The sequence below is a fragment of the Desmodus rotundus genome, chromosome 2 (genome assembly GCF_022682495.2).
Source record: "Desmodus rotundus isolate HL8 chromosome 2, HLdesRot8A.1, whole genome shotgun sequence".
In the NCBI taxonomy this organism is placed as follows: domain Eukaryota; kingdom Metazoa; phylum Chordata; class Mammalia; order Chiroptera; family Phyllostomidae; genus Desmodus; species Desmodus rotundus.
Genome location: NC_071388.1, coordinates 201844993 through 202088785, shown reverse-complemented (window position 1 = coordinate 202088785; position 243793 = coordinate 201844993). Strand labels below are relative to the sequence as shown.

At 42.8% G+C, this 243793-nt stretch overlaps 1 protein-coding gene and 1 non-coding gene across 3 annotated transcripts; both read left to right on the top strand.

The window, feature by feature from the left end:
- The first annotated feature begins 1836 nt into the window (after positions 1-1836).
- On the top strand, positions 1837-201296 carry PID1 (phosphotyrosine interaction domain containing 1). Of its 2 annotated transcripts, XM_024563736.3 has the most exons (3): positions 1837-2151; positions 97077-97223; positions 199112-201296. In XM_024563736.3, exons 1-3 carry the CDS (start codon positions 2122-2124, stop codon positions 199586-199588), a joined length of 654 nt encoding a protein of 217 aa, XP_024419504.2. In that variant the 5' UTR covers positions 1837-2121; the 3' UTR covers positions 199589-201296. The 2 variants fall into 2 exon arrangements, with proteins under 2 accessions (XP_024419504.2, XP_024419505.1); XM_024563737.3 differs by lacking the exons at positions 1837-2151; positions 97077-97223 and adding an exon at positions 152607-152790.
- Positions 201297-232196: 30900 nt separating this feature from the next.
- On the top strand, positions 232197-232275 carry LOC112308131 (small nucleolar RNA SNORD55/SNORD39). The gene has a single exon (XR_002975131.1). It is a non-coding gene; the product is annotated as a small nucleolar RNA SNORD55/SNORD39 (small nucleolar RNA).
- The last annotated feature ends 11518 nt before the right edge of the window (positions 232276-243793 follow it).

Below are 243793 nucleotides of genomic sequence, written 5' to 3'. Positions count from 1 at the left end.
AAGCAAAAAACATCATCTTAAAACAGAGACCACATGACGAAGCATCTGAGATGCATGTCCACGTAGGGCTGGCACACCAACAACTCACCACGAGGGGTTTATTGATGGGTCCAGAGCAAGTGGCAGGGACTGAGGAAGGAGCTGAGAAAGTGAGTCCTCATGGTCTGCAGTCAGGAGGCGGGCTTAGGGGTGGTGTTTGGGGGCGTGGAGGGGTGTGAGTGAATCGGGGTGGGGGGTGTCCTGTGGCCATCTGGGGAGACAGAGACCAGACTCTCAGAAGCATCTGTGTGGCTTTGCCAGAGGCTCCTGTGGCATGGGGTTCCTGGCCCTGCCTGGGTGGGTGGTACCAACCATCAACTGTGTGGTCTGGCCTGGAAAGGAGCATCACGGGTAGTCGGAGCCCTGGATCTGGAGCACCACTGGGCGACTCTCCTCTGAGTGGCTCTCCATGGGCACCTCTGTGGATCTTTGCTGTACAAGCTTTGGGAGATACTGGGCTTCTGTCCCTCTGATGGTAGCTGGGAGGAGCTGAGGAGCTGAGTGCTGGGTTCTGGACTGCTCCGGTATCACTCTACCTGCACACGACAATGGACAGATCCTTCTGGGCATGGTGTGTTAATTTTGATAATGTACGGGCTGTGCACCTGTCCCAGTGTGACCTGTCTTCTGCCAGCCCCGAGGCTCAGGACCCCACCTCTTGAGAGCCTTGGCCCCCCCCAGGCACTGTGTTCTCCTTCCTGTCTCTCTGGTCCTTCTGCTTCACCATCTTCCCCTCCCACACTCTTCATCAGCCCTCCAGAGGCAGCGGGGCATCTCCACCCTGCCCAGTTTCTCCTCCCCCGGACCCGGGCTGCTGCTCTTTTTTTCCAGGTGTTTCTATGGTCCCGGCACTGAGAGCTGCATGGCCAGGGCTCTGGCCTCAAAGTCATCTGAGTGCACATTCCAGAAGCCCGATCTGTTCTAGCTCTAGTTGGGAATATTAATACTTATGTTGCCTAGTTGTCCAGAAGATGGGAAGAGCCAGGCCATTTTAGGAAAGGTGGTTATTTAGGGAGGAGGGCAGCACTAGCCTCTTCACCTGGGAGCTCAGGGTGGCTGGTGGCTTATCTCTGGGTTTGCAGAGCCCTGCAGCACCTGGCAGATCTCAGGGATAAAGGATGGAGGATCTTGGATTGTCCTCATGTGGCCGTATGTGCCCCAGTCTTCACCAGCATGTCTCCCCTCAGTACATGTTTTGGGTCTTCTTACTCTAGACGTTCCCAGTGCCCCCTCCCCTTCTTCCCCCATCAGCCCTGATTTGTTTTCTTCCCAACATTTATCATCACCTGGCCTAATACTTGTTCTCATGTTTTCTCAGGGGTGACTGTCTCCCCAACTAGAATGGAGATTCTTCTACTCTGTTTGACTCTATCCTCAGACCTCAGGGACTGGAGCATGTAATAGGTGCTCAGTTAACTCGAGTGGGACGAATGAATGGAAGTTTGCCGCCCAGCACAGTACCAGGCACATCACAGGCAATTCAAAGATCCCTGCTGCCCAGAAGCCTAGGGCTCCAGGGGCTGCGGTTTCTTTCTTCAAGAAGCACCCCTCTTCTCTCCCCAGCCAGTCTGTCCCCTCTCCCACGCCCCATCCCACCTGGGGTTCCCACCGGGAGCAGGGTCGCAGGCTTTGGCCTCTGGCCTCCCCACGCTCCCCTCGCGGGGATCTGGGGCCGTCGCAGTGCGTCCCGCGAACCCCGCAGCCCTGGGGTGCTAGCTGTCGGGCGGGCGCCGGCCCCGGGCATGCTCAGAGCGCGCAGGTCCGGAGGCGGCGGCGTTGGGGGAGGAGGAGGGAGCGGTCGCCGCTGTGCGCTCGCGGGCCCGGGCGGAGCTGCGCAGTCTTCTCGCAGCTGCGCCAGGACAGCCGGCGCGCGGCCGAGCCCACAAGTTGCCGGCAGCTGAGCACAGCGCCGCCCCCTCTTGCTCGCAGACCCCTGCGCCCACCCCGCGGTGGTGGCCCGCTTGGCGACGCACATCCCGCGGACACCGACTCCAGATGTAAAGCGGCACCGCAGCCCCTCGCCCCCAGGCGCATCCACTGAGTCTCGCCAGTGTCTCCTCTGCCAAACCCCGCGGCTGGAAGATGTGGCAGCCGGCTACGGAGCGCCTGCAGGTAAGGGGCACCGGGGGCCAGCCTGGAGGAGGAGGAGCCCGGGCCAGAGGAGCCGAGCTGGTGCCTTTGCCCACTTGCAGCGATTTGCCCAGAACAACCGTGTAAGATACAAGGATAGGAACATGATGCTGTTGGCTTAACCTAGCGCCAGGCACCCGGCAGGGGCGAGGGGGTGATAAATTGATGAAGGCATTGCTTCGGGCGTCACAACTTTCGGCTTGGGGGTGCTTGTGCGCGTGTTGGAATACACACGGTTGGGCTTTGACCAGCAATGTCAGATTGCATTCCACTGACACAATTTCACTGGTCTGGGGTTGGGGCTTTTGCATCCAGATATTTTTCTTCTTTTTGTCTCCAGGAAAGACAGAACAAATGATTTGTGAAAACATCCATTTGCCAATATAATTTGGAAATATCAAGCTTGGTTTGGCTTGGTCATGGTATGCTACTTCTTTCCTTTTTTCCCCTTTCGCCGGCGCTCTCCTGTCATCTCCCTTGAACCTAAGCTCCCCCAGATATTTGAAAATCAAAAGTTAAGTTAAGCCAGGAATAATTATGTCCTGGGTCATCCCATCAAAAGTTTTTCATAGTTGTCTACCGAAATTAAACCCTTTCATTTGGATTCTGAAGCTATGGCGTTGGGAAGGGGGTTGAAGTGAAAAAGAGCTGCGTTTTCAGAGGGGACACTGGGAACCCTGGGATCCCCTCGACTTGAGGTTTGATGACTTCCTCTTGCCCAAAGGTATTCTCAAGAGGGAGGGCAGCTGCTCTGCCAGATACTATCCACTGAGCCCTGCAGTGAACTTTTTCTGGCAGGCTCAGAGCCACATTGTTCTGTAGTAAAGTTTGAAGAAGTGTTTAAGTGGTGAAATAGAGCACAGTTGGAGGCCGAGGGTGTCTGCAGAGTTCTGATGGGGAAAGCCGGGGGGGCCCTGGCTGGCTTGGAAGCTTTCTCAATGAAAATTCAAAGCTCCAGACTGCCCTGTCGTAGGGAGGGGTCACCTGCTCAGACCACCTCTTTTTAGCAGGATCAGATGCCCCGCAGCCCCTGTCTGCACCTCTCTGGGCCTGAGATAAGAGGGGAGTGGGTGCACATGAACAGAATTGGAGCTATCACTATCAGGCCGGTCCCCCAGGGTGTTAGACTAAACAGGAAGAGGGACCTGTAGCCTTGGAAATGGGAGGGGGTGGTGAACAGCCTCTGGCCCCCTCCTTGTCTTGGTTAAGAGAATATCATCATTGGGCACTGAATGATTGACTGATCAAAGGTGATGTCAATGTATTTTGGCAGTGGCACCGGTTACCAATTGTATGTATGAATTCCTCCTTCTGGTTGGGGTGTGGACTCTGTTCTAAAGGAGGGGGTGATGGAGGGCTGGGGGATGGAGGGCTCCCCATCAAGTGAGGTGGGTAACTCTTGGAGGTCCTCCAAGAGCAGAAGCCACAGTTCCTTAAGGTGGTTCTTATGGCCTGATGGTCAATGCTTTGGCGGAGTTTGTGGATTTTGTCCCTTGAAGTTATTTCTATCGGCGTGTTTCCTTTAGCGACTGCTGTGTGCTCCAGAGCCCGTGACCCTTGGCAGGAGAGAGCTCTGGCTTGCGTTCCGCAGGGCGATCGTTCCTTGCTAGAAATGTCCTCCTGGCTCTTCTGTGCAATGTACACATGTACAGTTGGCAAGAGTCCGGTTCATTACAGTTTGTGTTTGCAATGCATTTATTTCATTTAGAGGTGTCATGTTGAGAGAGCCCGGGTTTTGGCTTTGAAAGCTCGAGTAAACAGGGCTTATCGCTGACGAAGATCAAGTTACTGCTGGAAGGTGCTTGTCAATGTGGGGCTTGACCTCCTGCTCCTCAAACGTGAATTAGTAAACAGCCCGGTGCTCTTTTAAAAGTCCATCTCAACCCTTGTGATTATCAAAGTGAGCCCCATGGAGAAGGAAACGGCTTCATCCTCATGGCTTCTCCCCAAAGAGCAGCTCAACACTGTTTAAAACACTCGTACTTTGTGTGCTTTTACTTTTTGCTCTGGGGGAGGGTGATGTTGAGCGTGAGGTGGTGAGTGAACTGCTTGCAATAATATTTTATTTACATTCCTTGTGGTTATCTGTGTCATAGTCTCTGATGTCTGGGATTTTTTCTTCCCCTTTTTGCCCTCAGGGCACCACCATATCTGCATGTTGGTTTCCGATTCCTCAGTGATTCCTCAGTGAATGGGCTGCATTCGCTCGTCCAGATTCTGTGCCTGTGGAAATCAGTCGGGTTCCACCGGGAAATAAATGACAAGCCTGCTCTTTAGCGAAGCCCCGCCCTTCTCGCACTAATCTTTTTGACCTTCTCCAGTAACCTCATTAATTTTTTAAATTAATTTTTAATGCATACATTCTAATTTAGATGAGCTGGAGTGAAGAAAATGCTCCAAGGATGCTTTTCCCAGAGCTTCCTCTAAGGACTGAGTTATCAATTTATTGTACAGACACCTAGAAACAGAAGAGACACTGGAAGCGAAGAATTGACATCTTTTCCTAGTTGGTTTTATTAGTTCCTATTCGATGAGGCCCATGCAAAGGGTCCCTAGCCGAGGGAATGTGGAAAAACTTTGCTGAGGGCAGTCACCCCCTAACTAATTAGAATTGAACAGATGGCATCTTTGATCTGGTGGGATTGTCATTATCAAACCCACTTTTTTGCTAAACAAAACGATGCTGTATTTTCTGATCTGAGTTTTTGCTGTTTGACCCACATCTAGTGCAGGCGAAGCGACCAGTTGCCCCGAGCAGGCCTGAGCTGGGTAATTTCTCATTCAGTCACACAAACCGCGGCAAGTTCATCTGCTCCCTTGAATGTTAAAACTTTCTGCCGCATCGCGCTCGAGCCCTCGCTGGGAGCTTCTGCCATGAAAAACATAATGGGATCAAAAGGGATGTGAAGGTTTATATGACCACCCCAACTTTTAAAAATGAATGAATCTGAATTCTTCCCTTTCACTATCTCCTCTGAGCAGCAGACTTTTGTTCTTGGAGGTACTGGGGAAAGTTATACATTTTTAAAGAGGGATTTGAAACAGGTTCTGCTCAGAGAAGTAAAGGGGACTTTTCAGTAGGAAAAGGTGAAGTATGGTTGTTTAAAAATAGAGATGAAATTACTTCTGGCCTCAGTGTTTAAAATTTGCATGAATATCCTGATTGTCTTGGTTATTGGGCTGAGCGGATCCATTAGCAGCGACAGACTCATCCATGCCCGAATGAGGACTTACTCAGACATAAGGAACATGTATTTCCCTGAGCGTATGTCTTCCGTGAGCTATCAGATACATTTTTCTTTAAGTCAAGAGAGGAGGAGAGCTAGAGAAAGATGAATGGAGATTGTTAGAAACAAAGGAGTCCAGCCCTGGCTGGGTGGTTCAGTTGGTTGGAATGTCGTCCCACACACCACAAAAAGTGGTGGGTTCCATCTTTGATCAGGGCGTGTATGGATGGGACCTGATGGATGTTTCTCTCTCACATTTATGTTTCTCTCGCTCACTCTCCCTTCCTGTCTCATTCAAATCAATAAAAACATATTCTTGGGTGAGGATAACAAAATAAAGGAGGCCAACACATCCTTCCCTGTGGTGTGGATATTGCACGGGTAGAGTGGAATGGGGTTATCAGAAAGGATGGGGAATAAGTGCCAGCAATTGCTAATTGTGGAGTCTGTGTCTAATCATCTTCTCATGAAGCATTCCATAAAGGTTCCCATTTAATCATGTGCCTGTCTTCCCCGAGATTAAGATTCTCCATGGTAGATCCAGAAAATACAAAGCTTTTATCTGTCAAGCCAGATTTTGGCTTCTCAGCCTGGGCCATTTTTTCTGCCTTTCCACTTTCTTTTCCCCTCTCAGTTTGGCCAACGGCTGGACGTTAGAGCCTCCAAAAGAGGGTGAAAAGAGGAAGTATCACGAGAAAACCAGAGCCTGAAGAACTTTCTTTTGATTCCTTATTGAACTTTTGGCTGATAAAAAGGGTGATGTTTTTAATGAAATAAATTTGGAGGTTTTAGGAGGGAAGAGGCCTTCTTCCCCCAGGGTTACCCTGCCGTTACTCTGCCCATCATATCTGGTAGATCTTGCCTTGGCTTGGAATATGGGTTGTTTCAAGTTTATATCTCTACTCTTATGCCACTTCTGCTTTTTCCCTAAGAAGTGAGACGGAAGAACCCTCCAGAATGTCAGCTGGAGAACATCAGACCTGGCCTGCTAGGCAGAGGGAACACCTTGGTAGACAGGACACATTTCTAGGCAGACCAGGTTGATGAAAGGACCATGGAGCGAGGAAGCTAATGACAATGGCCACGTTTATAGAACACATGTGAGTGTGGCACTGTGCTGAGGAATTTTAGTTGAGTTATCCAGCTCATTTACCTCCCATAACCACTTGAATCCCCATTTTATAGATAAAGAAGCTGAAGGCTAGAGCATTGACATGATGTGGCCAAAGGCAGACAGCCAGAAATGAACTGAGTGGGGCCTTGAACCAGCGCTTACTTCTGAACCACTGTCCCTGGTCCAGAAGGACAGGTCAAAGCAGGGTGCTCCACCCACGCTGCTGCCGTTGCTATTAACACACAGAATTAGAATAATGGTCTCGTTTGCTCAAAGAGGCCGCTGTCGCATTTCTTGTTGAATCAGTGTGGTTGCCTATGTTGACCCAGGGCTACCTTTTTTTGGTAGCCCAGATCTCTGAGGGAAGTAAGCTGCTGTGTCATAGTTAAGCTGAAGTCCCCAAGTGCCATTTAAGACTCTCTTCAATGTCAGCATGTAGCAGATATTCCAACTAGAGACCTTGAAAGCTGGTGGTCAAGCCTGATTGCAGCTGCAGTCATGCCTTGGTTAGGCCAAAAGTGGGGGGAAGGGAGGAAGGAGGTGGGAGAGTTCAGGAGCAACTGCTTGTACAGAGGCACGGGTTTCTCACTAAATCCATTGTAGAGTTGGTTGTTTTTCTTCATCCCTCATGGTGGAGTAAGCACAAAGCACTGGGTCTCATCGCTCGTAAAGAAAACTCACAGTTATCACTCATTTACTTCTCGGTGAACTAAAATGCTGTGTTACATCATTGGGTCTGTCTCTGAGTTTGTCAGCAAAGTCTCTAGGAAGTGACTTGCAAAATGCTAACCTTGGGGAAAATTCTCTACCCCTTGTCACATTGCCTAATGTTGACCCTACTGGGTTATCTCAGGTGTTAGGCAACTTTTGCGTTTTCTTTGATGTTCCACGTTAGCTCTCTCCTCCCCCCTTCCCTCGGCACTGACTCCGTGTCAATTATTAGTCCTGTAAGGTGGATCCCGGAGGAGTTGGCCCTGCACAGCCGCAAGGCTGCTGGAGATCCGGCTCCCTTCCACGGTACTATGTGACTCCGAATAGCAGCGGTCCAGGGACCCGTTAGTGGTCAGCAAAGAAAACTAGCCCAGAAACCCTCAATGACTACACTGTGTTTCATTCAGCCCCATTGGGCACACATCTAAACGGAGGCTTTGTTTAAGCAGAGCAAAAAGAAATACTTGAGATGTTTGTCCACAGACCTCCTTAGAGTCTAGTGGAATTAGCTACTATCATTTTATGTTACCTTTAAAAAAAAGTTTTCATCCCAATTTAGTGGCTCACCAGTGGTAAAGCATCAGTGTATTCACCAGGTCCAAACCCTCAGGCCACAAACTGGAAAAGGACAGTGTCAGGGATCAGCCACAGACTCGCTCTGTGCCTTTGGCATATGGCAATGCTGCCAAAGTGTCAGCGAGCTGCGCTCCCCCAATTGATGCAGAAGCCCCTCGTCTCGGGCCACTCATCCTCCTGAGGTCTCTTTTTCACGTCTGTGGGCCATGGCCTCCTCCATCTTCTCTCACTTGGGGCGACTGAGGTCTTACTTTGATAAGAGAGGTTTCAGTTGTGAGAGAAACACCATCTCCTGCTTGGTGAATGAAGCCTATATTAGTTGGGTTTTTGATTACTTGAGGCATTTATACTCACATGGCTACCAAGGGACCAAGATTCAGATTCAAACCCTGGTCTCACTCATAGCTGCGGGTTTAATCCCCCTGAAAGATATGTTGAAGTGTTAACCCATTACCTGTGAGTGGAAATAGGGTCTGTGCAGATGTAATCGAGTTAAGGTGAAGTCATACTGGGTTAGGGTGAGACCTAAATTCAGTGACTGGTGTCCTTGTCAGGAGAGATTCGAGGACACAGAGGGGACACAGGATGGAAGGGCATTTAAAGATGGAGTCAGAGCATGGAGTTATGCTACCACAAGCCAAGGACCGCCCGGGGTTGCTGGCGGCCACCAGAAGTGAGAAGAGTCAGGGGTACCTCCTTCCCCAGAGCCTTTGGAGGGAGTGTGGTCCTACCAGCACTTTGATTTTGGACTTCCAGCCCTCAGAGCTGTGAAAGAATACACTTCTGTTGTTGAAAGCCACTCAGTCTGTGGTATTTGTTAGAGCAGCTGTGGGAAACTCATACATAACTGAAACCACATTGCCTTTTACTGTTCTCTGGGTTTCTAGAGGGCGAGGTATGCCCCATGTTCTACACTGGGACGAAGTGAACGTGTGTGTATAGTGTGCTCTTTTTATGGCTGAGTATGAATTTACTTATAGTGGGTTTGAAAAAAATGAAAACAGATATTAGAGAACAACTGAAATATCCCTTTTCTCACCCTGATCCGGTTCCGGTCAATACCCTAGGAAAAAACGGCAAGCCAAGGGCCTCTGGAAAATGGAGTAGATACCTGCTTCGAGAAATAGTTAACTTTGGTAATTAAAATTATGGCTGGTACCCAGGTAGTTCAGTTGGTTAGAGCATCATCCTGATGTGCCAAGGTTGGGGGTTCGATCCCCAGTCTCAGGGCACATACCAGAGTCAACCAATGGAGGCACAAATGGGTGGAACAATGAGTCAATGTGTCTCCTTCTCTGTCTCTGCCTCTGCCTCTGTTTTTCTCCCTCTTCTTTCTTCCTTCCCTCCCTCCCTCACTCTCTCTCTTCCACTCTCTCTCTCAAATCAATAAATAAAAAAATAAAAAAATATGGCAGGGATGTGAAAAATAGTCATGTAAGGTGGATCTCAGCGACACTTTTCCAGACAGGCAGAGACCAAGCAAGGGAGGGCTAGAGTTTTATCACAAAACAGTCCAGTCTGTGCAACATCTCCAGGTGGCAGGTTCTGGGGTTTGATCTTCCCAGCTACGAAAATGTGTAGGTTGACCTTACAGTCCATTTCAAATCGGCCTCTAGGTCAGCCTCAGAGTGTGTCTGGTTGTTGATTATTTGTGTCTGGTTCAGTATTTTGTTTTGTTTCCGTTTTCACTTAGTAACAGTGTAAATTATTTTTATGAAGAATGTATTCCTATTCTGGGACTCACTTGTAAGACAAAAAATAAACATCATGAGGTGTTGGAACCCTTGCTCGCCTGGAGAAACTGCTCTTTTTCGTGCAGCAGCCTTGGTGGTAGATGTCCCCAGTCCCGACGAGGGTGAGGAGCCTGACTCACTGCAGAGAAGCTCTCTGGGGTTGCGTTTCTCAGAGCAAAGGTGCTCACATGTCCAAATGCTGTCTTGCTTCTCACTCCCCTCCTTGGTAGGGAGTGAGTAGCGCCTGTGTGGGGGAGGGGGTGGAGGGGGTGGAACAGGAGCGAAGGGGAGAGCTGCCAGGTGAGAGGGCTCCTTAATTGTTATCCTTCCTCAAGGATAGAGCCATCCTAATCCTTTCATGACCAGTCTTTCCTCCCAGGGTCTCTGTAATTGTGGGGCTGAGGATCAGCACAGATTCCGAAGCCCCTTCTGCCCACCACAAGCTTTGATGCCTTTACTGCAGGACGGGCCGGCTCATCCTCAGGTGTGTGTGACATCCTGCTGGAGGAGCCACCTGGACCATGGGGTCGTGGAAACCCCTGCTTACTCTCTAAGCCTCCTGTGGGTGTTCCCTAGGAGCTGAGCGGGGCTGTGGGACCGTGGTACTGATGCGGAGCTGTTTTGCTTTTACTCAACTTCTTGGTGGCTTAGCACATTAGTTTCCCAGCGTTGCTGTAAGACAGTGCCACACTCTGGGTGGCTGAAGCAACAGACACTCACTGTCTCTCAGTTTTGAAGACTGGGTATGTGAAATCAAGGTGTAAGCTGGGCTGGTTCCTTCTGAGGGCTGGGAGGGAGGAGCTTTCCCACGCCTGCTGTGCAGCTCCTGGGGCTTTGCTGGCCATCTTTGGCGTTCCTTGGTTGGTGGCAGCGTCACTCCAGGTTGTGCGTGGCCTTCTCCCTGTGTGTCTGAATTTCCCCTTTTTATAATAAAGACACAAGTCCTACTGAGTGGGATCCATCCTCCTCCAGTATGATCTCATTGTAATTTAACTAATTACAGCTGCAATACCCTGTTTCCAAATAAGGTCACATTCTGGGGGTTAAGGCTTCTACAATACATATGAATTTTTGAGGGACAATATTCAACCCGTAACACTTAGTGTGGAATTTTCTTTTGAGTACCCTCTATTCACCAATATATTTCTCCCCACCTCCCCCCAAAACCAACCATCCCCCCTCCAAAATAAACAATGAGAATTTTTTCTATGTAGTGGTACTGATGTGAAATGCATGGGGTGACACTTCTGTTACAGGTCATGAGGCCGTGATATGATTTTCCACTTGATTAAAAAAATACAAACTAATATCTGCTTAGAGTAACAAGGTAACAAATCAGACAGTTTGGAAGTGTGTAAAGAGGTTAATACTATCGTCTACTCCCGCATTCGCAGTTCTACCCCCGAAGGAAACTGATGTGATCTGTCTGGTGGTTATTTTTCCAAAACTTTCCCCAGGTTTTTGCAAACATACACAAGTATGTAGATACATATTGAGGCTTTCTCACATATCTCAAGAAATATGCACACACACACACACATATATAACATATATCTATACACACATATATAAAATAGATATAAAATCACTCTGTAATTTTTTTCTTTACTTCATCCATGAAAATGTTTCAAGGGTTGCCCTTTTGCTCAGGACCTGTAGCTCCAGCGCATTCCTTTTAGTACCTGCATAGAGTTTTGAGGTGGAGCTGGACTGTAATTTATTCAGTCCTCCCTCATTTGGGGAATGCTTCAGTCATGTCCATGTTTCTTCTGTTTTTCCCTGTAAATAATACTGTGACAAGGATCCAAGCCTTACCCTTGTACTCGTGTTCCTTTAGACGGACCGGCTAAGACTGCAGTCGGTCAAGATGCTTACAAAGCATCTGCCTGTTGTAAGTTTTAGCAGCTGTCAGCGAGGACCTTTTATGTGAGTTCTGCTTTTTGATCAAGTGTATGTGATTTTGACAAAGGTGCGAAGAAGAGAGTTCGCTGGAGAAAGGATAGTCATTTTTTCCCCAACAAAATGATGCTAGAATAATTGGTTATCCCTTTGCAAAACAACAAAAACAACATCACTGACAATAAACCTGAAACCTCAATCCGTAGCTCACCTGGACCGTATACAAAAATTCACTCAAAATGCATTGTAGACATACATGTGACACCTAAAACCATAAAACTTCTAGACAAAAACAGCAGGAACTCCCTGTGACTTTGTATACATCCGTGTAAACAGCCAAGATAATGAACAGATCCATCACATCCAGAAGTTTCTTTAGTATGGGCAAAGATTTCTTAGAACAGTAATAAAAAACATTCAATAAAAGAGAACTTAGATAAATTAGACTTCATCAAAATTAGGAAGTTCCGCTCTTTAAAAAGTATTTGTAGGAGTGTGAAAATATAAACCAAAGACTGGGAGAAAATGCTTGCAAGTCACATGTCTATAATAAAGGACGTGTACCCAGGCTACATGAAGAACTGTCAAAACTCAGTAATAAGATAGCCCGATTACTTTTTAAAATGAGCCAATGATTTGAACAAAGAAGTTACATGCATAGGAAGTAAACACATGAAAAGTTGTTCAACATCCTTAGTAGGAAAGTGAAAATGAAAACTACGATGAGATATCACTACACGACTATAGAACAGCTAAAATTAAAAAGGCTTCGACTGCACCCTGTGTCAGTGGGAATGTGGAGGAAGCGGAACTCTCACGCTCTGCTGGTAGCGATGTAAAATGATTGACAGCAGATTAGTAGTGGCCTGGGTCTGGGATGGGAGGAAGGGATTTGAACAGCAGGTATATACTGAGTGTCTCCTGGCCACCAGGATATGTGGTCACCCCCATGTTCTGCAGGGAAGATGCTTGACTTCTTTCCCTAACTGCATTTGCTTTGGAGTCTAGGAAAGAAATGAAGTAGGTTGAGGTGAGGGATAGCAGATGGGCTAGAAAGCTAGGAAGAGGGGACATCGGGGAGTCAAAGGGGTGAAGGACGTGCAGACAAAAAATGAGGAAGTGACAGCAGGGTGGAGGGAGTCACACGGGGACTTAGCCACCCCCCGCACGTGTGCAGACCCTGCAAAAGTTAGCCACCTGTCACAGGTTCGCCACAGCTGCTGGCTGTCGGTGCATTGTTCCTTTCAGCAAAAGCGTTAGTGCTCACGTCCGCTCCCTGTCCTGAACGCTTCCGTGGACTCTCTGGTTCTCTTGGAAAGGTCATGTTTTCTAGTTGAAGAGCCTGGACACTTTGGATATAGGGCATATCCAAAGCCTCAGGGGTGGGCAGCCTGGGGGGAAAGGGGAGGTGATGAGACCACTTCCGGAGGCTGTAAGCCAGACCACCCATGGCGCACGCAGGCTACCACGCAGTGGAAGGAGTGTGGAGTTTATAGAGTCAGGCCCCCATGGATATAAATCTTGGCCATTCCCTTATTTTGGGGTTACCCCAGGCCTTCAGTTTGTATTTTCTCAACTTTAAAGTGGGGATAACAACATTTAGCTCCTGACTGTTAATTGAGATAAGGAATGCAAAGTGCTCAGTCAGGTATCTGGCAATTTGTGGGAAGGAGTAAATGCTAGTTTCTCCCCCTACTTCAGGTCCAAGGGCAAACAGGTAAAATGCAGCACAGCATTTTAGAACCAGGCAGGTGAGAGCGGTTTGGTGTTTCCCAAAGTGTGTTCCACGGAGCACCCATTCAGCAAGCTGCTCATGTAGTCTTGCCACAAAGGGTTCAGTTTGGGAACCCTTTGTAGGGTTCAGTTCCCAAAATGGGTTCAGTTTGAGAAGGGTTCACATGAGTTTAGGAAGCGCCAGGTGGAACAAAGCGAGTCTGGTTTACAGCAGGACTTCTCACAGCCGTTAAGATGCCATGCCTGTGAATTTCCACACGGGGGACCGGATAATCCCAGTCCCTGGTGAAGGAGCTTCCCCCAGGACAGGGCACTTCAGTGCAGAATCTGAACTCCTTCAAGTTGACAAACTGCGCCTGAGGTTTGGCTCTAGCTTAGAAAAATGTTTTCTTTGGCCTCCTTCAGTGTATGTAAAAACTTAACAAATTAGGCTCCAGGATTGAAAAATCGGAGGAATTTATAAGACAATCTGGGTTTGCTGATTCTCTCTGAAAATGGGAGGGTCTCAGCAGTGTGGGCCTGATTCTCATGTAGTGACCACTGACCAGCTGGTGTCCAGCTTGTCCCAGGTCTTACAGAGCACATCTCACTGGTTCACCACTTGCTTCTGGTGCTTGAGTCTGGGACTCAAGTCTAGGTCAGGCCCTTCTCTTGGCTAATGGGAGAACTGAATCCCAAGTTCACGTAGTGTTGAAATCAGGATCAGATTCTTGGCCTCCTGACTCTTAAAGGCCAAGGTGATAAATAATTGTGTGACTAAGTTTATTTGTTCAGTACCATTCATTGCTCTCCAGGCACAACTCTGGAATTCACCTTTAGTGCCTGCAGCCCAATTTCTCTCCCCTTTTTGGGAGGAGCCGTGTATTGGAGTTTGTGTGGCTGGAGTGGGGAGATACCACTATCTCTTCTCTCCTGGGAGGCCATGGCCAGGGGTTGGCAATGCTTTCCCCGTCTTATTTTCTGATCGTGAGCATCTGGGAGGGCTTCCAGGCAGAGGAGAGGGGCTTCACCAACTTGTCACTAAATGCCAATCTCTGTTTCTTTCATATCCCACGCCAGGCAACGACAATTTCTCATTGTTAGAATATTGGCTCATTTCGGGCATTGTTACTGCCAAACATTAGAACAGATTGCTTCCAAAAAGGGGGAAGTTTGAAGGGTGAGAGTCATTTTTAATCCTCCCTGATTATCAGTTTACGAAGAACCATTCAAATGCTATTTCAGGAAACCAGAACTGAAAGACATCTGTCATGGTGGCAATCCTTTTATATTTAAGAATTCCCATTTCCACCCCCAAAACACTCAAAAGCACTCTGCTGATGTTTCCTGATCATCCTGGGAACTGATCTGCAGCTCCCTTCCCGGGGATGCCAACATTCTCCTTAACTCTGCCCGTGTCCTGCAGAGTTATGGCGTTCTGATTTTAGCGTTAAGTTTACAAGGAAGTTAACCAGAAAATGGCTCAAGCTATTAAACCACAGGACCTCCCACCCTCTACCAGTCTGCTTGGTTCCTGAAGCTCTAGGCTGTGGGCTTCCTGGCTCCCCAGCTTGCCCACATTCCTCCGAGTTAGCTGCCTAAACTATAGGTTTGCCAGAGTTGCCTGCTGCTCTTCCATTTGACCCCCTTCCAATAAAAGTTTGTGAATTATTCTGAGGGTTATTGCGCCCCACACTTGGACTCAGAGTTAGGTCTGTCCGTTCTTCTATCTAATCTAATATAGTCTAATCTTTTGCCCCCCCTTAGCACATTTTAAGATCAGAAATTCATCTGAACTAGTTTCTGCTGCCCAAGTTTCACTCTGCAGTAGCAAAGAAAGGAAGACTTGATGCTGAGTGCAAAGGTCATGGCCAACTTAAAGGTTCAGAAAATGCAGTTATACATTAGACGCTTATATAGTTCTGAAAAGGTTGGTTTTTGGTTAGTAATAAAAAAAATTCAAGTCCTTTTTGAAGTTTTAAAAATGAAATATAGAATTATTGAAGCATTAAAATAAGACTGAAACAAAACTTTCAAGTACCAGTCGTATCGGGAAGGGAGGGATTTAGTTGTGCCTGAAAACCTAGACTAAGGATAGCTACCATAACTGAGCTCGACACTTTTACCTCTGAGCTTCCTAGCAGCCTAAGTAAGAAAAGAAACATGATGAGTTACTTAGTTCTCCTTATCTACTAGAAGAATGTGTGCCAGCTCATCTGGAGCTCCAAACTTTTCCCTCATTTGAAGACCCTGGAAATTATCATGTGGTTCTTTACATGGAACATCGTAACACAGAACATTGTGCAATAACATTAGTTGTAGTTTTTGCCAAGGTTGTCCCTAGAAATTGAAAAAATAAACAAGTCAGTAGGAATGCTAAGAGTGTTTACGTAGAGTAGAAGTGGATGTAGAAGTGGACATCTCTGGGTTTTTTTTTTCTTCCTAGCTTCATTTCCCATCTTCTGGTAACAGAACCCTGATACCACTTTTGAGGACTATTCTTTCCCCACTCCAGTCGGGGGAAGACTCCATTTTAAGGCGGGGATGTCAATTAATGTGTCCCCCTTTAGCTAGGGGTCAATGTGTGCCCCAAATGTCTGGATTACTCAGACAACTTTGCTCAGGAGTTGCAGCCCTGAGCAGGGAGACAGAAAGGCTGAAAGGAGCCCCAACTGGCTATTCTGACCACCATGGTCTGAGGAAACTGTTGTCCTGCTGTGTGGACCCAGGAGCTGCTTGATCCTGACCTTCCTGAATGTGGTCCTTGTGCCTTCCTTTCAGTCCAGCATCACTGTCGTTGTTTATTTATGTTTCCTGCTCCAGTGGCCTTGGTGGCCATTGCTTGCAGCCACAAACTCTGATCGCTCTGCAGGTGGAATTTTCCATGAACCACTGCTATGCAGTCTTCAGATTCTGGTCCACAAAAGCGACGTGTGTGCAGCAGAGCACTGATGTGGAGAAAAGTGGGGGAGTCACGCCTGCAGTACCTGTGAGAGACCAGCCGGAAACCCAGGGACCCACACGCCTCTCCTGATGCGTCTGCTTTGCTTGTACAAAGTGTGTGTGGGTAACTGGGGGATGAAGAAAGGCTGCAAACGTGTCTTTCCTTGGCCTTTTTAATGCACCTATCCTTCCTTTAGTGAGCGCCACCGAACGAAAGTAATCCTGATTATCCTATAGTCCTGGCCCATAGTTCCCATGTTTTGGCCCATCGTTGGAGAAAGATTTTTGTCTTCATTGTTTATAAGGGCGTAGCCCTCCTCTGGCATCTGCTATAAATCTTAAGGTTTTTATAACTTGGATGTCACTCTTACCTTCCTGCCAAATATCTGTCCTGAAAAAGCAGAGTGTCACTTTAAGTAATCATGCTTTCGCTGCATCCAAAATAAATAAAGTAATTTCAGCACACACTCTGAGTCTTGGGTAGAAATGGTTTCAGGGATGCAAACAGGCGTCTTGGCCAAAATAGCTGAAAAGACAGTCTCAGGCTGTCTGAGCCTTAGATCTTGAGGAGCATTTGTAGTTGTTGGTTAAAAATGTGAATGGCTCCATAAGTTCACTCTGGGACAACGTGGGTTCTTCAGCCCAGGAAGTTAAATACCTCCAACTTCGGCAGTCCTGACCTTCTGGGTAGAGAATGTAGTTCCTCAATTAGTCTTCAAGACCTGCTTTGCCACTTTGACTTAATACAAGGTGGAAATCTTCAAAACAAAGCTCTCTGGATCCAGGAAAGTTCATCTGGCATCGGTTAGCTTGGGCATCCCCCCACCCCCTCCCCACCCACCCTCTCGTCTTTTCTCCAGGAGCTCGAAGCTTTGTGGAAAACGAACGGCTCTGCAAAAGTGCCAGTTTGGGAGAGTGTTGTACAACCCAGGAAGATTCAAATTCGTATTCCATTCCCCCTGTGGGAATCCTCTTGGGGAAATTGAAATAATTGAAATACTTCATTGCAATATTTCACTGAAATGTTGAGCTATTACGTTGAAATATCCCCACGTAGAGCACAGCCGGGATCTGTTTTAGGTTGTTGACAGACTGTCTGCGGGACACAGCTCACTGCTTTTCTGGACGGGAGGCAGTCTAGAGAATGAAGAATCGAGTCTAAAAACCTCCTGATTGGGGTTTCCGTCTCTCTGCTGTGTTCATGGTCAACAGCACAGACTCAGTGCTGATGTCTTTACTCCTTGGCCCAGAGAACTGGCGTTTTTCTTCACAAGGTAATTTAATGCCCTTGTTGAACAGGGGCTGACCCGTGGGAGGCGTGCGTGCTCTCAGGAGGAGGGGACATGTGTTGGCACGGTACCCAGGAGAAGGGCGAGTGGTCAAGGAAATCTTGGAGGGGGTCTTTTGGACATAAAACTTAATTTGCAAAGATCTCAATTCTACATGTCGGGTAGGCTTACTCTGTGATTTGGGGCAACATCTGTGTTTTTTCCCCCGTGGGGTTTTTTTTTTTTTTGACCCTCTTTCTTCCTCACAGTTAATGAGTGATGTTCTTTCCATTCCTGAATTTCTTTGAACTCTCTTGCTAACTGCTGAGCCTGAAGACATTTTTTAAATAGCTTTTTTCAAGGGGCGATCACCACCTCTCCTCTCCCATTTTCCTGTCAGCAGCTGTGGGCTCTTGGTGGGCTGAAGTCCCAGCTGAATTGGACAAAAACAAATTTGACTGTTGCTTCAAAGCCATTGTTTTTTGGGTCTCTGAAAAAATTCTTTTTTTTTGCTTATGATTAAGAGAGCATTTGTCTTTGCATTAGATGGTCATCAAAACTCTTTTCTTGGGTTATGGATGAGAGAACAAATGGATTCATTTTGATCCTAGGACTGGAAGAAATTGTTATGTTGTTGATCTCTTGTAACGTGGACTTGAAAAAGTCTATCTTGGAACATATCAGATGCCTGTTTTTGGTATCTGAAGGGTCTGATAGTGTTTATCTATTTTTATTTCAATCATTGGCCCCTCTAAGTGGGACGGGTAACTTTGCTTTGAAGCTATTAATGCCTACTGGTAAATAAACCATGTGTGATAGAGCAAATTATTTCTCATCTCTTGCATTTCTATGGGCATCTCAGACTCGGGGGAATTTTTATGTAGCATAACAATTTTATGAGTGTTAACATGGTTTTTTTTAAGCTTCACATTGTAAATAGGAGCAGAAGCCTCCCTCAGACGGTAAAACCAGACTGAAGTTGGCCAGAGTGGAAGGCAGACTCATAATTTTGTCACAGCTCTTATCCTTGTGGTTCTGGGTGGTGTGCCGACCGTGGAATGGACTCAGCTAACATGCTCTTACTAGGGATTAATAATTCTTAACCTATGGACCTGGGAGTTCAGGAGGGCCATGGGATTATTTCAAGACATCTGAGAATCCTACATGCATTACATATATGTACACACCCTATAGACCAAAAATATATACTTTGCAAATATGTCAACCACGTTTCAAATCCTATGTGTTTTATTAAAAGAAATATATATTTAAATTCATTATTGATTCATAGTCGCATTTGGACTTTATGCATATTTTCAATTAATACAAAATTGCTCTGTGTGGGTCAGCATCCTTTTGGGTATAAAAGGGACCGCGGTGTTTGAAAGAGCTGGGCCCTGCAGGTTTGATTAGTGCTGAGTACAGGGCGGCAAAACCACACTGAATTTGCTTGAGATTTGTCTTAGTGCTTCTTCCCATGTCCCTTTCTCCCAGGCTTTACTTTCAACAAATGTTTATTGATCTTTTATTTTGGGGGTGAGAAGCCAAGCTAAATTATAAGGTGGGTCTACAGAAGTGGTTACAGGAATTGCACATGCTGGAGAAGGTTTCAGTGAGTGAAATATAAAGTTGGTTGTTATTATGTGGGGGTGGGAACTTCCATCCTCAGATGCTGTGAATGGGGAAGGGTGAGGGCCTTTTTGTGAGGAACACGAAAGTTTTCCCTCAAGTCCTATCCAAGCAGGATTCGAACAACTCAGGGACGAGGACTACACCACCTAGGCGCATGTTGCTTGGGAGGGTGCATACTTTATTTCACTGGGCACATTTTTGCTCCCAGTTGAGTCAGAGTTCTGTTAGTAAGGACCAGGGGAAAAGCGGCAGGCGCTCCATCATCTCCACCACAGGTGCTAACTTTAAAGGAAGGGCAGATGTGGACAGTAGGGCATCCCCAGAATCGGGGAGTTTCTTTGTCTCAGGACCTTGGCATTTCTCCCGGTGGTTGGGTGCAATTATGTTGAAACTGACATGGTCCTAGACGTGAGCCATCAGGTGTTGCAGGTCTGGTATGGATACGTGGTGTTCTAGCCCTTCTCTCAATAAATGTGTTTTGTCAAAGGGCGTGTGTTGAGAATTGCTGAGAGTTAATGAAAAAAGGGACTCTGTGGTTAAAATAGAAATCGCATCTTGAGTGGTCAGAAGGTTAGAATTGTTATGTTTATTTGGACAGATGCTATTTGGCTAATTTCTTATTTGGGAAAATATTATTTAGCTCACATCTCTTGTTTTTCCCCCTCTCCTTTCTGTAGTCTTTTGCACATTGGATGTGGGACAACTGTATGGAATAAAGCCAGTGAATTAAAATGTTGGTGATTAGGCAGAACCTTTCCTCTCCTCCCTTCTGTGGTCAGTGTTTGTGAAGAAGTATCCTTACCAGATGCTGGGGACTTGCTTTGATGCTTGGGTTCGAACTCGTAGACCGTCCTCATCATCTCCCTTTTCATGCGCGCTGGGCCATTGCCCACACTTTTGTGTTTTGATGTTTGATGCCTTTGCTGTGTTGTTTCCTTAGTTGAAATGCTCTTCATTACCCACATGCTCTGGTCAGGGGGCCAAAATCCTGCCGCAGCAGATGAAACTGTCCCTCTTCTGCCTTTCCTGGTCTCCAGTTGCCATCAATTACCCCTTTTCTCTGGGTGTCCACACTTTGTTCTTATGTTGCAATTATACCGCTTAGCTCATTCTAGTTGTCCTGGTTATTAGAATTATTTGTGGACTTCTGTCTCATAAGTCTCTACGCTCTAGAGGAGGAGGCTGGGTCTTTATTTCTCATGGCGTGTCTCATTGCACTTGGCACAATGCTGGGAGCATACAGCTGGGAACGCAATACAAGCCCATTAAATATATTTATTTAGATGGTCCTCCAGTAAACTAATGATATTTTATAATTATTTGCCATCTCTCTTAATTTCTGTGGAAGGAAAAGCAAGAGGTAGTGTGGCATACATACCTTTGTAAATCAGTAAGGATGCTAAGAGTAGAGGCTGCTTTTTGTATTGAGAGGGGGAGAGAGAGACACAGAGAGAGAGAGAGAGAGAGAGAGAGAGAGTGTGTCAGAGTCACTCTCTGCCTTTATCTTTAGAGCCAGCTGTTAATGGGGATGAACACAGTTCCATGTGCCCATATTAAGCTCTTTGGGACATGTCCTGGGTCTCCTTGACGTTTAAGTTAAAATATTAGACATTGTATCTATCTTGTTCCCAAGCTATTTTCTGCTTCTGGTGGAGATATTATCTGTTATATTTAATTCCAGGAATGCAACAGACATCAACAGTCAGAGCTATTTACAACAAAGTATGATTAATTAAAACACAAAATACAGACCCTGTCTTGTTTAGAGTTACATCTGTTTCTTGGTCATTGATTATGCTGGTGTTTTCAATGGGAGAACTTTTTAGGTTGCTTTTCCTTGTGCAAGAGAAACTGAATGGCAGCTGGGCATCAGCAAGAATCCTGGAGGGTTCCAGGACTGCTCAACACATTACTCATTGTGTTATAAAGCACCCAGTGCAGAGCCCAGTGCCTGGCCAAAGTAGGCAGTTCTTAAATGTTGGACGGTCACATGGACCCCAGGGCCTTGAAGTCTTTGGAGCCGGGGAGTGTTGATTTTTGAACAATTGCAAATGCCACTTTCTGCTATTTTCAGGTTCCATTGTAGGTAGTTGTGGCCGAATAGCAAGGTCGTTGTAGGTGGTGGGATGTAAGCAGGTAGGATCTTACAGGGAGGAGGCCTGCTTGTCTGTCCCTCTTCCTTTGTTCTGGTGGGAATGGAATTGCAAAGGCTGGAGCGTGAAAGGCTCTTCTAGACCGTCTTGGGGGAGCCCTGTGCGAAGGATGGTGGAGCAGGAAGCCGGGCGGTTGGTCTTTGGTGCCAGGAAGCTGCCACAGTAGCCCCAGGCTGCTTACCCAGACTTCATTTTTTTTTTTTTGTGAGAAAGAAATAAATGTCAGTTTTCTTTAAACCACTGTTATTTTGCTTTTTCTTTCATTTGCAACAGAAGCTAATCCTAAATGATACACTGTACTTTCTAAAAATCATCACCATTGAATTTTTGTTCCTCTCTGAGCTTTGGATTCAGTTTGTCCCATATACACATTAACTATAGAAATCCTCGGGCCTTATAAAGAAATCTTCTTTTTCTTCCTGTTTTCGTGGACTAGAATTTTTCTTATTGTGATAGGGATTCTGTTTCTATTCTTGAGTTGGTGGGTTAGTGTTTGTGGTTTGGGGAAAAGTACCCTTCCCTTTCCTCTGTCTCAGCAAACCTCCTGCATTTTGCAAATTGCTAAAATGGTCTGAAAAGCCTGTGAGGACGGGCTTTCCCTGGGAGAGTTCTTGTCCTGACAGAACCAGCTGGAGACCGGATGTGCAGAGGTAAGCACTTGGAATGATCAGAAGATAGGAAGTTTTAACTACTTCCAGTTGTCAAAAACATTTTACTTCAGTTGAAGGATTCGGAGCAGGTTTTTAAAAGAACTTCTGCCTGAGGAGTTTTGTTTAGCAAATCTTTGTGCTTATTGGAATCCACTCATGTTCTCACTTGCTCAGGGGACGGTTCTTCCTTTGGAGCTATTTATTGCCACTAAGGTTTGTGGTGCGTCCGGTCCCACAGATAATAAGTGGGTGTGCATGCCCACAGCACAACATAAATAGAGGAGCCGACTCCCAGCTTGTTTATCGTTAGCCTGGTATGTAAGCAACGGGCTTACCGCGCAATTACGTGTCTGTGTGTGTCTGTGCGGTGAAATCCGGGAACTCTGAAATGGACCTTGTAGGGATAATCCGTGGTGTTCTGTTGTTTCCTTTGGTGTATTTACTTTTTGTTACTGTTACATGAACCAAGATTGTATATACTTGCATAATTTCCATCGTAATGCTGTTTCATGACCTGGGGGCTCTGCAGTTTGAGCATACTAATAAGCCTCTGATGGGCTGTATTGATTACTGGCGCCCTGGCCAATAGGACTCTGAGGGATAGCTGTTAATCACTTGAATATGAAGGACGGTATTTGGAATTGCCATGGGTGAAGTCTTTCAGCTCTTTAAACTCCAACTAGCTTAGCCGGGAATCAGGAATTGCTGTTGTACGCAAATTTTGATTTCGTTCCCATAGAAAAAAAGAGCAAATAACTTATTTTCCTAGGGTCAGCTTAAGAATTCCCTGTCACGGTTTTGTCTGCAAAACAAAACATCAAAGGAAACCGACAAGCAAACAAACTAAAGCCAAATTGTAGGGGGGATGCTTGATTAACAATGACTTATATACTCCCCTGGCCTGAGTGATTCTGAAATAATAGGAATAGGGCAGAAGTAAGAATCAGGAAATTTTCATTCAGTTCCAGCCTCACGAGGTCGTCTCTGTATGACCTTGGGCACCTTACACCAACCCCCATGCTTCAGTTTCCCCTATATAGTAAAATGAGTCCAATAATAAGAGTTCTTCTGAGTGTGAAATGAGGTCATATATGTCAAAGTGTTTTGTAAACTGGAAATTGTGTTCAAACATTGTTTAGCAGTCAGCCCATGAAAGGATCGGTATGCCCTCCCCCAGGGCTCCCGTGCTAGTTTGCCTGTCCTTTGGGCTCTAGGTAATAATAATTGTTAAGGATTTGTCAAAATTTATATATCATGTGCAAAAATACATTCTGATGAAAATGAGTAGCATTTCCATACCCCCAGGATTAGTCCTGTTAGTGAAAGCTTATGAGAGAAATTAGGCAAAGCAAAACAAAGTCGCTGTCTTCCCCTTGCCCTTGAGAGCAGAGAGACAGCTACCAGGAGCCTTGGGGTGTTACAGGAAACATCATTTCATCTTGGCCCTGCTTGGAATAGAGAGGCACGTGTCCAGGAGAGAAACTTTACGAGGTTGTGTGTTCTGAACAACACAGAGGAAGTGTGGGGTGGGACGCCTAGTCATGCAAAGGGGCTTTAAACAACAGGTGGGTTTTTAAGTGTGTGATCAAGGAGAAGGTGCCAACGCTGCAATTAGGTTGAACAGCTCTCTTAGGTATAAGGAAAAACCTGCCTACTGGCAGGAGATGGGCTTAGTTACAGGACAGACCTACATGTGGGGTTTTGATCTTAGACCATTGAAAAGCAAATAACGTTACTTTTATATTCCCTGAAACTTCTGGGTACGGAGCTTTGAAGTTTCTCAGGATGGTGTCATTACTTCTTCAAGCACGAAAGTGACTCAAGTCACAGCAGGTGTCGTACCTAATACCACCAGAAGTAGCACACTGGTTGGGGAGGATTGTGTAGGAACCTTCTGATGGGAATTCAGAGAGCAAGTCTGGGAAATGAGGCTCTTAGGAGATGTGGGAAAAGAAGACCACATAGTTTTCATTTTAAAAGAATGGAGAATTGCTTTTGCTGCTTAGGCAATATGTTCAGATTATGGGGATGAAAAGGGATATTTTTCATTTGTAATAATCACATAATTTGGGAAATAAAACATACAAACCACAAAGAAGAGAAGAGAAGCAGCCTTCATAGGAGTAGTTATATAATTGTAATTGAGTTAAAATGAAGAAACATGGAAGAATTTTGAAGGACTGATTTAACAAAGATCTTTATGAGGTGGTCTGCAGACTTGGAATTCGGGGAAGAGGGTCGTGTCTATTTGTTGATGAAATAGTCGTGCTTGGTGGCTCTGAGGGGACTCCCTGCAGACAGACTTGCCCCTCAGTTCTGGTTTTCTCAGCTGGTTCAGTTGCTTGGATGGGGATAGGAGTCAGGGATATTTGGTCTTGTACTTGGAAAAAGTGATGCTCAGCTGCTCAGAAATGGGACTGGAGAAAGGCTACTGAGTATGAGGTGCTTTTGGAGTATGTTGAGTGCTTAACAAGAAACCCTGGTTGCTCTGCCTTACACGAAAACCCCAAGTCTCAATGGAAATGGTGGTTAAATGAGGTTGCACTAATTTTCTGTTGAGAACTGAAAAGAAACATATTTTGTTTACACAATGCTGGTTTTTGCTTTATTCTTATGTTTGTTTTAGAAATGAGTAATTTAGTCCCAGAGAAAATACACGTGGGGCTTTCTGCCAAGACCTAGTGCCAAATATGAATTTTGTGATTACGCTATGCAATATTAATCTTCTCTTGACAAAAACCCAATCATGATTTTTTAAAATGCTTTCCATGCTACAAAAAGAAAACATAAAATGTATGAGCCAGGAAATGTTGAGAGTTATCAAATTGGGCTTTGACCAGTATAGCTATGACCTTGATCTTATCAAAAGAAGAGATTTTCATTCCTCCTGGTATTGGAGAAACGTAGATATTGATGGTTGTGATTTACACTAAGGCTACTTGTTCCTTGTTTACTTGCTGGGAGGCAAATATTTTATTTCATTCTTGTTTTTCATCTCTGAGCTTTAATATTCAAATGCTACATATTTATTTATTAGTTCAACACATGCTTATTGAGCACCTACTATGAGCCAGGTACTATGCTGAACATTGTCTTTGTTTTCTGGGAGCTCAGTCTTAAGAATGCAATAGACATTCTTAGGATTTATGCACTTTGTGATTTTTGTAGTACTTATAAGCAAAAATCAACATTCCTGTTATCACAGAATGACAATAGACTCCAGAGTACTGAAATGTATCATCCGCCATGATCAGCGTTAAACATGTCATTACAGTACAGTGAAAAACAGTTTTGAACCCTGTCCTAGATGGGAACCCTCTACAGAGGAGGGGATGTCAGCTATTCAAGGATGAATAGGCATTTTCAAGGTAGAAGAGATTACCTTAGGCATCAGTAAGAATGTACACAGAGCTGTGAATTCGGGCTCATCCAGACAAGAGTGAGTGTACCATATGAGGCTGGAGGTGGGGGAAGGACTGGGGTGAAGGAATGAAGAAGCTAAAATGTGGATGAGGCACGATTCAGAAGGGACTTGTGTGGGACATTTCTGAGCATGAACTTCATCTTTCAGGCACTAGGGAGCCACTGGGGGCTTATAGCAGACAGAGGACTCAGATACAGTGATCTTAGAAAGATTGTTCTGGGTGGCATAGAAAATGAAATAAAAGCAGTGAAATGAGGAGGATCTTGGAAGTGGTGCCAAAGAAAGAGGATGGAGATGTCATCTAACGCGGTAACTGTTGGGATGAGGGGGTGGCAGAGGGTGGAACGAGTTAACGGGCAGAATGGACTGACAGCAGGTTAGGAGGGAGAGGGAAGGTGCAGGATAATGTTGAGGTTCCTAGTCTGGGAAGCTGAGTGGAGCCAGGCAGGTTGTGTGGTATAAGGAGCAGATTTCAGGTGGGATAGGTGGGGTCGGAATCCCAAGTTTTCTTTTCAGACCTATAACCTCCTATTTTAGCTTGTGGCATTGAGTTCTAGTTGTTGTGTGGAGTGTGCTGAGTCAAGCAAGTGGTGTGAGTTTTGATTGTAGCTGGCCTGTAGTTAGGCAGAACAGGAAAACTGTGTTTTAGTTGTTGGATTAAATTTTTTTCCACCTCATGCTCTAAAGGCAGAAGTCTCTGCCTTTAGAAACAACTGTTTACTGAGCAATAGCTCTCTACCTGCTATTATGCTTTAAAGGTACCTGTTGTTGCAAATATAGTGTTTTACAGGTGAGGAAATGGATGCTTATAGAGGTTAACAAATTTGCTAGAAGCAATGAAGGTGGAATCAAATTAAATATAAACCCAGTCTTATACTGAATTCTTAAAACATGATAAACTTCTATGGGAAAATTATTGAAAAAATAAAGAGATCCTGTTTTAACAGCAGCAGCTAAATTTTAAGGTGTTTTGTTTCTTATTTGGTCATTTAGGCTGATCACTACAACTTCTCTGCCCATATGGGGAAATAAAATTTGATTTATGCGCTTTGTGATTTTTGTCATACTTATAAGCAAAAATCACCATTCCTGTTATCACAGAATGACAATAGACTCCAGAGTACTAAAATGTATCATCTGCCATGATCAATGTTAAACAAATTCTGGCAGAAAATAGAACTTGTAGCCAAGAGAAAAAGGAATCAATAAAAACAGACCATAAGAGGACATAGATGTTCGAATAACAGAAAAAGGCTTTGAATTAGCTATTAAAAATATGTTTAAGGAACTAAAGTTTTTATGAGTGGAAAAAATGGAAAATCTCAATAGAGAAATAGAAACTGTACAAAAGAATCAAATAGAAACTCTAGAACTGAAAAGTAAAACATCTAAAATAAAAAAATAAATATCTAAAATGTGGACTTAACAGCAGATTGAAGAAGGAAGAAGAACAGGGCAGTGAACTTGAAAACAAATCAACAGAAAGCAATCCAACTGAAGAACAGAAGGAGCAAAAGATCGGAAAAAAAATAAACAGAGCCTCAAGAACTTGTGGAACATGTCACACAGTGTAAGATACCTGTCATTGTGGTCCCAGAGAGAGAAGAAAGATACTGGGCAAAGAAAAAACTGAGAAAAGTGTTTAAAACTGCCCAAATTTATTGAAAAAGATCACCTGACAGAGATGAGAACCTTAGAAAACCCCAAGCAGAAGAAACCGAAAGTCAACTACATTTCAGCTAATTGTCATCAAAATGCTGAAAATCAGAGAAAATTAAGACACATCACAAAACAGCCAGAGGAAAACAATCTATCACGTACAGGGTGACAATGATGTGAATTATCACTGCTTCTCATCAGAAGGCGTGGAGATCAGGAAATGATGGGAATGACTGCTTACAAGTACAGGAAGGGAAGACAAGCCTGCCGACCGAGAATTCTATATGCACGTAGCTGGGAACAAGGACTTTCTGCTTACTTAGTCTGAGAACCTCTGAATCAAGCTAAGTTAAACAGGTTTCTGTACTTTATGATTTCTTAATAAATTGAGTTCTTCAAAAAGGGCATCCTGTACCACATTTTCCAATTTCCAAGATTTTCTTTCTTTTTTTTCTTTATGCCATAAATCATTTATTCACACAGTGTCTCAGGGGATTAGTTTTAGTTGTTAAACACTTCTGGGAATACTAAACTCTGGGAATGAAATTGGATATTGTTTGTTCTTTATTTTTATGTTCCTGGTATCTTGGGATGAAGTGATTTTGGAAATAATTGGCAGTATGTCTGTTTGTATCTGTAATAATGAAAATGTAAATGAAGTTTTACTTACACTGCATTTTCTTCCTTTCAATAGCACATTTTTTAGGGTTGAATGGCTTTGGGCTGTTGCCAGGTGAAATATTTTCCAGCGGGGCTGAATCGTTCAGTGTTGCCTCTTTAGACAGCCTAGATATAGATGGAAATAGAACTGCCACCCTGAGCTCTTGGTGCATACTTTATGAGCATAACAGTGCCAGGAGTATCGCTCGGTGTGGATTACAATGAAATCATTATCTTCTGTGTCTCTGTCGTACGAGTATTTCTGTGTACTCCTATGTGGAGTTTAAAAATGCAGTGTTGTAAATGAATGCTATAAAAAAGCAAGTCATAAAAGGTAGCCCAGAACTATATTGTAAATGACTTAAGCTGTTTAGTTATAATAAAATTTTGATTTCTTGAAATAATTTAGTGAAAGATTGACTTAAATTTCATTGTTACTGACCAACATGATCTTCTCTGGTATATTAGAAAAGAGAGCTTAAGAAATCATCATTTAAATAAGGTGTCTTTTGAATTGGTGTGTTGTGCTCATTTCCCATTTTTAAGTCCAGTTTCAGCTCCCCTAGAAGTCTAACTTATTCCCTTTCCACAAGGACCATATTGAGGCTCCAGTTGCATTAACACTGATTGACAGATGAACTTGTGCTTGTGTTCTTGCTTGTGGGTGTTAAGGATATGATGGAAATTCATCACTCTCCGTCTCTCTTTCTTTCTCATTTTCACCAGGAATATTTTACTTTCCCTGTAAACCAAAGACTTAAACTTCTTGTCCAGCAGTGGCTCTGTAATTGGCGATCCCCAGACCTTTAGCATCAATCACTTGGAAACTCGTTAGAAATGCAAATTATTGGCTCCTCCCACTGACACTGAATCTGACACTGTCAGATTGGGCCTGGCAATCTGTGCCTTAACAAACTGTCTCCGTGATCTGAGCCTCACTCAAGTTTGAGAACTACTGCCCTAACTAAAGAAACACTTCTGAATAGTTTTCCCATCCTGCTGGTTTTTCAATAGCAAAGGTAAAGCAGAAACTAAGAGTCCTTGGTGGTGGTAGTAGAAGGTATTGGATGAGTCCCTTTCAAACCAAATGAAATATTTTAAACAATAACAATAATTAGTGGTGATCATTAAGAAATCATAGGAATTAATATTTAGAGTGCCTTTTTCATGGGCCAAGCCCTTTGCATGTCTTACCTCTGTCAATTCTTGTAATACTGAGGTCAGTACTAATGTGATGGCTCTTTACGGGGAGGAAACAGCTTTAGGGAAGATGCTGGCCAAGGTCAAGATATTTAGTAGGGCAGCCAGGATTATGATGCTGGTCAGACGTGCACTAGCAGCAATGTCATGACCCACTGGTAATGCTATGCCAGACTTCAGACGGTGCCTAGCTCCTCCCACCCCCACTCACATCTCCCCTATGAAGCTTGAGACCTATTTGCAAATTCAAGAAGTGGAGCTAAAGTTCATGTCTTTGCAGATGAGCTCATGTCTGTCTTACTCATTTGTGACTTACCCCTCTCCCAAATTAATATTCAAAGCTACTTCGATCAAGCAGAATGAATCTTCTACTCTATGCCCTGTGCCAACAAATTTTTATACCCTGTTTTTTTTTTTTTCAAAAGTTTATCTCATTCTGGAAGTAACCAATTCACTGACCTTTTATCTTTGGGCTCTAGTTTGTGGTTTTTGAAGCTTTCCAAGATCAACTGAACAATAATGTGTTTTGGCATTTTAAACAGTTAATACAGTATCAAGCTGGGTGATTTTGAAAGTAATTAATGCTTGAATGAAGTCTTTATCCTAATGAGCTACGATGCCTCCCTTTAAAAGAAACTTTATTGGATGATTAGAGGCAAGCTTTCAAATACCATTCCTGGTAATTGAGGGATTTATTTTACCTCCAAGATATTTTTGTCTTCTCGACCAACAGGAAGTAGAATGTTTTAAAGAAGTAAGACAAACCATATTAAATGGAGAGAAAAAGGTCCGTTAAGTTGAAATTTAATATCATCAATTTTTAACATGAAAGTAAAAACTTAAATGAACCTTCAAAGTTACTAATTAATTGAATGCTAGCCCCACGCCTCCCAACATGTAACTTCCTTTTAGTAGACGAGTCTAAAAGAAGGACATTAATTAAAATTGGAATGATTAATTTTACTATGTGTAAGTCAGAAAAAATTAATTCCAATGTCAGTATAAATTAACTCTGGTGTTAATAATACCACAGACCTCCTTTCCATGGTTTGCTCCAGTAATTGAGAGTTTATCAGACATTCCTAAGAATTCAAGAATAGCCGTTGTGTATTTGGGGGAGAATGGGGGTGGAGAGTATAAAAATGTGCAGTTACTTAAGAAATGTCACTTATGCTCCATTTCTTATTTCTGTTAGTGTAGCTTTCAGTTTTAAGCAGAATCCCTACCTGTGTAGAAGGATAGGTGTTTCTTTCCCATCTCCTTCTCCCTCTCCCTCTGTATTTATGTCCAGTCCCCTCTCCTTCTCACATCACACATCTGGAAATGAACGAACAGCTTTGCACTTGCCTGAGATCCAAAGATTGCTTTGTTTCTGCATGAAGTGGGTCATTGCAAATTATTGCTTCATCTCCAATCAAAGTTGCACGCTACCCAGAGAGTAATGTTTCTTAGGTCAGTTTGATGACAATATTTTTGGAGGACACTCTTAAATGAATACGAATGGCAAGTGGAAATGTCCATGTGACATTGGTTTACGGCTTTTCCACCCAAGTAATTCAGCACTGTGGTGCTCTTTTTATGGGTCAGCTGTTCTCTCTGCGGCGCTGAGAAGTGTGATGACTGCACATTTCCTCCTAAGTTCTTTTAATGTGTTTGCAGAATGAATGGAAGTTTGGTTTGAGTTTTATTGTTATTCCCTGGGTGTAAAGGGATTTCTTAGTTTCCAAAGTGGATCGTTGTCTTACATACGACCTACCACTGAGTTCTTCTCTTTGCTTTAATTTATTCATATTCGGGTGAGGTTTTACAATGTTTTAAAGACATTCGATCATCATCTATATCGGGGGTCAGCAATATGTCCGCGGGTGTTTGCGCATGTGAAAAGGGCTGAGCAGTAACTTTACTAGGCTTTGTGTAACATTCTCTACCGTTACACTACACTGATGTGTGAAAACCTAGCTGATTCATAAAGGAATGGACATGGCTAAGTTGCAGAAAAACTTTACACGTGAAAACAAATGGTGAGTTGGTATGGCCCAGGCTGTAGTCTCCCAACTCCTGCCCTATGTTAATAGCTGTGGACTTACCTGCTCTGTAACCTGCCTTCTCCATGTCAACCTGTTGGCCCATTTCCTTCTCTCAAGGAGGATTATGGGCTTTCCTTGTTCCCCACCTTCGCTCAAGCTGCTCCTCCCACCTTAGAATCCTTTCTTACCTGTTCAAGCCCAATGCTGCTCCTTGAAGGCTCCAAAGATGTGAGGTGACCTGGTGGCAGCTTCTGTTCCCCATGACAACCAGGGTTTATTCCGTTGGTCTGACCATCTCGACTGGGCATCTCCTTCCTCCTTTCCATTCCAGGAAGGCCCCTCCTGAAGCATTCTCGGTGGAACAGTGTGGTCTTTTTAGGTAAAGGAGGCTGTTTCTTGGTCAGGGGGATGCACAGCTTTGCTCCCTGCCACAGCAGGGCTTATGGGAGAACCAGCTCCATGGAGATCCGGCTGATCACTCCCCTGGAAATGGCTTCCCCTGACCCTCCGAACCCCCTAGAGGTTTTTGGATCTACCATCATGGGGTGCCTCCTGCTTCCCCCTCCTCTTCCTTCACTTGCTTTCTTTGGGCTGAGTTTGTGTTGGGGGGGACCTCTGATCCTAAAGAAGGGCCTCTTTCTTAAAAGTTAATACCTGAGTTCGGCTAGGGTGGGGTGGAGGGATGGGGAGAAAAGGCGTACAACTGTAATTAAATAACAATAAAAATTAAAAAAAAAAGTTAATACCTGAATTGCCCCTTTCAGTGACTCTCGACATGCATTGCATATCATTCTTTAAAAAGCTGACACCCCTTACTGACATGGTCATAAAGTAAGTTGTGTGGCCATCTTTGGGGCGATCTGTTGTCACCCGATCTCATGGAGTGTTGTTCCAAGACGATGTTCATCCCTTTTTTTCCAAAACACAGGCTTTGGTTTGCTACTCCAGTGAAGAACTCCTGAAGAAGAAATGTCTTATATTTTATCTTTTTAAATCATCACCAGAGGGTATGTTTATTGATTTAGAGAAAGAAGAAAAGAGAGAGAGAGAGAGAGAGAGAGAGAGAGAGACAGAGACAGAGACAGAGACAGAGGGAGAGAGAGAGAGAGAGAAACATCAATCAGTTGCCTCCTGTGCATGCCCCATCCAGGTATCAAATCCACAACCTAGGTATGTGCCCTGGTCAGGAATTGAACCTGCAACCTTCTGGTGTACATAGGACAATGCTCCAACCAACTGAGCCACCCAAAGAGGGCAGAAATGTCTTGTATTTTACCAACTTTGCTACAAGCTGCTTCTTGTGTCCAGCTAACTGTGAGTCCCTTTTTCTCTTGCCCTGAGGATGCCAGGAAGCCGTGACAGTATCTGTCTTTTCAGAGAGCTCCTCCTGGTTCAGGTTGCCTCACTTCAAACTAGAACGGCTGGTAGCTGCTTTGCTGGAATGATTTTACCCTCTCATGCCTACTGAAGACCTACTAGGATTCCAATGTCACTGTCACGACCTTATTCCCTTGTCCAAGAACAATGATTATCACTGTGTCATACTGGTCAATCATTGCAAAAGCAGAGGAAGATGACAATGCCAGGGTGCCAGTGGCTATTTTAAGGATTAATATCAGCACTTAAAACAATGAGTGAATGAAAGAAGGGGAAGGGATTAGCCAAAGAACATATATGCATAACCCACGGACACAGACAACAGTGAGGTGATGGCCAGAGGAAAGGGGTGGGGCAGGGGCTAGACGGAGATGAGCAAAAGGGAGGATAATGGGGGCATCCGTAGTAGTGTCAATAATAAAAATAAAGAAAAAATCTTTAAAAAGGAGCGCTCAAAAGTCAGGTAAAATCAGTGAGAAGAATCTGAAATTTCTAATGGCAATGAAAGACCGTTTTGGAAGGTACCCATGTGGCTGCCGTCGGCTCCTCTGCACCCTGCCCTCCCGTCTCCCTGGGCGCTGCCGCTGCTTCTGCTGTCCTGCTCAGCCTGCTTCAGGACTGCCTGCTGTTCGGCTCCCTGGAGCGGAACTTTCAGGACCACAACCTCTGGGCAGCTCCTCTGCTCTGCCTGCTGCTCTCTGGGTGGAGTTGTGTTAGCTCTGATTTATTTCTCCTCCTGAGCTGGGTCTTACTTTTCTTTCTCTCCAGTGGAGAGACTCACTGCTTCTAAGGGCTCCTACTGCCACAGGTGTCAACGTTTTAGTGATGAGGGTCAGGGATGGAGAACTGTACCTATAGGAGCTGAATGGTAAAGAGGAGCAGAGAAGGCTTTGAGGATGGGTGGGAGGAGGAGACCGTGGAGAGGGCCAAGGGGGCTGGGGGCAGGGGAGAGCTATGGGGGTGGGGTGGGGGAGAAGCTGTTGATCAGAGTCTGAACTAGTAATATCACCACTAGCATTTCAGTACCTAAAATAAAGCATGACCTACTGAATGACCAGGATGCAGAAAACTGGACTTTGCAGTCACTAACAATATAAAGGTGAACAGTCAATATTTTTTGAGGGTGGTTATAAGTCAGACACTATGCTAGGCACTCAAAATTCCCAACCTGTTTTAATGATAATGGCCTTTCAGATTAGGTCCTTGTTGGACAATGACATGAATTCCAGGCTTGCCTACCTGGTCCTGTTAGTTTGCTGCTCAGTAAAAGAGAGAAGCCCACACCTATAGCATGGTCCCCCCGAAATGACCACCCTCTGATACCTGAAACTTAAGAAGGCCCTATGTGTTAGTTTCCCGTTCCTGCCGTAGCATTGTCACACCTTTGGTGGCTTGAAAGAGCAGTTACCTTCTATTTTGAAGATCGGAAGTCCAAAACGGGCCTCACTGGGCCCGAATGAAGGTGTTCATAGGGCTGACTTTTTCTGGATGTCCGGAGGAGAATTTTCTCCCTTGCTTTTCCAGCTTCTAGAGACTGCCTGTGTTTCTGGGCCCATGGCCCCTGTTGTCAAAGCTGTCCAGGCCTTTCTCACTGTGCCTCACTTTGGCTCTGACCCCCCTACTCCCCCTTTCCTCATAAGGACCCCTGGTCTTACCTTGGGCCCACCAGGTAACCCAGGCTACTGTCCCCATGTTAAGGTCTCAAAGGGCAATTTGAGTGCCAACTGCAGCCTTAATTCTTCCTTGCCTTTATCGTATGACCCATTGACAGTTTCTGGGGATTAAGGCGTGGACATCTTTGGGAGCCATTATCCTGCCCACCACATTGCAAAGCAAAAGGCACTTTGCAGACATAATTAAGGTTGTGAACCTTCCATTAGGGGGGTTGTCCTGGATCATCCAGATGGGACCAAATGAATCGAATGAGCCCTAACAAGCAGAGATTTTTCTCAGGCTGGAGTCAGAGGGATGCGGCACCAAGGAAGGTGTTAAATGGTTCACCTTGCACAGTGCTGCTGGGTGAAGCTTTCGGAGTCCGCTCTCATTCTAGAGACTGCAGTTAATTGCCTCTTGTCCTTCTTGCAAGCCTTTGTCCACAGTACCACTTCAGAGTCTAGCGATCGGTGCCTCTGTGAAGCTTTGGATCCTGCAGCTGAAGACTAGCTGCTTGTGTTTCTGTCTGGGCCCTCCGAAGCTGTGCGTTCTCTGCCTGGATTACCTGTCTTGCCTCAATGTCTCCAATTCCTCCTTATCTTTCAAAATTAAATTCAAGTCACACCTTATCCATTAAGCTCTGGCAGCTCTGGCCAATGGGCTAATTTCTCCCCATAGCATCTATAATCTGATATATAGTGTTCAACTTATTTATTGTATATTGTGCATTTTTCTCTGGGTATTTCTTGCATAAGTCTTCACCCTCCAAGGTATATGAATCTTGAGAGTAAAGACATTTTTTCTTGCATCTTCCAACCAATGTGCCATAATTAATAATAAATGTTTGTTGATTGGCTCACAGAAAGTGAGTCTATAAAAATAAGCGAGACATTTTTGGTAGTAGAGGTTTCCTCATTGCATTGTTGCCATCAAAAATCCCACACTGGGTTTTTTGTTACTGGGACTTTAACACCTTCCATTTCTGTAACTCTTCTTTTCTTCTTGGTCCCCATTCCTGTTACCCCACACCCACCCCACCCATGTACACCTAAAACTAGTAGGTGGTTCAGAAGCCCTTGCGGTGGCATGCTGGTTGGTCTGCCACCCTCTGAAAATTCCTGCACCACAAGATATATTTTCCTCACCCTCTCTCTCCCTATACACCGAAAGTCCCTAGTTCCACCTTTGAATGAGAAATCCGATGAAAATAAAACAATTTATACATTACGAAAAACTGATAGGGAATTTCAGCCATTCTGGTTTTTGGTTTTGTAACAAAATCTTATTTTAAAAATCTAAACTGAGGGGTTGTGGTTTGTGGGGAAAGTTTTCTTGTCCTCCCTGTTCTTGGCAAGATCTCGATGCTTCCCATCGGAACACTAATGGCTCAGCTTTACTGATAAGTAGGGCATACATTTGTTTTAGTGGCCGTATGATGATATTGATAACTCTTCTTTTTTCATTAAGAAGACTTAATAAATGTGTCCTCTGATCTCAACTCAGAGTGATTTTCTGCTGCTTTAGCTTGCCGTTCGTATTTCACATGCCTTTGCCAGTGGTTTCTTTCTTGTCAGTGTCAGTGTGAGATGGTAAATGCACACACTTATGTGTCTCTGGTGGAGTGTAGGTGGGTGATGTTAAGCATGGGTGGGAGTGGTCAGGAGGCACCGCCGTCTGACGTCCGTCTCTGCACGTAGCTGAAGGCAACGGAAGACGTGTGGCAAACGGGTTCTGGAAGGTGGCTTCTCACATCTGGGACACTGAGATGCAGCGGTGGCAATGCACATGATAAAAACACACATGATTGTGGGAGAGAGCTGACGACAGTTGGGGAGCTTTAGTTCAGTTGAGAGCGTTCTGCTTTGCAGCCACGCACATTTGGGTTGATTTCTGGCTTTGCTACATGGTCAGCTGAGTGACTTTGGCCAGGCTTCTCAGAATGCCTGAGCTGCATTGTGCTCATCTGTAAAAGGGGGCTAGTCACCCTTGCCCTGAAGGGCCAGGGTAGAGGTTCAGTATCTACCTGGGAGTGGTAGATATTAAGTCATTGTCTCAAGGCTGATGGGACATAGTCCTGTGACGACATATTCCAGAATGACTTACTGTGCAGAGGGATCCACTCTAAGGAGGATGAGAGCATCCAACTCTGTAATTTACATAGAAGGCCACATTGAGGCTTGGGGGACAGTTCCCTATAGACCAAAGGGACAGCTGGGTCTGTTAAGGGGACTAGGGAATTGAACTAGACCTTGTTTGCTCATGACTTGGCCTCTTTGGCTGCCAGAGGACTGAGAGTTTGCCCTCAAGTGTGCTTTCTGGGCAAACGATGGGTCAAGGTGTGATCTTCTGCGTTGCCCCAATGCTCGATTGTTGGCTTTTTGCTAGAACACTCATTGAGGGGTGAGAACTCCGTGACCCTCATGCCCGTGGTTTCCCCACTGTGGGTGGCCCTTGTTAAAAAGGTAAGGGGAATTACTGATGTCCATGTTTGTCTTGTGAGTAGGTATTGGTGAGACTTTTCATTTTAATGAACACTGCTGAGTGTTACATGAAACAAAGAGAAACAAATCAAGAGAAATGACAGTGTATTATACATGTGTATATGGCCAGGAAACTATATGTATATATTTAGTTCTGTTTCTAGAGTGTATATTTGTGTGTGTAAAATACAATCCTTCTGGAGATTATAGTGAGCTGTGTTTTGAAAAGAAGACTGTAATTTGATAGAAAAACTGAAAATAAGAACTTTTTTCATCCCCAGTAACTCACCCAAGTCTCCGTGAGCAGATATGACAAAAGCCCAAAGGCAGCAATAAATTTCTCTTGTTGATTTAAATCCCATTAGGGTCCAAGCTTGTGAAACAAATGTTGAAATTGTACAGCTGACAAACCAGATGACTTAGGGGGCTTTATAGCAAAGGGGCTTATGGAAGCTGTTCCGAGAAAACCTCGCAGTTGTAGAAGAGATAAGCACGCCCTGGATCTGAATGGCATCTGATCTGAGTGTGCGGTCAGGGCCGAGAAGGGTTCCGACTGCAGAGCGCAGAACTCAGTAAAGAATTCCAGCCCCATAAAACCCTAGTGGTTTCTGCTTCACTGACCAAGTTTATCATTCCTTCTTTCTCCCTTTCTCCTGCTGATGTAACAAACTCCAAACCTGTAGAGAATTTTTATGGGTTTATTTGAGCCAAACTGATGACAATTGCCAAAAAGCAAAATCTCAATAGATTGAGATAATTCTCTGGAGAATGGCAGGATTGCAATTTATATTATATATTAGAATACAAGGAGGAGATGTTGGAAGGTTACATGAAATCCATTGGTGGTAGGTGAAGGGTGGGAGGAAGCAAAGTGGGGAAATCTCTGGGATGAGAGAAAAAGCCAAACAGAAAGACACAGAGTTCTTTTTCATTGGAGGCTGTAGTATAGTTAACATGTACAGCACATAGAGATGTATGTGGGCAACAGGAGAACAACGAGTGGTCTGTGGTCTCGTGCTCTGGTGTCCAGGTTGTGTCCTGAGAGGTGTGGAAGAAGGAGATGACTCTGACATTTCAAAGGTAGGTTAGCTTAGATTCAAAAAGACAACAGACAGCCCTGGCTGGTGAGGCTCAGTATTGAGCTGGCCTGTGAACCAAAGGGTTGCCAGTTCGACTCCCAGTCAGGGCACATGCGTGGGTTGCAGGCCAGTTTCCCAGTACAGGGTGTGTGAGAGGCAACCACACATTGCTGTTAAAAAAAAAAAAGACAATAGACAGGCTCACTTGAGGTAAAGATTGACCTTTGCCAAGGAAGCCACAGGCCTGGGACATGATTACCCACCATGACCTGCTTTCCATTAGGAATTTTTATGTTCAGACTATCCTATGTGGTTACTTTTGGTGTCTGAGTTTGTCGGGCCCAGCATGCAGGCCTCCCCCTTTAACCTTTCTCTTTCTCCTTTTTGTTTTTTCTGATGGTGGAGTGCAACGTGGTACCTGACTTTGGCACCAAATTACAATTTCAAACACCTCTACTTTACAGCTACATCTAAAACCGCTCGAACCACCATATATTAGAAATGATTACTTTTAGATTGGCACCCTTTCCAGGCCAAGGTCAAACATTGCAGTTCCTCAGAGAAGTATATAAGCAGTGAATTAAAATGTCAGAAAAAACTATTGAATGATCGGCCGCACGGAGGCAGACGGTGGTTTTACTGCATGACGTCTCCACAGCGCTTTCTCCCAGTGTGCCTCATGTCTTCATAAAAGTCTTAATGTGTACCCTACGTGTAAAGAGACGAGCTAAATAAAACTTACCAGATCACCTGGGGGAAGTTATTGAATGAAACATCTGCTTTAAGCCAAGTTCAGACGTTCTCTTGGTAGAATCAACGTATCATGATATAGCCTACGTGAAGCGAAGATGGATTATTATCTTTGGGATTTCGAAGGTGAAATGTAGCTCCACAAAGACAGAGGCACATGTGGGAGAAGCCAGGTGGTAGATACGAGATGCCCACCTGAAAATCTGTGGATATCTGAGTTGTCTATGTGGTGGATCATTTTGCTATGAGGAAAATTATAGAAAAATTTATTGGTCATAAGCCGATCATCATATCACTTTTAAACATTCCCTTTGTTTGGGACCATGTGAGCATATTCAACCACTTTGCAAGTTGGTGTAAAAATAAACATGATGCATTTCAGAAAATGCATGTGTGACATCTAGGAGCCAATAGTGGCCTCAAAGTTATTTGCTGGCCACTATTGGAGGCCATACAGCTGCGGAAAGCATGAGTTCCAGAGCAAAGAGCTGGTCATTCATTCACTCCCTCACAAATCCTTACTCAGCTCTCACTGTGAGTGAGCCCTTACCAACACAGAGATGTAGTGATGTCCTAGGCTGTACTAGATGACATTGGGACTAGGCTGAAAAGGGAAGTCAGTAGACCATTTCTCCATCATTCCACCTTGATGTGACTCCACGTTCTAGCCCTCCTGAAGGACATTGCGATGCTTCTTCGAGATAAGGTGTATTCCTCACACCAAATAATGTAAAAGATCAACAAGAGGTGTTCTTTTCTCAAAAACACATTTTATTCTATTTTAGTTCTTATTTAAATCACTTATTATTTTTTTAATTTCAGTTTATGAGAATTACATTTTAAATGGGCTTCAAAACTACTTTGCTAAAGCCAAAGATACTTCTTTTATTAATTGTTATTCTATTACAGTTGTCCCAGTTTTTCCCCCTTTGCTTTCCTCCAACCAGCCCCTCCACCCCCCGCTCCCACAGTCAATCCTCACAGCATTTGTCCATGCCCGTGGGCCACTTACACATGTTCTTTGACTGGTTCCTTGCCTCCTCTTTCCCCCCTTCCCTCTGGTCACTTTCAGTCTGTTCCATGTTTTCACGTCTCTGGTTCTCATGCTCAGTAGTCTATTTGGTTCATTATATTCCTCTTATAAGTGGGATTGCATGGTATTTGTCTTCTGTCAACTGTCTTACTTCTCTTAGCATAATATTCTTCAGTTCCATCCATGCTGTTGCGAAGGGTAGGAGCTCCTTCTTTCTTTCTGCTGCGTAGTATGCCGTTGTGTAAATGTACCACGCTTTTTTTATCCACTCATCTACTGATGGGCACTTGGCTGTTTTCAGAAGTTGCCAAAGATATTTCTTGTGATGAGACTTCAGGTACCAACAAAGGGTATTTCTGTGTATAAAGGAATCTTTCCATTAGTCTTCAAGATCATTTCAGGAAAGTGACTACCAACATGGTTTTAACAGATACTTTTTCCTTAAATATGAAAGAGTGGGAAAACTTCTATCTGCATACATTTCTTGGGTGTTTATAAATTACATATATACACACAGCAGGAGCATGTGCTTATTAAAGAACATTTTTAAAGCAGACAACTTATCCACACATTTACCTCAAAGATATTTGTTAAAACTCTTTGGGGTATTGCCATTTGCTCTATACTTTCTGATCATACTTTTGAAAAATATATAAGTATATATTTATAATATATGTGCACATATTAAATAGTAAATGTAAAATTTAATTTTTTGTGTGATTTTGTTATCTACTTAAAGATATGTGAGCCTTGACAGGAAAGTATAAATGTAAATTCTTGCCCTGGCCTGTGTGGCTCAGTTGGTTGGAGTATTGTCCTATAGACCCAAAGGTTGCAGGTTTGATCCATCCCCAGTTGGGGTACATACCTGGGTTGTGGGTTCGATTCCTGGTCAGGGTGCATATGGGAGGCAACTAATCAATGTTTTTCTCTTTCCTCCTTCCTCTCTCTTTCAAGTCAATTAAAAAATGTCTTTAGTTGAGGAATGTATATCTATATATATCTATATATCTCTATAAATTTTTATTAGCAATTTGATTATTCTGTACTTAATGATTCCAATGATGTGGGTTATTAGATCTTAGAACAGATAAGTTTATTCAGCCTCAGCATTGTAGATGATGAGTGTAGACAGAAATAGGACTGCTTCTGATAGAAACAGGTCTAACAGCGGCTTAACAGATAGGCCTGCAGTGCCTCGTGGAGCAGGTGTAGAGACTCGTGAGTGCCGGCCCCTCCACCTGCCATCGGAGTGGCAGGTGCTGTCCGTCTTTCTGTTCTCTTGAATTTGGCATGTTGACCTTCATCCTCGTGCTTTGCGAGATGGCTGCTGTGACTCCAGTCATCCTATTTAGGTTTAAAGATGAAGAAGGAACAAGGTACAGTACCTTTATGAGGGAAACCAAGGTTTCCCAGTACAGGTCGTTTTCCGTCTCCTTGACTGGCATTGTTTCACAAGCCTGCTTAGCCCATTTAGCATTTGCAGCCTTGGAAGAGGAAGGCCGAGGGGGAGTGGCGAGGGGGGCATTGCTCCTACCAACAGGGTTTGCAACATTAATAAATTGCAGTTGCGCTCCTGCTTGGCCATCAGTGAATATGCAGGTGGACATAGTGCATGGAGCGGAGCAGTTTGACCCAGTGCTGTCTGATAGACTTCCTGTGGTGAGGAAATGTTTAGTAATCTCTTTGGTCCAGTGTGGTAGCTACTGGCCACCTGTGGCTACTGAACACTTGCGATATGGCTATGGTGACTGTGGAACTGATTTTTAAAATGTGTTTAACTTGGTGAATTTAAATTTAAGTAGTCAATTTGACCAGGTTAGTGGCAACCATATCGAGCAACACAGGTTTGACCATTGAACCTCTTTCAATAATTTTGGGGAGCAGTGTTGACATTTGAAAGATCAAGTCCTTTTGTGGTTAAGAGAGAGTTTATAAAAATACCTGTTGCAGAATAGTTATCCCCTCATGTGCGTGTGTTAAGTTTGTATTTATTTACCTGTGCTGTGTAAAGTTAGCCCAAATATCAGTTTCTCTGACCAAGCAAAGATTTCTTTGAAAGAATATTTGAATCCTGGAGATTGCTCTTTTATCGTGAAGAAAATATGACACCCTTGCTAATTAAAAAAATAAGTTTTAAACACCGTGTTTCCATCCCCATCAGCTATATTGCAGTCACAGGGGACAAAATGACCCTTAAAGGCGGTCATTCTAACAGTTTGGCTCCTTGTGGTCTGCTGTTATATAAACTGTAAATGGACCCCCCCTCCCCATCATGAAATGGCCCCAGTTGTTGAAACGTGTGAGTTTACTTTGGATTTAATTTTATTCCTGGCACGTAGCATGAGAAAGAAATCTTAGCGAAGACCAGGGAGTTTTCGGTGCTGGAGTCCGCCCGGCTCTGATTCCCGGGTCCACGTGGGTGATGGTGAATGCTCTGGCAGGGCTGTGTGGCCAAGGCTCTGGTGGCCAAGGCTCTGATGGAACGAACATGTCTGTGCTGGAGCAGTTCGCACATGTGCTAATGGGAAACATCCCTGGAGCCTGGAGGTCCAGAATCTCGGGTGGGGTCACGTGGCCTGGGGAGGCGTCATCTTGGACGAAGTTTTGTCAGGCGATACAATAGCAACCAAGCGAGAATGTTCATGCTACTTTTAGATTTAGCAACGATATGCCCTTTGCCTTCTGTGATATTCAGGACAAAAGTGTTGACATTCTCAAATGTGAAATTATGTACCCTTAAAATCAATCCTTACACTAAGCCTAGCAAGTTGGGAAAGGTAAGAATTCCTTATATTTCAACTGAGCTAAAGACTGAGGTGAGACACGGGCCCAGCCACCTAAATATCAAACCTGGAGTGCTTGACGTAGTGTGACGAGTTTGCTCGTTAATTCAAGCAAGAACCAAGATTTATTTCAGTGTCCTCACTGAAAAACAGGTAGCGGAGGATTAACTGAGGTAACTTTAAGAACAGACTCTCTGTGGAGTGGGGGTGGGGTTCAGGGACATGCATGAGAGGTGATAAAACACAAGAGACCAGCATCGGTAGGACATTGGCAGAGCCTCTAGGTCTGAAAAGGGCCCAGTGGAGCCTCGGAAGAGACCCCACCGAATTGGAGCTTTGTCCCTGGGAAGAGTGGCCACTGTGAAAACCTGGCCCTGGAAGAAGAGTTAGAGAGAAGATTAAAACACCTTTCTAGCTTTCTGCAGTTGCTTCCTATGCCTCCCATTGCCTGGCACTGCTCAGAAGCCTGAGGGCCAGTGCAGGATGGCCAGGGCTGTTAAGTGCTCACACGTGCTTAGCTAAGTCCGTCCTCACCGCAGTCTTTATTTCACTAGTGAGAAGACGGAAGCTCAGGGAAGTTATGCAGATTTCCTCAAATCCAACAGTTGGTCAAGTCAGACCCTGGCATCCAAGCTCTTAACTTCGATGTTGTGACGTAGCAGAAGTTGAAGAAATATGGAAGCAAAATCTATGGTTACAGTTGTATTCATAATAATGGGAAGTTCCCCCCCCTTGCATTTCCAGATATTATCACACTGGACCTTCATAATATTCTTGCGAGTTAACAAGGTTAGGTATTATTATCCTCACTTGGCTAAGGAATTATGTCAAAGGTTGAGGCCAAATGACTTGCTACAGAACAGCATCTCAGAGCTGGCATTGCAATACAGCTTTTGTGATTCCGAATCCATTGGTGAGGCAAGCATACCACGCTGCTAATTAGAAAAGGCTGGCAACAGGGCAGCTTAATTAAATTAAGCCAAGAAACAAAGCAAAACAAATCCAGAACCAGAACCAGGTCGTACAGATATTCTGCTTAAATATCAGTCTCCATTTTGCCTTATGGATCACTATTTTATTTGGCCCAGATTGAAACAGTAGCGGCGCATCAGAAACCTGGCGGATAAATAACGTGTGAATCAAAAACGAGAGGGAGGAATAACCAAAGAACATTTAGGCACAACCCATGGACACAGACAGCAATAGGGGGATTGACTTAGGTAGGGGAGAGGCTGGGGATGGGTGGAGGTGCGGAAAGGGAGAAAAAGCAGGAACAACTGTAATAGCATAAACAATAAAAATAAATAAATTTTAAAAAGAGAAGAAAAATGGTCATTGAATAAGTGAGTAGGACTTTCTAAAGAGAGATAATTTAAAATTTGTATGATATATCAAACACCAGAATTAATTCCCAATAGCTCCAGAGTGATGTGACAGCTAACGCATGGGGACCCGACGGACACGGTAGGATGAAGTGGCAACGATGCGGGGTGCCGTGCCTGCTGCATGCCAGGTGCTGCGGAGGGGCTTTACAAGGGCGTTCTCATCCAAGGCTCCCCACTGCCTCGTTCAGGAGGTTGCTGCCCTCCTCACAGATGACAAATCTGAGGCCAGCAGCCTGCCTGTGGCCTCGTGGCCTCGTGGCCCTGTGGCCCCGTGGCTCTGTGGCCACAGGGTGCAGCCCAGAGCCTTCATCGGTCTGACTGCAGGTTCAGTGCACTAACTACCGTGGGCTCTTAGGGTCATTCCCATTCTGACCACTAGGATGTCATGGAGGAAGAAACCAGCAGTTTATTTTCTAGAAAACCTGTTAGATCTCCATAAAATGAGCAATAATGTAGCTGAAAGCCAACGGTAAAACAGACTGGGAAAATATTTGCGTCCAGTATAAAAAAGGGTTAAATTTTATAACAAATATTTTAACTGCGGCATAAGAAACACCATGTAGATAAATAGATACAGGGTATGAATAAACATTAGCATATGCTTAGTAAACAAACGTGATAAAATTAAGCTTATTAATAATAAAAGAAATGCAAATTAAAGTAATAATGAGTGGGTAGTTTACATGTTTCCAATGAATAATAGGTCTTTTTGTTTGTTTGTTTTTTAAGGCCAAAGCCAGGGAACATGCAGAATCGTTGGTGTGGCCGCAGTGGAATTTGTGTGGCCTCTTTGGGAAAGAAATTTGGCAACAATTATAAAGAATTGTAAAATTTCCACACCCTCTGACCCAGCAATTCCACTCCTGGGGATTTATCCTGAGGCAGTTGTTAAAAACACGAAAGCCATGTGTAAGGAAACATTCACTGTGGTCATGTTTATAACAGTAAAACATTGGGAGCCCCCTAAGAGTCCACAACAGGGAAAAGATTCAGTAAATTGTGGGTCTTTATAGCCATCAGATTAATTATGGAAACTATACAGTAATATATTAATGATGTTATGTACTAATGATGTTATTGAAAAAGGAATGAAAATTATATTTATACTGTGTCTTAACTGCAAAAAAGTCCACATAGGGATTAGCTTTGAGAGCAAATACAGCAAATAAAAAGAATGGATGTAACAGGATGGAGAAGGCAGCGGCTCATCTGAGACCTGTGACCGTGGGGGATGTTATGGCTCAGGTACGAGGGGTTCTGGCTGTGTGAGGGGCAGTGGCCTGAGATCAGGCTGAGTAGGTAAGTTGAAGCCAAGTTAGAAAAAATTTCAGGTACCAGCCTAAAGAGTTTGAACTTTGTCCTTAGAGACATTGGAAAGCCATAGAAAATGTCATAACTACATTTATGTTCTGAGGGCTTCCAAGTGGGAGGGAGTCACTCAAGAGGCCTTGGCAGGAGGTCCGGAGAGCCTCAGTCAGGGACCCAGGCAGGGATGGAGAAGAATGGGGGGAGACCTGAGGGAAATGCTGGGGGCTGAACCACCAGCATCTGTCAAGTGTCAGATGTGGGAATGTGGGGAAGAGATGAGGGAAAGAGGACTGCCACCTTTTTTCTTGGGGGGGATGCTGTCAAAGGAATGTGAGGCAGGAGGACAGGTTCCATCTTGAGTACGTCGGAAGTAGGGTATGAGGCATCCATCGATACTTGGAGTGCGAATCGTGTGTTCGGCAGGGCGGGAATGGGTGGCTTGTGGGCATAGTGGAATTTGGGAGAGTGGAGGATGCCCAAGGAATGTGTGTCTCAGGAAGAAGATGACCAAGGGCAGAACCCTGGGAAGGCCAAGGTTTAGAGATAGATGGAAAGAAGGACTGATGAAACAGATGGAGAAAGAGCACTTGGAGGTAGGTTAGAAACGGCATTTGGAAGGTTTTAAGAAGGAGGGAGTGGACAGTGGAGCTGAGCAGGCCTGCGGGTCCATAGGCGGCAGTTCCAGGGTGGCCTTTGGTTAGGTTGTTGGTCCTTGGACAGAACAGGTTACCATGGAGCGTGGAGTGGGGAACGTGGGGGACAGAACCCAGATGACTATGGGGTGTTGAGAAGCTACAAGGAGGTGCGAGGTAGCTACATGACTCTGAAGTACTCAAGCCTTGGAGAGGCTCAAAGATAGAGCAGCCAGCTGTCCCCATTGCAGGAGACTCGGGGGCACTGCACGGGATTGATGCCCCGATCCGGAAGGTCCTGGGCCACCCAGGACAAGTTGGTCACCCTACTTACACAAAAATGTATAAGCTAAAATATTGTTCTCTGGGAGACACTGTCGTTGGATGACAGTATCATGTATACACATATATGGATGTGTGTATATATGTGTGTGTGTGTGTGTGAGAAATGCAGTTAAGTAACAACACAAAGGAACAAGTCCATGCCACGCTGCCAATTAAGTGGGATGGAAAGTTTGGGAAGACTTTTGAAAATATTTTTTGGTTGAAGCAATCTGCTAAAATTTGGAGGAAAAAAAGTTGTTTTTCTTTTAAATTTTTACTTAAAAAGAATCAAGTCAGAGTGGCATAATAAAACCGTAGGAAGTGAAACACTGGTGTAAACCTTGATGGTTTTAAGCTAAATGGCTTCCTTATCTGAGTTTTCCAATTACTGTTTTATTTATTTGTTTTTAATTTTACACCAAGGGGAATAAGAAAACCTGTAAGAACACCTCATTAATTTTCATTAATGGGGAAGTAGTGGGCTGTTTGAGAAGAGGAGGTGCTGAGTTTAAAGACATAAAGTGCTAATAGACCCTCGGTCATAGAAAAGTCCCAGGTCTTCTGCGGGGTCTCCGGGTTCCCACGGAATCCTTGTTTGCCAGGCTGGGCCCTGCCTGCTGCCACCTCCTGGGCATTGGAATTCCAGACCTTGGTTTGGATCCCCAACCTTGTTGCCCTTTGGGTCAGTGGGGAGCATGGGCCACTGGAGTCCTGACTTCTGACTCTCTGTGACTCAGTTTCCTCTTTGGTTGTACAACCCTTTTGTTAGAGTTAAATACAATGTTTGGGAAGCAAAGGTGACACTGTGTCCAGGGCTGTTTCTACTGGCTTCTTGCCACTTGCTACGAATCACTCAGTGTTTCAGGGCCTCAGGTTTCCTGCAGAGGAGGTTTCGAGATGTCGGGAGGTTGAAGCCGATCACATATGGAGGATTCCCACAGTGTCTGTTCCACAGTTTTACTGTCATTCGCTGTGGCCGAGTCATTTAGTAGCTGCAGGACCTTAGACAAGTCCTTTGGCCTCCGGTTGCTTTAAATCTACAAAAAAGGTCTGAATTAGATGATCCCTAAGGTCTTCTGTCCAGTTCTTGAATGATGCATTTTATTTTGTAGTGTTTGAAGCTTGGACTGAGGATTGATACTTGTGTGTTTGTGTGGTGACTTGAGAGACTGACTTCAAGAGAAAGTTTTAGTTTAACACGTCCTAACATTTGAAAATGAGTATTTAGTTGAACAAGAAGGACTCTAAGAAGGCTACAAAGAAGCGAGTGTGGATCAAGATAAGTTAATCTGACTCTGCAAAAATCCATGCAGAGTGTCTGTTCAGCAAAACATTCCATTGGGCAAGTTTGGGGCTTTCTTGCCTGCATTCTGGCTACCCATATTCCCACTCGTTACTGTGACCCCTTCTCCATTTCTAAGATTTTATTTATTTATTTATGTTTAGAGAGGGGAAGGGAGGGAGACAGAGGGGAAGAGAAATATCAACGTGTGGTTGCCTCTCACACACCCCCTTCCCAGGGACCTGGCCCTGGTCCACAACCCAGGCATGTGCCCTTACTGGGAATCGAGCTGGCAACCCTTTGGTTCACAGGCCAGCACTCAATCCACTGAGCCACGCCAGCCAGGGCTCCTTCTCCCTTTCTAAATGAGACCTTGGCCCTGTGTCCACTCCTCTCTTCTCTGAGTCCCAGACTTTCTCTCTGTTTATGGAATCTGCTTCGAGACCTGGCCCATCCACTGTATCCTAGATCGAGGACGTCAAAGGCTTGGGGGAGTGAAGGTCTGCCTGGCATGTTTAGAACAGGAACAGGTTTGGGGTGAGTAGAGGGCGCAGGAGGAGAAGTAGCAGATGAAGCTATAGAGACAGGACCGTGTTTACGGGGATCTGGGAGTGCCACGATAAAGAGATAGTCAGGTGGTCATAGGGAATTAGTGCAGAATCTGAATGAGTTGAGTCTCAAGTAATGAGATCTGACTGTGAGGGGTTTGGGACATAACTATTTATAGTTTCAGGTTGGTGTCTCGGTGTTATCTGAACCTTTTGAGGGTCTTGTTTATAAGGCCAGTCATCCTGGCTCCTTTCCACCGTCGTCAACCGTGCATTGATTTTCTCCCACTGGCTGGGCACTCGGCCTGGGGCCCATAATTCTTTGGCAGCCTCCCTATCTTCAGGGGGAGCCACCTGCCCACCTGGTGCCTCCTCCCGCTTCTTGGCCTCCCAGGGAGATTAACGAATCTTGTTTACTTCAGAACCAGGGCCAAAGGAGAGGCTTTAAATAGATAATTTCTGACCGTATTTCTTCTACGTGGTGTTTTCTCTCCAGAAAGGCACTATCATTAATTAAAGCGCCAACAAACAAAGCAAATCCTAAACAGCTGAGCTTTGTATTTTTAAAGACTCCTATACCTCATCAGCATAAAATAAATTAAATTCAGAGCTTAGCTAGTGCAGATGTTCCTTTTGATGGAGTGTTCCAAGCCTGTCTTTACTGCCTAGAAGAGTGTGTTTTGCAGTCATCCCATAGTGCTGACGGGTCCCCCTGTGGATGCTGGATAGAAATGAGCTCTGTCCCCAGGAGGCTATTTCTGCAGAGAGGCTGATGGAAACTAGGGGACACTTGTGGCCAGCTTATCCCAGGAGACTGGTTGTATAGTACTTTCATCTATTTATCTATTTAAAGGTTGAATCTATTTGTACTTGAGACCTGTACATTTCACTCTACGTAAATTATAGCTCTTAAAAATTCTAAGTAAAAATAGTAGTTTATTTAATTTAAAACATTTTAAATGGGAAGTTCCAGGTGCCCTTTTTAGGAGGGGACTTTAAAAATCAAAGGGACGATGACAATACTAATATTATTTGTGGCTTTGGGTCAGTTACTTGTACTTTCTGTTTATCAGTTACCTCATTTGAAAAGTTTTGCTAGGCTTTTTTTTTACTTCTGCATCTTGTCTCTGGTTTACTTTCCTCCGTAGTAGAGTCATATTTAGTAAATATGTTGTAAAAAACAGCTTAAGGTGTCAATAGCAGCAAGAGTTATAGTTATTTACTTTTTAAGAACGCTCCAACTTGAAGATACAACCCATACATTTCTTGAAAAATCAAACTCCAAGGCCTTAATCTACTAACCCTTTAATTTATAACGTCTCCACCAGTTTTCTGATCCCATCTCCGGGTCACATGGTTCTCAGTTGCTGGTCAGCTTGCTGGTGGGATAGTCTTCTTTCCTGAGTCCCTGTGTTGCTTTCTTGCCCCAGTCATTTCGGGAGCTAACGCCACAAGGACCCAAAAGGGACAGGGATGCAGGATGTCGGGCCTGGGGAGCAGACTGGCAGTATCACACCCTGAACTTGAATATGAGTGTCTGCTTCTCCTACAGAACTGCCTACACTCACGGTGCCAGAGCACGTTGCGGGGACGCCGTGACTGGCAGCGTATCTGCTGTCAGCCTTTTAACAAAGCTGTCTCTGTGTTTGTTCCTTTGCTGCCTAGGATCCTGCAGTCAGGGTCGCCAGGCCAAGTTTTAAAGATTTCATCTTTTGAGAGTTCTTCTTAAATCCAAGTGGTGCTCTGCTGGCCTCTTCCTGATGTTCAGTAATTTCCAAACCGTGTTCAGCACAGTTGATTCAGGTGTCCTGGAAATGATTTGGATTTGGGTTTGATTTTCAAGGTATGTTTTCACTGCTTAGAAACCGTAATAACAAGGCAGTACAAATGGTCAACTGGGTTACAGATTACATTTTAATAGGTTGGGTCCCACCTGTACATTGAATGGAGACTCTGAGTGCAGGTTCGAGTTTTTAATTGAATTTAATTTTCTGATTTTACCATACAATTTGGTCTGTCACGTCTGTACACGTGTTTGGACTCCCTGACTAGGAGGTAGCTCTCCACAGCTTGTTTTGGGATTCAAGCTTGCACCTGCTCGAGTATGTAGCCCCATCGCGGGAACAGCTGATGCTTGTGATTGACGGCTCCACTGGAAGTTCGGAGGGCCCCGGTGCACCTGCCCGCTCCACGCTCCGCCCATGGCCAAGCGATTTTGTGAGAATAAAGAAGCGTGCTGTAATCTAGTACACTTGATTAAGTAAGCATTTAAAACTTTAATGCAGAGTTACCAAAAGGTAACTGACACATTGGGGAAAGTGTAGTGCAAAAGATTTGACTTATGAAGGGTCTATTTTATTAACATTCTAAGTATTTTAACCATCAGTATGAAAAATACAAGGGATCTAGTAGAAAAATGGGCAAAAGACTTAGAGTCACAGGAAGAAAGTACGAACTTCAATAAATGTGAAAAAAACACGTCCAGCTTTATTCAGTTAAAGAACCGAAACACGTAGCAATAGGAAGAGTTTCGCTGTCAGGCAGGTGGTGGTTACAAAGTGGGAGAAACCCATGGCTGTTGGTCCAAGCCTTCCTGAAGGACCATCATCACTTTCCTTTGTTACCATTATTTGCAGGCATGTACGGTGCTTCTGCAATCCCTTTTTGGAGGGTTTGGGTGATCTGTGTCAAGAAAGTTAAGGCACACTCTTTTGATACAGTCTTTTCCCTCTTATACATTCATTTCACATTTGCCCAAAGTAAGTGTTCTCTATGTTGTTTGTAATAATAACAAGGGTGTAACTCAAACTGCTAGAAATGACCTAAATGTCAGTATCTGTTTAGTGAACGTGTGGCGCCGTGATTTAACGTGGCACTGAAGCGCTCAGAAGACAGGGCGAGACGGAGGGAGGGGGGAGGAGAGAGAGAATGAACAAGGGACCCGGTGTGCGGCTGTGCTGCTGTTCCGGGGAGGGGGGGCGGAATATTTACTACATAGTAAGAGAAAACGGTAAGCCATAAAATAGTAATTTGATGTGGCCATATTTACATAAAAATGGAAACAAAGGAGAGCTCTCCTTTTGCTTATGAACGGAACTTAAAAAATTCTGGAAAGAGATGCAAAGGAAAAAATGTAAAGCAATACAACACAAACCATGCTGAGAGTATTGACTCTGGGGTTTAACCCTGAAATTCGGAGAATGAGGAGGGGTCTTTAGGTTTCACTGTGTGCCCTTCTTTGCTGATTCAGTTTCCCTTTTTACACCAAGCATGTGGATCTTTAGTGGGAGGAAGCTATTTAATAAAGAAGTCCTCCCTTCCTTCTCAATCATTCTCTAATAATGCCCTAATCTTTCCTTTTATCTGATTCTAGAATGGTATTTTGTTAAACTTAAGTACTTGTAGATTTGTTTTTAATCGACCAAGGCTTCTCCAGCCTTCCGGTGTACTTACTTAAGAAGTAACTGGGTTTTGACTGACTTGCCCTGACAGTTCACTGGATTCTCTGCAACAGGATTGGTCAGAGGACAAGGTCTTCAGGGCTGTTCCCCGTGGGAGAATCCAAGCTGCAGGTTCTGGGTCAGGAGAAATGGTCACGAAAGTGGACTCTGGGTCAGATGAGTGCGATGACTTGGGTTTAAGTCTTGGCTCTACTAGCTGTTGCAGGCATGCCGTTGGGCAGACCATTTACCTTCTTTCAGCCTCTGTTCTGCAGCTGCACTTGGCTGTGTGAATGAAAAGCCATACTACTTGTAAAACATTTAAAAGAGAGTTTAGAACACAGTCCTAATCACATCGGATATTTTTCTTTCATTTTATGTTCAGAGACGTGACCACCTCACCTCTATAGTTCAGTTTTTTTACTTTTAGTTGAAGATGGTTAGGCAAGATTAGATGGAAAGTCTTTTCCAGTGCGAAATGGAATGATTTAATGCCTGTATTTCTGGCATACTCTTCCTTAAGTTCTACATGGCTTAAGATGGTGTCTAGTTGTCATATTTGATAGTGCATTTGCTGGTTTGATTTTGTGATCAAATGTCTGTCTCGCTTATATGACTTACGGATTTTTTTTCATTGACAAAACTCATACAGGTTCTGTACTAGCCTACTAGGGCCAAGTACTTGCTGTGCTGAGGACTGAGAAGGGAAAGAAGACAGAATGTCTGCCCCTGAAGGCGTGGGGAATATGGCCTGTAGATTCGGGGGGTGCCGGCCGTAGAATGGACTATGTCCGTCAACGTGTTACTGACTGCAGAGGTATTTAGAGGAAAACTGTGGACAGTTCGTTGTTCTTGCAGGGCGCCCTGGAGCTTAAGATGTGGAAAGTGCCCTTCCCTGAACCACCACTTTTGCCACCTTTCTGGATTTTACGTGTTGCCTTTGTGTTTGGCTCCAATCCTCTGAATTTAATTTTCCTAATTGAAAAAAGCCAACCCTGCAGGCAGACGGATGGTGTGGGCAGGCCTGTCCCTTGAGAGGAATGACACTGGAAATGACCAGAGAGCCTGAGGAGTTGCATGAAGGCTGTGGTGGGGGTCAGGGTGAGGATGGGGAGAGGCTGCCCCCTGTATGCTGGGTCCCCGAGCTTGGTTTATTCATCTCACTTAATACTCACAGATGCCCTGGAAGTCGGGCACATTAGGCATGAAGAGTAGAGGCGTCGGGGATTCATTTACTTTACGTGCCCAAGGTGACAAAGTTGGTAAGTCGCAGAGCCTGGATTGGATGGAGCCCAACTCTGACCTACTCCTTAACTCATTTATTTTTTTTTTCTCTCTCCCTCTAGTCTCCTTGGTTAATTTTGTTTTGTTTCATGAACCACAGAGCATACACTTAATCCCTTCCCCTGACGTCATTAATTTGTGTTCTTGGTTACAAAGTGGATTGCTTTTTAGAGAGAGTTTGGAAAAGGAGCTTAAAATCCTGGAGCGGGGGTGAGGTAAGTGCGTGCTGGATGGTGGGTCAGCTGTGAAGTGCTGGAGAACGCCTGTGATCGGGGTTAGAAGTCCTGCCTTCTGATCCTGTCTCTTGCACTTGCCTTGCCTGGCTTTGGGGCAAATAATGAAGCCTCAGTCTCCTCATATGTAAAATGGGAATAGCATTACCTATAAAATGCCCCATGTAGTCTCTAGCCAACTGCCTTGTCCCCACTCTGCTTTTTGAACCTTCATATGGCAGCAATGACCAGGAGGTCCAGCCTTTGAAAAAGAAACCTCCTGGTCTTTCTTTGTGGCATATTCCTATTGGCATTTCGACAAGGATATCTTTGTGTGGGAATGGACTTAAAATACAAAGCTACAAAGCATACTTCTCCCAATTTCATCCCCTATAGGAGCTTCCTCTGTCTGCTCTGTGGGAACCTGGAGTGTGTTCCTTTTGACAGAGGCGGGAAAAACAAAGAAATCACAGAGTATGTGACAGCTACAACAGATCTTTTGGTGATGGCTTCCCTCGTAATCTTTAGGAGAATTTTAAGAAGTTGTCCTTTGAAAGAGAATTATAAATTTCTTCAGAAGAAACTTTGGGCACTTGATTCAAGGGCGTGAGGACAAATCTCTTCTAAACATGCCTTAAGAAGCACGCTGTCATAGGAAAAAAGAAACCAAACAGCTAGAACTCTTAACCAGGCATTGCTGCTTCTTTTCTGCTTTTCCCCAGAAAATGCAAATTCCAATAAAAAGAGGACATACTAAATGTCTAACGGTAAAATGCAGACTTAGCGTGTCTGCGGTTGTTACACATTAGCCAGTCCGACACCTTGTACACTAGAGAAACTATAACATGAAAGTTGGTTTCTGAGCCCCACCAAGTTTCTGATTCCTTAGAGAAATCTTCAAACACTTTCTGAATTTTACTCAACCTCAAGTTGTCTGAGATACAATTTTCTTAGAATTCCAATTAACCAAAATTTGGTAATAATGCCACATGGTATGTATAGTGTTCTATAATGAGGTTTTCTTTCTTGAAAAGTTACTTTTATGCCAACTTCATTCATCCGGAACACAACCAGGGTCCGTGCATAAGCAGGTAAAAACTGCCCTTCCCTCCCCGAGATTCAAACAGCTGGCACAAAGCCCACGCATCACACTATGTGGAAATCATGCTACTTATAACACACCTAGGAAGGAGTCTGGGACACAGTCCTAGTACCATCAGATATTATTCTTTCATATTATGTTCATGGCTATGACCACTTCACCTCTGTATTTCAGTGTTTTAACTTTTAATTGAAGGTGGTTAGAGAGCTCACAAATGGGGTGGTGCCATTAGCTTAGGGACGGAGAATCACACATTTCTCAGTGGCCAGCAAGAGCGCATCTTCACTTAAAGCTTAGTAATGGAATTGATGTTCACATCGGTAGTAAGTGTGATCAATAAACAGCTGTGTTTTAATCGCACACTCTTAAGAAAATGATGAACACCGAAATAAGGATTTATTCTTCCCGGGTGACTGCAGTTTGATGCTTGGAGACATCAGCTTGGCATTAGACCACTGTCCCCAGATCGATTTCTGCCCATAACTGTACTGAATGAACAGTGAGTGAAGGACAGAAGGAATGTAGACATTAGGCTACACAGAACACCTCATTTCTTGGGTTTTGCCTAAACGAAATATTACAATAATTTTGAGCCTAGCACATGTTCCTTCGTGAAACTCTTTGATGTATTGATAACTTCCCCTCCCCAAACCAGCCCCCTATTTCATTCACATATTTTATTATATAATCTCTTTTCTGTAATTGTTTTACTGCACCCCTCCCATCTCCCTTTCCCACTCTTGAGGGGAGAGCACAACGTCACTACATTAAATCCTTCTTCATTATAAGGCAGCTTTGTTAGGAAAGGGGCTTTAGAAAATACTAGTTAATGAAATTTTCAGCGGAGACTGTCTGCTGCCACTAAAAGCATGATTAAATTTTAATTAAACTATACTTAATTAAATCCTGTTGGTGGAAAGTAAATGGAAAAAGTGATTAACTGTTTTCGCCAAGCTTTCAGGTGCCCTGCCCGGAGGGCCCGCTGCTGCTGGCAGAGGCGGGGCCTGTCTGGAGGGAGGGGGTTTACCTCTGGACCGACCAGGGTGCGCTGCTGGCTTCCAGCACCACTCTGCCACATCGCGTTTGGCCCTTTTGCTCACTTTCCCAACAAATGACCTGCACATACAGAAACTGTGAGGCCAAAAGCTATCCTCTTTGGATTTTGTGTTGGGAAAACTGTGATGAAGTCTTCTGACTTCTCCCACTCTGGGTTTTTTTGTGGCAAACTCTTCGTCCGGTCTACAATGTTCATCTTCCCAATGTCTTTCCATGGTTTATCCATTTTCAAAAGTTCACTTACTCCTTTTTTGATACTAAATTTTCTGGTAGGTCATCTCAAGTGGAAGGAAGGGCAATAAGTGAAAATTTAGGAAATGGAAGTCTGTAAAAAATAATCACCTTATTCTAATCTCTCAAGGATTTGTAATTGGAAATGGGATACATTATCTCTAAAATCAGAGTGTAGGAATATACGTTCTTTTTTATTTTGTGACAGTTGTTCTCTGGACCAATTACATACACCATGGGAAGTGGTAAAAGACGAGACACAGTGGCGAGCTGAGAGGAAATTCTTTCATTTTTCCTGAAAAGGCTGCTCATAGGCCTCGATGAGGCCGCTGCACTGGGTGTGCGCTGAGTCACCGGGCAGTGATGGGGCTCTTGTCCTACTTTGCAGAGATGTGTTCGAGAAAGCCATAGTCCAGAAGTCAGCTGACCGGGGTTCACTCACTGAGCTCAGACCCAGTGGGGCCATCTCCATGCGCCCTGTTTGTGGCGGCCACTAAAAGAGAGAAACCTCAGGACCTGGAACTGGCCATTGCTCTTGATCCAGACATGGCTAGTGAAGTGGAGGGCCCATCGGGGAACCCAGCTTTGGGGAGCCACTGTGAGTTCACCCCTGAGCCTCTGCATGGCAGAGTAGGAGTGACCACACTCCTATCTGGTGGCAGTTTGCTGTTTCCTAAGACCTGTTGTAGGAGCGCCAGTGGTAGGGGTGGGGCGTCTCTGACCCGCTTGAGGTGAGGCTCTGAAGATGAGGCAGTGGTTTCTGTCCTCTCTGCCGATCAGAATTACTCGGGAAGGATTTAATAATGCAAAATCCCAAGGTTCCATCTCAGGCTTGAGAACCAGCCAGAGAGAGGAATCTGAATTTTTAGCAAGTGATGCTTACGTGGCCAACGTGGTGCCCGTCTGGCAGTCCCCATCTGAGAAATTCCAGGGGAAGAGATTTGCCTAAGGATCAATAGCTGAGAGCAGAGCCAAGTCCAACCCAAGCTGCATCTTTTACTACAGGTTTAATTCATTCTTTTGGAGCTGGGATTAGACTGTGTGATAATGTTTGATGATGATCAAAGGCAGCAAGAAAAGAAACTCGTATTTGTTGAGGACCTCCTGAGCTAAAGCACTATTCATATGTTCTTATTGCATCCTGTGCTAACATCGCAAGTATTTTCCACTCCCAGTTTGCAGATCAACATACTGAGGCTGAGAGCTGTTCAGTAGCTCATTCACGACCCCATGGTTTTGTTAATGGAAGAGCAGAATGAGATTCAAAGCCAGGTTATCAGTGGGGTGACTGCACAGCAATGCCAGGCCAGTATTTCTCTAGATTTCTGCACTTTAAATTTTCCTCTGAATTAAGTCATGTAAAACATGGCTCTAACTTTCATGTTTACTGATTTAAATTAATAATTGTATTAGCTGCGGGGAAAGCAAACTTAAACAGAGGCATTTCCATTTCATGCCTAAAGAGATCCAAGCGTATGAGGTACTGAGCCCTAACCCCAACACAGCCGTTGCCCACCTTACTTCTCGAAGAGTGGCCCACGGAGTCACGTGTCAGCAGCCCCGAGGGCTGGATAGAACTGCATCCTGCGGATGATTAAGTGCCACCGTGCAGCTGTTGACCCAGAATCTGCGTTCTAAGACAACTCCCCTGTGATCCCTATACACATACAATTTGACAAGCGCCTCGCCGCTCCAAAGCTGCAGGCAGCCAGCCACCTTGGGAAGACAGAAACGAGCTCCATCTCGGTCTGGCCAGGGCTGATGTTTGAAGAGATGGCGGTCGGAGCACAGGCCTGGGCTTTAGCCCCGCAGATGGCTTTCTAGGTGGAACTAGGGGGACTGACATAGAAAATAAAATGTTTGATTTGGTCATGTTTGTAGAGCTGACAGCAGATTTATTTAACTTACGGCATCAGGGTTAAAGGGCTAGAATTGGATCCATTGAACTTGGAATGTACAAACATATAGCAGAGTGCTTCTTATGCATGGGTGTGTATCCAGTGGTTTTTGATCATGAAGAGGTTTGCTGTTGAAGTTCCATTAAACTTAATTTAAGAGACTTGTCAGATCACAGAGTATATTTAATTTAAATGAGTTTCTCATGCCCTGATTAGTGTTTCTCTGTGACTTTTCCTAGTAACTCTTAGGCAGGATGTAATGAACACTGAATAGAAATCCATGTTAATCATTGGTCACTATAATTGTTAGGGTCTTTGGTATATTTTGTAGTTATGCCAGCTATAACTTAGCAGTAATAATTATTTTTAATGCAATAATTTAAAATTTGCTTTCATGAGGAACGTCCCCAGAGTTTGGCTTGCTCATGAATCTAAGCAACTAAACTCACCTTGGCAAATGGTTTTGTACAGACTTGTATTTTTGGGTCTTAGTAAGAAAAATCTACATTTCACCCAAAGCACACAGGATCTGTTTTGGCATCAGCCTGTTAATGAGACAGTAATTGGTGTGTAAGCCGTTCATTCTCCAAGTTTTCTCACGGGGCATAATTTGTCTCTTATTTGTCAGGGATGGGCCTTGGGAAACAACACTCCCATTCATGGCGAGCAGAGCAAATGTACTAAAACATTATCATAGCTGGGATTAGCGGTCCACTATGGATTTATGTCAAGAATGTTAATGATTTGTTTATGAATAAGCGGGCCTGTCGCATGGTGAAACAGTAGCCTGCAGAATTGCTGAATGGACAGTTCGCTTGCAGAGGGCTCTAGAGGAAATAAATCCTCTTGCCAGGCCTTCTGCATCTCTTAAATCGCTACTGTGAATTGACTTGCGGATTTGAAACGGTGGCATTTACCTTAGGAAATCCTGTGCTCACTCTTGCGGGTCTTGTAACTCTGGATATCATATATTTTTAGCATTGAACCTGAAGTACTTTTTGTGCAAGATTGTGAGAAGAGAGTGATTTGATTGAATCTCTCATTGAGCAGAAATCACCCCCCCAGGCTATGTGTTTTTTTGAAGTGTATGTGAATCTGCGGAAGGCCTGAATGTGCAGATTTAACTGGTCCATAAAAGTCAATGATTGCTAGCTAGGGTACAAGCAACGAAACTAAATTAAGATTACCTAATGATTCCTATTTACACACTTAGATTGATGTGAGCATATATGCACGTATACGTGTTTGTACAAGTGTGTAGGGTATGCATGTGTCACGTGTGTGAGTGCGCAGGTCTAGGGCTTGCAGTGTGAAGTTTTATGATGGAATTTAATGATGTGTATTCTAGCTACTTTTTAAACATTTACCTTTTTATGTGTGATGATGTTGGCTTTCTCTTAAGAAATATAAAGTTAAATGTTATTCTATTTATGGAAAGAATATAACTTCTTTTTACTTTGGGTTAAGTTAGTACAGTCAAGTTTTTCTTGACTTATATTCAAAGGGTCTTAATAACTTAAGTACCAAAGAAAGTTTATATCAGGTTCTAATTGGAATACGAGAAATGGCCTACCACAAATGTGAACTAAAGGATATTAACGTCTAGACTCCTGTATCATTAGAAAAAACATATAGTATTTGTTTAATGAAAGTGACATCTGCCTTTACTAGCCAGAGAGCCCCCGTAACTCACTGGACCCTTGCAGCAGTCCCGGCTGTTCTGTGGTTATCCAGTTCTGAGACAAGCTTCAGATCAGCACCAGGCGGTCCAGCTCTCATGTTCTTGCTGTTGCACAGCACTGCACGGTCCAAGCCCTGCATCCCGTGTGCCCACTTTTGCCCTCTGTATTGCCGTCGTGATTGCCTAGGTAGGTGGACGAACCTACTGGATGGTGTTGAAAGAAAATGGCGGGCACAGATGGCCTTCTAGGAACCAGAGCACTCCCTAACGCAATGCGACAACCTTGCATAAATCTTGTGTTCCTTGGGTTTTATCTGATTCTTCAAGGGGACCACAGTGTCCCCAAAGATCATTTTTCCATGTGTCAAATTATTAACTCAGTGCAGATCTAATCAGACTGGAGTGGATGAACCTGTGTTGTTTGTCATTATGATCATTTTTTTTGGCAGGGGGATAGTTAACGTGATTCTGAAGTTGAGAAACTGATCTTGCTAAATAGTCCTTTACCAGTTGCTCTCATACTTTCTGTCATATTTTATGTAAACTCAACCCCCCTAACCAACAGCTCTGGCAATAAGCAACAGATGTATAAACTTGACCTCTTTGGATCATTCTAAAGTTCATCACCTTAGCAGTGGCTGACTAGCTCAGTTGGTTAAAGCATTGTCCCAATATACCAAGGTTGGGTGTTCGATCCCTGGTCGGGGCACATATAACAACCAAACAGTGAATGCATAAGTAAGTGGAACAACAAATCTCTCTCTCTCTCTCTCTCTCTCTCTCTCTCTCATCAATCAGTCAGTAATTAAAGTTCATCACCTTGGAAGGCACTGGGTACAGGCATGTGTGTGTTGATCAGGGCTCTTCCAGAATTCAGAGAAGAACAACTGTGTGGTTTGTCAACTTTTCAGCTTCATTAAATTCCATTTTCATACTGTAATGGACCTCAGTAGTTTGTTATCGTTAGGCAAATGGTTGGATTTGGAATAGAGCTGTTAGCAGAGACTAAAATTAAATCCCAAGGGCATATAGGCTGAGCCTCCACTGTACAAGGCGTTATTCTCCGTGCTTGGGGATGAGAAGATGCACGGGGCCCAGGCAGGCTGCCCAAGGGGCTGAGTCTGTCCACCGACGCACAGACCGTGTTCATGGTTCACTGTGTGTGCGGCTCCTGCTTATTCCACTGCTCACATTTCCATCCCTTACATGCTAGCACACACTACACAGTTCAAGGTAAGAAGACATTAGAAATGCTAAATTGTAGTAACATAGCATACTGTTTATGTCATAGAATGGATATGTACTTACAGTGTTTATTTATGACTATGTGGTTATTTATTTTTCTCTTCTTCACATATCTTGGTTTTAGGATTTTCTTCCCCCGTGTGCTCCACAGGTGTGATTATAATAAGGCTGATTCTGCAGAGAGATAAAAACCTATCTCTTCACCCCAAAGCCCTACTTTCTATATCAGTCTTTCACCTCCCTCTATTAACCTCCAGGTCTGTCACTCTCAAGGATACTGGTCTCAAATACTGGTGTTCGTTAGAATCACCGGCCTTTGTTAAAAATGGAGATGCCTTTCTTCTACTCAGGCATCTTCGAGCCTAATCAGCACTGCAAAGGGTTCTGGTGCAGAGTGGACTCTGCACATGGGCATTGTAGAGGAATGACCACAACCCCCTGAAACTGTTTTTTAAATTTGGCTTCTGATCATTTTTGGGGGGGTAATGACCAATTCATAGTTTTATTTACATTCTCAAAGGGGTCTGAAATGCAAAAAGAGTTTATGAGCTATTGTTCTTTGGCTAGAATTAAGGACATTAAGTGTAACCATACACCTGTTATTTTTAGTGCTCAGGAGGTAAATTGATTGAATTCACAAGCAATGTGATGAAATCATATTGTAATTGAAAACTATTAAAATAAACCATCTTTACTTTCAAACTAAAAAAACCCCCATATACTTTTAGAATACTGTTTTGTGTACTTTGTTAATAGCACTAAAAATGTCATGAAAGTCGATGCCCAGGTCTATAGACATTCATAGAAAGATCAAGCTGGCGTTATAGATGCAGAAGTACATTAGAAATACTGTACCTGAGCCAGGGGTGGTGGAATGTGCAGGCACCTTGTGTTCTTTTGGTAGAACAGGCAACCTGAACAGCCTTGCAGACAATTCACCAGCCTAGCCCCGTATCCCTGGAAGTTTCCAGCTCTTGCCAACCTTGTCATCTGCCATTCATTTTCATAGCAATAGAATGATAATAAGGCATTAATAACTCAGGGCAGACACATGCTAGTATAGATGAAATAATAATGTTATCATAGTAATTGACTGAATTCAAAGAACAATTCTCCTTTGAGATTCAAAGAGGGAAGTGAATAAAAGCCAAATTGATGCCTGCCCTGGATCCGTAGCTTCGTCAGTTCTCTAAAACTTCTTGGTAATGAGGGCCTTTTTGCAGAGTAGTGATAAGAACCTTATATTCTTCAGACATGTTTTCTATACTTCCAGACAGTGAAATTAATAGGTACTTTTTCTTTAGGGATTAGGTGCGCTTTTCTCTTTTAAAAATATTTGACAATAGTTTCCTGGAATTGTCAGAGTACTCTCTGTGAGTAAAGATACAAATAATTTAAGTACTAGCTTCACTTCCATGCCTTTTCACAGAATCATGGGTGGCAGGGAGAGAAATACAGGTCTAAAAATACTGTGGGAGCTGCAGTAATGTGGCTTTGGCTAGTTAAGACAGGAAATATTTTCTATCTTCAAGTTAGATAAAAATGTCATTGAAACAAAGGCAAGTATGATTTATCATTAGGGAAATGCAAGTCAGAACTACAAGGAGATACCCAGTACCTCACATCCATTTGGATGACTACCAGCAAAAATAAAACAACAACAAAAAGCTTAAAACAGAAATTAACAAGTGTTGGCTAGGAGGTAGAGAAATGGGAACCTTTGTGCGTAGTTGGTGGGAATGTTAAAATGATACAGCTACTGTGGAGTAGAGTCTCACAGAGATATTTGTGCATCCATGATTATTGCTGCTTTATTCACAATAGCTAAAACATGGAAACAACCCGAATGTCTGTTGATGGATGGATGGGTAAACAAAAACGTTTCATGCATGTAGAATATTATTCAGCTTTGAAAAAGGAGGAAATTCTGACACATGCTCCAACATGGAAGGACCTTGAGGATGTTAAGCTAAGTGAAGTCAGTCACAGAAGAACTAATGCTGTGTGCTCCTACTTGTAGAAGGTGCTTAGAGCAGCCCAAATCGTAGAGATAGAAAGTAGAGTGCAGGTTGCTAGAAGCTGGGGAAGGGAGTGTGGAGAGTTCTTGATTAGAGGGTACCAAGTTTGGCTTTGCAGGGTGAAGAGTGCTGCTGATGGGGGGTAGTGATGGTTGCACAACAGCGTGAGCGTCCTTAATACCACTGACCTTAAATGGTTAAGATGGTAAATTTTATGTTATGTGTGTCTTTCCACAATAAGAAAGATTGAAAAAGAAAGCAAATGATTTAAAGATGTTTTCATATAGTTAGAAAAAAATGTCTTTCTTAGTTCTCTGTCTCCTGTGGGCCTGAAACCCCTTTTAAATGAGACTGCAGAGTGCAGAGACTCAGGTCAGGCTGCGGTCTGCCAGGGAAGATGCCTCAGTGAGTGTTCAACATAAAGAAATGGTTACTGCATTTACTGAACAAATATCTGCTCTGAGTCCCACCATGCGGGTGTTGGCTCAGGTGTGGGTGAATGGGAATGAGGTCGAGCTCAAAACCAGATGCATTTCTTCTTCTGTTTGAACCTGATAGTTCTACCAGGTTAAATGTGCCTTTTTATCCCAATAATGAGATAGTTTTAGTTTTCTGGGGTTTTTTTTCCCATTGCTGTTTGTTTGACAACAGTTGTATTGTCATAGTAGGAGATTTCATGGTATAGAAAAGTATTAAAAAATAAAGCAAAACTCATTAAGGCTCTACTGTTAATGCTTAAGCCTCTATTCTATGTTGGTTTTTCCATATATACCTGTATAGGCACACACATTTATTTACAAAACAGGAAACAGTTGGTGAATTCTGCTAGTGGCCTGCTCATTTAGGTTAATTTGACATAATTCCATGATAATGTGATTCATTCTCTCTTTGCATTTTTAATGGCTGGGACAAAATTTAAAAGATTGTTAGATGTTTCAAAGAACATCATATCATTTTAACGGAGGAGATAAATTAAGTCACGGAAAAGAAGCTACGTGGTTGAAATGCAGGGAGAGTGAGGGAGGTGCCAGATAGACACATAGCAGAGTGGGAGCTCTGTGGTGGGTGTTGGAGCTCAGACTGGTAGCCGGGGCTGTGGCAGCCGTTACCATGGGCAGTCTGGGGAGAGGAGACCTAGCACAGGCCTTACATTCTTCTTGGATGCCGAGCCTTGTCAGGCAGTCTGGTTCTGAGTTGTTTATTGACTCAACAAGTGTGCCTTTGAGTGCCTGCCATGTGCCTAAGCAGTGTGCTATTTCTAGTCATACTGGGTTGAAAAAAACCCTTTTTCTTTCCCAAGGAGAGCTTCTGGTATACCGGGGGAGGCAGATACAGTCACTCACAATTATACTACAGTGGGATATACAATATATAGAGATTTGGACCAGCTTCTCAACAGCTAACTCAACAGATACAGACCTCAGACAGGGGATGATTTCTTTATAGTGTCTATATGGTACAGGGCCCATATTGATGTTAATTCAGCCATCTATTATTCTTTCAGTGTCGTTTTTGGTAAAAAAAAAAAAAAAAAAGACAAAAACCCCCAAAATAAAAGCAAACAAACTTTGGGGTCAACTTTCCTGAAAGTGCTCTCTCTATATATTCACTTGATTATTCTGCCCCTGTAAAGAAGGGAGATGTAAACAGTTGTGCTTAACATAGAAGGAATTACAGTCACTTCATAGGTGGCCATGGCCTGCCTTCCTGCTGCCCCAGGATGAGTTGGAGGAGTGAAGCAGTGGAGTGACCACTTCGCTCAATAGCTTCACAGATAAACCAAATTTCCTTGTCCAGGTTCTCCCTAGTGGTAGAATCTCTGCCTCCTGCCAGACAAGGAAGAAGTGGGCTTGAGTTTTAAGTTGACTTCCTAAAAGTGTTGGTAACAGTGTAATTCCCTTAAAATTGTGTGTGTGTAGCATGTGTAGAAATATATTTTTATTTATAACAAAAGTAAATTTCTTTGATGCATGATAGTGCTTAATCATACAAGAAAGGCTGACTTACAGGATACTGAAATATTGTTGAAATACTGTTAGAATTGATTGACTTTATTGGAAAGATATTTTTATATTTTATATTTGCTTAATTTAAATTAGAAATATCCTATTCATCTTAAACTGCTATATTCTTTGGAACATTAAGCAGCTCTCTTTAAATTCAATCTTGGAGTTAGTTTATTGATTTTAATAAATTCAAAACATTCCTGCTTAAGGAAGCATACCCTGATTGACCTTAGTTTTTGCTTTACCATCTGTATGGTTGTTATTTGAATTTTTTTTATTAGAGTCAACCACAAAAATGCACATTTATTAAATTCTGCCATGAGCCAGGCACTGTTCTAGGTACCAGGAGAAGTGGTTCCAATAGAATTGTGGTGGAGAACCCTGCTCTCCAGAGCAGACATTTCCATGTTGGGAGACATACAGTAACTACACCAGCAAGAACTGAAAATGTAGTCGAATGCAGTGTGATACTACAATGCAGGCTAACACCAGGTAGTGCTAGGAGTGTGTAGAAGATCAAATGAGGTGACGTGATACTTGGTGGGGTCTGTTATCTCAGGAGAAGCAAGGCCTCTGTGAGAAGGGGCCCTTTGAAAAGGTGGTTGTCTCATGAATGTTGAGGGAGGTACACTGCAGGCAGAGGAAACAGCATCGGCAAGGGCTTTAGGCTGGGGACGAACTTGGGCACAGTGTCCAGAACATTGTGAGGAACAGGACAGAAGCAGAAAATGAGGTTGGAAGATAGTCAGGTGTTAGACCTTGTCAGCCACGGTCGGGAGTTTGGAATGTTATCCCATTGAGTGATGAGGAGCTGGTGGTGGGTCTTAAACACAGAGTGGACATATGATCTATTCTTTCAGAAAGAGCATTATCTGAATGTGGTTTTGGAGGATGGATTGGAGCAAATGAAAGTGGAGGCAGGAGACCAGTGATGAGGCCATTGCATGAAGTCTGGGGGAGAGATGATGCTCTGTCAGGGGAGATGGTGAGCAGTGGTCGTGTCTGGGATCTAGTTTGAGTATAGAGGCAATAGAATGTTAATAGATAAGGAGTGGACTCTCAGAGAACAAGAGAAATCCAGAGGGTTTCTTAGCTTAAACCAATAGGAAAATGGTGGTACCATTCACCAAGATGGGAAGGGTCCCAGGGAGGAAGTGATGGAATATTTTTGGAGAAAGAACTGTGTATTCTGTTTTGCCCATATTAATTTTGAGGTACTGATTTAAATATCAAATTAAAGATAGTGAGAAGGTGAGTGTTTATACAAGTCTAGATCACAGAGAGGTCGAGGCACATGTGTTTGAGAGTTGAGCTGTTGGAATATAGCTGGGACTGAAAACCATGGAGCAGAATGAGATTATGCGGGAGAGAGTGTGGGCAGAGAGTGGGCCTGGGAGCACAAGTCCTTTGCTGGCTGCTCCTGTGCTAGACCTTGAAACGCTGTACTACCATATCAACTGCCGCCGAGGACGGATGTTGAGAACAGGTTATCATCGCCTCGCGTTTGTAAACGTTTGAAAGCTACTTATGCTGCATATAGAAATCCCCAATCAATTTTGAAACTTTTATGCAAAAACCTCACATGTTTTATTTTGTATCTTCTTAGTGCAATGGGAAGGATAATAAATTTGGGGGAGGATTTGTGTCTATAGTTTCCAAGAAATATTTGTTTGAAAAGGTGAGATTGCTTTTTCAGTGTGCCAATATTTTATAGCCCCCTGTTACTTTAAACCTGGAAGCTATCAGGAGTTTTACTTGGAATTGGTTGGATTTGCACCAAAGACTCAGAACATTTCATTTTAGTTGCTCAGTGCTACCACCACTTGGATTTTGAGCCATAATACTAGATGTTGAATTAGTTTTTCATAATTGTCTTTTTGTTTTTTAATAAAAGAATGAAATTTATTTGAAATGGTTGTAAGACAGTCATAAAAGGAAAAATTATTTAATAAAAAGCAACATTCCATCGTTTCCAGAATTACAAAGAAAATGTACCGCTTACGCAAGGCGCTGAGTTCCCATGCCCCCACTCTGCGAATCTCAGAAATGAAAGCAGGTCCAGTCGCACCAGCTGCCCTCTGTTATGGGAAGAGATTTTTGTCTTGTCGTGGTACCAGATTGTAATAGTTTACTACCCACCATGATATGTTTAACAGTAACTGTGCACTGTGTCTGTAATTTTAATTATGTTATATGCGACCTGTATAATAGCAAGTTTTATTTTATTTGTGCCATAAAAAGAAATATGTGATTTACAGTACATGATTACATACAATGAAGTATAACCCTAATTACTATTGTCCAATGCTGCCTTGTTCTTATAATGTATCTTCCCTTTTCAAGTTTGTAGAGTCAGATTAATATATTGACACCTAATGATTTTTCCACTGGATAATAGAGGTAATTTCCAGGGGGCTTTAAAACGAAAGAAAAATGTCCAAAAAGCTTTTCTTTTTAACCTTAGTGATTTTATTGTAATTTGTTTGCAAATTACCATGTACCATCTCTTAATTTTGATTTATATTAATGAAATCAACATTATTATTTATATAATTCAAATTCTTTGTGTGCCTTCTTTTTTTCTACTTGATTCCTCAATTTCTGAAAGCGGTTTGTTAGTGTCTCATTATGTTATTTGTCTGTTATTTTCCTTTGCATTCTAGTGTATTTTGTGTTGTGTCTTTCAGTTGCGTATTATAATATTTGACACAAAGATACAGGATCATTCCTGTTTCATTGAAAATTGTGCTTTTTATCAAAATACAGTTAATAAGTGTTTTTGTTTTGTATTCTACAATTAGTATTATCTTACTTTTTGTCTGTTTTTTCATTCTTTTATTTTTAGTTCAATTGTGTAATAGTGTATCAGTGTTACTATAATGTTCTAGTGGTAAGGTTTTCAGGGGGAGGGGGAAGGGAAGAATGGGGGGAGGTACAGGGAATAAGTAGCATAATTGGTAGGCATAAAATAGATGGGGAGAGGTTAAGAATGGTATAGGAAATGGAGAAGCCAAAGAACTTATGTGAATGACCCATGCACACAAACTAAGGGGGGGGGGATGCTGGTGGGTTGGGAGGTGCAGGGGGGATAAAAGAGGAAAAATTGAGACAACTGTAATAGCATAATCAATAAAATTACTTAAAAATAAATAAAAGGATTAGTGAAGAAAAAAAATAAAAGATCTAACTTGGCCCTAAGGAAAGCACATAACTCCCGTCCTCCCTTCCTCCTTTCCTCCTTCCTTCCTTCCTTCCTTCCTTCCTTCCTTCCTTCCTTCCTTCCTTCCTTCCTTCCTTCCTTCTTTCCTTCCTTCCTTCCTTCCTTCCTCCCTTCCTCCCTCCCTTCCTTCCTTCCAACACAGTTATTAGAGCGCCTTTCCTGTGGGTCAGGAGTCCAGGCGTGGCTTAGCTGTGTTCTCTGCTTAGGGTGTCATGGGGCTGTAATTTAAGGTGTCAGCTGGGCTGTGTCCTCATTCAGAGGCTCAAGTGGTCCTGGGGTTATTGGCAGCACTCAGTTCCGAGGCCGCTGACAAGACTCAGGGCTTTGGTTTCTCGCTACTTGTTGGCTGAGAGAAGCCTCCAGCCAATATACATCCTTTCTACTCCTCACACAAACTTTGGGAGCTAGGTATTCTGTCCTACAGGGAAAGAAGTGAGACCAAAGCATAAACACGACCTGCACAGGATTAAATAATTAACAATGGTGGCGTTAGGCTCTTAAACCAGGTCTGTCTGACCTTGCAGTTTGCCCTGCATTGTCTCCGCAGGCAGTCTTATAGGCAGTATGACTTTGCGTTATCTCTAGCCCAGTCCGAGAAAGAGGAACAAGGTATTTTGACCCATTTAGATTTATTGAGACAAGTGATATGCTCATAACCATTGCAGTCATCTTATTTTGAGATTTTTTACATGCTTTCTAATACTGTACGTTGTAATTGATTACTTCCAATTTTGTTTTCTCCAGTGGTTTTTGAAAGTACAGAAACTTTGAATCTTTGAAGATATGGATCTCTGGGTTATCTTTGAGGAGTGTTTTGGACAAGTTTAACTTGTATTTCTTTTCTTATCAACGTTAGCAATGAAATTGTATGTTGTGACTCCAAGTATAAGATGAAATTTGGCAAACTTCTATTTTCTTCTCCTTCTCAACTTTTCAGTGTTTTAAAATATGACCTAAGGGGCTTTTACATAGGCTGCTATTATTGGATTCTTGTTTTTGCACTATATGTCTTCATGTTCCAGAAATAGTTTTGACTTTTATATTTAGTGCTCTGTGTGTGTGTATGTGTATCTTTAGGTTAACTTCAGTGTTTAATTACTTTAGTAATCAGTCCTCCTGTAGCACACTTGTACTATCCTGGGATTCTTAATTGTGTTACTTCTTTCCGTTTGCATCTTTTAGCACATTTGTAAGAAAGAGTGAAATGTGGGTGAAATATATTTCAGGCACTTGCTATCTAGACAAATGACCTCTTATATGGATTCTTTGTTGTTTTATCAAAATTCTGTAATGCTCTGATTGGAAATATAAAATGATATAATCCTAGAGCTACTTTTACAATAGTGCGTCTAAAAGCCTGGGAATATCTCAAAATCCACAAGGAAGGGACCAGTTTAATAAACTGTGGGGCACGTACACTCTCACTTCTATGCTGTTATGAAAAAAATGAAGAATTATCTCTAGGGCTTATTGCCAAGTTAAAAATACCTGACATGGGAACGATTGTGTATAGTATTCTGTTGTTTAAGAAAGGAATGGAGAAATGTGAATATATATGTGTAGTAGGATGTATACATATAAGAATGTGTGTATGTGCATGCAGAATGTATATATGCAGACTCTACATACGTTCTCCCTATGTACATGAGGTAAACCCAAGAACTAAAAAAAACTGGATTACTATGGGGAAAGGAGGAACAGGTAGAGGGGCCAGGGATAGAACCAGAAATTTCTAAATGTAGAAAAAAATTTTGGAATCATGTAAATATTTATACATAATTATAGATAAAATTAAAACAAAAAATGTGTAATCTCTAACAACTTGCAGGAAAATTTAAACAATGAAGATAAGTGCATATAAGGTTAATGATTCAACCCCATGGAGAAGAATTATTCCAAATGACTATAAAGTACCTTCATCTAGTGAGATAAGCTGAAAAACAAAGAAAAAGGTCTGCAAAGATATCTTAAAATATTTCTGGTAATAATTTGTTTTACTGATCTTTTTATAGTAATGATATTCACATTGTTCACATTCCAAGCCTAATAATGTATATATAAGTGAATAACATTTGTATGTATATATACATAGTATGTATGTATATATACACATATATATACATAGTATGTATGATATGTTCATAATACATGTATAAGCCATCATTGTTTTATTCTAATATAGTCTACTGTACTGTCTCCTACTCTCTATTATTTACTTTATCCTGGGTGTCCATACATTCACCCTTACACACACTAACAAATATATAGTAGGATTTATATTATATTCTATTATTTATATTCTGTATACATTGTGAGGTAAAGCAAATCAATGATCACTTTAATGTTATTAACAGGAACCAACATTTTAAACACGTAGTAAACAATATGTGTGAATATCTGTCTCTTTAAGTGTTTGGAATGGCATTCTCTTTCTCTTGTTCTAGGATATTTTTCAAAGGCTCTGTGTTGGTTTCTTTTTCTTTTTTAAAGAAATGCCTAAGTTCATAAAAATAGAGCTAGTAATAAATCTTAGGTCTTCTGCTTTAATTGAATTACTTAGTTTTTTGGTGTCATTTTTCCTTCCTCTGACCTGAGATTAACTAGCCATTTTGAAATCGTTTTTCAAAAACTCAGAAAGTTCAGTATACTGTTGGAATAGCTGTGTGTCTGCTGTAAGCCCAGCACAACAAATTAAATTTAATTTCCTCCCAGAATTTTCATTAGGTTTTCTGGACCATCGCTCGGTGGCAAGGGACCACAGATTACCCTTGTTGCGCGTGGAGGTAATAAGTCCTCTTTGACAGTGTCTTTCCATTTCTCAACTTCAGAGCATCCTCACGGTATCGCTTGCCCTCCTGGGAAGCCATTTTGAAAATAACATATGGCTTCCCTTTGATTTTGTGAAACCGATGTTTAATTTGGCTGTGAACAAGTTGTACTTGACATCAGTTTTACTTGTTTTTATTCTGGAAAAACTACTCCGAAAGGCCATTTTCCAGTAAGGCTCCAATATGATTTTATTAAGTGGGTACTATTTATTTATTATATGTTCTTTTCATACACAGACAGACACTCACTCACACATGACATATAATGAAACATCCTTTTTCGTAAGGCCTCGGAGACCTGACTCACACGAGCAGCACTATCACCCTGGGTGTTGACATGGGACCTGTGTGGTAGACTCACAACGGCTGGAAATGGGTTGCTACTTCCCCCCTTGGGAGTTGGAGTCCAATTTCACTGCCCTGGAATCGGGGCTGGCTTTAGTAATCTGACTGACAGGATGTGGCAGAAGTGACTTTCTGAGACTTCCGAGGCTGGGTGAGATACTTTGCATCACAGCGTTTCCCCAGGCTTCTGAAACATGGTCTCTGGGAGCTGTGAGTCACCAGGTATGGAGCATGACCGTCCTGAGTCCATCCCGGAGGAGTCACGTCCAAGGATTGTAGCAAAAAGGCCCCCTTGAACCCAGCCCTCCAGCCATCCCTGCCAAGGCAGCAGATGTGAATGAAGCCATCGCCATTAGCCTGTCCTTTAGCTGAATGTCACTGAGACATCCACCTGCATCTTCAAGAAGATGACAATCACCCAGCTGAGCCCTGCCCAAATTCCTGATCAACTAAATTGTGAAATTCAGTTAAAAAATTTTTTAAGCCGCTAATTTTGGAGATAACCAGAATAGAATATGTGTACTAATCTCTTAAATGTAGTTTAAATATCCTGATAAATGGCATGTTAAGGAGGCAGTGTGGAATGAGGAGCTGGGAGGCGCAGGGCTAAGTTCTGGTTTTGTTCCTAATAACCTGTGTGGCTATTAGCAAATTACCTGACCTCTTTAAACTTTATTATTTTAGATACAAAACAAGAAAATTGACCTAAATAACAACAAAAACTAGAACAAAAAAATCTCAATGTAATAAAAGCAAATATTTATTGAATGCAGATGTGCAAGGCACTGAACTGAGTGTTTTAACTCATTATCTAATTTAAGCTCCATACCAACCTGGTACATTGTAGGTATTATTATTATTATTATTATTATTATTATTATTATTATTCCCAGTTTACAGATGGGGAAACTGGCTCAGAGGGATGGGGGCCCTGCTCTTATATGCTATATAGAATATTTTTTAACCTCTGGTCTCCTATATTCTGTTTCTAAGATTCTTTGAGTTATTTCTAGTGAATTAGTTTTCTATTTGTGATAGTTCAAGAATATCTTTTTATTGTACAAAAATAACTTTATGTTAGTTTTAAATTAGTACAAAATTAGTCATGTGAAGAGACCGCAAGAGTCGTCTGCACAATTCATCCTGGTTCTGGTGCTATACCGGGACCAGAGAAAGAACGGAAACCTCCAACGGTTCTTCCTCTGATGTTCAGTCATGTTGTAAGGGAGTCACACTAGAAAATGGGGGACACACCTTATACACAGAAACGTACTAGTCGTGGGAGTGCACACGTAGTTCATAGAAGTGGACCTTGGCAGAAAGGATGGAAAAGATGCTCCAAGATGACTGGTGAACTGTTTTGGGTGGAGAAAGAACTATATCTTTGTCTCAATTACTAGTAAAAAATAAATTGCTCCTGCACTCTTAGTATTTTTCTTTCTGTTTTGATTTTTTATGTACCCATTTTCTTCTAATACTTTTTTCTTTTTCCTTATACTTGTAGTTACAAAGTGTGTGTGTCATGCTTGTTTAAAGAAGGAAAGGAGAAGGAGGGAAGGAAGAAAGGAAGAAAGGAAGGAAAACCACTAATATTCATTGATTCATTGGGTCATTTGCTATTAGCATAGCATATATGTTTCAGGTTTAAATTTTAAGGCATAGAACATTTACATTTTTGAGATTTGTTCTTCCAAATCCACATGGTTAGGAAAAGGTGGAACTGGATTTTAAACCCGTCCTGGAAATCCCTGTTTCTGATACACAGAACACCTGACTATCTCTCCTAAGCCTGCTCTTTAGTTGACAAGATTTACTTTACTTACATTTGACTTACCAGTTCTTTAAAAAATCTTAATCCAATTTAAGAGTACTGATTCACATTCTGCTTAGCGTTCTCTGGTGCTCTGAACCTATTAATTTCGGTTGAAGTATTAAGAGTGTCTGAATATAATAAGCTCATGAATGAACTTGCTGAGTGGATTGAAAAATACCCCTGAGCCTTTTAGGCTTCTGTGGGAGGGTGTGTATTAGCTGTGGAACTCACATTTATTCATAGTGAAGATCTCTTCAAAGCACTGATGATGTACCTTTTCGTGTGATTTAGTGGGGATGGCTTTCTAGGTGGAGCCGGGCTCTGCACCATGCCAAATAGGCCCTGGGAGAGGAACCTGCTTACATAAGAAGTTCCTTCCATTCTCTTTAGAGAGGCTGTCTCATCCTTGGAAACTCCCTCTTCTCAGAGCACTGGGCCACGTGGCTGAGTTGCTGGCTACCCTCACGTGCTACCCGTTTTCTGTTGCCCAGTTGTTCTCGAAGGGAGCAATTTTGCCCTCCTCCCGGGAGATATTTGGCAACTTCTGGAGACAACTGGGAGATCCAGGTGTTATCTAGTGGGTAGAGGCCAGGCATGCTGCCAAACACCTAGCAACTCCAGGGCAGCCCCAAACAAAGAATGATCTGGCCCAAGTGTCAGTAGTGCCAAGGCTGAGAAACCTTACTCTAGTTTTTCAGCCTTTTTTTCATTGTTGCCCCCTTAAAGGAGCCATTTTAGACATTTCCCCCCAACAACATCCTTCCTAGTGAATTTTAATATCTTATGTAATGGTTTATGTACTGTATTATGTCTGCACTTACTACATAAAAAGAGTAAGACTTTTTTCAGCCACCAAAATCCTCTTTGCCCCCTTGGAGGTGAGGTGGCCTCCACTGAGAGTGCGTGTCCCAGTGGACATCCTTGGGAAGTGAGGGTCAGGCAAAGAACCCAGGCCGCCATATGTCCCTGCATGAGCCACAACAACAACAACAACCCGGGAAGAGTTGAAATGCCTAGGACGTTAATGAGAGAATGCCTGGGAGCACAAGGTCGGTTCACAGCAGTGTCAACAGTCGACTAACTATGAGTTGTAGGAAGGTGGATAAAAATGATTCTCGCATTCTCTTTCTCCTGCCTCTCAATGGACAATAAAAGCCTTCCCAAATCCTCCTTCTACACAATCCATAGACAGGACTTCATACCCTCTGTCTACGTGCCCATCCCCGCTGCAGTTGGTCAATGAGTGAGCATCTCTGTTCCACAATTCATGTTAGCAGCACTTAGTGACATCTGTCTTATGTGTGGCAGTGTGCCAAGTGCTGGGAATGCCACTGGGGCAGAAGACAAGGGCCTGCCCCTCCTGCAGCCTATGTTGCCACCCAGTGCTGGTCCAGCTCTAGTTATTTGCAAAATACAATCAATGACATTTTGATACCTGTGCCACCTCCACAGTTTTTACATAACTGTGGGCTAAGTGAAATGTTTCCTTTCCGTTGTCATTAAATTGGCACACCTTATTAGGTAATACATTTTTTTAAAAGGCAGTATTTATGCCGTCGCCTTGCATGGGAAACCTTGCCCTGCCACCTGCCATAAATACAAGGAAGCAATAAAAATGAAGTGAGAAAAAGTGCATGAGAATTACTGCTTTCTGAAGGCTCTGAGCTTGGAGCCAGTATCCTTTGGGCTTAAAAGGAGATTAAAGGTCAAGAAAGGTGTTTGGGATCTACTGAGACTTTCTCCCTGATGCTGTTCAAGAGAGAACTTCAGTGGGCACAGCGTTCTCAAGAGGCGATGGGATACTGTGCAATGCCGTATCTGTGTACCACTCAAATCATCTCGTGTACCCCAGGGGTGCACTTTGCGTACACTCACCAGGCTAAGCCAAGTGAACTGTGTGCCCCTCCCATTTCTGCCCTTTGACTGTCTGCCCCAAGTGGCATCATCAAGAGTCGGCTATAACATTTGAGGTTTCTTATTTCCCCCTTTGTATTCCTGGGCCAGGCACTGTGCCTGGCACAGAGCAGCAGCCCACTGTTTTCCTGTCACTTGCTTGGATGGTTGAAGATGTGTCCTCACTGGCCACACATGCAGGGCCCCAGGGAGGCCATCATTGAGATGGTGTGAATCGGGGTTGGATGCAGCTTCCTGGGAGCAGGCTGCTGAGTGGGACTTCAGGAGGATTTCAGCCTCCTCCTGCCATTGGCTGAGAGGTACCTTTGTGCAAGAGCAGCCCACCCAAGCACACCCAGCTGCTCTGTATACAGGTAAAGGGCCTGTGGGTCATAGGTGAGGAGAGGATTTTGCAGCTGATCCTTGTGATTGAGGGGTGGGCGGAGAAGCTCAGCCTTTCAGGTATGCCTTCCATGGATTCTTTCTGCTCTGAGGAGCATTTCAGGAGCCGTTACCAGTCATTGTCATTGGAATTTAATACAGAAGGAGAATAGACTTGGCATAAATATTTCAAAGTATCCTAACTGAAGACCAGGGTGATTTAAGAAGCTTATTTTATATAATCATCTTTTGAGTGGTGCTACCTTCCTTTTCTTTCTTCTTTTCCTTCCTTTTTTTATTCCTTCCTCTCCTCTCATCTCTCCCTAGGTCTCCTGTTCCTCCCTTCCCTCTCTCTCCTCTCTTTCCCTTTTCTTTTTGAAAGATTTTATTTATTTATTTTTAGAGAGAGGGGGAAGGGAGGGAGAAAGAGAGGGAGAGAAACATGTATCAGTTGCCTCTCACAGGTCCCCATCTGAGAACCTGGCCAGCACCCAGGTCTGTGCCCTGACTGGGAAACCAACCTGAGACCTGTTGGTCTGTGGGAGGATGCCCAGCCCAGTGAGCTGCACCAGTCAGGGCTCTTTTCTTCCTTTCCGAATCTCCAGTCACTCAAATGCAAAAGTTTTCCTTTTGTGTGTGGTGCTGATAGCCTGTAGCCAACCCCCAGGGAATGAATGGGGGCCGTTCACAGAAAGTTACAGCAGGATCAGTTTAGAGTCAAGTCTTAATGATTCTGTTTTAAAGATGAAGGAACAGAGAGATTGAAAAATGTCAGTGACACAGCTTGCGTGGTTTTGACCATGAGTGTTTTGAGACTGTTACTTGTGGTGTGCGTCATGATTGATGAAGGAACTATGGTTCTAAAAGCCAGTTGTAGAGGGACGTGAGGGTAAAGATGGTCCCAGTGATGGAACAGGACAGTTTGTTACTCAGCAAATATTTTTGAGCCAGATCCATGGAGTGAGGGGGCACAAGCCTGATTAGAGGGGATTTCTATAAGCGTGGAGGATTGGAACGGGAAAGGAGGGTGAACAGAACTTAGCAAACTGCATTTGGCTGTGGAGGGGATAAGAGAAGTGGGGGGGGGAAACTGTTGTGGGGTGGGGGTCAGCAGATTTGTTTTCTTTCGGCCATGGGAACTTGTAACATGTTTTAAGTTTATGAAAACGATCCTCTGGAGAAGGGAACGTAAATGATGTAAGGGGGAAGCTGCTGGAATGATGCCTCTGAGTGGACGGGCAGCTGGCATCCGTGTGCAAGAACTGAGAAGCGATATCTAGAGCAGTGTGGGTGGGGCATCTATACAAAGATGAGGCAGGAGGGGGGCTCAGAGGACAGAGAGGAGGGGGGTGAGTGCAGACAGGCTCTCCTCTCTGTGCACTGACTTCCTCAGAGAAATACAAAGTGTATTCGTCTCCTAGGGCTGCTGCATCAAGGCGCCAGGTGGCTGGATTAGTCAGGGTCTCCAGGGAAACAGAAGCAATAGGATGTCTATAGATAAAGAAAGGTTTATTATAGGGAATTGGTGCCTGCGATTATGGAGGCTGAGAAGTCCCAGAATCTGCAGTTGGCAAGCTGGAGATTCAGGAGAGCAGGCGGTGTAGTTTTATTGAGTCTGCAGGCTTGGGAAACAATGGCATGAGTTCCATTCTGAGTGTCGGCAGGCTGGGGACCCAAGGAGAGCTGATGTTTCAGTTCGAGTCCAAAGGTAGGGAAAGATCGGTGTCCCAGTTCAAAATAGCCAGACAGGAGGAACTCCCTCCTCCTTGAGGCAGGTCAGCATTTTTGTTCTATTCAGGTCTTCCACTGAATTCGACAATGCCTACCCACACTGGGGAGAACAGTCTGCTTTACTCAATGCCTGTCAATTTAAATGCAAATTGCATCTAGAAGCACCCTCACCAAAACACCCAGAATAATATTTGACCATATATCTGGGCACCCTATGGCCCAATCAAGTTGACACATAAAACTAACCATCACAGTGGCTACAACAATAGAAATTTATTCTCTCACAGTTCTGGAGGCCAGAGGCTAAAATCCAGGTGTCAGCAGGGTTGGTTCCTTCTGAAGATTCTGAGGGAGAACCGGTTCTATGCCTCTTCCTTGTCTTCTGATGGTTGCTGGTGATCCTTGGCATTCTTTGGCTTTTTAGACACATCACTTCGAACTCTGCCTTGGTAGTGACTTGGCATATGCCTGTGTGAGACTGGGCTTGCATTTCCTTTTTCTTAAATGACGACAGTGGATTAAGGCCCACCCTAGTCTAGTAGAACCTCACCTTAACTTGGTTATGCATACAAGGAGCCTATTTTCAAATGAAATCACATCCACAGGTTCCAGGGTTTAAGACTTCAAACGTATCTTTTCAGAGGACACAATTCAACCCATGTTAGGAAGCAAGATGCTCGCTGAGGAGGAGGATGGGGAAGACAAAGGTAGATATCATATATACCAAAACATGAGAGAGTACATACACCTAATGACATGCAGAGAGAATGCTCGGCCTCCTGAACTGCCTGCTTGGGGTTCATGGTCATGAGCTGCCTGTGAGACAAGCCAGCTGGGTTGTGCGGGCTTCTCCAGCCATGGGCATCTCTGTGCATGCAGCATGACTTGAGCAGAAAGTTGGTTTTCACCAGGGTTGGTTTCCCAAGGGCGTCTGATGAAGTGATTATTAAAAAGGTGTGAAAGGGATTTTTTGTGATGCTTGACCTTGGATATTAGGTTGGGTAAGGAAGGCTGAGGCGATGTGAGAGGGTGGGTCACAGGGAACAGGTGGTAGATAAAATGAGTTGATATTTCTGTCTTGTTGAAGATGGTGGGAATCCAAGATATTTATGGGAGTTAGCTGAAAATATAAGAGATTTTGGTCCAAGAGTTAGATGCTTAAAATGGAGCTGAGGACTAGTGGCCTTTAAGTACTGAAGATTTTAAATAAACTTCTTAAAATCATTCCACTGTTCTTTAGGGAGCTTCTTTTATTACTTTTAATGATCACCTTTAATCCTTGGCCTAGGCAGATTCACAGGGTTATTCATTTTCATTACAAAACAGTAATCCGTGCATGGTGGCGATGCTGGCTGTATTTCTTGTCTTCATCATTGAAGTGACAGACAGCTCTGGTCGTGTTTACAGAGGGAAGCAAAGCAGAATGTCGCTTCTGACCTTCTCTGTTGCAGTTTAATGATTCGTGTCTTTCAAATGTAAAATTAAAATGCTAAGATATTGTAATTACGAATTGGAATCCTTTGGGTACCAATGGCGATTCCTTCCTCGGAGGAAAACTTTGGAGGTAAGTGTGACTTCTGGGCTTCACTGTCATCTTTTGTTATTTGTAATGTGGTGGCAAATCTGATTTCCGAAGATATTTACTCATGGGTGCCCTTGATCTCGTCATAGCCTTTCCCCAAATTCTCATAGGTTTTCCACAGCCTTGCAGAAGCTACTAGAGTCTTTTCTGACCTGACCCGTATCTATTTTTCCAGCATCATCTCCTGCTGTTCACCTCTTTGTACTGTGTATTTCAGCCAAACTAGACTACCTGCTGGTTCCCAAATAGTAAGGTGTGCTTCTTGCCGTTGGGTTTTACCTCTTCCTGTCCTTTGCCTTGTTTATTGACATTCTGTCGCGGCACCTGACCGTCAAGGGCTTGTGATTCTCAAACACTGGCACATATCAGAATTGCCTGGAGGGGCTGCTAGAGGGCTGATGACCCATCCCCATCCCCCGAGGTTCTGGTTCAATAGTTTCTGAGATGGGACCTGACACCATGCAATCCCAGAGAGTTCCCAGATGATGCTGATGCTGAGAGTCTGGAAGCCACATGTGGAGAACTTCCATGCTAGAGGGCCAAAGTCTTTTTATCAGTGATACTGACATTTTTGAGACCCCCTCCCCCTAACGCTGCATGTTGCCACACTGAAAACATAATATTAGCAAATAGTTATCAAGCAATAATTATTTATCTAATGTCTTCTATATGCACACAGATTATGCATGTTGTATGGATTTCTCATGCCCAAACTCCCCCACAATAATTACAACACTGCAGTTATATTGAATGGAGTTTAATCTTGGGTGAGTCACAGGTGCCTCTGTTCTATGCATTGGAGTATCTATGTTCTATGCCTAAGGAGTATCATCATTATGAATGTGAGTCACAATTTTATGGTACTCTAGAAAAAATTAGGTCACTTGAACTTTTTGCAAAAACTGATAAAGCAGAGATTTAAAGGGTGGAGACATCAGATTTGGGATTTGTACATAAAGCGCATGAGGATGTCATTGTTGGCATTTATTAGCAGTACAGGAGATTTAGCCAGTCCTTAAGTCCTGGCTCTCATCTTTGGGTCTTTGGGGCAGATGCGGGCTTGTGCTAGATGGGGGCGTGTCCTGTGAGGGCCTCTGCTGAGAAGGGAAGGAACAGGTGAACCTGGGCTGATTGGGCTGTGTCTGGGCAAAGGTCCTCGTGGTCAGTGAGGGTCCAGCCTCTTCAGCCTCTTTTGTGGCTTGCGTTGCTCCATTCAGGGCTAAATCCAGGACAAACAAATGACCTACCCGCAGCTGCCTTTGCTTAAATCAGCTTGGCAGATTGTGTTCTCATAAGCCAGATAAAATCTGGCATTTACTTTTTATCTATCGACTTTTGCTTTTAGTAGAGTTAAAAGAAAAAAAAGTTGGGAAGCTCGCATGATTGAGTTTTATAATAATGTTGCATTAAAGGGAAAATACAATTTCCCAGAGATTAGTAATGAGAATGGTTTGGTTTTTAAAAGAAATGCTATCATCTGTATGTAAATGGTGTAAAAATTGAAGGGTGTCTCTTACTGCAGACTTCCTTTTGAGTCATTTTTCTCCCCCGACTTCCTTCTCTTTGATGTTTCCTATTCATCACCCCACTTGAGCAGTTTGCCCTTACAGCTTTGAAAGGGAAGCATTTTCCTAATGGGGCACAAAAAAGATCAGCAGCCTGTGGAGCCCAGACTTCTGCTAATGTCTTAGCAGTGATGGAGGGGAATTAGCTCTGTCTCTGAAGATGCAGTGGGGGCTGATAGGCGCCATGAGGGTCCCAGTCTGCCGGCTCCGTCTTCGAGAACCAACCATCCCCCCGCCAGCTGCCTTCCCTTTTGCCTTGGCTTGTGGGAAACACAGGACTTGCAAACTGTTCCTGTGGGAATGGGCTGGGGCACAAAGCCTTAATCTGAGGAGAGGCAGAATTGAGCTCAGGGGTGGCAAGAGTTGCCGGAGGTCTTGGGACCCAGTGGGGAGTGAATTTTCACCTTCTCCACACATGTGGAAACCAGAGGGTGCATGTGTCAAAGAGCCAGTGGTTACATGGCTTTCTTTGGACAGAGTTTTTGTATCCAACCTTTACAGTGAGGGCCTAGCTTCGGGTTGGGGCCTTAGTCTCTGCAAAGTCAAACCGAGCCTCCCCCCTAGTTGGCTTGTCTCCTTGCCTTGTCAGTGCACATTTCCTGCTATCCCTCCCTCTCCTGGCTCGTGCCCTGGGCACAGGAACGATCCCATGTCCTCTTTCATAGCTTTTGCTGATGCCTCCAAACCACAAGAGAGCCTTCCCTGCTCTGACTGTTTAGACATGCCTAGTCTCAAGCCCATAGTTTGGTCCTTTGGAATTGACACTGAAATGGTAAAAATTAATTTCAATTTGGGTAAGTCACATTTCTTTATAAGTAATAAAATACGTTTAATTGAATATAATTAGTAAACATACACAAGAAATAAACAAAAGGTTTTTTTTTATCATGACCAATTATAGATCATCATGCTAAGTGCAATAAGCCAGGTGATGAAAGACAAATACCATGTGATCTCACCTATAAGTGGAACCTAATCAATAAAACAAACAAACAAACAAAATATCACCAGAGACATTGAAATAAAGAACAAACTGACAGTAACCAGAGGGGAGGGAGGAGGGAGAGAAGGGGAAGTGTTTGTCAAGGAACATGTATAAAGGATCCATGGACAAAGCCCAAGGGGGTAGGATTGAGGGTGGGAGGTGGGGGTGGGTGGGTGGGGTGGGAGAGAGTGGTGGGGGAAAAATGGAGACAACTGTACTCGAACAACAATAAAAAAAAGAAAAGAAAATGAACATGGAACTTAGGGCATGGTTTCAAGAAAGATTGAGTAAGTGAGAAAGATGAGTGTACAATAAAGACAAGAAAATAGAATGATCACCAACCAAAAATATCATTGGCAGGATCTTTCTTTAAAAAAAAAAGGAAGCAAATATGCTAAAATCTTTTTATACCACTATTTAATCAAGATGCCTTTTGAGATCATCAGCTCACTGTTTGGGCTGGAAGGGGCATGGCACAGAGGTGGCCTTCCCCGCTCTGATGTTTGGGTCTGTTGTGGCCACTTTCTGTGGGTGGAGGACCCTGAGCGGGGGAGTCGCAAAATAAATCTGTGACCACCTTATGGAGGAGAGGTTCTACCTTTTGCCCTTAGCTTCTGATAATATAGAAACACAGTCGTGGAAGGATTTGATAAAGAGAATTAGTTGGATATTTTGATTCAGGGAATATGCAGTTTAAGAAAGAGGGAGAAGTAAAACTTTAGCCCTAGTCTCTGGCTTTGGCCGGTGCGTTGATGCTGGAGCTGCGATGGGCTCTGTGGAGAGAGGAGAAGGTTCGTGGGAGCGAAGGTGGTCCCTGGGGATGGCCACTAGCTCGTTTTGGGGCATTTTGACGTTGGGCTACATATTGGCTACATTACTTAACCTCTTTGTTCCTCAGTTCCGAGCTCTGCAAATTGGGTTTAATTATAACTTCCACTTTGGAGGGTTGTTGTCAGCATTTCCTAAGTCATTACACCTAAAATAGCACTTAAGACACAGCTCAATGTCAGGCAAGATAATGGTGATGATGGTGATGATGATGATGATGTAAGATGTCAGGGGTTCGACTGGGTAGTCATTCCCCCTCGCCTGTCTGATCAACATCTTTTTATGGCAGTCCTTTCCTTCGCAGCGGTCAAAAACAGCAGTCAGCCGAATTCTCCCATCAACACATAGGTCTCTAATGGAAGTAAGTCATTCGGTGTTCACAGAGATGAAAAGAAGAAATATTGAAATCAGTGTTCAATAAGGAGGAGAAGAAAAGTAACATAATGGAGAGTTGGGAGAAAGAGAAAAGCAAAAGCCAAAAACAAAACAAAAACCAAAGGAAGAGAACAATAACAGTCCTAGTAACAAATGCCATTAATTACGTAGGAATGATTTGCTTTCCCGTTGCTCTTGCCCTGTGTGAGGACCTGTCCTAGCCAGTTAATCTTCACACAGCCCTGTGAAGTGCAGGTCCTATAACTACTGTCACCCACAGAGAAGCACCCTGCAGCTTGGGAGGGGAAATGACCTCCCAAGTTCATTCATCTAGTAAGAGATGGAACCAGGATTCACATTCAAGTAACCGTCTCACTTCTGTGGAAGAAAGGAGCTTAGAGCCATTCTGGACCTACTGGTGGATTCCTCCTAGCCCACCAGAGCTCATTTTGCTTCTTTTTGTTAACTGCATGATTAGGAAGAAAGCACATGAAAATATCTGTCATATAAATGAAATATTTGGGTGCTTAGGGCTTATACCATTCCTCCTCTTCCTGGGAGCATTGAATAAAACATTGATGGCAACAGAAGACATAGTAGCTATAGACTTCCATCGAGAATTTTGAAGTCAGGCACGACTGCTCTGCAGGCTGTATGTTATAGGAAAAGATCTTGCCTTAGGAAGTCAACTAGAGGTTTCTAAAGTTGCCGGAATATAGGCTTTTGAATTTGGGGGCCTAGTTACCTAATAAAAACAACATATAGCACACACTGTATTGGGAATGTGCACTGAATCCAAGAACTAAAAATTATATGCCCCCAGGGCAGGTTCGGCTAGGTGTGTTGCTGTGAGCTGGGGCGAGATGGGGGAGCCGGCAGCCAACTGGAACCAATTAATGTACGCTTGGATGTGGACCCAAGGTTGTTTACCAAGCCCCTTCGCTGGGTGGAGAGTCAAGTTTCTTTATCCTTCTTGTCTGTAATTTAATTTACTAATTGTCTTTAAGGCAAAAAAAAAAAAAAGCTTGTAGGAAGTTGGGACTAAACTATAAAAATCCAGATTTTATGAGCATGTTGAGTGCAACTAAGGAAATATAAAGTTGTTCTAAATTTACATGCTAAATGCGCACCTGTTTTGAATTTGTTAGCTCTGATTGATATTACTTTTTGGAAGACGTTCAGGGGGCCTGTGTGGTGCTCGATGCAGATGATGGAAGGCGGCAGGCATGGGGAGAGTGAAATCCATCTTAGGCCATCCCAGAATTCCCCCTGAAAGTCCAGTTCGCCAATAGGAGATTTTTATGAGAGAAATTGCTCCCGGCTGTCCCAGACTTACCTTTGTGGCTGCATGTGCAGAAAAGCCCATTTAAGTCTGCTTCCTGGGAGAGGAAATGAATGAAATCTGTGTCATTGGTAGCATTCACTTGTTATAGCATGGTGATTTACATTAGTACTATAAAAATATCTTTTCTGATAACTCTGAATCATAATATTGAGTGGCCCATGTTTAGGTCAATATTTGATTGAGGGCGGTAAGTGGCAACAATGATGAGAAATGGTCTCATTTTAATCAAAAGACAGTTTAAGACCGGTGTTCCTCACAGAGGGATGGGTGCAGCATGGGAATGGGAGAGTGTTTTCTCCTTTCCTCCTGCCTCATTCTGTTCTCCAGGATGAGTGAGGGCTCAGCTTGCCCACCATGTGAATTTGGGAGTATTTCCTACTTGGTTCCGTCCTGTTCTGAACTACTCTTTTTGGACTGGCTGTTTATTTTCTGTATTTGAAAGTATTTATCAAATGTCTTTCTGCCTCTTGGAAATACAGTAATGCTGTTGTTCAAAGAGACTTGTGCTGGTTCTTATTGACAAGCTAATTGACTCATAAATAAGAACAGCTTTACTTAAAAAAGATAGATACATATTTGACAAGCAAAGTATGACCTCGGATACTAATAACGAATCAGTCCCTGAAGAACTACTTGTTTACCCAGGGTTGGCTTGAGTTTCTTAGCATGCAACACAGTCAAAAGCAATGAGCAAAGCCTGGTTAAGACTGGATGGTGAGGGATTAACCACAGGGCATTTGTGCATGGCCCCCGCACACCGCCCCCCCCAGACACTGACAACATAGGGGGATTTGTTTGGGGAGGGGAGAGGGTGGGGCTGGGTGGAGGTGGGGAAAGAGAGAAAAAGTAAGGACAACTGTAACAGCATAAACAATACAAATAATTTTTTTTTTTAAAGGAAAACTTTCAAAAAAAAGACTGGGGGTTTCGGACTTTGTAGTGACTTTGCTGTCAGATTTCGGAGCTTTGAGTAGTGTCTACAGGCATCACGTTCTGGTTAATTATCGCTCTGAAATTAGCTGTGTAAAAACAGTAACAGTCATTTGTTTTACTCGCTAATCTGCAGTCTGGACAGGGCTCTGTGGGGCCGGCCGAGGCAGCTGCACTGGGGTTGAAGGGTCCGCTGCAACATGGCTTGTGCTTGTGTCTGGCAGGCAGGTGCTGGTGGTCAGCCCGGGGCTGACCAGGGTTGCCCTGTTTCCTCTGCACCTGCACCTCTCCTCGGGGCTGTGTGAGCTTCCTCACAGCATGGTGGCTGGATTCCAACACTTGGTGTTGCAAGCTGGAAGCTACCAGTTTCTTAGATTTGAATTAGCAGGAACCTTGACCCTTCCTCTTGAGGTGAGAGGTGTCAGAAATCTGCAGCCATCTTTGATGTACCCCAGACCGAATTGGACTACTTACCTTTGTCCCTGTAAGCTGTTCACTTTTGTACCTTTTGGTATTTCTTAAGGTCTATCTTTACCTTTATTGCCCCCCTCCCCACCCCACTTTCTTTTTTTTTTCTTCATGCATTTCCAAGGGGGGCAAAAATTGATTCTTTAAGAGGAGGCAAAAAACTTGGATATCACAATGGGAAGAACTGTACCACAGAACATAAAGATAAACACTGTATTATGTGTGATATGACAACTTCATGGGGCTGGGGGAGGCAGTTAGGAAAAAAGTCTGTAAAGGCTCCTTGGGGGCAATCATGTAAAAGACTTTAAGAAACACTGCTTTAGTTCCAGCTCAAACCTGTTATCCTCTCTTCCATAATACTTGTCCCAACCCAATGCCAGCAAACTTAATTGCTCCCATTTTACACATTTGCAGCCTTTTTATTTGTATATGTGCAACATATTTAAGCTGGTTGAATGACACCTCTTTCTTACCTGACTGTGAGCTTCTTAAGTGCAGGTACCATGTATCCTCAGAATGCCTGTAATCGTTATTTGGTGAATTGAATTAAAATGGTCTAAAGGGAAATGAAGTTTTATCTTAGTTTGGGTTCTTCCAGAAACAGACGCTGAGATAAAGATTTAAGTGCAAGTAGCCTTTGGAATGTGCCGGAAACATGGGTGGGGAGCAGGGAAGGCAGGCAGGGAAGGAGGAAAAGCCGACAGAGTGGGTGCTGTCAAGCCAGCCACCGCATGTGAGTGGAGCTTAACCCTGTGGGGAATTTCTCAAAAATGAAAACACTGACACCAACATCAAACCAAAGGGAAGTAAAGAGCCCCACAGCTCAGAGATCAGCCTCTTGTAGGGTGGAGGAGCGGGGGTATTTTGACTCTGTCTCTCTGTCACTGATTGATTGAGGCTGCCCAGGGGTGTTCATCTACCACACTTTGCTCCTGTGGTTTTGGAAAAAGGCCCAGACAGAGAGAAGCAGGTACCGACGTGGAAGTTACTGGGGGGCCTGGAGTCGGGAGGCCTGAGGGCGAGCCTGGCGTAGGACACGATGATGAAAATGGCCAGATGCATGCTCTCCTTGTCGGTCGGCTGACGTTGAAGTCCAGCTCCATGGAGACAGGAAACGTGCCTGCCAACACTGTGTGCCCGGCAGGGTCCCCGACTCAATAACTAAGAGAGTTAACGAATAAATGCTGAATAAACCAGCACTAGGAATTAAGAGCTGCGTTCTTTTCCTGCATTCTAATTCATGGGAGGTCAGAGCAGGTGAGACAGCTAGCTGATAAGGAAACCTGACAGGTGTCAGGTGCTGTGTTCCTTCAAGAGCTCTTAGGGAGCAAACAAACTAACCACAAGGTAGGTTTTTTCCTGGTGGTGCCCTGGGCTGCTTGTTGAATCGTTGACATTTCTGTGACTGAGCAGCCTACAGTCAGATTCAGGTCCACTGAATTCAGACAGGCCCAGGCCAGGTGCTGCGCACACCCTTTGGGGTCTACTCCTGAGGTATTTAACATTATCCCGGGTTCAAGTACAGCAAAAATTAGCAATGTTGACGGGGGGGGGGGGGGGGGGGGCGTGAAACATCTGCGCGCATGAGGAGTCCACATGGTGAGAACCTCTTCTTTCTGTTATGTGCGAACTCCCCACCCCCGAAACCTGTGTGTTGAAATCCTAACCCCCAATATGTCAGAATGTGACCATATTTAGCAATAGGGTCTTTGCAGAGGTAATCAAGTTTAAATGAGGTCATTAGGGTGAGACCTAACCCGATATGGTGTCCTTCCAGAGAGGGACACTTGGACTCAGAGATAGGCATACACAGAAGAGAGGTGATTGGACGATGCACAGAGAGAAGATAGCCACGTGCCTGGGGTGATGCACCTACAAGCCAAGGGATGCCAAGGCTTTCCAGCTGACGCCAAGAGCTAGTCGAGGCAGGGTTGTCCCAGGGAGCATGGCTCTGCTGACACCTTGATTTTAGAGTTCTAGGTGCCAGAACCATTAGACAATAAATTTCTGTTGTTTCTCCCACCCAGTTTTTGGTACTTTGCTGTAGCAGCCCAAGGAAAGTAGTACCCTTTGTTTTCATGTTTTATTTTTGACAAAGACTCTTCCAAATGGTTGTCCCCTCTCTCTTTTCTTCATCCTCTTTGCTTGCTTTCTTAGGTGTGCTGCATTGATTAATATTTGGCGTTTACCTGTGGTTCCCTCGGGTGAGGAGGGACAAACCCTTGAGAGGACAGAGAAGTCCTTCTTTAGGTGTTTGGCTGTTACTGTGAAGGGAGTCGTTTTCCCCACGGAATTGGTTTGCCATCTCTGCCAGCTTCCAGTGCGGGTGAGCCTCTGCTGCAGCGGCGGTTGGGTGAGGCTGGCCTGGGAGAGGGCCTTCACCTCCCACTGGGGGCGTCCGGGGGCCTTGCAGGCAGCGCTTGTCCTTTCCAAGGGCATGTGCGTGGTCTCAGTGAACTCTGGTGAGGCCGCTCGTCACGGTCTCCATGCCTGTGAGTCGTCAGCATCCTGCTGGTGAGACTGGAGCTTCGTCGGGTTGTGCACTTGGACCAGAGCGTGTTTGAGGTGGTTTTCCGAATAGGGAGTGAGTTCAGTTTGTCTGTGCTGGCTGGTGGCGATACGTATAGGCAAGGGCTGGAAAGGAGTGAGGTCAGAGAAGAACAGCGTGACCCAGGTGTGTGTTTAGTCTGAAGCCATTGTCTTTTCATTTTCTTCACTCACTTAATCATTTGTTTATTTGTTGCACATTCATTTACTGACTATTCCCTGTCAGGGGCTCTGCCGGAGGCGAGGGATACAAAGGAGAAGAGGCAACATATAAACAGCACATTCAGGTGTTATAGCTGGTATGAAAATACTGATTAATTGTTGAGGCATAAAGCAGGCAGAGGTGGGAGGTGAGGAGTTTCAGAAAAGCCTTTTTTAGGTGTGATCATAATTGAGAGGAACATCAATCAAATATTAGTTGCTGTCTCCCTCCATGGGGGCAACTTTTCTCTCTGTCTCTTTCTCCCCTCTCCCCCCATAAACTCTCTTGAAGGTAGCATGTCTAGTAAATGAATTCCCCGCCCTCTGCGATGACTTTGCAACACAGCACTCTCCGCTGAGCCCTGATCAAAGCAGACTGTGGCTTGCGGAGCTCTGGCATGTCACCTTTCTGACCACTTGAAGCCTGGGGACAAAATTATTTTTAGTTTCCTTCCAACCTGCCAAGATAATGTTCAATCCTCTATCAACTGAAACATCGTCCTGCAGAGGAATTTTGTGTAGCAAAAAGGAAGTGAAAATAAAACCCAGTGTGCGGGGCTGTAAATACACGTGTGTTTATAACATATACCTGCTGCACCCTGATGAGCTGGGTGCTCAGGGGCACCACGAAGCCACGCACTTCCAGGGCAAATGTGAGGCTGCCGTGGGACTAGCTCAGGCTGAAGGAAGTCCTGGAGGGGAATGTGAGAAACCGTCTTTGGAATCTTAACCTCGCAACATTCCGTTTGGTTTCCAAGTGTCGCATGTTTTGTGGGACCTCTTTTCATTCTTTTGAAAGTGTGTTTATGCTGTTCAGTTTGTATTCTCTGCGCTGTGCCCTCACTTGTTGGCCACACACAAAACAATTTAAGAGAAAAACAATTCATTGGGAGGAGACGAAGCCATTAACAGAACCAGACTCGGAGACTACTCAAAGATGGAATTGAAAAAATAATTTTGATTAATATGTCAGTGGTTCTAGTGGAAAAAGTGGAGAGCGTGTATGAATACATGGGGAATTTCAGCAAAGAAACGGAAATGTAAGAAAGAATCAGAGAGAACTGCAAGGGAAACAAAAACAGTAACAACAGAGGAGCGGGGGGAAAGCCTGCAAGGAGCTCGTCGGAAGCCTAAATGCAGCCCAGGACGAATAGTGAACTTGAAGACAGACCATCGCCTTGATTGTGCTGATTGTGTTTTCTCTTTCATTGGTTTCTCCTCTGATTTTTATTATTTGGTTTCTTCTCTTCACTTTGGGTTTTAATGCCATTGCCTGGAAATTATAACATCTGTGTCACTTCTGGGTAGGTTTTGATTAATTTATTCATCTCATTATTTTATGGGTTCTATTTTTCCTGCTTATTTGTATGTCTGGGGAGTTTTGATTGGATGTGAGACATTTTGACTTTTATCTTGTTCATTGCTGGATATTTTTGTGTTCCTATAAATATTCATCAACTTTTTTTTTTGTGGAATTCAGTTAAATGACTTCAAAGCTCTTTGATCTGTTTGGATCTGCTTTTAAAGAATTGCAGGTGGAACCAGAGTTGCACTTATTCTAGTGCTAATGATTGCCCACCCCTGAGAGCAGGCCTCCTTAAGGACTCGATCCAGGCCCTAGGACTTGTGAGGTTGTCCAGCCTGGCTGGTAGGACCAGGAACGTCACTGGCTCTGTGTGAACCAGCGCTCTAATCTCTAACCACCTCACTGGTTGGTTTCCTTTCATGCACATGCTGATTAATACTCAGCTGAATATTTAAGGAGACCCTTGCAGATTTACAGAGTTCCCTCTCTCTGTGGATCCCTTTCCTTTTTTGTCTCCCCAGGCTTGCATCCCTGTCTCCTAAGCTCTGGGACTCGGTGGGGTCCCTTCGGTATTTCTCCGCCCTGCACTGCAGGCTGCGTACTCTCTCAAGGTCATAAGCTGGATAGGGGTGCAGCTTGCCTCATTGGTCTCCTGTTTCAGAGAAGCCCGGTATCTCACACACTGTTGCTTCATAGTTTTTTCCCTCTGTTTATTTGGTTGTTTTAAGTGTCAGTGTCAATTTGGCCCCTGGTACTCCATCTCAACTGAAACTGGAAGTTTATTGACATTTCAATAAAAATATTGAAATTTAGCAGTTTAATTATACGCAGTGAACAAGACACACCACCAAGATCGTGTGGGAATACCTGACACAGAGAAGGATAGATTCCTGGTTCCTGGCCCCTACTGGTTGTGTGGAATGACAGACAGACATGTTGGCCTATTTACATTATTACTTCTCTCTATAATTCATTTGCTCACACTCTTTCAGTTGAATTTTCATAATTTAAACATCGGTGCGAATTTGGGTGGTGAGCGTAGAGTGCAGACTGCAGATGATGTGCATTTGAAACTTACGTAGTTTTATTAACCAGTGTCACCCCAATAAATCCAATAAATAAATAAGTAAATAAATAAATGTAGGTGTGAATTCAGTGGTATATCACCATTCTTTTTTCACGAGTGGGCGAAATTTTTGTTCTGTGTTCCTAGCATTTGCCATTTTACATCAGGGTTGCCACTTGAAGGCCCCTAAGGGCCAAACAAGTGGTGTAGAGGAGTGAAGACGGCAGCGTATGCAATGACTGTGAAAATAGTCCCTGGTATTTAATGTGGAAAAAAGCGCTGCAGTTGGGGGGAAGAGGGACCCTGGCGAGCTGCAGAGGAAAACGTCTAAGTAAATAAGGGCAAAGGCCTGGCCAGCTAGATCTAACTGTTGCCATGACAGCATGCGAGTTGCCTTTGCAGATCTTCTGATCTGTGAAGAGAAGTGAAAATGCAAATTTTAATCATATATACCCCGATATTTAAATACTCTTCAAATTTAAGCCGTCTGCAAATCAAATAAAACGTTTACAGGCCAAATGTGCCTTTGAGCTGAGGGCTTGTAATCTGTGTTTTACAATAGTTTAACTGTTAACATATAGAAAAGTTGTTTGGAAGATGACAGAAACAAGTTAAACTAGGGATGTAGCAAGCGTGTGTATATTTCAGATCAGTAACAATAAAAAATGACTATACACACACATACTTCCCTGAGGGAGCCTTTCACAAGCCTTGTGGGCTTTTTGCGTACTCTGGGGGCGTGGAGCTATTTTGTGCCCCTCCCACATCATCTTTTGAGGGAATCTGTGATATTCAGAAGAAGTGCTTCCATAATTAAAACTGCCTGAATAAGTATGGGTGTGTGATCATAAGTATTTTCAGTTAGTTTAATAATAGCTATCACTTTATAATAGATACAGACGGTCTTTTAAATTTATAAGTGTCTGGGAGTAGGCTTTTAAAATTAGGCTGCAACTTTTTGAATAAGACACTGACTAGAATAATTGGCAGCCATAAGGCAAATGCCAAGTTGGTGTAGGTCTTTCGTTTCTTGGGATACTAGATCAACATAAACTACATTAAATATTAATCCTTCAAATCAAATAGTGCAATTTTGTGTATGCCTGCTAGAATTGGAGAGACTATTCAACCCTAAACAAAACCCCTTGCATGAAAACATATTTAAGCAAAAGGCGAATTTAGTAAGGTGAAATGAACCAAGACAGGCTCTTTGTATGGAAAATCCGGTGGTAGTGGCTTGGGTGTGCCTGAGTGAGGTGGGGTCTCAGCTCAGGGAATCCCCAGGGTGGGGCAAACAGTGTGAGCCAGGTTGATGGAGACTCTGGATTTGGTGCCTGCAGGCTGGGGTGGGGGGCGGCTCATCAAAGGAACAATGGCTCCTGCCATCCCTTTTGTCTCCTGAAAGCTGCCAGTCCTGCCTTTGCCCTGAAGCCAGACAGTTCATTTCCTCCCCTTATATACCTGGTGCCTTTCAAGCTGCTGCCCCAGCAGTGGAGGTCAGTGCTGGTGAGTCCATCAGCAAGTATCTCCATCTGTGGGCCCTTGAAGAGGAACACCAAGGGCTCCAGAAGCTTCTGTCTCACTCAGCCACAATCTCCAATGGCTTTTACAACTGAAAGTTACAGGGACTTTTTTTTTTCCCTGTCACTGGACCCTTGGCTGGGACGCCTCACTCCTCAGGGGGCACCTCTGCAGTGGAGATATCTCTGCTGATTTTTAACAGCCACATGTGGGTGTGGGACCACCCCCTTCCTTGTCCTCCATTCCTCCTACCAGTCTAGATATGGCTTCTTCTGTATCCTTAGTTATAGGACTTTTGTTCAGCCAGATTTCAGGCAGTGGTTCTGGAGTTTTGTCCTCATTTTGATGTGGTTGTGAGAGGTGAGCACCTCGCAGAGGTAAAACTGCCATCTTGACTGGAAGTCCTGCTTTCATTCACTTTTGCTGTTTATTTAACTTACTTTTCTTACTCTTTCCTATTTTTCTTACTTTTTTTTTTCTGAGTATGTGTGAAAATGCTAGAATGACTGTTTAAAAGCAAAAATCTAAGAATTTACCTTAAAAATGGTAAATGAAAGATCTTAGTAAAGATCACAAAAGAGTATCACAACTGTTTCTTTCCTCACAGCTGGAGCTTGAATGTACCTTTTTAAAGAGTAAGTGCTATACAATGTTAGGAAGTACCCCCGAGTGAGTTCTTACATACCCCACGAAGTAATAAAATGAAGTGTGATCATGAACAAATGTCGAAGCCCCACTGGGTTTTGTACACCTGTGTGTACGAGTCAGGTACTGAAGTTTTCCCACACTTTTATTCACCCACTTGTTCCCTGTGGTTCTCTCAAGGAGACCATTTGCAGTATTGTTGAAGCTTGATCAGGGCATTACTGAGTCAGTAATTTGCAAGTTAAAACGGACCATTGTAGCCTGCCTTCAAAATGCAGGGAGGAACCAGGGACTGAAACCTTAATGCCTTCCTTTCAATGTGAGTGAGGACTGTGGTCCAGTTGTCTTAGAAAAAGAGGAAGCAGCATTTGCCTTCCAAAGATGCTTTACATTTGCATACAGAATCAATACAAAGGTGGGATCCACCCGATTTGAATTGATATAATATGTAAATCCTTGCCTGCTAAACTGTCAGAGATTAATGTCTGAATGGGAGTGGGACAAGCCAACTGTAAAATTATACAGGCCATGGCAGCGATTGCCCCATCTGCATAATGGGGCTCGATTTAGAGGCTGTATTTTAAGGTCGCACATAAAGCACCAAATGCAGAAAGCCGAGCTTTGTTTAATTTGTCTGGGGCAGCACCCTAATTTTCCACAGCACTCTTCACTTCGCTTCCTGAACAATGAGTAACACATCTTTATGAAATGCTGCATCTTCACTTGGAAGCAGCAGCTTTGCTCTGACCTCCTCTGTTCGTTTCCTCTTTTATGGCCCTTTTTTGTTTGTTCATGCAAAGAACAAGTGATACCATCTTTGACGTGATACGACACAGTATTTTAAAGTTGATGCAGGAGTAAACCGAAGCCCAGGAGGGACAAGGACACACAGTTTTGACAGAGCTGATTATAGCTCTGGGTCTTTGTGACCCTGCGGGACAGCTTGCCACCCAAATGTGTGTCACCGCGGGGGTGCTATGTGGCCATCCTTGAGGCTTGGAATTCATATCCTTTTGGCAGTAGTTCAGAGGGCCTTATCACAGATATGAATAACCTGGGCGCTACAATACCTTCTTTAGATACATTATTATTCACTGCCTTATCATGAAGGCTCAGCCTGTTCAAATAACTAAGTGCAAGATTCATTTAAAAAAATATCTATAATGTTGCTGTTCATTTCTGCAGTTTAACATTTATGAATTCTTTCTAAACTTTTCATTAGTGGTTCCATTGAATTTTCACAGGTGACATTTTATTAAAAAGTAATTTGTATTGGTGAGTCTCCTCTAGTTGCAAGGATTAGGCACCTGACTCAAGCTCGCTTACAGCGTGAAAGGGGGTGTATTGGTTCATATTCTCAGTGAGACCATGGGTGGATCCCAGTCAGAGGCAGCTGAACCCAGGGGCTCGGCGACCTCAAGTCTGACGCTCCACTTCTCAGCACTCCTTGCCTCTGTGTGGTCTCATTCTCAGGCCGACCTTGGCAGGCAGGAAGGTCAGCGGCAGCTCCAGGCTCACAGCGTGCCAGTCTAGCAAGCCTGTACGGCCATCTTTCAGAACAGCGTGCTCAGCCAGTCTCGGGTTTCCTCTGAATCAGTCGATGCCTTTGACTGGGGACATGTGGACTCCAATGGTCAACCTGTGTCACATATTCTTTCCCAATGTCAGGGGGACAGAGACTGTGACCAGCAACCAAAGGAAAGAGGCAGAAGAATGTTCCTATCAGAAATAGTTATAGCTATCACACTTCTACCACCCCAAAATCTGCAGGAGCAACTCAGAGTTAAAATTACATAAAAATGTTAATTTCCTCTAAGAAGATGTATTACTGTCGACTCAATGATTCATCAAATAAGATCATATTTTATTTCCCCCTGTACCTCTGTCCTTTCGCAGTGGGCAAAAGGACAAAACCATTAAAGAAAAAAAAAATTGAATCATTTTCTCTATTTCACTTTTAAATATTCTTACCATCTCTCTTTAGCTTTTCTAACAAACTTGTCACAAAAATTTGCAGTTGTCGTTTGGTTTCACAGTCTCCGCCTGCTGTGAGAAACCCTTTTAAGCAGAGACCAACACTATTTCTGACCCAGCTGCGCCTACGTGTCTGGCCGAAGGTTAGTGTGCAGCAACGGCGTGTGGGACGGACTGGCGAGCGAGTGCCGGGGGCGCACCTGCCTGTCTGCGGGTGCCAGGGCTCTGAAGAGTTAGGGAGCTGGGGTTTCACAACTCATTTTGTTGAAGTTGGAATTTGAGCTCTGTTATCTTCCTATCCCCAATTTAAGTTAAAAAAATTCTTTTAGAGATTTTTTGAAATTTATTTTTAGAGAGAAGGGAAGGGAGGTAGAGAGGAAAAAAAACATCAGTTGGTTACCTCTTGTGTGCGTCCACGACAGGGGACCTGGCCCGCAACCCAGGCATGTACCCTGACTGGGAATTGAACCAGCAACCCTTTGGTTTGCAGGATGACACCCAACCCACTGAACTCTACTGGTCAGGGCTAAAATGTTTGTTTATTTCTTTTAACTGGCTCTCAAGCCAAGTCACCACGGGGACCATGTGTTTGCCAGTCTGGAACTTTCAGTCTCTCTGTGTGCTTAGTGGCGGATCCAATAGTGAAGACATTAGGTCCCACAATAGGGACAGGAAGACAGTCTCAGCATTTCTGAGCAGTGTGGTTTCCAGTCCTTCGAGAACAGAGTCACTTCTAGTGCCATCTTCGGGAACTTCCTATGCAGAAGTCAGGCTGAGTTGAGCTGTGGTTTTGTGACTTCTCCTAGAGCTCTGGCAGAATGGCAGATGGGACGGTGTCCTCAGCAGCTCATTACCTCATCTTCTGAGGTAAATGCTCTCCCCTTAATCTTTAACAGCAAACCAACTTCGTCTCTCCTCTCAGGGATCCATGTTTCTCCTCCCAAGGCCCACTCCCTGTGTAGGGCTGGAGTCAGTTAAGAACAAAGACAGAATTCCAGCTTTATATGAAAAGTTGCATTACATGTTTAAAAAATACAAGTCAGCCCTGGCTGGTGTGGCTCAGTGGATTAAGCGCTGGCCTGTGAACCGAAAGGCCTTTGGTTAGATTCCCCATTGGGGCACATGCCTGGGTTGTGGACCAGGTCCCTAGTTGGGGGTGTGTGAGAGGCAACTGATCGATCAATGTATTTTTCACACGTTGATGTTTCTCTCCCTCTCTCTCTCCCTCCCTTCGAAGCCCTCTCTCTAAAAGTAAATAAATAAAATCTTAAAAAAAAAATACAAGTCAATACTCCCTGGGAAATGGAAGGGCAAGGCTCTCTCCTATTTAAAAATGTGTCAGGGTTGGCAACTCCTAAAAGGTGGCTGTGTCAGTGAGGTTGAATCAGAGAGGGAGATCTAGTGGGAGATATATATTGAGATTTATTCAAGGAATTGGCTCATGCAGTTTGCAGGGGCTGGTTAGGCAAGAGTCCAGTCCTGAGGGGGGATGCTGTCAGAGGGTGGGCTGGACTCTCAGGCACGGACCAAAGCTGCTGTCCAAGCGTGGGATTTCTTCTTCATGGAAGCCTCAGCTTACTGTTAAATTTGTTCAATGGATTGAATTGAGCCCACTCAGATTATCTAGGATAACCTCCCTTACTTCAGTTCAACTGATTATGGACTTTAATCATATCTGCAGAATACCTTCACAGCAGTGCCAAGGTACTTGGTGTTTGATTGAATAACTGAACATGGTAATCTCGCCAAGTTGACATAAAACTGACTGACATCAGAGTGGCCGGTTGGAATTCTAGTAGATTCTATGTGGACTTGTAAACTGCTGTAAGCCCTTGGGATACGTCATTGAATAAAGCCGTTTCTGCTCCTATGGTGTTCATATTCTAGTGGAAGGCAACAAGCCATAAAGTAACAAAATAACATAAATTTATAGTGGTAATACATAGTCGTAAGAATAACAAATTGGAAAATGACTAGACAATGATGAGTATATATAGCTACATAATTTGTGGGGCTCAGTGCAAAATGAAAATTTAGTGGCTTCTATTCAAAAAGTTGAGAAAAAAATGTCATTAAAGGTACTAAAACCAAAAGCTTTTTCTTCCTTTTATGAATCTCTGAAATAGTCATGGTGCTTTTTTTTCTAATACTTAATGCTCTTCTAAGTAAAGAAAAATTTAAAGTTACTATCATGAATTTACCATTCATCATTACATTGCAAAATCCCCACTTTAAATGCAACTATGAGAGCTGAATGACTGAAAATACACAAGTATCCTTTCCTGGTTCACACACGCTCTCATGTGTCGTTCCTACCAGAACAGTGGGAGCACTCCACAAAACTAACTCTTCTGCTCTTGTTTCACTTCCAATACATGGCCATTCCACTGACACTGCCTTTCATTTACTGATTCGTGAGGAGGGACCAGAAGGAGGAGGAGCGGTGGTTGCTCTGCCTGTCCCTGTCCTTCTATGTTATGGTTTTCAGCGTAAGTGGTTGCCTAATACAGGAAAGTTATACAAACGAAAAGGATGTGGTAGGGTCCTTGATCATTCTGACAACACAGCTGACTTCTTTCTGCACTTCAAGCAGTGTGCACTGAGTCACAGATTCAACATGCTTGCCTTGCGCTCACTTTGCATCTTACTGAATTTTATACATCGGGGGTGCACGCTTTGTGCGTATGCTTCTACTCACAAGAGACTCCACTGTTCCATCAGACTTAGCTTACGAAACACAAGTTCAGAGAGAAAGTGATCAAGGATTCCTTCTCTGAATCTCTCTCTGAAACAGCCGTGGTGGATGTTAAACCATGAACATTAGACTAAGCGAAAGCCCTCCTGAGCAGGGGACCCGTGTGATTGCACGGGTTGCATGCCCATGAAGTATGTGTATGTTTGTGCGTGTGTGTGTATGTGTGTGCATTCTATTTCAGATGATGTTGATAAGGAAGGACTGTCTCATAAGGTGACATTTGATCAGGGTCCTCGAGAAGGTGAGGAAGCATACTTGCAGACACCTAGGTCAAGAGTAGCATGTTCAGAGGTTCCAAGGCACATGTGTCCTTTGTTCTCAGAAAGTCAAGAGGCCACTGAGGCTGGGTCTAAGCAAGTGAGAGTGAGGGGTGGCACATGAGATCAGAGAGGTAGTGGATCCGCCCCTGAATCATGCCTGGTCTCGAAGCCAGACTTGGAATTTCTCCATGAGCAGAGGGGGGAAGGCTTGCGAGAGTTTTAGCAGAGGGGTGACACATCATGATGAGATTTTAGAAAGATCCTCCTGGCTTACTGTGTGGCAATCCTCTGCACAGGGGCAAGGTGGGAAGTGGTTGGACCGCTCTGGAAGATGCTAGACCAAACAAAGATGGAGGCTGGGCTGGGTGTAGAGGTAGCAGTGATGAAATATGCTGGAATCTGCATATATTTCAGACCACCAGGAGTTGCACATAGACTGGATGTTCACTTCATTGAGAAATACTCAGTTTCCCAGTGTTCTGAAGCCGAGGCATTAAGCAGAGCTGAGGGAGGCAGAAGTCTTGTGTTCTTTTTCACCAAATTTTTTCCTTTTGCATTATCTCTACACTTTCCCCCAAATTGTTCTTTAGCATCATCTCTTGCACATCTTCACTTCTTTAGTTAAATTCAGTAGGGATTCCATCTCTAGGATTTCATCTGTATATGTCACCTGGGAAGACTGTCTCAGAGCTAGGTCGTGGGTGACTCTCCCACGACCCCACGTTCTCACGTTGTCTGCGGGAGGGGGGCTGTCTCCCACATCTTCACTCGGCGATGTCCTGACAGTTCTTCCTCTCTCTTTCACTCACTATCTCTCAGCCTCCTCGGTGAAGACAGGGGTAATGACACAGAGTCCGCTACTGGCTTTTATGTGCAGTTGCACACGTACAATTCCAGATGATTTGGCTATATTTGGCTTATTTTTTCCCCCTGCTTTTCAGCACTTTCAGACCATGCTGAAGTCTAAATTGAATGTCCTAACACTGAAGAAGGAGCCTCTCCCCGCCGTCATCTTCCACGAGCCCGAGGCCATCGAGCTGTGCACCACTACGCCCCTGATGAAGAGCAGGACTCACAGCGGCTGTAAGGTACGTGGTGCGGCCCACGGAGGCACTCCTGTGGGACAGACAGAAGGACGTAACATGCTTGTTTCATAACGGTAACATTTTTAAAGAATGAAAATGTTAAACAATGAACAAAATAAGCTCGCTGAGTGATGGTAGTATGAATTCACATCCTGCTTTATTTTTCTTAATGACATAGCACTCTTCATAATTTGGGGGTAACGCTAAAGATGTAAGTTTAAGGACATGTAAAAATAAATAGTGTTCTTGCCATATTTTTATAGCTCTGTGGAACTTCATATGAAAGTTCTGTCTGTAATGATAATTTAGTTCCTCCCTTTATATGTGCTGCCTGAATAATACATATCTTACCATATAAAAAACAAAACAAGCTTCTCAACAGTTGTATCCTATGAGTCCTTTGGGGGTAATTTTGTATTTTTGTTTTGCTTCAGCTCTCAAAATTTATACTAATATTCATGCCTTAGAATCCACTAAAAACACTTTTTGTTTATGTAAACTGAAATGCCAACATAGCAAGAAAGCTGGAAAGGAAAGGAGTAACTTCGGTACACTTTTGGATTCTTTCATACGATACTCTTTTTTACGTGGGTTGATGAGCATAGACATTAATTTAGAGGTAACAAAGAACATATTTTATGCACATTTTGTCACCAGAAATTTGTTTTGAGTTTTGAGGGATGGGAGAATACTTGTTTGCCCGTTGATTTCTTTTGTAACCTTGGAGATACACTCCTTCCCTTACTGCCTTCCAGGGTGGGGAAGCAAAGATCCACTGATCTTTCTCGTCGGGGTGTTCTGCCCCCTCCCCGGTCCTTGCATAGCTGTGGTCAGACTGGGGCCTATAGCCATGTGGAGCTATGGCGAGGTGCACAGAGCCTCACACACGTCCATTCTTCCCCAAAAGTGCGCTGGGTGCTCGCTGGCTGCCCGACACTGGGGGCAGTGTGAGCAACCCCAGCAGCAGCTTTATGGGCTTAACTGCTGGTTGGAAGAGGAGGGAGGAGAAAACACAGGGAAACGAGCAAGGGCTGGTGAGAAAGCCAGTCTGTGAAGAACTTGTGGAAGAATCCCGTAGGCAGAAGGAACAGGGTGTGCTAATTCTCCAAGGTGGAAAGGGTCTTGTGGGTTTTAGATGGGAACGTAAGGGGCCAGTGTAGCTGGGAAGTTAAGAAGGCTGTGGTGAGTGGTCTAGTCGGGTGGGGGTTTAAGTGTAAAGAGCCTGGTTGTCATGGCAAAGAGGTTTTGTCCTTGTTACCCTGAGGAGCCACTCAGAGGGATTTAGGCAAGCAAATTATAGGAAGCCATTAAAAAAATGACTTTATGTTAATTAGATTTTATTTTTCAATTACAGTTTCTATTTCATATTATTTTTGTATTAATTTCAGGTGTACAGAATAGTAGTTAGACCATCATATACTTTACAAAGTGATCCCTCTGATATTTCCAGTTCCTACCTGGTACCATACATAGTTATCACGATGTTATTGTCACTACGTGTTGTACTTGACATCCCCGTGACTATTTCGTAACTACCGATCTGTACTTCTCAATCCTGTCACCTTTTTCATTCAGTCCCCCACTGCCCCTCCCCTCTGTCAACCATCAGTCTGTTCTCTCTATCTATGAGTTTGTTTCCATCTTGTTTGTTCATTTATTTTGTTCTTTAGATTCCACATGTAAGCGAAATTGTATGGTATTGGTCTTTCTCTGTCCCATTGTACATATATGCACCACAGCTTTTTTATTGGGCGCTGTTGATGGGAATGCAGACTGGTGCAGCCGTTATGGGAAACAGGATGGAGGGTCCTCAATAAGTTAAAAACGGAACTGCTGTATGACCCAGCGATTCCACTTCTGAGTAAAAAATCAATTCAGATGGTAACTCTGCTGCCGGTGACTCCAGTTCAGCTGGAAAGGGTAGATCCACAAAACTGGCCTCAGGTCACATTGGATTCAGTGCTCCTGGTGAACTGATGATATAAAGGAATTATAAAAATACTCACTAAATTTAGAATTGATATGAAATTAAATTGGGTTTTCTGTCCTTTAGAGATTCCCTAAACTCATTTCAAATTCTGTTCCAGTTGAGGAAAAAGGAGTCCCTCGAAAGCAGGCTGACGTCGGTAGGGACAAGTGTAAGAAGGAGAGCTTACTTTGATAAAGTCTACAGAGTATGTTTAAATGGGAGGGAAAAATGCAGTTACAGAGGAAAAAGATTTAACAACCCAACCCAGATACGGAAGAGGGGTGCGTGTGTGTGTTTACATATGTGAGTACACGCATACATGCGCACACATTCTCTGTGATCGAGAGATTTGGTAGGAGGGTAAACACTGGCATTGCTCTGAAAAGGAGCGCAGGGTTCAAGATGCACGGGGTGGTTTTATTTCCTGCGTACCGCCTCAGGTCACGGCCATTTAGTTCACTTCTTAAAGGGTGTTGAAAATGATAGAAGGAGATGGGAAGAGCAGCCACAGAGAGCGAGGGTTACTTTGGCGTCTGCTGCAGGGGCTAGTGGACAAAGGGGAAACCACAGTGACTTCAGCTGGACATGGGGAAGAACTGCTGCCTTCAAGGTGAAAACCACACCCCACCAGGCCAGAAAACTTTATGAACCCTCCATCCCTAGAATCTTGAAGAGGAGGTTCTAGGCATAGTAACCGTAATCCTGGAATCGAGGACCTGGGCCAACATCTCTTGAGTTGCTTTCTAGCTTTATGGTTTTATTTGATAGGAGACAACCTCCAATGTATCATTCTTCAATTGGTATACTATCCTACACTTTATATGTTTAAATTTTAACTGTAAATGTACTGGAGTTACAGCTTTTAATTTTCAGGGACAATATTGTATTTGTGTCCAGAGTCGTTCTTTTGTTAAAAAATACAAAAAAAAAATGGGTTAGATTTTGAACCTTGATATTTCTGTTTAAAATCTCCAGACCTCCCCCAATTTTTTTCCCAGTCATCCCTTGGAACAAAGTGCAATGTTTCCTCTCTGATTCTTGCGAATAACTTAGCTCACAAAATGCCAGCTGCAGAAGGAGCTCTCCCTGGGGGCTCTTGCCTGCCAGGAATAATGAGCATGGTGTAGCTCGGGCCCAGCTGCAGGGCCAGCATAAGGGACCCTGGACCCCCATCGTCACACAGCACTAGTTCTTCTTGCCCAAAAGCTCCCAAGTAGTGCTTGCATACCTTTAGGTTTGGGGAAGAGAGAGAGGCAGGGTGAAGCAAAGGAAAGAGGAGTTGAAAACAGATTATGGTGCCGGCTCCTCTCGGGTTCCCTATTTCCCTCTGATCTGTATTCTCTGTGAGTCCTGATGGGGTTGCCCTGCTAGGCTATTCATGTTGCAGGCAGCTGGGGCTTTGTGTGTTCTTCTCTATTGCTGCCACTTTTTTTTTCCTTTTTCCTGCAGTGGAGTTCTTTAACTATACAACCCACTGCATGCCATTAGGATGCTCCCACAAGAACCCTTGCTGGAACTGTTCGCAGGATCAGACGCTGTGTCTGACTTTGTAGCAACAACAATGGCCTGTCATTCCTGTCTCCTCCTGCCCGGCTCAGTGCAATCCTAGGCGGCTTCAGCTTGTTAGCAAACATTCATTTAATTAATAGTCATTGAAAGGCTGCTGTGTGCATGGAATTGTGGAGAAAGGAATCAGAGTAGGGGTTGTGGATAATGTGACTTACAGCCAAGTAGAATCAATAAGGTGAGCGTGCCCCCTCCCACCCCTCCAAATTGCCAGGGCTTCAGAGATTCCTGTGGGCACCAGAAACCCCTAGGGGCAGATTTCTGTACCTTTTCCCCAGAGATTTTGATTCAGGCACTCAGCTTAGTGGTGGCAAACAAGAGCCTGTGCTGAAAAACCAGCTATGTAATTTACACCAAGGGACGCCTGGACCCCGATTTGAGCTTGAGGGCCTGAACCACAGGGCAGTGGGTGATAAAAGCCGTGTGAGTGACACAGACGAGTGCACACCATGTTTGGTGGGAGCTTGGGCGGGCACTCGTGGGGCTGGGGTGGGTTTGCCACACAGCTGATTTGGGGCTGATGGCTAAGCAAGGACCTCAGGGCCTGATCTCACCTGGGATAATGCGCTGGCTCCCAAATATCACCTCCTCCTGAGTGAGACATGGTGCTTGGCACCCCGAGAAGCCCCTCTAAGGCCCTGCTGTCCTCTTCCGATTTGTAAGGGCAGAAAAATTGAACAACCTAGTTTCTGAGAAGGGTTTCCTGATTCTTAAACCATAACAATTTTTGTATTACTCTGTTTGAGATCCTTTGCCATCAGGAGTAACAGGTAGTCCCTTAGCTCTCAGAGAGGATGTGGTTGGTTTACAGTCTCATGGGACAGAGAAGACAAGTTTCTGAGCTGAAGGCTTGCCAGGCAATCCTCAAATCCTACCATTTCATGCATGTGCCAAATGGCCACTTTAGAAGTGGATCCCAGAATTCCCACTTATCTTATAATGAGTTCTTGCTTTTAATTTACATATGCTGAGAATTAGCATCGCATGTATCTACTTTTTTAATTTTTTGTAAGGAGAAAATTTTTATTCTTTCTTTTTTTTGCAGGTGATTAAAAAGAAATTATTATTATTCAATTACAGTTTTATGCCTTTTCTCCCCATCCCTCCACCCCACCCCAGCCGAATCCACTTCCCTCCCCCACCTCTACCTTCCCCCTTGATTTTGTCCATGTGTCCTTTATAGTAGTTCCTGTAATCCCCTCTCCTCACTGTCCCCTCCCCACTCCCCTCTGGCTATTGTTAGATTGTTCTTAACTTCAATGTCTCTGGTTATATTTTGTTTGCTTTTTTCTTCTGTTGAGTATGTTCCAGTTAAAGGTGAGATCATATGGTATTTGTCCCTCGATGTCTGGCTTATTTCACTTAGCATAATGCTCTCCAGTTCCATCCATGCTGTTGCAAAGGGTGTACGCTCCTTCTTTCTCTCTGCTGCGTAGCCTGTATCTACTTTCTACACTTATATCTTTGTGTTTATTTGACAAGTTATGTACCTATTTGGAAATAAAGTTATGTTTTCTCATTTTAGCCCAAGCATCAGTACAGAGGGAGAAATATTAATCATGTCATGCTGTCACGCTCACTGAGGGCATCTTCGCAGCCCTGCCGCAGCTCAGGCCATTTTGGTCATGGCATGAATCTAACTATGCCAGTATGCATACCTTTTTCCCTGAAAAAAGATAAATTTCTGATTTTGATATCAAGGTAGAATACATATTATATATTTATATGATAGCATATAAAATAAGATTCAGTCTCATGGTCTTTATTGGTTATTTTCCTTTAAATTCAGAGTAGATAGTACTTAGTTCTCATTTATTTTCTCTTCATTCTTTCTCAGACTTCCTTGTAAACACCAAAGCACATCGTTTCTGCTTGTCTCCCAAATATAGAAAGGTAAAAGTTGATTTGAGCTAACATATTTTAGAGACAAGGTTTTATTTTTCTGCAATTTTTGTTCTTTGTTGATTTATAAATTTCTGACTTCCTCCCTCCCTCTCTTCTTTTATTGCTCATTTTTTCATTTTTTTCTTTATCTGTAAGAATATGTTGTACACCCTTAGGGTGTTCCAGGTATTGATAGCGACACAAAGGTAATGAGTTTAGTTGCCTTGGGTAAAATAACGGAAAACCTAACATGAATTAACTTAAATCACTGAATTTTTTTTGCTTTCAAATCTGCATATCCAATAGGAAGAATGAGGGAAAGAAGTGGTAGAGAAACAACAGAGCAGTGTCCACAAAAAAGATCGGCTTCCTGACCTGGAGGGAGACAGGCCCACCCTGCAGGAAGTGCAGGGGCCATGAGGGAAAATGCAGTGTCCTCAGATTGCTGAGCAGAGGGCACCCTTTCCTTTGTTGCAGCAGCCCCAGCCCACCCCCAGAACCCTTAGGGAGGACGTTATTGCCTGGGGGAAATGAGCGGCAGTCTGAGGACAGGCTTCTCTCTAGCATCCCTGCTCGGGCAGTCCCGAGTAAACCCAGTGCCACGTGGACGGTGTGGAAGGCACACTCATTCACTGGAGAAATCTTGAGCCCCTGTTTGCAGGCTTTGCATTCTGGGTCTCTAATTTGACAACCCATTATTCAAGGTCAGGACAGAGCAAGAGAAGCACGATTTCAGAAGAGGCAATGAGTTCACACCTGCAAAGTTAGATATGTCTGTTGGACCATGAGTGGACAACACCCAAAGGGAACATCGCTGTGTGCATTTGGAGATTCATAGGCATCTGGAATGGGCTGTGGGAAGAGGAAGGAGTGAGAAAGGCACACACACACAAACTTACATGTATAAATAGGCACCCAGCTCTGATGTTGGGACTGGAGGGAGAAAGAAGGATCATTGGAAAACAAGCAAAAGAAGTTCCTCCTCCCCACCAGGCACTGAACTGTCCTCAGCCTGTTCCTCCCTCTGCATCCTGCTCACGGCACTCACTCTCTGGACCACAGTGTTCTAGTCTCAGAGGCTAGTGGAGCAGAGAAAAAGGATTGAACTCTAGGGACAGCTGAAGCCCCAGTGTCATTGTTTTGAGGTTGGTCTTTATATACATATGTGTATGTGTTGTGTGAGTGTGTGTGTGTATTCAACATACAGACTGCTTATGCCACCACTGTGGTACCTAGCATGGAAGCATATTTTATTTGTGGTTGTAATGTAAATTTCTCTGCTGTGAGTCCCAATTTATGACTTTGAATTCTATGCTTTGGTCTTCCCATTGAGAGACACGGTGGCTTCAGCAAAGTTGTTTATCCTTCGTGAGTTCACTTTTGTTATTTGATGACTAAAAATCTTTTCATACGGGCAGTGTCTTTATTTCATCTGACAAAACTCTTGAGAATGTAGATTATTATTCTGCCTGCATGCTTGTTGAGTAGGAGCGCCAGCTTCTTTCCAGGGTCACTCTTTCCCATGATTGATGAGTGTAATAAAGCTCTTTTTCCCATTGAGGAATTATCTGGGGATCCCTGACACCTCCAAACTATTTATTTCTTAGCGCCCACACAGCGTGAGGGCGGTGGCTGAAAATGGTCATCTTGCTCCAGGGAACCAGATTTGGCATCAAAGTTTAAGCTTTGGATTAACGTCAAAGACTCCATCTTCCTGGATCTCGAACTTTGTGATGTCACTGTGTGCTTTAGCCTACTGCTTGCCTTTCAAAACTCTTGGGAGATCAGCAAGGATTTATTAGTGATAAATGGGAAAACATTCCAATGTCTAAAAGAGATCTAATAATTTTGCTCCACAATCCTATGGAAACATGCAGTCAGTCCAAATTCTGCTGTAGAAATCATACCAACGCGGAAAATGTTCACATTAAATGAATTAAAAACCAGGTTGAAAAATGTTATTAGGACTCTATTTTTGTCAAATAAAATAAAACTAAAATATATGCAAACATTTGTAAGAGAAGGCTCATAGTAAAATATGAACACAAGTGATGTATAGATAGTAAGATTATGGGTAAAACTTTTGATTTTCTTATTTTTTGCATTTCCTAAATTTTCATCAGTGAACAAATACTACTTTTGCAATTAGTTTTTTAGAAGTAATTATTTAAGAAAAATATTTCCTTTGGAGAAAAGTTTGCATGGAAAGCTATCTGTAAGAAAGTCCATGTTAAATGGAACATTTTAGAAAACATTTTGTTTGGCTGGAGTATATGTTCAAGAAATAAAAATTGTGGTCTTTGTATGTCTAAAAATTTCTTAATTCTACCCTCATTTTTTGGTGAAAGTTTGGCCTGGTACGGGAAGATAGACTGGCAGTAATTTCCTCTTAAAACTGTGAAGGTACCGCCCAATGACTTCTGTGTCTTCTGTGTCTTGGAGTGAATTTTCTCCTGAATTCATCTACTTGGAACATGTTAGGTTTTTTTCAATTTGAAGACTCTTATTTCTTTGTTTTAGGAAACCTTAAGTAAAATTCCCACATTTCCTCCCAATTTTGGAACCATTTAAGAAATAAGAAATGTGACACAGATTAGATACAGGTATCGGTTTTATAAAACATGCTTTGGAGGATGCGACTTAGATGTGTAGGCTCACTGGAATTTCTAAAGCTTTCAAATTTTTGTTGAAGCCTCTAGTATGTTACTCTCTTTTATTCATTTTGTTCTTTTGTGGGGTAAGGTCAACTTACCATCTTTTCCCAGAGATCCTCTCTGAATTGTTAAACCCTCTCTGAATTGCTAATTTTAGCTCTTTGAACTTTCCTTGTTTTAAATTTTATCAGAGATGGAAACAGTGATCCTTAGCTTACCTTCACATATAGAGGGATATTTATAAAATACTCTGAACTCTTCCCAAGAGCAGAACTGTATAAATAAAATACTTTTGTTATTCAAATATAGCCCCCTTTGGTCGGAATGTAAAGGTCAATGAACTAGAGACCAAATGGTAGCAAATGAGGTGTGGATGTTAAAGTGGCAATAAATAACCCACATCATTAAAAGGTCATCAACATTTTTCTTAAATGTGCACAGCTATTCTTTTGCATCTCTGAGTATTTCAACTCCCGACTACCCAGCAAGTAAATTATAAAAAGCACTGTGACAACAGGTGCAGATGTGTGCCTTGGTGTGCCGAGTGTTCATTTCTTTATTTTTATTGAAAATATTATACATTCATTTCTTGGCAAGAAAAAATGATGTCTGGACTTCTGTGTGTACTGAGGTCTCTAAATGAGACATTAGTCAGATTGGCGTTTATGAGTCACCAGCCATCTTTGTAAGCCAAACCCAGGAATTATGAAATAATTTACTCAGGAAGTAATGGGGATAAATGAGGTTTATTATCCTGGGAAACAGGGATGCTACCTCGTGAGCTAAAGATCCTACTGAAATTATTCCCCCCCCCCAAACCCCCACCACACTGAAGGATTAATTCATTCTCTTTAACACTTGTTTTTGCGACACTTAGGAGCAGTGCCAGAATTCTCCTACGTCATCATCTAGCAATGCCTGTAACATTTGTTGGGGGCAGGAAAGGTGCTGTCCATCATTGTAAAGACATTTTACTGTTAGTCTGTTCATGGGATGGTGCAAAACAGGTGTCTGCTTTTCTCATCAGAGACTCTCCAGTTTGTTTAGAGCCCCTCATGCCTGTACGGAAAAGTTCCTTCTCCTCTGTTTTGCCTTCCTCATTCTCATTCCAATGGTTCTCTGAAATCCTTTCCCTCCTTGGCTCTTCCTTGTAGTCTCATCCAATAAGAGTCGTGGCCTATCAGGGCAGGGAAAGCTGTGGCGGCTTTGGGGCCCTCCACCTAAATCTAGAAGGCAGAGAAATCTTTTTCTTGGTAATACAGTGGAGTCCTTCCGATAGCATAAACCGGGTGTGCTCAACAGAATCTTGGTTTGGTTCCTCCTTCTTCACAATGGCCACCTCTCAGGAAAAAGGAAGGAGCAGGGAGGGTGATAACTCAGCCTGCAGTTTGTACAGTAGAGTTCTTCTGAGAAAAAGAGCCAAGGAAGGGAATTTGGGGACCCACTAGGGCAAGGAAAATTAGTTCGTTCATTCATGGTCACTAAAATTCCCCACTTGTAACTTTATACATTTTTTTCTTTTAAATTATACATCCTTTTAAACAAAATAAACATTCATTACTTATAACCATAACCTTATTGAGATGAAGATTAAATCTATGCACTGGACACTAACATATATCAATATTTTAAATACATAAAATGGAAATGCGGGAAGAATGAACTAAACCTGAAATAAATGATATTGTATGTACATATTGTTAATTGTGATGGCTTCATATTACCATTAGTGTAGGCATGGCTCCTTAATAATAGTGGATGTAAAACCAAATTTCAAGTGACTTTGATAGTTTCCATATCATTTAGCGGACCCTCTGGGATCCAGTTGGATCCTTAGTTTTCACCCCAGAATGAGGTAGAAGAGGTCGCATGCCCAGAGAAGATGTATCAGCTCCCCCATTTCCTTGTTATCTATTTGTGTGATGTTCTTCTTATTATCTGAAATCTGTCATTTATTTGCAAGAATCTCAGCTGGGTTTTGTTGAAACCAGATTATGTAACCCACGGAGATGGGCAAACAGGAACCGTAATGCCGTCAGCAGTCATGTGAGCCAGGCGCCCTATCAATGTCTTTCCACCATAGAGGTCCCACCCTTGGGAGACTCAGCAGACATGTGGTCTGGCTGGGGATGCTGGTGCCTGTCTGTATATTAAGCATAAGTCATGCTGAATTTATTTATTTGAAGATAAAGGTAACTGTAAATAGAAATTCTAATCCTTATCCTCGGGGATTCCTTTGCATACCTCCTGGGTGTGCACAGTGGGCCTGGGGGCAAAGGCCCTAGGGAACCGTGGTAAAAACATTGAGGCTGCTTCTTGGCTTTGCAGAAGAGCGTGCCAAGGTCATTCATTGGTGTGCGCTGTTTTTTCAAGAGGAGGAAATGATGGGCTGGCATCACATATTTAGATCTAGACCAAATTCCTCTCTTGGACTCCAGGAGGTGGGCAAGAAAGCCTAGACCTGTTAGGTTGAGTGATATTTTTAATAAATTGGTGGAAGATCAGAGTTAACATTCAGCTTTGTTCATTTCTGGACCAATCCTCCTGTGACACTGCTCCTTCTTACTAGATCTTGGGAGAGATAAGGAAAGGAATCATAATCACTTGTGTGGATGTTAAAGACGTCAAGATGAAATGCAGTTGGTCTAGCTTTGGCCAAGCACTGAGGTTTAATAACAAGTAACTGCCAGTCGTTATAGCCAGGATGGTTCATTCGCTAGGATAACCTCCATATTTGTAGACCAAGATTTCTTTGCAGAAAATACAAGAGACTTTCTCAATGCTGGGATATTTAGACTTAGGTGTTTTTTGTTTGTTTGTTTCTTTCTTTTTTAAAAATTCTTGTTCAATAGGTCAAAACATATGTTCCTGGAGGAGAAAGATACTAAGATTAGCACTATCTGAAATATGGAAAATTCCAGTCTAGGAGAGGAGCAGAATGTTATTTTCATTGTGTCTGCAGGATAAATAGATTCTTCACTTAGCTCATTAATCCGTAGTGCTTTGTCTTTAGGCTTCAGCATTTGACTCAATAACTAATGATTGTTTTGTTCCTCTGAAGGAGGAGGTGTCTGGGACACTGTATCCTTTTTTGTTTCTTTGAAGTGTGGCTGAAGAGAGGCGAAGTGCCTTGACAATGTTGTGGCAGAAAGATTGAGAATACGCGTATTCTTTGGCATTAGGTAGCATGATTCCTCCAATTTTGTTCTTTCTCAAGATCGCTGTTGTTATTCAGGGTTTTAAGGCCATGGTAATCATAACAGCATGGTACTGGCATAAAAACAGACATGTAAGTCCATGAAACAGAGAAGAGAGCCCAGAAATAAACCCATCCCTTGATAGTCAATTAATATGTGACAGAGGAAGCAAGCACATACAATGGGCTAAAGATAGTTTATTCAATAAATGGTGTTGGGAAAGTTGGACAGATACATGCCGGAAAGTGAAACTGGAGCCCCTTCTTATGCCACACACAAGAATAAATTCAAAATGAATTAAAGACTTAAATGTTAGACTCCAAACCATAAAAATCCTAGAAGAAAACAAAACATAGGCAGTAAAATCTCGGATATTGCTCATAGCAATATTTTTTCTGATATATCTCCTCAGGCAAGGGAAACAAAGGAAAAAATAAACAAATGGTACTATATCAAACTAAAAAATGTTTGCACAACAAAGGAAAACATCAACAAAATAAAAAGACAACCCACGGAGTGGGAGAACATATTTGCCAATACACTTAATGAGGGATTAATATCCAAAATTTATCAAGAACTTATGAAATTCAACACCAAAAACCCCAAACAATCCAATTAAAAAATGGGCAAAGGACCTGAATAGACACTTTTCCAAAGGAGACATACAGAATGTCAATAGACGTATGAAAAGATGCTCAATGTTACTAATCACCAGAGAAATGTAAATTAAAACCATAATGTGATACCATCTCACACCTGTCAGAATGGCCGTCATCAATAAATCAATAAATAAAAAGTGCTTGTGAGGGTGTGGAGAAAGGGGAACACTTTTGCACCATTGGTGGGAATGCGGATTGGTGTAGCCACTGTGGAAAGTAGTATGGTGTTACCTCAAAAAATTAAAAATGGAACTGCCTTATGACCCAGTGATTCCGCTTCTGGGAATTTATCCAAAGAAACCTGAAACACTAATTGGAAAAAATATAAGCAGCCCTATGTTCATTGCAGCGTTATTTACAATTGCCAAGATTTGAAAGAAGCCCAAGTGTCCATCAGTAGATGAGTGGATAAAAAAGCTGCGGTCCATTTACAAAATGAAATACTGCTCGGCCGAGAAAAAGAAAATTTTACCATCTGTGACAACATGGGTGGACCTGGACAATGTTATGCTAAGTGAAATAAGATTGAGAAAGACAAATACCACATAATTTCACTCATATGTGGAATCCAGTGAACAAATTGAACTAATAAGCAAAGTAGAGACAGACTCATAGATAAGAGAGCAGGCTGACAGCTTGGGAGGCAGTGCTCAGGGGGGGAAGGACTGAGCAAAAAAGTGAAAGGGTTCATGGACATGGACAGCAGTGTGATGATTGTGGATGGAGGTAGAAGAGGGCATAAGGGGGGTAAATGGTAATGGAAAAATATAATAAAAAATTTAAAAAATACGTGTATTCTGAGAGAGTGTTTGGTATAGGGAAGCTACATTTTCTCCTCCCCCTTCTTTTTCATGTCCTCGCCTTTTCTCTCTCCTTCACCCTTTCCTCCAGTCTCTTTTCTGACCTTCCCCTTTCTTCTCACTCCCCAATCATTCCCCTTTATCTCTTTTTTCTCCACTTCCTGCCTCCTTTCCTACGCTACACCTTGGATCTTATTTGTTCAACAAAAGCATGAAGTCCCTCCAGTTAGACAGGCTTAGCCCCCCTGCCCAGCCTAGTAGGATCATTTTGTCTCGGGGAGGAATATGCTCCCCTAGGCACGGGGCCTGGACTCTCAAAGGGAGCTGAGATCTGTTGAGACTGTGGAAGGGGAAGTGGAGACTGAAGAACATCAGGGAAATGCCTACAGCAACGGGTATCTTTGTTTTCCTGAGGAAGAGATTCTCCGTCCAGTTCTGTACTGTGAAACGACGACATAGAACATTACGATGTAGAACATTAGACATTAGGCTGCAAGGTGTCTTGGTTCCTCTCCAGTTTGGGTCCATTTATTATCCAGTAATCAAGTGGGCATTTTAGCGAGTGTGGAGATGATGAGCAGGGAGCTTTACAAGGGACTCTTGGAACCCATTTGGAGAGTAGTGGTTTCTGATGACGGGCAGGCACACGAGAAAAGCTGCCTGGGAGATCCTGAGAGATGGTGAGAGATGGGCAACAACAGGGATGGACCTGGAGGACATTGTGGGAGGCGAAATCAGCCAGGCACAAAAGGATGAACATTGCGTGATCTTACTTATAAGTGGAATCTAAATGGTCCAAATCATTAGAGCAGAGAGTGCAGCGGTGGTTACCAGGGGCTGGGGGAGGGTGGGAGAAATGAGGAGAACTTGGTCAAGGGTACAGTTTCATTTGTGCCAGAATAAGTTCTGGAGATCGGTCGCACAGCATGGTGACTGTGTATAACGGTATTGTACTGATACCTGAAATTTGCTGCAAAGGGAGATCTTAAGGGTTCTCAGTACACACAAAAGATAGAACCTGGGTGATATGCTAATTAGCATCGTTGTGGTGATCATTTCACAGTATATACATATATCAAAGCGTACAACATATAAAGTTGTACGCTTTAAATATATGCAATTTTTATTTGTCAGGTATGCCTCTGTAAAGCTCAATCACAGTTTAACAACATTTTTCTAAGTTCTGGGGTATTTTAGAAGGCAGCTTGTATGCCATTTACTCTGGTCTTCGCACCTGTTTACATGAATGTCGCCACAGTTTTCTCCCTCCTTCCGAGGGTCCAGGGCAGAAGGCAGGGCTGCTTTCTGCACTGATGTGATGATGGAGGCAATGGGCCAGTTACTGTGCGTTACCATCCTGGGTGCCGAGAACTTGTTTGCCTTCCTCCAGGCACATGGTTGCTTCCTCCCACCGGCCTCAGGTCCAGTGATTCCTGTGGAGCATCGTGTGAAGGAGACCTGCGCCCCTTTGTTTGCGTGTGGTCCTCTGCACAGAGGAAAAGCTTTGTCTGCTCTATGCAGTGAACAGCTGAGGCAGTTACCCGTGCTCCAGGATGGTCTCTCCCTTGCTTCATTCCGGTTTCTCAAACAGAACAATAGGAAGCCCGTCCAGCTTTCATTGGCCTTGATGTGCCTATATTTATAAGTTAGCCATGCGAAGTGCTTCCTTTATAGAACATGGAACTCTTCCTGCTGGTTTATGAAGCTCATGCTGGTTTATGAAGCTTCAGTTACCTGCTTAATTGAGGCCACGACATTTGACATAAATCCACCAATTCCATCCTTTCCTGCATGGAAGTGTCTGCTTGTCTTTATTGTTACTTTGTGTATTACTGATTGTCTTGCAGCCCTTGAGCACTGATTAATTATACAGTGTATTGGGTTCAAGCCTTTGTTCATTTCTCTGCCTCGATTCAGGAAATATTAGAGTTAAATCATTAATACCTAATTAGAAACGTCAGACTAAATTTAATGTGCTTGATTTGAAATTTAGTCCTCCGGTAAGAAATGAATGTCATCTTTTTCTGTTAGAAATGAAATATATTTTATGGTAAGGAATGGTGAAAGGATAAATGACAATAATGCTCTTTATTTTCCACACACTCAGGGCCCCTGGTTCTTTTCATTAAAACACATTAGTCACAATTAAGCTATTTATCCATACAAATGTGCATAATATATTTGAATAGAAATCATTCTATTCTCTCTGCCATTTTGTTCCTGGGACTTCCCTCAAGTGCTTGAAGAGAGCAACTTTTCTTTAATGAGGAGCAGAAAAGGACATTGCCTTGTGCAGTTTATTTTACTTGAACTTGATGACTTATGCAATGGTTTATGATTTAAAAAAAATCATGAACCTAATTTATTAAAGCTCTTAAATGTAAAAAAAATCCCTCATCTTTTCTGCATTTTCCCACCACTATTACGAGCAACACTTAGTAGTAGGAAATAGCCATTTGCCTTAAGGAAGTTGAATTTTTCTGCTGCACGGACTTTAGTTTACGGCTCGTTTCTTCAGGACAAACATGTTTACCATAAAGATCTGTGATGGGCCCTGGATCAGGCTGTAGGAACCTGCCACCCAATCTTGTCCGTCACTGCAGTATTCTCCATTCTGCAGGGTGTGCTTTTAGGTTAAGGCAGTGCTGATATTTTTGAGGGAATATTTGTCTGAATTTGCTCTGGGGGCAGATAGGACTAATAGTTTCCTTGGTCAATTTATGTCCCTGAAGGTCAGGATAGCTAGCCAATAGATTTAAATGACAGGGAAGAATCACCAGTCCTTAACTGATTTTTTTTTTAATGGAGGACAAACAGTCCATTATCTGCAATTCACAGGAAGAGGCAGAAGGAACTATTTTTATATATAGAAAGCTCGTTTGGGGGCATTAAAGTATGGCTAAGTCCAAAAGGGAGGAATATTACATTTTCAAAATGATTCTTTTTATTAACTAGTGAATAATCAGAAAACTCCATTGCACTAGTCATCTATTGCTGCATCAAAATAGCCCCCAAATTAGTGGCTTAATGCAGCAAGTTTCAACCAGCGTGCCACAGGAATTCGTACAGCATGCAATGCCTAACTGATGAGTCAGGGGCACTGACCCCTTCCCTTAGATTGCCTACAAAAAAAAATGACAACAGCCAACACAACAATAGCCATTGGGCACAAATGAATCAAAAGTACACCTGCTTTTTGGTCAGATTAGCAAAATAGATATATTTTTGGTGTGCTGAGGAATGTTGGTATAAGTTTATGTGTGCCATGAGAGAAAAAGGTTGAAAATCAGTGGCTTCATGCAACAGACCTTGATGTCTCACAATGTTTATGGGTCAGGAATCTCGCTGTGCCTTACTTAGCTGGCTGCCTGTGGCTCAGCGTCTCTCCTGTGGTTGCCACCAAGCCTTTGGCTGGGGCTGCATTCTCATCCGAAAACTCAATGGAGGGAGGTCCCACTTCCAAGCTCACTCAGTTCCATACTGGTGGTTGGACTGAGGGCTTCAGTTCCTTGCTGGCTGCCTGCAGGAGACCCCCTCAATTCCTTGCTACAAGAGCATCTCCGCATAGCAGCTGGCTTCCCTTTGAACAAGCAAGGGAGAGAGCAAGAGAGGATGAGCGAGACAGAAGACAAGATCTTTTTGTAACCTCAACTTGGAAGGGATGTCTCAGAAGGCAGTCATAACGAGGTCCAGACCGCACTCAAAGGGAGAGGAGTGTACAAAGGCACGCATGCATACTAGGAGGTGAGGATAGTCGGGGCTGTCTTAGAAACTGGGCTCCATATTTGCTGACCACTTTTTCAGACCTCCTTCCATTAATTAGTCAGCAATCATAAACTGAGCTTGTTGCTCACAGTCTAATAATCAGTTTTGCCTTTCACACAATCGCTCTTCTCCCTGTTTAAAACATGTCCATCCTTAGCATCAGGGCTTCCTTGCTGCTCTGAAGTTCCTTCTTGACTCAATGAGATGCTTTTATGCCTGTACCACTCTTCCTGCCCCGCCCCCACTTCCACTCCAGTTCAGTGTTGTTTTGAATCACTGGACATGCTAGAGACTGGTCTTTCTATAGCCTTAGGTTGTACTGTAATTAATAAGCATTTTTGTAGAGTACTTTTGCATCAGGTGCCGCCAGGAAAGATGCTGCCCCTTCATAAGACAGTCCATTTGGGTATAAATATGAAGACCACACAGCTCACATTCTGAAGCTTTAATGTCCCATTGTTTTTCTGGATGTGGAGCTTCCATCATCCCCATCAGGGCTAGGAGACAGTGCCACTCCAATTTATGATTGACTGAACCCGGTAGAACTCACGTTGGAGAGCCCTGTCCAAATCACGAGAAATAGATATTGGTGTATCACTAGCAAGTCAGTGCTGGAGGCATTGGCTGGGTTACTTTTTTTCTGTGTAACAGAGAAAAAAATAGGCAGTTGACTGAAGTGTTGACCCATTCACTGTGAGCTAACGAAGTATTCATGAAATGTTAATGAAAGTTCTGTGAGGTGTGTTTGTTCGTTAACCGTTCTCGCTTGGTCGTTTGACTATGAGCCTCACGAGAAAACAGGATTTCTTCACTGTCATGAGGGGATATGTGCACTCCCGTGTTCACTGTGGCGTCAGTCACAGTGGCTGTGGCACGGAAACAACTTGAGTGTGCGCGGACAGACGGACGGGTGGGCGATGTGGTGTACGCGCCCGCAAGGCCCCGTTACACAGCCATAACAGGAAGGGAATCCTGCCATTTGTGACCACAAGGATGTTTCGTGAGGGCATTGTGCCAAGTGAAAAGAGTCAAACAGAAAAAGACAGATATTCTCTGTTCTCACTTATATGAGGAATCTAAACAAAAATGCACACAAACAAAACATTGATGATTACCAGGTTGATGAATGATGTCGGCCAGAGGGCACAAACTTCCATTTAGAAAATAAGTAAACTTTGGGGATCTGATGGATGTACCCCATGGCGACTAGTTACAATGTTATATTGTAAATTTGAAAGTTGCTGTGATAGTGGATCTTAAATCTTCTCACTATAAACAACAGCAATAACAAAATGTTCATTATGTCAGGCGAGGGACGTGTTAACCTTATTGCGGTAAACATTTTGCATTGTATGTGTTTACCAAATCACGGCACAGCACACATGACCTGCGCCACATTATGTGTTAATTATGTATCAGTAAAGCTGGGAGATGAAAAGAGAAAAGGTGGTTTCTGAAGTCAGTCATGCATGCATCAAACACTATTTTTTTCTTATGATGTTCACTCCCAGACCCAATGCCGTAGATAGTTAATTTGGTTGACTGTGTCTCATTCGGCAAAAGTGGGAGATTAAGGCTTTACTGGACTCATAAGATGGTAGTGGATGAAGGATTGCAAATAGTGTGTTGTTGTTGTTGTTTTAAATGCTGTTTCTTTTCTGCTGAGCAATAGTGCCTGCTTTGAGATGAGCGATTTCAGTCAGGCGGACAGTGTAGGGACCTCTCTCCTTCCTGCATGGCTGTGCGGACCGTCTGTGACCAGTTTGCTTGCTGGGCTAATGCACAATGTGAGGCGGTAGTCAGGGATTTTACCACCTTGTTAATCTGCCCTTGTTCCCGGGCCAAAGGATTTTGGAGACAGAAGCAACTCTAAATCCGTCTTTTGGTGGTTGCCTATGCTTGAGCAACTTAATCTTCTGAGTCTCTCTTACATCACCTGTAGAATGGGATCGATACTCACTTGGCAAGGTTTTTGTGGAGACTGAGTGAGACTGTGACAGGCAGCAAATGTTCAACAAGATAGGTGTTATTTCTCACTTTCATTTTCACTTCTTTTTGAACTCTCCTAAACTCAAATGCTGTTTAAAGAGAGGTTCTTTCATTGTTAATTTCCCTTATGGCTTTTTAAAAACACGTGTCATAAAATTGACCGTTTCAGCCTTGTCAAAGTGTGTTGGTGCCCGTGGCATGTAGCTGCCTCCACAGTGTCGTGGAACCATCATTGCTGTCTAGTTCCAGACTCATCACCCCCAAAGGGAAGCTCATACCCACTAAACACTCCCTCTCCATTCCTGACGCCCTGCCTATCCCCCCGACCCCCACCCACTAATCTGCTTTCTGTGTCTGTATGGGTTTGCCGTTTCTGGATACTTCTTACAAAAGGAACCACACAATATGTGGCCTTCGGTGTCTGGTTTCTTTCACTTAGCAGAATGTTGTCAAGATTTCTCACCTTTAATATATGTACCCGTGTCACCAAGGTGTGACAGACACAGAAAGGATTGAATGAGGGAAAATAGTGCAAAGTGGGTCCTCTCCGAACGGTGGGCAAGAGGACCGTCACCTTCATAGGAGGACAAACCTCCTGAGCCACACAAGGACGGAGAGAAAATGGGAGTAGGAGAGATACCAGAAAATTCGTTTCTAAATCAGCTTATACTGAAACTGCTGCCCTTCTCTTAACCTCCCAGCTCCTTCACACTGACCCCCTTCTCTCTCTCGAACCCCCCTAGCTCCCTTCTCTGCCTTCTCTTCCTGCTTTCCCCTTCTCTATCTCTCTCTTACTTCTGTTCTTTACTTCTCCCTCTTTATTTTTCCTTCTTTATTTCATTATTCACTCTTTTGTTCTCTTTGTATTGAGGCAGAACTACAAGAGGTTAATACTCTGAATTCCTATTTGTGGGGATTTTCCCCAAGGAGAGCAAAAGTAATTTACATTAACCTTTGGGATCACATAAAAAGTCCAATATAAACAAACTGTTTTTTAAAAAAGGATGACATATCTCTTGCAAAGAATACTATATAGCTGCAAAAAATGGTGTTTAATTTTGTCTTTCATGACAGAGTATATATTTGGAAACGAAAAGACCTTTTTACAAAATAGTACTGCTGTATGGTCCTCAGATTTTAATAGTTCAACTAAGTATTACATATACTGTATGGGCATCTTTATGCAGAAAAAATAAGGCAATATGCTTAAAATTATAGTAGTCTGATAGTACAGGACAACTACTGGTGGCTTTTACTTTTCGTCTTTGTGCTTTCTCTAGCTTCAGAATTTTCAACAATGCACTACAACCACCTTTAGAATCAGATAAAAAGGATGAGAGACATTGTTATTTGAAAGCATGCGAATGGACTACTAGCTCAGTCCTTGGCCCTGAGGCCAGAGATCTGTCTTTGGTGTAAAGGAAGAGCTCTCATTGACTGAGGGCTCTCAAATGGGATGATTTTGTTTTGTACCCAGCGGACATTTGACTGTCTGAAGACATTTTTGGCTGTCACAACTAGGGAGGTGCTACTTACTGGCAGGTAGGGCACAGAGGCCAGGGATGCTACCAAACATTCTAAAATGCACAGGACGTTTTCTTCCCACCCCTAACAAAAAATTCTCCAGTCCAAATGTCAGTCGTGCCAGGGGTGAGAAACCTGCTTATTGGCCCTTTAAATATTTTAAATTAGCTCCTAGCATAATATCAATGGAAGAGGTCAAATCACTTGGGTTGTCTCTACTGGGTATAAAGAATTCATTTACTTCCAAGTGACAACACTACGTTGACCTAATTCGCTAAGACTTGAGGTAAAAGGGCAAGCTGTTTTTCTACTTTTATACCTACTGCCTGCTCGATGTTTTTAGTGTGGACAGTGTATCCGAAAGAGAAGAGCCCAGGTAATCTACTTGAGGTTAGTATGTTGCTACTAATTCAGGTCACAGGTTTTCATGGAAGAAATGCATAGAGGGAACCACCACGGAGAGTCCTCAGGTTGTGCACGGGCCAGGAGAGCTGTGACTGAGGGAAGAGTGCCACCTACTGCATTGTGCCGGAGTTCTCGCAGGTTCCCGGACACGCAGGTCTAGGCCTGGAAGTGCTACTTGCAGTTATTGATCTTGCACACTTTCTAGAGCAGGCACCAGCAGTCCTTTAAACAGTATTTAGTTGTTATTGGACCGAGGTGTAATTGGAAACAGCTGTGAGCCTTGTGGGCCATCCAGCGTCCGAAGTGCTTGTGTTTGAAGACCGAGAATGGATTCGTAGAGGTTGAATCTGGCAGTGAAAACAAATGTCTCTGGTTTCAGTGCGACCAGCCGGTCCCATTTTACCAAGGTAACCCGAAAGATTAAAAGTGCATTAAGTGCACCATTTCCAAACATCCCTGTTTTGTTTTTTTTAAAATAAATTAAAGCATATAACAAAATTGTCAACATTGCTTCCTTTTTTTCCCAGAATTTCTGCTTTGATCTTTACTCTTTGTACATTTTAAATGTACATTTTAAATGCCCTCATCTTTTCCTAAGTATTTTAAAAAATTTCTACAGTGCAGTGCATACATTTCAATATGTCTGTTTAGTAATGATAGCTCAGAAAATCATTCTTTTTTTATCCTCACCTGAGGACATGTTTTTGTTGCTTTTAAGGAGAGAGGAAGGGAGAGAGAGAGAAACATTGATGCAAGAGAGAAGCATTGTTTGGTTGCCTCCCATATGTGCCCCAACCCAAGTGCCTGTGCCCGGACTGGGGGTGGGGGTCAAACCTGTAACCTAGGTATGTCCCCTGACCCGGAATTGAACCCTCAACCTTTTGGTTACAGGGTGATGCTCCAACTAATTGAGCCACATCGGCCAGGGCTCAAAAAATCATTTCGTCCTACATTTTGAATTAAATGAGTCAGATAATTTGTTACCATGGTGAATATCTTTATTGGGATTAAAATAATTTGTCTCATAAAATTATATGCCTCTGTGAAATATGTTAATTCTTGCTCCTAATCAGACACTTAATTACATAATGAGCTTGGATTAATTTGTAACCTGAATCTAAAAGCTCATTCATACAAAATTCAAAGTGGTACATGTCAGAGAGAAACTATGAATTTCTAGCTTTTTGTTTCCAGTTTTAGGCCAATAGTAAACAGGAGAGTTTGTGACAGTTTTCAAGGCCAGAAAATGGCCTTGAAATGATACAGTGAAAACAATGGCAAAAACTGGATAGCTCATGGCCGTTTATTTATACTGACGTAGTTTGAAAGCCAGTTTTATAAGGTTGACTGTTTTCTTGATTTCTGTGGAATGGTGGCTGCCTGCATGTGAGCACAGAGGGGCCAGAGTGTGAAGGGGGTCCCTCTTCCTGATGTCATTGTCCTGGGAAGTACTGGGGATTGTGGTCCTCAGAAGATTATTGAAGGTATGACTTTGGGAAGATGGGAAAGGGCCATATTCATCTTCTAATGCTTTTTCCTCTCAGATCAGTGTATCTGTTCTTCCCTTCCCGCAGCCAGTTTTAAGCCTCCCTTCTCCCGGCAGTGAGCAGTCTGTACACCTTTAAAAGGAGATGATCCTACTAAGTGCTGTTAAGTAAATGAAAAGCAGGACACCCTCTGGACTTCTCGGAAACACAGAAGGTGATATCGAGGTCAAGAACAACACAGACATCAGTGTCTGAATTGTTCTTTTCAAAGACAGCTCCATACGCAACCAGAGAGGGTTTGCTCCCAGCCCCAAGCATCATATTACTAGGTCATCACTAAGCTTCTCCCCACTCTCATCAAAGTCGTTAGGCAGCAATTAGTGATTGAGATAAATACTTAGGACTGTTTTCAACCTAGGCTGAGTCTTCTTACCTCTTCTAGAAAATGCTGAGCCCTTTTAAAAACTGAATTTTGCTTGACTGACCTTTGTGGTTTATTTAGAACAACATCAGCTCCTGAGACCTTGGCTTTTAATTGTGAAATAGGATTAATCAGTGAGATGGCTAGCATGCCTTTTGGGAGAATGGACATTTTGCCTGACCTGTAGTCTCAGAGGAAATAAATCACTCCTGAAGTCTGGCTGTCAGGGTAATTTTTGTGTGTGGATGGGATTTCTTTACTCTTTTCACATTTTTTTTTCTTGGTCTAGAACAATCAAGTATTACTTAAAGTTTATTTATGTATGAGTTGAATTATGTCCCTCTCAAAAATTAGTATGTTGAAGTCCTCACCTCCAGTACCTCCTAATGTGGCCCTATGTGGAAATGGGGTGTTACAAGTGTAATTAGTCAGGTTAAGGTGCAGTTCTGTTGGTGTAAGGAGAGCCTCCAGTCAAATATGACTGGTAAAGGGGAAGCTTGGACACAGACACAGACAGGGAGAGTGCCTTGTAACCCTCGCAGTTCTGCTGCCACAAGCCAAGGGAATTCCCGCAGCTGGGAGAGAGACCTGGACCAGATCCTTCCCCAGCTGGGCCTTCTGGACACCTTGGTCGCATACTTCTGGCCACCTTCTCTGTGGGACAATAACCTTCTGTTGCTTAAGCTGCTCAGCTTGTGGTGCTTCACATGGCAGCTCCAGGAAAGGAACCCATTAGCCATGACGGACGTTGGCATTTCTAGTTAAGTTCCGAGGGCATTTATGAGAATCTGTTCTGTGCCAGAAGCTGAGCTAGGTGCCAGTGACACAAACTGAATTCAGCCTTCCAGGAACCCAGCCTGGTGGGAGAGGTAGACAGAAATGCACTGGGAAGTCTGAAGTCCCTCTAAGCTCATAGTCACTTCCCTTCAGTGGAGACATGAAATGACCTAAGAAGCCTACTAGTTCTCTAATTAACTTCACCACATTCTCCAGCGACCTTTCCAATCATCGCTGTCCTCCTGTGCACCCAACAAATGACTTTCTACCACCTGTCATGTGGCATTTCTTAAGTGACTATATTTTTAAAGACTTTTATATTTTCCTTTAAAGGAGGGAAACAGGGATTTTCCAAATGGGTAGAGTTCCTTTGCCTGCTGTCAACATCAGATAGGTGTCACTTTGCCTCTTTTCTTTGTGGCTTCGAATGTCTCATCTCTGGGGAGCTTTGGGGGGACTTGGACACAGCGGTGAAAGTTCTGCCAGCCGTGGGGCATGAGGGCGCACGCGTGTCTGCAGAATTCCAGACGGGCTGAGGGCTGTAAAGCTGTGGAGACAGCTCCTTTTCCTGGCCCCTCGTGACATCGCTATTCAGAAGTTCACTCCTAGTCTTGTGGTAACTAAGGTTTGAGTGTATTAGGTTTAACAACTTTTTAACACCCGTCGGTAAAAGTGGACTGACATTTATTTTGGTGGTAAAGCTGAACAGATGCAGGAATCCCAGAGCGTAGTGTCCTTGAGAAATAGTTCCTTCTTTGTGTGACTGCTTCAGTTTCCGGGTGGAGCCAGCCATTGCTCCTTTGCTGTAATTTGTGTGAGCGGTGTTGCTGGAAGGTTGCCATGGTTACTAGAGCCCACTGGGCAGCAGGACAGATTTTCATTGTAATTAGTGTGAATGTCACAGCCCAGCCATGGGTGCCCTGTGGAGCCACCTCCCTCATTAGCCTGTGCAGTTACTGCACAGGGTGACAGGAGAAATACGAGCATTCTGTCCCCTCTGCACACACTCTGGGGGAAGAGACCCTGCCCAACTTGGGAGATAAAGACAAATCAGATTGTCGTTAGGAATGTGCTTCTCAGTGATACTGTTTGTATAAGCTACTATTCCAAGATAGTGATGAATAGATACTGTCTAGATAGCTGGGATTTAATATACTTTTGCACAACTTAATATGTTACCCAGGTGAGTAGAACTTTAGGGCAATGAAACAAAGATTGAAATGCCTCTGACCGTAGTGACGTTTAGATTTTGGTGTGTACAAGTGCCTGTGCCTGCCAGTATGGAATTGTCAAGAATTTAAGTTCCTAGGGAGACACCATGGCTTGGTGGAAATAGCACAAACATGGAGTCAAAGAGATTGACATTCAAGTCATAGCTGTGTACTAACCTAGCTTTGCATTCCCAGGTAAATCACTCCCCTTTTCTAAGCCTCAGTTTGTTTATCTTTTACAAATACGATCTGATTACCTATTTACAGTGTATCGGTAAGCATTAGAGAGAATGCACAGAAGTGATCTGGGATTAAATAATAGACCTTCAGTGCATGGTGGGGATTATTATTACTAGTTTTCAGTTTGCAAAAGCTCACAGTTTTTACTGCAAAGTTAGTGTTATATTCATTAAATAGCTTGGGTTTTCTAAGTACTATTATCGTGCAGTAAGTCCACTATATTCAAATAAAAGGACTCTTTGGCTTTGAACAGTTTTTTCCTTATCAAAGATTCATTCTCCTTTTAGCAGTGAAAGTAATAAATCAGTCCCTTTGTACATGCCAACTTGATACACTTGGAACTGTGTGCAGTTACACCCAACTTCAGAGAGACGTCCCCTTGCCGCTGAAATGCAACAGCCAGTTAAAGGCAGAAAACGCACTGCTGCTTTTTTGGACCAAGATTGAAAAAAATATATATATTTTATTGATTATGCTATTCCAGTTGTCCCAATTTTTTTCTCCCCTTTTATCTCCTCTCCGCCCTGCACCCCCCACCCTCCAGCATCCCCCCTGCTTAGTTCATGTCCATGTATTGTCCATATAAGTTCTTTGGCTTCTCTATTTCCTATACTTTTCTTAACCCCTCTATCTATTTTATGCCTACCAATTATGCTTCTTATTCCCTGTACCCTTCCTTCCCCAAAGAGACAGGCACATGGGCATTGTCTCTGGCATATAGGAGTTTTCCTGCCACATAGTGAATTGTGTTAGTTCATTACATTATTTCATAATCGAGAACGGGGGTTCTCAAAGATGAGGGGTGCACTCTGGTCCCCTGGGGGACATTTGACCATGTCTGGGACAGTGCCGGTCTTTACAACTGGGGAAGCATTCATGGCATCTAGCGGGTAGAGACCAGAGATGTTAAACATCCTTCGATGCATGGGGCAGCCTTATAACAGAGAACTATGGGCCCAACGTGTCACTAGTGCCCAGGTTCAGAAACTCTGGTCACATGACCAGGGGTGTCCAACCCCCGGCCCGCAGGCCACATGTGGCCCAGGATGGCTAGGAATTCGGCCCAATGCAAAATTATAAACTTACTTAAAACCTTTTTTTTTTTTTGCTCATCAGTTTTTGTTAGTCTTTGTGTATTTAATGTGTGGCCCAAGACAAGTCTTCTTCCAGTGTGGTCCAGACGTGCCAAAAGCCTGGACACCCAAAAGCACACCTTCAGACTAGTACGTGTCTTTTTTTCCTCTTATTCCTGCTCAGAATGTCACCTCCTAATAGCTTTTTTTGTTTGTTTGTTTCATTTTAGAGTCTTTGACTCAAGAAAGAAGTTGTCTTAGGTAGCTTGGACTGCTATAACAAAATAGCATAAACTGAGGAGGGGTGGCTTATTCACTATAGAAATTTATTACAGTTCTGGAGGCTGAGAAGCCCAAGCTCAAGCTGTTAGTCAATTTGATGTCCAATGAGAGCCCTCTGGTTGTAGAAGGCTGCCTTCTTGCTGTGTCGGTACTTGGTGGAAAGAGCTGATTCACTCTCTGGCTTCTTTTTATAAGGGCACTAATCCCACTCATGGGGGCTCCACCCTCATGACCTCATCACCCCCAAAGGCCCCGCCTCTACATACCACCACACTGGGTAGTTCAGCATATGAACTTTGGGGGCAGAAACATTGCACCCAGACCAGGGGTGTCCTAGTTGGTGACTGAAAAATTCTAGCCTCCAATAGAAATGAACTGGCAGTATTGCTCACTCATAAGTCTCTTACAATTCAACTAGTTCCAAGTCTGGTCAGTGTTGGACCCTTAAAAAAAAAGTAGAAATAATAAATAAATAAATAGAAATAAGAATAGTATTAAGTAGGTAGAATTTTTATGTCTATATTATAGAACAGAAAGCAGGTTATATCTTAGCAAGCAAGAGAGCAAAGGAGTCACCCAATCTTTTCTCTTTTCTTCCTGTGCACATAGCTAGATTACCTTTCCCAGTGTCTTTGGCAGGTAGGTGTCCCATATGACTGAGTCCTGACTTCTGGGATGTGAGCAGAAGTGACATTTTCCATGCCCATGCCTGGCCCATTAAATGTGCAGGTGGTCTTCTGGCCTCCTTTTCCTGCCATCCACATGGGGAAGGTGCCAAGTTCCGACGGCGGAGCCACAGCCCAGGAGACTGTGGTGTTTGACCCACTGCTTGGAGGACCACTGTCTGCCCAGGAAGCTTAGCCTTGGGGTGTTGGCATCAATAAAAAAATAAACCTTTGCTTTGTGAAACCACTGAGGTGCTGAGGATTAAAGAAGGTGTTAGCCTGCTCTGACTAATAAAACAATGAAGCAGACAAGTGCAAACACGAGGGGACATTGTCCGGGGGTTTGCGGGGACATTCACCTCCACCAAATATGCAAAGGTCCAAAATCAATGATACTTCCTTATAATTTGGTGTTTATATTTGTATATGCTGTCATCGGAATCATGTTTTCAAGTTAAAACCCCTTTATCAGTATTTTTACAAGATGGGAGAAATCTTATTTCTATCTTAGGCAGTTGTCTTCGTGACTTCAAGCTCCTAAATCTAGCATAAAGATAAATACATGAACATGTTACCCCTTAAATGCTAAATGTTGCATGTGAGTCTGGGATTTCGCTGAGAAATGTGGAATACAAAGTTTCTTTTGCCAGACCATTCCCAGTTGTTTGCGCGTCTCAGGAGCCAAAGCTTATTACTCTCCAACTTGTAATTTAAACTTGTTCAATTGCCTCCAGACCCATCTGTTTCATGTAACACAATGGGGAAAACGCGGTGCTTTGGCTCCGAATGTGTTTCTCTTTTATTTTTCTCTCTCCAAAACCCTCCCTCCTCTGGGGATGCATCGTCATTATTTCACGGAAACTTTGGGCAAGAGCATCTTTTAATGAAAACTTTTTGTGTTTCTGTGTTTGTTTTGTTTTGTTGTTTTTTTTTTGAGAGAGATATTTGCCATTGCCTCTGGCAGGTGGTGTGGCTTTCAAACTCGTGATGTAGTCACATTTTAAAATCTTTGCAGGATGGCTGTAAGGAGAAATTGGGCTTTGTGACTGTGCAGAACATTGACCTGGTAAACACATTATAGGCAGATTATCCTCTATTGCTCCCTAACTAGCACTTGAAGAATGTGCCGTCTATGGCTGTTTCAGGAGCTTTGTTGCCAAGAAACAGAAAGTTTAAATTTTGTTCCATGTGCTCAGTATACTTTGACCAAGAAAGCCTTCAGTGGTATACCAGCTGCCTGCCTGAAGACCAACCAGCTCCCACAAACATGTATGAGGCATGTGGCAAAAGGTGCCTGGAGTATACATGTCAATTATGGTAAATCCTCAGTGTCCCATATTGAAATATTTAAGGAGTGGGATGATTTTCAGCAAAATTGTCTATTTTCATGGCTTATTTTATTTTCAGGAACGTGAAGCTTCAATATGTTTTTAGAACATAGGAGGTGAAGGAAACTTCAGGGTGTAGAACCTATATTCTAGTCAGTTTCTCCTTGGTGTTTCCTTCATGTTACAAAAGGCAGATTCTGCAACACGGTCAGATCCAGTTGGATTTGGATTGTCAGTTGCCTCAATAATTAATAGAGAATTTTTTAAGTGTGTGAAGAATTGGACCCAAATGAAAGTAGCTCTTTTTGCTGTCTCTGTTAGTCAGGATGGAATGTTATGCTGCAGCAACAAACACTCCCCAACTGCCAGTAATCAAAAACAATGCAGGCTTCTTTCTTACTCACATTACATACCCACCAGTGGACAGCTCTGATTCATGTGGTCTTGACTGAGACCCAGGCTGAGGGAGGCTCCTCCATGTCGAATTTCACATGGCACAGTGGTGGGGAACCGCACGTGGGTTCTGCAGCGCTTCAGCCCAAAGGCGACATGCGTCCCTTTTGCTTAATTTTATTGGCCAGAGCCAGGCTTATTGGTAAATCCAACTTCAAAGAGAGGGAGAAGTGTGATTGTCCAGAATACCAAAATGGAAACTGGGTATCAGTAAGTTTACTTCATGTTCTAGCCCAGCAGACAACTCACACATATACAGACATTTAACCCTAAGCCCTGTCAGGAAATTGGCCCCCAGGAGAAGGCACAGAAGTCTCATACAGGGCAGTTTTGGAAATGTAGCTCAGAGTAGGAGAGGCACACAAAAATTACACTCTTCTCCGGATTTAGGGGTCTTCCGTCAATAGGTAGTGGAAAGGCATTTGTTTTTAGGGGCCATCCCTCCACCTTATACTCAGTTATAAGCAGCACTACATAATCTCTGACTTGGAAATATTTAATTTGTTCATCTCGTTTTAAAACTTAAATTCAGCTCAGACACTGCAGTGATTGCAGGGAGGAGGTGGGGTGTGGAGGTGGAAGAGGGAGTAAGGGGGATAAATGGTAATGGAAAAAATACAATAAAAATAAGCCATTAAAAAACATAATGGCCTAACACAACAAAAAAACATAAATACAGCTTAGACTAAATTTTGATTTTTCTTTTCATTTTCTTTGAAAGCAGCAGATCAAATCTGAGTGAGAGATATATATGCACATATGTGAGATGTTCTCACTAAATCAAATTTTCAAGGTCTGTTGAACAGACTAAAGGCAAATATAAATCAAGAGAAAAGACTTTGAACATGTAAGCGTAGAGCATTAAAGGTGATGCGATCAGAATTTACTGCCACAGACACAGTCTCAGTTCCTTCTTGTTTGCAACTGTGTAAAGCATTAAGAAAATCTCTCCTAAATATTTTTAATTCATTCTTTTTGTTACAGCTCTTTTAAAAAAAATTTCTTTAACCCCAAATAAGCAAAATGTCTGTTTCCTGGGCGAAGTCAAAAGGAACACCACGGCCATAAAGTGGCTAAAGGAAGCCAGGGCAGACGGACAGGTTATGATGAGGGAGATTAATTAACTAATATCAGCCTAATGCAGCCACCGGCAAAAACAAAACTCCAAACTTCTCTGTCAAAACTCCTAATTAGGTCAAAGGAAAAAATAATAAAATTAGCTCAGCATGATGACTGAAGAACAAACATTTCAATTTTATTTTGTCTTTGCCCTAGGTTTTAATTTATCAAACTCATACTGAGACAGTCTCTCATGCTACCGTCAAGTCTGGTTGTATTTTATTTAAAATATAGCAGAGCCCGACAGAAATCTGACCTCCAAGGTAGCAGTCCCGAAGGGAAGTTCATCACCGGGCGTTGGTTTACTTTGTGCAAATCATGTAGCTGATAAGGGATTTCTGTCTACAATCTATAAAGAAATCTTATAACTCAATAATAAGAGATAAACGCCCAATTTAAAAAGTGGGCAAATAAGTTAAATAGACATTTCTTCCAAGAAAATATACAAATGGTCAATGCATATGAAAAGGTGCTCAAAGTCAACTCTAGGGACATGCAAATCAAAACTAGCACACGATAGCACTTTACACCCATGAGGATGGCTAGAACGCAGAAGACAGATAATAATAAGTGTTGGTGAGAAATTGGGGAACGTGAACCCCTCACACACTGCTGGTGGGAATGTTAAATGGTACAGCTACTTTGGAAAACCACTCTGGCAGTTGCTCAGAAAGTGAAACTAGGAATTCAAGTCCTAGCAATATATTCACAAGAGAAAGAGTTCCAGAAGAAATGAAAACTTCCTCTCATACACAGATATTCATAGGGGCATTATTCACGATAGCCAAAAAGCCAACAACCCTAATGCCCCTCAAGTGATGAATAAACAAAATGTGGTATATCCATACCACATTTGCACGGTATATAAATTCATTGCCAAATAATGGAAAATTATTTGGCAATGAAGAAACGAAGCGCTGCTACATGCTACATCATGGATGGACCTTGAAAACATCATGCTAAGTGGAAGAGCCAGCCATAAAGGCCATCTATGATTCCATTTACGTGAAAATTTTTGATGGGCAAATCTGTATGAACAAACAGTACAATAGATTAATGTTTGCCTGAGGCTGGGTGGGGTGAGCGGGGGTGGGGTGGGGCGGTGGGGAGTGACTGCTAATGGGTATGGGGTTTTTCTGTGGAGTGATAAAAATGACATTAAAAAACAGCCCAGATGTTAGCTGGAAATCTTGCTCCTTTGAGATTCAAAAATAACTGGCTGAGACCCTGGCTCCTACGTGGTACTCTTCAGAGATCTGGAAGTGTAGGGAGAGGAGGAGGTTCTATACTACTACTTCTTCCTAATTACTTCAAGGTCATTCACTTCCTTTTCTTGTAGATACTGTTCCCTGGCCATCTCACCTTGTTCCCAAGTGGCCTCTCTGTGTAGTAGTTTGCTAAACCAAAGAAGAAATTACATCATTGCCTCAGGAAGCAAGAGTGGCTTCCATGGGTGATGGCTTTAAAGAAGAAAGAAATAACATAAAGTTCCGCATTTGAATTCTTTTCACCCACTGACTACTGCTATTTTAGGGTGCTATTTTCAGGTGCTGAATTCTTCAGCCATGATCCTGATAAAATAACCTGTTGGTCCTGTAGAGATGAATAGTACAATACAGAGTACACAGACTTTGGGGAGGATCTTGGCTTTGCTTGTACTAACCATATAATTTTAGACCAGTTAACTGATTTCTCTAAGCCATAATTTTCTTGATTGTAATATGGAAAAAATAACAATGGTAAAAGTGCTTTGTTGTAGGAGGCTATTTACAAATAATGTCACCATTGCCATAGCGTGCACTTTTTTATGATAGTTTTAGTTCTTTAGAAAATGACCACATCAATTCTCCAAGCTTCCTGTCCAAGGACATTGCTTATGAGCTGAAACTCTGAAAACGATATTCCCTTTGGAGTGAAAAAGGCAGTTCAGGTAAAGAAAATGAATTATGTGTAATAAGTTAGAAAGCAACTCGAGAAATAGTCTGCTACAATTGAATTTTTTTGAGCAGATAAGTGCAGTTTCATAAAATTGGCTAAATACTTGTGTTCAAGACTCTTGCCCCTGAGATATCCCAGATTTCTTTTCATAGTTACACTGGTCCAAGTCCTAGTCCTTTACTGACTTAAGAAGACAGCATTTCATGGGTAAAGATCAGCTCTTCTCATCAGGAATACTGTGTTTTGTCTTCTAGATGTATTTTCCATAAACTCCTGTATGTGTACTACTCCCCCCGCCCGCACCCCCAAGCAGTGTGTTAACATTTCTGGAACAGGCCAGCGAACACATAGGCAGCTTTGGTCTCCTTTCTCATAGTACAGGGTGGTTGGTGGTTTCTCTCCCCTGTTCTGTGTCATTACAGAGTGCTGTCCCATAGTGTCTCAAAACATGGTGTCCATAGGACTGTCTTACCCCCTCGTAGAAGAACTATGGGGACATGATGCTAGTCCGTGTCTCCCCCTCCTCTCAGAGCTGGTTGGTGACGGAGCCAGGACTCTGTTCTTGCCTGTGATAACAGTGACCCCCTCTCATGAGCCTTCCCACACACAGGCACGTGAAGAAGTAGAAACGACAGGTGTTTTAAGTCTGGAGAAATGCAGATTAACCTTCTAGTGAATCCTCTAGAATAATATTGTTTATTATCATCAATCCTGAGTGGAGAGACTTTCCTTCCACCACTTTCCTTTCCCTTTTGTCAACCTGCGCCTGCACTGGGAGAATACGAATGGGTGGTTTGAATGCAGAAGAAAACAGAAAAAGAAACTGAACAAATCTTCCTGCCTTCCTATTGATTCACCCATTCACTGACTTACTCCTCAAGCATTTTTTTTTTAGTGCTTATTATGTGCTAGGTGTGGTCTGAGTCACTGGAGATAACAGGGGTAAAGAAAATAGGAACTGTCCCAGCCTCATGGAATGTCCAATCTCTTGAGAGAGACAGACAGGCAGTGTGTCCTTAACATTCGTCTCTATGATTGCAGTGAGGGTCAGTTGCATGGCAGACAAGTACAGGAGACCATGAGCCCTTAAGTGGGGCATCTCAGCTGAGCATGGGAGTTCAGAGCATGTCCTGAAGGAATGCCATTTACCTGAGATTAGAAATCTGCGTAGGAGTGTGGCAGATGGTGGAGGCATGGGGCGCAGGGATGGCAGGAAGAGTCCAGGCAAAGATGAGTGTGAGAAAAGGTCCTGAGGTAGCAAGAATCTTGGGATATTTGAAACACAGACAGGTTTGAAATGAGAGTGCAAGTGGAAGAAAATAGTGGATTTAATTAAGCAGGTAAGAACCACTGACGGTCTTAGGTCTTGGTCTTGGAAGAGGCACAGAGATGATGTAAATTTTATTGTAGAAGATTTTGGCCTCTGTTTTAGAACAATGGGAAGATATTAAAAAGCTCTGACAGAGGGGGGTGTCCACACTTTGGCTGCAGAGAAAGGAAGGGTGGAGAAAGGCAGGGTTGCATGAGAGACCTGTTAGGAGACTTTTGCAGTAATCCAGGCAGATAGTCATGTTGGCTTTGATCAGGAAGGTGGCAGTAAAGAGAGGGATGATGGATCTGACGATATTGTGAAGACGGACTTGATCAGAGGTGAGGCCTGAGGAAGAGGAAGCTTTGGGGGCAAAGTCCCTGGATGGGGGATGGGAGACATGATTCCATTTACTGGTGGAGGGAATGCTTAGAAGAACATGTTTTTGAGGTACAGGGGATTAATACAAGAGTTGTCTTTTGGAGGTACTAAGTTTTACATGTGGGCTATCAAACTAGAGGTGCCAATCTTGGCTGAATTGATCCAGTGTTCAGAGTAGAGAAATGGGATGAAATGCCATCTGAGCCATCCACTTTTAGATGCTGTATAAATCCATGCAGGAGGATGAGGTCATCGAAGATGAAAGGCAGGTGAGAAGAGACGAAGGCCCAGGACAAGCCCCAAATAGCAGCTGCTTGGTCTGTTAATATACGTGTTATGGGGGATCCTCTCTGGCAAAGTTTAGGATGGGGTGATGGGGTTGAAGGCAACATTAGAGATCAGAAGGAGAACTGCACAGAGGCAACTGGGAACAGGCAACCAGCATCGCAGGTGAAAAGCCAGGAGAGTGTGATTTGTGAGGGGCAACGGGAGGGTTGGTATCATTAGGATAGTGAAGAACCCAACTCGAGCTGGGTTAAACACTAAAATATAAGGTCTCAGGCCTTCATTTTTCTCTACCAACTCAATGGCTTATTAGTAGGCTACGTAGAATTCCCCATACTGAACATTTCTAATGATTAAAATGCTTTATTCTTTTGAATTTAGAATGAAACATGTGAAGTGATTAAAAAAATGATCCATGGGAGCAGGGGGGGGGGATGGGTGGAGGAGGGCAAAGGGCAAAAATGTGGGACAACTGTAATAGAATAACAAAAAAATCAAATGACCATAAATGTAAAGTTTAAAAAAAATGATCTAGTTGATGCACCTCTGATTTGGGGGCCAGCAGGAAATTCAGGTAGTAACTCTTTATAAGTTCTGTTTTCTGAATTGTTAAGTTGAAGATTTTGACAAAGGAAAATGCTGAAAATAGTCTTTCCAGTATTATTATGTGGTGCGGGGCATGTTGGTGTGTCATTATTGTGCACAGATGTTCCCATGGTTTCCCAATCGACTTGTGAGTTTGTGAATAAGGTAGAGTCTAAAGAACAAGATTTAGGTGAAATATTTGAAAAATACAGATTTAAGAACAATTTTACTTGAAGGATTTATACCATGTATTTTCTCTCTTTGAATTATGCTTTGAAATGTGTAATTTAAAGTACATTTTTTTAAATGATCAAATTTTTTCCCTGACTGGTAGGACTCAGTTGGTTGGGCATCATCCTGCAGAGCAGGGGGTCTCCGGTTTGATTCCTGGTCAGGGTACATGCCTGGAATGTGGGTTTGGTCCCTGAGAGGCAGCTGATCAAATGATGTTTCTCTTCCTCTCTTTCTCCCTCCCTCCCCCTCTTCCTGCCTTCCTTTCTCTCTCTCTAAAAAAAAAAATAAATAGGGGAATAAAATCTTTAAAAAAATAAACCAAAATGATCAAATTTTTGGTGGGTTTTATAGGACCTCCTTTAATTCTTAAGTACTACACACAGAATAAAGAATGTAGGTGCTTGTTTTGGTTGATGAGTTGAGTTATTCACATAAAAGTGCAATGTAAAATTAGAAGTTGGGTTCTCCATTGGATATAAATTCCAGGTAGTCTATTATTCTTTAAAAAAATTAAGATGGCTACAGATCTGAACTGGTGTTTTTAAATCTCCCAATAACATAAAAAATAATAACGAAACAAGTAACCAAATTTTACCCTTCAAGTTAAATTAGGTCTATCATTGACTGAGACTCAAGATACTTGGTTTTTCTAGAACAAACAAAACTTTATGGAAAACCTATGGTGCAAGTTTCTAAAAATTCAGAGACACAGACCCTGGTTTTAGGGAGCACACAGATGAATGTGGGGGGTTGGGGAGACAAGTGTACATTGTAGTTTTAAAGCAAGGGAGTAATTTTTATCACAAAGATGTGTCTTCGGAATGTGAGGATGAACATGGAATGAATGGTAAAGGGAAGGATTCACAGAAAATATAACAATGTGAACCAAGTTGCATTGTATAGTTAACATGAAGAACAAAGACCCGGAGGAAGGAGTCACTTGGCAGGTTTTGCAGGAAGTTGCAGCTAGTGGATTGGAGGTAAATGTCGAGTTAGAGAGGACCCAGATTATGAAGGACCAGCACGTCAAGTTAAGAGGCTGTTGAAGAGTTTCAAGCAGTTGCATTATGGGAGGTCATCCGTGACAAAGGTTACACTGGGGAGCAGGTTTGGAGATGGGGCTATAATCGATGCTGTTACAGAGGTCTAGAGGCAATACAGAGTGGCCAATACAAGAGAAAACGAGCAGAGAAAAGATGGCTGCCGCTCTCAGAATCATGCCGAGAGAGCAAGAACAAAGATCTACACTTTAATTTCGATTTTGTAACTGTATTAGCGTTCTCCAGAGAAATTTATTTACAGGAATTGACTGACATGATCTTGGAGGTTGGCAAGTCCAAAATCTGCAGGGTGGTCTGGCAGGCAGGAGACCCAGGGAAGAGGTGATGTTGCAGTTCGAGCTCAAAGGCAGTCTGCCAGCAGAATTCCTTGTTGATTGGGGTGTGGGGAGGGTGTCATCCTTTGCTTTATTAAGACCTTCAACTGATTGAATGAGGCCACCCACATTATGGAGGGTCATCTGCTTTACTCAAAGTCTACAGATCTAAATGTTAATCTCATTGAAAAAATACCATCACAGAAATATCCAGAAACGTGTTTGACCACATATCTGGCCCAGCCAAATTGGCACATGAATTAACCATCACAGTAACTCAAGGCTTAGGTGACCTTAGGAATATTACTTTTAATGTCTGGGTCCCTGCCCAGCTTCCTCATGTGTAAAATGAGGGCATTGGACTAGATGTCATCAACGATCCATCCTAGCTTTGAACAGGAAGAATACTTTTATCCCTTTACCATGGAATTAAAAGTGCGCATTGTCTTACTGATTTTGAGATTCTAGAATTTTAGATCCACAAACCTCCTTCGGCATCTACGCAAACACATTCGTATAATGTGTGAGGAGGTAGGGTGACTTGCTTAATTCATATAAGTAAATGACTCCATTGCTCTCATTTCGGGATGCAGTCGAGAAGTTCTGCCAAAGTGCAGGAAATCAAATCTCTGCAGCTGAAGTCGTGTTTGAAACATGCTAAGAAGCTTTCCTACTTAAAAGATTCTTCACGTAGGTAATGGTGGGAGTTCAGGTATTAGCATACATTATCGGAATTTTGGGGCAGACATCCTTGGCGCGGAGGCAGAGTCTTCAAGACCAAAGAAAAAGTGAAATATTTGTGTTAGGAGGCTGAATTAACCAGTTCTGGGGATGAGGGTCTCACACAGCAGGGCATCTGCGAGCTGATTTGGGGGTTCCGTTTCCTCCCTCCAGGCGTTAGTGCTTTCAGAGAGACGGAAAGGCTCCCCTTCCTTAAAAACACTTTACCCGTTCACTTTACCCCTTCTATTTTTTTAAAATTATTTTATTGTTGTTCAATTACAGTTGTCTGCATTTTTTCCCCACCCCTCCCCCCCACCCCAACCAAACCCATCTCCCACCCTTGCTTCCACCCTCCCCCTTGGTTTTGTCCATGTGTCCTTTGTAGTAGTTCCTGAAAATCCTTCTACCCACTGTTCTCTCCCCCCTCTTCTCTGGCTATTGTTAGATTGTTCTTAATTTCAATGACTCTGGTTATATTTTCTTTGCTCTTTTCTTTTGTTGCTTATGTTCCAGTTAAAGGTGTACCCCTTCTGTTTAAGGCAAGTGTCTCTACATGTGAAGTGCACTGACAGTTTTAGTTGTGAATCCTAACATTAATTAATTAAAACATAATCATCGGAAGCATCTTCTTGTTAGCAGAGAAGCTAGGAAAACGTCTCACTGACTCGAAGCTTTCTTTGTTTTTTTGCTACCTGTTTGGGGTGAGATTTTGTTTAGTTCTGTTTGGAAATGTGTGTATACGTGGACTAGTGCGGGCTGAGAGCTTTGTATGAATGACATGGTTTTAGAATTGAAATAATAGCAAAGACACTCTGAACATGGCTGGTGGACACTTCTGAATTAGTCATCACATGCCATCGAATAGTTGGAGCAGGTGCGGTTTAACGTCTCACGTCGCTCCAACTGCAGTTCGTGTCTGACGTCCTAAGAGATTTTAGGACAAGATTTTAGGACGTCAGACACAACAAATCTTTTCCCTCAGTCACAGCAATTCAGACGCGATATTCATTTTGAAGACTTTGGCTAGTTTTTCTCTTTCTATACTAAGCTCACTGGAGTTTTGCCTCTGACATTTTGAGACAATTTTTGGATGATCATTTTAAAGTTATTTTAAATTACTTTCATTCTTATTTTGATGTCATTTAATGTATCATATAATCAGGACTTCATGCTCCCTGCTGCCCTGGGAAGGCTGTTTTAAATCGATTTCACTCCTCAATCAACCTATTCTTTATTAAAAGGCTTACAAGGATTAAAGTAAGTTCATTACATTTTTGAAGCCTCTGTTTCATTTTGGAATATCATTTCTGATGTTTCATTGGCACAGAGTATTCAATCTGTGCAGGAAAAAAAAGATAAGAAAAAGAATTCCTTTTCCATTACTTAAGCTGAGACAGAGAGAGTTAGAAGTGGCTGTGAATTCTTTGCATAAATCCCATATTTTCCCTTCATCCTTCTTTTTTATTTTAGAAAAGTAGATTTCACATAAGTATGTACCACTTTAACTGAGGATGTCTGGGTCAGAAAATGTCACTCCCTCACTGTATCTCCTGTGACTTGATTCCTGAGACAGTACAACTGCAGGCTAATCCGATGTCAGGTTTGCAGTGGAGATCCATGGGAGGTGCCTCAGTACGTCCACTGGAACCCCAGCGGTGCCAATGTGTGGATGGGGCGGCTCTGCCCCACTACTGGCATCTGCCACCCTGCCATCTTTCCTCGCTGTCTCGGGCTTCCTCCCGACTCTCCAGGGGAGTCGCAGGGCACCTGGGCTGGGGGGAGGAGGCAGCGGCGCAGATAGGAGGAGGTGGCTGCATTGCCTTGACCAGCCACCCTCACTTTCCACTGATGTTTACTTCTTCACCTCTGCAAGGGCCGTGCCATTCCTAAAGTGTGACTGGCTGGCGTGTATCTGAATTATTTTTAAAAATACCCGGGGAAAGTATACAAGATATCATACTTATGAAATATTTTTGAGAAAGTTGGAAGCTCAATCTTTATAGAAATTTACAGTTCCATTATTATACCTTATGTTATATATATTGTTTATAATAATTATAATATATAACCATTTCACTTACAAATTTGGGGGTCCTTAATTATCCCATAGAGTTAATAATTTTTTTCCTCTGTTGTCATCTCTGATACATAAATTTAAAAAAGATGATTTTGCAACTTTTTGCTGTCAGCTCTTATGACTTTTCCCAGTGAGCAGAACTGTTCCTACCTGTCTCGGTCTCGTGACAATGTCCTCCCTACCGCTGTACCCTGGGACTGCTTCTTGCCTCTGCCCCTACCTTCTCAGGGAGCCTCTCCTGCCTCCTCCTCCGTCCCTTAATCTTTCCTTCCCCTGGTGCAGACCCTTCCTCTTAGGTGGGACTCTCATCCTTGTCACCTGTCTCGAGTTGGTTCCTGGCAGGTAGCTCATCTTTCCCACACCCAACTCTGCTCCAAGATCTCCAGCCCAGCTGAGTCCAGACCCACCGCCATGGCCAGAATGGTGCTGGGACATCCTTGGCACATGCCATGGGACAAGGTACAAGGATACAGGGCACATAAAACCAAAAGGGTCTTGTTTCCACAGTAAACGAGCCTTTCAAATCAACTACAGAGCATCGCTGTGTTTGCAAGGTGCTTGTGTCTGAGGTTGTCTTGCGGGGTGAGAATCCAGGTGTCTGCTCAGCTGGTGAGGCGGACACTCCAGCATATCCTTCCAGGCACCAGAAGATGGTGGAGTGATTTCCACCAGTTAGAGGGGGCAACTAATTGGAGTCCCGGTTAGTAAGATCTGCACGACGAGGTAGAGAACCTTAAACAACTTGGGTATTTAAAGGAAAAATATTTGGTAGGTGACATAGGACAGCTGCAGTGACTGAACCTGCTCACACCCATGTCCTGCTGCCCTGGCTGGCAATAGATGCAGATAAGGGTCGGTCGGGTTTGCTTTTCCTGTTCCTTGACCCACCCAGGATGCCAACCCTTGCCATGGCATAGTAGATCCCAAGTATTGCACCCGTGCCCTTTGAAAGCATGTGTTCTAATTCAGTATAGATGATTGTGTCCGAGGGTCATAACAGAACTAGACCAGACCTGTTTTCAGTTCATGAGGGTCACTGGACTGGCCCGCCCTCATTACTCCCCGCCATCCCGTGGCGATTTGGGGGCTGATGCTGATGGAGGTCCTACGTCGCCCGTCTTCTCTTGCCTGATGTTTTCTGTGATGGGCCGCAGCACTTGTGAGGCCGCTGCGGGGAGGTGGTGGTGCAGCTTGGGATGGTGGACGGGCCCACATGGGGTTCGGCACCTCCGCCGGTGATGAATTCACGCCGGTGTGTGGCTGACACACAGGCTTTCCTACTTCCCCGATTGCCTGGAAAATCCCGTGGTGCTTTTCTGACCCCTGGCCATGGACACACCGGTGCAGACTGTGCTAGGACAGGTTTTTGCAGCCTGAAGAAGCTAAATTTGCACAGGCCCCCAAGGGCTTCCAGCGCCCTATCTTAAAAAGGTTCAAAGACTCTTCAAGTAGGAGATCTGGCTGCTCAGTTACCACAATGCCTGTCTTGACTTTTTAGCAGAAAATGTTCTTAAGGATTGAAATCCATTCCCTGCTTTTATTCCTACATAGTCACCAAGATCTACAAATCTTGGTGTTAGTGAGCTTCCTTTTATAACATCTTATTCCACTGAATTATTATTATTATTATTATTACTATTAATACTATTTCACTGAATTAGCCGTGTGATATGACCTAAACATGTCCTATGTTTTATACCTTGTCATCATAAAACTTAATGTAGGAGGTGTCCCTTTTAGAAGTGTCCCAGTTTTTGCTAATAATACATTCATAATATAGTTTCCACGACTCCCTTTTGAGCCTGACTTGTGAGATACTCCAGAAAGGGAGATTCGGGCTTTTTATTCCCCACCACAGCAGCAGGAGGGCGAGCTGCTGTCACTTGTACGTCCTGGTTCCATAGCACAGATCACACGGCTGTCCCCAGGGACCGGCCGCTGCTTGTCCCTCCGTCTTCATTTCCATCACGCTCTGACTTCTACTCTGTGCTCCATAGTTGCCAGAACCCCAAATTCTTTCATATCTCTCTGTGTTTGCTTATGCTATTCCCTCCCCCTAGACTGCCTTTCCCTACCTCTGCCAAGACTCCTCTGGCTCATTCTTTAAGACTCTGAATAGACAGCATTTCCTCCACAAAGTGTTCCCCTTGCCACTGCCCCTCCCCACTCCACACACATGAGCCCTATTTACACTCAGGGCCTCTCTGTATTGCAGTACTTCCTCCTTGTGCTGAAAGAGACACGGCCCTCTTGCTTTGTGCCGGGTGAGGTCACCATTGCTCATCAGTGCATGGGTGTCATCTGTCACCCAGTGCAGTGTGCTCCTCAGGGGTGGCTGGAGAGGGTGATCACCAGCTAAGCTGTCGTGGGAGCATTGGGCTTTTGTAATAAAACAAGTTAATAATAGATCAAAGCCACAGCTGAAAAGATAATTAACAAATGCACTGCTTCTGATCCCTTGGAATTTGGGGCCTAACCCTTTCCTAGGAGTCTAACCCAGTTAGAAAATATTGCACTCAATAAATATAGTGAAATATATAAAATATTCTTTTTCACTTTTCTTTGTTTTTTTAAATCTTTTCTACTTTATTTTTATTGTTGACACTATTACAGATGTCCCTATTCCTCCCCACCCCTGGCCCACCTCCACCCAGCCCCACCCCCTTTTCCCCTCGGGCCATCACCACCCTGTTGTCTGTGTCTGTGGGTTATGGGTATATGTCCTCTGGCTAATCCTTCCCCTTCTTTCATCCAGTTCCCCTCCCCCCTCCCCTCTGACAGCTGTCAGTCTGCTCCACTTATCCGTGCCCCCGTCTCTATTTTGTTTGTTAGTTCTTGCCAAAGTGAAAAAGCTGAGAAGGGTGAAAAATTTGTGAGTGTTGCATGAGTTTCTTGTCATTCTTCTTTTAAGATGATTTAATTTCATAGCCATTGAAAGAGTTGTGGAGTAAATACTCTAGAGGAGAGCGTCGCAGAATTTAATGTGTCAACCAAACATCTTCGGCTCCTTTTGAGGATGCAGATTCAGACTCAGTGGGTCTGGCAAGGGACCTGTGATTGTGCATTTCTAATAAGCTCTCAGGGGACATCAGTGCTACCCGTCCATGAGCCACACTGGATAGCGAGGCAGTAGCATTCAGATGGTGTCTCAGTATTTTCATCCACGGAGACTTTTAAAGCAAAATTGCTTCCTTCTGTTTCAAAATGCTCAAAAAAACCACCGCAGATGACTTGATTATAGGAAAGCTGAGCAAAACTCGTGTTGTCTGTCTAGGGATGTTTTGGAGTTTAGCTCATGTCACAAACAACATGTGAGGCACCCTAATTACTCTCAGCTCTTTTTCCTGGCAGTCAGATTTAGATGGAAAGGAAGGACATCTCACTGTGCTCCTCTGGCCATCCTATGGCATTTTCCAAACCAGTTCATTGGCTCCCATTCCCATTGGGTGTGGAGTAGAATACCCTTGTCGGAGAATACCCTTGTATCTCGAGATTAGGATATTTTTCCTGGTCCTACAAACCCTTGGGCATTGGTGTCCTAGGGCTGCCATAACAAAATACTGCAAACTTGGTGGCTTTTAGACAACAACAACAAAATCTAATCTCTTAGTCCTGAAAGCCCGTAGTCAAAATCAAGGTGTTGGCAGAGCCACGTGGCCTAGGTCCCTCAAAGGCTTCAGGGCGAACCCTTGTTCACCTCTTCCAGCTTCCGGTGGCTCCCGAATTCCTTGGCTTGTGGCAGCATTGCTCCAGTCTCTGCGTCTGTCCAAACATGGCCTTCCTTCCTCCCCGTGTGGCTCTGTGACTTAGGTCACCCTCTCATGTCTCTTAAAAGGATGCCAGACACTGGATTTAGGACGCACCCTAAATTCAGGATGATTTGATCCTTAGATCCTTAATTACATCTGCAAAGACCTTATTTCCAAATAAGATTGTGTTCATAGGTACTGGGGTTGGGAATAGGACATATTTTGGGGGGTACTCTTTAATCCACTGCAGCCTAAGTCCCTGAATCCATTGTGTGTCCAAGACACTGAGCTTGGTGCAAGAGGGTGATTCCTGCAAACACCCTATTCTGCGCAGAGCACAGTGGGAAGTGCTTTGCTCCTGTGTGTCGGGGGTCAGGAAGGTGCCACGTCATTGTTCCAGCCCTCCGAGTGACCTTCAGGAGAGTTAGAGAAACAGCAGTGAGCAGGTATTAGATTTTCATACGTGGCAGAGCCCAGGCAAAGGATTTTTAAGAAGTTCTTATTTAATCTGTGCCACTGAGATATTACAGACAGATTCCTTCATTTAGGAGAAGTTTCCTTTAGAAAAATTATCAGACTGTGTTTATTCATTTCTTCCTTTTTTTCCCTTTCTAATTTTCTGCCTCTGTACCAGCCTCTGTATTCCTCTTTTCTCCTCCCTTTCCTCTGACCGACCAGCTCCCTAGCTGTCCATCCAGCTGCTGACTGATCTATTCAGTTATTTTTACTCCACCTCATTCCGGAAAGTACAAAGGCATTTTTCATGCATCTGGATTATAAATGCCTGTAGGTCTTAATTTGCTGTTCATTAATTATTTAGATAATAAGAAGAATTTAGTAGCCAACACTGATTAATGGGAAGGCAAAGTATTTCTAAGGCCGTTGAAAAAGATCATTCGATTGATCAAAAATTCAGTTTTTGTGCAGTTTTTCATGTCAGCAGATTGTACACAGCATGATGTATCCCCTTGCATCAATGAGTTTCATGGTTTAGCACCTGTCTCCTTGGCTAGGTGCTAAGGAGAGGGGGCTAGGTGGTGGGCATGAAGTAAATTATTAATTGTATCATTCTTCTGAAGAGGATAAACTGTTATTATTTGATGTCTGACGAACAAGGTTTTTTCCACCTGGCTGTCAGATCCAAAGTTTGAACACTTGGGTTACTCCCTCTTCATCAGCTTCCTTGGTCCCGAGAGACTGGATAAAATAAAATCTCTGCTAAAACAGTGAGGAACCCTGAGGCTCCAGTCCCTGAGAGATGACACTTCTCCCTTCCCTTATTGAAGGCTGCATAGGAAGCCGTCCTGTGTTCCATGCTGCCTGGCAGATGGAACTCAGCTGTGCTGGCCTCAGCCCTTCCAGAGTTCTCTGCGCCTAGTTTTGCCACTCGAAGCATCAGCTTTGACTCCGATTGTCAGGTAGAGGCCTCCCAGGACAGATGCGTGTTCTCTGTGTGTGTGTGTCCTGTGCTGTGGAGGACACACACACACACACACGCGCGCCCAATACCTAGTGGGGTCTTTCCCTGTAGATTCCATTCAGGTGGCAGAGGGCTTTGATGGCAATGGCAGCCGTCAGTCAGTGATGGGAATGGCACACAGCTCCCTGCCTGGTTATAGGCAGCACTGGAGACGAGGCAGAGCAGCTTCTCAGGTGTGTCTTCGGGTTCTCTTCCCGGCAGAAAGAGATCTTACCTTCCACCTTACCTGTGGGCCCACGTGGTTCTTCCTGTTGATAAACTTACTGCTTCAAGACTGTGTTACTGAGTCTCAGGCTCTGTACTAGGTTCTTCTTGCTGCTGTGCCGAATGACTATAAACTCAAAGGCTTACAATAACATTTTTTTATAGTACAGTTCGTAGGTCTGAAATGGTTTTCAGTGAACTGAAGTTGAAGTTTCAGCATGGCTATGTCCTTTTCTGGAATATCTAGGGGAGAACCCATTTCTTTGCCTTTTCCAGTTTGTAAGGCCACCTGTACCCCTTGGCGTGTGGCCCCTTCCTCTGTCTTTAAAGCTAGCAATGGCCAACCAGATCCTTCTCAAAGCAGATCACTCTGACACTCATTTTTCTGTCTTCCTCTTCCACACTGAAGGATCTGTATGGTCACCTCCAGCCCACCTGGATACCTCAGGATAATCTTACTATTTAAAGGTTACATGGTTGGCAACCTGTGAATCCGGGACCTGTGCATATGTTACATTACGTGGTAAAGGTCCCAGGAAGTAAGACATGAACATCCGTGGAAGACCATTTTCTGCCTACCACAGGCTCTGCAAACCCCTTGCATCTTAGATGCACCAGTTTGAGACTAAGGGGATGCATTTGAAGCTGGGGATCTGGCACCAGAGGGCTTGGGGTTTCTTGCCTTCGTAAAGAATGATCTTTGTGACCTTAGGCAAATTCTAGCTCCTCCAGGCCTCTGTTCCTTGAATTATACAGTGGACACACTCATGGGGCCACCCTCACAGACTCACCGTGGTTTTAAAGAGGATAATACTCACAAACGGCTTGCACAGCGTTTGGGCCATTGCGAGAGCTAATATATTAGCTGTTAGTCATTATTATTGCTGATATGTTGTTGAACTCATTTTGCTGATCACCCAAGGCATGGCTGTGTCCTGCGAAGCTCAGGTAGTACATACGCTTGCATTGGCGTTTGCGTTCTCTGGGTGGAGGCAGAGTTGCTGTTTGGAAGCGTGAAAGCCCTTTTAGAAGTAGAAACTCTACTTATATGCACTACCCTGTCCTGATAGTGCATAGCGTTGTTTCCCCTCCCGTGTCCAGTGTCCAGTGTCCCGTGGAGGACACAGCACAGTCTCCCCTCCATCCTCTCTTCTCCATCCTCTCCCAGTTTCCGTGTGAGAAGGAAGGCCTCCCTTGTTACCCAGTTTCACCAATTTCCTGGACAGTTGCAAAACACAGACTATCCCTGGGGTAACAGACCACTGGAGGATTTGTTCAGTAGGAAACATCAGCCGTAGTTATGAGAAATGTGGACAGTGCAGAGGGTCTGTTCAATAGAATGAAGGGCTGTCTAGCTGCCAGACCTTGCTCTGTGACGTCGGACTTCCCTGAGCACCTGGTCAGCTAAGGGGCAGGTAAGAGCAGGGAAGGGTTTCTGACTTGGAACCTTTTGTTGCTAATTGTTTCTGGCAGAGGGGCCCTGACTATGCCTATTGCCAAAGCAGGCCTGGGGTGGATTTTATCTAAGTATGAGGGTTCATAGTGGACTAAACCATCTTGGGGAGTCAAAGGGTCTTGGATCTCCCTCTTTATGGCTGGGCATAGAGAGTGATTTCTCGAAATTCTGTAGAAGTAGTTGATAGGCGAGGAGAGAATCTGGGGCGGGGGGCAGGGTGCAGTTGTCATTATTAAATTGTTGCCTGTGCCAGAGGTAAGAAGGAGGCTATATGTTTGTATCTTTACAACCCGAGTAGCATTGTTGTTACGTGGAGAAGCCTGGTGTTTATCCTCTGGAAACAAACGTGCTGGATCATTGAGTCATCATCTCCTTTGCAGTTTTCTAATTCCCTTTCCTCGAAATGTTGCTTGATGTTTTCAAAAGAACCTGTTTTACTGTGAATTGTCAACTAGCACATATAAGCACTCATTAAACTGTTAACATGTGTGCTCTTACTGTACGCAATTACAGTCCTATTGAAGTTGAGTTTATGGTATAAAATAACTATGAGGGTATGATGTTCTAGCTTTATAGTATAAGAAAAACTTTTATCAAGAAGAAAGGGGATGATTATATACTTTCAAATGTGGGTGAGATCTATGAAGCCTTTCCCTCCAATCATTTTATATTTCTTTAATTTGGCCTTTCAGGCAGTGAGAGGATTTGTTAACCAAGAGACAGGTCTCGAGGGAACTGCGAATTTTAAGTTCTGGTCAGATGGTGTGCCTCTCACTGTCGCTGGCTCTCAGGCTGAATTTTCACTCACGGCGAACAGTCCCGTTCCATCAGAGTGCCCTTCTAAAAGGATATTTAAATTTTACATTAATGTGCTTACTCCAAGTTTCTAGCCAAATGAACTCTCTCACTTCTTGGAATTTTTTGTGTATCTTTCTTTGTACATGTTCACTACAGCATTCATGGAATCCAGCAATAAGTTAAGCTGTTGGTACGCTGCCTCCTGGTATTGAATTTCCTGCCTCAAAATGGTCTGCATCAAAGCCAGGGGGTGCAAACCTGCCCACGTAAAGTGGTTAATAAAAACCACATCTGCTGCCTCATGCGCAGGAAAGTAGGGAATGAAGTAGGAGTCGGTTCCCTGTTTCCACCCTCGCCCCCTCTACCTCACCCGGTCCCTTACTTCTCTTTGAATTAAAATTGAATTCTTCTTTTATAGACACATATTCTAACAATTCCTCAGCTGGTTTCTAACTTACGATTGATTATATAGTGCAAGATTTGGCGCATGGGTGAGTGTGGGGGGAAGACTGATCTTTTAAATTGTGTCCACAGTTGAATGATGCAGAAATTGTTGGGGGAGCGTTTTCTGGTTCCTGAAAGGTCCCAGGCATGCCCCAATTTCCCCAGGGTGGCACAGTGCGCTGGGCGGGACCCGGGCCTCCAGCTGTTTGTTCTGGCAGAAAGAGAGCCAGTCCTCAGCATCCCTTTAGCCTCGGAGAAACGCAGTGGAGCAGAAAGCCAAAATATGATGATGAGATTCAGTTCGGGGAAAGGGAATAAAGAAAATTGGAAGAAAGCATGAGCTCGGTGAGAGCAAATTGCCCCAGGCTGCCAAAGAAAATAGTCTGTTAACTCCTACCTTGCTCTGAGTAGGAAACCTGTGTTTCGAATAGCGGGAGAGCTGCTGTCTCAGACAGAAGGAAGGAGGGGAGCTTTGGAAAGGCCAAGAGAACTCGATCTGAGAAAGCGGAAGAGTTAAGAGACCAAGGTGGCTGCAGGAGTAGACAGTGAAGGGAGACAGAACTTCGCTCCTGCATATTAAATTTTACTCGGGATATATTGTTATCCCAATTTCTTCCCTGCCCTTTGCAGGAAAGAACATTTACTATATGTTTAAAGTCAAGGAAGATGTGTCTTCTGATAGAGACAGAGTATTTGGGGCATATAGTGGGCATTTAAAACTTTAACTACTTAAGAATGCTCTAAAATGGTTTACATACGTCTACATTGGACAAATAGACTTTATTGAAGGATGCTGAGAAGTCTGGTCATGAAGGAGCAGTTCCCCTTTTACACAGGCAATGGTTGGAGAAACCAGTGTAGAGGGAATGCTCGGCTATGTCTGTCATTTTATAGATGAGGGAAGGGGCCAGAAGAAGATGTCCTTGTCCAGGATTCTTCGTTCGGGAGGAACTGAGCGTAGACTAGAATCCCAGCGTTTAGTATAGAGCCAGCCTTTGTTAGCTCTTGGCCTGTGAGATGATCCGTGTCCCAGCTCCCAATAGGAGCGCCCTTCTGGTGTCATGCCACATGGGTTCCTATGTCCGCGTGCCCCTGGAGGATGGTTTTGCACCGAGTAAAATTTTTGTTGGATCTGAAACTCATGTCTGTGGTAAGAGACCCAAGAAGCCCTGGTGGTATAACAAGAGTTTGACCTCACAGAATTCCCAGCTCTCATTTCAAAATGATTCAGATAAATCATGTGTTCCATCGAACTCGCAGCAGTGGTACCTTATTAAAAGCAGATCTGAGGACTTTCCATTGCTTCTCTTTTCTGTAGAATCAGACCATTGTGGTTTCACTGCAGGTCCCATGCATTACCTCTTAAGTAAGAATGAAGAGGAGAGCTGTAGGCTTGTGGCTTGTTAGGTTAGGAAAGGAAAGATGAATTTGTAAATACTACTGATAGGGGAAAACGATGATTAGAAGGTGCTTCTACAGGATGACCAGAGGTAGCCTAAGTAGCGCTAACCATCAGGTGGAAACCATTCCTAATCATGCTTCCCACTTGAGATGCTATTTCATTTTTTCAAAAATGTATTTGACATTGTAGGGTTCATATAATATCTGATTCTCATTCTTAAGGTGAAGGTAATTGGGAAAGAAGGAAATTGGCAACTTCTAATTAAAGGCATATATTTTTCCTCATAGCGGTAAATGTAGCCTGAGACAGCTATGTTAGCTGTGCAGTGCTAAGTTAAAATGCTCAGGTTTGTAGTCAAAATGTTCTAGAGGCCATGATTTATATCCAGTCTGACTTTTCTTCAGGGGATTTGAAGCTCAGTATTCCCATTCTTAGCAGAGACCCTTGGGTGCTACATGAGACAGGGGTCCTTGTCACTTCTGTGGTGTCCCCACTAAGCCAGACTTCTTCAACGTGACGTTTCCAGTAAGGCACTTCTTATTTTTACATTTTTATTTTTATTTTATTGGTTTTAGAAAGAGAGAGAGAGAGAGAAAGAAATATAGATTTGTTATTCTACTTATTTATGCATTAATTGGTTGATTATTGTATGGGCCCTGACCAGGGATTGAACCTGCAACCTTGGTGTATCGGAAGGATGCTCTAAACAACTGAGCTACCCAGCCAGGGCTTTTTTTTGCATTTTAATTAAAAATATCTTATCTGTCGATTACAGTTGATACTCAGTATTATTTTGTTAGTTTCAAGTGTACAGCATAATGGTTAGACATTTATACAAGTTACGAAGTGATTCCCCCCAGTACGTCTAGCATCAAGTGCGATTTCACACATACGGCCATCAGAACTTTGTTTTCCTAAATACTTCATGTGTTTCTATCCTGAGAGTTCCTTAAAGGCTTTATTTTATCTCATAGCAGTGGTGGACTTCAAACATGGCTGTTTTTGTAAAAATGTTTTATTTTTTAATCAAACACAGTAATCTGAACAAGCTATTTTCACAGCTGAGTTCCCTGTGCTGCAGGTTTATGGTGTGTTTCATATGTTCTTACTCAGCTCTCCACTCTTGACTTGTTTATTTTTTACGGCACATGTCTTCTTGTAAACAAGACCCTTCTTCTTGAGATCCAACTGCGGGGTTATTAGTACAAGGGCTCATTACAGGGATCCTTAGTGAGGGGTTAAGAGACACGGTTCAGAAATTATTTTCTGACCAAACACATGCACGATATTTTCCTCCCATGGAGATATGACCCGGACTTGAATTTCTGAAAGCTTTGCATACTCAGGATGTTGGTGCTTTTGATATTATCCATCTCGTGCTCTTTCTCGCATCGTTATCTTCCAGCGGAACCACTAAGTGTGGGAGATAAAGAATTCTAAAGCTGAAGTCAAGAACCATAATGCAGTCATGAGTCAGATGTGGGATCATAAAGCTGTCTCTTTATGTCACGTGGTCAACTTTTAGTGAAATTACCCCGTGACATGGATCTTAAGTGGGTGGACCGAGATGTGTTTATTGACGACATGGTGAGGGACTATTGCTGAGCAAAGAGTCTTATTTGGAGTGAAGACTACAAATTATCTTCACTCCATTTAGCAGGGATATTGCCTCCAAAGCAAATTATTTAGACTAATGCTGACATTGTCGAAAAAGTGTCATACCCCTGTACTCAATAAAATGAGATATAAAGGAATATATTAGCAAAGGCTGGCATTGTGATTTCCTTTCCTAATTCAAATTAATTAGTTTTTGTAAAGCAAAAGAAGTAAAAGCACATTTTTTTCCTTAGGTTCAGAGTCTAAACGAGTGTCTGCTTAAACCTGTAAGAATAATTCTAATACACATATGGCTTCTTTGCTTATAATTAGACAACTTAGCTTATAAACAAAATTACAGACTTTGTTTATAGGCCTATCTTCATCTATTACTTATGGGAGTATTCTCCACATCATTTGACATGCTTCCAGGTTCCCCATGTGTTAAAAGTCACATGCTATATAAGGCTGTTACAATTTACCTTCACATTGGACTGGTGCAAAAAAAAAAAGTCTTATTTTTCAAAACTTGGACATCAGATCAAGTAGAAACAAATAGATCAGAAAAATCCTGTCATTATCACATATTTCAATGTGAGTGGTAGTTATGATGACAAATCAAAGATGTTTTATGACTGCCTACATCCAGGAAAGACATTTTTCAGTCTAGAGCACAGGTGGCAAACACAAGGCCCGCAGGCCACACCCGGCTCTCCACCTTGTTCCTACCTGGCAGCAACGCCGAGCTCCTTGCACCTAGTTAAGGAGTAGTTACATTTACACAGTCCTAAAATTACATTCGGCCCTTTGAAGGCAGCCGCGAGGCTGATGTGGCCGCCGGTGAAAATGAGCTTGACACCCCTGTCTAGGGTCTTCAGTGGAGGACTGAGGAGAGTCTGTCTGGAACTGGGAAAATGCTGGGTGCACTGTGGGTGTGCAGTGTGTGGTGTACTGATGGATTGTAATGTCTGTAATGAGCATCTCTGTATCAGTGCTGTCTTATGTGAAAAGAAATTTGCTTATCAATGCAAGGAAAACCACTGGTGTATGTTAATTTTATGCAGGCGTCTTTTCACTTTCTAACTCGCTCCTCAATAATGGAGTTGTAATTGGATTTCTGAAGGAACATGCCCAGAAAGTAATTTAAAAGGAACCTGTTAATCAGAAATCCCTCCAAATGTGTGCAAAAAAAATGAAGACACATGGCCTTTGTCCCAAAATGCAAAATGGACAGTTTTCCCTAAATACTATAATTTGAGGGAGACTTACCTACCGCAACAGGTAATCCTCGGTAATGCCTTAAACTCTACCGTTAGAGAATTTAAAGTTTCATCTCTTGGTGTCAAACATTTTTCTCTCACCTTGGCCTTGAGATGCAAAAAACACAAGATTATGGCAGTGTACCAAATCTTTAATTCCTCAGTCTTCCTAAGTGTTTTTCATTTGTGTGTCTCTAAGAAGAGAAATCAGGATCTCCCTGTGTTGTATAGGTTAGGGAAGGACAGGAAGTGTAGCTTCCCTGTCCTTTGAAGCAGGAAAGGAGAGGGAAGCCCAGCGCTGTGGCTCACTCACTATCTGCGTGGCTTTGCCACACTACTTAGTTACCCAGTTGTCGCTGACTTCATCTGTAGGGTGCTGTCTACATCCGAGTGCCGTGGGGTTTTGATCAGATAGTACACGTGACGTAATGCACAGCATAGCACCTGGTCTGTGGTGAATAGTGACACGACTGAAATCTTCAAAGGATAATACTTGGGAAAGTTGGAGGCAAAAAGCACTTTGTAGGTGCCTTTCCATCTGTAACACCAATGGATAATAATAATGTGAGAAAAACACCGTAGCAGCTCACATTTATTGTGCTGACATCATACCAGGCCCTTGGCTCTTCTGCCATTTTATTTTATATCACAGAATCTTGTGGAGCAGGTACAAGTAAATAGCCCAAAATGACGAGCAGAACAAGTAGTTCTTTCAAGTTGTAGTGAGCGCGCAGAATGTGGTGGGATGCAAGGAGGAGAAGACTTCAAGAGTGCCAGCGCTTGATTTTCTTAACGTTGGTGATTAATTGGACCAAAGACAAGCCCAAGTTTTATATCTGGGAAGGAACTACCCATATTTTGCTGTGTATAATGCACAACCATATTTTTGGCTCAAATGTTCAGGAAAAAAATCTTTATTTTTAATTCAATTTATTTATGTGCATCTAGAAACAAAACCGATTATTGTAAAATAATATTGTAAAGTATTATTTTGCATATGGGGATCGTTACTGCTTTCTAGAGTTACATTTTTAATGCATAAACATAAATAAAAGAATCAAAAACATTTATATAGATACAGAATTGGTACTACCCATGTGTAATGTGCAACTGTATTATTCCCTCAAAAATTTGGGCAGAAAAACTGCATTATACACAGTAAAATATAATACTATTGACTGAACGTCATGCATTTCAATCCATTTAGTGTTTATGTCCACCTTGAGAAAAGCGATGGTACCGACACGGTAGCTGAGGCTGAGAGAGGCCGAATGCTGGGCTAATGGGCACATAGCTAGTAACTGAGAGAAACTTAGCTGTGTCAGGGACCCACTACTCCAGACCCATGTGCTTTCCTTAGGCCGTGCCGAGGCGACCAGGACAATGACTGTGCCATTCACAGAAACAGGAAAACCAGGATCCCAAACTTGAGTTTGGAGATCAATTCAGTTCGAGTCAGTTTTTCCCGATAGACCTGAGGAGCATTATGGTGGCATTGGCCAGATGGCAGTTGGACCAGCTCTGAGAGATGCAGATTTCGGGACCATTCCCAGACCCTTGATCATAGTGGCTGAAGGACTAGCTGCGATTCACTTTTACACTTAGGGAGATCTGTCTCACTCTCTGTCTTTTTCTGTGTGTAATCTTGTATGCACATGCAAGCTTCAAGGGTTCTTGGCACTAGGGATATTTTGGCCTGGATCCTGCTTTATTGGGAGGGCTGTCCTGTCCAGCATCCCTGGCCTCTACACTTTATATGCCAGTGGCATCCTTACCACTACCACCTGATGCCCTGACAACCAAAATGTCTCCAGATTTTGCCAAATGCCCTCTGGTAGGAGGGGGGAAAGAAAAGCTGCCCTGGATCCACTGCCCTGTGTGTGTATGAATGTGTATATGCATATGTGTGAGCCCTATGGGCATATATACACAAATGCATACACACATAAATTATTGGGGAGGAGAGTGGGGAGAAAGATTGCATTGACAGCCCCAATCTCCAGTTCTGTCCCCCTTCCTCTACCCGTGCCCACTGCCATGTCCCGTTACAGCTCCTCTCACTGAACAGACAGAGTGTAGAGTCACCTACCTTCCCCTTTGAATCTGGGCTCATCCCTGTGATTGCACGCGCAGCCTCTCAGCCTCAAGAGGTCGCGCATGGTTCCCCTGCCCTCTCACACTGTTGCCATTGCCATGACCGGGCCGTGACCGACATAACACAGAGAAGACGAAGGGCTGGCCTGCTAAGGTGCCTTACTCAGTCCAGCCCAGCTCAGAGCAGAGTCCCAGCCAATGTGTACGTGCACGAGTGAGTTCAGTGGAGGTCCACTGACCCTACTGACCCTCAATGAGCAGATGCTCATTGAGAAATAAAATTTAATGAAATAAAATTTCTTGGTGCAGTTCACTTGTGCTTCTGACGTTTTGGTTCCAGAGCAAAAATGAGCTGATACAGGGAGGGACGAAGCGAGACCACAAAAGCAGAGTGAGAAACAGGATTTAGAAAGGAGGAGCAGGGGAGAGGGAACATCACAAACCATGAGAAGGGGGCTGACATGTGAAGAAGACCTGCAGTGTGTTACCTGGGCATCATTTTTAACCTTGATACAGAACATTTCCAATGGAGTTGGGCACTAGGATTGGAACAAAAATCAAGTTATCAGAGAGTGAACCAGTGGTGAAGCAGTTTAAACAGGATTTGTAGACTTCTTACCCAGAGTTTGACGAGGAAGAAAAAGATATACAGACACTAAAAAATGTTTCTACAAATGAAATGCTGTCATGAGTGGTGTATTCGATTTTTATTTTTTTCCAAGGACATATTCAGGCATGAGTCTAACCAATTCATTTTTCAGGGCCTCTCCAAGAGCACTGGTGGGGCCGTGTTAGCTCCAGAGTCCTGAGCTGAAGGTGCAGTGAACCCGGAGCTCCAGGCAGCACTGGGAGAAAAGAGAAGGCCTGCAATGCCACCTCATTGACAGCGCACTTGGGTCTTCCCCAGTGCCCACAGAACCTGGTAGTTCAGTTGACTGAGAAATTGGATACTCTGCCTCTCAGCTTGGATCATGGGCCTCCCTCCCACAGGAAGCAGAGGGAGAAGGCATGTGGGGCTCTTCAACAAAGGTCACCTGAGTCAGCTGTGGCTCCCTTTTCTTTTCAACAAGTTTCACCTCATTAGTGTTTTGCCTTTTTGCAGTATGAAAACGTATGGGTTGGGTAGTTAGTTGAATTGCCTAAGCCTCTCTCATCCTTGTGTTTCACTAGTTCTAGACAGGTACTCTGGGCTCTCTGACTCTCTTACCAGACTGTGGACTTTTTAGGTTGTGAGCCCTGTACCATTAGCTTGTAGTGGAGACCCTTAGATGACTAGACATTAAATAAGTGCTTAAATATCAAAACATTCATTTGAGGACTATACACCCATACCTGAAACACATGTTAGCTCTATCTGTGAAAACAACAAGCGATCGGTATGGCCCCAGGCAGTTGGCATTAGTTTCAAGAAGAGGTTGGATGGGCATGGGGCTTTCAGGGCGAGGTGCATGTGCAATATGGAATAATGCAGGTTCAGTATTTGTTTGTACCAGGAGTGACAGGTTTAGGAAAGGCAGAGCAAGTCAGTCAGATAAGGACAGCTCCTGGGCAACCGATGCTGGCTGCTCACAGGTGCCAATGACCAGTGCAAATGGGTTCCAGCCAAAGGGTTACCATTGCCACTCACTGCAAATACCAAGGCTGATGTTCAAGTTGTCTGACAGTGTGACTGTCCGATAAATTATGAAGTGTGCTGATATTTCCTGAAAATGTAGTAATGCATCAGTTTTTGTTTTTTTTTTTTTTTTAACCAGTGGGAGCTTTTGTGATCCTTACTTTGAATAGATTTCCTTAGTTATTCATGTCAGCCAAAACACCTTGGTGTTTTTAAAGGGAATTGCATGCCCTTCTTGCTAGTAATCTTTATGTGAATTTAGTGAACATGTTTTTAGAAAATAATTATTTTCTAGAATGAAGAATCGATTTTACCCCAATGGATAATATTATGTTAATTAAGTCGAAATGGGAATATGCTTGTTTTTGTGTAAAGCGTTTCACATGAGAAACTAATTGGTAACGGGCAGAGTAGGTGAAAGTACAGAGATGGAGGCACCAGTTCCCAGAGCTTTCAAACCTGGTACCCAACAGAGGAGCCTTAGCGACAGGGTTTAACTTGAGTGGATGCTCCCAGCTCTTTTACTCCCATCACTGTCCTGGTTCCTTAACAGGTCAAAGCTCTTTGGTGGTAACACAGTGCATGGCACGTATTGATAAATATTTGTGTGGACAAATCACGACACAGATGCATGCACGACTAAACGCAAGAAGACAACACATCAACTGACTTTTCGTGCTCATTTCTTTCCTGGCTTCCATTTCACCCTTACTTTACTGAAATACAGCACTTGTGTATCCATTAGGATTAATTGCAGACAAAAAGCATTAAGTATTTTAAATGGGAGAGGATTTAATGCAGAGGATTGGGTACTTAAAAACTGCTGGAGTGGAGGGAGGAGGAGGATTTGGGAGGCTACTTGTACTCTGGAGTACAGAACACTCATCTAGGGAACAGGAAGGTGGAAGCTGCAAGCCACCAACGCTGTAACTGCCCGTGGGCAACCACCCTCTCCCAGGAGGTGGGTGGAGACAAGGAGACCCAGACTAGCAGCCAGGCTGTGATCTCCACCACCCTCCACGTGCCATGAGAGGGGAGAGAGTGAAAGGACCCAATTCTCGGCAAGTCTGACCAGTGACTTGAATGTATTCAATAAAGGTTGGTTAAAATGAATTTAATTAAATTAGGCTGTTACTCCCCAGATGCCAGGTATGTCTTACTTGAATGTTTATTACAGATCCTGTTCTTTTATTGCTAAGTTGGTGCACTTATGTGATTGGAGGTAAAATAACAATGAGGAACACATTACTAGCAGGCTACCATTCAGGTGTTCTGATTGGGGACTGCATAAGAAAATTATCTGGGGGGTCGTTGTCTGTATTGTAGCGAGATTTATACTGAAAGGTCTGGATTGAGCTTGAACTTTGCACGGTAATTACAGCTGAACTCAGGTTTAACTGGGGTAAATTAAATAATGACCTTTGATCAAGAAATAGCAGTGGGAACTACTCATGTATGTTCCATATCTGGGGTGCAAAACTGGTTCTACTATATTGGTATTTTACTTACTGTATTTTTAGGACTATAAGACGCACTGGACCATAAGATGTGCCCAGGTTTTAGAGGAGGAAAATAGGAAAAAAAAACCCCGCTCCACCACCACCCCCACCCCCCACCCCCAGCAAGCCAGGTAAGCTACATTTGGACTGTAAGATGCACCCCCATTTTCCTCCCAAATTTGGGGGAGAGGAGTGCATCTTATAGTCCAAAAAATACGATATTTAGAGAACTACAGGCCATAATCAGTCTCAATTTCAGTCTCCCTCCCTCTCATTTACTTTCCTTCTTTTTACCCTCGGCCCCTGTTTATCCACCGTGGAGTGCTTTGCTGCGGTCCACACAGAGGCACACCTTTTAGTGGCTGATAATGGACACTTTACAGCTGGCAGAACAGAAATCACACTGTGGTCTCTAATCTATATTGCCTTTCTTTAGAAACAAAAGCTCCCTTCCTAGGCAGATTATGGAAAATGGGCTTGTTAGTGTTTCAGTTAGTAACTGCATCCTAGTTACTATTACCTGCAACCTATTTGGTAATTAATTATGCATTCCATGTATGTTTACTGTTGCTGCCATTAATTAATATTCCTCCTAGTGCTTTACAGATTTCATAAAATAAAATCTGCAAGATTCATCCCCTTATGTAAGGCACTCAGGAAGCCTTTGTGTTTTTTACTTAATTAATGTGACAATAAGCATTGCTCACTTGAGGGAAAGGCACGTCCAGCGAACAAGGCACGATTATTACCTTTTCTTTCGAAAGGATCCCAGTCTATTCAAGGTTGACACAAATAGAATCCTAGTAGAGGCTCAATCCACAGGCCTGAAATGATTGAGGACTAAATGTAAGTAATTCAGAAGTACTGGAGATACCAAACACATTTTAACCAGCGCCTTTCAAAGTATATAAGTGAGCTGGTGCTTTCAGACATCTTTAAATATGTACAGCTTTGCCAGGTCCAGTCAAGGAACAGCTGAAGACAGCTGCCAGCAAAGGCGTTGATGGCCAGCTATTGCTGTGGATGGAATAGAATAGGATGAACAACTAGGAAATCTTTTTCTCTCTCCCCTTCAGTTTTATTTTACCTCTACACGTGTTCTGGTATGAAAAATCAAGGCTCTTTCTTTTCTGTCTTGCATCTGCCAATTTGAAGTTAGAATTGAGATAGCAAACGGACTTTCAAGAGCAGAGGTTAAGACTCTCCGGAGGAAATTATGGAAGTTGCCAGTGCCAACATTACTTTGATCTTAAAGGCAAAAGAATTTATTTTGGTGGTTCTAATGTTGTAAGCTACTGGATGGCTTATAAATATGAATGGAAGAGAGCCTGAACAAAGATAAATTCCTACAAAGACAAGAAAACAATCTCAAACAGTATTCATGGGAAACAGTGAGCTGGCTTTCAGTAATTACTCAGAAGGCTGGAAGCAGGAGCCTCCAGTGTATTTACTGCCCCTGATTTTTTTTGTTCCTTCACAGTGGTTTTTTTTTTTTTAAATTTATATTTGTTTTGTATTGAATTTATTGGGGTGACACTGGTTAATAAAATTACACAGGTTTCAGGTGTACAGTTCTACAGTACATCGTCTGTATGCTGCGTGTACGTTCACCACCCCAAGTTAAGTCTCCTTTTATCACCACTTGTCCCCCCTTTCGCTTCTTGTACCTCCCCCTCCAGTTCCCTCTGGCAATCACCCACTGTTGTCTGTGTCCACAGAGTCTGTCTTTTTTTCTTTGCTTAATCCCTCCATCCTTCTCCCCCCTGACAGCTGTCAGTCTGTCTCCACTTTGTTGGTTTATTTTGTTCATTAGATTGCACATATGAGTGATATCACATGGTGCTGTTGTTCTCTGACTGGCTTACCCTTTTGTGACAGCATGGATGGGCCTGGAGAATATTGTGCTCGGTGCTCTTTTGCGTTTATGACAGTCAAACACAACCGGAATTAAGGGCTTGGTGTGACTGTGCAAACTACAGTCAAGCGCCTGTGTATTTCGCCATCGACACTGTATTTAGGCCCCACTTCAGCTCCATGGCACCAAAGTCCTTTCTATAACGGTGGACAGATGAGCAGACAGTGTTTCTTATTGATCGGGGGCTCTTGTTTCTTCCAAGAGGACATATTCTGCCCACACCTCTGTTTCATCACGAGCGCTCCATGGTCATTTTTCTTTACGTTCCTATCCTCTCCTTACTGGGCAGAATTCCTCATGGCCGTGATGTTGCCTCATGCCACGTTTTCACCAGGGCCTGGCATATAGGGGCTGTTCAAGAATGTTTTCATGGTCAAGATGTGTAAAAGAGCAAAAAATATATATGTATTGCTGACCTTCCCCAGATGCCTTAGAGACCCACCTGTTTCATTAAGAATCTTTGTTACCTTTAGAACATATGATGCTTAGAAACTCCCAAAACTGTTTGCAAGAAGCAGTTAGTGCGAGGAGCTCGGCTCTGTTTCTCGGGGATTAGTTTCCACTCTTGGCCATTCTCATAGACCTCGTGGAAGAGGACCCCTCTGCAGCTTCCGGTCAGCGGTTCCTGCACAGTGAGGACAGAACCCCTCGGTATTCACTTTCTTTAGTCTCTGCTCATTGAGAACATTCAGAGGTGAGGCACAACCCTGATTTCTAACAGCAGAGATTGGTGTTGCTTGTGTTTTAACTACATATAAATGGAATCCCATAGCAAGAACTCTTCTGTGTCTTTTTTCTTTCATTTAGTGTCATGCCCTTAAGAGTGACTCATAAAATTAGGCTGATTCCACTGCACCTGATTTGTAGGTTGCATGCATTCTGTAGATCGTGATGGCTTTTTTTGGTAGCAAATGCCTGTTGTAATTCATATCATGATCTTTGACTCTTCCCACAGGGGCAAAGCACCTAATGTAATTTGATAAGCAGTTGTCTAGGGAATTTGGTCAGTGCGGCATGCAGTGTATACGCCTCAAAGCTGTAAGACCTTATGTGCATCACCTGTCTTCTTTACTTACCTGGTTCTATCTGTAGTTATTTGGAAAGCTAAAGCACAGTGTTCAGCTTGAGAGTAGTTTGTGGTTTGAAATTGCACTGCAGTCACAGGCTACTTCTCAGCGTGTGTGTGCATGCATGTGTGTGTGTGTGTGTCTGCAGGCATGTGTGTTGGTGTTGGGAGGTAAGAACGGTGCACACAGATGGTCTGCAAATATCAAGCATGCTACCCTGAAAGATGGTATTTCTGTTTTGGAGAACAAGCTTTTGAATACTATGTATAAAGCACTATCTCTGTCTTGCCATTTGCACCAGGAAACTTTCATTGGCTTCGTTAGCTAGTGTGTCTTTCTCCTTACCTGGATTTCCATCTCACTCCCAGTAAAGCCTCTGTTAAGGGTTCACCCCACCCAGAAGTGAAGTAGAAGTTTCTGTTGTATTAGCAGTTATACCATTTAAATTCTGTTTTACTTTTACCAAATCTTTAAAAGTAATAGAGAAAATAGAACATGCAAATAAATAATTTGAAACAAATTATCTTTAGAAAATATAAATATGTCTTGCTTTTTCCCATGTCCACTATATTTTTAGGAGTCCAATGTGCAATCCATTGTGCTGCAGAGTGCTGTATTTTTAAATGGGTCCTGAATTTAAATATAATTAAGCAGCTCAAAAAAATGTATGAATTATAGAGTCTATAAATACTGGCTCTTGTTTTGAATGTTGTTGATCTGAATGTAATGGTATGTATTTGAAATAAAAGGCAGTTGTTCCTTTACCTGATTTTTCAGAAGTTATAATCAGTTCTCTTTTGAAGGCCTCCTTATGCCCTTAGTAATTTCAAGTTTACTCGATTTTTAGTATCATATGGATTAAAATGACTTGATATAAGTCAGATAAATGACACTGGAAGGAATTTTGTGGTCTGATGAACGATTATCTAGTTGACTAACTGAAGGACACGGGAGCATGTTGATTGGTGAAACCGGCTTTTCCATTTACGTCACAGGTTACTTATGTTACCAAGATATCACAAATACATATTTTAAGCAATGGTCGTTCATGGGTATCTTCTAACTACCATTTGGCTGGTGTTCCCATAACAGTCAATCACATGATCCTAAAGATTCTAAATGTTTCAGAAGTTGAGTGCCATGGTTGGCTGGCCCGTCAGCGCTCTCTTGGTTTAATTCAATCTGACAAACTTCAGTTGAGTACCTCATTAAAGTACAAGGCTTGGGTTTGATGCCAAGAATGCAGCGATGAATGAGACAGCTTTCCTGACTTTAAAGACTTACACGCTCGCGGAGGGCAGACTCAATTCATGAGATCTTTCCCGAACTTCCTGCAGGACTAAGGAAGTCACGTCAAAATGGTGTGATTAAGGTTCCCTCATTTGCATGAAGACAATATTCACTCTTTGTGTCTCACAAGGAATGTGAGGATGAGAGAGATGTGTATGCAATGGACTTATTATGTTGTTTTTTTAAGCCATCTGTATCATTCAAATAAAGTAGATGAAATTATCATAGTTTATTTACAGATAAAATATGGTATGTTATTTTATTTTACTACTTAGAGAGCTTTGTCTTAAGTTCTCTAAAGAGAGAGATACTCAGAACCCAGAAACGATAAGGAAAGAGGAAAGCAGGAGAAGAAAACATCTTTTTTGAAAGAGGTTGCTTGATTTCCTCCTGGCGTGAACCATCTCCTTTGAACTACTAAGGAAAATACTGCAGTATTTTTCTTGGGATGGATCCTAAGAGCGAATGAACTGCTTGTTAGCTGTGAGTTATGCAGCTTTAATGCACTGGACAGAGAGTAGTATGTGCTTTTCTCAAGGCGACTTGACGAGTCAATGCTTTGCATTTCATCTCACATGCAGCGTTATGTTCTCCGACATCAGAGTTTGCTGCTGGGTCCCCAGCTTTGCCTTTATTGGTGAATGCTTAGCCTCTTGGCTCTGAGTTTGGTGAACGCTTTGTCCTCTTCACTCTGAATTTGGTGAACCGTTTTTTAATGGTTATAAAACAAATGTGGTGGTTGAGAACTGGTCGTGTTAGCCTTGCTTCAGAGTCTGTCTCTCCACATTTGTTATTAATCAGCAACATAATTATATTAGGAGCAAGGAAAAGAAATCATTTACTGTGGCAGGCCGGGATTAGACAGTCCCAGTGCATAGGACCGTAAACCCACCAGCTGAGTCAAATCGTTATTGCCAGCTCAATCATTTTAGGTTAACTGTGAGGTGAAACAGAACTGTCAACACCACTATCAGTTAGAAAGAAAATATTTTTTTCCCACTGATTGGCATGATGACCAGTGAAAGTGTCCCATACAGATATTCTGAGAGAATATTTCCACTTTGCGTGCAAGGATGACCAAGTGGGTAATTAACAACTAATGATAAATAATACACGAGCTGACCAGTAGCAGGAAAATGAGTGTTCTTTGGCTTTAAACCTGACCTTGTGCCCTCTTAACCCCAAGATCAGCAGTGGCATGACCAGGCGCCCTCATTGTGTGTAGGTCCAGTTGGGAGCTTGCTTGGAGCAACCACAGTAATAAACACTGGGCCCGTGTCAGCCAGCAGAATGTAAATATTTAAAGGGTCTGATTGGCAGTGAGCTGTTTCAAGAGCCTTCTGTTTATAATCATTCACTGAAGTAAATGTTTCCTATTATACAGACAGCATGTGGTCGGTTACTGAACTTCACTGCCTGGCTGGAGTAACACAAAGAATGTAAAAATCTGGCAGCCGTTGAACTTCTTCTTCAATATCCAGCCAACCCTTCACATCTTCCCGCTACAAGGGTTGCCCCCATGGCAGGTACCATGTGGTGCTGGCTTTTTTGAGCTAATGCACGTGACTGAGGGTGTTGCAATCCGAGATACCTTTGACAGCTTGCTTGGGTTTATAAGCGGTGATTATGCTCGGAAGAACCGCATTGGCTTTGAACAGATAACCTTTGGATCCCAAAAGCTTCCCTGGGTCAGTTTCACTTTCATTGGACCAAGAGATCTTTTCATAGCAGAATCATTTCTGACAATCACCAAGGGACGACAAAACACCCACATCTGTTGACTGATGTTAAATAGGAAACATTTGCCCTTCATTCTAATTTCGATTGTCTCGGTTCTCTGCCGTCACACCAGTGTTTATGCCAATATTGAGTCAAGTTCTGGGCAGACTCTGAGACTCCTTCCCTTTATCTAATTTAAGATCCTGTTTGCTGGTAACATTGAATCTCATTTTTCTTTACCTGGTGTGGGCAGTGATCAATCGCAGCGTAGCAAAGTAGGTTGCCATGACCTTGACTTCTTGGCATGGGTGTGATGATCACAGCATCACTTGGTATAAAGTAGCCACTCACATGCATGTCGCATGAATGAATGATGGAACAGATGGGGCCCATATTATCAGAAAATAAGGTATTATATTGGACTATGGAAAGGAGTGGGTTCTCTGAACAGCAGGGCAAAGATTATGTCTATGGGACCACATTTCCTCCTATGTGCCTTTACCAAATTTACCGTCCTCCAAACCATTTTCTTCTCTTACCTCATAGTTGTTTTCTGTACCATTTACCTGCTTTATGAAATCACGTTAGGATAATATATTTGTTCATTTTCAAGACCTCATGTGCATCAATTAATATGTACCAGTTTAATAATAATTGTTAGTTTTCTATTGCTACAACAATAAGCATAAACCGCGTGTGGCTTAAAACAATACCCAATTAATTATCTCACAGTTTGATAGGTCAGAAGTGTTGGTGGGCTTGGCCGGGCCCTCTGCTTAAGGTTACGAACCTGAAATCAACATGTCCACTGAGCTGCATTCTCATCTGGAAGACTTGAAGAAGAACCCACCTGAAGGTCATTAAAGTTGTTGGCAGATTTCAGTTCCTTTTGTAGGACTGTGGTCCTTGTTTCCTCTCTGGCCATCAACCAGGGTCACCCTCTGCTCCTGGAGGCCTCTCCCATTCCTTCAACCTTCAAACCAGCCAGCAACATTGGAAGTCTTCTCATGCTTCAAATCCCTCTGACTTTTCTCTCGCCCACATGGCAGAAAATTCTCTGCTAAAGGGAATTTTAAAGATGATTTCCCTTTCTTAAGATCAACTGATAAGTAATGTTAGTGACATTGGAAAAATCCCCTTTGCCCTGCAATGTAATCACTAGGGAGTGAAGTCAGGGGTCCATCTTAGAATTAGAATTTTGCTTATCACAGGAGGTGAGGGCCAGGCAGTACATATCAGATTATCTGTGCACAGAAGGTCTTTCTTTTTAAGTCACTGACAGCGGTGTGAGTTGTCTCCTCCTTTTCGACGCAAACAACCCACATGGCCTTTGTTTCCGGAGTCCAAAAGAGGCTCTCAATTACAGACAGGAGAAGCTGCTCAAGGATTTGTGGTGACATTTCAGGAACTCCTGGTCTTGGCTCTGTGGCAGAAATATAATTTTGAAAATATCATTTTGAGGTGCCTTAAAGAATACTGAGGTTTCATGCACATTTTCTGTTAGGCTAACCTTATAATTTTGTGTCTTTGCCTTAAGTACTGCTGAGATTACACAGTTCCTCCGAAAAACCAGATGAAACTACAGGCTGGACAGACATCCGGTGCACTTTGCTCTCACCGATCTCTTCTGGCTTTGAGAATTTGAGGGTATTTTTTCCAGGCTTCTTGGCAAATTTTCTGTGTTTAGCTGGCGTACACTACCTTCTGCATTCACCTCCGCCTTCTGTCTGGCCCGCAATGGACTTCATGCAGCGTGCCTTCTCTTGACGATATAAACACCTTCAGTAGCAGGAACTGAGGTGGCTTCATAAAGTAGAAAACCTCATTTTATCATTCAGGACGAGGAAGCTTAGGGGATCTAATTGCACCTTCTCTCTGCTCCAGTGGTTTCTTCATGCTGCTGCCAAATGGTTCTTGCAAAATCCCATTTACATCAGCACGCCATTCCCCTCCCAGGCTCCTCAGTGGCTCTCTGCTGGCTGCTAAATCAGCTTCGAGCCTCCTGGCCAAATGCACTTCTCCCTGTTTCCTAGATTAAAACTTCTGCTATAGTCAGGTTATATCTCAAAATTTTCTCTCATGTACTATTCTGAATCTGTTATATACCTTAGCATTGTACCTCTTATGTTGCATTATTCTGCCTTTGCATATTTGTTCTTCCTTGACAGAACTAAAAGCATAGTGACCACGTCTTACCTCCCTTTATAGCTTTGGGGTTTGATTAGATCTGCCATGTGGCAAGGAATCAGAAAACATTGGTAAACATCCTTGAACGCAACAAAAGTTTATTTAATAAATGTTGAGTCCCTGCTATGTTCCCGCACTGTGCTAATGGCAGAAAGTTGCACAATGAATAGACCGTGACTTTGGCCTTGAGAAGATCCTGAGTGCTGGAGAAGGACATGGATTAGATAATTCTGTGTGTGAGTCATGTGCATGGAGGTCAAAGCACCTGGTTGCAGCCCGTGGGCTTGGGAGGCTGAGTAAGCCCCTCGGAGGAGGTGATGTCTGCCTGTGTCAGGAGGACAGGTGTTCACAGAGTCACTGCCAAGTGAGGATGGAGGATGGGAGAGCCATTCCCACACAGGGACACACAAGGTGTGTGAGGGTGTGGTGTGATCAAGTTAACTACAAAGTATCTTAGAGCCTGGGGGCCAGGGGTGAAGATAAGGCTGCCAGGGAAGGTGGAGGCAGGATTATAAAAGCCTCCAATGCCTGGAGCTTCGTCCAGTAGACAGTGAGCTTCCTTGAAAGAGTTTTCAGAAAGTAATGTGATGAGGTTAGTATGTTATCTTCCTGTTTTGTACTCTTTCCCAGGAGCCACGGGAAGATAAGAATTTGCCTGAGTCTGCTACTGGCTGGGTGGCCCAATGGAGGCACCTGTGCTCCCTGGTGTCCTTGCAGCCTGTTCCATGAAGGGTGGAGTGGAGGAGATGGAGACAGGAGAAGGCCAGGCTGCTGTCATGACTGGTCCTGCCTTGTCTCCACCTCTCTTCAGGCTGCACGGCCGCCTGGATCTCTGCTTCCTCCCCCCATCCCTCGGGCCAGCAGAATCCTCCCCAAACCTCCTGCTTGGACCCACCTCACAGCTTGTGTGCTGACTGCTCCTTATCCACCTCCCTTCTCTCTGCCTCCTTGTGGCCTCAACCTCACTGCCCCGCTCTGGAGTATCTAGTTCTGTTTCTGCTTAAAAGTCTCATTTTTCCCTGGTAGTACATGTGGGGAACAAGTGACAGATTCGGTGACTCGATCCCCGGGTTCTGTTCTTTCAACTTCAGGATTTATTGATTCTTTTTTTTTTTTGACTTTTTTTTTTAAAATATATTTATTGATTATGCTATTACAGTTGTCCCATTTCCCCCCCACTCCACTCCATCCTGCCCACCCCCCTCCCTCCCACATTCCCCCCCTATAGTTCATGTCCATAGGTCATACTTATAAGTTCTTTGGCTTCTACATTTCCTACACTATTTTTACCCTCCCCCTGTCTATTTTCCACCTATCATCTATGCTACTTATTCTCTGTACCTTTCCCCCTCTCTCCCCCTCCCACTCCCTTAATGACAACCCTCATGTTCTAGTTGTTCGCCTAGTTTGCTCTCGTTTTTGTTTTATGTGTGGCCGTTAATAACTGTGAGTTTGCTGTCATTTTTACTGTTCCAATTTTTGATCTTCTTTTTCTTAGGTAACTCCCTTTAACATTTCATATAATAAGGGCTTGGTGATGATGAGCTTCTTTAACTTGACCTTATCTGAGAAGCACTTTGTCTTCCCTTCCATTCTAAGTGATAGCTTTGCTGGATACAGTAATCTTGGATGTAGGTCCTTGCGTTTAATCTTGAGTAATGTAATTATGATGTGCCTTGGCGTGTTCCTCCTTGGGTCCAGCTTCTTTGGGACTCTCTGAGCTTCCTGGACTTCCTGGAAGTCTATTTCCTTTGCCAGATGAGGGAAGTTCTCCTTCATTATTTGTTCAAATAAGTTTTCAATTTTTTGTTCTTCCTCTTCTCCTTCTGGCACCCCTATAATTCGGATGTTGGAATGTTTCAAGGTGTCCTGGAGGTTTCTAAGCCTCTCCTCATTTTTCCAAGTTCTTGTTTCTTCATTCTTTTCTGGTTGGATGTTTGTTTCTTCCTTCTGGTCCACACCATTGATTTGAGTCCCAGTTTCCTTTGCTTCACTATTGGTTCCCTGTACATTTTCCTTTGTTTCTCTTAGCATAGGCTTCATTTTTTCATCTGTTTTTCGAATAGATTCAACCAAGTCTGTGAGCATATTGATAACCAGTGCTTTGAACTGTGCATCCGATAGGTTGGCTATCTCTTTGTCGCTTAGTTGTATTTTTTCTGGAGCTTTGAAGTGTTCTGTCATTTGGGCCATTTTTTTTTTTTTTTTTGTCTTGGCGCGTCTGTTACTTTAAGGGGCGGAGGGGAGTGAAAGATTGAAATCCGGAGGAGGGTGAGGTGGGCGCCATTGCTCCCATTCGGCCCCTCCCCCACGTACAGCGTCACAGCGCTGCGACCAGCATTACCCCGCCCTGGATTTATTGATTCTTGAAAGAACTCAGAGAAAGGTTTGTGGTGTCTTATTTCCTTCCGTGCTGCTATTTATCTCCAAAAGAAACCAGTTGGGGTACCAAGAATCCAGTTCTTGAACCTGAGAGAAGGACAAGAACCATCCAGTCCTCAGCCTTCTCTCACATGCCTGAGCGTCAGGGGTGGGCACTTCGTAGCCACCTGTGCCTGAACCTGAACGGAGAACTCGGTGAGCAAATCATCAACACCAACATAGAACTTGAGAGGGCAACACAACGGAGAGCAGGGTGACGGAAGGAAGGGGACTCGAAGGACATGCCTTCACAAAACCTTTTGAGAGCTTCCCCATATTTTGTTCCTTTGAGGATATACTTTTGAGGTGCGGGAAAACTACTTAATAGAGTTATTTATTTTATTGAAAGAAAAACAACCTTTAATCTTTGAACAGTCCTGTTAAATAAGGAAAAATGGGGACACTGAATAAATATTTTGAATAAAACCAACCTTATAGCTGTCACAACAAATAGGAAATGCTCCCAAGAGGCCTTTCTGGAGCTCAGGTAGAGTCCAGGGCCAGGGCGGTTTGTCCTTCACACAGGCCCATGCTCACCCTGGGCTTGGGAGTCACTCATTTGTTTTGGTTTCTGAGTTACAAAACTTGAAGGAATAGCAGAAGTAGGTCCTTTCCATAAACTCCTTTTTGTTATTTTCAATTTTTCTCCTTTAATATTGCGAACAGGCCTTTCCATGGGTACTTGATATTGGGAACAGTTTCGCCTTGGAAACTGAGCATTGCTTGTTCTGTTTAATCGATGTTATAAAGGCATTTTTATTTTACCTACACTCACCTCAGCATTTTTGCCAATTTTTGTCATTATTCTCTGTAAAGTAATTTTTTTCTCTTTGTAAAGAATTTGGGGAAGAAGAGTAAAAATTCATAATGACTTGATATCAGTGAACATTCAATTTGGCAACCATCTGATAAGATGGATTTTTAAGTTTTACCTCCTTGGAAAAACTTTAGTATTACCATAATAAATTTCATATTATGCCATATGACTAGGGCTATTTGATTGGCTATGTAGCTATTTTGCCTCTGAAATCATAGCTTTGTGTTCGTAGTGGTCTTAGAGCATGTCCACTATCTATGCTGTCTTCATGTTACATGTCACAACCTCGCTCTAACCTTATGTCTTCAAGAGCAGGACCTAACTAAGGCTGTCTGGGGTCTTGGTTGCACTCAGCGTGGTTCTTTGTGTCAAGTAGGTACTTAGGAATACTGGTTGGAGGAATTTATAAATGTATTTTCCCAGAGTGGCACATTTCTCAATTAGAGCAGAGGAGAAACTGGCTTAAGGAAGAAGGCAGTGACTTATGTATCTTGGATACAGAAAGTGGGAGGGGATGGCAGATAAATCAGGGCAAGTAGTAAATGTCAGACAGGTCATTTGAGATCGGGACCAGAGGGAAGGGAAAGGGATGTGCGTGTTGGAGGTACACATTTGTGGGTTGGCAACATGAAAGTCTCAGATGCCACAAGAGGATGAGTCCTTGAGAAAGGAGTTTTAAATGACTAAGAAAAATGGGAAGGAGGATTAAGAAGATGCCGATACAGCCACAGAGATGACCCACAGTGGAAGGACAAGTTGGAATCAAAGGCAGAACGAGAGAGAAGGTTCTGAGAGGGGGGAAGTAACAGGAGATGGCGTCTTCTGTCGAAACAAGAAACAGACTTTCAGAAAGATCAGCAAAGTGGTCCAAGGGAGTGGATGTGGAAAATGACTTGGGATCTGACAGTTGGAAAGTTGTTGAGGATCAGGGAGAAGAGTCAAAGAATTTTCAGAAGCAGAAGCCACACCTGGGAGGATTAATGTTGTTAGGTGCTGAGGAAAGAGCCGTGGTTCTCAAAATTGACTTCAGACTCATCTTGGAAGCTTGTTAAAAATACAGGTTCCTGGTCTTACTCAAAGATGCTCTGCTTCAGCAGGACTGGTGTGGGTTAGTGAAGCATATTTTTTTTTTGGTTTTAATATTGATTTATTTATTTTAATTAAATTTACTGGGGGGACATCAATTAATAAAATGACATAGGTTTCAAGTGTACAATTCTGTGATATGTTATCTGTATGTTACATTGTGTGTTCACCACCCAAAGTGAAATCTTCTGAAGCCTCATTTTTAACTAAGCATCCGTCCTGACTCTGGATGGCAGGTGGTCTGCAGACCCCCTTTTTGAGAAATGCCACAGCAGAGGCAACCAGTGGATCCTGCTGCTTCTGGAAGTGAGGCAGGGAAAGGAAGGCAAGAAACAAAGTGGAGGGTGGAAGGAATGGCAAGGTGATGCAAAGATGCAGCCACCACCCCCCACCCCAGCCAGGAAGGAAGATTTCTGATTTAAACCCAAATGGGGGTGGGGAGGCAAAGAAGACACCAGGGAGGGCAGGGACAAGTGTGAGTCCTTGAGCTACTTCTCAGGAACGAGGAGGGACCGAGAAGTTGAGTGGACCTTTGGTGAGGCTTGGTGCCCAACTTGCATGACAATGATGGAGAAGGGTGTTGAGGCAGTAGCAAAGGGTGACCCACCTCTCTGTGACCATTGTCTCTACAGCCTGGGTCTGCACACAGCAGGTGTTCAGGGTCACTTCCTCTCTGTACATTTTGCACAACCTTGTGACTCTCTTGAGTGCAGATGTGATTCAGGTCACTTTTTAGAGTGTCATTGCATTTATATTGCAAAATTCAAACATTTAAAATTATGGGATTCCTTTCCTATGAAAGCAGTCCATCCACTGTTCATTAATATGTGGTAGGCATGACAGATGGGGCAGGCTTCTGTGAAAAATAGGGAAGTGACAAAAATTGTACTCGTCTATTTTACTTGAATACTAATATGGATTAGATTTCTCAGTGCATATGCATTATTTAATTACAAATTCTATACTTAGCTACATGGGCAGAACATTTTTAAAAAATAAGCAAATAATGGTTGAAATAGTTTTGCTCCTGTTTCTTTCTGAGATTTCTTCAACCGTAAGCTTAAATCACCTTGCGGTCTCAGTGTGCATTTTGCCATCAGTTTACAGGCTATTGGTCATTTGTAGAAAATGGAATTGTTATTTTTTTCATAATTCATTTATATAGTTTATCATCAAAATTATATTTCTAAAAGCTATTTGACATCCAGAGCATAGACTAGGCTAATCAAGCCAGTTGTATCTTAATGAATTAAAAATAGAAAAATGCCTCTTAATCCTTGGGGTCTGTTTATGCTTACTTAACTGAAGAATTATGAAAATCATGAGATTGTACTTAAGGTAGAAATTATCATCTAAATTCATTAGTTTTCTACAAATGTATATTAATTTTACTAAAAAACACTGCTTTATTTTTTTTTTAATTTAGTGAAATGCTCCCAGGGTCTTTGGTTTTATGTTGCCTGCTTCTCATTCTCTCTCCCTTTCCTCCCTTCCTCTCTTTTCTGAATTTGCACTTGTCTCCAATGGAAAGCCCATGTGATGCCACTGTCCCACCCTTCGTTTGTTATTATTGCTTTGAAGTAACCCCTTGAGGTCTGCTTTGCTCTGGATTTTCAGGAAGGGGTCTGTGTCCCAGAAAACCTAGAAAATGAGGAGCTGTTGATAGACATCAAATATCTTAAGCATCATTAACTGAATAGACCGCAGCATTTGCTGAAACTTCTTGTCCTGTTTTTAAAACAGGTTTTTCCATCCTATTTGCCATTTGTAAGTCCCATAAGCCATAAATGTAAATCTTAGTTTGTCAGTGTGTCGCTATTGATTTATGCTTTAATGATTTGTGTCGGAAGAGACTTACCAATACGTGTGATTTGGTTGGTGCAGGGAGTCCCAATAGCCCCGAGATGGGGGAACACGCGCTCTCTTACAATAGACATTGTTTACACGTACTCACACGTACTGATTCCCCCCTGCAAGAAGAAAACGAGATTTGTTTTTATAGAAATTTACTTTCTTTCAGCTTTATTCCCAATAGCCAATGTCTTTAAGAACGCAAATGCATAGCTTCCTTCCAAATTGCCTTAAATAATAAAAATCTATTCATCAACTCGGGCAAGTAATGTCAACTTGAACTTTGCTTAAACCCAGCAGAGGTTTGTTTGGATCTGCTGTAGTGTTTGTTGATTTCTTTAAAAGGTAGGATTCTGGCTCTTCTGTACTCCATGATGTCTGGACTTCCCACTGCATATTTGCGCGTCAGGACAGGCCAGTCCTCTGCCTTCTGTAAGTGGCAAGTGGTAGCTCTATTCGAGACAGGAGTGTAAGGGTGTCGTGAGGAGACATACTTACTCCAAACTCCAGCAACACAGAGGAGGGCTATGTAGGAAGCCACAATCTAATCCTCCCACTTTTTGATGAAGCTTAGTTTTCATAATAAATTGTCTTTTAAGCCACCTGTGGTTATTTAGTCAAACGCCAGCTTAAGGGTGGCAGCAGTTACCCAGTTTGTGACGATAATCCGGCTTTAGGCCCGGTAATTGCGTGGAAGAATCTGGCTGGGGACTGCTGTCATATTATGGCACCGGCACCGTGGTGGTGGAGAGAGCTTTCAAGCTTGGATTTCAGTTTTGAAAGTACTCTGATGCCTTTTAGAAGCTCCTTATTTTCGAAGCACATCTTTTTGCACCCTGTCCTGATCTTTCCCATCTGATTTAACTCCTGTCTCCGGGCAGGAGGTATGTGCAAAGTCAACATGAAGCTTGGCAAGTATATTAGTTTGCAAACAGCAGAAGCCAAACTACCAAGTCCCTGAGAATGCCTGTTTTCAATGTGGCAACTTTAAAGGAAAGCCCCAGCTAACATATCACTGAGCCTGAAAGTCTGTGGCTATATCACAGCTCACATTTATGGGTCTGTACAAAGTTAGTAGACATTCAGATCCTAAAATTATAATAGTAATAGTAATTTATTTCTAGGAAAATCAGGAGCTTCTAAAAGGTATTGGAGTACTTTCAAAACTTGCAAGACTTCTTAAGATTCCCATTTCCATTTATGTATCATTTTCTCTTAGCCTGTTATTGTTTATGAACTTGTAAAAGAGTAGAAATAGGTCTGGTTCATAAATGAAATAGAGTTGCCATTATTTGATTCCTTGGCGTTCCTAGTGCTGTGTCAAAGTACTCAATCCTGTTGTGCGTTTGCGAATGCCAATCCCACTGACCAGCGAATAATATAACCATTGTTTGTGTAGATTTGTATGTGATGCCGTGGGGGCTCAAAGCCCTAGAGAGTGATCCTGGTCATTTGCAAATATCAAAGGAGAAATTTCAATATTATTGCTGTTACAGAAATTAAATTACTTTCGCAAGAAGGGTATGGCAGATGTTTCCATTCACTGGGAAATGATGTTTAGAAATAAAACAGGGGCTTCCTAGAGTGGGCCATCATTTATTCTTCACAATCAGTTCCTGTAGAGTTCGAGGAACCCCTATAGAGAGGCTTGTGGGTGTTAAGGGGGTGCAAACATGAGTGAGTCAGGCAAACCACACTGGATATAAGACCGTGATTTTCCCACAGTGTGGCTGTGATGAAACTCTAGCCTTTTGATGACTTAATGGAGAAGGGATTATCATTTGGTATTCAGGAAGGAACCCTTAGTATACATGTAGCGCCTACCTAGAAACTTGCTCTTTTTCAAATGTCTGTCTCTGAACGACCAGAGGATCAGGGATGGAAAATTCTGAGTATGTTCAAATCCAGCTGAAATGACATCATATTTTTGTAAAAAGGACCCAACATAATGAAGCAGTCACCATGCCTCTAACTCTACCCATGATACCAAGGCCACTTGTATTTTGCCAGAGTTTTAGAGCATTCTTCTAAATATGAAAAGGAGAATGGTTTTCAAGAAGTGACTGTTCTAAATCCTTGGTGAGCTCCCGTGTATCCTTCAAATTTCAGCTCAAGCGTTCCCTGCTCCAAGGGACTTCCTTTGACCTCTCCAGTCCTACCGAAACCATTTGCCTATCACATAACCCTTGGCAGGTTGAACTGGAATTCACGGGTCTTGCTGAGAGACCACAAGGTCTCTGAAGGCAGGGACTGTTTAATTTTTTGTTTTTTCATCACGTAGGTAGTGTGTGGCATATTCAGGCATTCAATAAATGAATGATGAATGAACAAATGAATGAATGAATGAACGAATAGAATGTTGGATTCTACTGTGTGCTAGCTACTATTGTATTCATTTTGATAATTTATTTATGATAATATGGCCTTTTTCGTGTGTGTGTGTGTGTGTGTGTGTGGTTTAAAATATCATTTTATATGCTTGTTTTTCTTCTGCTGCAGTGGAGTTAGAGGTAGTAAGTTTGCTTGTGAACCATGTGGGTTTTCTTGGGTTACATGAAAAAATGCAAATTATGCTGTTCCAGTACTCATGAAGTATTTTAGTTGGGGCCTGCACTTACATTAATGGCTTGCTGTGAAGCATATACGTTACTTTCATCGACCATGTGACCCCTGGAGCAGAATTCTTGGAAATGTGTTAGAAGAGATTATGAAGTGGTCAAGAAGGTAGCTACAGTCTGCTGAATTTAACATCCAGGTTAATAATGCATTACCGCAATTCTGTGATTTTTCTAACTTTTGCTGTTTTTTTTTTTTTTAAATCACAAAAGGTCCATTTGTAGCCTTAGTTTACAGAGAAATATAATGAAAAAATCATTTCTCAAGACAATATTATGACCTCAATAAATCTTGGAAAAGTCTCCTTATGGTTTTCATACTTTTAATTTAAAAATTGCTGTGCACGCGTGTGTCTGTGTGTATTAATGTGTGTGTGTATTTGCCTTTTACTTGGCTGGGGGTATAAAGTGAGGATGGATTTAAGAAATTGTAACACATATGGAATTAATATTCCTTATGATGACAGATACTACCAGCACAGAACAAAGCCAACCATTTCTTCTTTTTATGGGGTGTTTGTAGAAGATCCAATTGGTCACAAAAGTGACCAATTCAGTCACCAACATTACTGGTCATATATATTATATTCACTCTGCTTCGGGAAAAAAGTTTTTTTCCTGACTCACCTGAAGACTGTTCTAGAACTTAACAGTGTTTTTTACTGGATGAGAACCATAGAATCCTGGATTCTTGCTGCCAGTCAAAAGAAGATTTCCCCTCAGGGTACCCAAGTGCAGAGTTCCGATTGAAAGCAGTCTCTGGAAGTCCCAGGTACTTAGCACTCAGCCCAGGTCTTTTCTTTCTGTGCACCCGTGGAGTATGCTGTTCATCTGTGCAAGCTGTTCGAGGAAAAAACAAACTATCGATATGGGGCCAGTGATTGGCATCTAGACCTGGCCCCCTTCAAAGGCTGCTCCAGCCTCACTGCATTTCACAGTTTCCGTAGTCACCAACTGTGCACTCCGCGGAGTTGCCCTAGCATTCCATGACTCCTGCATGTTTTCAGTTACGCTGCCTCTGTGGGCTCTTTTGCAATCAGCACCCAAGTAATGCAATGAACATCCAAGTAAAGTAGGCTTTGCTTCTCTTTAATTACGCTTTTAATCCAAGAAGCAAATGATTATATAGAAGAGTGTAGCCTGATTATGTCCTGTGACTTTCTAAAATTTCTCTTCATTTAAGAGAGAATGGCCACAGTCTAAATAATTTTAAGCCATTAAAGGTAGTGGGCAGTTGCAATGTGGCTCTTTAAAAACACCAAAAACCAAGCTTTTCCCCTGTCTCCCTCTCTGACATGGAACTTGTCTTTGTCAAAAATGGGAGAATTTACAGATTTAAATAATTAATCCTGAGACCATTTATTACTCATGTTTTGAGGAAGTTGAAAGGAAGTGCAGTGCTTCCTGCCTTTCAGAAGAGTTTCTTGCAAAGTGTAATCCCTTACATGCAGCCCAGACCATCGGCCTGTTCTTTGTTGCCTGTCTATGAGATACAGAAGGGCAGCTTATCCAAAATTGAATTCATTGTTTCCCTTCCTAAATTGTTCTTTCTTTTGTGAGTGGCAGTACCTCCCACTCAGTCTAGTGTCCGAGAGGACATCTTATCCTGTGTCATCATTCCCACGATCAACAACATCTAGTCAATCATGAATCAGCTTGATTTTACTTCCCATCTCACCTCCCTAATTCTTATCACTGCTCTATTATCTCCAGTGACATTGATAGCCTCTTACCCTGCCTGCCTGCTGCCAGTCTCCCAATCCATTCACCCCACTGCAATCGGAGGGATACTTCTCAAATAAAAAGCTCCGTGAATGCTGTTTGCCTGCTTGAAACTCTTGAGCGCTGCACCACTGAGCTCAGGAGAGATGACAAATCTCTTCATGTAACTCACACACCAGTTTCTCCTCCAGCCTCAACACTTGCTCTCACCCCTTCCAGTTGTTGGGGTCTCTCCTTTGATCTCCTCCTCTAGGATGCTTCCCAGTTTCTCTTGGTTTGGGTCTGGAGCCTCCTCTGAGCCCAGTGGCCCCCAGTGTTTCCCAGACACAGCAGGCTAACAAGCCAATTGTAAGTGTCTGTGACTCCGTGTCATCCACTGGGCTGTGTAAGCTCTGTGAAACCAGGGGCTCTGCATCCTGTTACATTCATTCCTGGCTCTTAGAAAGTGCCTGCTGCTTAGTTTTCACTCAGTAAATATCTGTTGAATGAAGAAGTTTCACTTCTGGGGGATGTTACAAGGTGAGACTAAAATGGCTTTCAGCAGATTTTGCAGTTGGTCTATCGAATTGTGTTGGCTGGAGTCCCATGTGAACTGAAGGGCTCCGGGCAGGTGTATAGTGAATTTGCTAGCTAGGACCATTGGATTTTGGCGTTCAGTTCTTAAGTCCTCTAGCACAGTTGGCTGTAAGGCACACTGAGGCCAGATTCAGAAAATGCTTGGGTTCAAGCCCTAGTGATATCCCTTAGAGGAGACTGTGGGACAGGACAGATCCATGGACATCTCTGAGACTCAGCTCTCCCCTCTGTCATATGAAGGTGACAATGATCCTGAAATTTACATGTGTGCTGAAATGTGAAGACACCTCACCTGGTGCCTAGAACAAAGTAGGTGTTCAATAAATGTTAGTTTCATGGGCCATAATGAATGACAGCTAAGAAATACCTTTCATGTTAGTCAAGATGTCTAAGTATTTATTATAGGAATTCAAGACACTGTGTGATATAATTTGCCAATCCTTTCTTAAATGTACTCGTTTTAATTTAAAAACTACTAATACAGCTTTAATCAACCTAACCGAACGTACACACAGCCCCATCATTTTCTTCAGTTCTGTTTCATACCCATTTCCTCATTTCTCATCCATCTCTCCCTCTGCATCTTCCCCTATAGAAAACGCAGTTTAACCTCAAGGAGAGGAATGACTCGCCTCTAGGTTAGCTTTGTTTTCTTTTGTTTTGAGCTAAGGAATCTTGAAATAACTCAAACTTATATTTAAATACTATATTGATACTAGGGAAAGACATTAGTTTTATTACCCTGCAGGTAATTTGACACATATTGTCTCTTTTTAAAAGTATTTATCACACTTGTTTTTTTGACTACATGATCTTTCAAGGATTTTTGAAGCAGTGGTAATGGAGCTTCTCTGCAGCACGTTTTGTGATTGACAGATGTGTCAGCGTGAGATTGATCCATCATATGCAGGAGATACAAATGCAGTCTCCACCCTCATCAAGCTACGCCCCCTTTTTTTCTTTGAAAAAAAAAAAAAAAGGAAGAACGTACTCTCAAAATCATTAACCTAATGCATAGAACCAAAGGCACACCTTTTGAGTCGTCAGTCTTGTCAGGCATCTTTGAAAGGGCAATGACTCCGGGTTGGAAGAAGACAAGTGCTGGCAAAGAGCCATTGTTCTAAGCAGGCCAATGATGTCCCACAGGCTCTGTTTTCATATTTACTGAATATATTCATTCAACAATTTTTTTAAAAAAGACATTATATATTTATTTTTACAGAGAGGGGAAGAGAGGGGGAAAAAGAGGGAGAGAAACATCAATGTGTGGTTGACTCTCATGTGGCCTCCACTGGGGACCCGGCCCACAACCCAGGCATGTGCCCTGGCTGGGAATCAAACTGGCGACCCTTTGGTTCACAGCCCATGCTCAATCCACTGAGCTACACCAGCCAGGGCTCATTCAACAAATATTTTTCATATGTCTACTCTATACCACACCTTGCTCTGGTACTGGTGATATGGCATAAAGAAAAGAGACAATGTTCCTGCCCTCATGTAGCTTATATTCTAACTAGAGGAGATGGAAAATAAAGAAGTAAGTAAACTTTATGTCAAGAATAGAATAGAATAGAATAAACACTCGAGACAACCACATGAAGAGTTCTGGAAGGCATGTCAGCAGGGGTATCCTGGGAAGATCCTCTGTCAGATAGGCATCTTCCCAGCATACATAGTTCACAAATTTGAACGTTCATTTAATCAGAAGAGAAGCCTTTTCTCCACCTTAACAGTCACCTATAGTTAGTATTGATACTACTTCTCAGCTGGAAAACAACCAGCTACCGCCAGAAACCAAAACTGATCAAGGAAGACCGTTGGAGCATTTCTCCTGTGAACTTATTCATTTTTCTTCTTTTTAGAATATGGTGTTTTCCACTAAAGAAAGAGAATACTTTAAAGGCAGTGGGTAAAGATGCTGGATGTGTTTTTGTTGATTTCCTAGGGAGACATTCAACAATAGTCTATTGTGTATTCATCGTGGGATGATGTAATGGAGAGGATTGGGAAATAGTTCTCTCGTTTTCAGGTACCCATGCAAAGAAGGGGCCCTGACAAGCCCGCAGAGATTGTATTTATTCTGGCAGCTCTTTACCAAGGGGACACATAGCCATTCACCAAGGCATAATTGACCTTGCTCATTGTATCTGTCTCAGCAGGGAGAAAGGCCCTGCATTTCTAATCTCCTTTTAACTCTTCTGTAAACATTTAGGTCAGCAAAATATCTCTGCCCATTTCCAGTGCGATTTGAATACTAATTAAAAATATCCTCTGCTCCTATCCAGCTCTCAAGAATGGACATAGCAAAGGCTCTGCTCATTTTCTGGGCACTGATCATTTTGAGAAGAGCGTTTTTGTACATGTGCCTTTACAGCCTCTCTCTGGAAACTGACAGTGAAGGCCCGCAGATAGTTCTTAAGGCACCAGTTCTACCAGCTAGCCGATTCTGGGATACCATTTTAACCAGACTCTCGTTCATGGAGGATATTTCCAACATAATGTGTAGGTATTTTACTTGCTAAATTCTGATTTTTTTCCGTAGATAATTTCAGCTTTTGCGACACTGGGCATGTTCTTATTCAGATTTAAGTCTGTTTTCCGTATTTAGCTTCATGTAGATGAAGCAGAAAACAGCAGCTTGTGTGCAGGGGGAAGGGACACCAGACAGAACCAAGGATGAAAAATGAGTGTTTATATGAACTCTTGTGCTCTTCTGGTTTGTTTGTATTTGTTTCTCTGCTCCTGGTGTTGCCACAGTGGCATTTGGCACATCTTGAGGTCAAGCAGGAATAATCATTTCTGTTTGTTATGTTAAAGTTGTGTATATGACTTTTTATTTGGAAAAAAAATATCTTGGAAAAATACTGTGTCCAGTAAAGCCAGTAATCCTTCAGCGGAATCGACAATGTTGTCTCTTCCTACAAAGGAAGGAGCAGGTACTGTTTTGCCACATAGCTGGCAATTCTGTCTTTCTTTTGTTCCCTTCAGGTAATGAACATCCAGGAAATAAGGGTCTCTAATATTAGAGTACATTAGAGGATGGATCACTAGGGACGCTGATGTGAATTCATTTGAATCATGCCGGCGATGCAATTTATTACCCTGGAAATTGATTTTAGCAAGAAGCCTGTGAACATCTTTCGACTTTCAGATAGCGTGTTGGTTTTACTAGGAAAGGAAAAAAGAAGAAGCAACTCGGATGAAAAGAATTAATTTAGTTCTGGGCTGTAGTCAGAGATAGATTATTATTTTTTAGAAAAGATTCATTTATCTTATATTATTCTAAGGCCTTATTAATGTGCTACATTTAACATTAGAGTCCAGTTTCCTAAAGAGAGACCGATTAATTATCCAAACTATTCTTTCTTCCCAGAGAGATATGATCAGAGGTCAAAGACAAGTAGGTAGTGTGTTTTAACAAAAGACAGAGTGGATCAGTTATCTGTGGCCGCCGTGCATAACAGATCGCTCAAAACTGGGGGGCTGGTTAGGCAGCCATATTGCGGACATACATGGCAAAGGGAAGGAGCACATGTCAGGAAGCTAATGTGCTTGACCAGCTTTGTCTCTGTCCGGACACCAAGCGTCAAGGTTTGTAAATTGTGTGAATATAAGCATCATCATGAATGATAAGTGTAATAGTCTCACTTTCTTCAGAGTCTGGGTTCTCCCCTTCTCTTCGTTTGCAGTGACATCGACCTCTGTCACAGTACCCAAGACTGTGCTATGACTTCATCCTCCAGTAGGACTTTCCACAAAAAGCAAAATCTTGACTTCCATTCAGACATAAAATGCACATGTGTTCAGATGTCGTTCTACTCATGAATCATTGCGGGAACCAGGCAGATGTTAGAGCCAGTTGCGGAGAGAATCTGGAGAACAGGTTCATTGGTGGATTGGGGCTATTGAAATGAATGAATGAACGAATGGAAGCAAAATTGTGTCCCTGCCAGGGTGGGGACGGAAGGGGGCATGGGAAGTTACTCCAACTGTTTCTGGGTAGGACAGAATTTACACATCAATATAGAATAATTATTTTGCGTTGCTATCACTTTTTTTTTTTTACAACTTACAGAATTATGAAGTGCTTCCCACAAAACCAGAATCTCAGAACTCAGAGTGCCATGTTCTAGAGTCTAGAAAATGCATAGTTTTCCACTGAGGACCAGCATTTGTCTCTAGGACCGCCTGGTCACTTTGTGGTTGACTTTGCCCACCTCCACCAGATGAAACGTCCGTGAATACTGCTTTTGTCATGGGACTCGCCCCCATCAAATTTCCCTTGGCATCCTGTCATTGATTCTCTCTAGTCTGAATCCTTACCAGGCACCAAGTTCTTTATAATCATTTACATGTCCATCATTACACGCCAGTTTTCTCCAAAACACAAACCCTGGTTTAGTCAGATGGCCTTCTGCCCTCCACGTTTGTAATTTCTCAGCCAAGCCTTACGTGGAATCTTTGCTTTTTAACCTGTTCAGCACCCTTATTCAAGGTGTTTACTTCAGCCTTGTTAAACTTCCTCTCTTCTGACCTCCTGCTGGGTACGTGGGTTGTAAGGAACAACCGGCACTTAACCACCTGCTCCCGTGTATGGCTGGGGATCTACTTCACGTTTGTCGATGTGAACTTAACCGCAAACTCTTTCCTTTAGTTGATTATGTCCCACCCTGCCTAGCACCATGTGAGCATATAAAACCATGTTATACACTTTTCGGTCCTTACTTGCCATTCATTTGTATAATTAAAGCAAGAATTGAATACATAGAGAGAAGCGAAGGACTTCTTCTGAATCTTAATCTCTGAGCCTTCCCCTAGGAGATCCTGAAACCTTGGTCATGGGTCTTCCTTGACTTTCGGGTTTAATTACTGGTTTAACCCGAGAAAGCGTGTATTTCGTGGGGAGAGTCACTTGATATTTCATTATCAGACCAGCTGTAATCCGCAGAATTACATTTTACATTATGTTCAGAGGTGATTGTCCAATTTGTGAGGTAAAAAGTTGACTTGGGTTGGTACCAAACGGAGTGATTGGGACCCCCGCAGGATGAAAGGGTGTAGCTGAGGCTTTCCTGTCTGAGCTTGTGGGGGGAGACCTGCCTTTCAGGTTGCTGCAGCCCCTGGAGGTGCCACTGATTCTACTCCGGCCCACAGCAAGTCAGAATGTAGTTTTTTTCTTCTTTTAAGGTGAAATTTTTTATTTCACTTGTGTCTGTTTTATTCACTTGTGTCTCCACATGCCTGCAACAGCCTCTGGCACATCAGCATAGATGCTAAGAAATTGTTTGATGTTGAATGAACAAATGTTTGTTTTTCATTCTCTAATCAGTGTAACGTATTTATAGTTTCTGAATTTACGGTTTTTGAAAACCCCATTTTGATGGTATTCAAATTAAACTGTTTCCCCTAATAGACACAGAAACTCAGACAAGAATTCCAGTTTTATGACAAATGTCCAGTCAAGAGAAACAGGAGTTAATATAATTTGAACCAAAATGTGGCACATGTGTATTACACACTTATATACATTTATATGTATACAGATGTTTTAATTGATAGAAATCTGTGTTCTTCCTAGAAGCGGTTATATTATGTTTGTGTTCGCTGATGAGTGCCCTATTAAATTTTTGTGGCATAGGCTTTTATTCCTTCTCATTATAGTTGGCCAAAATATCACTTAAAATCATTTACTTACTGCGATCTAGTTTTCACACTAATTATTTTATTTGGCACACATAAAAGAATAAACATGGTTCAAGACAGAGATGTGTTTTAATATTAAATTCTTTGATTGAATTCAGTTCCTCCTAGAAAGGACACTTTTCAGATGGCTTACAATAAAATTCTCTGATTTCTCATTCTTAGCACACTGTCCGTGTGCCCCCTGCGCAAGCTGCCAGACTTATCATTGAGTACTTTCCTCCTTTGCGTCTGCTCGATGCCGGGTAGCCTCCAGGTACTTCTCGGGCCAGTATTTTTTCTTCCTGCTTGAAATGAGCATTCCCCACAGGTCAGATTAGACAATGGATAGCCAAGTAAATTCATTTCACGTATCAGGCATTCTGGGGGAAAAAGGGCTCCCCACACAAACTTGCCTTCAAAGCAGTAAGCACTTTATCGATCTCCATTTGTTGAAAAAGAAGCTCTCTAAGCCCAACTCCATCGAAAGCAGCAATTAGGAGGGAAGGGTCTTGGCTGCAAGTAGAAATGGTTAATTAGCTCTTTAGAGGAGCACAAACTTCATGTGGAATCTTATTGCTAAACATGTTGGTTGAAATAGAACTATCTTTAAAACAGACCATTTAATGGGGGGGTTTCCCTCACATCCAGCACTATATTACTGAATGTTTGGCATTATAATATGTCAAACCACTTGAGCAAACTGATCTTTTGGAGGTAGGAAGTGGAGGGCAGGGACCAGCCGGGGTCCTGCAGATGCGATCGGCAGCAGGATCCTGAGCCAGGGAGATTTCGGGCCTCTGCGGGGCTCAGCTCACATCTCCCTGTCCTCCAGGAGACCAAAGGGCACTCCTGACATGGCAGTGGGGCTCTGCAGCTGGGAAGCTCTGTCACCCACCCATCTGCTGTAGACGGGATGGGAAGGATTTAGGTCAGTGTTCCAGGAGGAAAATGTTACCCACCAAATGGCCTAGAAGGCAAGAGGGAGGAAGCTGTGGGACCTGGAGGAGGAGTATTGGAGTTGGACAGCAAGCTGGGCCATGTCAGTTTGTAAAAATCATACAGGCAACTGCTTTCATCTCGGTTATTCTTTCTGAGACTTTACAGTGTGCTGGACACTTATTCATATCATCTTGTTTAATTTCTTCCCTATAACAATACCATACCTACCGTAAGTATCGATATTTTTATTAGGTAATGGACTGTTGGTGTCTTTTTTCCCTCTACTGCTGTATTCTCAGAGTCTGGCAGAGAGTAGACACTCGAACATTTATTGCCTCAATCCTCATTTTGTAGATGAGGAAGCCAAGACTGGATAATTTGTCCAAGGCTGTGGATCAGTTAATGAGCCCAACTTCTTGCTATGTAAAGTCCATGATTCAAATAGTGATAAGGGTTCAGACAGCTATCCTAGGGTCCAAAAGCTGTCGTATTTTGCCTGTTTATCTGTTTAAGTGGATTAGAAGTTTCTTTGTGTTCCTTTTTTATAAAATTCTACGGACAGTTTGATTTCACTTCCCGGTGCAGTAGGAAAAAGGAACAGTAGTTTGCACTTGAAATAGTCGCTCAGTGGGATGAGAGTTCCCGAGGTGCCCAGGAATTGGGAGGATGGTTGTGAGTGAACACAGAGAACCCTAGAAGGAAATCGGAAACTCAGAAGCACTAGAGTCAGACCACTTCTTCAACTGGCCCTCCTGCCAATTTCTGTTCACACTTTTCTCTTGTGTTGTACACATTGCTGGCCTGACAGCGCCTCATCTATTGTGTGTAACAAGTAATTATTTTCTTCGTAACAAATCTTAGGAGATGCTCAAAGACCTGTTGTGTGAAGAGCAGTGATTGGCATTAAGACACTTAAACCAATGCCAAGCTAGTAATGGAGTGATGGCTTGTTCGTTGGTGGGCCCACAGTGACTTGTGTGTAGCTTCACTGCCAGTTTGAGAGGGGACACTGAAGGGCTAGATGGCTAATGGCAGAACAGGGACATGTCTGACAGTGCAAGCACAGACAATCCCCAGCTGACAATGGTTTGTCTTACAGTTTTTCGACTTTACAATGGTGTGAAAGTGATGTGCCTTCAGTAGAAACTGCATTTTGAATTTTGATCTTTTCCTGGGCTGGTGGCACTTTCTGGTGGTGCGGGGCTCCCACACTGCCACAGGTATCTGTATACTCTGTGTACACACCAGTATACACGCAGCACTTACCTATAGTGCTCATGGCTTCCTGAGGCTTTTCCAAATCCACCGTTATTTGGCTGTGAACTGATAATATATTTAACGTGTAAATATTTGGAAAGATGGACTTTTGAAAAAGGAAATATTGTTAAGGACCGCTGACTCACTCAGCATAGCCTAAACCTCTCCAGGTGTGCATAGTCTGTCTCACCTGAGAACTGTAAATTTGCCGCCACGGTGGTCCTGAGCCAGGAGCTGAACTCCACTGGAGAGGCTATACCTGGGACAGCTGGAGAAGGCTCTGAGATTTTCATCGGCCCTGGCCCTCATTTTGCACTGGGACGTGAGGGGGAGGGTAGGCGAGTGGCCGCTGCTCTATGGGGGATTTCACAGACACGGCTGCGGCGCCTTTTGCATGGTTGGCTCCATTTTCACAGTCTGGTGATGCTTCGGGAAATGCATGTTTTTTGAGATTCACAAAATGATAACCTACAGAATTGGAGCCTTCATTTGGGAGAAGTTCTCTAGCCACATGATTTATTGCTTTGGCATTCTATCATTTTTCTTCTTCCATAATCAATATTTATAGAGTTTTGACTGCACACGGTTAATGGTACATGAATGTGTGCATTTAAGTATATATATATTTATGAACTTGTGTATGTGTGTATGTATATAAACATGTATATATACTTGTGTATGTGTATATATATAAATATGTGTGTGTGTATTTATATAAATTTTTCCTAAGATAGTGATAAACTAAGTTGATTGTTAGAGAATTAGGTGCTTCTGGGAAAAGCTGTTCAATATCATGACTTCTAATGCAGCAAAATATTCCCAGAGTTACAGATGGCTTTTCCTGGTCTTCCCTCTGGTTGAATTTTGAAACAGCATGAATACAGTGGGAAAGTTTCGTATGACCTTCGGAGTACTAGGAAATTAATCTCAGGATTTCTGAGATGTTAAACTTGGGAAAGAAGTGAAAACGTGCCTCCTGTATTGTAAGCTCTTGGTTATCAGTTATCTGAGCTACTAATAATCGATCACTAGGTACACAGAAGTTGGTGAGATGCATTTGGCTGCTTATATATGCTCAGGGGTGTGTTTCTGATGTTCTGGAATTGTCCTGCATTTCCAATGAATTCAGGCTACAGACCAGGATTGCCGTTATCACGTGTCTTAGTGCTATCATTGTTCTGGACATGCTGGCCAGTGGAGTGAGATGCGAAACAAAGTGATACAGATGCTGGAAAGAAGATGCACAACCCTCTGCCGAAACAAAAAGGGCAGAGTAATTCAACAGGTCATTTCCCAAGGAAGAAATAAAGATTTCCTTTAAGTACATGAAATAATTTAATCTTACTAGCAGTCAGAAAGTAACAGGATAACATTTTTTTCTGTCAAGTTGGGAAAGATGCTAAAAATGATGATCACTATTGTTGAAAATGTCTGGTATGTGGAAAAAGTTTCATAAGTAGCTATTGGAAATAATAGTTGGCAGAAAGTTTCTAAAAGGCAATTTTAGAATATACATCAAAATCTTTCAAAATATGCACATGCATTGCTTTCATAGTTCATAGTTCTCAGACTTCACTATGGGCAAAGTCTCTTTTCTTCTTTGCATTGCTAATCCCTTTGAAAAACCTGATTAAAGTGATGCCCCCTCTTGGAAAAATGCAAATGTACCATCAAGTTTGCATTGAATTTCTCTGGTCATGTGGTGACTGCCAAATTCCAGCAAAATGACAATACCTTATATTGCAGTATTAATTTTGCACAACACCCAAAAATACTGTCACCTTAAACATTATAAAGAATTAGTAAAATAAAACCTGTGAAACTCCATAGTTAGTATATTACACGTAGACAATCACCAAAATTAAGCATAGAGTAAAATCTCATCTTTATGAAAATTGGAACTAGCACAACCTACATTATCAGTTGAACATACATCATAGTCTTGCTTCAGCTCATGCCTTGACTTCCCACCATGGCGACTGCCCCTTCCTGACCTTATTAGGGCCCTGCAGCCTTTAGGACTGAGACCTATGGGTCGCTGCTCTGTGCTGGCCAGCACCTTCCATTTGCAAGTTTTGCTCATTTCCTCTTTGCCACCTTGCAGAAGTATTTGTGGGAGAATAAATGCCAGTCTTGGAGGACTCTAAGCTCATTAGTATTGGAGAGACCTGCCCCCTTCAGAGGGTCCCTTCCACTGGGGCCAGGTGCAGCTTTTTGTTAATTTTTTAGGGAGTAGGTGCTGCCGGGAGGATTGGCTACATGACTTGGGTAGAAGCCGAGCTTGACAGTGAAGGGGGTTGAGATGTGTTGATGGTGGTCTTTCACAAGGGGCTCTCGGGGTGGGGGACTCTCCATGACTGAGGTCAATTACGAGGGTTTTTTGAATGAGGAGAAAAGTCATCAGATTCTATTCTATATGGCTCAGCTCATTTATTCACACCCAGGGAGAGACTGTCTTAGAACTGTGGAATGTGATCATTCCTGGTATCACCAGCAGAATGAAACCTGTCACTACAGAGCTCACCCTGTTTAGGTAACAGTAGGTATCGTGAAAGGCCTTTGGCCTTCTTTGATCCCTGACCTTAGAATGCAGACTCCGTGGAGGAGGGGCGTCCACACTGTGCTGTCCTCAACAGCCCTGCTCAGCTCCTGCAGACTCCTGCCTGGAACTGTATGGAGTCACTCCATCCCATATTTGGTCTTCCTGTTTTCCTGCTGCCTTCTAGTGTCCCAGCATTAAAAGAATAACATCGCGTATGACTTCTGCTTTGGAGGATAATGGGGAGAAGTGGTGACTTTAATCAGTTTAGAAATAATGTTTCATTACCTGGGGCTGAAATGATGTTTTTGTTTCATATTTTTTTCTGAAAGAAAATGAAAGAGGAGAAGTTAAGCTGTGCCTTCCATACAGTTTAGCCAGGTCTGTTAAGAAAAATGGCCATGTTTCCTTGTGCTACAAAGTGCGTTTTCTCTCTCTCCCCGCCCCCCCTTTTGTGTGTGCACACACACTCACACCACACATTTCTCATCGGGCTGTGCTAAAGTTTCTTTTAGCATTCTCACACACACAAACTTTGCAGGGAAAGAATTTTAGGAAATTGGTGGCGTGTGTCTGTCTGTGTATTAGGACTCAGGTTTGACTGTTGGGAAATATAGCATCCCTCCCAGCTTGTATATTTTTTCATTGAATCTCTCCATTCAGTAGAAGGAAATACTGTGTTGCTGCAATGTGGTTCCTGGTAGGGTGGGTGAGTTCTTCGACGGAATCAGTGAGGAGCTCCTTCTCTGCCTTTAGCCACTGGATTGAATTGCCACCAGGCAGAGCAGAATGGGCAGAGATGGACAACATCAAGTTTGATTTGGGCTGTGCACCCTTGAGGCAGACCTTCCTGTCACAGAAGGAGCCTCATTGCCAGTTCTGAGATCGCACAAAAGGCACGTTAAGTGACAGAGCAGGGGTTTGCTGCTGTTGACATGAGACACAGAGACTGTGACTGACAGAGAAGGTGGTAGGAGAGGGCCGAGAAGAGCTCATCCATGAGGGTGAGGGAGGCGGGACAGGTGTCTCAGTGTGGGTGGGGTCACCTGTGAAGTTCCAGCCTGAGTCTCAGTCCAAAGGCAGGAGAAGACCAATGTCCCACCTTGAAGACAACCAGACAGAAAGGGCAAATTCTCCCTTGTTCCACATTTTAATGTACTCAGACGACATGACATTAACCATCATACCACCTTCCCAGTAGAATGAGGAGGAATGAGCTGAACCAGCACCGTCTCTGTCTGTGACAGGACCTTGCTGGCCTGCAGGTCGATGGATTGTCCGTTAGGTCCTTGGAGGTCTTATCACATGTGGTATCTCAGCCTCCCTGTGAGGCTGGTGATGGAGCAGGAGTGAGAAGGTGGGAGCATACCCCGTGCCCCTGGGAAGATGGGGGGAGAACTCAATGGAAAGGTTAATAATGTACAAAGACCCGTATGTAAGAACTAGTGAATTTACAGGGCCATTTTGTACCATTGTAAGGAGATAGTTCTTAAAACACTGAAAATAAGTTCTTTTTTAAAAAAGGGAGTCTGCTTTCCTGGCCTGAGTGTGTGAGTCATGGTTTCTGTACCTTTGTGTTAAGGTGTATGAGGCTCCAGGGTTTAGCGAGTCAGACAGTCACCCTTCAAAGAGCTTTAGAGGACACAGGCCGTACATCGTCCTTGTTTTTCCTTGGGTGGCTGCACAGACTTCCCTTGGATGCTGTTCACAGGTCTCCACCTTGCACTGCTGGGCTGCCTTTTCTGCTTACCTGGGCTGAGGCCTCCATGGCACTTGCTGAGCAAATCAGAGGGAGCAAGTGACTCCGAATCTGTCTCCTGGACAGTGACTGCACACCTGTCTCAGCCAGCAGTCATCTACTGGGGACAGGAAAGGCTCTCAAGTGCAGGGAAGGTGCTGCTTGAAAAATAACCAAAGAGCTTCTTGCTTCTCCTTCATCCATCAACATTTGAAACCTCTGCTCCAGGGCAAGTACACTCTTCCTGAAAATAAATGTGCTCGCTCGAGTGGTCATTCATCTCAAAAATATCCTGAGTCTGCTTCATCCCTCATTCTTATTTTCCCAGCATTCAAAAAGAAAGAAACTTCCCTTCCTGTTTCATCTTTTAAGAATGCATTCATCAGCAGTGACTCTAACTGGGCTTCCTTCAAAGCCCCGATACGTAGTCTCTATATTTTAAGTGCTTGCTTCTGTATTTCTAAATATTTGACACTCTCCTTACTTAAATCTAGTAGGAGAATCCTGTAGGATTTTTTCATTGTGATAATTCTGGTACGGAGACAGGTAATTACACTTTTTCCTTGGTTCGAGCTCAGGAGCTAGATAGCAAAAAAAGCTATGGTTCCAAGATGACTTCCCACTAAGAATATAAAAACGTGAGGGGGCTCGTCATTAAAAACCACTTTCACATTATGCACTGGTTTCCATTTGAAAACAGAAAGTAAATATGACGTTTGAAGCTCTTGAGCCAGTACAGATTTGATTGCTTGTGGTGCTGTTTCCTAAGAGCTGCTGCTCGCTTGTGGAAGATAATTTAACCTGTCGTACGTCCACTTCAATTCTTGCATCCAGGTGCGCCAGGACACCGACTGGAAATTGTCACATAATCACTAATATGGATGGTCCAGTCACTCGAGGGGTGGGCTCTGATCACAAACAGGTCCTTGGCTGGATGTATCTTAAAGCTACATTTAGTCTTCAGGATATGAACATTGTTTAGTCAACTACATACACTCATACATCTGTTTTCCGTTTCTATCAGCATGGAGCCAGGGGCAGATGCATGCACTGATCATCTTTCAAATTTACTGGCATGAATAACTTCACATACAAAAATGCTGAAAACTTATCATAACATATTTCCATGTGTACCTCTCACCTATATTCCCCAAGTATTTAGTTGATCATTCACGTGTTCTCTCTCCCTCTGCTTTCCTCCCCGTCTCCCTCCCTCTCATGATAAGACATGATTATGCCCCTGTATTCTGGAATGCAGTTGTTATAAAGTAGGATATTCTCTTATGTAACCATTTTGATATATCCTTATATCTGTGTCTCTGTCTATATATGTCTCCTTATATATAAGGATTTTCTCTTACATAATTACCCAATTTAGAAAGTTAACATTTATACAATACTAGTATCTAATCCATGCACCTTATTCATACTTTGACAATTGCGACCTATTGTAATGTATATCAAAAGAAAATGAAATGATGGTCCCGGATTCAGGCAAGGATTACATGACTGGTCTCTTTAGTGCCCCTCAGTCTAGAGCAGATCCTTGTTTGGGTGTGTCCAACATTTCCATGATTGGGTTCAGGTGATTGGCTGGGAGGCCACAGAAGTGATGCTGTGTCCTTCGCAGTGCGCACTGCTCCATCAATTTGTTGTGACGGGGTCTCCTAGGGATTACTCTCCCTGTGTAACTAACAGGTGTCTTGTGGGGTGATACTTCGAAGCTATGTAAATATCCCATTTCCCATCAAACATGTAGTTCCTAGTCTTAGCATTCATTGATGCTCTTCTTGCCCCAAATACCTATTACCGTGCTATTTGCCAAATGGTGGCTTTCTAATCTCATCATCTCTTCTAACTTTATAAGAACTTTTCCATCCATTAATATATATTTTTTATCTATTTATATCAATATTAATTCATGGATTCTTTTTATATTGTGGGTTTTAATCATCATCATCATCATTATTTATTTTGATGGTCAAATTGTCCCTAGTTTTGCCAGCATGGACTGCTTCAAGGCAACTCTCTGTCCTTTGGACTAGATTTTGTCACTCTTTGAGCACTTTGCTACTCTCTGTCACAGCATGATGTTTCGGAATCACCTCATACTTTTAACCAGTCCTGGAATCAGCTGTTCCTCGAAGGAGGGCTGGTTCCTTTCAGTAGAGACTGACATTTAGAAACCAGGATTTGGGCATTAGATATGCTCATTACTAGTGACATGTCACTGCTTACAGAGCCCCCCTGTGCACACTGTAGTGAAATACATGCATGTGGGTGATGCATTTGTATGCAAACACGCCTCTCTGTCAGTGTCAGTGTCTACCTGTCTGTGTATAGTGAAAACCGTAATTTGTGTGGGTTACTCCAATTCCAATCTAATGCCACAAGGGTCTTCCTAGACTCTCCCCTTTTTGTATTTGTAACAGCCTACTCCGACCATGAGAAACCTGGTTCTCAATATTTGCAGGATGGTTACTTTTAGCTTAACCCTGTAATATGCACGAAGGAGGTTCAGAATGGCAAATAGACACCACTTTGGAAAACAGGCTTACTAACTAACTAGGTCTCAGCATTGGTCAGAGTCCTGTCTGTCTTTAACCCGAGGGCATATGTCAAAATGCTCTGTCAAAATATGTCTTGGGTATGTTTTCCCTCTCTTCACTGTAGTTATGGTTTTCATATGCATTCAGTTAGCATTTACTCATTTTTATTTTTGTTCCACTTTGAATTTTTCTTGCCTTCCTTCTTGATTGCATTGTTTTTGTTGAAGTCATAACTATACAAAAGGTATACCTGGAGAATAGCACTTCTCTACTCCTTCTACCCTAATCCCACACCCCCATCATTTCAAACTCATTCCCAACCACCTCCTGCTGGTAACCAATCTCTGGTTTTCCTTCCTGTGTTTCTTTTTTCACAAGTGAGCAGACATAAAAACATATGTTTTTACTTCCCCCTTTTGCTTACATAAACTAGATAGTTTTTTTCACATAGCTTCTTTTCACATAACAATATATGAGGTCTGTCCAAAAAGTATCCAGCCATGCACTATGAAAAATAGAGACATTTATTGAAGAAGATAAAAGATACAAAGAACAAGGACACCTCAGTCCCCTTAGAAGTAGGCACCTTGGGACCTCACACAGTTGTCCCAGCATCTCTTCCACTGTTCAAAAACTCTGCAAAAATCCTTTTTTGGAATCACCATCAGCTGCCCTGTCATATTTTCCTGAATCTCATTGGCAGTCTGAAATCGCTTCCCTTTCAAAGGTGATTTAAGTTTTGGGAAAAGCCAGAAGTTGCAAGGCACTAAATCTGGGCGGGAGGGGGCTGAGTCACCTGGGTGACTTGATGTTTCGCCAAAAAACTGCACGAGACTGATGCACGAGCGGGCATGTGGTCATGAGGAAGCTGCCAAGCACCAGTTGCCCACAGCTATGGCCATTTTCGTTGCACTGCATCTCTCGACCGAGGAACAACATTGAGGTAGTGCACCTTATCAATTGCTTGGCCTGGAGGGGCTTACTCCTGATGGATAATCCTTCCCAATCAAAAACACAGTTAACATGGTCTTGATCTTGCTGCAACTTTGCTGTGCTTTCATTGGGCGAGGAGAACCAGGCGACTTCCATTGGGACCACTGAGCCTCAGTTCTGGATCACAGCCGCAGACCCACTATTCGTCTCCAGTTATGCCCTTCTTGAGGAATCTGGTTCACTGGTAGCCGTTTGAATTCAGTCGTCAGCAACTGCAGCACGATGTTCCTTCTGCTGTGGTAGCAGAAGCCATGGAATGAATTTTGCCATGACGCGTTTCATGCCAAGATGTTTTCACCCCTTCAGGCGACACGAAGACAACACAGATGTCCCTCACCACAGTCCTGCCCGTTGCCCTTTCGTAACCATACCCAGCTCTCTCCCATCCCTAACCCCTGGCAACCACTGATCTGTTTTCCATGTCCGCAGTGTTGTCATTACAAAAATGATGTATAAATTGAACCAAACGGTATGCAACACTTTAGGATTGTCTTTGTTACTGCTGTTTGTTTATTTTTTACTCGGCAGAAGTCCCTGGAGATTCATCCACATTGTTCCTTGTGTCCGGAGTTTGTTCCTTTTAATTGCCAATTAATATTCTGTGGAATGGATGTATCACAGTTTCTTAATCATTCACCTGTTAGAAGGCATCTGAGCTGATTTCAGTTTTTGGCTCTAACACATAAAGCCACTGTGAATATTCATGTAAAGGTTTTTATTTGAATATAAGCCTTCATTTCTTTGGCCTATGTGCTAATTCCATGTTTAGTCAGCCCCCGAGTTACTGTTCTTATTTCAGACCTCCGTTGGCCTTCTGTTAAGAGCGATAGGCTAGCAGCCAATTGATTGGTGTGTTTATTTTATTGCCTCTAACCAAATGCTGTCTCAACATTATTCTCTCTAAATGTTCAGTGCCTTCACTGGTCCTCTCCCAATGAGTTGTACACTAAGGAAAATGAATTGATAAAGTCCTACAAAGGCAAAAATTGGTAACATTTCTCACCTGCCGCATTGTTTGCCCCTTGAATCCATTTGTCTGGCTAACGCTCTTGTAGTGTCTTGGATATCGATTCACCATTTAGAGAAGACTCATTGCGAACGTTTTAGGGCCTAGAGAGAGAGCTCTGCTGAAGTTCTGCCCCTTTCCAGTGTTCACTGCTGATTGGAAAGCAGAAGCGGGATATCGGACTTGTCGCGAAATAAATTGTTCTGGTGCCACTGAGTGGAATGGCGCCAGGTCTGACTGTCGTCGGGTCAGCTCATCAGAAGTGGCCAGATGAGGGAATGTATGTTTCATTGCGGTGTCATTTTTATTAAGGGACTTTGTCTTCAGGGGCGTACGTGGGTGCCTTTCAGATAAATCACTCCTTTCTTCACATATCCAAGAGCCAATTGACAGGACAGATTACACATCGAGGCGGTTTTGATGAGCACAAGATGGGACACAGCATTTTAAATCACTCTGCCTCATTGGAACTGAGTCCTAATACGAATAACAGAACTAAATCTGTCACTTAAACACCTAACTGTGAGACACATGCTGTAGTTAACTGCCGAAGCAACGCCTGCCTCTGCTAGAGTGCAAAATGGGGCTTAATTGCTCCTCGGTACTGGGTCTTAGTAAACTCGCTCCCCTCCCACCATGGTATACATTTGCATAATAAAAAGCAAATACATTTCCCAGTTATATTCTATTAATATTTTCATATATGCAAGCAATATAACTCATGTAAATACTTGGAAAGAACTGCTAAACAATAAAAAAGTATTCTCAATATCTGTGACCACAGGAAAGTTACTGGAATTTAGGAAAAAAATTACTAAACAAAGGCGTATGTGTAAATGTGCTGCAAAAAATATGTACTTTAGAAAATCTGCATTCTACTGCCAACATTGTTGCTGCTATTACAGAAATATTAAGAATAAGACTGTATGAAAGACAAATACCATATGATCTAACTTTAACAGGAATCTAATCAACAAAACAAACAAACAAGCAAAATATAACCAAAGACACTGAAATTGAGAACAGGCTGACAGTGACCAGAGGGGAGGGAATTTCAGGGGAAAAGGGTGAAGGGTTTGTAGGAACAATTTTAAAGGACACATGGACAATAACGGGGTGGGGGGGTGGAAACAGGAGGGAGATGGGGAGGGTTGGGGTGGGGGGAAAGGCAGAGAACTGTACTTGAACAACACTAAAATTTGAAAAAAAAAGAATAAGACTGTAAACTTTTCTGGGTTGTCACCTTTGTTAACCTTGGGGTTAACAAAAATATGCTGTTCAAGTTCAAGGCAGGCTTACCCTAGGCAGTCAGGGTCACTTGCTGCCTCTTGGTCAGCCAACCAAGCCAGGCCAAGCAGATATGAGGCAGAAGACTTTGAAGGGAAGCCTTATGGGGAATAGTAACAACTGGTCTTCATCCCAGTCCAGCCACAGGACAGCTGGGTCCACTCTTACACTGGTGAGGATTAGGTAAAGCTGCCAAAAAATAGGCTCCAGAATGGCACCCATAACCCACTCTGGAGAAAAAATACCTTGTTTGGTTTCAGAATCATCTGGGCTTCTTGTGTGCAACCCACAGAAGCCTGAGGGGCTGAGTAGGACCCAGAGCTGTAGCAACCACAGAGGATGCCCAGGTCTTTTTTGAGCCGAGCTCAGGCCCCTCTGCTGGCCTCTGGGCTCTCAGCTGCCTTGAGGAATGTGCAAAGCCCTGCCCAGCATGGTGTTTGGTGCCCAGAGCAATTCTGCATCACATGTTGTCTGGCCTGTTGGTACACCATGCACAAGAGCAGGGTTGGGGCCAACTTAGCACATGTTTGATATTTGCTCTTTGGAACTATTCTTTGAAGTGGGGATTGTTTGCTTTGCAAAGCACCATTTCAGAGTTCTTTAGGAATGTGATATGTGAATATTAAGTATGCATGCTTATCTCCTTTCTATTACTGATGCTAGCGTCATAACTTCAATCTCTGGGCAAAGCACACACATCTCAGGTTAAGGACTCTTTAACTCTTGACTCCAAACCCTTTTTGGAGTGTTTAACAAGACCCGTTGGAGTGTCTGTCGCCTTTTCTTGTCCCTGATCAGGACTCAGTCTCAGGTGGATGTTTGAAGAAACTGCCCGAGAGAAAGTAGATAGTATAAAAATGAAAAATAACAAGTCTGTGTGCCTTTCAGTGAAAGAAATTGGAGTAGTGGAAAGGGCCTTGGCCTTGGGCTGGAGGACCTGTGTTCGGGGTCCTGCTCTTTGAGCAAGGTGATTTGGGGCAAGTGTCCTCATCTCCCTGGATATCAGAATCATCAGCAGTTAATTGCAATGTAATTATCAGTACTTTGAGTTTATACTCTGGGAAAATTTGCTAGTCAGCTCTCCTAAATAAAGAAAGAAGAGTCCAAAGAAAAATAGAATAGATGCTAGGCAGCCTAAAGCAACTTACAATTTTGCTACAAGATTGTAATGAAGGCACATTGGTTTGACTGGCACACCCTAAGAGTGAAAACGCAGGTATCAAGCGTGGTCTGGTACCCCATCTGCCCAGTCACCAGGGCAAATGTGAAGTCACCAATGGCATTGTAGCTGCCATTCTGTTTTGTTTGGGAGCCAAAGTCTAGTTTCATGTCCTCCCTCCCTGTCTTCCTTGCTCCTGCACACCTACCCCTTCCACTGGCATTCTTCCCAAGGCCTCACCTGCCTGGTTTTCTACGTCAGCAGCACCTCCGGAAGCCAAACCGCAGTGAGTGTCAAGACTAATCAACCTGCATGGGACACACAGCTTGATCCAACAGATGAATTCCAAGTGGGGATTAGTTTTGTCCTACTTGTGCCATATGACAGGAAAGGCCTTTTGAACCAAGGAAAGTTTTCTGATTCATTGAAAGTACTCACGGAGGCACGTGTGTGCTCTTTCTCTCAGGGCCAGCCTTGCCTACCTAGCGTTCAGTTCTGTAAACTTAGTGCTAAGCATTGTTGGTGTGTTTGGAATGTAAATCCCAAGATAGAAGAGAGTTTAATTCATTTTGTTCACTAATATACCTGGTTCCTAGTAGGTGCTCAACACAGACTTAAGAAATCAATGTACAGCTAAAAATATTTAATCATCAAGCCCAAAGTGTATCACTTTTACATTTCTCACAATCACTTCATTGATTTCACTGTAAACAGCACTTATCCTTTAATACTGTCTTCATGGCGTAAAGCATTTAATAGAGGTTCAAGGTCATGGTTAGCATTGTGTTTGTGTTTGCATTGTGGATTGTTAAGTAATTAGCATATGGATCCCTCTTCACTCTTCAAAGTGCCTGGTGAATCTGCGCTCCTCTGTGGTCAGCAAGGAAGGAGTTGATTGAAGCTGTGATCATAAATCTCAGGGCTTTGTCCTTTCCCTTTTCTCTGAAATGTGCAGGAGGGAAATAATGTGGGAACAAAGAGCTTGACTCTTGTATTTGGCCCCAGGTTAAGAGTGGCTCCTCTTTTTCTCATCTCTTGCCTTGTAATCCAAAGGCTATTAGGATTCTCAGTTAAGTTGTCTTCATCCTGTGCTCATATCATGTGATTTTATGTCCGCTGGGGAAAGGAAGTCTCCTACAGACAGAGAAAGAACACCGAGACCTTTCATATCCCACAAAAGTCCTCTGGAGAGTCTTTGTTCTTGACGGATCACCCCAGAGAAACCCCACAGTGAACTGAGCCAAAGCCGGGCTAGGAGGTTACAAAGCTGGGTTTATCCAGCCTGGATGGTGGAAGATGCCCAGGAAACCAAGTGCTTGGGGTCTTCTATGACCACCCATCCCATACCACGTTCTTGTTTAGGAGCCTTTGTCATCACCCAGTGCCTCCAACTGTCCTTTTTAGGGGGGAGGTGAGTCAGGGTCCTACGCAAGGGTTTTTCAGGGTAGAATGAAATACAGACTGCCACCAAGAGGAAGGAATGGAATGGTGTCCGCTCAGCCAGAAGGGCATATGTCGGGCAACCAGGGTTTGTTTTGCCACACATGAGCAGGGCGTGGTGACTCATGAATGGAGAGTTGGCCAGGGTTTTGGAAAACTCGTGGGTGAGAAGGAGAGGTTCTGAGGACACTGGTCTCTCCTGAGCTGATGCTGTGAATGCCGCAGACTCTCTGGCGGGCCTGTTGGTTCCATGGCCCCCTGTGTTTTCACATGCTATGAATGTGCTCAAAAGTTCTTTTTCAGTTGGGGTTGGGCTAAGCCCATTCAGACATAGTGCAAACATCTGTATCTGGGGCTTCAGTTTATGCCGTTGAATGACAACATGGGGAAAAACTTTCATTTTTGTTCTGTTTGTTTCTCTCCAAATGATTCATTCTTAGTATGTTTCTTGCCCGATGCCTGTTTTTGCAACCAAAGAAAAGATGCCAGTATTTACTGCATATTTCCAACTGATTTTTACCCCTGAAGAATCTTCTTGTCCTATTCCAAGTGCCTTTGTTCTAGCACCCTGGGAGGTGACAGCTAAGAAAACAAATCTGTCTACCCTTGTGGACATTCGGTGACCAATTTCTTGACTCGGTGTTTCTTGTCTGCTTTGTGGCTCTGGCCGATGGCAGTTCGTAAGGATGAGACTCAGAAGGGACTCGTTCATCTAGAAGACATTCCCCTCTTTCACAGGTGGGCAGGAGAACAGGACCCTCATTAACCAGAGCTGACATCGGTGTGTGCACCGCCTTGCACATTGACTCCTGTGTTCGTACTCACAAGGAGGAAGTGCCCGTAGGAGGGTGTGCAAGGAAGTCTCCATAGGAGGAATATGGCAGCAAGAAGCGATCTCTCTGTAGACATTTAGAGAGAATCCCCCCACGGTGTTGGCAGAGGAGGGTACAGGGATGACACTGGCATTTCAGGGATTCTGTGTGCTGAGATGCACGTGCTGTGGTCCCCTGTCCACAGAGGGCATGGCTGCATGCACAGCATAAGCAAGTGGTTGTTATTTTGAGACAGCTAATCTAAAAGTTTTTGCTCTATTTCCCTTGAAAAGTAGAGCCATAAGCTACATTCTCCTAAACTATATATGTATATATAGTTTAGTGAATTTGTATATAGTCACATTTTTCTTCAGTGACTTATAGTCAGCTCTATGGGTTAATGCCAGACTCTGGAGAATATAATGGAAAATTTAGGAAATATGCAGGCAAGTAGTAAATAATTGACTAATGAGGGGAAGTACACAGGCAGAGTCAGGATTCCAGAATGCGGGCCATTGTGGATGAGAGCAGGGCTGATTTAAAGAGGTTACTGTGAGGGGAGGCTTTGTTGGGACATCATTTTGTCACTTTGCATTACAGTTTTATGGAAACTGTTTAGAGAATTATTTTTATTCCATTTCTAGGGAAACTGTATTCAGATCATTCTTTTCCTGCATTTCTTTAAGAAGTGCCAGCTCGTTGGCCTGATGTCTTTGCATTTATGTAACCTCATGGGATCTCAGACAATGTTACCAACTCCACAAAGGCAACAAAACAGGAGTTTCATCGGCTTCCCCAGGTTGGCCTGTGGCATAAGGTAGACCCTCCGAATCCTGCTTTGTGTTGGCCAGATCCTGCAGGAACCAGTTCATGACTGGTTTGGGCAGGGGTAGCTCCTTTGGATCAAGAGAAGACTCAGCCAGCAGCCTCGCCAAGGCCTGAGGGGAGGAGAGCCCCATACTTTCAAGGAGCAGGTGCTGCCGACAGTGGAGAATTGGCATTTTCTGGCACCGCAAGAGCATCTGTGCTAATCCTGTGCTGGTAGGCAGGGCTTGTCTGGCCACTGCGGCCTCCGTTGCCGATTCCGGTTGAGACAGACTTCAGTTGCGGGTCCCCGGTGAACATTTGGTGTGATGATTGGCCCTTGTCGGTCTCCCGGTGGGGAGCAGTCATCACACGATCCACTGAGAGCCTTCCTCCATCTGCACAGTTGGTAAAGCTTCGCAAGGTGAAGCGGATGGAATATTCAGGGTTGGTGCTGCAGAACACATTTATGCTTCTCTCTTCACTTTTGGAGAAATGCCAGAAGTCTGGAGTTCTTGCGATGAAGTTTTATTTTCTTTGGCTTTATTTTAAATATCTTACACATATTTTGAGTCTTAGAAAACAGATTTCATATATTATAACCAGACTATATATTATGTTAAATATATAATTTGTAATGTTATATATGTGTGTTATTTTAATTATTTGTGCCACATTTTACCTGACAATTTCAGAAGGTTTCTGAATCTTCCTTTCTGCAGTTACGAAACAACACATTTTTAGAGAAATGCGCAGGCCTATATTGTCCCGGAGAAGAGTGTCACTAACAAATGCACCAGACAAAAGGATGTTGTTCATTCTACGGAAGGACCCACAGCATTTGGATGCTCACATAAATCCATAATTCCTCGGACAGTCCAAAGATGGGAATAATGAATAAATGACTCAAAGTGAAATCGGTTAGTTGTAAATGGCTCTCATCTGCTAGCAGAATGGCCCAGGAATTCAACATGTGTCTTTTTAGGCTGTCTTTTTTATGTAATTTTCTTCACAAATAATCAAAATATTCCTGGAATCCCAACACCTGGCAGTATAAATGATGGCTCCCAGTGCTACCACCTGATCTAAGATTCTTGTCTTTCAAAGTGGGTTGGTGACAATAACATTCCATCCTGAACCACAGTGTTGTCGGTGGGTCTGGAGATACTAAGTGCTTTTTACCTGAAGTGTGATACAAATAGTCATCACTACTAGTCAGTGTCTATGTGGCTTGATTTGACTGAGGAGTTTTGTAGATGGGGACCTTATGGTTGATGTGTCGTGTGCTAGGCAGGTGACCCTGGTGAAATGGCACCACTAAATAAAGACACTTTCACAATAAGTTTAATTTGCCTCAGTGTTTTAAAATTGCTTTTTATAAATGTCTACATATCATTCGTAGCTTTCATTATTGTCCTGTCAAACTTTTTGAGCCACTAGTCTCTACTCCGTTCTTCTTTCAAGCATACTTCAAAAATAAAATTTTATCTCCCTTAAAATCTTTAGTTTTTAAGTTGTATTAATAAGAGAGGAATGCATTTTGTCTTCATCGTCAAAATTTTACTACTATGAAATTGGTTTCCATTGGAGTGAGTCATTTACAACTTCTAATAAAGTTTTTAAAGTCATCCTTTAGTTATATCTCAATAGAAGTAACTATGTGATTATTTTTTAAAATTTGTGGTTCGGGGGAAGGTATGTACGAGCTTGGAGCAAATCAAAGGAGGTCCCATCCCTATGAAGGATAGTTGTATCAAATATAAAGTTATTTCTAGTTTCAGTGCATGCTATAAAAGTACATGTTTTCACTTCAAGAACTAAAACTTGTTTTCCCCATTTGCTTTTAAACTTCCAAAAGTAAAGATGTCATAGCAGGGAGTGAGGTACTGATAAATGGTGCAACTTGGATGAACCTTGAAAACATTACGCCGAGTGAAAGACCCAGACATAAAAGGTCACGTGTTATATGATCCCACTTAGAAGAAATATGAAGAATAGTAAATCCATACAGAGAGAATGCAGATTGGTGGTTGCCAGAGCCTTGGGAGAGAAGGCAGTGGAGAATGGCTGCCTAGTGGGTGTTATGTCGCCCTGGGGGGTGAAGAAAATCTCTTGGAGCTAGGTAGAATGGATAGTTGTATAACATTTTGACTACTAAATGCCACTGAATAATATGCTCTAAAATGGTAACTTTTATGTGGTGTGAATTTCACTTCAATAAAAAATAAAGCTGTTAAAAATAATAAGGATATCACAAAATACCATATGCAGAAAGCCCATTTTCAGTAAATGGTATTCAAGAACTCTGTATTGTGTGCATTTGCGCACAAAGCCATCTTTATTATGTGACTCCAATCCAGAGGGACAAAGAGCCCTTCATCCAGTTGCCCTCTTTGGCAAGTAGGGACACTCGCAGCACCTGAGATGTTTTCCCCTTCCAGTGTATTGTCAGTTTTATCTCTGTGATACCGTTCCTGTGCGTCTCCTCTGCCCTTCCTCACCACTGACCCTCCTGGCTGTGCTGTTGCACCAGCGTCTTGCCTGAGCATTCTGCCATTAGCCAGCCCTCCCATCCATCTTTCCTTCTGGCATCATTAGGTCTTTCAAGTTTACAACCCTGATCAAATCCAGGTGCTCCTCAGGCTGTAGATTTTTAGTGGCATTCCATCAAGAGCAGAGAAATCACTACACCTCAGACTGCACGCAGGCTCATCCTCCGAGGTTCAGTTTGCTTTTATCTACGGGTCTTAGACCTTCTGTATCTTCTCCGAGCCTGTTGTATGCCACAGCCTACTATGTGGTCAGCTCATCACGGCCTATTTGTCCACCTGGGGGCTTTTCCTACAGCCCTTGTCTTTCTGCTCCCTCCTTCTTGCACCGCCTTGACTTGCTGGGCTCCTATCTGGCTTTTGAGGTCCTGGTACCTTGAAATCCCATGACTCTTCCTTCTGAGGCCTTCTGCCAGCAGGGCACCACAGCTCCTTCCACTGAATGTTCAGGGTATTTGTAGCCGCCCTTGCTGCCCTTTTCAAGGTCTTCCTTGTGTCATAATTATGTCAATGCATGTGCAGAGGGTTAGCAGTGTGCCCAGAGCCATCCACCTGGTGTACGGTGGAGCTAGGATTTAAATCTTGACTTGCCTGCCTCTGAACAAATATCCAATTGTTTCCCATTGATTTTTTTGGCCACTCCATCTTTGCTCCCTCCCTCCTCCATGCCCACCTGGCATATTGCCATTATGTATAATAGGTTCTAAATAAATATCTCTAGAATGTACAGCACTTATGCCTCTTTACTCAGGAACTATGTTTTTAAATGGAGTGTCCAATTAACTCTTCTTTAAGAGATAAAACACGAGAAATTGTAACAGTACTTCTGTGTTCTGAAATATTTGTACGTGGCCTTTATAGCCCCAGTAAATGTCAACATTGATTTGGAATCACTGTGGCCAAATGTTCTTTCTCAGTTCTCACCATTTCCATGGACCTTTTATCTGGTCTTTTTCTCCTCAATTCCATAGTATTTATATCTGTGCCACTAATTTTGTACCAAATTATATACTATTTTGTGTTAATTCTTAAGTGATTTCTCCAGTATTATGCATTTTCAAATGGTAGCAGTTCTATCACTTTTCATGAATAAAATATGAAAGAATGAAAATCCCTTTTTGGTATTCATAAATAGGCTTTTAATATCACACTGTTTGAATCACTTGGAATTATTTTTCTTTGTTTTTGTGCTGCCCGTCCAGCTATTTGATAAGGATGCATTCTAAGTCCCCGACCATCTGTAGGTCTTTCCTCTGTTATCACTACAACCAGATGGTGCCCGTCAGTTCAAAGCTGTTTAGGTTGAAACACAACTGTATTTCTATATTTTCAAAAATTATCTGGGAGAGAAAACAATGATGTTTCAGGCCATAATTTAAACAGAACATTTGTGTGTGTGCGTGTCCTTGGCACGTTCTAGAAGCGAGTCACTTAAGTGGACTTGAACATTGACAGATTTAGAGAGAACCAAGCTAGGAGATGTTTAATAAAGATTTTGTTTTTCAGATGTTCCATCCTTTTGACTCTTTCCTGCTCGTGTTTGGTTGAAAATAAACTCCAAGTGACTCTATGATTTTAAAGAAATGCCAAATTATGTAAAATATCTTAATCACTCAGTTTAATATGAGCTTAAAAGAAAGGTAGGGAGAAGGAGAGTAGTTCTCTAGAAATTAGATTTTAAAATTCAACTCCATTTAAATAATTTGAATATCTTTGTCAAGTGGTTCACTTGTTAGGGAGAAAAAGTAAAAATTCTGATGACAGTTATTCATTTAGGGAGCAAGAAAGATGCTTCTCCACCTTCCCTCTGTGACACGGTGACTGGAACTTTGAAGCGAACAACGAGAATGAAGAGTTGACTGTTGACCTCTCCCGTTTTCTTCCTCTCTCTCCTCTGCAGGTTACCTATCTCGGTAAAGTCCCCACCACAGGCATGCAGTTTTTTTCAGGCTGCACAGAAAAGCCAGTCATCGAGCTATGGAAGAAGCACACACTAGCCCGAGAAGACATCTTTCCAGCCAACGCCCTTCTGGAAATCCGACCATTCCAAGTATGTCTCCATCACCTCGACCACAAAGGGGAGGCCACGGTCCACATGGATACCTTCCAGGTGGCCCGCATCGCCTACTGCACCGCTGACCACAACGTGAGCCCCAACATCTTTGCCTGGGTCTACAGGGAGATCAACGACGACCTGTCCTACCAGATGGACTGCCACGCCGTCGAGTGCGAGAGCAAGCTGGAGGCCAAGAAGCTGGCCCATGCCATGATGGAGGCTTTCAGGAAGACTTTCCACAGTATGAAGAGCGACGGCCGGATCCACAGGAACAGCTCGTCTGAGGAGGTTTCCCAGGAATTGGAATCTGATGACGGCTGAAGGAACTTAGGAAGCTTCAGCAAAGGCAGCATTGGTCCAGGAGTTCCAGACCATAGATGAATAAGCAACGATTCATAATTCAGATGAGAGACTGCCAAACTATTGGCTGACCAAGCTTTTTAAATTCAGAAGAGCAATTCTAAATCTAAAGAAATGTATTATTAAAGTAATTATGTTACGTTGAAACCTGCTACTGCTGTGACTATGAGGAGGGTGGAAGTGTGGATGGGGGGGAGTGCTACACTCTTTCTCTCTCTCTCTCTGTTTTTTTTTTTCCTCATTCCCCAGTGCCTCCTGGTAGAAAAGCTCCATGCTGATTTTCACCATTCTCAGGCAAATAAATACACTGAGGCTGTAATTTGACGGACCATTCCAGTTTGCCTTATGAAACCCAATAAGAATGCACTTACCTGATCCCTAGTCCTGGGCGGAGGTTGGGGGGTGAGTGCTGATGCTGGTGTGGAAGTTGCAAGGCTAAAGGAAAAGGTCAGGTGGATTCAATCCTGAGACTCCTCCCCCACGGCATGTTTCAGATTCTCTCCTCAGTAAGCCAATCAGCACAGCCTTCATTGAGCTTTACAACTAACAGCCTGATAGTTGGCAGTGACTTCCCAGTTAAAGACAATGCTTTTATTTACATAAATATATCAAGTAGTACCTTCTTATTGTATTCACTTCATCTATTTTCTTAGAATCCTTGCAACAACCAATAACCCTTCCCTCCTCCTGCCCCATCCACCGCCTTTCCCCTTCCAGCCCATGACCACGTCCCCACAGGGGTGATGCTCAACATACACCGCAGGACATCAAAAGGGAAGAAAATAACTGAGCAGATGGAATCAACCATCGAACCAGCTAGGAGTTTAAAACCACCACCACCACCACCACCACCACCACAGAGAACTTGGAAAAAGGGAATGAGTTATCAAAAAGCGGACAAACTCCACTGAGGCTGTCCTTTGTTCAACCATGACGTCTGGTAACTTATCTAGTTGACGGTCCTGTCTGATGCATCCAATCAGATGGAAGGCTGCCAGTCTGATTGGTATCACCAAGGAAGCCTGCCACCCTCACTCAGCCTTGCACTCCAGTGAATTCTGTAAACTTGGCTGTCTAGAGGGCCTATGTCCATCTTGATTGAAAGGAAAATCTAACCCCGCTGTCTCCAACTTGGTAACATCTCCAGGTCACGTTTGCCAGTGCATTCACTGTTTCTAATGAGAAGTTCTCACTAAGCCTGAGATTGCTCAGTTTCATGGATCTTTCTATGTCATAAATGCCAAGGGTCAACATTGAATGAAATTGAACATATTTGTTAAAATATATACATTTAAGGCCCAGAGCAAACGGCTAATTTCCCAGGTAATGCTGCTCATTTATAAAAGTCTTTTTAGTCCTGATATTGTTAGAGGCACGGGGCACCTTACAGAAGCCTTAAATGAGAGCTAATCGCATCCGGGGAGCAATGGTATTGGTGTTTTGGTCTGTGTATGTGTGTGTCCCTACATACATCTGTGTTGTGTCTGTGTGCCCCATGTGTGGGCCCGGGTTTAAAGCATGTAGAATTAGCATGGAGTCCTATTGAGGAGAGCCCGCCTCTTGGAGATATGCTTGCTGCTTTCCAACACATGTAAACTATTCTTTAGCGTAAATGCATTCATTCTTTAATAAAAATATGTTTGCATTAATAAAGCTGAGGCATTTCCTATTTTATGTGTTTCCATTTTACGCAAAAATAGAGCATATTGAGTAAAGAGGAAATTCAGTCTAAGCATATTACAATCTTGATCATAAATAACCCATTCCTTGATTGTGTTTAAAAAATTGTGTTTTGTTTTCTAATGCCTGATTTATATTTAATTACTGCCCCTTAACTGAGAGGGTAACAAGTCAACAATGGACACAGTTATTTAGTGTGTTGAACTGATTTCAGACGAGAGCCGTCCAGAACGTTTTGCAAGTGATTAGAATTTATAAAATCTCCCTGACATCTCTGGAGTACCCACAGTGAAACCCAGGGAGGTGAACATGGAGCGACTCCTTCTGGCAGCACTGGTTAAAACGTCTCCGCTGGGCCATGCTTTCCCAGAATGGCCCATTTTTCTAGCAAGGTAGGTGGCCATGCGCCTTGTGTCTCTTGAGCAACGCCCTTCTGGAATCAGAAACAAATGTAAGGTCGCCTCCGCAGTGAAGACATGGGTGTCCGCTGAGGAGATGAACTTGAGTAAGTATTACTACCTAATTCCTCTGAATAAATGGCATTTTTTTCTCAAGTTGAACTTATTTCACTTTTGGGTTTACTCTATCGTCCTTGAATATGCATCTAAGAGGGGGAGAAAAAACAAGAAATAAAGAAGCCAGTCAGTATGCATTTCAAAACAAAGCCATTTTCCTCTCCTCTTTCTGTACAAGTTGAGTCCCGAGTACACATACAATTATTTACTGCAGAAAGCATTTGCTGGGTTTTTTTCAGGGTAATAAGTGTGACATGCTAAGTAATTGGCTCTGATAATATTGGCAGGAGCTTTTGCTTGAGATGATTAATAAGCAATTTAAGGATAAAGACACAATGACCTCTTTCAAATAGCTAATAAAGTGTTTTGGGAGAGTCACTGCTAATTCCCCTGACAGGGGTGACTCACACTGGTGTTAATATTGTTAATGTGTTATTCTCTCTCTTTCTGTGCTATACTTTGTATGCTGGCCGTCCCGAAGTGCTGTCATGCACATGTACTCATCTGCCCCTCAGCAGGATCCTGCAGGTGGGTACGACAGGCACTTTAGAGATGAGGAAACTGAGGTGCAGAGAGGTTACATCATTGGCCAGGACAGCACAGCTAGGATGTGTTGGAAGGTGACTGGAACCCTCTGACTTCTTTCTGATCGAGGGCTGTTGCTCTGTTTAGGCAAGATCCATCACTTCTGAATTTTTTGATTTCCATTCCTCTTAAAACCCTCTAGCTAATTTTAAATTAACATACTAAACCACTGTAAATAAATGTTTTTTGCTCTTCATTTCTGAAATCTTTTTGATACCCATGAAAAGAGTTTTAAAAGCAAACAAAGGCCCAAGAAGTTTTATTTCAGCACCAATAACATCATATGAGATTTTGCTTAAGTATTTTATTGGCCGTGGTTAACAGACAAAATACTCTTGCCACCCCTAAAACACCAAGGTCCATGTTTTGTTTGGTTTCTCTCAGGCCATGTGAAAACTCTGAATCAAGTCCTTTCATTATAGGATTCTATAGCATCCTGTAATTTCCCTTCACGTCATTCATTGCAGGTTTCAGTTACGTGCTTTTATATAATTAGTAAATATTTGTTGAAGCCCCTAGGGTGTATCTTGAAGATGGGGACTTTGCCCCTTTTGTTCACATTTTATCCCCAGTGCCCAAGGCAGGACCGGTCATGTAGGGAAAACTCTATACATTTCTGTTAGCAGGGTGTGTGGAGCGAAAGACAGGTGAACGTGAACATCTGTACATGAGCCTTTGATTTGCAAGTTCTAGCAATCCCGGAGCCCAGGAAGGCACTGTGAAGCCTTTCCTGCCCACTTCCTCGAAAGGTGAGCAAACAGCTTTTCACCGGAGAAAAACATCATCCCTCATCTAATTGCAGGGACAGTCGGTGGCGGCTTGTAGGTAGAAGAAGAATAATGTTCAATGCTGGCTACCTGATGGAACCTGAACAAATGTTATCCCAAGGCAGCAGGCAGATAATGTAGTTTAAGACACCTGTGTGTAGTAGGTTACAGAATCTCGCCATACACTCCTTTCTGTTTATTTCTGTTGCTGAAGAGAAGACGGGAGAGTGATGGGGGCGGACATTTTTATTTTCTGACTGTATGAAGCATATGAGTTTAACTGGCTTTCCCCCCAAATGTATACTTTAGAAAACATTTTTTTGGTCTTCTCTTGTGCTCGGCCCCCCCTTTTCCTTTATTCTTCCCCCCACTCCTTTCCTACCTTAACGATTTAATTGTTTACGTGACACTTTGCTGACCTTCTCCAGTTTTAGCAGGGAAGAGGCCTATGCTCTGACTCAGGTGACATGTTTTGATTCACGAAGCAAAATTTAACGAGACTGTCGAACGCTGCAGATTATCCTAATTGCTCTTATTTGTTATTATTTTTCAGTCAGATGGGCATGGTGACAGTTTAATTCTTCGTAACTTACTATTTCTTAGCATTCCAAAAACGTGCTATCTTCTCTCGTCCTAGATAAACCTTAGACTGAACTGAAGTGAAGGTGAAGATCTCAATAATTGTCAAAGTCATGTTGATCTTCAAAATGCAGACAACTGTGAACAGCAATAAAAAAATTTTAATTAATTAAAAAAAAAGCAGCTTTCTTATTGTTTGCCAAGATTTGGCTTTTGGAACGATTTTATGGGACACATTGCTCAATGTAAGAATTTTGGGTGCTCCTTCTGAAGAGGCACCAGCTGATAATATGTTGTCACCAAAACAGAACTATGCAAAAACCCAAGGTTAGAATGAAAAACAATGAAATGGGTTAAAGCAAATTAAGAGAAGAAAAATCTAAACCATCTTATTTGGAACGTTTTCAAATAAACTGTATTTGTTGAAAATGAATCTAAGACGTAGTCTTGTACACTTGAGCAGAGATGACATTCTCAGAGATTTGGGGGAAATGTCTCTCTTGAAATGTCCCAGTAAGATAATCTAGGTTTCACTGATGCACCCGAGATTGGGCATTCAGAACACGCTTGAAGAGTTTTTGCTGAGGGAATTTACAGCTTACACTTAAAAACCTTCTCAAATTCATACTAAGTTTTCAGTAGGGGGGCTTGGAGGCTACTATGGAGGAACTGATGTAACCTGAAAATGGAATTACTGAAGTGGTAACACGTACTGCTTCATACTAGTTACCTTCATACTAGTATGTGTTACCTTCATAAAAATTACCCCTTCATCATAAATGACCAATAATTATCAATACTTTCATGTCTATAACTTTATATTATAAACAACTACTGTCTAAACAAAAATGTTTTCATTCCTTTATCTAAACATGCCTATGAAACAGAGGTATGGCCATTCGAAAGCATTGTGAGATTTGTGAAGTAAGATGTGTCGCTACACGGGAATTGCTTGATTTCAAACCTGTCATTATGTACCCTGGTTGCCGTTCCAGAATATTCTTTGTCCTTTGGGGGAATTTTTTTAAGAGAAATATTTAAAGAAATACCAAATTACAAGGAAGAGCCAAGAGCTGACTCCAATCCAGGGTCAGTTTTTTCTGTAAATTTGGGATCAGCCAAAACCAAAGTGCATCTCATATATGAACACTGCAGTTCTGATTCCAATTTTGCATAGAAAACAAAAGCTGATAATAAATTTTGTTACGTTCATAATTAGAATACCTTCATATAGATGATATTATGGTTATAAGAATATTTTAATTGGGGCTTAGGATGGAATTAGACCTTTAATTTAGCTGTTTGCCAAATATTTTATTGCCTGTCTCCATTTTAATTGCAATAGCTTTCTCTAGAATTTAGTATTACACTTTTAGAAATCAGTACAGAAAAACCTCATTAATTTAGATAAAACTAATTAGGAGCTTGTGGTTTTGGCCCTGAAAAGCTTAAGTTTTACACTTATTTTTAGTAAGCAAATAAATAGGATAAATAGTGTTATTGGAAATGTTTGCCTACTAGGGAAAACACTTCTGCATATTAAAATAACAATTTACTAGATACATTGTAATTGCAGTGTAAGGAGAAGCTGCTACAACTGAAATCGAGGCTTTGATGTGCTGGTTTCAAGATACTGTTTTCTATTTATTGAAGTGGCTTCTTGGATAAGCAACAGATGGTTAATGCAGTTCTTGGATTCAGAGCCCTTGAAAGTAATAAAGTTCCTTTAAAAATACTTATTACGTACATACATCTTTCCGTTCAGTTAGTATTGTATACATGTTTGGTTTTATTAATCAACCACCTCCCCCCCAAAATCTCAAAGTGACTAACTCCTCCTGTTTGTCGTAGAAATGTAGCAATAAAATTAAATAAGGTTATTTTTCTGATCATCCAGCTTTAATAAATTTCTCTTTGCTACTAGTACTTTTGTCCTAAATTACTGTGACTCACCTTAAGAAGCTCAGTGACTCATCAAAATTGTATAATGAGTCAATTATGGCCAATTGTATTTAGTGGTCTGGGTTGTATTTTGAAGCCCCACACTGTGTAACTCCTCAGGTCTGAGGAGTGACCCACTACCAATGTGATCATCAGGCTTGCTCCACCTGGATGGTGCAGGAGATTCTGAGGGTGACTGGACCCAGAGTGCAGCCTGGGTCCTGCCCAAGCACATGCGGTGGAGCAGACCAAGGGGGCTGTGTTGGCAACCGGCCCGGGCTCTGCCAGCAGAGCGTATCTCTCGGCCCAGGGGAGTGGTGTCAGCCCAGAGGAAGAAGCACCATTTTTCAAGTCATCAGCCAAGAGAGGTGTCTGTAATTATATTTTTAGAACATAGATAATTTCTCTCTTAGGGAAAAAACTTCTTCCACAATTCATCTTAAAATAGCAGCTATGAGTTTTACCTGTATTTTTTCTAGACACATGAACAATGAGGTGATGGACACTACACCACATGTTTCATAAACCGAAAGAGGGCACCTGGGGACCACCAGAGACCTAGGGACCACTAATACCTCTAAGAGCATATTTTGGAAAAGAGCTATTTAATTTAAAGATGCCTCACTTTTAGACTCAGAATTAAAACAAATCATGAGCTTTAAATCATCACATTCTAAGTGCCTTTATATTTGAAAAACAATGTGTTTTAAAGAATCAAAATCATTGTTTCCTTAGAGCTATTTCTTCTCTGTTAATCTTGAAGGGAAGGTGAGGTGAACCTCACACACCAGGCAGCCTCAGAAAATGGAGAACATCATTATGGAGGATCTCCCGGACGCCTGAAGGTGAAACTGGGCGTCACTCTCCTCCCGGAGGTGGACCTCCAAGGTGGAAGTCTTATTCATTTCTTCTGCTACTTCAGTCCTGCCACTGATACAAGCTGTTCTCCTGTCCAGAAGCATCATGGCAGCAGTGGGCTTATGTCAGAGAACAGTAGGTCCTGAGGTAGGGAGGACAGAACCGGCCCAGTACACAATTTGGTTTCGGTCAGACCAGCTCTGTGTCCTGCTGACACTGCTGCATCCCTCAAGGGCCATAGTGACAAGAAGTTCTCCCCTTTACTTGTCTATTTCTGGGCAGAGAAAGAGCATTAGCTTCTCACCGGAACAGAGTCTCCAGCCCACCCCCCTTCATGGCCTCAGAGCTCCTATTGCTCTGAAACTCAAATTTAATTATGTCAGACTCTTGCTTAAAACCTTTCCATGGCTTCCTAACTACATGTAAGAGAAACTTTTTCATGTCTTCCCTCCTGTTTTCCTCCTTTAACTTTATATGTTAGTGTGATACACATGCTTCTCTGCAAGCTGGCGCTCACCAGCTATTCCAGGCTCAGGTTTAAAGTCTTACACTGCATGGCTCTGGGCAAAGAACGTTGCATGTCAGGCCTCAGTTTCCTCATCTGTAAAATGAGAAGAAAAGGTGCTGAATCATAGAGCTGTCATGAGAATGAAACAAGGGAGTCTATGGAAAGCACTTAGCCCAGGGCTGGCACCTTGCATTGTTCAGTTAATGCCTCCAGTTTTGGGTTTTCACTGTCTCCTCTCCTTCACAGGGATCTGCCAGGTAGCCTGAAGAGTTCTTTGCAATTCCCCCAAAGGGCCAGACTCTGGGCCTTGTCTGCCCTGCTCCCATGCCACGTAATGGTCCCCTCTTGGCTGGTCCGGCTCCTTCTTCCAGGCTTGCACAGACTTGGGAAGGCGCCGCTGTTACCGCCTTGACGCTTGCTTCTATGCCTCCCGCACCAGGTCCGAGAGCTCCCGCAGCAGCACCGCCCCACAGACATCTCCCCTCCAGCCCCATGCATAACGTTAAATTTGCTGGCGTCCAAGTTAAAAAAATAAAAAGAAATAGAAGAAATTAACTTTAACAATGTACTTTATTTAACCCAAAGATCTAAAATATTATCATTTCAACACGCATTATAAAACGCATCAGTGAGATAATTCACCTTGTTGTAGAAAGTCTTTGCTATCTAGTTTATATTGTAGACTCCACAGCACATCAAATGCTCAGTTTCAACACCTGATGAGCACTCCTGTACGAGACGGCACAGTCTAAGCAGTGAGAAGCATGGCCTGATTCTCTCTGCATCCACAGAGCCCACCTAGGGACTGACACGTAGGAGGGACTTGCACATGCTGTGCAGTGAGACCATTAATTCCATCTGGTATGCAGGCATATTAGGTGGTTAGGGCTGCTGTAACAAAAGCACCACAAGCTGGGTGGTTTAAACAGCTGGGACCTCATAGCTCTGGAAGCTAGAAGGCTGAGGTCAAGGTGTTGGCAGGGTTGGTTTCTTCTGAGGCTGTGAGCGGAATCTGATTGAAGCCTCTTCCCAGCTTCCTGTGGTTTGCTGGCAATCTTTGGTGTTCCTTGGCCACTACTCAATCACTTTGCTTTCTGTCTTCATGTTCACAAGGCCTTCTTGTGTGTGTGTGTGTGTCTGTCTGTCTCCAAAATTCCCCTTTTTATGATATTGGTCATATTGGATTAAGACCTCATCTTAACTAATTGCATCTGCCATGACCCTACTTCCAAATAAGGTCACATTCTGAGACACTGGGGATTGGACCCTCAACATATGGATTTGAGGGGGACACAATTCAACCCGTAATGATAAGATAGGTAGTGATAGTGAGCATGCTTCAGGGCTCCTGGCGTGGAGGGGCAGAGCAGGGCGTCACTGCCAATTACTCAGTCCCCAATTCAACGTGTTTTCAGCTGCTGCCCCTGTGGAAAGCCCTCCTTGTCTGGGTTTGGTTGTTCTTGGCCAGCCTGGGTTGTGGTTGGGTTATCAAGGACAGAACAGACCATTCTTTGAAGTATATTTTCCTTTAAGTTTCTTGAGTTTCCTTGTGAAACAAAAGTAACATAGTTCTTACATACACATGCATTTCAGGGAGATAAAATTCCCCTGAATTTGCCCTTTTGCGTCTTTCATTTCTCCCATTGTAATTGTTTCCTTTATTGCATTGCTGTCTGGTAATCACAGGTTTGGGCTGTCTGCTGAGGGAGATGAGACTGTGAGGGACAAGCAGTTTGTCAACTAAAGAAGTAAGAAAGTTCAAAGCAGGTAGGAGGGCCCTTTCTGTGTGCGACAATATTAGCCAACTCTGAAGTCCAAGTTTCTCAGGCTGGGCCAACACTGGTCTAAGCCAGGGCCCACAAGGCCTCTCGTGGAGCCTCTTGCTCTTTTCACTGGGAACTGGTGTTTTCCAGGCATCTCAGCGTGATCCAACTAAAATCCCCACATCACAAACAGAAGAAGCCTTTGAAGGCCAGAAGTTGGGATTTGCCAGTAAGGCAGGGATTGTGGTGTGTGGCTACGTCTCCAGATCCAGGTCGTGTGGTTGTGTCTTGCTTTGTCTCCTTTGTTGTTTGTGCCACGCCGAAGAGCCAGATTCCTCGGCCACATTGTGGAGACACATGTTCCCCCAGTGTTTAAACAGCATCTTCACTGCTGCTCTGTTAGGGTTGGCCTTACCAGTACTCGACTGGCCAGCAACCAAAGAACTTCTGTGTAGCTGGGAGAACTTATTACTAAAAATTATTTTCCAGGCTGATTATTCCATTCTTTCTTTTAAAGGTCAGACTTGGTTATATTATAATTAGTTTCCTTTTTATAACTTGCCTTTTTCTCCACCATGGGCTACCATCAGAGGACTTGGAAAACTTGTTTTTTTATCCTTTTCCCTGAAAAATCAATGAGCCTTGCACAATTCCTTTTGACTTAATAGTTTGGGTAGTGCTAAGGTTTTTTGGGTTTTGTTTGTTTTTAGGCAACTCCAGCCGACACCATAGAGTATCCACTCTCTCTTGGTGACTGTCTGAGGAAATATTTAAGCATCAGGACATGGGGTTTGAAGTCACATGTTCTAGGATTACTGTTTTAGGCTCAAAAATATCCTAGAAGAGGATCTTAGGAAAGCACATTTGCAGGCTCTTCCTAAATTTGTTGCTGGGGAGATAGTAAGGTGCAAGGTGGTGATAAAAAGTTCGTTTATTAATGCTCAACACTGCCCATTGGCTTCACCATGCACTTTGCCAAGGGCAGGGGCTGAGGGTGGAGGTTAAAGACAGAGGAGGGTTTTCAAGGAATCAAAATAATAAGAACTAACACTTTTGAGCAATATGAGGGGCAAGACATTTTAAATACAGCATCACATTCAATCCTCATAGAATCCTATGTGGTCAAAATTGTTATTCCCTTAGTATGGAAGAAGAGTTGATTTTGAAAAAGCTTAAGGAAGTCAGCCCACAATTCCTAGGAAGCAGAGCTGGAACTGAACTCAGGACACCCTGATGCCAAAGCCTATGATTTACCTACATGCTCCAAAGACACTCCCGAGTCACTCCCAGCTTGTAGCAGTCCAACCACATGGGCGTCGGGTCTCCCAGGTTGGGACCCTAACTTTTCCTACAGGTTGGAGTGCCTTGTGCTCAACCCCAGCTCAGACCTGGGAACCTTCTGCCTCTTGCTTGCAGCTGTCAATAGGCCAGCCATTAGTGACTTTTCACAGCCTCACCCCAACACTTGTGTGGCCAGTGAACCCCCAGAATGGCTGATGCCCTTTTTCACAAATGTGAAATGCTGAACTTCCCCTGGACAACTTTGATCCTTGCCCTAGCACCTCAATGCATTTCCCTGGTCCTATCAGGAAATATAGTTTAGTCCTCCTTTTCTTCTATGCACATGAGGAATCTGGACCTTGAGCCCTAATCATGTGAGTTTTAAATGAGATAAAAATGAAGCAAGTGTTTATTGAGTGTTTACCATGTATCAGACTTCAAGTTTCTTACTGTCATTTTCTAATTTTATGGGCTTCAGCCCTGGCAGGTGTGGCTCAGTGGATTGAGCACTGGCCTACAAACCAACTAATTTTATGGGCTTCACAAAACCCATATGCAAAGAGAACTATTTTCCTTATTTTATAGTGGAGGGAAGTTAAGAGAGGTATTTGCTAAGTGTCACCGTCCTGGGGAGGTGGACTGACTCCTGACTCTGCAAGTCTTATCCAGCATCACAGGTGAGTAAAGGCCTCGAGCCCAGTGTCTGGCACTGAGCACGCTCAGTCCAGCTAAGTCACAAAGGTGTGTCCGCAGCCTTGCTCTCCCCTAAGCCACTCCTCACAAGCCACCCCACCTTTCTTCTTGGTGACATCAATTATGCCTTGGAACCCAATTCAGGGCTTTTATTCCTAGCGGACTAAAGGTAGAGAAGAAAGATTTACCGGTGTCTTGGGCATCTTTATATATTACTATTTTAATTCCAGGTGGTAAATCTTTTTTTCGGATAAAAATACTGAGACCCAGAGAGATTAAATAATTTCTCTGACTTTACACAAGGTTAGACTAAATCCATGATACCCCTCTCAATTCTTTGTTTGGAGGGCATCGCCTGTGTCACAGCAGACTGCCTCTGCACCCCTGGGCTGAGGGGTGTCTCACGTACACCGTTGTTTTCATGTTTCCTTAAAACGTTCGTTTCTCATCCGGGAGTTCAGTAGTGGGCATGCAGAGTCCATCAGGGGTCTTGGATTCTAGGGGTAGGGAGCTAATGTGTACTGTGTCTAGTGCTGCTATCCAAATGATTAGAACATAAAAAAAGAAGAAAAAGTGCCCAAACTGTACTGAGCAGAGTTGCATCTTAATAATTGGATTTTTTAATTGTTTCTGGGGCTCTTTCATTATCATAAATGTGTCATTTCATACGCTGTCATTTAATCAAACATACACCATTTACGTGAATGGTGTAATGCTAATTTTCATAACTTCACTAAAAATGTTGCTTTTAAAACCGTACAGTTTCAGGACCTGTGATATCTACCTGCCTTCAGCATTTTTGTACCTATCAAACTGAGAACGCCCTCTGGTTCTAAACTATTATCTCTCCGTTTGTAATTTATCTTTGGTTTCTCAGTTTTAAAGAAGGATATTAATATTTACGACCACATTGTTATTCCAGGGGGAGATATCACAGCTCTGGCTTTATTTGGTGGCGTGCTCTTCTGTAATTTCATTTTATAATCTAAGGAAATACGTTTATAATAGAGAAGAAAGTAGTCATCTCAATATATTATTATGTCAAGAACCACCTTCTCATGTTGATTTGATCAGGGAACAATTGTTCCTTCCATATTTTTTCTCACATGTGTTGATGAACATGAAATGTCATGTACACATATACATATATACATATATATATTTCATTTAAAAATTACTTCTGTTGCTCTTTAATTTCTGAAGAAAAGTACAAACACAACATTGTGGAAATTCTTCCCAGAAGACACAATATGGTATGAGATGTTTACTAACAGCAGGTAATATACAAAGCCATTTCTACTGGAAAATATACCATCTGGGAAAAAAACCATTTGTGAAAATGCATTTCTGTATGATTGTGTTATCCTAGGTTAATGATGATGGTAACTGCACCATCAAAGTAGTGTTTTAGTTGGAAATGGAAGAGCATTTGGAGAGAACTGTTATGAGTAGCCTTTGGTTACATTTTCTGGCAAGTGCTCCACGCTGAGAGCCTGAACCAAGCCCGGGCTGCTGTTTCCACCTGCTGAATAAAATGCAGGAAGAGGGAGCACTGAGTCCTAACATAACTGAGAAGACAGAGTTACCGTGGAATAAACCCACAAGGACCTGACTGCAGTCCTTCTGCTCTCCGTGCCTCAGTGTCCAGTCATCTTCTGGGTCCTCAGATGCTTGCGCCACTGGTCTTTGTCCATGTTGTTCTCTCTGCCCAGAGCAGTGCCCACTTCCTGCCTTCCGTCCCCCAGTCTTAAGCCCCAGCCCTACGACATAGATAATATGTGTTCAGCCGTTGAGTAGCATCACGAGTCTTTTCTACCTAGCACATATCATAACTGTAATTGTGCATTTGTTGGTGTCTCTGTAAACAACAGCTGTTGATCCTCTGCTGGACTGTCAGTTTCCTAAGTACCTATCACCTGCCTGCCTTTCAGACGAGACCCATGAATAGTTTCCGGATGAATTAATGAGTTGGCTTTAGTGTAGTGATAACTGTGGCCTTGGAGCATCTTCCTGAGGTTTGCCGCTAGTTTCACTAAGCAGCAGTGGCTGGGCTGGTGGGTGGCATGCTTTGCTAGCTGCATTCGAGCATGGCCCGTGACAGTGGAACAGAGATTTCATCTGTTTTAAACTGTCTGGGTTGTGTGGGGATCAAAGTCTGGAGGATTAGAACAACTGATTCCTTAATCAACAGCGCCAGAATGACTTCAAAGAGATTTCTTTCTGGGAAAGATTGGGCAAGAGCACAGAGGAGGGTCAGAGCCTGGATGTAGGAAACGTTAAATCTTGTGTTCTGACTTTATGAAGCTCTGTTTCTACTACACTGCAAATGTTTCCAGTTTAGTTACAGGCATGTGCCCAAAGAGAACAGTAATGACTGGAATTACAAGTTTCAAGAACTAGGTAGGGTCTTAGAAAATGGTTTAACACTTTTTTTCCCAGATGGAGACCTACAGAAATCCAGTAACTTGCCCACAATTCCTGGACCAGTGACAGGGTCAGGTCTGGAATCCAGCGTTCTTTCCATCAGGCTAGGCTTCTGCTTCTTATGATACCAAGTCTGCTCCTTAAATGCCTGGCGCCACTCACTCATATGCCTTACCACTTAGAAGACGGAGGGGGGTGTCCAGGCAAACTTTACCTTTTGGGATCTCAGGCTTTGATTTCCCACCTGTAGAATGATGAGCCATGCCAAATAATACTTAGAGCACCTTGAATGGCAGATTATTTCTTATTTTTCACCAACCCTCTGCTCTTCCAAAATTGTGTTTCCTTGGGTACCACTTGTCAGCCCAAGCCCTATACTGCAAAGTGTGATACGTAAGTTTTATGTTAATAATAAGCAACACTTGTACAGCACTTACAATACACGAGATCCAGTTCTGCATTTCATAAGTAACTAATTTAACCCTCACTGTGACCTAATGGGAAATGCTATCAATTATTTACTCTTTTACACATGGGGAAACTGACACCCAGCCTCTTACATGTCATACCCATGGCTTTGTAGATGCTAAGTCACAGGGCTAGTATTCGAACCCAGGCAGTCTGGCTCCAGAGTTTGTGCTGACTTGGTTCACACACAACTGTCTGTGCAGAGCGGACTCGGCTTTTATATTATTTGTTATTACTCCTTTTCCCAAATGCATTTGAAGTGCCTTACAGATGTACCCATTATACCACATACAAAATACATGAACAAACAAGGGGGAAGGGAAAGCAGTGGATAAGGTCAATACCAAACATCTTTGAACACTTTACTAAATGTAGGTTTAGCACCAGGCTTTGGGTGTCCTGGTAGTGAGCAAAAACAAAACACACACATCAACCCCTCACACACACACACACACACACACACACACACACACACACTTCCCTCCATCCATCTGAAACAGGATTTGAAAAAAACTTAAGAATCTTCATTGAATTGTAGAAGTTTGTTATACATTTTGAGATTAATCCCTTACCAGATATATTGACTGCCAATATTTCTCTCCTTCCCTAGGTTGTTTTTCACCCTTTTGATTGTCTCTGTTGCTGCATCGTTTTTTAGTTTTATATAGGGGTGGGCAAAAGGAGGTTTACAGCCGTTCATCTGGAAAAAGCCATGCAGGTTATGACTATTACAAAGCTTCATTAACTCAAAAGAACCCCACTCACAACTGTAAATCTGCTTTTGCCCACCCCTGTATACTCACTCTCACTTGTTTTTGTTTTTGCTGCCTGTGCTTTGGGCTGCATATCCATGAAGTCATTGCCCAGAACAATGGAACCAAGCATTTTTCCTGTTTTCTCTTAGGAGTTTTACAGGTTCATTTCTCATGTCTAAGTCTTTAATCTACTCTGAGTTGACTTTTGGGGATGGTACGAGAGAAGGGTTTAATGTCCTGTTGCATGTGGATATGTGGTTTTCCCAACACCGTGTGTGGAAGAGACTACCTTCCTGCTGTGTCTTCTCGGCACCCTTGCGGCCTCCTGACCCACTCTCCAGCCTTCTCCACGGTGCAGGCTTGCTTCCATCCGGATCACTCGTCCTCTGGCAGCATCTGGTTTCAGCTAGTGGGGACCACTGGCCAGAGATCGGAAAGGGGGTGAGGGACATATCTGCGTATTAATTTCTCTGGCTTCTTCCTTGCTGGGTCATCCCGAGTGAAAATAATAATTAAAAAATTCCCTAAGCTCTTAGTTTTCAGTACTATTATTTTTATACACAAACCTTTTTTATATTAGATTTCATTTTTGTGTAAGATATGAGATAGGAAACCATTTTATTTTTTCTATGTGGCACACCAATCTAAATCCAGTTTTTGCCTATTGATTTGATATGTTATCAGGTATACAATATGCCAGTTTTTAAAATTTTATTTCTGCATATTTTTGTAATAAGCATTTATATTTTCCTTCTATTGGTTTCTTTATTAAATATAATATTATCTAACACATTTGATTTTCTAGTTTGTTACACAAAATTTATTCATTCTTTATGTTGAATAATAATGAAATTTGTAAATATTTAGTTCTTCCTCCTTTTCCTCCTCTCTCCTTCACCATCTAATTTTAATGAAATATATTATTTTTCTCAGTGTTTACCTTCATATCATTAAATCTATACTTACACTCCTGTTACTTGATTTATTGGTTTTAAATACTCCCTTTTGACTACAAGCTGAGAAATAATTGGAAAGCAGCATATTCTTATATCCATCCTACTTTTTCTCCAATTTTCTCTTAGGCCCTAATATTTTAAGTCTGTATTGTTAAGGTTTATTATATGTAAACATTGTTATACACTCATAATTAGTCCTTAGCAAAGTTCTGTAGTTTAATATAAATTAAAGATCCCTTTCAATCCTTCTTCTGTCATTCTTCTGTTTAAATATATTATTTGCCTGAGGCGTTTCTTTTTTTTAATTAAGAAATTTCTTTAAGAAGAGCTAATGAGTGTTTTATTCCCTGAGCTTTCACATGTCCAGAATTTCTGTCACCCTTCCTCTTCCGTCTTGGTACATAGTTTGTGTTCAATGTTTTCTTTCCTTAGGACTTTGTAAAGAGTTCTTATCTCCTTTCTTGCCTGATAATCTTCTAGACCTGATGTGGAATGAAAGATGGTGTGTAGCCAGCCAGATTTCTACCCTCGGGCTGATGTGATTTTTTTTTTTTTAGTAGCTGCCTAAATATTTATCAGAAAGATAAATAACTTGTCTCAATACCCTTAATTTCAACGCTGACTTTCTATTCTGTTGGTTATGGGAACACAGTCAACCCCTGCAATCTGTAGAGACATAGTTTCTTATATCTCTTAAATTTTTTAAAAGTATACCTTTCAACATTTTTGTCTTTCATCATATTTGTTCTCTTCTTTGGGGACATCAATTAAGCTTTTTCAACTTTGCATCCTAATTTTGTTTTCCTTGTTTTATCTCAGTCCTTTGTTCTCCACGTTTTACTGCATTTTCCTTCATGTTGCTCTAGACTGGACTTCCTTTTAGAATTAGTTTTGTTCTTCTGTTGTTTTTTTTCTTGAGTTTTACTTCATCTTTCAAAAACATTTTTTGTCTTTCTACATTTTTCCTAAACTCTGTTATCTCAGCCTTGAATTTTTGTTTTATAGAGGTCATACGTGTTTTTAAAAAAATGATGAAATTATGTTTAGTTATAGTTTTGATCTGTTCCTGGGCTACGAAATCTTGGTGAGTGTACCTTCATCTGTCACTTTGTTTCAGAAATCTACTTCCTTACAGGTCTGGAAACTGGGAGTCTGAATCAGAGCGCCAGCGTGGTCACGTTCTAGCGAGGACTGTGTTCAGTGAGGTCCATCTTCCTGGCTGTCAGAGGGCCACCTTCTCCCTGTACACAGAAGATGTGAAGGGAGAGCAAGGAAGAGACTGACAGCTCCGGTGTCTTTTACAAGGGCACCAATGTCACCAAGAGGGCCCATCCTCATGACCTCATCTAAAGCAATTATCTTGTAAATGCTCCGCCCCCAAACCCATCGCATTGGGGATTAGGGCTTTAACACATAAATAAATCTGGGGGCAGTGGGAGCTAACATTCAGTCCATAACCTTTTCCTTCTTTCCTTTTGTGTTATTTTTGTATATATACTGTACCTGTTTATTTTTAACTTTATAGGGAGCATAATGTGTCTCAGTGTGGTTTGCGGAATCCTGGCAGTTGGTCCCTGAGAACTTTTGTAGGGGGTCTGCAAGGTCAAAACTATTTTGGTAACAATGCCAAAACCTTATTTGTTGTTTCATGGATTGGATTTTTGTACCGACAGTGCAAAAGCAATGGTGGCAGGGTCTGCTGGTGCCTGGGTGTGAATTAAGGCAGTGGCACCAAAACATACTGGCGCCATTGTCATCTCCCCAGCCACAAACTCACAGTTCAGAAAGATTTTGTGTTTGTTTCTGTAAGGATGTTTTTAGTAAAGCAGAAACCATTGTGATTTCACTTAAATCTTGCCCTGTGATTACATCTTTATAACATCCTGCCCGATGAAATGGGAGTAACACGATGTAAAGCATTTCTGCTGGATGTGAGTGTGATGGCTGTCTCCTAGGAAATGGGCTCCTTGTTCATGGAGCAGCATCTTCACATAAAAGAGCAACTGACAGGGAAGCTAAGGTTTTTGAGGTTTGAGCATTTGGCAGATATATTTTTGAAAATGAAGCAAGTGAACCTGTCACATCAAAGAAGACAAGTGACAATGTTTGTTACCAATAAAAAAGAATCAAACATTCAAGCAAAAAAAAATTAGAATTGTGGGAAACATTTATTCAACATTCTGAGCTTGACATCTCCAAAAAAGAGCAATTTTTTGGTAAGTTCAGTAGTATATTCATGACATAATTTCTCAATATTGCACAATAATATGTGAACATTTAAAATATTCTGCATTAGTCAGTGAACCAAATTACCAATGCATGATGTTACGAATGATGCCTGGGTGAAAGATGGATTCAAAGTACAGGTTCAAGCAGTGGACTTCAATGTAAGAGTAAGGCAAGGCCCCTGCTGTGGTTTCACACGCCGCACTGCAACCATCCTTTAAGATGCTACAACTTTTCAGGGTTTTCAGGTGAAAAAGCAATGTCAACAATTTTCAAAGAGGCTTATATTAAAATATTGCTCCTTTCCCAACTACCTGTTGTGGAAGGGCAGATTTTTCATATAGTTCAACCAAAATAACGTATCTCAACAGATTAAATGCAGAAGCAGATATTAGAATCCAAATTGTTTCTGTTAAGCCAGACACTAAAAGACTTGAAAAAATGTAAAACAATGTCACTCTTGTTACAAATAATTGTTTTGGTTTCAGTAGTACAGTAACATTTCATTAAACACTTCTTATTACTGTTAGCATTTTATAGATTTATTATTAATTTTAAATGAATTACTAATTTTTAAAATCCCTAGGGTTTTGATTTCTAACACGGTCAATACTAATAGCTGGAGCCCACAAGAACAGAAGCTATTTGGGATCCTCAATAATTTTTAAAGTGCGACGGGGTCCTGAGACCGATGTTGGAGATCTGTTGACGTGGCGGTTAGGAGCGTGAACTCCGGGCCCAGATGGTCTGGGTTGGAATTCTGACTACCCCTTCTAGTGACACAACCCGGGGCAACTTCCCTCACCCCACTTGGTTATTTAACCTCTCTGTGCTCCAGCTCCCTCATCTGTCAAATGGGGATAAGACAAGCCCCCAGTTTACAGTTGTGAGAATTAACCGTAAGTAACACGCTAGTATGTTGCCTGGAACATGACATGGACTATACGTTTCCGTGAGATTCATAATGCTAATAATCCTACCACTCTGACTCAGACTTGAGTGCAACGAGCATCTTGAACAGTTATTTCATCAAGAAGGAGCAAGGGCCATGCCATAAGCTAGTGGGAATTCTCAAGTTCAAGGTTACACATGTGAGATCCTAGAATTTGCTCCCTCCCCGCTAACTGAGACAAGCTGCTGCAGTGCCCTTCCCCTGACTTCCTTGGCTAAGGGCCTAGGATTGTTTGACTTACTGGGTGATTCCGCATTCATACTTACTTTCCCTTCCTTGCAAAGCTGAGTGACACAAGGGTTCAAGGAAGCTGCCACTGCTAGTCCGTGTGACCATACCTGCTGGACCCTAAAGGAAAGTTTGGATTTGCCACTTCTTTTAGGAACTGAGCTCTCTGGCATTTCTGCCAGGAGGGCCCTGGTCCAGTCCTCTTACTCTGTACCAAATCGGGCAGCACTTCTCTTTGTATCCCCTTAGCTGACAATCTTATCTAGTCTCAGCAATACGACGATTTTAAATTTCACCTTAATACTCATTCTCTCATTTTCTTGCCACTTTTGGGACATTTTCAAGAAGAAAAGGTGAGGCAGACAAATCTGTAGTCCACATGTAAGGCTAACCACCTGTTTTAACATTAGCAAGTTCTGTATTAACAGAGCTCATCGGCATACATTTTTTCTCACATCTTGAATATGTATTTTGAGCTGTTGAAAAGAAAGAAACCACATAAGAAGAGTAATATAAATATTTTTGTTATTATTAAATGATGTGTGTGGCTTGATCCTATTCTCTCACCTAACTAAGGATAATGTACCACCTGAGGTGGGTTCTGTCCCTGTTACCACCCTCCAGATCTGGTCACACACATCCTATGGAAACAGAAAAGCAGGGCAAACATATTCTTCTAAAGGAGTCATTTTGGGGAATGTCTCCCAACCCTCGCTGTAAGGTTACCAAGTGTGAGTTCCATGTTGTATGTCTCCTTTTCTTCCCCAGAAGTCACATCACTTATCTGACCTCAGCCATGTCTCCCCCAGCAAGATAGGTATGAAGGACGGAAAAGAAAGAAAGAAATGGCCCTGGCTGGTGTGGCTCAGTGGATTGAGTGCTGGCCTTTGAACCAAAGGGTAACCAGTTTGATTCCCAGGAAGGGTAAATACCTGGGTTGCAGGCCAGGTCCCCAGTAGAGGGCGTGCTAGAGGTAACCACACATTGATGTTTCTCTTCTTTTTTTCCCTCCCTTCCCCTCTGTCTAAAAATAAGTAAATAAAATCTTTAAAAGAACGAAATAAAGAAGTGATTTGGAAACATTTAAAAGGGGAAAGAGAAATTGGATGAGTTTGAGAAGGGTACTTAATTGAAACTGTTTCACTTGATGCCACACTTCTGCTTTCCTCTGGTGTCTCAGACTTAGCAAACATGATCTTAACTACCTGCTATTAAATGATTTTCCACTGAAGCAAAAAAGTTAAAAAAATACGTAATGGATTCCAGATTCAGTGCAGCTTCAAGAAACACGAGATAGTTCAGAGCCCTGGAGGATAATGAAATGTTAGAAAAACTTCAAAGCAAACCTGGAAGAAGAAATGCTCAAATTCACATCGTGAGCTCCCTCGGCTATTTTTCTAACTGTGGGAGAGGTCAGCCTTACTTAAACATAGAAACAGGTGAAAAATGGATAGTTAACCTAGCCAAACACTTTTCGCTGCTACCCTTGGGGTTGCTTTTTCTTCCCCTCCAGCAAATCTGGAGCTAGAATGTGATTAATGACTATTCTATGCTGGATGCCATAGAATGGGTGCCAAACTGAGCTTCAATTGTTTAATCACTATTTTCTTCATGTGGCATTGGGGGTGGGGGTGGCTGCAGGTCTGTGGGGGACAGACCAGCCAGGGCTGGAGGCTTCCGTGGACAGACTTGTTAATGCTTCTTACTCTCGACCAATGGTGGGAGCTCAGGAGAGGAGACTGTCAGCTACGATGAGTCAGGATTTGATTTTTTTTATTTTCTGCTAAAAGCTTCTTTATTGTTTCCATTTGGTCCAATGCATGGGCGAAGACTCCACGGTGGTTAAAAAGATGCCTAATGATTGCAGGGAGCAACTCAGGCAGAAGCCAGATACCACAGGAATGCGGAGGAGGCCCTCAAGGGCCTTTGGGCTCCCAAGGCTTCTAGTCTTGATTGAGGGTAAGCCTTTCAAAGAGATCCTCACCCAGCCCAGCCTGGGCATCAGCTAGCCTGCTAAAGCACCTCAGGTGCTTGCCCATCTTCTCAAGGAGTTTCACCTGTGCATCCAGGAAGTGGTTCTCCAGGAAGTCACAGAGCTGAGGGTGTGTGCAGGCAGAACACAGAGCCTGCAGGTCCAAAAGGGCCTGAGTCAGGTTCTTCTCCAGGACATGGCAGCTTCCAAGGCATCCTGAATTTTATCCCACTCATCCTGGGTGGTTTCAGCTCATCCTGGAAGAGAATGAGGCCTTCCATGCTGGTTTTGTAGCTTTAAGAGATGCTTAGCGCCCTTGAGCTTTCTCGGGCAACTCACAGAGGAAGTGGCCCACACCTTCCCGGGTCACATAGTCGCGGCTGAAATAGAAGCCCAGAGAGAGGTACGCATAGGAGCCCTGGTCACCAGGGTGACCAGGTGGTTGACAGGGCCACCACCTCGGTGGAATAATTCTGATGAGTCTGAGAGCTCATGGTTGTTTGGCAATAAGGAGTTAAGGCTGCAACATGGTGTTGGCAGGCCTCGGAGGCTGAGGGTGGCTGAGGTGGTTCTGAAGGCGGTGACTGGGAAGAGGCTGGAGAGTGGTCGGAGGCTGGAAGAGGGGCATCCCTGGGTCTGTTCTGTCCAAACATTGTTGAAGCAAGAGATAGGTCTGGGGGACTGCTGAGGGCACTGCTGGATTTGATTTTTTAATTGGAGCAGGTGTCAACTAGGCACAAATATGAGACTGAGGACCAACACTATTGCTATAGGTAATAAGATAAATAATAGTGCCAACACTTAGGAGAGTTGGAAAAGGAGAATTTCCTGCCAGAAAAAAAAATGGTTTGAACGGGAGAGTTAGATGTTGACAGCAACCAGCCAGATCGTTTCTCTGTCAGGGTTCTCCCAGACCTGGACCGTGTCTTGCTCCTACTTTGAAGTCGCCTGCCACATTCCTTCTCTGAAAAAAATACCAAAAGCTTCTGAATTTCCAAAAAGCGATGTTAGGTAATTCACCCTGCAACTGTTTTATGGACCTGGTCACTGCCCGTATTGGAATCCTGTGTTGCCATGGAAAGGTGACTATGGAAAACAAAACAAAGCAGAACCTTTACAGGCAGGCGTGAAGGAAGAGAGTGCTGTTAATCGATATTAGGTGGAGAAGGAAGCTGAGTTATAGGAGCTTCAATGAGAGCTAGATGGCCTCTACCATGTCCTCCCAAGGCCCGTGGCCAGGAAGAAATGGTTTCATTAGCTTATGTGACTATGAGTCGTGGGACCTCATACACTTGATACAGTATCATTTCTCTTACCCAAACCCCAGCTCCACCACTCATTAACTAGATCACAGATGGCAAACACAAGGCTCGTGGGCTGACCTTGTTTTATCTAGCCCAGCACCTTGTTTCTACCCAGCGGTAGCGCCCAGCTCTCACTTAGCTGTTAAGGAATAGTTACATTTATATAGTCCTAAAATTACTTTCGGCCCTTTGAAGGCAACCGTGAGGTATGAGTTCGATTGACACCCCTGAACTGGATGTTAGGTATATGAGACCTCTCTGTACCATCTTCACAGATTTCTGTTTCAAGTATAAAACTATTCTACAATAAAACACTTATTTAAAAATGTGATGCCCATTGTTCAAAAAGCGGGACAGGATTGGGGGAATGGATGGACGCAAACCTGTCTCAGGGAGCCAGGTAGTCAAAGAGGGTAGAAAATGAACCCAGCATGGGCCAAGACTCCAGCTAGAAAGTAGCAAAAACTAAAGGGACCATTTTCACCATTTGAATTAATGTAATTTATCCACGGACAACTGGGAGTTGAGGACTGTCCAATAGTGAGTGTGCATGATGGACAGGCGTGGACAGCCCCACCCCATCCTCCTCTGGCTCCACGTGCAAAGGGACACTTGACTGATAGGTCTGGTCATAGGAGATTGGGCTGTTAGGTCATTGACATCTAGCCCTGTAATTCCAGGTGGTAATGGAAGTACCCAAATTGCCTCCTGCAAGGTGGTACCAAAGAACTGGGAGTGAAATGCCATGAGTAAGGGGAGCATCTGAACACTTTCCTGAAGTGTCTGGTTAAGTGTGGTTATTTGATTGATTGCATGAGCCCAAGCCCGCCTCACGTATGTGCGTGCTCTGTTGTTGAGTCTTCAGCCCATTTGCATAGCCTTCAATAGGGACTGGAAAATGCATCTAGGAAAGAAGATAAAAACTCGTTTTCAAATCTTTTCATTCCTTGGAGGAACACTATCATTTCTCATTATTATCAATTCTTTCATCTGAGGATCATAGAGCATGACCTCAAATGTCTTCCAGATGCCTAATGGAATATGTGTTGGAGGAAAATAACTCTATTTTGTTTGGTGCAGAGTTCAGCTCTGTTACTTAAATGACAGAAGAGAACAAATGGGATCTGAGAGCATCTTTTCTCCTCTACATCACTCGATGTTAAAAATAGCAGTAGAAATTATATAGTAATATATGGTACAAGTAAAAATGTTATCCAGGCAAAAAAACAAAACAAAACAAAACAAAAAACCTCCTCTATTTAAATAACTCTCTTTGGTTACTTTTGGGGTATGAATCACCTAGAGTCCTAGACTCTTTTTGAAGTTCTTCAGCTGATTAGTTTATTTATCATCTGATAGTAAACTTTTCTTTTTGTCCCCATCCCTATCCTACCCAAATACTTGAGTATTACTTGGTGGCATTACTTAGCTATGGTACCTAATACACTCTGCTTTTTATAGTATTATAGGTATTTATACTGGTTGCTTCTAAAATGGGTCAAGTCACCTAGTAAACCTGGTGAATATAACAGGTTGTGGTGATTTTCTCCCTGCCTACAACATGGCACCCTGTCTGCATGGTATCCTGCCGTCTCCGTGAATACAAATTATCTCACTTCCTGCCATGCTGCCGGCCGATGAGGGTTATAAAATTCAAAGGAAAACCATTCCTCAGTTCAAACTGAGATCATTAATTTCTTGCCTCTTTGAGACTTGGCAGTCAGAGGGTAAGGTAATAACTTAGAAATGAGAAATCCCAACCTTACATAAAGTTGACTTTCTATATTTCCATGATATGACATGATGTTCCCTCAACTATAAAACATTTTGACTCATCTGGCTCCTTATTTACATAGTAATTCCATTATTTAATTTGATGGGTTGTCTGAAAGATAATTTATAGAGTTGTTGAAAATACATTGACTTCAGGTCCTGAAGCCACCATATTTTTCATGCTTCAAGTGTTAAAGAAAATGAAAATAATACATGTGAAAATAGTTCTGGCCAACACATGTATTTCCTCACTGGTTCCTTCTCAAATGTCCTTGGCCAGGCATTGTAAACTCATTTCTGACTCCTATGGGCCATTCTTCAGTGGTTACATTACAAAGAATCCTTTAAAATACAGCTTCCACTTTAAGAGCAGAAAAGATTATAGAAGTGAGGCAAGGAGGAAGATATGGTGAGAAATTTTTTAACCCTGGACTTGGCTTTGATTAGATTCCGGGTAGGTTACTAGTGGTTTTAACCTACTCGGCTATTTGATGGTAACGTGAGAACTGCAGGTATGGATAGCTCAAACAGTGCTCACATTGATACCTAATTCCTAAAGCTTCCCCAAGAATCATCTCATGGACAATGAGTTTTAAAATTTGGGAATAGATATGACTATTATTCCTCAGTAGAATCTTCACTGCTTGAAAAAATATTTGTATATTTTTAGTTTCAACATTATTGTTGCTCATTTTCAGGGGAAGAAATCCTGAGGAGTGGGCTCCGATGACCCTGTCTGGAATATCCATAGCTGTTTTCATCACTATTACAAAGCAACAACTATAATAACGCCAAAGCAACAGCAATACTAATGAAAGTTGCCACCGTTGAGTACCCACTTGGCCATAGGCTCTGAGATACATGCAGGGTTATTTATTTTTTATCCCGTTATGTAAACAATGGAGTGAATGTCACATAATCTGAGTGCATTGCTAATGACACAAGGCTAGTTAATGGCCGTGTGAGTATTTTAGCCACGTGGCTCTGGTGCACTAGTCCGCCCTCCTCTCTGTCACGGTTCCTTTTCCTCTGCAGAGTGTCCAGGTATCGACAGAGAAGACATTTTTAACTAGTGGGCAGGCTTCCCAGACACTGTTAACACCAGCGTAGCCACAATAGGGTGTCTCAGATGCACACACAGTACCAGCCTCAGGAAACTCCCATGGGTTGTCAAGGCTTGAGCAAATGGAAATTTATTTCTCTCTCTACAAAAACATTAAAAACCTATATCTTCCAGGTTCATTAAAAGAAATAAAATGAAGAAATAGTATATTTCAATTCAAAACAGAAAAGTTGTGAGGTTCTGGGTAAAAGAAGTACCTAGAAAGCTTAATAAAAGGTTTTCATATATTTGGGGAGAAACAGTTATTTCTCAATTCCTCTGTGAACAGAATAAAAAAAGAAGAAAGAAAACAACTTGGCTTAGAATATAGCATGAAGGCAATTAAAAATGAATAATTAGCTGTGAATTAAGACTTAGGGTGGGGTATTGATGATGCATATGGAGTCACTCCATCTCTTAGTCTAAAAAAAAAAAAGCTCATTGTTTCCTGGAAATGCTCTCTAACACTTGAGGAATAGTGTGCACCACGGCAGTAATCTGACCAGCCTGGTTGCTGTTACGGCTCTACCACAACTTCGAACTATGTGAACTTGGGTAGGTTACTTAACCTTTCTGAAACCTTGTTTTTCTCATTTCTATAGAGGGATATATTATCTATAATAAAAGTGTATATCATGCCTTTAATACAGTGTTTGACACAGAGTTAATGCATCTCAGCTACTACTGTTGCTTTTGTATTTGGATATAGTCTGGACTGAAAATGGAACTGTGGATTCCATTGTGTCTCCATTTCCCTTCAGGCAAAGTCCCATGCAACGAACATTTGTTATGTTTTGGCTACCCAGAATTTAAATGGCTTTTATATTTGGCAGGGATCACAGAGTTGGGACAAGCCACAGGAAGGCAGACATTTCTTCTCCCAACTTCTTAGAGTTAAAGTGGAGACATGACCTTGGTTGGCTGATTAAACGCTCCAGCTTGGGTTGTGAATGTGCTTGGGTGAAGTGGTGAATGACAGTGGAGGTCACCAGGGGTTATTTTCTGGGGCTGTGATGGGAATGATGGTATAGTGTGTGCCTGGGGTTTATGGGGTATGGTGGGACAGTCTCCAGTCTCCAGTGATAATGGCACCACTAGTAGCTTCCTACATAGACTCTGGAGTGGAGTCTTGGCCATTCCTAGCTCCCTTTGGCTCTTGTCTGTATTTCCAAGCTTGATTTTCTTGTCATTATAATGATTCTACAATGTAGCTCTCAGCTATATCCACAATAATTCTGCATGACAATTCTCTACCCCTGCCCCCCCAAAATAAACCCTCTCAATGGTATTTAACATAAACATTTGTTTCAAATTCCTATGAATGCAAGTTGATAGGGGTTTGGCTCTTCTAGGCTGGACATAAAGGGGCATGGATCCAACCTGCATTTACATCCAAGTCTGTTCCACATTTTCCTCATCTCCACTGAACAAGCAGCTCTGGGAGGCATTTGCATCTAATGGTGAAAGGCAAGAATGTGCAGCAGCAGACCCAACTGAGCAAGCACATTGCAAACGTCTGCTAACATGCCATTGGCCAAAACAAGTCACATGGTTAAGTCCCATATCAATAGGGCAGGAAAATATACACTGCCTGTTGTGGAAGGAACAGCAAAGTCACAGGAAGTGGATCCTGCAAAGTCTAAGGCTAGGTATTCAGAGAGGGCGAAGGATTGAGGACAATAAAGAAATTGACCACATATGAGTTCCTCTCATCTTTCCAACTGAAGTCTTTTCTGCTTAAATTAGTATGTATTTCTATTTTTTTTTATAACAAAGTACCTTGCTATATAATACAGAGACTATTAAGGGAGTGAACTCTGTTTCTTTACAGAGTTTGGGGAAATCTCAGATTGTTATCTGGCCTGCACAGAGCTGAAGGCAATGGAAATCTAGTGTCTTCTGGTATATTAAACAATAGGAACCTGGCAGCCTATGCCATATAGTTGCAACATGATTTGTTAAGTTGTTTGTCTGTTTCACCTGGAATGCAGTCCCCACTGAAGGCCACGGAGTGCCTGCTGCTATAGAGTGGCATAAAGAACATGCATCATTAAAAGAATGCAAGGCTGGGCGTTCACATCCAATAGCACTGGGTAACTTTGAAAAGAATAGTAAGCTCAACTCCTTATATTTTTTGTCTCAAGGCACAAGCTAAAAACCAAAAACTTTATGTGACTGCTAAAATAATATGTTTTATACATTTTATACCTGCAGTGCTGAGGTCATGAGCTGAAAAGCAAAAATGGAGAGGATTCTATGCTTTGCTGCATTACATTAGTTAAATATACAATGTTTCCAAACCACTTAGAACACTGATTGAGAAAGAAGGGCATCTGAGAATAGGAGTTCATGTGGTAACATTTGAAAGAATTCTATCTCCCTAAGCTTCCCCAGGCAGCTATGCCTGCTTTACACCTGAAACAAGTTCATTTTCCTTGTCTAAAGAGATTGTTCCAGCTTGGCTTAAAAACACCATGTCTCCCTCACCTATTTTGCAAAAGGACGTCAATTTTCCCCATTCCCCTCTCACCTCTTGTTTTCTATAGAACTTTAGGTAGGGTCAGATTGCATCTTCCTATGGATCTGAAGAGGTCTCACACACAAAGAAGATTACAGTTCTTCGTTCATTTGTATCACAAAAAATTCTGAGCAGTATGTGTGGGAAAGGATTCCAAGGATGTGACAACAAATAGGAAAAAATATAAATATAGATCAGACTCATTTATTTGGAAATCTGGAAGGCAGAACAGATTCTGGATTCAATATGCTGGAAGAGGAGAGGAGGTTTTGAATGTAACTGGAGAAGCGATGTTATTCCTCTGCATGACAAAGAGGGGGATTGTGATGGAGTGAATTTACCGTGTGCACCCATTCACCACCCACTTTCCATCTATAGAGTACAGGAAGGCAGAGAACAGTTGTCCTTCCTAAGACCTTAAAATGTGATTTGTGAGGGAAGCAGGAGCATTTCTGAATAATGTCTTAGTGGCAGAGTAGCCCCACCTTACCCGTGGGACATATGTAGAGGCCTAAACGGCAGATAGCACTGAACCTTACAAATAATGTTTTCTTTCTGCACGTGCATACCTGTCATGTAAAGGGAGCGCAGTATGGATTCTCTTCAGCACGTCTGAATTGCCGTCATCACTGCTCTTGCACTTTGGGGCCATTCTTAGGTAAACTAAGGTCGACTTGAAGACGAGTACCGCAATCCCTAGACAGCTGGTCTGATAAGTGAGACAGCCACGAAGTGACAAATGGCAGGTGGCGTGGACAGAGTGGAGACACTGGACAAAGGGCTGATTCACATCCAGGGCAGGATGGAGTGGGACAGCCTGAGGTTTCATCTCGCTACTCAGAATGGTGCACAGTTTGAAACGTAGGAATTGTTTGTGTCTGGAATTTAATATTTTTGGACTGAGGTTGGGCGAGGGTGATTGAAGCTGTGGAGAGCGAAACTGTGGAAAGGAGCGACTACCATGCTCTCTGTAAGCCAGTGACGCTGGGGGAGCCGAGGACGTGGGGACGGGCTCTCTGGTTTCAGTGTGTAAAAGGACGTAGGATGTCAGACACAGTGAAGGGCATCTACTCCCTAGGAGCATCATGGAGAAGGTACGAAAGGTCCTGACTCAGAGTGAGCTTTGATGATGACTTTCTGGCCATTGAGTCCTGGGGACTGACATTAGGGGTAACTGCCTAAGCTGCTATTTGATTTGTTTAATTCAAACAAAATACAAAAAAAAAAAAGAGATCTCCTTGATAGAGAGACACAGCCCCTTATTCACCTCCCAGATGCGAGTCAGTTCCAGAGTGAAGTTGACGTGGAGGGAGCTGTAAAGAAGAACCGACCTCCGCACATCGTCACGAGCATCGTCCTGTGCATCTGCATTCCGTCTCCCTTAAAAAGACTTGCAGCCATGTAACACAATGACACTGAGAGGTCTGGGGTTATTTATCACAGCCTTGGAGAAACCCATAAGGAAACGTCAGTGATATTTGCGGGGTAAAGGGTCAAGTGATAAATGGAAATTTGGCAAGTCTGCCACATAGTAGGTCCACCTCTGAGCTCATCAAACATTATTTTCCTAGTTGCTAAATGTTGATGCACAAATATTCAGCAATGATGAGAGTTCTCACATTCATCTTCTGACTCACAGAGTAAGTACTATGTAATAAAGGCTCTCATTTCTTAGCAATATAGTAAATATAAAATGTTATGTAGTGGAGGCAAGCAGGGGCACATAGACCCACCACTCCTAACTTCTCAAACAGGTAAACAAACAGAACACTACACAAAGCCCATACTTCCAGCATAACTAGAAAACACAGAAAATCCAGATTTTAAATTGCTTGACAGTAGAAAAGTAAACACCAGATCCTGCCAAGCTGTTACTCGCTGTTCCTGCCACATAATTTGAGTGATACAAAGATGGTTCTGGAAAAATTGCATTAAAGAGAGTATATGGGATTTTATGGCATGCCTAAAATTGATTTAAAATTAATATTATGCCCTGGCTGGTGTGGCTCAGTGGTTGAGTGCTGGTCTGTGAATCAAAGGGTCACTGGTTTGATTCCCAGTTTAAGGCACATGCCTGGGTTGCCAGCCAGGTCCCCAGTAGGGGGTGTGTGAGAGGGAACCACACATTGATGTTTCTCTCCCTCTCTTTCTCCCTCCTTTCCCCTCTCTAAAAAATAAATAAATAAAAATAAATTTATAAAAAATAAAAATAACATTACCTAAGAGGAAGTTCACACAAATACAAAAATACTTGTAATTTTGTTTCAGAGCACAGCCTATAGGAAAAGGTTAAAAATGCTGTGGGACCTATGGAGTCAGTCTTGGGAAAATGTTCCAAGGGAAAAAGAGGGTTAGAGGGAACGGATGAGACTTTTGGAAACTGAGCAGAAAAGAGAAAAAATAAGCAAAAGGAGAAAACCTAATAGCTTTTGAGATTAAAAAGTAAAAATAAGAAGGTACACAGAACTTCTCTTGGCTTCTCTCTCAGGTATCTCCCTCCTCCCAAATTAGCAAAGAAACCATTCTTTGCTCCACTGACTGCAGATAGGCTTCTGAACCTGGAATCTCATACACCACCCAACCACCAGCCCTGTCCGAAGCAGGCAGAGGTGGAAACAGTCAGTCTGTCTGCGTACTTTAAAAAACCTAGAAATTTAAAACACATATAGTCAGCAGATGAACATTTTCCTAATAAGTTAGAGTGCATTAAACTCAGGAAATTAAAAAAGATAATATAATATCAGAAATAGAGATTAAGTTACAAGTGGCCTAAGAAAGAATAAATATAATTAAAAACAGCATGAGGGGCATGTAAGAAAAACAGGAAAACAAAGATAATAGTAAAAATTAGATTTAAAAAAATTAGAAAGGGTCAGAAAGGAAGTGGTGAAAATGACAGACAAGCAAAGAAAAAATAACATATGTGTAATTGGAGTTCTAAAGAAGATTGAAAAACAGGAATAATGAAACAAAAATAGTATTTAAAAGTATAATTTGTTATCTCTACTTTCAGTAATGCTAAGAAAACTCAACCCGATGAACTCTTCTGTGGATAACAGCTACAAAATCTGAAAAAATTACAAAGGGTGGCTGCTGGAGAGAGAACAGAGGCAGGCAGATTTTGTGGAGTCCATGTTTGTAAGCAATAGTGAAAGTTGTACAGTGTGAGTTCTCTGTGCTTTTTTTTCTTTTTTTTAAGTTTGGGGAAGGTGTACTTGCTGAGGCATTGGTGGAAAAATTAGTCTTTTTGGCTAAAGAAACCAGAAAATGTAGACTGGGAAAAACGAAGGCACTGGAGAAGGAGAAATATTTCCAAATAAGAACAAGCTAGAGAGGGAATATTTGATTCATGTCTGCCTCCATCCCTGGATGATTTCGGTTCCATGTGTTATTGAAGTAGGCTCAAAAAAGTTTTTATCTGAGATTAGAGCTAACTTCCAAGAATGAACTTGCAATTGAAGTCCAACCAAGTTAGATGTCTGCTAAAACAAACAAATAAACCTAAAAAAACAACATTCATCAGCAAAATAACAACCCAGAATCTCCTTGACATAATAGTAGTAATGCCCCAAATTAGCTGTCATATGAAGAACTAGGAAAATAGAACTCCTTATCCAAAAAAAAATCAATAAAGACCACACTTGAGATGACTCAGATTTTACAATTATCAAGCAAGTATTTTAAGGAAGATATAATGTCCTCAATAATGGAAAAGAAAATATGCTTACAGTGAATCAAAAGACACGCAGAGATTAAAAGTAAATGGATAGAAAAAGATATTCTAAGTGGAATATTAAGCAGCAGAAAGAAAGAAGGAACTCCTACCCTTCATGACAGCATGGATGGAACTGGAGAGCATTATGCTAAATGAAAGAAGCCAGGCGGTGAAAGACAAATACCATATGATCTCACCTATAAGTAGAACCTAATCTACAAAACAAACAAACAAACAAGCAAAATAGAACCAGAGACATGGAAATAAAGAACAAACTGACAGGGGACCAGAGGGGAGGAAGGAGGTGGGTAATGGGGGAAAACAGGGGAAGGGGCAGGTCAAGGAACATGTATAGAGGACCCATGAGCATGGACAATGGGGTGGGGATTGACTGTGGGGGGTGGGGAGGGTGGGCAGGGCAGGAGAGAGAAATGGGGAAAAATGTGGGACAACTATGATTGAACAATAATAAAAAAAGATTGAAAAAGAAAGAAAGAAGGGGTAGCTATCCTTACATCAGATGAAATAAACTTCAAGCCAAAGACTGTAAGAGGAGACAAAGACAGTCATCTTAAAATGATTAAAAGGTCAATCCAACAAGAGGATATAGCATTTATAAGTATCTATGCACCCAACATAGGAACACCTAAATATACAAAGCCAACATTAGCCGACCTGAAGGAAGAAACTGACAACATTTCAATAATAGTAGGGGATTCAATATCCCACTTTGAACAAAGGATAGATCATCCAGACAAAAACCAATAAGGAAACATAACGTGGGTATTAAAATACACATTAGAGTGGATGGACTTAACAGACATTTACAAACATTCTGTCCATCAGCAACAGAACACACGTTCATCCCAAGCACACATGAAACATTGTCCAGGATAGGTCATATGTTAACACCAAATAGTCAAAATTAACATCGCCATTGGGCCGCTGATGGGGCTGTGAGGATACCAGCATGGCTGTGGGGGGCAAGGGTGTGGGCTGGGCCACATGCGATGATGACATCTTGGCACTGCTGTATACTCCTGAGTGCTCACTGGGGAAGCCAACCTTGAAGAGCTGAGCATGCCGCCTGCCCAGTGTGGAGTTCTGGAGCTGTGACAGCAAGTCCTGCATCCAAGTAGCTCAATATTCTGTCTCCAACTCCTATATACAGGCATCTCTTGGGACAACTGGCACAAGCACCATAAGACCCAGGGCAAGAGAAAACCCTACCACACAAAGCAAAAAATGAGCTGGGATACCCTCCTTCTGACACTAAGACCAGCCCTCACTATATACCGTGTGTAGGGGAGTCAGCAATAAGTACTTTGAGTCTGAAAGCTGCAGCTTCTCTTGGGGCTCCCAGGGTCATACAAGCAAACACAGGGGCTATTGACATTGTCTATATGCATCTGACGATGAACTGGACCACACCAAGCCCCTAGCAGAGAACAGCATTGTGATTATTCACAGCACACCACACCAACAGTGGTATGAGTCCCACCAGGCACTTCCCTGGGCCACAAGACACGGGCCAGGCTGATTCCTGAAAAGGAAGAGATTTTAAACAAAGAAAAGATCAAAGAAAATTCAGAAGAAATATGATGAAAGGAAAAGCAGTGCCAAGATCAGCAGTCTTCTAAAGGAATGCTTCCAGCAGGGCAAGCTTCTTGCATGTCTCACTTCAAGACCAGGCCAACGTGGCTGCGCAGATGGCCGTGTGCTGGGGGGCATGGAGCTGGGGCTGTAAGGGAGGAAAATCAAGGCCCAGAAAGCAAATAAATCCTCTTCCCTCCTGTCTTAGCTCATGGAATAAAGGTGTTTGTTGTTCTAAAAAAATTAACATGGCCCGTAATTGGACTAATCAACAGCATGTACCTCCTGATGTTAGGCACTAAAAAGGCAATCTTGTTTCTATTGTTTTCCTGCCAACAAAGCATAACTTGAATCTAACCATAAGGCACCATCAAACACACACGAATTACACTCTATGAAGTAACTGATCTGTTCTATTGTTATCTGTTTTTCCTACGAAGGACTTGATTGTGGAACTGGCAACATCTGCTGATGTCTGTGAAGTTAGACAATGTCTCATTCATGTTAATTCCTTGGTTTTGATAAAATTTCCATGGATATTTAACAAAATTCTGTATTTTAAGAAAATATACACTGTAGTAACTAGGGGTCTAGGGTATCAGGTGTGCAATTTCCTTTTAAAGAGTTAAGAAACAAATAATAGTAAGAGACAGAAAATAATAAGGAGGAGAAAGAAGGAGAAAGAGGGATGATGGAGAAGGAAAGAGAGAATAAAATGATGCCGGGTGAGGGCACCCGAGGATTTTTGTGCTCTTCTTACAACTTTTTTTTTTTAATATATTTATTGATTATGCTATTACAGTTGTCCCATTCCCCCCCCACACTCCACTCCATCCTGCCCACCCCCTCCCTCCCACATTCCCCCCTATAGTTCATGTCCATGGGTCATACTTATAAGTTCTTTGGCTTCTACATTTCCTACACTATTCTTACCCTCCCCCTGTCTATTTTCCACCTATCATCTATGCTACTTATTCTCTGTACCTTTCCCCCCCTCTCCCTTTCCCACTCTCCTATTGACACCCCTCCATGTGATCTCCATCTCTATGGTTCTGTTCCTGTTCTGGTTGTTTGCCTAGTTTGCTCTTGTTTTTGTTTTAGGTGTGGTCGTTAATAACTGTGAGTTTGCTGTCATTTTTGCTGTTCCTATTTTTGATCTTCTTTTTCTTAGGTAACTCCCTTTAACATTTCATGTAATAAGGGCTTGGTGATGATGAACTTCTTTAACTTGACCTTATCTGAGAAGCACTTTATCTGCCCTTCCATTCTAAATGATACCTTTCCTCGATACAGTAATCTTGGATGTAGGTCCTTGCGTTTAATCTTGGGTAATGTAATTATGATGTGCCTTGGTGTGTTCCTCCTTGGGTCCAGCTTCTTTGGGACTCTCTGAGCTTCCTGGACTTCCTGGAAGTCTATTTCCTTTGCCATATTAGGGAAGTTCTCCTTCATTATTTGTTCAAATAAGTTTTCAATTTTTTGTTCTTCCTCTTCTCCTTCTGGCACCCCTATAATTCGGATGTTGGAATGTTTCGAGATGTCCTGGAGGTTCCTAAGCCTCTCCTTATTTTTCCGAGTTCTTGTTTCTTCATTCTTTTCTGGTTGGATGTTTGTTTCTTCCTTCTGGTCCACACCGTTGATTTGAGTTGCAGTTTCCTTTGCTTCACTATTGGTTCCCTGTACATTTTCCTTTGTTTTTATTTGCATAGGCTTCATTTTTTCATCTACTTTTCGAACAGATTCAACCAATTCTGTGAGCATATTGATAACCAGTGCTTTGAACTGTGCATCCGATAGGTTGGCTATCTCTTCGTCGCTTAGTTGTATTTTTTCTGGAGCTTTGAAGTGTTCTGTCATTTGGGCCATTTTTTTTTTTTTTTTTTGGTCTTGGTGCTTCTGTTACTTTAAGGGGCGGAGCCTTAGGTGTTCACCGGGGCGGGGTAACGCTGGTCGCCGTGCTGTGACACTGTACGTGGGGGAGGGGCCGAGAGGGAGCAATGGCACCCGCCTCACTCTGCGGATTTCAGTCTTTCACTCCGATACCCACAATCAAACTGGGCCCCTCTGGTGCTGGTTCCCGAGTGGGTGGGCCTGTGCACACTCTAGGCCCCTGTGGGTCTCTCCAACGACCTCTCTCGTGAGGCTGGGAGTCTCTCCTGCTGCTGCCCCAACCCCCACGGGCGCTTTCAATCAGAGGTTTGAGGCTTTATTTCCCGAGCTGGGGCCCTGGGTTGCGCAGTCTGCTTCACTCCCTGCCGTTCGCCCGGTTTATCTGTGTGCGAATGTGGGGTCCCGGGGTGCTACCCACTGCTCTGCCTGCCCCGCTCTCCCCCACTCTGAGTCTGGCCCTCTCGGTTCATCCACACAAATGTGGGGCCGCAGGGTCTGCTAGTGCTTGGACTGCCTGCCCCGTTCATCCCACACTCCGCCAGTCTCAGTCCTGCCACGGCCACGCGAGTCCTCTCCACCCTGGTGCCCCTCTCCACCCCTTCTACCGGTCTGGATGAATGTTTATTTTGTATTTCCTTGGTGTTGGACCCCCTTGCCGTTCGATTTTCTGTCAGTTCTGGTTGTGCGAGGAGGCGCAGTGTGTCTACCTATGCCGCTATCTTGGTTCTCCTTCTTACAACTTTTATGTAAGACTGAACAGTACGTCAAACACAGAAGCAAAAATAAACATTTTCAATGGGGAAAAACTATGATCCAGGTGCTGAGGAAACCCCATATTGCAAAAGTTGAAAAGTGCCTGTGTGGGAATCACATCCACGTGTCCATTTAACTTTCCAGCTTGACCAGTGGAGAAGATGGATTGGCCATTCGGAGCCCATTAGTAATTGTAAGTTTAATCAGAGGATGACACCAATTAAAGCTGCTGCTCCATATGTGGTCTCCTTATTAGAACAAGTCAATAAAGCCCTTGGGACCTGGCAGGTAGCTAATGATTTGTTGTTGTTTTTCAATGCTTCTGAAGAACAGCTATTAGAGATTACAGTATGAATGACAACCCTTCCTTGAGGTAATAGAAACCACCCAGCTTTGTCCTAGGTAAACGTTTTGACCATCAGACACTGTTTCAAATCAATGAGGACATGGCATGGGTATTGGAAGATAGAAATTTTTATAACCACTTTGGCCTTAGGATAATTGCAGATATGAGGACTGAAACATCAACCATATTTCCTTTTTTTAGTGTGTTAAGTATGTATTTATACATTTAACTAATTTCCTTTTTAGTTCAACTCCTTGTATTAATATCAGATTTACTACTAAAAATAGTGTCACCACTTTGTTCGTAGTTCATGCCATCATGGGACTGCCCCCGAGGTAGAAGAGAAATGGTCGTTCCTTCTGAAGGAGAAGAGGCTGCTGGAGTTGAAGGAAGATGCCGAGGCTCATGGAGCTTTCACCTCCTTGGGAAGAAGGTGAGGGTATTTTCAGTTGTATGAGTGAGAGCTGAATTTTAGTGAGATTTTTTTTTAAGCCTAAGAATGAGGAAAATGATGTGTGGGATTATTCCATGTCTAAAGGGAGACCGTGGGGGACATTTGTCACTCCTGTCTGCCTGGCATCTAAATGGTGAATTGTAGAAGAATGATTAAAACCTGAGGTTATTCGGGGAGCATTTGTGGTTGGCTGCCACAGATTTGTGCATTCAAAAGAAAAGAAAGGCCTCGCCAGCTGGTGGGGTAATTTTGGTTGCGTCCTCTACCTCTTAATTACTATTTCCCAAGACTGTTTTGAACATTACTAGTAACTTTATAAATTACCCAATATAATTTCAATAAATCTATCCAATAAATAGATTTCAATAAGTCTTATTAACATCTTCAAGGTGTTAATTCCTTTAACCTTAGTTGTATTCAAGAATACAAACTAAGCTACTGTAACAAAGAATCTCACAAGTAGAATTTTTTTTGGTCATGTAAGAGTTAAGATGTATATAATTTGGAGCTGCCAGTCAACTCATCTCCGCAGCCTCTTGGGAGAAATCAGAATCCTATCTAAATGTTCACGTCTTGTTTTAGTCTTTGTATTTGGAGCTGGATCGCTACCACCATGTCCTTATTCCACCTTGTAGCAGGGGGAGGAGAGTCTCGTGAAAGGCAAGCAATTTCTTTGTAAAGAAGGGATGTAGACATTTCAGGAATCATTTATTATTTTGCATTTGATTTTTGAGGATTTAGTCATATGACCATTCAGCTACAATGGAGGGCGGGAAATAGTCACTAGCTGGGATGCTTTGTGCCGTAATACAACTCAGGATAGGGAACACTTGTATTGTTAAAGCAAGGAGAGGAAACTAGATCCTGAGAGATAATTATAATGCGTGTCACATTTGGAAGGAATTAATTGCTGTTGTTTATAACCAACACCCCCCCCCCCCCACCGAATAGTACAGTCTCCTTATAGCTGTTTTGGCTTTAACTTTCTGTGCAAACATTTGAAACTGTGAATCTGTTTTTGCAGGGAGTTAGGATCAATACTTAAATATTCCCTAGCACTTCCTTTAACCTTAGTGAGTCTGTCCCCAATGCACTTAAAAGATGATTCTGTTTCTGTTTCAAAAAAAAAAAAAAAGGATTTTTCATAATACAGCTCTGTAAGAAAGTTTCCAGTTCATGGAGCGTTGCTAAATGTTAGAATGAATTATAAAAGGAGAGACCAGACTCTCCTTTAATAATGGAGGATTATTCGTTCTTCCCTGTTTGCATCCACTTGCTCAGGCACACAGGCACCTCTGCATATCGTGCCTATTTCTAAAAGAACTTAAAACGGCTTAAAATTTAAAAGGTGCCGGTAACATCAAAATAAAAACTAATACGAGAAGAGTAAAAACAAAGAATTGCAATTGATAAAAGAGTGCAAATGAGGGTGAGTTAGGAAGTCACGTGACTGGAACAAGGCCGCTGCTGCAAATGGACAGAGCACACACTTGCGTGCGCGCATGCGTAGAGTGAAAGCCCAAAAGTGGACGAGATGAGCCCTCACAGGTCAACAGACCACTGCAGTCTTTTTCAATATTTGCCAGATTATTAAAACTGAGGGACCTGGGAGAGCACTAGTGTAGCATGGAATGAAAAGTTTGAAGGTAGTAATTAAACATTTACTGAGATGCTCTTTGAAAAGCTTTCTGTTTTCGTTTGACACCTTACCTATAAATCTAACCTGGCCTGTTGGTCAGGCCCCCTCCCGCCCTTGCTCCTGTGGCGGCTCCTCCTCAGGCAGGAGGACTGAAGCGCTCCCCAGGAGCCTGGAGAATTAGGAGTTGCCTGTGCGGGTGGCGCTGTGCGTGTGAGGGTCTGTGCGTGTCCACACGCGCCCTTGATCTCATGCTTTGGTTGACTAGACAGAACACTGCAATCATCAGATTATTTAAGGAATTATACAGAAGGCAAGACCAAAATCACAGCCTTTTCATCCTACTGATAATTGGCTATGGTAAGTCATTTTTATACGTACTTCCAACGATGAGCTTCTCCTCATCGCAGTTTGCCAGATGGCACCTTCCAGTTCCGCATTGGAACCGAGTCTTTTCGTTTCGTGGATCCCACTCTCAAAGCCTCAGCTCTCATTTCCCTCCATCTGCAATGTGTTTCTTTTTCTCTCAAGTGGAAGGGCGGTGAAGGACAGGATCATCGCGCTCCCGGTCAGCACAGCCTGGGCTGTCACAGCCCACGTGTGCTCACGGGACATGTCTTACCATGGTAGTTTTAACTGGAACATGGTCTGTTGATTTTCTATTGTGATGTTGCCGTTCTGTGGCTGAGAAAAACTGACTTTAGAAGAATGTCTGCCTGATATGGCATGAAATTAGGTTATTAAAAAAAACCATACAAGGGCACAGAAGCATGAATACATTTAGCTTTTCTTGGATGGCTGATACAGTGAGTGCCCTTTAAGAGTGGATAGATTGTCCATTGCTAAAGGTTTTAGGTTGGATCCTTGAAATTTGGGTAAGAAGAGCCAAGAAATTTTTATTCCTAGGAGAAGTCCATTTGGTGTTTTTCTTTTAAAAGACTGGGGTATAATAATATGAAGACCTTTGAAATTTAAATTTCTAGAACTTAAAACTCTCACAACGTAGTCATCATTTAACTTCATAGAATTTGTAAATTTCATTAAGGACATTTCCATACTGTCCTCTCTGGGGGGAAGTCGCTATGCTAAGCCACACTTGAGTGGGGAGTTGTTCTCCCTTCCTCGATGGTGGGATATCTAGAGAAATTATTTGACATTCTTCTACATGAGAAATTTATCTCTTCTCCATCATTTATTTATTTATGCACCATGTATGTACATCTATATGGACCTCGGGATATTTGTGTTGTGCTTTGGGTTATAGCCCAATACTAGGCAGATGGTATTTTTTAAAATTTTCAATTAGAGATTGTAAATTTTATTAGTAGCAATAAAATGATATTTCAAAGGCACTTTTAGTGCTCAAAAGTAGGATTTTTAAGTTAATATGTGCATTTCATGCCATAAAACTATTAATGGAGCCAAGTATTTTTTATATACTAACTAGGATTTCCCACATCTGCATCACACAGTTTACATAGTTTGTGGTATCGACATTACACAAAGTTTAGATTGTCAAGCATGCATTTAATGTTATAGCAGAAACACATTTGTGGCCGCTACAATATCAATATTTAGAGACAAAGGCATCACATTTCCATTTGTAAAGATCTTTTAACCTCTGCTATATCATTAAGAATGTGTTGTATAATACCAGATCACTGTTAAAGAAACCAAGTTTAATAAATATCAAATAGATGTCTGTTTTAAATTTAAAAATAGAAAAAAACCCAGCTATTAATCTCTGGGATCATTGCACTAAACTCAAACTGTCAACATTTCAATCAAAAGAAATCTCTCACTATTTTTTAATAAGTGCAATCTCTTTTATATTCTTTGCATATCAGTAATTCTAATAATTAATGGCAAATCTCAGAAGAAAGTGAACTATGCCAAGAAAGGACTGATTAAAAACCCTTGTCTTACTCAATCATCTGTCATTCTAATGGATCTCCTTTTACTCTGCTCCTAGAAGGCATCCGCATTCCCCTATGGAGTGTGGAAGAGAGGATTCGACGTATCACCATTAATGAGTCATCATTATTCATGCATTATGAACATAGACTGGCAACACAGTGGTTCTCAACCTTCTTAATACCACAAGCTACTCTGAGACTTTGAAGAACTAGGTGGATAGGCTGTTTCCCAGGAAGAATACTCAAATGACTAACTGGCTCCACGGACCTTTGTAAGATCCATAAATGGTCTGTGAATCCCCCATTAAAAATGAGTGGACTAAGTCACTTGCCCTACCTTAGCGGGCAGTCATGGCGAGGGACAAGCTGGCGTTTCCCTCTACAGACATGTGAGCATCTGTAATGTGTTTCTAATTTCCTAATTTCTTCCTCATCTCTTATGGTTCTTATTTTCCCCCAAAGGAACCCTTAACACTGAGGTGGAAACTTGATGAATACAGGTATGGAGGGTGCCCCTAAGCTGAGCACTTTGCTTAGCTAAACACTCAGTAAACCTGTTTAAATAAAAGAATGGATCAATGGATGTGTGAATGCAGTAGGGCCAATGCAAGTTTTCCTATTAAATCTATAATGCCGCCACCACCACACACACACACACACACACACACAAACACACACACATGTCTAATTTCTGTACCTTTCCTTAGAAAACCGAAACTAACGTACAACAGTGAGAAAAATGAAAACCCTACAACTTCCAAGATTTTATAGAATGAAATGAGTAAAAAGCGTAGTTTGGAAACACTGCTTTTCACAAACATGTCCTACTCTTTGTGTTGGTCCAGTCAATTAAAATATTAGGGTTTGTAAGTCAGCTGAAGAAAATCTTAGTAATAGCACAGGATAAAAATGTCAACTTGTTTTAACACAGCACGCAGGGCATATGAATAGCTCCCCCAACTACTGTAGGACACAGTGCTTATGCTTTTGTGACTCACAAGACTTGACCTAGCAATCCTGACTGTGTCACTGTCACAGCAACCATCAGAGCCAGTCTCTCTTATTCCTAAGTCAAGGCGATTTTATCAGGCCACGAGCACTTGACACAAGTCAGCCAGATGCCAGTGTAAGATTTTCCTGCATTCACGGAAATCCAGGTCCAATGCTGAAAACATCAGACACATTTTCATATGAAGCTTTCACAAATAGCTCATATTCAGCCTTCTTGAAAAAAATACTGCCCGCAGTCATTTTTGAAAAGATTTTCCAAAGAGCTGAACTTGTTCACCAAAGGATTGGAAACTTAAAATAGGAGAAATTGTAATGGGAAGCGACTGGCAGTGAGTGTTAAAATCAATTTCATATGTGTTTAGATAATTGTAGGCATTTGCTAGTTAGAAATGTTGTTAATGTGATTATTTTAACTTTTCATTATGGAAAATTTCAAGTATATACAAAAGAAGAAAAAAAGGATAATGAACTCCCATATACGCATCACTCAGCTTCAAAAAAATTATCAACACAAGTCCAATTTTATTTCTTCCTTATTCCAACCCACTTTTCCTAACACCCATCCCCCAACATTGGATTATTTAGAAGAAAATCCAAGACCGTATACTTTCATTAATAAGTATTTCAATATGCATATCTAAAAAGATAAGAACTTTAAAGGCAAGTGTATCCACAATAGCATAATCACAGTAAAATATAGAAAAGAAATTCCTTAACCTTACCTAGCATCCAAGTAATATGCACATTTGAGAGGAATTATTTATTACTTTATTTTACAGATGATGGGATTATATAAATGCAAGTCAGAAGTGCAAACACACTGAAATGATTCTATTTGGGATTAGATGTTAAGTTTGTTGTTTTATTTTATGTAACATAAGCATACTATATACATAAGTAGAAATTTGCTTTTGAAGTTTTTTGCAGAAACTAAATGTAAACAAAACAACTTCATTGCAAGGTAGAAGTAAAAGGGACCATAAGAAAACAAAAGATTGATGTCGTCACAGGAAATAGTGGGCATTCACGCTGTCTGATGATTTCTGCCTTCTCTGTGAAACCGCAGATGAGGCTACCTGCTGAGAACTGGTGGAGATGTGATGGGGCGCAAGTCTGGAGAGAGTGGAGGAAGGCTCAGGAGATGTCTCGCTAGAAAGGAAAGCTCTTGAAACCATCATCTCATGGCACAGCCTTGGTCTGTGTCATGAGAGAAATGTGATATTCTTGATGTTAAACTTCAAATAGATTAATAGATGAAGAAAAGTCGACATATATAGTTATTCATCTTATAGAAAGAGGACCGATAGCGAATATTTTAATTTGGATTTTGATATTTAGATAAATGTAAGTTTAGAAGTACTTCTGAATAACTTAAAGATGACTATTAGAGTTATTACTAGCAATATAGACCTTCAAAAACACTGACTTATTTAAGCAAAACAACCAGCAACACAATCTAAAACAAAAATGTGTATATTAAAGCACAGAAAAAAGAGCTATCAATGAGCTATTGAAAGAAAAGGGAAAAACTTAGAACCAAATGATTATAATAATGAAAGTAAACTGATCAAATCTCCCAGTTAAAAGTCAAAGGCTCCCAGATCAAAGTATAGCAATTACAGGCTGCTTATCAGAGACAGATTGATAAGAGAGTGAAAGGTTAAATGTGAAATGTGAGCAGATTTCTGTGTCTCGGTTTCTCATCTATAGAAGGGGTAAGAGGCAACAACTGGACAAAGTTCCCTCTCTTCAAATTAAATGAATTAATATATGTAAAGTGCTTAGGACAGGGCACCTCACATACTTATAAGTAGTAATGTGTTTGCCATTATTAACTTCATCAGTAGTATTAATATGAAGGGAAAACAACAAAGAAAAAGTAACTATTTCATATTATAATATGAACAGTCGGTAGGGTTGAACGTGTTTACAAAGATGGAAGAATTGATAAAAGCGTCCAGCCCGGCCAGCCCAATCCACTTCCCTTAGGAAAGTGTGAGCAAACTTAGATGGGACTAAAAGAGACAAAAAAAAAAATTCAAAAATGAGTCAGTGAAAGCTTGCAACCATGTGTAATTCAATTATAACAACATAACAGGAAATAAATGGAACATATTTGCCAGAAATCTTGATGGTCTTGCCAAGCTGGTTCTGCAGCTACAGTCCAGCGCCAGTCTAATCACTCAGAAAGAAATAAAATAATGATTTCAGTACCTCTGAATTCTGATCTCAATTGTCTTCCAATCATTTCAATGATCTCACAGAGACAAAGGTAATAAAAAAATGAGAGGCCTAACAGAATGCCCTTTTTCCACCTTCATGAGAACGATCGTGAGGCACTCAGTCTTATAAGAGGGGAATTAAGGCTTATCTAGTAAAGGGATGCTATGCTGCCATTTAAAGTGATGGCTAAGAAGACAATAGTAAATAATGGTAAGTAAAAACCAAGAACACACATGACAATGTCTATCATACTACTTCTGTTATATATTCTGGATTTCTAAGTGTATGAAAAAATGGAAGTTTATACAAATATTAATTGTTGAATATTGAACATGGGTAATTCATTTACCCATTGCTTTAATTCTCTCTTTTTTAATTGTTAAAGTTATCCTCTTTGAACTAAAAACCTCAAGTATTTCTTTTTTTAAATAAGGTGTTCAGACTGAGTGCCTCACGATCGTTCTCATGAAGGTGGAAAAAGGGCATTCTGTTAGGCCTCTCATTTTTTTATTACCTTTGTCTCTGTGAGATCATTGAAATGATTGGAAGACAATTGAGATCAGAATTCAGAGGTACTGAAATCATTATTTTATTTCTTTCTGAGTGATTAGACTGGCGCTGGACCGTAGCTGCAGAATCAGCTTGGCACGACCATCAAGATTTCTGGCAAATATGTTCCATTTATTTCCTGTTATGTTGTTATAGTTGAATTACACATGGTTGCAAGCATTTGCTGACTCATGTTTGAAAAATTTTTTTGCTGCTTTTAGTCACATATACT

What these genes read in the sequence shown, in the direction of transcription:
- PID1 (XM_024563736.3), top strand. Translation starts at nt 2,122, where the DNA reads ATGTGGCAGCCGGCTACGGAGCGCCTGCAG. An exon ending in CGGCTACGGAGCGCCTGCAG is followed by an intron (nt 2,152 to 97,076) that starts GTAAGGGGCACC and finishes CCTGCTTTTCAG; the next exon opens with CACTTTCAGACCATGCTGAA. An exon ending in GGACTCACAGCGGCTGTAAG is followed by an intron (nt 97,224 to 199,111) that starts GTACGTGGTGCG and finishes TCTCCTCTGCAG; the next exon opens with GTTACCTATCTCGGTAAAGT.